We start from the raw sequence: 288,358 nt of genomic DNA, 5'->3' as shown, positions 1-288,358 counted from the left end.
AGTTTTGGTTTTGTTCCTTTTTGGTTTTTGTTTTTTAGTCATGGTCATACATTGTAGTGTGTGTGTGTGTGTGTGTGTGTGTGTATGCATGCATATGTGTGTGTTCACATGTGTTTACATGTGGAGCACACTGGTGATAATTCCTTAAAGAGACCAGAATTTCCTGAAAAAGAGAAGCACACCTGCCATGTTTCACTTGAGAAAACAGAATGTATTAGAGGAGTCATAGATTTTCTTTCTCAAGTTAGGGAAAAAATATTGGTCTTTAATTTCTTATCTGTTTGCCTTTAATCAAATTATGTATTGTCTCTCCATTGAATTCTTCATTTGTAAAGTGGAGGTAATAATTGTAACAATTATTCAAACTATAAATGTGAGGATTTGGTAAAATGTGTGCAATAATTCCAACACAATGTCTGGGACATATATATTCAAAACATGGTCGTGATTGTTTAAAATAATGACAATTGCAATGTCCCCTCAAATGATTGTAACTACCAAATTCATATCTAGAAATTCTAACTCAAGGTAATATTAAGAAGTGAGACTTTTTTGAGGTGATTAGATAATAAGGGTACAGCCCTTATAGATGGTATTAATTATCTTACATAAAAGGCTCGAGGGAGGTTATTTGACCCTTCCATTATATGAGGACATAGCAAGAAGGCACCAACTATTATTCAGGCAATGTGCCTTCATCAGATACAAAATCTGCCAGTACTTTGATGTTTGACTTCCAGCCTCCAAAACTGGACAAATAAATTTCTGTTGTTTATAAGTGACCCAGTTTATAGTATTTTGTTATAGCAACCTGAGTGGACTAAGACAACAATAATTTTATACTGGTATTGGGATTTTTGGTGGCAGTGAGAAACAAAACCATGCTTATAGATTTCCTACAGAGACACCAAATTAACAACAATATATAATCCAAAAAGACATTATGAAAACTCAAAAGACAGTTAAAAGTAATAGTACTCCAGATAAGTGCAAAATCAATGAAAGCTGCATTGAAATGTCTAAGAATATCTGTTGCATTTTACTCTCAAAAGCTATCCCTTCAAGCAAGCAGAGCTTGGTGCAATTGGAAGAAAACACCCAACATACAGTTTCTCCCTTGAAAGGGAAAGAATGAGGAAACATAACGACAGTTTATTTTTACTTTTTCAAAAGAATACTTGAAGAACTAGCTTCTGTTTCCCCTGACTTGAGCACTATGGAAACTCATATATTTTGGATGCCTGGGAGCCACAGAAAAGAAGGGAGAGCTCAGTGGGTTGCTGCAGCACCAGAGAAGCATCTGTACCACAAAAGAACACCAGAGGCAGCAAGAGATTTTGGTCTCATGGAAAATTAACTGGTAAACCTCTGTAATGAAAAAAATTCATGCACAAGGCTAGAGAACATACATCTCCAGAAAATATTTGAGAGGTCTCAGAATATCTAGCTGGGAAGACTGGTAAACATGTTTCTTTGGGTGAAGCTAGTCTGTAAAGACAGAGAGATGGCCCTTTTTTCTAATGTCCAAATCTCAGAAAAAAAAGAAGAAGAAGAAAACATAAAGAAACAGGAAATTTTGGCCCAGTCAAAGAACTAAATTATATTTCCAGAAACTGAGTCTCAAGGAAAAAAATGTAAGAACTATTTGACATAGAATTGAAAATAATCATCTTAAGGGAGCTCAGTGAACTGAAAAGAATGCAGATAGACAATTAAACACGTTTGAAAAGTGATGCATGAACAAAGTGAGGTAAAACTATAAAAAAAAAACTTTCACATAGAAATTCTGGAGCTGAAGAACACAATAACTAAACTGAAAACTTCACCAGAGGTGTTTAACAGCAGACTTAATCAATCTAAGGAAGGAAATGGACAACCAAATTTAAGAAGATCAGTGTGCCGGTAATCTCAGCTACTTGGGTAGGGGAGGCACAAGAATTGCTTGAGCCTGGGAGGACGAGGTTGCAGTGAGCTAAAATAGTGCCACTGTACTGCAGCCTGGGCAGCAGAGTGAGACAACTGTCAACAAATAAAATAAAATAAAATAAAATAAAACAAAATAAAATAAAATAAAATAAAATAAAAAAACAAAAAAAAAGCTCAAAGGTATTCAACTAGAATGAATCTAAAGAGACCTAAACTGCGACACATTGCAATCAAACTGTCAAAAGCCAGAGAGAGAATCTTGAAGGCAGTAAGAAAAATGTGACTTGTCATACACCAAGGAGCTCCCACAAGGTTATCAGTAGATTACTCAGCAGAAATAGTACAGGACAGAAGAGACTTAGGAATATATTCAAAGTGCCAAAGTAACACACACTCATATACACACATATTGCCAATCAAGAATACTACATACATTGAAATTATTCATCTAAAATGAAAACGAAATAGACCTTCCTAGATAAACAAGTGCTAAGGGAATTCATCATTACTAGCACTGCCTTACCAAAAAAAAAAAAAAATGCTAAAAAGAGTTCTTCAAGTTAAAATGACAGGATACTAGACAACAACATGAAAGCATATAAAAACAGATATACACAAAATTTTGTGTATATCTACACAAAACCCTACAGTACTTTAATGGTAGCATATTAGTCATTTTTAAAGCAGGAATAAAATTTAAAAGATAAAAAAGGAAAGAAAAATCACAACAATAAAACTATGCTAATGAATAAAAATATGATATGATATAATTCCTCAAGGCACTTGGATCTCTCCTGTTGCCTGCTTGGCCCTCCTCTAAGCATACTTTACTTCCTTTAAAACATTCATAATTAATAATAATTATTTGTTAAGTTAATAGCATGAAGAAGTGGGGGAAATGTAAAAAAATTAGTTTTTGTATATGATTTAGGTTGTTATCAGTTAAAAATATATGGTTACCTCATATAAGATGTTTTATGTAATCCACATGGTAACCAAAAAGAAAATACCTATAGAAAATGCACAAAAGAAAGATAAATAAATGCAAACACATCAACTTAAAAAAATCGGTGAAATACAAAGGAAGACGGCATGAGGGGAAAAGAGGAAAAAAATAACTGTAAGACACATAGAAAACAACTAACAAAATGAAAATAGTAAGCCCTTCCTTATCAGTAAGTACTCTGAATGTAAATGGATTATATTAATAAAATGCATAAAGTTGAATGGATAAAAAGCAATCAAAACAAAACAAAAGGCAATTATATGCTGTCTATAAAAATTCGTTTGAGATGTTAAAACACGTATAGGCTGAAAGTGAAAAAATGAAAAAAGATATTCTATGCAATTGATAACCCCAAAAAAGCAGGAGTGTCCATATTTATAACACACAAAATATACTTTAAGTCAAAAACTGTAGTAAGAAACAGGGAAGGATATGGATAATAAAAGGATCAATTCACCAGGAAGATATAATAATTAAAATATATACATACCCAACATCAGAGCACCTAAATGGATAACAATGATTAATAAATCTGAAGGGAGAAATAAACTGTAATACCACAATAGTAGGAGATTTCAATACCCTACATTTAGTAATGCATGTAACAACCAGAACAGAGACCAGTAAGGAAAGAGAGGACTTGAAGCAGACTACAGACTAATGAGAACTAAGAGATGTAATACAGAACATTCCACTCAACAGCAGCAGAATACATATTCTTTTTCAGAGCACACTGAACATGATTCAGGATAAATTACATGTTAGGCCACAAAACAACCCTTAACAAATTTATGAAGATTAAAATTATACCAAGTATCTTTTCTGACCGTAATGAAATGAAACTCCAATCAATAATGAGAGGAAGACATAAAGTTAATACTCCTGCACTGTACACTTTAAAATGGTTACAATGGTAAATTTTGTGTTATGTGTCTCTTACAATAATAAAAAAAAAAAAGATTGTGTAACATGGTTAAGGAGAGAATATTGTGAGGTCAGCCAGAGGGGTAGAAATAAAACCAAATAAATGTTATATAATGGAAATCATAAGAAGAGAATGTATGTCAAAAAGAAAACAATTCACAACAGTACTGAATGCTTCAGAGAGGTCAAGGAAAGTAAGGACAGGAAAGTACATTTGGGATTTGGCAACACAGATGTCATTAATCTCTCAGCAAGAATCATCTCAGTAGAACAAAGATGGGTTCAAATGGTTGCAAGGCTAAGGACCTGATCAAATAATTTATCATCTAATGGATACTTTTGAGAATAAAGAGGATGCTAAAACAATGAACAATTGAATATTTCAAAAATGTTTAGTGTGCAACGCATTGGTTTTAATTTGCTGGTGGATTTACAAAACTTTTCATTGGGCTGCTGCAGGCCTGAAAAAAAGAACAAGGATGTGGTTACTACTGGGACCAGAAGGTGCAGTCTTCAGGTAGAGAAACATTTCTTAAGACCCTTAGATCCAGCACATTGTTAGGTACTTCAAACTCAAAGACCTTCAGAAGAGTGAAAATGAATGAATAAATTACTTGCAGTTTTGCAAGCTGGTTCACCTGGATCTTACAAGCCTGAAACCCATGCCCTCTTAGGGAGATGGCCTGAAGCAGTGGGGGAAGGTTACTTAGGAATCTCAGAAGAAAGGGAACATCAGTGTCCATGGATGAGAGACAGATGGAATAGCCTACTTGGAGTAGTTGTGTAGACATTTGCCCCCTGTAGTTTCCAGGAGCAACAGAAGAGACAAGTCCAAAGGCGTTGAATATCCATGAGGTGGGTTTCACAAACGACCAGGCCTTATGCATTCTTCCTTCAGGTTACAGACGTATGAACTTGTCCCAGCAGGGACTAAGAAGAGGGACAAGGTGCAGCAAACGGGAAGCAGGAGGCGTGGGTGGTAGAATTGGGATGGAACTTCCTTGTTACTCCCCTGTCCTTCCCCGGCTTCGTAGTAGTCAGTGCACTTGGCCTCAGAGCTTTCTTCTGAGAGTCCTGAACTCACTCTACCTTTCTAAACTGAACCTTGTGTTAAAAGGTGAAGTTTGTCCACTGCACATGCCTTAACACATTTTAGGCACAATCATGGCTGAAAGTTAGAAAACTAAGGTAAAATTCTATCAAATCTATCCTGGCATAGGTTAATGCTAAAATTAATGATTAATTTAAAAATAAAAATCCTGGATGGATGTTAAACCGAATGGACAGATGGCTACACAAGAGGCCTAAATGGGTGAGATTCTCATCAAACCAAGAGGAATGTTCACCATAGCACAAAAGTGAGGAGAGGACACAGGGCACAGTCAGCTCCTTCTAAAACTTTGTTGATGACAAGAACAAAGACACAAAATGAAGTACAGGTTGAAGAAGGATATTTTAAGATATGAATGAACTGACTATGTTTATATATGAATAGAAAAGTGCCAGTAGAGAAATATAGGATTTTCATTTAAAAAGCATATGAATACTTTTCAAAGTAACTAATTTGTTAATGCAATTTCAATTTAAATCACAATGATACTTTAATTGCAAAAGGGTGGCAAAATATATAGATAGAAATTATAAATAAATAAAAATGGCAAAAGACTTTTTAAAATAAAGCTAACTATAGAAGACTAATAATATATTACATAAAATTTATTATAAAGCCACAGCTTGACCCTTTTTAGAGACTCCTGAAAGTATTTCTTCCTCTTTGACCACATGCTCCTTCTGCCAGCTCGTGTGTGTGTGTATATATATATATATATGTACACATACATACATATACACACATACATATATAACATATATATATATATGTTACAGAAGAGCACATTGCTAATGGCTAAATAGATGGGCATAATACTCTTTTCTTTTGTGCACTGAATATCTTCCCAGAGGACATACTGTATGTGAGATATTATGATACGAGTTATAGAGTTTTATAGGAAGGAGAAAGAAAAGTGAAAAAATGACTAGAGAGTAGTTCCTGGAAAAATTGAAAGCACATAAATTTAGTACACTAAAGCCGATCTTTCATATGAAAAAGTACCATCACTGGCCATCAGAAAAATGCAAATCAAAACCACAATGAGATACCATCTCACACCAGTTAGAATGGCAATCATTAAAAAGTCAGGAAACAACAGGTGCTGAAGAGGATGTGGAGAAATAGGAACACTTTTACACTGTTGGCGGGGCTGTAAACTAGTTCAACCATTGTGGAAGTCAGTGTGGCGATTCCTCAGGGATCTAGAACTAGAAATACCATTTGACCCAGCCACCCCATTACTGGGTATATACCCAAAGGACTATAAATCATGCTGCTATAAAGACACATGCACACGTATATTTATTGCGGCACTATTCACAATAGCAAAGACTTGGAACCAACCCAAATGTCCAACAATGATAGACTGGATTAAGAAAATGTGGCACATATACACCATGGAATACTATGCAGCCATAAAAAATGATGAGTTCATGTCCTTTGTAGGGACATGGATGAAATTGGAAATCATCATTCTCAGTAAACTATCGCAAGAACAAAAAAAACCAAACACCGCATATTCTCACTCATAGGTAGGAATTGAACAATGAGAACACATGGACACAGGAAGGGGAACATCACACTCTGGGGACTGTTGTGGGGTGGGGGGATGGGGGAGGGATAACATTAGGAGATATACCTAATGCTAAATGACGAGTTAATGGGTGCAGCACACCAGCATGGCACATGTATACATATATAACTAACCTGCACATTGTGCACATGTACCCTAAAACTTAAAGTATGATAATAAAATAAAATAAAATAAAAAAAGATTTGTAAATCTAGCTGTCACCCCCAAGCTTCCAAATATAAGAAACTTAAGTCACTGCCAAGAACAAACTGCTTTGAAACAAGAGGTATCTTTACAGAGTACGAATAGAAACACCAATATTTCAGTGATCTTACAAAAGTGTCAACGATTCTTTTTCTCATAATCACAGAATCTTCTACTCTACACACTATACTTGCTCTAGTGGACATACATCACACATCATCTTAGTGGTAACACTTTTTCTATGTTTGGAGAATTTTCTATATCGTAATTATGTCCTCCTTACCTTCAGTATCAGAAATTATCCTTTTGTTTGCACCAAATCTTTTTCTCTTATATTTCAGACATGTGAACTAGACTGCAGCACTTGTCTGCAATCAAATAAAATCAAATCTAGGATTTGATTTCATTTGGAAAAAGTAATATGATGACGTATGCCTCACATAGAAGTTTGGTAAGGATAGTGATAAAGGTGTCTGGATTTGTGAAACAGTAGTTGAAGGACTTTCAGGGCCAAGTGCAAGCATCATCAGAGCGACCTATTGTGCCAACACAGGAGTGGCATAATAGTAACTGAGGATTGTTCATGGATATAGAGATTCAGAGCTTGACTCTTCAGCCATGGTGAAGATTCTGAAATCTATCTTATATCCCTAGATTATTTATTATTTATTTTTGCTTAAACTTGTTAGAGTAGATCCTGTTTCTTGCAAGTACAATACCTAGCATACTTTCCAAAACAGAACTTACCGACCTGTGATTCCTTACTTCCCTTTGTAAAAACTGAGGTAGATTCCCAGTTTCCATGAAAGCCATCATTTTATCTACATGACTTTGAAAGTGTAAGCATCCTAATGTTACAACTCGAAGAGAGAGTAATACTAATCTCTTAAGAAATATTACAAATGTAACATGTTATCTCCAGGAAGAAGAATTTGAGATATTTGATAGTTTCAAGAGGTAAGTAAACACACATATGCACATACACACAAACACACACACACACACTTGATGGGAGTACTTCGGAGCCATGTGACTTTGGACTTATGTCCCAAATAAGAGAAGGTAAACTTTTGGTTTAGTACAATGCCTATCTTAAAGTAAATCTTCAGTAAATGGTATACATTATAAATTCATAGGTGAATACAATTACGTTTAATTACTTCCCATAAGAAAGTAAGCTGATATAATAAGGAGATGTTTAACATGTACCTTAATATCTGATGAGCTTTGGTGTTCATTAATAAACTCCTTCTTGGATGATTATTAAGAAAATTTCAGGCCAGGACCAGTGGCTCACCCCTGTAATCCCAGCACTTTGGGAGGCCAAGCTGGGTGAATCACTTGAGGTCAGGAGTTCGAGACCAGACTAGCCAACATGGTGAAACCCCATCTTTACTAAAAAAAAAAAAAAAAAAAAAAAAAGAGCAGAGCCTGGCAGCATGTGCATGTAATCCCAGCTACTCCGGAGGCTGAGGCAGGAGAATTGCTTGAACCCTTTGAACCCCGGAGGTAGAGGTTGCAGTGAGTCCAGATCGCGCCACTGTCCAGTCTGGGTGACAGAGTGAGACTCTGTCTCAAAAACAGAAAATTTCATGAGACAATGTGTAGAGCACACCCAGTTCTTGGCCTGGTACTTCTTCAAAAACTATACATGATTCCATTGTGACCCCCTCAGATCATCTAATTTCTACAGTCTTTGAGGAACTCTGTAAAGGAAAAGGAGAATGAACATTAATGTTGAAAATATATTAACAAAAACAAAGAGCTATTGATACATGCAACAACATAAATGAATCGCGTAAGTATTATGCTAAGTGAGAGAAACCAGACCAAAATCCCATCCCTTTACATGACATTCTAGGAAAAGGTAAATTTATGTATACAAAAATTGATGTGTTTTTCAAAAATCAGAGTGTAGGGGGAAGGGAGTTTATTGCAAATGGAAGTAGAGAATTTTCAGGCTTACGGAAATATTCTATGGTGTGTTTGTGGAGATATTCATTTGTCTAAACCCACTAAAATGTACACTTAAAATTAATAAATTTTATTGCATGTAAATTAGACCCAAATAAAGCTAATAAAAAAAAATCACATGTGATTTGGTCCTGTCTCCTTGAGCCATGTGTAAACACATCTTCTAAAAGTTTCTTTTCTTGTTTTGTCTGTGCATAGTGAAGTTTACATGAAAATCTTGTTTAGGTGTGATTAGTTTACTATCAGCTGCCCTGTGGATTTTATTAATCTTGATATGATCTTGAGCAACTAACTTTTTTTAAGACTCTTGATTTCTTAAAATGGCGAAACTAAAAAAGTGGATTTTATTAATTCTTGGAATGCTGACCTTCTACTATCAATGAACATATTGAGAACAAAGCTCACTAAACATAACTAATATTTTTCTTACTAAAGTTGGCTATTTTGTCAATAAAGAAAAGATATATTCAAGTGGATCAAAGGATACATCCATGTGAGTCAGTTCCTTCAGAATACATGCTGGTTGTGTGAATGTGTGTTTCATTTTGTTTGTTTTCTTGTTTTATTTTGAGTTTCAGATGACTAATGTTTTCTTTATGATTTCACCAAAATGACTAAAACAGAGATTCTGTAATGAATTTTAAAACAAGGGAGTAACCCCACCACTTAATGTGACGACACTGCTTTTAAATTGAAAGGCTCTTTCTATATAAGTTTCCTTTCCTTTTGTGAGGCAAGCATTCCCCTAGCTGGTTGTTAGTAGCAACTGTCTTTGGCTTGATCCCAGGTGCACAAGAGAGATGATGACTCAGTCTGACAACATTTCCATTTCCTTGGTAAGGATCACTTATGAAGTGCCTTTAATCATTTATGAGTACGTTTCATTTGCTGTTTGCTGCAAACAGCTTGACTGTGCTGAGTTTGACAGCTTTCCGACATTCTGCAAACAGCTGCAATAATAGCCTTGACAATGTCATTTACAAATGAGGCACATGCAATATGAACAAAGCAACTGATACACTCTAAGTAATATGGTAATGGAATGGCAAGTGGTGTGGAAAGCAAGATAGAAATGATACTGTATCACCCTGTAGGAGAGGTGAGTTCCTGCACAGAGGAAAGAATTGCTAAAATGCATGCTTTTAATCATGTAAATACCATCGCCATGAAATTTTCTGAAATAATGGCTCTGGATAGTGTGGGATACTTTACCTTTCCCTATTACCTCTGAAGTCTATTCCCGCTGTTGACTACAAACCTTCCACATTATATGTTCTTATTTAACCAAATTTTGAGCTTTCTGAAAGTGAGTCCATAACTTATTCTATTCCAGTGCCTAGCATAGTGTTTTATACTTATCTTATAGTTAATACATCTCTAATTAAATCTGTACTGTCCTTTCTCCATTTAGATCAACCAATACATTTTTAAAAATATATACACATATATAAATTTCTTAAATGTGATACATATATGTATGCATACATATATACAAATGCATATATATGTTTATACTTTGAAATACAAATGTATTATGTATTATTGTGTGATCCCAGATGACAAGTCTGAGATTTGATGCACATAGTCTCTTTTGCTTAACATTAGCAAATTTGAAAGAAGATTCATCAATTATTTTAAATCATCAAGTCTGAAGGATCAGCCCTCACCACTCATATTGGTTCTATAGGAGAAAAACTATGAAACATTTGCATTCCTTCATCAGGAATTCTTTTTAAATATGTGTTTTAAAGGGTAGTTTTAGATTCACAGCGATATCTAAAGGAAAATCTAGAGATTTTTTATACACCACCTACCTACCCTCATATTCGCACAGCCTCCCTAACTATAAACATTCCGCACCGGAGTGTTTATTTATTACAATAAATGAACCTATATTGATACACCGTTATCACCTAAAGTCTGTAGTTTACATTAGAGTTCGCTCTTGGTGTTGTACATTTTATGGGTTTTGACAAACGTCTAGTGACATCTATGTACAGTGCAATATTATACAGAGTAGTTTCACAACCCTAAAATCCTCTACGCTCCTCTCGTTCATCTCTCATTCCCCCTGACCTCTGGCAACCACTGATCCTTTTGTCATTTCTATAATTTGCCTTTTTACACAGTTGGAATCGTATCATATGTACCCTTTCCATGTAGGCTTTTTTCACTCAGTAAAATACATTTAAGTTTCATCCATGTCTTTTCATGGCTTGCAAGCTCACTTTTAAGCGCTGAATAGTATTTCATTGCCTAGATATATACAGTGTATTTATCTATTCACCTACTGAAGGAAATTTTGGTTGCTTTCCCATTTGGGCCATTATGAATAAAGATGCAATACATATCTCTGTGCAGGTTTTTGTGTGGACATAAGTCTTTGATTCCTTTGGATAAATACCTAGGAGCACAATTGCTGTATCAATTAGTGTAGTAAGTATCATGCATTTTAAATATCATCATAGCCATGTTATTTCCCCCTATGATTTACGTTTTCTGCTTCATGTGATGAATTTGAAGGCTGAGTTTTGTAAAAGCTAGTGTTTGATAATATTGAATTAAATTAACCAAGTCAGCTTTTACCTTATTATGAAAATACATTTCCAGTATCTGTTATATTGACACCTTTTGACTCTGTAGTTCCACTTGGAAGTTTATTCCCAAGAAATACATGTATAAAGACAGTTCTTTGGAACAATTTATTACAAGAGTATATATAATAACTGAAAACAGAAAACAATATTAAAAATTACAATGGTTTAATAAATGATGATATGTCAATACATAAAATGTTTGAATACTTTGAAGACCACATACTCTGCTGCTATTTTAGTAACAGTATAAAATTTTCTGAAGTGCAATATTTTATACCATGTTTCATCTTATTATTCTATCATTATGTGTAATTATTGTTGCGAATTATTTCCTTATTAACAATACTGTTTACTGAACGCTTACTTTATACCAGGTAGTTACCTAGGACTTTCAATATACTCCCTATTGAATGCTCATAGAAATTCTATGAGGCAGGTACATTATTCCTATTTTACAGAAAAGAAATTTGAGGTATTGGGTGTTAAGTAGCTTTTCCAATGCTGTACATTTATTAGCCAGGGGACCTGGGATATAAACTCAGACCACTTGACTCCATTGCTCTCCCTCTACACCACCTATAAATTCATTACCTTGTAATGAGTCTTGGATGCTGTCACGAGAGATATTTTAAAAAAGATAGGATCAAAATAAATAAATATTTGTCTTGATGGCAGGAGTGTATGCAAAATATCTAAAACACAATAGTCAGTGAAAATTGAATTGGTCCTAAACGCCATATACACCGTGTTTATATAATAACATATATGAATAGGAATTAAAACTAGATTATGCAGAAAAAAAGGAAAACTCCTTTCTTAGAAATGTGCCAAAATTGGCCTTTTTTAATTCAATTTTCTCCTTAAGCTATTCTATCATCTGTTCAATGAAAAGTAATATAGGATCTCTCATGCCCAATTAATAGAAATTTCTGACAACAAAATATGTGGATACTATTGCAATTCTAAAGAAATTATTTCTGATTTTCACATAAGTTAGAAAAAGTATTCTCATGCGTCTTAGGAGTGTGTTTTTTATTTTTCTAGATTTTCTATTTTTAATTTCCTAAATTCTTCAGTCAGCTCAGTTGGCAGGATAGGATGAAGCAGCTTGGACAGGGGGTGTCTACCTGGCTCATCAGGCCATCTCCAGCACTGCATAAAACAGCATACATTCAGCTTCAAATAGAAGTTTTATACACATTTATAAAGTTAATTAGTTAATTACAGAGCAAGTGAAATCTTTATTCCATGTAAAACTCTCTAGACATTGAAGTGAAAGATCCATGGTACACAGAATGTCCAGTAGCAGAAGCACTGACTCTTGGATCCAGGCAGCAGAATCCCAGCATAGGCTCCGTGCAGCAGGGAGGGGTTCTGAAGTCCACCAGACCTTGGCAAGCCTTCTTGTCCATCTCAGCCTTGGATACTCCATCTATCAAATGAGACAAATGCCTTCCTAACTCACTGAGTGGCAGTAAAAGAAAAAAGAATACAGACGCAGTTTCTAGTGGAACTCTTGGCATGCGGCCGCCCTGCATCAACTTGTCTTCCTCTTCCATCATTGTGTGACCCTGATCTTCACAGAACTTCAAGAGGTAAAGAGATTTTCCTGGGTCAAGTAGGGAAACAAACGAAAAAGTTTTTAAGTGAAAGCATGATAAAAGGTAAGAGAAGACACAGTGCATAAGTGTTGTGCCCCAGTCACAGTGTAGAATAAAAAGGGCTTTCTAAGAGCAGCTCATCACTTCCAGAAAATACATAAGTCAATCAGCAGTGCTCTATGTATGAAACAGGGTGCTCTTCTGCAGCCATAGGTTTCAATAAGTTTCCTTCCCTTGCAAATGTGGCAACTGCCTTAGACAAGTCTCTTCACTTAAGCAGGAGCCTAATCTAAGCAGGAGCCTAATCTATAGAACCTGCAGATAATAATAATAATGTCATTATTCACTAGAATGTTAGATGATTCATTTAATAACTCTGAAGTGCTTTAAAAATATTAAGCACAGCGTAAATGTTATGAAATATTAATTACAATGAAATTGGTTATAATTGGAGTCAGCATTTAAATCTAGAGAGAAAAGATCATGATTATAAAGAACTAACATCTAGTAAGTTTTTTATATTCTCTATTCTCAGGACCTGGGGAGAGCTCTGCAATAAGAGTATAGGGTAATTAATGTTAAAAGAGAAGGACTCAGAATAGTTGAGGGAGTGAATTTTCCTGGCTAAGTGGCACAGATGATGAGCTGTGGATTGAGTTGAAGAGGTGTGGAGATGGGATTTCCAGCTTAGGCTCTCTTCACCCAGTTGTTCATTTTATAGCTATTTGTGAGACAGCATCTATGTCCTGGTCATTATATTACCTGCTGGGCATGTGAAAATCAACAAGGTGCACCCAGCCAAGGCCTTCACAGAGCTTGCTTGACTAGATGCGGTTATGAACTCTGACTAACTTTACCTCCTTGGTCTTCAGTTTCCCCATACGTCTAGAAGAAAATTTTCTTTTCTCTACTCATTCCACAGAGATGGCATTGGATAGAGATAAATGTAACAAATGCCTGAAAAAATAGTAAAATATATAAATGTAACCACCATCCTGTAGAAGAACTGATATTTGCAATCAGAAATTTTATGTCGTTGGAATGAATGAACGGGTATAAACATCTGGAACTTGAAGGAATTCTTTCCTTGCCAGGGGATCTGGTACAGGAAACTAATAAAAATGAGGGTTTATATTATCTGTCTTCTCTTCATTTTGTATTTTGTATTGAGAAGGCCATAGTTATCTCCTTTCTTTTTTTTTCTTTTTCTCTTTTTTTTTTTTTTTTGAGATGAAGTCTCGCTCTGTCGCCCAGGTTGGAGTGCAGTGGCATGATCTCGGCTCACTGCAACCTTCACCTCCCAGATTCAAGCAGTTTTCCTGCCTCAGCCTCCTTAGTAGCTGGGACTACAGGTGCCTGCCATTTTTGTATTTTTAGCAGAGACAGGGTTTTGCCCTATTGGCCAAGCTGGTCTTGAACTCCTGACCTCAGGTGATCCGCCCTCCTTGGCCTCCAAAAGTGCTTGTTCTTCTTTCTTTAAAAATAAATTTCAAGCAGGCCCAGAACCCAAAAGAAATTAGAGAGCAGACTAGGGTTCCAAATAAACAAACAAATAATAAATAAACCAATTAGCTGATTGGATTTGTAAAAGAAGGGACCCATTAATGTCTGGTGAAATTCTGTGTATTTTTTTCCCTTTAGATTTGTGTTTTAAAACTCATGACCCTAGAGAGAGGCAAATGTAAAAGAAGAATCTTCAGAAGAGCTAGCGTTTATTTGTTAATAATAACCCAGAGTGAGTTACTAAGGAAAACACTTGGAATACGTCCTTAATCAATGGGTTTGTTACTAAGAACAGTAATCACAGTCCTCTTCAACTTAAGCCTCAGTGTTTCCACAAGGAAGGTCAGCGTTCTCCAGGGTGTCGTGTGTAACAGCTGGGAGCATTACATCAGGAGAATGTTTTGCAATTTATAATCCACTCAGTCTTTTTAAGAAAACTCTCTGACATCAGATAAAGGACTGTATATAATATATTCTTCTTATATCATAAGCAAAATTTTGATGCCCCAAACCATGTATTACACATATTTCTCATTCTACCCTTAAGATTGTCTCTTTGTTGATATTAAGTCCTGAAAGCAATGCTTACATTCAAAAATAGCTATTTATTCATGCAATACATACACATAAATAGCTAACATGGCAACAGTGATAATCCCTCATTAGCCTCCAATTAGGTTACATTTCAATTTCAGAATCAAATGGCAGGCGGTGGGGATTGCAATCCACACAAATAGAAATGTGAAGGATACCACATAAAACCATAATTATATGACTTAGGAAATATCTTTTCCCTGCATCTAGGGAAATTATGGGATGCTGCAGGTGATTATCAGTTTATGATCTGAACCTACAGTCTGTTTCCTTGTGTTTTCTTATTATCCAGGCAGCATGGAATTTAGGCAAAAGGAAGGGCAGCAGAAGAACTGCTGAGGTGTCAAAACAGCAAGGTGGTAGACATTCAAAGACTACATAATTAAAAAATATTAAACATCCATTTGATTATTATCTCTGCCTAACTTTCCCTCACTAGCAATGAATGAAATAAAACGTACCTTAAGATATTTAAAACAGTTAAAGCACTGTACATCATATTTAGCTTCTTTTAAAAATAAAGGTTAAAGCTTTTCCAAGTAAAGGCATAGAAAATTGTGCTCATCCTACTGTATGCACATCTTAGTATTATGAACTGGTCAAAATTATAAGGAAATAGACAAATGTTTAGTCCACAAATTTAAATTCATAGTTTGCATCTTTATGTGTTGGAAGTAACAAATTAAAAAAGATAGAAAGAAATTTCACCACTAAAGGTTATCCTTTGGGAGTTTGAAGGTTGTTCTTTCATTGTAAGTACATCTCAACTAAGTGCTGGTGATGAATTTATGTTTTCTCAATAGTTGAGAACTGGATCTTCTGAAATGAAGTACATGAGAGGGTTTCAATTGTCTAAAAACAATTAAAAGTCTATTATCTGTCAGTTTCTATGTTGTGTTTTAAATATATCACCTCATTCTTTCTCTTAGAATGTGCTAGTTGATTCTTCCATTCCAGGTTGACAACAGAATCAATAATTGAATTTCTTATCATTGAAATGAAAGAATATTTATTCATCAGAGCAGTAGATGGACTGTTGGGAAACAATATAACAATACAGCATGTTTCATAGCATAGAGCAATGCAACCATACAGTATGGGGATTAAAAGCATGCAATTTGAAGTCAAATAGAACTGACTTCAAATGCTGCCACTGAGTTATGTGATCTTGGATGAGGTATTTACCCTCTTGGTGCCTCAGTACCCTTTTTTGTGAAACAAATATAATTACCTAATATATAGAAATATAGTGATAATTAAATCAAATAATATACATAAAGTACTTAACGTATAACTGGATCCCTAAGGACTAAAATATTAGTCCTTCAATTATTACTATAATTGAAAGCATATGTTATATACTCACAATCCTCAGTGTATTTCTAGGAGGCTCTTCTGAAATCTACAAATATTCTTTATCTTCCATACTTAAATGGGTTTATACCATCCATCCACTGGAATAAAAGTACACAGAGGAGACAGTTATCTGGCTACAGTTGGCTGAATGATACATATACTATTTTTCTGAACCTGGCAACTTCCTCTGAATGATTTTTTGGTGTCCTAGTTTATAGGAAACAGAGTTCCATTTATGACTGTTCCCATGTACGCAACCATTGGTGGATTTGTGTTTGCTCCTGCAGTTTCTGTGAAGTGATCAATTATGTTACTGACTTAACAAGTAAAAGCAGGGATTGTCTGGAATTGCTATTGCTTGACTTTGACATTGAAAAGTTCCAAAAGGAAACTGGAAAAAAAGACAAACTGAGCAAAGACAAATATTCATCTCAAACTCTCACCAAAATTTTCAGTAATTGCAGAAAATTTGAGGTAAAGAATAGAATGCCACAAAATATATGGAAAACAATATTGCATCCCATCTGCAGATGAAAAAGTTTAGGAATATCATTAATCATTTCGAAAAATGGGATACCCAAAAGAAGACTTCTATGAAAGGTGTGATTTGGTCAACAAGTGCCTGAAGATCAGAGATAGAAGACACCCTTGGCAGAAGGAGCTCTGGAGGATTATTTTAACATTTGATGTTGATCAGCTTATTTTTTGTATGCTAGGATGGAGTCTACATGGTATCTTGTCCTCGATTTGTGCTAGCATTAAATATTAGAAGTATTTACCCTTAGGATGGAATAGTGAGTGTAGGTACTTGGGACAGGGTGGCAGCTTTGTGTCCTAGGGAATAAGTAAAAATATTCAACATGATCCAAAATGCCTAAAAATAGAGGACAGTCCCTAATGGTGTATGTCTATTAGCAACACATGCATTTCCTCCCACAGAGTCCATGAAGGTAACCTCAAAATACACAGAAAATAGGTGCACAGACAGGCTAACAGGGATTCTCAAGTGGAAATATAAACATAGAAACAAAAACCACAAAATATTTTAAGAAGAGCAATTAAGGAAGATCAAAAAAAAAAGAAAGAAACACACACACAAAAAACAAACAAATGACTAAATGGATGTTATTAAAAAACAGAAGACTTCATAATATGAATAACTACTTTCTCCAGCGTTAGAAGATATTATATCTCAGAGACAAGAATAATGTTCTGACAAAAAAAAATTAATTGTCTTGAAAAGGAAAATTACTATTATTAAAATAAAAAGGAAAAATGGGCACACTGAAAATAGTAGGCAGAGTAACCTTCACTAGTTTTTAGTATATTTGCAAGGGGTTGCAGCCATCATCACTATCTTATTCCAGAATATGTTCATCACTCCAAAAAGACCCTCAGCCTCTGACAACCCCATCTACTTTCTGCCTCTATGAATTTGTCTATTCTGGAAATTTCACATAAATGAAACCATACAATATGGGGTCTTTTGCAATAAGTTTCTTTCACTTAGCATCATGCTTGTACTTTTTCCTACTGTTTGTAAATTTTAATTTATTTTTTAATTGAATAATAAATAAATGAATAATGAGAACAAAGATACAACATATCAGAATCTCTGGGACACAAGACAGTGTTAAGAGTTAAATTTATAGCACCATGCACCTACATCAAAAAGTTAGGAAGATTTAGATTTAACAACGTAACATCACAACTAAAACAACTAGAGGTCCGAGAGCAAACCAGCTAGAAAGCCAGCAAAAGACAAGAAATAACCAAAATCAGAGCTGAACTGAAGGAGATTGAGACAGACAGACAGACACACACACACACACACACACACACACACACACACAAACCCTCAATAGATCAACAAATCCAGAATCCAAGAGTTGTTTTTTTGAAAAAAAAAAATTAACCAAATAGATAGACCACTGGCTAGACTAATAAAGAAGAGAGACGATGCAAATAAACATAATTAGAAACAACAAAAGCATATTACCACTGAACCCACAGTAATACAAATAAGCATTAGAGATAATTATGAACACCTCTATGCACATAAACTAGAAAATATAGAAGAAAATGATAAATTCCTAGATACATACACCCTCCCAATATTGAGCCAAGAAGAAATCGAATCCCGAACAGATCAATAATGAGGTCTGAAATTGAATCAGCAATAAGTAGCCTAACAATAAAAGAAAGCCAGAGACCAGAAAGATTCACAACCAAATTTTTACCAGATGTACAAAGAAGAGCTGGTACCATTTCTACTGAAACTATTCCAAACTCCAAAAAAAAAAAAGAGAGAGTAGCAACTTCTCCCTAACTCATTAAATGAGACCAGCATCTTTCTGATATCGAAACCTGGCAGAGACACAACTAAAACAGAAAACTTCAGCCAATATTTTTGATGAATATCAATAGAAAAATTCTCAACAAAATACTGGTAAAATAAACCCAGCAGCACATCAAAAAGCTTATCCACCATGATCAACTAGGCTTCATCACTAAAATGTAAAGTTGGTTCAACATATGCAAATCAATAAATGTGATTCATCACATAAACAGAACAAAAGACAAAAACCACATGATTATCTCAATAGACGCAGAAAAGGCTTTTGATAAAACTCCACAAACACATCTTCATGTTAAAAACTCTCAACAAATTAAGTATTGAGAGAACATACCCCAAAAATAAAAAGAGTCATCAATGATAAACCCATAGCCAACATCATACTTAATGGGAAAAAGCTGAAAGCATTCCCCTTGGAAACTGGCACAAGACAAGGATACCCTCTCTCACCACTCCTGTTCAACATAGTATTGGAAGTCCTGGCCAGAACAATCAGACAAGAGAAACAAATAAAGGACATCTAAATAGGAAGTCAAACTATCCCTGTTTGCAGACAACACGATTCTATAACTAGAAAACTTCAGAGTCTCAGCTCAAAAGCTCCTTCAGCTGATACACAACTTCAGCAATGTCTCTGGATACAAAATCAACATACAAAAATTATTAGCATTCCTATACACCAGCAACAGACAAACCGAGACCTAATTCAGAAATACAATCTCATTCACAATTGCCACAAAAAGAAAAAATACCTAGGAATACAGGTAACCATGGAGGTGAAAGATCTCTACAATGGTAATGATAAAATACTACTCAAAGAAATAAGAGATGACAAAAACAAATTTTAAATAAAAGCATTCTATGCTTATGGATAGAAAGAATCAGTATTGTAAAAATGGTCATGCTGCTCAAAGCAATTTATAAATTCAATGCTATTCCTATCAAACTACCAGTGACATTCTTCACAGAACTAGAAAAATCTATTTTAAAATTCATATGGAACTAAAAAAAGTGCTCAAATAGCGAAGGCAATCCTAAGGGGAGAAAAAAAACACCAAGGCTGGAGGCATCATTCTATCCAACTTCAAGCTATACTACAGGGCTACAGTAACCAAAACAGCATGGTACTGGTAGAAAAATGGAGACATAGACAAATGGAACAGAATGGCAAGCACATAAATAAGGCTGCACACCTGCAACTATCTGATCTTTGACAAACCTGACAAGAACAAGCAATAGGGAAAGGATTCTCTATTCAATAAATAGCGCTGGGATAATTGGTTATCCATATATTGAAGATTGAAACCAGATCCCTTCCTTACATCATATACAAAAAAAAAACTTAAGATAGATTAAAGACTTAAATGTAAAACCCAAAACTATGAAATTCCTGGAAGACAACCTAGGCAATGTCATTCTGGACCTAAAAATTGGCAAAGATTTTATAATGAAGATGCCAAAAGCAATTGCAACAAAAGCAAAAATGGGCAAATGGAATCTAATTAAGCTTAAGAATGGCACAGCAAAAGAAAATATCAACAGAGTAAACAGACAACTTACAGAATGGAAATTATTTTGTTCAAACTACACATCTGACCAAGTTTGAATATCCAGCATCTATAAGGAACTTAAACAAACTTCCAAGAAAAAAAAACAAAGAACCGCACTAGAAAGTGGGCAAAGGACATGAACGGATACTTTTCAAAGGAATATATACATGCAGCCAAGAATCATATGAAAAAAGCCTCAAAATGACTGATCTTTAGAGAAATGCAAATCAAAACCACAATGAAATATCATTTCACACCAGTCAAAATGGCTACTATTAAAAAGTCAAAAAATAACAGGTGCTGGTGAGCTTGCAGAGAAAAAGGAACGCTTTTACACTGTGGGTGAAAGTGTAAATTATTTCAACCATTGTGGAAAGCCGTGTGATAATTCCTCAAATACCTAAAAACAGAAATACTGTTCAACCCAGTAATCCCATTACTGGGTATAAGTTTTTTTTTATCATAAAACACATGCACACATATGTTCATTGCAGCACTGTTCACAATAGCAAGGACATGGAATCAACCTAAATGCCCATCAATGGTAGACTGAATTAAAAAAATACGATGCATATACACCATGGAATACTACGCAGACATAAAAAACAAAAGCAAGATCATGTCCTTTGCAGGGACATGGAAGGATCTGGAGGCCATTATCTTTAGAAAACTAATGCAGCAACAAAAAAAACAAATACCACATGTTCTCACTTATAAGTGGGAGTTAAAAGATGAGAACACACATGGACACATAGAGGGGAACAACACACTCTGGGACCTTTTGGAAGGTGGAGGGTGGGAGGAGAGAGAAGATTAGGAAAAATAACTGAACGGGTACTAGGCTTAATACCTGAGTGGCAAAATAATCTGTAAAACAAATTCTCATGACACAAGTTTACCTATATAACAAACCTGCACATATACTCCTGAACTTAAAAGTTCAAAAAAAATTGAGAGAAAAATTTTTTAAAAGAAAAATCTGCTCTATTTGTGAAGCATCCCAATATTTTTTGAGATCCAGAATTTGATGTTTCTTTTTATGTGAGATAAAATAGCGAGTGGCAACCTTATATTGCTCTCATCATCGAATTCTTGGCACAAAATTTCCATCACCATCAGTCCCAGGCTTTTTGCAACTTTTCCAACATTGAAAATAAAAATGGAAAAAAATCTATGTACCAAAATAAAAAAGAAAGAAAAAAATATATAACAAGAAGCCAGTAGAATTCTGGTCCATAAAAGGGCCTTTTCCTGACCCTAACAAGCTCAGAATAGAGACGAAATCACTCTAAGGCTATGTAAGAACATTTCTCCCAAATTCTAGAAAAACATGAAGAAGTAATCCTTCTCTCTTCAGCTGATGACGGCAAGTGGAGTGATGGCACTCTACTGGGGAAGAGAGAGCCTTGCTGATTCAGTCACTGAGTAAACACTTGATTACACTCAGGAAGGTAACATTTTTATCTCTTCATGTGTTCATTCAAAATGGCCTTGACAGCCACTTCCAAAAAGTACTCAGCATTTAGAGATTTTCAAATAAGCGTAACTACTTCTGAAGCAAAGAAGATGATGTTTTGCCAAACTTCCAGGATAAGCTACCTTTCTTTCTCATTTTCAATAAGCATTAAATTGACACATTTGCAGACTCAAAATCATGAAAACATTTTTTTCACTTCTTCAACGACATTGATTTTGTGACCCATGCTATTTCTTCCACTATGCACTGAATTTTATCTAACTAAAATTACCATAGTTTCTAATTACCTACTCAGCTTACTTCTGAATTTTCCTTTTAGTTCATTTCCGTCTGATATCTTACACTGGAGCCTGGTCTTTCTCTCCTGGATAGCATATTTTAACTTTTTTTTTTTTTTTTTTTCAGATTCTTCTGTAATGTTCTCACCACTGCTTTTGACCTCCTTTCCTGTTCTTCTTACACTGAAAATGCAACCTTTCTAGAGCCCATTCTACTGTATGAGCTCCAGGCTCTCCTTACTTCATTTATCACATATATAACACTATTGATTTTTAACCTATTTCTTCAGTCCATTCCTCTCTCCTGAGATTCACTGCCATGTTTTCTTCTGCCTACCAGCAGAACCAGTTTCAAGGGCAAGCCACCTGCTTAGAAACATGGGGCCCCATGCATGGAAGAGCCCTGTGTTTAATTTAATGTTCTACTGTCACCATCTTAATACATTTAATAATCCTTGAATAGGACCTTGCATTTTCATTTTGTGCTGGGCCTTACAAAGTACGTAGCCAGGCATGCCTATTGGCCATTTCCTTGGGCATGTTTCACAGGTACCAGTACATGTTTCTAAATATGTATCATTTTGTTACTATCTTCTCATCTACTTCTCAACAAGATGTATCTAGCTAAAAGCTAGAGATAATTAATGGCTTCTTCCCTCATCACACTGAAGAATTGGTCAAAATGTTTTTAAATGTTATTTTATCAGAATTCTCTAAATCTAATTTCTTCTTTCTGTCTTCATGGCTAATTCCTTAATTCAGGTCTTTGTCCTCTATTTCCTACAAGATTGTAACATCATTATTATTGTCATAGTACTAGACGTAAATGCCATATCAGATCACGTCACTTCTGTCCTTAAAAATAGGCAAAAGTTCCACACTGACACTGTTCAGATGCATTCACATGGGCCACGTAGGTTGCTACAATCTCTTTTCTCTTAATTCTTGCTTCATTTCCTCTACTCTTAATAGTGCAATGGAATTTCAAGTACACTTGATTATCCACTCGTCTAAAACCAGGTGCCTCCAAATCCTTGTGAATTTCCCAACAATGTTCTGTCTGAAAAGTCCTTAGTCAGCTTTGTCTCTGAAGGGATTTCTATGATTCTTCAAGATCAAATTCAAATGCTATCACTACTTTAAAGCTTTTCTCTTCCCTCGGGAATATATATTTACCCATGTCAGGTTCACTTGGTGCTTTTTATATATCTCAGTTACACAGTTTATCACTTGAGTTGTTGATCATTTCGATCGTTATTTTTATTGTGCTGTTAGCGTTAGCACACAGCCCAGCATAGTGTAGGCAATGGATGTTTCTTAAATATTAAGGTATTACTATTAGTTATAAAGTCAGTCTATATTTTTATTCAGGCATACCTTATTGTATTGTACTTCACTTTATTGTGTTTCACAAATATTGCACTTTTTTACAAATTGAAGATTTGTAGTACCTGTGAGTTAAGCAAGTCCAGTGACACCAGTTTTTTCAACGCAAGTGCTCCCAACGTGTCTCTGTCACATTTGGGTAATACTTGCAACATTACAAACTTTTTCATTGTTATTATATAGGTTAGTGTGATCTGTGAATAGTAATCTTTGATTTTACTAAGCTAATTGTTTTGGGGTGTCACCAACTGTGCCCTTATAAGACAGCAAACTTGATAAATATGTGTGTTCTGACTGCTCCACTGCCTGTTCCCCTACTTCTCTCCCTCTCGTTAGGCCTCCTTATTCCCTGAGACACAACAATATTGAAATTAGGCCAACAGTAACCCTAAAATGGCCTCTAAGAGTTCAATTGAAAGGAAGAGTTACATACCTCTAAGTTTAAATCAAAAGCTATATGATTTCAGCTTAATGAGGAAAGACATGTCAATACTGAAATAGGCCGAAAGTTAGGCCTCTCTTGCCAACCAGTTATCCCAGTGGTAAATGCACAGAAAAAAGTTACTGAAGGGAATTAAAAGTGCTGCTCCAGTGAGCACACAAATGATAAGAAAGCAGAACAGCCTGTTGCTGATACGAAGAAAGTTTTGGTGGTCTGGACAAAGAACCAAATCAGCCATAACATTCCCTTAAGCTAAAACCTAATCCAGAGCAAAGCCCCAACTCTTCAATTCTGTGAAGTCTGAGGGGAGAGGAAGCTGCAGAAGAAAAGTTTGAGCTAGTGGAGATCAGTTCATTAAGTTTTAACCCATCTCCAATGCATCGATTACAAGCTGAAGCAACAAATGCTTATGCAGAAGCTGCAGCACGTTATCCAGAAGAGCTAGCTAAGATCATTGATGAAGGTGGCTACACCAAATAACAGATTTTGTGTAAATGAAACAGCCTTAATATAAGAAGCAGATGTCATTTAGGACTTTCATAGCTAGAGAAGAGGAGTCATGCCTGGCTTCAAAGCTTCAAAGGACAAATTGACACTCCTGTTAGGGACTAACGCAGCTGGTGACTTCAACTTGAAGATGATGCTCATTTACCATTCCAAAAATCCCGAGGCCTAAGAATTATGCTAAATCTACTCTGCCTGTGCTATAAAAAATGGAACAACAAAGCCTGGATGACAGCACATCTGTTTACAGCATGATTTACTGACTATTTTAAGCCCACTGTTGAGATATACTATTGAGAAAAAACAATCCCTTTCAAAATATTACTGCTCAGTGACAATGCACCTGGTCACTCAAGAGCTCTGATGGAGATATACAAGGAGGTTAACATTGTTTTCATTCCTGCTAACACAACATCCATTCTACAGCCTACGGATTCAGGAGTAATTTTGACTTGCAAGTCTTTTTACTTGAAAAAAATTATGTTAGGTCATAGCTGCCATAATGATTCTTTCAATGAATTTGAGCAAAGAAAATTGAAAACCTTCTAGAAGAATTCCCCATTCTAGATGCCATTGAGTATAGTCATAATTCACGGGAGCAGGTCAAATATCAACACTAACAGGAGTTTGGAAGCAGTTGATTCCAATCCTCATGGATGATTTTGAGGATTCAAGATTTCAGCAGGGGAAGTAAATGTAGATGTGGTAGGAAAAAATCAAGAGAAACAAAATTAGAAGTGGAGCCTAAAGATGTGACTGAATTGCTGTAATCTCATGGTAACACTAAATGAATAAGGAGTTGCTTTTTATAAATGAGCAGAGAAAGTTGTTTCTTTAGATAGAATCTACTCTTGATGAAGATGCTATGAACATTGTTGAAATGAGAACTGTATGTTCATAGTGTACAAAATGATGTTTTGATATAAGTATACACTGTGGGACGGCTAAATAAAGGTATCTAACATAAACATTACCTCACTTATCTTGTTTTTGTGATGACAACACTTAAAATCTACTTTTTTATAATTTTTGATACACAATATTATTATAATCTATACTCCCTGTTATGTACAATAGATATCTAGAACTGATTCCTTCTTTCTACCTAAAATTTTGTATCCTTTAACAAACATCTCTTCAATTCCCCCAACTCCCAGGCTCTGGTTACTTTCTCTGAGTTCTACTGTTTCACACTTCACGTGTCACTGAAATCACATAGCGTTTGTCTTTCTGGGCCTGCCTTACTTTACTTAACATCCTCCAGGTTCATCCCTTTTGTTGCAAATGACATGATTTATTTCTTTTAAGGCTGAAGAATATTCCATTGTGTATATATACCACATTTTTGATCCAATTATCTGTTAGTGGACACTTGGGTTGATTCCTTGCCTTGTCTACTGTATATTGTGCTGCAATAAACGTGGGAATGCAGATATCTTTTTGGCATACTGATTTTCATTCTTTTGGGCATATATCCAGAAGTGGAATAGTTAGATTGTATGGTAATTCTATTTTACTTTTTTGAGAGATCTCCGTGCTGTTTTTTGTAATGACTATACTGATTTACATTGCCACCAACCATGTATAGGGTTTCCCTTTATTTCATATTCTTGTCAACGCTTGTTATCTTTTGTCTTTTTGATAACAACCATTTTAACAGATACGAAGTGATGTTTCATTGGGGTTATAATTTGCATTTCTCTGATGGTTAGTGATTTTTTTCACATACATTTTGGCTATTCATATGTCTTCTTTTGAGGAATGTCTATTCAGATTATTTTTTTTTTAGAAACTTGAACATGGCTTACATTGCAGCACTTTTCAGGTCATTTTAAAAATCAGATTATGATATCCAACCTGATTAATAAAGAAATGTCTATTGCCTATATTTAATCAGGTTACTTCACTTTTTCTCTCACCTGATGTATATGTTTAGTGCTATAAATTTCTCTCACAGCACTGCTTTTACTGTGTCATGCAAATTTTGATGTCACGCTTTCATTTTCATTTACACTTTAATGTGTTTTTAAACATTATTTGATACTTCATTTTAGAATTATGGAGCAATTAAATGTGTGCTTTTTAGTTTCCATGTGTTTGAAGATTCTTTTATCTTAATGGTATTGATTTCAAATTCAATTTCATTGTGGTCAAAGAATACACTCTATATGATATCAATTCTTTTAAATATATTGCAGATCGTTTTATGACCCATAATATGGTTTATCTTGTTATGTGTTCCATGGGTACTTGAAAAGAATGTGTTTTCTGCTGTTGCTGGGTACAGTGTCCTATAAATGTCAATTAGATTCTGTTGGTTGATAGTGCTGTTGAGTATTCTTGCTGATTTTCTGTGTAGCTGTATTTATCAATCGTACAGAGTGATGTTTTGAATTCTCCAACTATAACTGTGTATTTGTCTTTTTCTCCTTTCAGTTCTAGACATTTTTGCTTCACATATCTTGCAGTTCAGCTCTTTAGTACATCCACAGTTAGAAATATTATATCTTTTGGGTGGATTGAACATTTAGTCATTATATAATGCCCACCTCTGTCTCTGAAAATATTTTTTGCTATGAGTTCTGCTTCATCTGGTATTAAAAGTAGTAACTTCTGCTTTCTTTTGACTAACATTTGCATGACATGCCTTTCTGCATCCTTTTACTTTTAACCTATCAATATCACTATATTTGTTGCAATTTCACATACACAATATATATCTTGGTAATTTTCTTAAACCTCCAGTCTGTCTTTTAATTGGGGAATTAACCCATTTGCATTTAAAGTAAGTATTAATATGTTAGAATTAAGTATGCCATTTTAGTTTTTGTTTTCTTTTTGTTCTCTTTGTTACACAGTTTTCTGCTTACTTTTTCTTGCCTTACTGTCAGTTAATTGAATATATTTTAGAATTCCATTCTGATTTTCTTTTATTTTTATTTTATTTTTTTTATTTATTTATTTTTTTTTTTTATTGATCATTCTTGGGTGTTTCTCGCAGAGGGGGATTTGGTAGGGTTACAGGACAATAGTGGAGGGAAGATCAGCAGATAAGCAAGTGAACAAAGTTCTCTGGTTTCCCTAGGCAGAGGACCCTGCGGCCTTCCGCAGTGTTTGTGTCCCTGGGTACTTGAGATTAGGGAGTGGTGATGGCTCTTAACGAGCATGCTGCCTTCAAGCAACTGTTTAACAAAGCACATCTTGCACCGCCCTTAATCCATTCAACCCTGAGTGGATACAGCACATGTTTCAGAGAGCACAGGGTTGGGGGTAGGGTCACAGATCAACAGGATCCCAAGGCAGAAGAATTTTTTCTTAGTACAGAACAAAATGAAAAGTCTCCCATGTCTACCTCTTTCTACACAGACACGGCAACCATCCGATTTCTCAATCTTTTCCCCACCTTTCCCCCCTTTCCATTCCACAAAACCGCCATTGTCATCATGACCCATTCTCAATGAGCTGTTGGGTACACCTCCAAGCCGGGGTGGTGGCCGGGCAGAGGGGCTCCTCACTTCCCAGTAGGGGCGGCCGGGCAGAGGCGCCCCTCACCTCCCGGATGGGGCGGCTGGCCAGGCGGGGGGCCGAACCCCCACCTCCCTCCCGGACAGGGCGGCAGGCTGGGCGGTGGGCTGACCCCCCCACCTCCCTCCCGGACGGGGCGGCTGGCCAGGCGGGGGGCTGACCCCCCACCTCCCTCCCGGACAGGGTGGCAGGGTGGGCGGTGGGCTGACCCCCCCACCTCCCTCCCGGACGGGGCGGCTGGCCGGGCTGAGGGGCTCCTCACTTCCCAGTAGGGGCGGCCGGGCAGAGGCGCCCCTCACCTCCCGGACGGGGCGGCTTGCTTGGCGGGGGGCTGACCCCCCCACCTCCCTCCCGGACGGGGCGGCTGGCCGGGCGGGGGGGGGCTCCTCACTTCCCAGTAGGGGCGGCCGGGCAGAGGTGCCCCTCACCTCCCGGACGGGGCGGCTGGCCAGGCGGGGGGCTGACCCCCCCACCTCCCTCCCGGACAGAGCGGCTGGCCGGGCAGAGGGGCTCCTCACTTCCCAGTAGGGGCGGCCGGGCAGAGGCGCCCCTCACCTCTCGGACCGGGTGGCCAGCCAGGCGGGGGGCCGAACCCCCACCTCCCTCCTGGACAGGGCGGCAGGCTGGGCGGTGGGCTAACCCCCCCACCTCCCTTCCGGACGGGGCGGCTCGCCAGGCGGGGGGCTGGCCCCCCCACCTCCCTCCCGGACGGGGCGGCTGGCCGGGCGGGGGACTGACCCCCCCCCCACCTCCCTCCTGGACGGGTTGGCTGGCCCGGCGGGGGGCTGACCCCCCCCACCTCCCTCCCGGACCGGGTGGCAGGCTGGGCGGTGGGCTGACCCCCCCACCTCCCTCCCGGACGGGGCGGCTGGCCGGGCTGAGGGGCTCCTCACTTCCCAGTAGGGGCGGCCGGGCAGAGGCGCCCCTCACCTCCCGGACGGGGCGGCTGGCCAGGCGGGGGGTTGACCCCCCCACCTCCCTTCCGGACGGGGTGGCTGGCCGGGCGGGGGGCTGACCCCCCCACCTCCCTTCCGGACGGGGCGGCTGGCCGGGCAGAGGGGCTCCTCACTTCCCAGTAGGGGCGGCCGGGCAGAGGCGCCCCTCACCTCTCGGACCGGGTGGCCGGCCAGGCGGGGGGCCGAACCCCCACCTCCCTCCTGGACAGGGCGGCAGGCTGGGCGGTGGGCTAACCCCCCCACCTCCCTTCCGGACGGGGCGGCTCGCCGGGCGGGGGGCTGGCCCCCCCACCTCCCTCCCGGACGGGTTGGCTGGCCGGGCGGGGGGCTGACCCCCCCACCTCCCTCCCGGACGGAGCGGCTGGCCGGGCAGAGGGGCTCCTCACTTCCCAGTAGGGGTGGCCGGGCAGAGGCACCCCTCACCTCCCGGACAGGGTGGCTGGCCGGGCGGGGGGCTGATCCCTCCACCTCCCTCCCGGACGAGGTGGCTGCCGGGCGGAGACGCTCCTCACTTCCCAGACGGGGTGGCTGCTGGGCGGAGGGGCTCCTCACTTCTCGGGCGGGGTGGCTGCCGGGCGGAGGGGCTCCTCACTTCTCAGACGGGGCGGTTGCCAGGCAGCGGGTCTCCTCACTTCTCAGACGGGGCGGCCGGGCAGAGACGCTCCTCACATCCCGGACTGGGCGGCAGGGCAGAGGTGCTCCCCACATCTCAGACGATGGGCGGCCGGGCAGAGAGGCTCCTCACTTCCCAGATGTGATGGCGGCTGGGAAGAGGCGCTCCTTGTTTCCTAGATGGGATGGCGGCCGGGCAGAGACGCTCCTCACTTTCCAGACTGGGCAGCCAGGCAGAGGGGCTCCTCACATCCCGGACGATGGGCGGCCAGGCGGAGACGCTCCTCACTTCCCAGACGGGGCGGCAGCCGGGCAGAGGCTGCAATCTCGGCACTTTGGGAGGCCAAGGCAGGCGGCTGGGAGGTGGTTGTAGTGGGCCAAGATCACGCCACTGCACTCCAGCCTGGGCACCATTGAGCACTGAGTTAACCAGACTCTGTCTGCAATCCCGGCACCTCGGGAGGCCGAGGCTGGCTGATCACTCACGGTTAGGAGCTGGAGACCAGCCCGGCCAACACAGCGAAACCCCGTCTCCACCAAAAAAATACGAAAACCAGTCAGGCGGGGCGGTGCACGCCTGCAATCGCAGGCACTGGGCAGGCTGAGGCAGGAGAATCAGGCAGGGAGGTTGCAGTGAGCTGAGATGGCAGCAGTACCGTCCAGCTTCGGCTCGGCATCAGAGGGAGACCGTGGAAAGAGGGGAGAGGGGAGAGGGGAGAGGGGAGAGGGGAGAGGGGAGAGGGAGAGGGAGAGGGAGAGGGAGAGGGAGAGGGAGAGGGAGAGGGAGAGGGAGAGGGAGAGGGAGAGGGAGAGGGAGAGGGAGAGGGAGAGGGAGAGGGAGAGGCATTCTGATTTTCATAGGCGCTATTGATAGTGTTTTTGAGTATATCTACGTAGATAAATAGGTGATAGATAGATAGATAGATAGATAGATAGATAGATAGATAGATAGATAGATAGATGCTCCGAGTATTACACAACATACGAATAACTTATCACCATCTACTGGTGTCATTTTTTTATCAACTCAGTTGAAGTGTGGAGATTTTATTTACTCATAGATTCCTTTTTCTTATCCTTCATATTTATGATATAATTGTCTTAATGATCATCTACATGAATTACAACGAAGTCAATGTTATTATGTTTGCTTCCACATTCAAACATAATCTAAGAAACTCAAAAGGAGGAAGAAATTCCATTGTATTCCTATATTTTTGTCTTCTGTGTTTATTTTTCCTCCCTGATGTTCCAGTATGTCTTATTTTACCCTTTCTTTTGTGTTTAGAGAACTTTTGTTAGCAATTCTTTTAGAGTAGGTGTACTGGTGACAAATTTTCTTAGTTTCTCTCTATCTGATTTTCCTTTTATTTCTGAAAGATATTTCCTCTGAATATAGGATTCTGGACTGGCAGTTCTTTTCTCTCAGAACTTGAAAAATATTGTGTCACTGCCTCTCTGCCTCTGTGGTTGTTGGTGAGAAATCTACTGTCATTTGAATTACTTTTTGTTAATAGATTAAGTGTTTCTATTATTGTTTTCAAGATTTTTATGTCTTTAGTTTTCATAAATTTTAATATAATGTGTCTTGACATGGCTTTATTTGAATTTATCCTTTTTTTTGTTTGTTTAGCTTCTTGAATCTATAGGTTTCTTTCTTTTACCAAATTTATAAAGTTTTCAGCCATGTCTTTTTGGATATTTTTTAGTCCCACGCTCTTTCTCATTTCATTCCAATGCTCCAAAAACACAAATGTTAGATCTCTTTTTATAGTCCCACGGGTCCTTGAGTTTACTTCTTTAATCCATTATTTCTCTGTTGTTCGATTGGGTATTTTTTTCTTTTTGTTCTGTCTTCAATTTCACTGATTTTTTTCTCTGTCCCACCCATTCCACTGTTGAGTTTGAATTTCTATTTCAGTTATTGGAATTTTCAGATCTAAAATTTGTATTGGTTCCTTTTATATCTTTTTTTTGCTGAGACTTTGTATTTCTTTCCTAAAGCTTCCGATTTTTACTTCTTTCTAATGTTTTCATAGTTGCTTATAGAAGCATTTTTATGATGGCCCATTTAAAATCATTATAAATTATTTTAACCTCTCTGTCATCTCAGTATTGACATCTATTGGTGTTTTTTCATATAGTTTTATTAATATATTTTTCTGATTCTTGATATAATGATTGATTGTCAACTGAAACCTGAATATCTTGGATATTATATGATGAAACTGTGGCTCTTATTTAAACTTTCCATTTTAACTCACTTTCCTTCAGTTAAACCCTGAAGAGGGAAAGAAACTCATATAAAACTGGCCATGTTATAATATTTCTAATGTCTAACTTTTAAAATGAAGGATATAAAGAAACACTAATGCATGGCCTATTAATAAGAACAAAATTAATTAACAGAGACTTTACTTGAGAAACAACAGACATTGGATTTACTAGGCAAAGACCTTATACTAACTCTCTTAAAGAGGCTCAAAGAGTTAAAAAAAAAGATGAAAAGATAAAGGAAACTAAGAGTATGCTAGTTTCCTAGCATAAATAGATAAAAGTTAAAAAAGGGGACCAAATAGATAAAAGTTAAAAAAGGGAACCAAACAGAAATTCTGGTGATGAAAAGAATATATTGACTGAAATTAAAAATTCACTGAAAGTTTCAATACCAGATTTGAATAAATAGGAGAAATATACTGTGAACCTGAAGATGGGACAATTAAAACTACACTGTCTGAGGAGCAGAATGAAAAAAGACTGGGAGTTGAGTCTAATCTTTCTACCCCACTGCAAGACCCCATTGCATTGGTCCCTATCCTTATCTCCATAGTATCCCTTGAATAAATTCTGCCTTATTATCTTTAACAAAATAAAAGAAAAAAGATTGAAAAAAATGAATAGAGCCTAAGAGACTTATGGGATGACATCAAACATACTTACATACATATAATGGGAATTTCAGAAGGAGAGGATAGAGAGAAAAGGACAGAAAGAAGATTTAAAGAAATAGTGGCTGAACACTTCCCAAATTGGATGAAAGATAGTGATCTACATATGTAACCTGGAATAAATGACTATACTATTTTCAGACAAAATAGACGTTAAGTCAAAAACAGGGAAGTCAGGTAAAATAGAGAAGTGAAAAACAATAGAGAAAATGTATGAAATCAAGAGTTGATTTCTGAACAGATTAATGAAATTTACAAACGTTTATATTGGACTGATTAAGAAAAAAGAAGACTCATATTACTAAAATCAGAAATGAAAGTGGAGATATATAGAGTATTATAAATTACTGTATTACTTACCATATTTTTAAAAGAATTATTAAGAGAAGGCTATGAACAATTTTATGCCAACAAATTAGATACACTAGACAAAACTGACAAATTTCAAGAAACACACAAACTACCAGAACTGACTCAGAAATAAATAGAAACAAAGTTATAACAAACAGAGAAAATAAAATAGTTATTAAAAACCTCCCCACAAGGCCTGCGATTAAATGGTTTCACTAGTGAATTCTACTCAATATTTAAAGAGGAATTAACACTAATCCTTCTCAAACTCTTCCAAAAAATAGAAGAGGAGGGAACACTCTCTAATTCATTCTATAAGACTAGCACTGCACTTACAACTTAACTAAAAGGCAGACGATTCAGTTTATAAATTGACAAAGTTCTTGAGTGAACATTTTTTTTCTTTTCCCAAAATGGCTGTTCAATTTATTTGCTCGATCAATAATGGTCCTGGCAAAAATTAGTTAACCAACGCTAAGACATTTGTAATGAAATACTAATTTTAAAAATCCATGACACCTTGATAGAAATTAGCGTTTAAACAAACAAAAAAGGAACCTTTGATATTGCCAGCAGCTATAAAGTGAATGTACTGAGACCAACAGTATAGCAAGAAGGCAATTGCACATTTATATCTGACACCGGACCATATTTTCAGTCACCAGAATCTCTCTCTCCAGATTAAAAAAAAAATAGTCTGCTGATTTCTATAACCAAGCTTTTTTTCATACAAAAACCAAATAATGACCAATAAGTCACAACAGCTCAATAGGCAGAGGATTAAAAACTGCATCAAGCAGGTGTTGAAAATAAATACCACTTAGGAGAAGGAAGAGAAACCCTTTGTGTGGGGTTTGTTTTTGTCCCCTTGAGTTTGTGTGTGATTTGTCTTCTGAGCCATGAGCCTGGCCTGTCTCACGGTGCTATTCACTCTGAGAGAGTGCAAGTGCAGCACGTTGCCTCCAGAGCCTGGCCTGCCAGAAGCCTCAGAGCATCCATGGAACATTTTTTCACAGAGGATATGTAACTGGCCACCTCTTAGTATATGCAATGATGCCGAGCATCACTAGTCATTACAGAAATGCAAATAAAAACCACAATGGGATAGTAGCTCAGAGCTACTAGAATGATTATCATGAAAAAAGGTGGTGAATATATGTGTTGGTGATATTATAGAAAAACTGGAACCTTCATACTTGGCTGGGAGAGATGTAATATATTGTAGCCACTTTAGAAAATAGTTTGGCAGTTTCTTAAAAAGTAAAGTTAATATTTACCATATGGTCCAGTCATTACATTCTTAGGCATATAAACTCAAAAGAACTGAAAACATGTATTCAAACAAACAAATACTTGTATATGAATATTTATAGCAACACCATTCACAGTAGCCAAAAGTTGACAATAGATAAACAAAGAAACAAAATTTAATAAACCATACAATGGAATATTATTCAACCATAAAAAAGAATAAAATACTGATGCATGCTATAATCTGGATGAACCTTAAAAATATTATGCGAAGTGAACGAAGACAGATACAAAAGATAACATATTTATTATGTCAGCTGTCTTGAATATCTGTAATAGATAAATCCATAGAGACAGAAAACAGATTAATGGTTGCTAGGAGCTAGGAAAAGGGAGGATGAGTAGCCGCTGCTTAATGGAGACAGGGTTTCCCTTTGGAGTGATGAAAATCTTTTGGAACTGCACAACATAATTAATGTATTAAATGCCACTGAATTATACACTTTAAAGTGGTCAGCTTTACAGTATATGATCTTTACCCCACAAATGCCAATTGATTCCATTTTCCCTTCAGATAATTTGAATTTTCTGTGTGCTGATTAGGCCTAGGCATTTACTGGGAATACTTGTTAATATCAACTTTATTGATAATTTAATGATAATTTTAGTTGGTTTTTGAATGCAAACCATTCTAACACATCTGAAATAATCTCACTTGGTCATGATGTTCTACCCCATTTATATATGAATGGATCTTATTTGCTAATATTGCATTAAACTTGGTCATTATATTGAAATGTACAATAAAGTGTTTAAATATGATGATTGTAGTTTATTTCTCCTTTTCTTTCCACTTTTGCTTGTATATGTATATACTTGCATATAAATTTACATGTATGTGTAATATGAATACAAATTTTGTATATGTGTATTAAGATAATAAATAAAACAAATATAAATGTATATATTTATGTGTGCCTATGATAAATAAAGCAATATATTGAAATTTATGTTGTAATTATATTGTAACACACACAGAGGCATAATTTTCCTTCTGTAAAATGCACATATCTTAAGCATAGAGTTGAATCAGTTTTGACAAATATGTAAACTCTTTATAAATTTTTTATTATATCAACAACACTGCTATTTTTTTGCCCTACATATCGCTTCAGCTAGTCCTTATTTGCTCTTTGAGTGCAACAAAACTTGGTTTCAAGACAATAATGCTCTGCCCATAAAAACTGCAATAGTTGACTGTTTCTAAAACTGAACAAAAGATTTCAAAGGAAGTATTCTTTTCTGATATGTGTTATAAACCTTGGTTCCCCATGTACCTGTTTTTTACCTGCTTCCCTGTATGTCATGAGAAACCTTGATTAGTCACTCTTATGACAGGTTCTGCTTTTGTGTTGTGTGGTATAATTAAGTCTAGGGGTAGAAACATTCCTCCCTTGGGTTAATAAAACATCTACTACAGATGCACAGGGACTGAGAAAAAAATAAGCGTTTGTCAGTAGATATGGTAGAGAGATATCTTTTCCCTGGCCCTCAATTCCATTTCTTTCTTCTTAACCTATGTATTTGGGCTATTCTATAAGCTGTCAAACCAGAGCTATTGTGCCATCTAGAAGATGGCATCCTCCAAAACAGTGGAGATTGTTCATTTATTTTGCAGTTAGCACTATAGCTAGGCCCTGAAAATTAAAATTGAATAAACAATTTCAATTTTCCAGAAGACTAACTTATGATGATGATATTTTAAAATTGTAAAATGTAATGATATGCCCAGCACAGTTCTAACAACTTTTCATATGACAATTTATTTAAACCCCACAGCAACCCCAAGTATAGCATCACAGTCATATTCTTTTGTAGGTGAGGAAAACAAGGCACAGAGAGGTGAAACCAGTTTCTCAGAGTACACAGTTTATAAGATTAGCTTATAAGCCTGACTTAGAGTTAAGTAATAGTTTATAAGGTTGAAGATTTGAATGCAAATAATTATCTCCAGAAAGCAGGCTCTTAGCCACTACTCTTTTTCCCTCTTTAAGGACACCTAGGGCTTCCAAGAACACTAGTCCATCACCTTCCTTGAAAGTTATGTGGAATCTTAAATGTGATGTGGAAAAGGAGAAGTATGGTTACTCTAATAAGATAGCACTTAATTTGTGAATAGATGTTTCATATAAAAAGTCATTGTGGGTCCAAAATGGCAAACTCTCTAACTCCACAAGTCAGTATCAAGTTATCAAGTTATCTCACATAACAGTTTACTTAGGAGGCATTTGCCTTGCTTAAAAATCACACAGGACTCTTGAGCCTTCTATTCAGTGTGTAATGGTCATCACAGATCATCTCCATCAGGGCTGCCGGAGTCCATGGACTAAGTATTTTTTAGTCAGGATCACCTGGAGAACCTTCCTTCTGTTGCTCTAGCTCACATTTAAAAACAACAGCTTTTTTAGTTAACCTTTGAAATATTCAGTGAAAAAATACATAACCATGATATATGCTGCCTCCAGAATCCAGAATTAACCATTGGACATTTTAAAGGTAGAATTCATCTTTTTCTTCCATTGGGGAGAATTTTACAATATGCCCTAGACCACTGAATTCCTAGACATTCTCTAGTGGTGGTTATAAAAGGCAAATATTCTATTTCAATTTTAGTGATAGGAAGAAATAATATGAGAAAAAGTTAAATGCTTTTTTCTTCATCAAGAAACTCGGAAAATGTTTTACCATTTTACATGATAGTAATAGGTGTTAACCCTCAAAATAATTCCATAAGTTAAACCCTACTATTCCCCCATTTTAAAGATGTCAAAGCTGACACTGAGAGCATTTGCATGACTAATAAATATCAAAGGCTAGGTTTTACCTTGCATATTTTGAGACCAATAATGAACTATTTTTATTATATCCACCATGGTCACCAATGCTTATAGCCATACAGCATCAGATTTAGATGTTAATGTCTTACATTTTGAAAGGGTGCGATAAGTGAATACGATTTAGAATCATAATCATAATATTTGGAGCTTAACTTTGGCATTTGAAACATGAAGATTCTGCCCCATTCTGGAACTACTGCATCAGAAATATTCTCAAATGGGATCTGGGAACTGGTACTTAAAATAAGCACCTGGGAGAGGACAGTCTACACTAAAAGTCAAGACCTACTGCTCTAACCGCTTACTGTATGGAGATGTCATGTCTCCAGCAAAATCTGTTTCCTCTTTGATACCTGGCTTCATATCTTTATGGAGCCAAATTCCACAATGCTAAATGACAAGGGGCATTTATCAATGTTTCACAGTCCCTCTTCTGTCCATTTCTTCTCACTTGACTTTGAGATGCATGTCTAGAGCTGTTGATGAACACTTCCCTAAAGAACCCAGGTCTCACCTTCTGCTTACAGCTAACCCTCACCCTACTAAACTTTCACACATTTTGAGCACTGCCCTTGATTTCTCTTCATATTTTCTCTGGTCATTTTGAAAAAAATACCTCACTGAATTCAGTTATTTTTGTGAAATTGTATTATACCACCACCCTGGAGTATACTATATGGTCCTGTGGTGTCCACATGGTCAGCCTTAAATAGGAACAGGTCATGAATTTGATGTGCCCTCTATCAACCTGAACTGAATAGAACAGTGCAGACACTCAAATTAATGAATAGAATACTATCAGAAGGTCACATTCCATAATTTCCATTGTGCTTGTGGAAGATCCAAAGAAAGGAAATCACTTTTAAAATTGTCTACATTATGCAAAGGCATCATGCTAGGAAAAACGTAGAGCTGATAAAGATGAGGATGATGATGATAAGTAATATGTAATTCTATCCCTGATAATGTTCAGTTAATTCTTCACATATTCCATTATTGATCCAGTAAGTCCAGACAATATTTTAATAGACAATATTTTTCATGGCAACTCAATCTTGAATCATCCTGAAAATTGAATAAATACAAGGTAGTCTATCACAGCTCTCTAAGCTTGTTTATGTAGTTAGCAACAGGAAGGCAATAAACTGCATTTTTTAAATCCTGCTTGAAAAGACTTAGAGATCAACAGAAGAGGAAAATTTTTTTTATTAATGAGGCACTGAGCAGAGGAAGAAGGTTTGGTGTCTAATTCCTGTGTTTTAATCAAGGCTTCATAGGGGGGAAAATGCCAAATTACCCAGGGCTTCAGTTTCTCTTGAAGACCTGCCTCTCTTTAATTATCAATTACATTCATAATCTTAGTCCTTTCCCATTCTCTCCTTTTTCTCCCAAATAAAACTTATTTTCAGAAAAAAAGTCTGAGAAACATATTTACAAACATATTTACATTAAATCTTGTTGTTGTTGTTTAGTTTGAGATGGAGTTTCACCCTTGTCACCAAGGCTGGAGTGCAATGGCGCGATCACAGCTCACTGCAACATCCGCCTCCCGGGTTCAAGGTTTCTCCTGCCTCAGCCTCATGAGTAACGGATTACAAGCACCCACCACCACGCTCAGCTAATTTTTGTATTTTTTAGTAGAGACAGGGTTTCACCATGTTGGCCAGGCTGATCCACCTGGCCTCAGGTGATCCACCCGCCTTGGCCTCTCAAAATTCTGGGATTACAGGCACGAGCCACTGTGCCTGGCCTACATTAAATCTTATATCACCATCTTTTCTGAGGGATGATTGTATAGTATCTCTGGAACTTGTGTACTCCCATTAAAAGCTAAAACTCCTTGGGAAGTTGAGGTCATAGATAATATAAAGACCTTTCAAAATGTGCTGTCTTATCAAAGGTCCTTTATTTTATGAGGAATAGTTTACATATAATAAAATTTACATAATTTAAATGCACAGCTCAATAATTCTGGACATATAGACACCAGTGTAACCAACACCACTATCAAAACGTAGAACATTTAAAAGCCTTTTGTAAATATAAAATGCAATGCAAGCCTTTGGCCTAGATAAAAATAATAAATAAAAAAATTGCTTCTCTAATTGTGTTGTTTCATAATTATTTTGCTTTGTGGCCTAACCTTAAAAATGAACTGTATTATATTCCATATCTCATGACTCATAGGTATCTTATCCTAAGATGCATATAAGTCAATATGACCCTTGCTCCTCATTTGCCTTAAATATGTTAAATTTTTCTCTAACAAATTATTGGAGTCTATGACAGATGAGATTACGCATGAACACTGAAAAATTTCTAATAAGATCTGAACTATACTTATAATCATGAACCAATTATTGTATGTGGTCCTCCCCACCATCCTATATCCTCCACACCTCCTGTGTTAAGAAAACATATATCAAACAGGACAGATAAAGAGAAATGTTCAGCTGGGCACAGTGGTTCACGCCTGTAATCCCAGCACTTTGGGAGGCCGAGGCGGTCAGATCATGAGGTCAGGAGTTCGAGACCAGCCTGACCAACATGGCAAAACCCTGTCTCTATTAAAAATAAAAAAAAAAAAATAGCCAGGCGTGGTGGCATGCACCTGTAATCCCAGCTACTCAGGAGGCTGAGGCAAGAGAATTGCTTGAACCCGGGAGGTGGAGGTTGCAGTGAGTGGAGATCATGCCATTGCACTCCAGCCTGGGCAACAGATCAAGACTCTGTCTCAAAAAAAAAAAAAAAAAAGAAAAAAGAAATATGAATTTGTAAAAAAGCATAAAATGTTAAATCAACTGCATTTTGTATTTGTGAGCATAAAATGAGTTTACAAGAGAAACACATTGAACAACACTAATACTGTTCAGTTCACAAACTGAGATAGAGGACAGGTTGCAATAAGATCCTGTGTCCTCACCATAATCCTAACACTAGTCCCATTACACTAAGCCACTTCTGCATAGGTGTGAAAATCATGTTTACAGAATTCTCCTTGAAAATGAGCATACACATAATTGATTTATTTTGCTAACACAGAAAACTTATTTTGTAGATATTTCATTCTATCAAGAATCATGATAGGTCTGAGACTTTATTCTACTTGCAAGCTAACAAGTTAGCCTGCCATGGGTTTATGGATGCTGGCAGAAAACATGAGACTCTTGAGTCAGAGTCAAAGGACAGTTTATTACTCGCGGCAATAGCAGTACAGTGGCCAGAATATCATCATTTTTACTCAAGTTCCCCAAGCCCCAGTTTCCATAAGGCAACATGAAGAGGGGCGGGGGATGACTACACATGCAAGGCGTTGTTACAGGAGAGAAACCCCCGGTTTTGGAAATGTAAATGTTTTATGTTGAGTTGCAAGCCAACCTGCACAAAATTTGCCAAGGAAGAAAACACTAAATTTATTAAACTGGGTAGTAAATAAACCTGTTCTTTGTTCTAGAGAAAGGCACAATTTGTATCTTCTAGGATTGTTTACATTATAAGCACCCTTGAAAAGACAGCCTTAAACAAAGGGTGCCAGTGGTTTGTTCACAATATATGCAGAAATATGATAGACCCATGAAGAATTGCTTCCTAACATGGCCTACCAGAAGACACACTGGAGTGTCAGATCAATGTAACCAGTTTCCTTCAAGTATACAGCATTTGAGAAATGCAAAACAAAGTGAGCATGTATGCGTGTTTGTGTATGCATGTATAGCATGTATGTCTAAATATATATGACATGTATATAATATATACTTATAAATATGTATGTATAAGATATACAAATATACACACATGCATATATAAAGGGAATTTTATATATATAAAGCACATCATATGTATATGCATAATATATTATAAATTTCTTTAAAGTATGTTAAAATATGTATAAATATATGTTCAAGTATATTAAGGGAATTATTTGATTTGAAGATACACTGGTGATTTTTAAAGTCTCTTCTCCACCTCCTTTATGCATCTGTTCTTATTCTAGTCAAATAGCAATTATATCAATTATATCTAGTTAATTTATTTTCTAAAGCCCACAACACTTAAATTGGTAAACTTATTTTTCTGTGTGCTGTGAAAATAAAATCCACTTTAGAAAAATGTCACATGCCCAGTAGTCTAAAAATACATTAAAATGAAAATTATCATATGAAGTGCCTGCTCTTGTCAACAAGATTGAATTTTGAAACAATGTAATGCATGTCCAATTAGCAAATGAGTATGAGCTAAATGAAGGAAAAACAATTTAACTGTTGTCTGTTAGACCGTGGAAATGAGCAATGTATGCACAATTGTCATATTTACTCATGTATAATAGGATTGAGCACTAGATCATGTAATGAACAGTACTGTTGACCCTCAGCAACTACAATATTTGTATGTAATAACTCAAAAAATGCTAGTTATAAACTTTCTCCTTGTCTCACACTGCTATTTTTAAAATAGAGCAACAGAAGTCATGCTTACAATTATCTTGTTTATTCTGTTTCCATTAAGAAAATCAAGTACTATTTTAATATCTAAAATCTAAACATCTACTCAGTGACAAACAATGTACATATTCCTGCATTTCATCCTCACTAACATCCCCTGAGGCAGATATTTTCAATCCTGTTTTACAGATAAGGAAATGAGGTGTTGTTAGGTGTTATATTAAATAACATGGAGGTAGAACTTGTGATTTTCTAACAACCGCACAGAGCTTTTCTCCTCAACGAACTGGCCTTATTCTTTTCTATCTGTAGCACTCATCTAGGTAGCATATAAAATCTAGAAAACATTTAGGAAAAATTTAATTTACTTGGGGGTGGGGTTGATGAATAAAAACACAAATGCACATTACCTCTGCCTCATATATGCTAATTAATATGCATAAAACAAAGAACAGTTGAAGATGCTAAGAACAGTATTAGACCAAAGAAACTGAAACCATGGTAGGTATTAATGTATAAGTGCTTTGTATACTAGAAAGATTTTGGCTAGGTCTTATTCTGAAATACAAGTGTATGCATCTTCTATTGCTGGAATAACAAATTACCATGAAGTTAGAGGATTAAACAAACTACCACAAAGTTAGAAGGGTAATTTTATTGTCTTACAGTTCTATAGATCCAAAGTCTGAGACTCACACTGGGCTAAAATTAAGGTGTCTGCAGGACTGCATTCTTTCTACAGACTCTTTTTTTTTTTTTTTAATACTTTAAGTTCTAGGGCACATGTGCACAATGTGCAGATTTGTTACATACGTATACATGTGCTGTGTCGGTTTGTTGCATCCATTAACTCGTCATTTACATTAGGTATTTCTCCTAATTCTATCCCTCCCCCATTCCCTCACCCCACTATAGACTCTTGAAGGTAGGATTTACTTCTTTGCCTTTTCTCCTTTCTAGAGGTCACCCATATTCTTTGGTTTATGGGCCCCTTCTTACACATTTAAAACAAGAACTAGTAGATTGAGTCCTTCTCATATGACATCACTTTAACCTGCCCTTCTGCCCTCCTTTTTCACTGTTAAGATCTCATGTGATTTAGATTGGGCCCACATAGAAACTCCAGAATAATCTTTTCATCTCGACTTTAGTTATACCTGCAAAGTTCCCTTTGTCATGAAATGTAACATACTCACAGGTCCTGGAAATAAGAGTATGGGCATCTTCTGGGAGACATTACTTGCCCAAACACAATGAGGATGGTCTAACCCCTACAGAGATTATAAAAATATATTTAAAAAACAACAGTCAGACCCATATGTATGTTTTCTATAAGAAACCCAACTTAAAAAGTATTCAAGTAAAAAGTAAAGGGAGAAAAAAGATATACCATGCTAACAATTTTCAAAAGAAAACTTGAATAGCTGTAACAACTTCAGAGAAAGAAGATTTCAGAAGAAGAAAAATTATCAGAGGCAATGAATTGTCACTTTTCCAAGAAGACATAGCAAAACTAAACATGTATATACCTAACAGAGCATCAAAATTTATGAGACAAATGCAAACAGCACTGCAAGGAGAAATAGACAAATCCACTGTTATAGTTGAAGACTTTAACACACTTCTATCAGTATTTGATGCTTGAAGCAGGCAGATAATCAGTAAGGATATAGTTGACCTGAGCATCACTATCAATCTGCTTGATCTAATTGATATTTAGAGAATATTCTATTCAACTACGCCAGAACCCATATTCCTTTCAAGCTCATGTGGGTCATTCATGAAGAAAGATGATGCTATAGTTTATAAAACACACCGTATTAAGGAAGGAAGGAAGGAAGAAAGGAAGGAAGAAATAATTTAAAGTATTGTTAAGTCAAGTTTAGCTTAAAGCTGCCTCCTTAGATATTTTATATTGAGCCTAAATTTTTCTCCCTAAGTTGTGAAGTATAACAGGTGAAGATGTAAACAGACGTTAGCCTACACTGTGCCAATCACCAAGTTTTGGCCAATCAAATACAGCCAACTGTACAAATCATGTTCAAATAAGGCAAATGCTGATTCATAACCCATCCAGCCATTTCTGTACCTCACTTCCATTTTCTGAATCTCACTTTCCTTTTTCTATCCATAAATTTTCTCCCACCACTTGGCTGTGCTGGAGTCTCTGAGCCTAATCTGGCTTAAGAGGCTGCCCAATTAACAAATCATTCATTGTTCAATTCAACTCTTTAATTTAATTTGGCTGAAGTTTTTCTTTTAACAGTATGCTCTTAGACTACAACGGCATTACACTAGAAAACTAGAAACTAACAACAGGAAATAACTGGAATATCATCAATATTTGGAGATGAAGCATGTACTTTCTAAGTAGCACATGGTTCAAAGAAGCAGCCTTAATTTTTTTTCAAAATATATTTTTGACTAAATATAAATTAACATGCATCTAATCAAAATTTGAGCGATGCAGCAAAAGCAATACTCAGATGGAAACATATAGCATTAAATTCATACATTAGAAAAGAGGAAGGATCTAAAATTAATTTTCTAAACTTCCACCTTATGAAACAGAGACAGAGCAATTTAAGCCTAAAGCAAGCAGAAGAAAACAAATAATAAAAATTAGAGCAGAAATCAGTGGTATTGAAAATAGAAAAGCAATAGAAAGAATCACTGGATCAAAAGCTTGTTATTTCAAAAGATCAAGAAAGCTGATGAACCTCTACAAGTCTATGTAATTGACCAAATGCTCACAGCTGTCCTTAATTTACCCTCTGAATTGGCTCAAACTGGTCAGGCATCTCGCCTTTCAATAGGACCTTGAACTTTGGCTTGACTCCAAATCTGAGAAAGCTCTAAAATGCAGAACATCCCTGTTAGTAGTCTATCCTGAGAGTAAGGTGACCACAGTGAAAATCAAAAGTTGTTAGACCACCACAATTACACTGTCTGCTCCATCGCATTCAATTTCCCCTCAAAAGTTCCTGGTAGTTCTACTAGTTGAACCCCTCTCTAAAAAAGGAAAGCTTTTCTTTTTCTGTTTGATTTTGAGATGCTTGTAGATCTTCAGTTTCAAGAGTTCTTCCTGTTGAAATAGTCTTTTTAAGACAATCTCTTTTCACTTAAGTTCAGATTTCTTTTTACTTAGCATTAATGTTGACCAAAAAAGCCAAACTCTGTAAAATATTTGAAAAGATGTCTTCTGAGCCAAATGCAATGAACATGACCCATAACATAGCCCCAGAGTGTCCTGAGGACGTGTGTCCAAGGTGGTTGGGCTACAGCTTGATTTTATACATTTTAGGGGTCAAAAGTTACAGGGAGACATAAATCAATACATATAAAGTATACATTCGTTTGATTTAGAAAGGTGGGAAAACTTGAATCCAGGTCATGGCAGGGGGATTAGAGGTCATAGGTGGATTTAAAGATTTACTGATTAGCAATAAATTTAAAGAATTGTTATTATCTAAAGCGTTGAAGTAAGCAGAAAGAAACGCTTGGGGTTAAGATAAGGGAGTTATGCAAGCCAACATTCTTGTTATGTAGATGGAGCTTCCAGGTAGCAGTCTTCAGAGAGAATAGATGGTAAATGTCTTTTATCAGACCTTAAAACATTTCGGACTCTTAGCTAAAACTCTCCTGGATGAGAAAAAGACCTGGAAAGGGAAAAGGATTCTCTACAGAATGTAAATTTTCCCCACAAGAGATGGCTGTGGCAGGGCGCGGTGGCTCATGACTGTAATTCCAGCACTTTGGGAGGCTGAGGCAGGCGAATCATGAAGTCATGAGTTCGAGACCAGCCTGGCCAACATGGTGAAACCCCATTTCTACTAAAAATACAAAAATTATCTGGGCATGGTGGTGCATGCCTATAATCCCAGCTACTCAGGAGGCTGAGGCAGGAGAATTACTTGAACTGGGACCCAGGAGTCGGAAGTTGCAGTGAGCCGAGATCACACCACTACACTCCAGCCTGAGTTACAGAGTGAGACTCCGTCTCAAAAAAAAAAAAAAGAAACAAAGAAAAAGAAAAAAAAAGATAGCTGTGCAGGGCCATTTCAAAATATGTCAAAGAAATATATTTGGGGGCAAAATACTTTGGTTTCTTTCAGTGCCTAGTATCTCAGTGCCTGGTATCTGTCATATGATGTTATAGTACAGTGTGGTTGGAATTTGGTATCTTATTGCTAAAAAGAGTTTGTTTGGTCAGCCTTAGAATTGCTATTTTAATGTTAATGCTGGTTAATTGTGCCTGAATTCCAAAGGGCAGAGAGTATAATGAGGCAACATGTGATCCTCCCCTCCCATCATTGCCCGAAGTACTTTTTCAGGTTTGTTTGGAATTCTCTTGGCCAACAGCAGGTTCCAATCAGTCAGCTAGGGGGCTTAGAGTTTTATTTTTGGGAGAACCAAGAAAAGAAATAGAATACATCAATTATCAACATCAGAAATAAAAGAGGAGTCAATACTCCTGATTCCATGGACATTAAAATAATAAAATATAATAAAGAAATAAAATGATAATAATATGAATAACTATGGACAACAAATACCCCCAAATTTGACAATAGATGAAACACACCAATTTTTAGGAAGTACAAACTACCAGAATTCTCACAAGGATTAATAAATACTCTGACTAGGCCTATATCTATTAAAGAAATTAAATAAGTAATAACCTTCTAAATAAGTAGAAGGAAAGAATGAGAATGAGCCTAAACAAAGATCCTGCGATGAAATTGAATACAGCTTGAGCAGGAAAGATGTCAAGTTCTGTCTGGTTAGAGCAGAGGGGAGGCATATTAACACTTAAGTGAGGTCTCCATTTGATAACAGCTGCCAATAGCCTGTTTCCTCCCCATTGAGCTCTAGAGTTAGAGGCCAAGGGACTCGCTAGGGGGTCCTTCTCATGGGCCAGCAGGAAGGAGTTTATTCAATAGAATCAGCATCTTGGCAGTCTGACAAGGGAGAGAAGGAATGCTTTGTTCACAAGCTGACACTTAAGCTTCAGTGGAATAACATAAATTGGTAAAAATACAAAGCAGTTAGCACTTACAAAGAAGAGTCCATTGAATGGCTTTGGCACTTTGATATAGGATTCAGAACAAAGGAGCCTTGGGAAGCTAACATGATTTAGAGGATTCGAGAAGTTCAAACTGGGGTGTGGCAATGGATCTAGAGAATGTTTGCAAGCATTAATGTCTTTGCTTCTCATTACAAATTAGTTATAATCTCAAATTAGTGCCAGGTCATTTCCCAATTATTTTATTTTGTAATTGTTGATCTTCTGGGTTAATGGGTTCTGTGGTAAATTTTTCATCACCAGAAATGTAAAACTCAATACTTTGACTTACTTTAGGACTAAAGGAGTGTGTGCTGTTTGTTGTGTGAACATGTATGCATTTTGGGGGGTAGAGGAGTTATGGGAGTGTTATTTAATTTAACAAAAAAGACTTTTAATTGAGTGGCTTTTTAGATACGTGGATCACAATCAAGTCAAGACAAAGAGATGGAAAATTATCAGAATGGAAATTTAGATAAGTTATCATGATCACAACATACTATGTTTTAAGAAATTCTAGGACATAGAGAGTGCAACTATGTGGTAGGCAGAATTCCAAGAATTGTCCCTCTCCCTCCAGGATCCCCAATCCCTGGCTATTCAATCAAGCACTAATCTAGGGACTGTTGTAGAGGAACTTTGCAGTTGTAATTTAGGGCTTTAGTCAGTTGACCTTAGAGTTTGGAGACTATCTAGGTGAGCCTGATCTAATTACACAGCCTGTTAAAAGACAGAAGAGCACAGAAGAGGACGTGAGAAATATTTGAAGCACAAGAAGGACTCAAAGTGCTATGGCTGGAGTAAAGATGGAGAGTGAAATGAAAAGGAAAATAAATTCAGGTGGCCTCTAGGAGCAGGAAGTGAGCCCAGCACCCCGCAAAAAAACAGGAACCTCAGTACTACAATCACAAAGATATGAATTCTGTCCGCATTTGAATGACCTTGGAAATGAATTCATTCTTCAGGCTTCCAGATAGGAGCTCAGCCTAGCTAATACCTGGATTTCAGTCTTGCAATAGCCTGAGTAGAGACCAGCTGAGCTTACCTGGACTTCTGACCTACAGAAACATATAATAAATAGGTATTGTTTTAAGATGTTAAATTTTGGTAATTTGTTGTCAATACAGAAGGGCTGGGCTCTTGGCTAAACCCCAAACTTAAGCCTGGAACCACAGCCCAAAGTAAAAACACCTGACCCCATTTTGCCACTTAAATGTTGCCTTTTTGGCCTGCCATACCTCTATCCTATGCCCATGAAAAGACTTCAGCTGGCAGAGAACAAAAATGACTGAGTATCAGAGGTACAAGCAGCTGAGTGGCAAGGATACAAGTGGCTGGGGATACAAGTGGCTGAGCAGTGAGCAGAGAAGCAACTGAGTGTCAGAGAATACATATAGATGCAGCTAACTTCAGATGGGGCAGCTTCTGGGAAAGATCACCTTCTTCCCACACTATCCCTTTTCCAACTTCCCATCCCACTGAGAGCCACTTCCATCACTCAAAATCCTCAACATACACTACCCTTCAATCTGTTCATGTGACTTGATCCTTTCTGGATGCTGGACAAGAGCCCGTGTGCTGAAAAGGCAGGGGCCTGGATGCTGCTGCAGGCCCCATACAGAGCCTGCTCCCACCAGACAGAAGTGACTGGCTAGTTCTAGTGTTCATTCACTCTGGTTCCTGCACTCACTTGCTCACGTGCTCCCTCTTGCAAGGACTGACCCGTAGTGGGCTGAGTCAAGCCACTCTAGTTCCCACCCATGAAGGGGGTCAAGGTCAAGGGAACAATCCCGTCTCATCTGGGGGCTCGTCCAGGATACAAAAAACGGGTGAGTCAAAATGCAAAACTGTCAGATCTGTCTCTTTTCAAAGACCTTGCCACTTCTCTTTTACCTTTGCATAAAAGGAATGTTGGCTCTGTTTCCCTTCACAGAGGTCTAGCCAGTCTGAACCAGGGGAAGGATACGGTGATTAAAGAAACCCATTTCCACAGAGCAAGATGCTCTTCTCCTAGGCTCCCTGCCCCCTTATGCAGTTTAAGTTGCTTTTTTCTTTGTTTTTTTGAGATGGAGTTTCGCTCTTGTTGCCCAGGCTGGAGTGCAGTGGCACAATCTCGGCTCACTGCAACCTCTGCCTCCTGGATGCAAGTGATTCTCCTGCCTCAGCCTCCTGAGTAGCTGGGATTACAAGCATGTGCCACCATGCTCAGCTAATTTTTTTTTTTTTTTTTTTTTTTTTTTTTTTTTTTTTTTTTTAGTAGACACAGAGTTTCACCATATTAGTCAGGCTGGTCTCGAACTCCTGACCCCAGGTTATCCACCCACCTTGGCCTCTCAAAGTTCTGGGATTACAGGCATGCACCACCGCACCTGGCCCAGTTGCTTTCTTCTTCTCTAAGCAAAAGAGTTCTCTTCCTACCTCAACACTCTGCTTATGATAGGGAAACAACAGAGGAGCGATCCCTGCTGGCTGTTAGCTGTAAATTTGGCAAGGCCTGTTTGAGACTTAATCTAAATTAATCTATGCACACCTGAAACACCTTTTTGTCCCAAACTCGATTTCGAGCTTTAGGTTGAGGCCCTAGAAAGGAAAACCAGATCTGAGGGAGCTAAAGCCAGGCAACAGGCACAGTGTAAATGAGCAGGACTAATTCTTGCTGATTAAACCCCTACTTCATGGAAGGAGGCCATGCTCCATGGCATAAATGAGACCCAGGAAACTCAAAGGTTGTCGACAGTAGGGGAGGTAGAGGCATAGGTGAGTGTGGATAATTCCTATTTTCTAGGCCCTCACTGGTTTATGGGTGCAAGCCACATTGGCATCCATGGGTGGCACCTGCCAAGGACACTGGGACTTGGGGATAAGGATGGAAAAGAAAAGGAGGTGTGCCTGCTTTCTTTCCACCTCACATTCCGAGTTTTCGCTGAAAGGAGGAAGGGAATGAGGGATGCCAAATTCCCTGTCTTTCAGAATGGGCAACAAACTTCACCACCTCCAGTTTATACTCAGAAACGGACCATGGGACCAGATAGTACATTAGAGGACCTTTTGAAAGGGGCCACATTGGTCTTTCAGACACAAGAAAGAGGCAGAAGCTTTAATGGCCACCATTCAAGCTCACAAACTCCAGAATTCCTAAGGTTCACCTCTTAACTGCTACAGATTTGACAAGAACAGCTACTCCCTCTTAAAGTTTAACAGCTCCTATACAAGGTTTAATCTATTTTATCAGGGTGAGAGAGCTCAGGATACAACGTTGTTAGTATATTTCACTTCTTTCTGTAATCTTTGGCACTGGATTCTTTCCTTGTATAATACATGTTAGATTCATGCATACTTACCTTGTAAAGCTTGTTTTTATTTCTTGCCAAGAAGCCATCAAGTCTCCAAATGGGCAGACAGGCAGAGCCTCAGATAACCACCCCCTTTTGCTAGGGACCCTTGGGTAGACCTCTAGGAAGAATCTGACTGCCGTTTCCCCCAAATAATGCCCCCTTTCAGCAGGAAGTAGCTAAGACTGGATCATCTATATTCTAACGGCAGTTAGATGTGCCTCTTCAGAGGGGGGAAATGACACAGAACTGCTTGGGCTCCTGGCTAAATCCCATCCTTAAGTCTGGAACTGTGGCCCTAAGTGAAAAAAGTTGACCCCGTTTTTCCATCCAGATGTTGCCTTTTTGGCCTGCCATGCCCCATCCTGTACCCATAAAAAGACCTCAGCTGGCAGAGCAACAAAAGCAGCTGAGCGGCAGGAACACAAGGGGTTAAGCAGCGAGCGGAGAAGCAATTCAGCATTAGAGACTACAGATAGACGCAGCTAATTTCAGACAGTGCAGCTTCCAGGAAGGATCAAATTCTTCCTGCACCATCCCCTTTCCAATTCCCGATCCCGCTGAGAGCCACTTCCATTTCCCAGTAAAATCCTCTGCATACACTTCCCTTCAATCCTTTCACGCGACCTGATTCTTCATGAACGCTGGACAAGAACCTGGGTGCCTAGAGGTTAGGGGCTTGGATGCTGCTGTGGGGCCTGCACAGAGCCTGCTCCCACCAGAGAGGAGTAAGCAGCTGGTTCCAGCATTCATTCACTCCGGTTCCTACACTCTCTTGCTTGCATGCTCCCTCTCACTTATTATTTTCATGAGGGCCTAAGGAGCTCCCATGTATCGTAGGGTATTCTTTGGTAATAAGAAGCTAGTGACCTATAAGCAGAAAGGCATACTTTTAACTCTAGAGGCTCTTTTCCATGACTCCTCACTATAACTAGGATAACAGAGCAGCCACATTCCCAAATTGCCAGTTACCATGGCAGAAGGAAAGAGAGCTCTGGGGAAGATTCTGCACTCTCAGGCTACCAATTAAGTGCTCACACTAGAAAGTGACACATTAATTCTGCTCACAAATTTTTGGCCAGACTAGTCATATGGACACATTTAACTATAAGAACCCAGGAAATGTAGTATTACCATGTGCTGGTCATATTTGATGAATGCAATTCATGATTATCACATCCCCAAGTTGGAGAGAAAGAAGGCACAATTAGCTTAACATAGGAACAAAGTCTAATCACATAACAGATGAAGCTGATCACAGGATTTCTCCGACTTTCAGATTATTATCTCTGTTCTAACCCTGTTGACTCAACATGTAGACTTAGGCCTATGGTGATAACAACAAGAAATGGAAATATAAATTAATGAACTATTTACCAAAAAACATCTAAGGTACAAATAATTTCTATTTCATGCTTCTCTTCCAAAATTCCTCCCAAATTGGAAAAAGGGAGACATTACCTTTTCTCAAGTCTCTTCAGAGTAGGTGTATATAAACCATAAACAGACTTCAAACCCAGAAACTTAGCAAACTTGTCATCTCTAGAGTTTCATGGACCTAATTTTATTTTTATCACCTTCTGTTATTTAAGAAGGTATACAAAATTTTATAAGCTTCAGGGGATAGAAAACACATCTGTTCTTGCCAGTAAGATCCTTCCTTACCAAGAATCCTACCCCTATCCTCCCCGACCAAGGCACATCTTCCAATATTCATGTGCAATTTTTGTCTGGTTACTTAATCATTTCCAAAAGCAAGAGAACCTTCTTCCAAATTAATCTTATTACACAAATGCAGCAAGTCTGTAGGACTGACCCTTTTCAGGGCTAGGTTCTCCTCTTTTTAGAGCATACATACACAGATTAATGCCTACTTAGACATTTCTAAATGGAAATTTTATTCCAGGAGTTCAACAATGGTGAGTTCACGTGAACTAAAGGCCCCAGCTGTGGTGGAACTTTGTGCCACTAGAAATTTTTAGAATTAATTCCTTTGAAGTAAACTTCACATCTTTATATTAATACCTGTTGTATTTCAGGTGCTTCCTTGTTACCATATTTCCAGCCTGGCATGCTATTTTAAATATACCATGCAATATATAAAACATTTTATCTGGGTCTGCATTGCATGTGAATTTTATAAGCATATGAGGTATGCCATCACTCAAGTTGTGGTTTAGATCATAGAACAGCACAGAGCCCTGCAACATATCACCTGAATACTTTTCATTAGAAAGTAAAATGCCATTTGAGTGTGGCTATTTTCATATTTATAGCCCCTTGGATTTGTCTTATCAACCAGCCAGGGTTTCTTCCTCATGTTCCCAAGACTGTTTAGAGTCATTATGGAAAATTGTTAGACCTAAAGCAGAATTTTGTTCAATGCTTTGTTATGTATTTATTCATTTTTATGCCTTTGATCTGTTGGCCTGAGTCAATGTTATTTATTCTGTATGTAGAAGCAGTTTATTTTTAGAAAAGTTTCTGTTTCTTTGGTCAAGCTTCAATTTCATCATCTATTAAATGAAAGTACAGCTTATCAGTATGAAGATAAATCAGAAATGCATGCTAAGAGCCTAGGAAACAGCCCAGGTCATACTAATGATCAGTACATACCAATCTCATTTTCTTGCCCTTTCCTTTGCTCTAATCAATCCCATTGACCCTATAAACCCTCAGTAACAGTTTTAATCTGCAGAACCGTCAACTGATCCAGACATCATTGATTATGGGCATTTGTAGTTAAACCAAACTAAAACAGTCATTGCCTTCCCTCAAGTGTCTTCAGAGTAGATATTTATAAACTCTGAATAGACTTCAAACCCAGAAAATATGTTTAAAACAGTGAGGTCAAATATAATATCTTCCTAAAGCTACTAACATACTGCTTTGGTTCACAAAGAAGACAAAAGTAAAGTGATACCTGACTGGGAATATTTGGAAAGACTTTCTGCAGAACATCTTTTCTGACACCTCTGGAGGGTGGGAAGGAAGCTTAGCATTCTGCAGGAATGATCATCAGTAAGTGGGCACTCTGTTCAGGATGTTGGTGAAGTGGGAAGTATTTTCTATTTACTAAGTTTGGGGAATTGGATAATTCACACATAGGATATGGCAACTCCATCAATCTGAACATTATATTAATCAGAAGCCCATCTAGTTCATAATAACCAAGATACGGAAACAACTAAAGTTTGGTCAATGGATAAAGAAATAAAGATATTGAATTATGCTTATATATGTAAGCATAATTTGAATGCATTTTATATATAAACATAATTCAGTATCTTGCTGAATTTTATACAGATATAGATAATTCAGTCTTTAAAAAGAAGGAGATTCTGCCATTTGTGACAACACTACCAAGCACAAACCAAGAGGACGTCAGGCTAAGTGAAATAAGTCAGACACAAGTTACCAAGAGTGGGGTGGGGAACACAGGAGAAATGAGAGGATGTAGGTCAAAGAGTACGAAGTCGTAGTTATGTGGGATGAATAAGTCCAGAGATCTAGTTATGACATGAGGACTACATTTAATAATGTATTGTGTACTGGTAATTTAACAACAGAGTAGTTTTTCAGTATTCTTATCACCAAAAAAAGAAATAAAAAAGGAAGATTATTAAATAAGATGTAGACATGTTAATTTGCTTGACTACAGTAATTACTTAGTATATGTATATCAAGATAAGTATATCAAAACATCTTCTTATACATCTTAAACATATAAAATAAAAAAATTAAGTTTTAAAAAAGCCCACCCCAAACTACTTTAACCCACTTGTTTGCTTCTCGTTGAATTTCTATTCAATTCACAGTCAAAGGCAAATTCATACACAAGTACTTATTGGATATCTCCTTTGAATGATAACCTGCTTTGGATGTGGTCAAGATACACTACCTATGGTTTCTGTGCCAAGCAATTTAGATTTTTTTAAAAAATAACTTTCACACATATCCGCTTACTTTATTTCCATGTCTCCCTGGGTGTTTCATATCAAAGGAAATACCTTTCTCAACATCTGACAAAGGAGAATACAGCAATTTCTCTAAATGTTGACTATGGATAGACTGGGTATTGGATATCTGCTTTGTTTTCTAACTGGTACTATAACTTTAGCCAATTTATTTGCCTTCTCTCAGGCTTGGTTTATTTCATCTGTAAAAGAGAATGAAAACTATATACATCATCAGATTCTGGAGAACATTAATTAAAATATATATGTAAAGCACCTCGCACAATTCCTGACACGTATTAGTTTTCAATAAATGGAAGATGAACATCACCGCTTTGACCAACATAAAATACTTCTAAGAAATAAATTTTGCTTTGCATTTTGTTCAATTTTTAAATCCTTGTGATCATGTGATCTTTTGGTCACTTTGGCATAAAACAGTCGCTGAAAAGGAAAGTGAACTACTGTAGACATAAGCTCTCCACAAACTTTATTTTTTCTCCAAATTGGTCTGAAGATGTATCGTCAATGCTAACTGGAATGCAGGCTTAGTGGTCTAGCAGGAATCTTCTGTGAAATTCCAAAGTAAACGTGGATTTTTATTGGTGTTTCCTGGCCCAGGTCCTAATATAGGAATATTGACTAATAGCCGGTGGAGAGGTATCCATTAGCAGGCATAATTATGGCTAGCATCAGGGTTAACGGAGGACTAACGATGCCCTTCACTTGGATTCCCTTTTGTCACAGTAGGGGAACAGTGCATAATAACTTCAAATACAACGAAGGCCCCAAACACAAAGTTATTAGACACTGTAATCAGAATAAAAGTGTGTTTAGTTTTCCTTACATTTCCAGTCCACAAAATCATGCCTCAATTAATCCTTTCTGATGTCACCATCATTATCAAACATTGATTACATGCTTACTATTGTGAAGCAAATAGAAAACTAAGAAATACTGAGAATGTATAATATGCACAAATCGTAGGGTGAGGTATTTTCACACACTTTATACCAACTGATCTGCATAACGGCCTTTCAAGGTAACTCTTCTTGATCTCATTTTAGAGATGATAATATTAACCCTTTAATAAGAAAGGGACTTACCTACAATCACATATATGAGTACAAAGTCATAGCTGTGACCTTGAAAGAAGTTCATGCTTGGAGTCTTTAAGAAATGTGTAGGAGTCTTGGAACCCAATCAGTTACAAGAAGAATAGACTCAATCTCAACAAAACTAGTCATCAGGTCCTCTGTCCACAATTGCAGAACAACTAGAGGCCAAACAATTCACATTACCACAATGCTGACATACACTTTGTCCTTGAAACAAGCTCGCCTGGGCAGGAGGGAAGATCAGCTTAATATCTATTGGTCTTAGGCAGTGTGATGCTCTGATCTCTCCATCTTATTTCTCAAAGGCCTTCACCTATTGTCACTCACAAAACTTTCCATTTTCCTCTCCCCATTGAGCTCCTGGTTCAGTGAGTTGCATTTACTTGCTAGATTGAAATTCTAACATTCTTTTATAAACTTCTGGCTTGAAATGGTAAAATCTATTCCTGTCACCCCCATTGTTCCCCAAACGAAGTGCAAGTTTCCTGTCTAGCATCCCACCGCAACTCCTTCCATCAGCTCCCTAACTCCACTGTTCACTGTGGCAATGCTAATTCCACCTAAATTCCACTCATCATGTGCCTTTGATGGAATCTAGGCTGTTCATGCTGTCCCACTGCTTGAGATATCCTCCTTTGGTTACTTAGTCATTACTCTACGCACATCTTATCAAACGCTTGACTCTGCCATCACCCACCCCAGCAACTTCTCTGACACAGACTTGTAGGGTTGAGTGCTTTTCGTTGTGCCTATAAAAAATGCTCTAGGTTTATGTTCATCACAGAAATGCTGGCATCAAGTTACAGTGATCTGTTTCTGTGTCCCTCTCCCTTATTATTTTGAACTCCTTAACGATAGTAATTATATCTATTTATCTTTGTACCCCTGACCCTAGCACAGTGAATAAGATGAAATACTACTAGCTGTGTTTTAGCCCAGTGTTTGTGAAATGGTTTAGAGTGTTACATAAATGGTGTAGAGAAGCAAAGTAAAACCTTTTCTAACTCATCACAAGTTTCATGACTGAAATCCTTATATCCAAAGACAGATTAACAAGAGAAAAGCACACAAATTCATAAATGAAGGCTCAAAAAAACAGGGACATTTGTGTATTTTTATCCTTTGGCTTGATGATGAGTGGACAGTCATGTTGAAATATGATAGAAAGAAAAAAAGGTGAGATCTAATGGTAATAAACTAGGGAGAACTTAGCAAGATCTTTTTGTTTCTATCCTACTTGGCTTATGGGTATAGGAAAGGGCCCCTCTGAAATAATGAGGGTCTTATGACCTACTTTCAGGGGAAAGTCAGCTTTTATGGCTTGCTTCAGGAGAAATTTTTTTTGAGTTTCTGTGGTCTGCTTGTGCTATTTTCTCAAATATTTTGGTGTGTGTGTGTGTCCTGAATCTCTTAAATTAATGATTTGTTCTGTTATTTTTTCTTGTATTTATTTGGAGAAAATATATTTTACTCATGTGTCCTTATATGTTTACATTTTATTTAGTAGTGATGATAAATTTCATTTTTAGTTAATATATTTAAATTATTTAAAATTTTTAAAAATGGTAAGTAAAAATAATTTCAACATCCAAAAATTGTGAGTATGGATGACCCTGGCTTGCATCAGTTTTCTAATGTAAAAATCTTGGTAGGATCAATGAGAAATACATTTTATAGCAAGGGTTTTCTTGGAAACCCATAAAATCCTATTTCAAGAGATTGACTTTTCTCAGAAATAACTTCGTTCCAAGGAAGAGGTAGGTAGATATCTGGAAGGTTACAACAAAGCAAAATTTTAAATCAGATTTGAGTTTGGATCCCTTCTGCTGGAAGTAGAAATTACAGTGGTGACAAATCTTTTAGGTAAAGCGTGTTCACCTCATTATGTGAGTCATGAATCTGCATATTAGTGAGCCTGCATCCAGTTCCAGATCCTGTATTGAAGGAAGGTCTGGGGGATTTCAGATGAAGTATGCAGACCACTTGGCTACTGTTCCCCTTCTTTTCTGTCAAATAAGTTCATTATACAGAGGGAAGGGTACATCTCAGGATAAAATTTGACTAACATTATGTTTTCATTTTCTTATGAAGATGATCTAAGTTTCCAGAATCCTTCAATGACACAAAAGCCTTTGGGAGAAAAAATGAAGTTAAACCTAAAACTCCCAAAGCTTCAGATTGCAGGGGCTTTTTCTTGCATGCACTGATGCTTACATCCATTATGCTCATCAAACCAAAAATCAGGGCCCATCAATACCTCATGCACTGTAGAAGCAGGTATAAGTATAATGAACATGACTTTCCCTTGTGGAACTTCAGGAGAGAGCGTAAAACAGACCACTGAAGAAGAAATGATGTGGGGGAAGGTAGATAGGGTAATTCACTCTTGAAAAAGAGCCAAACTTGGTTCAAAATAAAGAGAACACTCCCATTAGGAGATCTTCCACTGCTGATGACTTCAAAGCGTTTCTGAACAGTGAGCCCCTTACTCCTACTAAACTCTTTGGAACCCTTTCAAGCCCACATCCCCCAGGCTTCACTGAACTGTGAATCCAGATGAGATCTCTATACATGAAATACTCACCATCAGCTCCCTTGCTTGCTCTATGCATGTTAAGACCTCTGATTTAACAGCTAAATCTACTCTATAGAACTTACTGATGTCGCAGAAATGGGCACAATTCTATCACTTATGTCCTAATTATCCTACGTTTTCTATATGCTTAATTCTAAAGAACTTTCTAGCTTTTCAACGTATCCAACTCTTTTTTTTTTTACACTTTTATTTAAAGTTCAGGCGTATGTGTGCAGGTCTGTTATATAGGTAAACCTATGTCATAAGGGTTCGTTGTACAGATTGCTTTGTCACCCAGGTATTAAGCCTACTACCCATTAGTTGTTTTTCCTGATCCTCTCCCTCCTCCCACTTCCTACCCTCTGATAGGTCCCAGTGTGTGTTTTTCCTCTCTGTGTGTCTAGGTGTTCTCATCATTTAACTCCCACTTATAAATGAGAACATGCTTTATTTGATTTCCTGTTCTTGCATTAGTTTGCTAAGGATAATGACCTCCAGCTCCATTCATGTTCCTGCAAAGGACATGATCTTGTTTAGTATTCCATGATCTGTATAGTATTCCATGGTGTATCAACATATTCAATTCTTGAAGCCTAGTTTTATTGCTTTCAGTAGTTCCCCAAAAGGGCAGTCCTTTCTGCCTTTCATCAACAAACATCCTGCTAAGTGTAAACAATTGTTCAGCATATTTCTTGAAGCTTAGGTCTTTCTGTACTTCAGCCAAAATGCCCCACATTATTTTGACTCAACCACAGCTTGGAGGAAAGTGAACAACATGGGTCACTTTTACTTTTCACAGATTCCCTGGAATCTGTTCTTGCCTTCAGGATAACGTTTCTTAGCAAAAATTCAGGACCATTTAAGCTACGATTTCTGCCTACCCTTCCAGCATCATTTTTTGCTGCTCCCTAACTGTAGACCTATCTCCAAAATCTTTTAGGTAAAATTCTCTGAATGCATCTGGCAATCCTTATATCTATTTTCTCATTTAGAATTTCTATTTCTCTTCTACCTGCATTATATTTATCTGATTAATATTCACCTGCTTTTGGAGGTTTAATTCTAAACTTAATCTCTGACAAATCTTTTTGATGCCCCTTAGCAATCATTACATAATTTGCGATAAAACTGACCATAATGTTTGCAATTTATCATAGTACATTGTAATTATGTGTGCATTTCTCTTTCTCTTCCATGAATGAGTAAAAGATTTGAAGGAAACAATGATAATAATCCCAACAAACAGGGATTCGCAACTGCCTGAAATGGCAGATGTTTAGCTAATGTCAAATAAATAGAAAAGCACACCCAAACATCCATAGCTAGTGAAGGGGATGCAGAGACTTCTCTTAGATGTGGTTTAAGTGTGCTTAAGCTGTGGCCCTAGATTTGTTAAAATACTGCATGGGTGCCAAATGACCAGTAGTGAGGCAGTTATTTCTTAAAGAATGTCTGCCTCTGTGACTCTATTTTTATTTTATTACAGCTAGAATTCAGAATCTGATTTTCTGACTCTAGGATAAATATACTAACATATTCCTACACGCAATGAAAATACACCTTAATGGTGTCTCACGCCTGTAATCCCAGCACTTTGGGAAGCTGTGGTGGGTGTATCACGAGGTCAAGTTATTGAGACCATCCTGGCCAACATGGTGAAGCCCTGTCTCTACTAAAAATACAAAAATTAGCCAGACTTGGTGGTGGGAGCCTGTAATCCCAGCTAGTGGAGAGGTTGAGGCTGGAGAATCACTTGAACCTGGGAGGCGGATGTTGCATTGAGCCGAGATCGTGACACTGCACTCCAGCCTGGGCGACAGAGCAAGACTCTGTTTCAAAAAAAAAAAAAAATACCTAAATGAAAAGCCAGACACATCCCTTAGCTGCCCCCTAACTGGCAGAACAGCCCAGAGGAGCCACCTGACCTGGCATGGAATGGAAACAGTGGGGCCATCACATTGTTTCCCTGGTTGGGAAACCTATGCAAACAAAATTTCTGTTGGCCTTTTATTCCTTAAAAGAGGGTTCATTCTATCCTTTGTATTTGGAGGTAGGTTCATATAAATAATTCTTATTATTTCTAGGAGGGACCAAAGTCATCTTTCTTTCCTTTTTAAGTTATTCTTTTCTAGCTAGTATTTGGACGTTTAGCCACTGGCTGTGCCCCACCACCTTTTTTTGATGACTTCTCATTGTGGCAGAGAAGGTTCTAATTACCATGGCCCTTGAGGCATTGCTGCTGGCCCTGTTAGGCTGACCAAGTTCTCAGCTGCCAGGATCAGCAGCTCTCCATGAGCCTTGTTGCTCAGTAGCTTCTTGCCAGTGGAAGGCTTTTCCTCAAGCCATAGATTCCAGCCATTCTCAGAGCCCTGACAATTCCAGCAGGCTCATTTTCTCAATGCTGTTTTTTCCTGTTGGTTTCAAAAAAGCTTAGCATGTCAAATTTGCCAAGTATGCAATGCAGTTAGAAGGAGTTGCTGATCATAAGGAGACATTTTAATGGGGTTTTCACTAACATGTCCAAAGTGATCTTTGAAATAACAACTTAGAGCAGCCAAAATTTTTAATTCTGTCCTTGCAAACCAACATCTTTGTGTGTTTCTAAACATCATCAGAATATAAAATGAATATTTATCCTAAATTGTTCACTTCATCAGTAACTATCACATCTAGCAATGATTAAACACCTGTAATAACCAAGTGTCTTGAGTCCTCACAATAGAGCAAAATGGGAGATTTCATTGTCTTTATTTTTTAATGTATAATTTACTGCTGTCTCTATAGCCCTGGGACTTGTGTTTGGCATACATGGAAAAAAAATTAGTCGTATTAATCATTATTAATATTATTTTTTGAGATGGAGTTTCACTCTCATTGCCCAGGTTGGAGTGCAATGGTGCAATCTCGGCTCACTGCAACCTCCGCCTCACTGGTTCAAGTGATTCTCCTGCCTAAGCCTCCCAGGTAGCTGGGATTAGAGGTGCCTGCCACCATGCTGGGCTAATTTTTGCCTTTTTAGTAGAGACAGGGTTTCACCATGTTGGCCAAGCTAGTCTCAAACTCCTGGCCTCAGGTGACCCACTCACCTCAACCTCCCAAAGTGCTGGAATTACAGGCATGAGCCATTGTACTCAGCCAAATTAATTATTTAATTTGACAAATAAAACAACTAAAGTTCACATCTCACTGCTAATTCCTCATTTCCATCAGGAATGCTGCCATTGCCTACTAGATCTCAACAAGCATCAACACAAACATACACATCCACACATACACACATGCATACACACAACCGCTTGTGTGTGCACACACAGAACAAAGTGGGGAGCCAGCCTCAAGATATAGTCAGTTCAGTAGAGGGAAACAGACCCATCTCCACTGACGTCTGTTCCATACCACACATTCATTGATACAACTTGAGATGGAGCATACATAGCCACACGATTGACACATTACAATTTGTTCAACAAAAATCCTCAGATATGTGTCCCTGAAACTTGCTGTAAAACCAAGATTCCTCATTTCTGTCTTTTTTAAAAAAATAGTGTGAATTCAAATGATACAGACAAGCACTTGAAGCTCAGTCTATGTGCTTATCTCATTCTTCCTACAAAATGTTAGCACAAACTTTCTATTTTTAAAATTATTTTTTTGACTTAAAATGCACATCTTTATATTGATCCCTGCTGGCATTTCAAGTGTTTACTTGTTCCCATATGTCAAGTCTGGCATGATATTTTGAATATATAATTTAACACATAAAACATTTTATTTGGCTCTGTATTATGTGTGAAATTGATAAGCATACATAGTATGCCTTCACTCAAGTTGTGGTTTGGATTATAGAAAAGCACAGAGCCTTGTGGCACATCACCAAAATACTGGTGTTAAAACACTCCTTTGGGGTGGCTGTTTTGATGTTTATAACCCCAGGTATTTGCATTATCAACTCCTCAATGTTCCTCCATCATGGAAAACAAACAAAAAAAAAACTCTTTAAATAGAATTTTGCTCAATGCTTTGTTATGTATTTTTTCATTTTAATGCCCCCTTACCTGTAGGCCTGGGTCAGTGTTATGTATTCTGTATGTAGAAGCAGTGTATATTCAAAAAATGTCTTTTTGTCTCAGAACAAGCCTCAATTTCATCATAAATCAAATGAAAATACTAATACATATGAACATGAAGATAAATCAGTCAAGCATATTAAAAGCCTCAAGAAGAAAAAAGCCCACGTCATACTAGTGATCCATACGTAACAATCTCATTTCTCATTTTCTTACTCTTCCCCTTGTACCCATCAATGCCATAGATGCCATAATGCTTTTATCTGCAAGATCATCAGCAGATCTGGACATCATAATTATAGGCATTCATTATTAAACTAAACTAAAACAGGCATTTCCTTTTACCAAACCAACCCATTAAACGTTTTGTATTTATCTTCATTTTTAAATTTACATCGAGTAAATTAACTCTATGGTGGATAGCTATGGGTTTTGATGAATGCACAATCATGTATTCATGTATGAACCACCACATTTGAGGTACAGAATAGTTTCTTTTTTTTTTTTTTTTTGAGATGGAGTCATGCTCTGTTGCCCAGGCTCCCAGGCTAGAGTGCAGTGGTGTGATCCCTGCTTACTGCAACCTCTGCCTCCCAGGTTCAAGCGATTCTTCTGCCTCAGCTTCCCGAGTAGCTGGGATTACAGGTGCTCACCACCATGCCTGGATAATTTTTGTATTTTTAGTAGAGACGGGGTTTCGCCATGTTGGCCAGGATGGTCTCGAACTCCTGATCCACAGGTGATCCACCCACCTCGGCCACCCAAAGTATTGGGATATGGAATAGTTTCAGCACCCCAAATAATTTTATCTTGTTGCCCCTTTGTGTTCAGATTCTGCCCCACCCCAAATCCTGGAAAAAACAATCTACTCTGTGTTGATATAATTTTACCTTTTCCATAATGTCATATAAATGTTGTATGAACATAAGTTTACATCTATCTTGGGTGCATAGTTAGAGAGTAGGCACTACATCATCTGGTCAGTGTATGCTTAACTTTATACAAAACAGCCATATTTTTTACCTAGGTGGTTGTACCATTTTGCAATCTCACCAGCAATGTGTGATGCTTCCAGTCGTTTTGTATGCTCATCAATACTGTGTAATGTCTGATACGAGTGTTTGTGTAAGTGTCATTTTGGTCATTTTAATAGGTTCCTAGTGCAATCTCATTATGGTTTTAATTTGAATTTGTCTAATAACATTGAGTATATTTCCATGTGCTCATTTGCCATGCATAAAGCTTCTTTCATAAAGTATCTGTTGCAGTTTTTTGCTTATTTTCTAATCAGATTTTTTTATTGTTGAGTTTTCAAAAATTCTCTGTGTATTCTGGATACAAGTCCTTTGACAATTATGATTTAAAAATATTTTCTTCTTGTCTATAACTTGTCTTTCATTTACATAGCACAAGTGTTCCATTTGGAGCATGTTCCATTTGTAATTTTTTTAAAGATTTAAGCATAATGCTTTGGAGTTATGTAAAACTCTGTGCCTAATTCAAATCACAAATAATTTATCCTTTCCTTTTCCTAGAAGTTTTACAGTCTTATAGCTGATCTTCAGGTTTAGGAAGGTTTATGATTCATTTTAAGTTCACAAAAGTGAAGTGAAATGAAACTTTGTAATCTCTACGGATAGCTTATTACCGATCCAGGTGAAATACTCTGTAACATGCCGGTCTAAATCCACACAAACGCCAACTAACCTAAACGCATATTCAACAGTAATTTACTCAAGTTAACAAATTTTAGCACGCAGCTCTGTTTAAAGTTCAACTTAATGCATCCAGGGATGCATCCCACACTGCAACATCAGCTCATCACTCCAGTTGGTTGTAGCTTTGATATTTAGAAGTGCAATGCCTTGAAGTAGCCCCAGCTCTTTTCTTTGGGCCGTAATCATTCGATCACCATACCTGATGAGATAAAATGTCAAAAAGTAACAGGATTATACTTTGGTCCAGCATTAAAATGTAATAAGCCCTTTATAGGGGAATAATTAAAGTTGTTACCTTTAATTTAAAAACCCCATATAATGCAAAGAAACAGATGAAACATATTCTATATATAATGGCAGAGAGGGAGCTTTTCCGAGAATTCTGTGTATATGTGTGCCTTTTCTGCAGGGCACCATCTTCCTGGTAGCAATGTGTCTCACCATCATTTCAATCATGAGAAACTGCTGTTAAGCCTAAAATTTGAGCAGGAGGATGCAAATAAATTAAAGGTGAGTTGAAATGCATGACTATATATACCTCAACATGCTGTCAAACAAATATACAAGAAGAACCAAAGACAGTAAAGGAAGTAAGCTGGAAGATATTTTTTGGTCAACACACACATTGTAGATCTCTGGTTGTGAGAAGAATAAAGATAAAAATTAAGGACATGGGAAAAATTAATAAATTAAATTGATTAAAACAGTTATCATCCAGCTCTGGAATTAGCCTATTTTAACTAATTATAAGAAATCCATTTACAGTGAATTCTAGTTAATGCCTAACTTCTCAAACCATAATTAGTGTGAGCCCTTGTAACTGCAATTAACTGACTAATTTAATTTCTAAATTTGCTATTACATTTTCTTTCGGTGTGGCTTGAGTTTAAATTATTAATAACACTTTGCAATTTGTTTTACATACTTTTCTTTTTCAGAACAAATGTGCTCTGGTTTTCATAAGGGCAAATTAAGTTAGAGTTTTAGATGTTTTATCACTTTTATAATATTTTGAACTCTCGATGTCCCAAATCTTATTTCACTGGACACAATTTATCTTTCTCTGTGGATTTGCAAGGACAAACAATGTATTAAATCTTAAAACCCAGTGTATAAAGATTCATTGGTTGTCCAGGAAGACTTTTATGTCCTTCTATCTTTGCAATTACTGTTTCTCCCCAAATAATATTTTTTAAAATGTTAATTAGCCACGTGTGACCCAATGGAATCTTTATGCCTCCAGAACCATGGCTCAGCCCACTTTCCTAGGCCTCAGGAAGGTGTATAAGGCAGTGCTCAGTGCCCACTTGGATGACAGTGAGAGGAAATTTGCAAGGCTGGGGCTGGTGAAGAAAAGGAATTAGCAGACCAGGGGCCAGAATCTATTGCCCTTCCCAAAACAAAACTCAAACCAGAACCCAGAAGAATCTCTCTCATACGGTACTGAAGAAAGAATTTAATGCAAAAAATTAAGCATTGGGGATTAATGCTACACCCGCAGATTCCAGCTGAAAAATCTTTAAGACTGCCAGAAGCTATCTCCACATGACATTAAACATCTGTTTAAAAATTAATCTTTGAAATCGATATTTCCAAATGACTTTATTATTAACAAAATACAATTTAAAAAAATTTTTTTGGTTGTCCTAGTTTAGTTAAAACCAACACACACACACACACACACACACACACACACACACACACACAGATTTCTGTGACTTTTTGTGACTGTATTTTTCAGACTTTTAAATTCCCAATCCTAAACACTCTGTTCTGAGTATACCAGTCAGACATGTTGATAACTAAATATTTGAAGCATATAATTAGACATATATGGAAACACATTCATATGTGGTGTAAACACACGCAAACACACACACAAAAAGAATTGTGTCTTTAGCCTGATTGGTAGAAAATGCCAGGAAGACTCCTTTCTAGATAGTAATGAAAGATAAAATCAAAGCAGAAGTGGTTTATTTAAATGAATCTATGAAGCATAAATCTTAAACTGCTTCACACTGGTCTTCCTGAGTAGCAAGGTGGTGTAACTAATAAGCTATCAATGAGAATTATGAAAAAAATGACCTGTAGCAGAGAAATTATGAGGAAGCCTGTAATCTATCCCTTAGCAACCTTGTAAGTAAATGTCATGTTTGACAAAGTAGTTCATGTTGAGAAACACCATCTGTGTGGAATATTAGCGATGAGGAGGAGATGTCATGCTTGATAAACTGGGAATGCCAATGCCCATCAGAAAAGCCAGCTAATATTTTTAAAGCTTGGGGAAAAGGCAGTCAAGAGAAGAAAATGATGAGTTTGAAGAAAACACCTGAGACTGCTGCTCATGAAAACAAGCACATGAGAATCATTCTGTATAAAAAGTTTCTTATCCAAAAGAGTTATCCGTACTTCTGTTAAGGTACTGTACCTCCTAGTATTTAATATTTTCTTTCTGCTTTCAGCTAACATCTTTATTTGCTTTTTGACACTCATTAATTGTTGTTTCCTCACACACACTAATATACATCAGCACTGGAAATTTTAAAAATTGGAAATTAACAGGCTTCATTTTTTCATTTTGAATGCCCTATTCAATTCAATAAATATATTTTGTGGATCTTTTCTGAGACAGCTCCTGTGCTGATTATTACAGGCTTTTATGGATTAAATGTTTGCCTCCTTGAAAACTCATGTTAAAATTTAATTAGCATTGTGACAGTATTAAAATGTGGGACCTTTAAGAGGTTACTGGGCCATGAGGACTGTATCCTTATAAATGGATTTATGCCCTTATCTTCTTGGGGGGTCAGTTAGTTATTGTTATTGTGAGAGTGGATTCACCTTCTTTTGCATGCTCCCCTCACCTCTCTTTTGCTCTCTCTTTCTCTCTTTCTTCTTTTCTCTTTTTCATCCTATCTTTGCCCTTTGGAAATGTGATAACTTCTGCTATGTTATAATGCAGCAAGAAGGCCATTAGCAAATTGTGGTGCCTTGTTTGTGGATTTTCCAGCCTCCAGAACTGTGAGCCACAAATTTTATAGTAAATTTGTATTTACTACAAATTACAGTCTGTGGTATTCTATTTCAGCTGTACAAAATGAACGAAGACACAGGCACATACTTGCACACAGGGAGCTCACTATCTAATACAGATGCACACAGAAAACAATATTTCATTACATCTTAATGTAAATTTCCTCATTATGTAAGTCTGTACAGAAAGCTATGGTGGTTAGTATGCTAGGAAGACCTCACAAGAGCTGTTCTGTGAAGGATGACTGAAGTTCATCAGGTAGCATGAGTTTAGTTAGAAATATGAATGGTGCATTAGCTTTATAAAGAAACTGACATGCCTATATTTATTTCACTGAAATCCCAGACTAGACAAATTTTCCTAACCACCTTCATCAATGATTTTTTCATACCTACAGTTATTTACAAAACAAAAGTGTTAATATTCAGCTTTCCCACTTAATTACAAATTTCATGTTGATTCACCATTTTGTCTTTAGTAATTAGGAAGAATCCACTAAGTTCAAAATCAGTTAACTGACAGACTGTTCCAGAAGACCCTTGGTTATTATTCTTCTTACATGTGTCCTGATACTCACTTTATAATTCATCATATTTACTAAAGAAAAAAAAGTGAAAAAGAAACTATGTATCTTAAGAAAGTTGCACTAGATCTGTCTGTTTCTTTCTTTGGAAGTAAGTATTGAAGAACATGAAACTTAAATGCCTGAAGAGTTTTTCCAAGAAAATTTGCTTTAATGAGTATTTGCTCACTGATTACTGGATCTATGCAGATGGTCAGGAACCTACCCATTCAACTGGACTCAAATGGCTTAATGTAGTTCTGATTAGAACTTAACAAAACAAATTGTTTCTACCTAAAGTGGGTTGGGTTAGCTTTTCAATGCTATGCTTTGAAGCATTTCTTCGGTGTGAAAGATAATTTTTTTTTCTTTATTTATCTCTGAAACTTATAGTCAAGAACTTCTCAGACTTTTGGGAACAAAACAAAACCCTCACAAAGCAAAAGGCTAAACTACGTCAATGGAAGGATCAGAGGAATTTAAACCAGAGCAACTCCATCTTGAATAGGGGCTGGGTAAAATAAGACTGAGACCTACTGGGCTGCATTCCCAGGAGGTTAAGCATTCTAAGATACAGGATGAGATAGGAGGGCAGCACAAAATACACATTATAAAGACCTTGCTGATAAAACAGGCTGCAGTAAAGAAGCCAGCCAAACCCACCAAAACCAGGATGGTGATGAGAGTGACCCCTGGTCATCCTCACTGCTCATTATATGCCAATTATAATGCATTTGCATGCTAGAAGACACTCCCAACACCAACAGTGTCATAATAGTTTACAAATGCCATGCCAACGTCAGGCAGTTACCCAATGGGGTGTAAAAATGGGAGGAACCCTCAGCTCTGGGAATTGCCCACCCCTTTTCTGGAAAACTCATGAATAATGCACCCTTTGTTTAGCATATGATCAAGAAATAACTGTAAATATTCTTAGGCCAACAGCTCAAGCTGCTGCTCTGCCTATGGAATAGCCATTATTTTATTCCTTTACTTTCTTAATAAACTTGCTTTCACTTTACTCTATGGACTCGCCCTGAATTCTTTCTTGCGCGAGATCCAGGAACCCTCTCTTGGGGTCTGGATCAGAACCCCTTTCCGGTAGCAGATGGCTAGGTTTATTGTGGGTATTATCTGATTATTGTTTATTATCATTTGATTAAAGGACAAAGGGCAATGGAAATGCACATAACCTCAGACTGAACTCTCATGTGCCGTAAAATTTGTCTTCATTTCTTGTTTTAAAATAATTAGAATTAAAGTTGGCCAAGATTTTGGTCGGCTCTTAAAACTTGGAGTCACTACATAGGGCTTAGTAAATAAGGAAAACATCACAGAACTAGTTAGTTCTATTTGCCAGATGTTTTCCGTATATCAGACAATGCGTGGGCCTTGGCGATATAGAATTTACCCTCTTGGAGCTCCATTCAGTTATGTGAGAAATTGCAAGTACCATACTGGATTGAGAAGTGTGTGTGCTAGGTCAAAAACACTGGTAAGGTATTGAAAATGTATACAAAATATAATTAGATACATAGCTAGTGGAAAAAATACAATCATAATATCCCAGACTTTGTAGTTAGGTTGTGTTGAAAATAATTCTCTAGAATTAAGAAGAAAAACAAATCACCTGCTACATATGTTATCACAGATGACTTAATTAAAACTAAAGGTGGGTATCTACTGTAATTCAACATAACACCAAATTTACTAATTTGAAGACACACATGCTGACAGCAATGTTAAGCTTTATCTTTTAATACATTGTTTAAAAGACAGAGTCTGTAGAAGTGTTGCTAATGTATATATGTTTATTAGAAATAGGATACAGACATATGCAGGCATACATCATTTTATTGCACTTTGCCTTAGTGCATTTCAGATATTGTGCATTTTTTTATAAACTGAAGGTTTGTGGCAAGCCTGAATTAAGGAAGTCTACTATTGCCACTTTTCCAATAGCATGTGCTCACTTCATATCTCTGTTTCAGCACTTTTTAGCAATAAAGTATTTTTTTTTAAGATGGAGTGTTGCTCTGTTGCCCAGGCTGGAGTGCAGTGGTATGATCTCGGCTCACTGCAACCTCTGACTCCTGGGTTCAAGCAATTATCCTGCCTCAGCTTCCTGAGTAGCTGGGCTTACAGGCACCTGGCACTACCCCTGGCTAATTTTTGTATTTTTAGTAGAGATGGGGTTTCACCATGTTGGCCAGGCTTGTCTTGAACTCCTTACCTCATGGTCTGCCCGCCTCAGCCTCCGAAAGTGCTGGAATTACAGGTGTGAGCCACCATGCCCAGCAAGTATTTTTAAATTAATGTTTGTATTTACGTTGTTTTTTAGACACAATGCTATACTGCACACTTTTAATAGATTACAGTATGGTGTAAGTATAACGTTTATATACACTGGGAAAACAAAAAATTTTTGTGACTTGCTTATTGTGACATTCGCTTTATTGCAATGGTTTGAAATCAAACCCACAATATCTACCAAGATACTGTAGAGGATAAAAAAATTGGACACTTTGTATTATAGTCATTTTGATATTAGAGAAAAATGTTTTCAGTGCAAGTCATCTTGTATTTGGAATCCAGCTCATTCGCTTGCTATTTAGATAAGACAATCAGAGATCACATCTAAATATCTAGTTTACTGACTTCTTGTGATTAGAACGGTGCACTGTAACAATAGATTGTCAATAAAACTTGTAATGATTAAACTTCATAAACAAGTGTTTCCATCTCTCGTTCATCAATTTCTAATAGAATCCCTCTCTTTTTATTACCTTCCTTTCTTTACTATTTCTTTCCCACTTTTGAAGGCTCTTCTGAAGCAAATAGTCGTTAGACAATGGTGATCTTAAGTGTTGCTGCTAGGCCAGTGTTTAATGTTGCACCCAGAAGCAGCCAGTAAGAGAAGTGGAGGCATCTATTTTTGGTTCAGAATTGAATGCACAAGGGGCTCGTCAAGCCAAAAGAGGCTTAAAGTGCTTCCTGCTCACCACAACTCAGAATGTTTATTGATCTACTGAAAGACGTGGCTCACAAGGAGAACACAGACATAGACAACTGGGATGATAGGGAGAAGAGATATAGAGCCACAGTCCCATAGAGCTATTCTCATTAAACAGAAGAACAGGAAGTTACATTATGCAAAGCACAGGTGAAGAAACAGGTACACAGCCAAAAATTAATTAAGGCTCATTGTCCTAAGGCTGCAGATGAGAAAAACTAAAACCTTTTAATTGTAAGTAACAAGAGCTAGGGAGAAAGAAATGGGTATATAACACGTCCAAAATATATAAGCAATACATCTTCAAAAAGTGTGTTAATATGTGCTTATTCTATGTGGAATTGTGACACTTTATATGCTGTCACTGAATCCAGTTTTTAGTGATTTCTTGCCTATTCTTTGCCTAAGTTTAGGTAGTGCCTATTCTGTGGCTTATTTTCTCAGAACATTTTTATTTTTGAGGATTAGTCTAATGAACTCAATCCATCTAAGGCATTTCTTCTTTCTCTATATGTAATCATTATCTAATTATTATCTAACTAGCTTTTGGGGAATATCTTTCAGAAAAGCTTCAAAATGTGGGAAAAAATCAATAGTTTAAATGCTATTCCATTATCTCTGGGCTTTCATCTTTTCTTCTGAGGAATTAGCTGTCATTTCATTATTGCTTTTAAGGAGATATGCCTTTTCTTCTCTAGACACTTTTAAGGTTTACACTTCTCATTGGCCGTCTTTTATTTTTTATTACATGGTAAAAGTTGTACTTATTTATTTATCTGGTTTGTATCTATCCCATTTGCTCTGGTAGCCCTTCTTTATATCATTCATCAACTTAAAAAGTTTCTTGACCATCATCTTTTCAAATATTGTTTCTTTCCCAATCTCCCTTTCTCTCTCCTCTCTTCCTGATAAGCTAATTACACGCCTTTAAGATCTTTTCACACTCTCCCTTATGTATTTTCAATTTTTTATCAGTGTTTCAGTCTTGATTCTTTCCTGTCAATCGAATTTTTACTCATGGATCCTCTATTCTATAATGCCCAATCTGCCGTTATACCCATCTAATAGAGTACTTATTTAAACAATCCTAAGATTTTCGTGTGTTTGCTTTGTATAAATTACAATTTTTTAGCCATCTTCCTATCTTTTTTATCATATTAATTATGGTTATTTTAATATCATGTCTGATAACTCCAATTTCTGGGTCATCTGTGAATCTGTTTTCTTTTGGTTCTGTTGTTTAGCATGGCTGTTTCCTTTGTTTGTTTGCTTACTTATTTGTTTAGTAAACATTGGGCATTCAGACTAAAACATTGTAGAGTTGTAGAGTTTCCAATAACTTTTTATCTTCTGGCAGGTAGTTTGACAAGAAGCACATCATATTAATTCCATTAAGGCTTCCTCTATGTAGACATAGCATATCACTCACTCTTCCCATGACTGAAGAACTTCCTGTTCCTCCTTACTCCTGGGATGTGTACCAAGCCCCTGGGAGTTAAACCCCAAGATTATCACACACCTCCTCCTTATCTTCTATTTTATATTTGTGGAAATGAAGAAAGTAAAATCAAGTACAGGTTTTACTTATGCCTAGAATGGAAAAAAGTATAACATGTTTCAATTGACGCCCCTTAAATTGATAGGCTAATAGCTTACAATTTTGCTGTGTCAAAACCTGGATCTCACTTTGATTATTTCAACAGATGGAATCTAGAAAAGATTTATATTAAAGAAAACACTTTACACCCTCCAAGATATATAGATTATAAGTCTATGCCTCGGGAGTGAGGACGCCTAGGTTTTAGGGAAGGGTTCTATCCAACAGAACAATCATAACATGTACTGTTCTCACTGCAGCAGAAAGGTTTTATTTTTCTTCCATAAGACCGTTTGTGTATATATATTAAAAATAAATTGGAGAATCAGATGTAAAATCAGTTTCACATATGGATTGTATCTATAAGTATCTCTCTCTCCCTCCAAACACCAGAATAACAAAGAATATTAAATAAAAACAAAACTAATGTTTGTCTTTTCTTATATTATACATATTTGCCTCTATATCTTGACTAGCGCTTCCCCAGGTTAATATAAACAATATTGAAATAATCATACTTTTTGCCATGTTTCTAAATTTGATGAAAATCCTCAGGGTGTTTTGTTTTTAATTATGAGGTGAACTGTTGGTTCAATATAGATCATCTTTATTCCATAAAGAACATATCCTTATGAAACTAGCTTTCAGCTTTTATCAGAAAGTGTTGCTGCACTTTTTCACATGATTGCTGTCGTCTACAATATAAACATACATCTTTTTCCTTCCATATGGTGGTTTAGTTATAGAAATAGATTTCCTAGTATTAAATTGACTTGCAAATATTGCTTAACAACTGGAATATAATTTTAATATACTATTGGACTATATGTGTTGTAATTTATCCAAAATCATTATATCTGTACTTGTGTGATCATTCTACAGGTTTTTTGAAAAATAGTTGTATAAATAAATAATTAAAATTCTATAATTATATAAATTGTATAATTTTTATAGTTTGTTCCCTAGAAAAAAAAGGTTGTAGTATTTGAATGTATCAACACAAAAATCTGACAGAATTTATTATATAATAATCAATAATTAATGTTTCATATTTTAATTCTTTAGCATTTTAAAAAATATATTACATAGTTATTTATGTACTTATGTTTTCTACTTGTGATAAATTTTCCTGTTTTTCTGGTGACACAAATACGTCTCAAATCTTAGAACTGCCTGGCTCCTAATGAACTCTATGTAAGTCTCTGATGTTTAAATCCTGGTTCCATCATATACTTAGCTTTGGTATCTGGGCATATTAATCAGCCCCTGTAAGCCTCAGTTTTTTTATCTTTAAAATAGGAAACAAATAATGCAATTATATCATGTGGCTGTTTAGGGATTATATAATATAATAAATGTAAAGCGTTAGCAAGGCCTAGCACCTGGTGAGCATTGAGGAACTGCTTGACCAACAGCCACCACTGCTCAAAGAGGAAGGCCTGAGTCCATACCCTTTGTTGGAACCTTCCAAACAAACAATCCACATCACTGTCTGTGTCTCTGCCTTTGACATTCATTAAAAAATATTTACTGATGGTGTATTATGCACATGGTACTATTTTAAGTATTATGAATATAGAACTAATAAAATAGACAGAGAAATCTTGTTTTCATGGAGCTTCTATTCTAGTCATCATCCCTCTGCACCACTTACTGTACCTTTGTTCATTATCTGCTGGTGACCTGCTCCTTTTTATCATGCTTCAAGTTTTTTTTTACAAAGATTATATTAATTTTAAGAATAAATTCACAATACGCTACCGATTTTTTTGTGCCTTTTCTGAAGGCCAGGTCCACAGCTTGTATTCTTGAAAGTTTCCAGGAAGGACTTGAAGGATCTGATCAGAGCTGTGGTTTAGGAATTCTGCTTTGATAGCAGTGAACACACAGAATAAGGAAGCAAGGAGGAATGAAGGCAGCCTGGCTGGGAACTGGCATGATGGTGTAAAAATGAAGGGAAGGAAGAACCAAAGAGGAAAGACAAGTTTTGACAAAATATTATACACTATGATGGGGGAAGAAAAATGAAATTTTAAAAGATGGTTTGATGAATTTTAACCTAAATAACTGAGAATGTACAAGTGCCATTAACTAGAATCAGAGATATAAGAAATAGAAATAATTGTGGATGGCGAGATGATTTTATGTGCTGACTTTTAAATGTTAAAATATTACCCAGAGAGATAATAAGCTGTCAATGATTTGTTAATAGCTCTACAGTCGGTGCCTAAAACTGTACCTGGCATGGTAAGTATGCATGAACTGACTGAATAGCAGTTTGTAATAACTGAAAATACAAAAATAGATTAAATGCTATTTGCCTTTCAAAATTTATATGTTTGCCATCAAAGGGATTTATCAAAAGAACTTGAAAAGCAATTCTTAAATTTAGTTAATAAGTAAATACCCCCAGAAAGCCAATTTTTTTAAAAATAGCAGTGAGTGGAATTTCCCTGATCAGATATCAAAGCACTCTATAATTTTATAGTAAATAAAACATAGTCATTCAGGAATGAGCTTTACCATCCAAGTACTCAGAAAATGATTCATTATTATGGAGGAAGGAGGAAACAAATTGTGTGTGTGTGTGTGTGTAAATATTTATGATATATCATTCCAAATTGATCAGGAAAACAAGGGCTTTCTCCAGTTTGCATGACACTCTTATAATGAGGGTGAGGAGTGAAGGGTGAAGAGTTACTCTATTTTATATTATAACAAAATGAATTCCAGGTGTATTTTAAAGCTAAACATGAAAAAGTCAGGTATGATAATAAACAGCAAAATGGTGGAGTAGCCTCATTTCTCCCCCACCACCCCCACCTCACAAAAAACAGCAAATAGACAGTTATCTATGAATAGTTAGTAGCCTTGGGAGAGCTCAAGGGTCCATTTAAGAAAATGCAGCAACATACATGGAACTATTGGAGCAAAAAACAGAGAGCAACCACACAGAAAGGATTACTGGAGAGATGGTCACACCTGAGATATTTGATCACAACTGGTAAGAAAGAGAAAGGGCAGAAGCTAGCAGTCTCGGCCATAAAAACACACAGGAAAGAGAATTCTTGTGCACTGTTGGTGGGAATGTAAATTGGTATAGTCATTATGGCAAATCACATGAAACTTCCTCAAAAAATTAAAAATAGAATTACCATGTGAGACAACCATTTCACTTCTGGTATATATTGAAGGAAAATGAAATCAGTATGTCAAAGAGATGTATGTTCTCCCATGTTCACTGCAGCATTCTTCACAATAGCCACAGAATGGAATCAACACTTAGTGGAATTCATAGTATAATCTTATATTTCCAAATATGTGCATGCATATGTGCTTCTCTGAAGGTGTGCCTGTGCAGGTGAGTCGAGGTATATGAATATGTATACCTACTGAAAATACCTGGAAAGATATTCAAGGAACTGAAAGCAGTGGCTATTTTAAGTAAATGGAGAGGAAGGCTGGGAGGAGTGTAAAAAGAATGCACTTTATGCTTTATATATGTGTACTTCCTATCCTCTCAAAAGACCATGTATTATTTTTGAAAAAGAAATGACGGATATAAAAGTTAATGAATGGAACAGGTAGTTACTTGAAAGAAGACAGTAAAATCTGTGAGACTAGAAAACATAATTTAATAGAGTGATAAGGTTTTTGTTTCTGAAATTATCCTTACTGGTGACTATATCATCAACTCTTATAATGAATATATTTATACACACCAATGAACAAGATTTCACTTCTGACCATCTTTGAATAAAGCCTTATAAAACACAATTCTTCAAAATTATGGAAAGTTTAGTTATTCATTTTCTGTTTCGTTGGGAATAATTGTGACAAAATAATTGTTGCTCTCAGAGACCTCAACGAATTAAAAATATGAGTTAGTTGAGCAGGTTAATGCAACTAACTAGAAGTTAGGAGATTATATTTCTAGTTCAGGTTCATCTAACTACTGTGGACTATAGCTTATTTACATATTGAGTAAGAAGAGAGACTGATTATATTAGATACACTTTTCAGAATTGCTAGATTTAAAGAATTCCAGAATCTCATCCAACTATAAACTTCTGGAATTTTGTATCATTGAGTGCAATGTTCCCTTAAAATGTAAGTCCAGACCAGATCTTTACCTTAGTGTAACATCTTCCAGAAACAGACCTTAAAAAAGAATATAAGTTGCAGCAGGTTGTTTGCAAAATAATTTCAGAGAATGCCCATATGGAAGTGATGTCCTCAGACGTGGAATGGGGGGAAGCCAAGAACAGTGTGGTGTGTTATTAAGCTAGTTGTTACTGAGGACTTTGATGCTCAATCCCACTTGTGATGACTTGAAGAAACTCTGGTATTTATACACCAACCCCTTGACGCTCACTGGTTGAGGGCTGTGACTGATGTTATCATGCTGGCCATACTTCTGTTTACCCTGTGCAAAGACGAAGCATGCTCCCAAAGCTGGAAAAAAAGTGTCCTATGAAAAAGTCTCAGGTATTTTTGCTTAAGCAGCATCAGAATACAGAAATGTGTGCTCAGAAGATAAGGGCAAGACACCAAAGTCTCTGCTATATTTCACCACCTCCATTTTCATTCTGTCAAGTGTCAGATCATAGTCACAAATACATAACAACAACCTAAAAAACATATGTTACAGCAGTTTCAATGAGACCTGGTATAGTCCCTGACGGTTCATCTCTTTCCAAAGCTGTAATCGATTTTCATCCTCTCCATCCTGTACCACTCATTCGATATTCCCATCACCCTTGATTCTACTTCTGCTGGTTAAAGTTGCTCGTGCAGTAGAGTGACGCAGACCCTTGTTCCTGTGTATTTGATCCCCTTTTCTTTGGTGATAGGGAGCTCATGCAGTTGGACTCATGCACATTTTCTACTCTGGCCACAATAGCTACTTTATTCATGGGCCCATCATGGAACACTGGTCTTGTTTCTTTCCTCAAGGTAGCCAAAGACAGAAGATGATTCAACCTCACTAGAAAAGTTATCATAACTTTTTGTTTTGCGCCTCACTTTGATAGATGCTAGTAAAGTTAATAGTTATCCGCCATGACCCTTCTGTGTTTTGCAGGCATTAAACTGGAAGCCAAGATATGGATGTGACTGGGGACAACAGCCCGTGCACACTTTAGCCCTTGAGTTTGACACCAATCTTCCATCCACACATGCCCCTGCTCTACCATCTTCATTGAGGGTGTGGGTATTTACCTTTCCCCAGTATACAATTATTGTGGTACATACCTGTAGGTTCCTTAAATAAAATGTGGATAAATTTCTACTTGGTGTACTTGCTATGACCTTCAATTAAAGAAATCTGAGTCTGAAAATTGTATCAGAAATGGAAACTTGGGAATGGTCATATATTTCCTTTGTAACAGATGATATCAGTAGTCGACATTTCTACTCTTGATCTATTGGTTGTACATGCCGAGCAATTTCACCACTTGCTGCTCATTGAACCCCTAGTAATGGCATGGTCCTGTGAGTCAGTGTCCCTGACTACTACTCCATCTTGTTGGCACATTATGTTGCTTAATTTCACTTGCTCTCTTAACAGGTTAGTGACACCAATCAGCCTCTGCTATTCTAAAATTCTGTCATTTCCATTGACACAAAAGAGTCGATTTACACAGCAGTATCCCTCACTGTCCACCTAGACCTGCAAAGGCCCACACGTAGCTTCTCAACAATGCTAGTACCTTCCTAACTAGCATATTTTTGTTGTGACTAAAGGGAGACTCTTTGGGCCTTCTCAGAGAACGTGGTCATTTGGTGAATTCTCTGTTGTTACATCATAAATAGATTTTAATGTGACCTATTATTTGGGCCTTTTTATCTGCTCGTCAATATTCTACCAAGGCTGCTCTGTAATCTTCACTTTATTTTCAATATGCCACCACTTTTTTTAAGCTTTAATGAGGCCTTCTAGCAGTGTATCAAAGCTTGCTCTAGCTGTTCGTGCCAGGACATTAAACCCCAAGTTAGAGAAGAGTGCCTGAATATCAATTAAGTTTCCATTATCAATCCCTATACTCTCTTCACCCACTGGGGTTTGGCAAACTCCAGAAATATTTCTAAGCTGCTTTCCTATCTCTGTCCATCCATATTGGCCATTTCCTTTAGTAATTTAGTAAATAATCTCTTTCCTCCTGCAGCAGAGACAGGCCATGCTGAAACATACTGAAACTTGACCTTGATTATTGCTCATAAAAAAATAAAAAGAGAAAAGTCTTTATGAGGCAAATATGATGTTGTGCAGCACCTACTGCAGGTAAAAACTTGAACAACCTCTTGACAAGGGAAGCCTGTTAATCTGTTGCAAAGAGGAAGAGGCCACACTCACCTTCTCAAAGGATTCAGGAGAATCCGCAGGTTCTGATGATCCAGCACATCTATTGGATGTCCCTGACTTTGGGATTCTGTTCCTTTCCAATCTGGGTTCTGACTCCAAACTAGGAACTTCTTGTGACTGTGCATTCAGCTACCCTTGCAGTTCTTCCACTTTCACAATCACGTCCTGGACTTGGTTCTCAGCACAATCTACCATCCAGTTGCAGGACATGAATGCCTTTAAACTGTCTAACTGTTACCCTAGAGTTGATTCAATGGTGGCTAACCCGAGTCTGTGATTCTCTTCTCCCAGAGTTTTAATGGCAGTTGACAGTAGTAGACCACTGTCTTGTACTTGCCATTGACTTTCTACCTCTCAAATGCTAAAGCTTGTTTATGGACTAGTGCAACCACCCCTACCCCTATGCCATCCCAATTCACCACAGGTAAAAATCTTAGAAATTTTGATGATATAACATGTGAGGAGTTAACCAACATTTTTCTTTTCTGTCATCAAAATCAAAGGCATTCTTGCCATTGGATAGCAGGTAATCCTAAAATAGAAGGGATTCTTAAGCAGGTAATCCTAAAACAGAAGGAATCCCTAAGGTTTTACTTCCTAAAATCACTTCTATTACCAAAAATCATGACTTTTGTTCTCCCTAAAAGAAAACTCTGGGATAAGGATTCCAGTGCAATGAGTTTATTCAGAAGGTGATCCTGGAAAACACCAGTAAAGTTGTAGGGATTGGAGACAAGGAAGAGAAAAAATCCAGTAAAGAGTGGAGGACTGGAGAAAAGTGAACAAAAGGGAGAGTATTAGGAGGTGAGATCACACAGGTAAAGGGGCCAGATTTTGTATGGCTTTATAGGCATTGTAAAACCTTCAGATGTTATTTTTGATAAGACTGAGGGGCATCGTAGTTTTTTTTATCAAAAAAAAAAACTCAGGTAACATATGCTTCAGTAGGAAAACCTTGCCTATTGTGGTAAAACACTGAATGAATAAGGACAAGGAAAAAGCAGGAAGATAGGTTAGAAGATGTCTATGACAAGACAAATGAGACAGGATGATGGCTGGGACATGAGTGGTGGCAGTACCAGTGGTAAGAGGTAGTCATGTTCTGGATTTATTCAGAAACAAAAGCCAACATGACTCACTAATGGAGCTAATGTAGGGCTTGAGAGAGATTGGAGATTAGAATGACTCCAGAGTTTTGGCCAAAGCAGTTCAACTCATTAACTGAGATGGTGAAAGCTGTGAAGTCAGGCTTCTTAGTGCAGGATGCTGTTGAATCTACAAGCATGAGGTAAGAGGAATTGTCTCATATAGAGAAATACATTTTGGTCCAGTCAAAGTAAAAGAAGAAAATTTAGGCGAACAAAGAGATCTCAGGGCTGAGTTCTGGGCCATCTGAACTAAACGTGTCAAAAAAATAGGAAGAAAAAATGGAAAAAAAAGAAAGAAAAAAAAGAAAAGAGATGAACAGTCAGAGGTGGAAAACGAGGAAAATGTGGAGCTTAACATTTTACTGACAAATGTGGCAAAATAGGTATTAGCAACTACAGTGCACTTACTAAATGCTGAGGTCTTTCTTTACATTACTTTATTTAACCTTACATACTATGAAGTATTATTATGAAGCATAACTCTTTGTGTTCTATGTATGAGGAAACGAAAGTCTTAAAGTTAAGCCATTTGCTCCACTCACTGTGCTAGGAGGTGAATGAAACTTGTTTGAATCCTGGCTACCAGGATTCAAGTGCCGAGCTTTCATATGATAGCACACCATTCTCTTAGCAAAGGCAATATATCGCAATATATCCATTTTTCCACTTTATTTCAAAGTAGTTCTCTTTTTATTCCCGCCACAAATCTACTTTTATATTTGGTTAACTGTGTCATCACCTATTAGTATCATAGTACTGGAAAAGACCGTAAAGATCATCTAGTCAATTCTATTATATTAATTTCACATTATGGGTGCAGAAATGAGGAGAATCATTTACAGTGTAGCATAGATGTTAAAACTCAGGCTTTTAAACCAGATTGCCTAAATTTAATTCCTAATTCCCCACTTGGTGTAGGAAATTAAGTGACCTTAGAGAAGTTAATGAAGCTATCCAATTCTCTATTTTCTTATTTGTAAAACAGGCTAACAATAGTACCTACTTTATAGGGTTTCTATAATTCAAAGAATTAAAAGATATAAAGCAATTAGAACACTGTTAGCTATTATTAATACTATTAATACTTTATATGACATTTTGACATATAATTCATGACTATAAAACTCACATTTAAAAAGGTGAGTTTAGTGGTTTTTAGTATATCCACAAAGTTACATAACCTTGACCAATATCTAATTTAAGAATATTTCATATTTCCACAATAAAGAACATACCCATTAGTATTCGTTCTCCAGTCTCTGTTCATGTGAGCCCCTGGCAACATCAATCAACTTTCTGTCTCTCTGGGTTTTCTTATTCTAGATATTTCATGTAAATGGAATCATACATTATGTGGCCTTTTATGTCTGACTTCCTTCACATAACATCATATTTTTAATATTTTTAAGGTTCACCCATGTTATTGTATGTATCAGTATTTCATCCCTTTTTAAGGCCATATATATTGTACTGTTTAGAAATACTACATTTTGTCTAAACATTTATCGATCAATGAATACTTGGAGTATTTCCACTTTGGGCTACTATGAATAATGTTAAAATGTTAATGTACAAATTTTTGTGGGTATATTGATTTTCAATGTTCTTGAATGTGTCATGAAGTTGCTAGAAATGAAATTGCTGATTCAAATGGTAATTCCAATACGAGATTTTTGAGAATCTATAGAACTGTTTCCTAAAGTGACTGCAACATTTTTCCATTTCTACCATCAATGTGTAAGATTACCAACTTCTCCAACTTCTTACCAACATTTTTATTGTCTAATTTTTACAGCCCCCCAAGAGAGTATGATGTAGTATCTCATTGTAATTTTAATTTTTATTTCCCTAATAACTAATGATATTGAGCATATTTTCATGTTTATTGACCTTTGCATGCCTTCTTTGAAGAAATGTCTATTCAAATACTTTGTACAAATGTTAGTTAGGCTATTAGTCTTTATTTTACTCCTTTGCAATAAATATTTTCTCTCATTCTGAATTATAGTTTTACTTTGTTGGTAGTGCCTGTTGAGCACAAAATTTTTATTTTCAATGAATTCTAATTTACCTATTTATTTTCTTCTGTTGACTGCGGTTTCGGTGTCATTTCTAAAAAGACATTGCCTAGTTAATGTCATGGAGGTTTATATTTGTGTCTTCATCTAAGAATTTTATTATTCCATTCTCAATTTTAGATATTGGATTAATTTTGAATTAATTTTAGTATATGGAATGAAGTATAAGTGTAACTTTTTTCAAGAAGATATCCACTTTACCCAACACCACTTTTTTAACAAAAACCTATATGTTTCTTTATCAAAGCATCTTGAAACCCTGGTTAATAAACAATTTATCAAAATATAAAAATTTATTTCTAGACTCTCAATTCTATTTCATATTTCCATGTCTCTGTCCACATTCCAGTACCTTATTGACCTAATTACAACAGTTTTGAAGTAAGTTTTGAAGTTAGGAAGTGTTAGTGTTCCATGTTTTGGGGATTTTTTCAAGATCTTTAGATTATTTTGGGTCCGTTGTGTTTTCATGTAAATTTTAGAATCAGCTTGTCAATTTCTGAAAAAAAATGCAGTCAGAATTTTGATAAGAATTGCATATTCAATCTTATGCAATTTTACATAAGATCAATTTGTGACTATGCTCATTTTAACAATATGAAATTTTCCAACCCATGTATATAAGATGTCATTTTATTTATTTAGATCTTCTATAATTTTTTGACAATGTTTTGCACATTTTTGTTAAATTTATTCCTAAATATTTTATTATTTTAGTGATATTGTAAATGGAATTATTTACCTAAATTCATTTCTGGGTTATAAATTGATAGTTGGGAGAAATACACTTCAATTAGTTTATGTAGATCCTGTGTCCTGCATCTTTGTTAAACTAATATATTTGCTCTAACAATGTGTGTGTTTGTGGTATCCCTTAGAATATTCTACATACAAGGTCATGTCATTTTAAAATAGAGATAATTTTACTTTCCAATATGGACACCATTTATTTATTTATTTATGCCTTTCTTTTTTTAAGGCTACAACACCCAGTAGAATGTTGAATAGAGATGTCAAGAACAGACATCAGTAACATCACCCTCTCCTCCTTTGTTGATTTTTCTATTGGATTTTTGAACTTCATCTCATTTATTTCACCCTAATCTTTGTTTTTCTTCATTTCCTTGCTTTGGGTTTACTTTGCTCTTATTTTTCTAGTTTCTTAAGTCAGAGATTTGTTATTTATTTGAGGTCATTTTTCTTTTTTAATGTAGACATTTACAGTTACAAATTATCAAATGATGACAATTATTCAAGTATTTTGCTTCTGGGGAAACTCCAAACCAATCTGCCTCCTCCTCTAGCGCATGCTAGGTTGCTGACTTTCAGTGTGATTGTGGCAATGTTCATTTTCAAGGCTACCATGTAGCTGGGGAGAGGGTGATGAGAAAAGGGCATGTAAAATGCCGTAAAACTTCCTGTTCTTTCTGAGTCTTCCATTTTTCTTGAATAGATGTTCCTTAGATTTTTTTTCAAGCATTTGGTTAATTTACAGAGTTCTGAAAAGAGTGGATTTTTTTTTTTTACAATGTTTGCCAGTGTTCTCATTGCTTTTTTAAGGAGGAAGGAATTTTTGGAGGTTCTTGTTTTCTCATTTCCATTGATTTAATTCAATTCTTTTATTATTAACCAGAATTTGAACTTGGACTTTCTAAATCCTGAGGTATTTTCACGTAATTAACAGTTAAGAGAGAATCCAATGGGAAATCAATAAAAGTATTAATTTGTAAGTAATTTGGGAATAATCTACCCAAACTCCTTCAATGCCTAACTCTTTGATTTTCATACCTCTTAAAGCACAGAACTATTATTTCAAATACAATTCTAAGCAGAAGTTAAATAGATATAAAACGATTCAAAACAAAGATGCCTTATTTTGAAGTGGGAGTGAGACACCCTTGTCGATTTCTGCCTCTTCTCTTCTCTGCTTGTGGGAGAACTTGAGGAAATTCCAGCATCCTCAACAGAAGCCCCTGCTTTCAATAAATACAGTTTGAAAAACAAAGTAGCAGCTGCATAAGGTGAGAGTCACAGAGGGGCGAGAGGGGAAATGGCTTCCCTAACATTAACAGGTGAAGATACAGATTCTGTGATTCTAGTCCCGTTTTCTCTCTTCTCCCATACGGAAGATTCTCCATAATGCTGTATTTTTCCACTCTTCATCTGATTAAATTGCAATTCATTTGCATTGTTGAGGCACATTATTATTTTCATCATTTAGTAATATTATGTGCAACTTACTTCATTTTTAAATATGTGTTTCACTTGAAATATATGCTGGCTCTGTCTTTAAAGAAAACAGCAAACATTTGATGTCAGAAAAACAACAAAAATAAAAACTTACAAAAAAGAAATAAAAATCCTGCCCTATTAAAGAAGGCCTTTCTGAAATAGGATTTTATGTTACATCTTGACAAAGAAAAAAACTACAAATTAAGTATCAATGCAGGAGAATTGCAAGAAAATGCCATTTCCCAAAAATGAACTAAGCTTATCCTTGAGCATTTGGATTTAACTAGCTAATCACCCTGTCTTTATTAGTCTTTCTTTGTTTTTCCAGGAGACTTTTAAAATATGAAGAAAATAAGAAAAGTTATTTACTTCTTTGAATAATTTTTGGAGAATCCTACATTGTTGAAAATGTATGGCATGACCAAATACATCACATTAATCATAAAACAGAAAGAGGTTCTCTTTTCTTGGTCTATGTCAGGGAATCAGTTTGAAATCTCTTTTTCAAGGCTCTATGAAATGATTTTGTTGAGAACAAGGGTCATGGCTGCTGTGACTGAATATCACTGATTTTTAACAAGTTGCTTCATAATATGTTTCTCTTCCATTTATTTCACTCATTTATCCCACAAGCAATGCGTTTATAAATGCAATAAATGTTTTTTAAATGCATGAACACTTTCATATGGATCAGGGAGTCTTCAATAAATCTTCGTTTTATGTAATGATTCATCTGGAATATTCCAGATGTGGTATTTATAAAGCATTTTCTATTCCATATATCATGAACTTTACGCCAAGCCCAATTTTCAGCCCAGAGCAAGGAGTTCGGGAAATCTGTCCACTTACAACATTTACTTTCTCTTCAAATTACAAATATTACTTAGGTCAATCCTACAAGTTCCCTAAGTGGTCACTGAGGCAAATAACACTAAATGCAGTGAGATGTATGGTAAGGAAGCTAATGATGGCCAGAGGACTGAAATGTACGGTATTTTTTGCAGAGTATTTTCTCTAGCCCTCTACATTTCTCTTCACTGCCTAGAAAACAGAAAATACAGCTCAGTTTCCTGTGCTCCTGAAGCTGTCCCTGACTTTACCAGAAAGAGTTAGTTGCTTGTACCTCTATAGTTCACAGAGCTGGAAATATACTTACTTTTTGAAAGCATTAATCATATGATTTCATTCATTGCCTTTGTGTCTGTCTCTTCTATACAAGAAAGCAGAAAAAGTATTCATCTCACCTTTATAATTCCTGTATCTGTCACAGAATAAGTATCCAATAATAATATTTTAAAGAAATGAAAGAATGAATGATGCATGATGTACAGCAGCCTGCTGGAAAATGTGAGAAAATAGAATGAATTTATGCATTTTTCTCTGGCAGGCTAGTAGGAATAAACTAGATACTACATAGCCAGGGTAGAAAGGAGAATTACCCTACACTCTGTCCTGGTGCCTTCACTGTTTGAAAGAAATAGGAAAGGCTTTGGTGTAAACCAGGAGATGCTGGCTGGCTTGACATTCTGTCTGATTCACCACAGTTTATCTCTTAAATAAAGCTAAGCAGCAGGCAAGTATTTTTCATAAATATTTTTAAAAATAGATGAATAGAAAGAAAAGGTAAACTTCATCGTGAGCATGTCTACTTTTTAATTTTCAATAAGAGGACCTCCAGGTCTGATAAAAACCATCTAAATATTTCTTAGAAATACAGATTCTGTATGTCCAAACTTACCAAATTAAACTTTCAGTGGTAGAGGGGGATGTATTTTAAACAAAAGTCTCAAATGCTTCTTACTATCAGGCTTGTTTGAAAAACATTGACCTAACGAATACTAAACCCTGGAGTAAGACAAGTTCTTCTACTTTATAGATGTGCAATGTGGATTCAGGGGATGACACTTCAACTTTACATAATGGTGTATTTTTACCTCCAGATCACATAACCTTTCTCACCCTTGTTTTCCAAAATAAAAAGGATAATGAATGTTCTAGTAGATTAAACAATAATTGACACAAACACACACACCCAAAGTCAAAACAACAAATTAAACAATAAAAAATGGCCTTAACACATTCTTTCATGTTCCACAAGGCATGCAAAAATGAATGTCAGGTAAAGTGTAATCTGTCTCTTAAAGCTTTCTATTTTCTCCCTAGGAAGGAGAGAGTTATAAGTAAGGACCTGTAATCAAAGTAGGCCAAAATAATCTCTGATATTTAAAAAGGAGTTTGAAAATTTTAAAGTCCTTTTTCTCTCTTGATAAAGCCTGACTCTCAAGAATATCATCAGTAGGAAGTATCAGGAATTGGAAAAATGAGCCTCAGACTGCAACCCAGATCCCAGAAACAGCAGCCGAGGTGATGAGGAGGCTTCAAACCAAAGTACTCCTGAGGGTGTCCTGCAACTCTTCAGAGTGGGCCTGCCATAGTAACCAGCTGTGTTTAGTCACCGACTTCAAACAGGCTGCAGACAACAATATCTTGTAAAAGTAGACAGGTATATTTGATTCCTATTGCTACCATAACAAATTACAACAAATTTGATGGTTTAAGAAACACAAATTATTCTAGAATTCCGTGGGTCAGAAGTCTGTCCAGGCCTGACTGGCCTAAATTAGGGTGTTGTCAGGGCTACATTCCTGCCTGGATGTTCCTTGTTAATTCAAGTGGAATTAGATTCCTTGCAGCTAGAGGGCCAAAATCCCCCTTTTCTTACTGGCTGTAAGCTGAGGGCCGTTCCCAACTTCTAGAGGTGGCAGTATTCCTTGGCTCCTGGCCCGATCCTTGATCCTCGGCTTCTCCATCTGGAAAGCCAGAGGCAGAATATTGAGTCTTCTCACATAGCATCTCTCTAACCTTTCCATCTTTGCATCTCTTGCTCCCAGCCAGAAAAAAGTTCACCATAGTCAATGACTCATGTGATTTATTGGGCTTACCTGCTTAATCCAGGCTAATCTGTCCATCTGAAGGTCCCTACCCTTATTTTGCTGTAACAGAAAAAATAGTAACAAGACAATTAAGATAGTTTATTAATATTGTAATAGCCTGTTTATTGTAGTTATTTCATATCTGGACAGTTCAGTAAAACCTAGAGGTAGAAATAGATACAAATGCACATGGCTATTCAATTTGTAAAAATTGCAGTAATATTAAACTAGCGAGGATAGAAAGGCTACTCAATAAGTGATGTGAGACATTAAGATAATTCAAAAAAGATAATATTTAATTTAGTTCTTACAAAAATTAATTACAGAAAAATCACAGATTGAAAACTAAAATTCCTACAACCAAAAAAGATCTGGAAGAATGTATAGCTAGATAAAATTAAAATATTTCACTGGGAAAGCTTATCATATCAGGTAACAAAACTCATGAGAAGAAAAAAATGACAAAAAAATTAACACAAAATGAAGGCAAACAATTCATCAATGAATGAGACTCATTGATTAACTAGGGATCATCTACTGAATGAAAATAGAGCTTTCTATTTTCATATGAAAAGTTTCTAACATATTTGGAGTGAGAGTCAAATGCAGTATATATGCATAATATAATTAAATACAATGTACGTATCATTTAGTCACAAATGTTCAAAGTTTATTCATTGCTTTGGTTTCATTATGCAACTTGTGTAAAAGTGTCTTCATATGTCCCTGGTACACATCAGTGGAAATAGTGGCAACCAAAATGTTGTTTCCAGTATGTCTTAATGATCTGAGTGTATTGTTTATGATACTAAGGATATTGCCACTGGACCTGTGGAGACTAGTCCTAACCTGTTCTCTTATGAGACATAGACCTTGCAATTTAATGTCGTTAAAAGCAATGTACCCTGAGATTTACTTGGGAGGCTGAGGTGGGTGGATCACGAGGTCAGGAGTTCGAGACCACTCTGACCAACATGGTGAAACCCGTCTCTGCTAAAAATACAAAAATTAGCTGGGCATGGTGGCGTGCGCCTGCAATCCCAGCTACTCGGAAGGCTGAGGAAGGAGGATCACTCGAACCCGGGAGTTGGAGGTTGCAGTGAGCCGAGATCATGCCATTGCACTCCAGCCTGGGTGACAGACCGAGACTCCATCTCAAAAAAAAAAAAAAAAAGAAAAAGCAATGCACCCTCAAGGTGGAACTACTACTCATTGCTCATCTTTTTATTTGAAGGGTGTGATAGATGACAAGGATGTTTCTCATTATTCAGCCTGGCTAAATAAACATTATAGGACCTATACTCATTCTTATATAGACATGTCCATTACATTTATAACTAATATGGAGCAAGTGTATCCATAGCAAAGCAAGCTAGTTGAACAATACAAAATAAACTCTTCACTTTCAAGACCGCTAAACTGTAAATGAACCAACATTGTAAACTTACCTTGGGGAAATGACTTTTATTTAGCCTTCATGTTGCTTTGTTTACCTGTCAGTATAATAAAGAGTAAATTAAAAAGTGGCAATGTTTAATACCATCCTAGCACAGAACAATGTAATACAGATTTGCCTGCACACAGATTGATGAGTTAGGTGACTTGCCACAAAGCTAAAGAAAGTAAATTAATTGGTCTTATTGATGTCTTTCCTTCTTTCCACATCGGAAATGCCACGTGTGTCTGACATATGTGTCAGTCTCTTTATTTTGTAGGAAATAAATCTTGTCTTTTTAATCTACCAGATGTCAATCAAAGTTGTTTTATTTTTAAATCATTCAATGGAAAAATAATCCACAATTCTCTTTCATTTGCCAGACCTTCTAGTGTCTATGTTTCTAAATGTGGAGGTTATCTCTTAAAGGAAAAAAAATAGCCATTCAAAGAAAGTGTGTTTTAAAAATCACAGTGGTCAGAGAGAACTTGAACGTGTTATAGGGTTCCTCCTCTTTATCCATGCAGATACCTGAAGTCAAAGTATAAGCACAGGCCCTAATGCAGGGATCAGCAAATGGTAGCCCACTGGACAAATCCAGCCCAATGCCTGCCTTTGTGTAATCCAGGAGTACAGAATGGATTTCATATGTTTTAGTGGTCGAAAAACATTTTGTAATATATGAAAATAATATAAAATTCAAATTTCAGTTTTCCTAAATAAAGTGTTATTGGAACAAAACCCATTTGTTGATATATCATCTAGGCAACTTTCCTACCAGCAAAGCAGAATTGAATAGTTGCTCAATCTAAGATATTTACAATCTGGATATTTGCAGAAAATATTAACCAGCCCCTGCTTTATGGTCACAAATCTCTCAGGAGACCACAAACTGCTTCCTTTTTGGCTTCCTTATTCTTTTAAATCACTTTCCTTTTTATTCAATCTTATAGCATATTGTCTTGGTTTCTGTCTATACTTGCTATGTGTGTGATAAGTTAAATGAAGACTGTAAAGCACGGGACAAACAAGCGTGCTCCAGTGTGTAAATTTCTGTTCTTTAATCACTCCCTCTGTCTACTCTGTTATCCCAACTATAACACCAGAGAATTCAACATACACTTGTGGAGCTCATTCTAGCAACATTCTCTGGTGTTTTTAACTACCGATCTTGCTCCTTTTCTTACTATCTTCAAAATATTGGCCGGGTGCGGTGGATCACGCCTGTAATCCCAGCACTTTGGGAGGCCAAGGCAGGTGGATCACGAGGTCAGGAGATCGAGACCATCCTGGGTAACACTGTGAAACCCCATCTCTACTAAATAAACAAAAAATTAGCCAGGCGTGGTGGTGGGCGCCTGTAGTCCCAGCTACTCGGCAGGCTGAGGCAGGAGAATGGCGTGACCTGGGAGGTGGAGCTTGCAGTGAGCCAAGATTGCGCCACTGCTCTCCAGCCTGGGCGACATAGAGAGACTCCGTCTCAAAAACAAAACAAAACAAAAAGTATTAAAGATTCATTTGAACAAGCAATAAAACCTGTCAATTCTTTCAACCCTGCAGGCTACAATTGACTATATGTTATCTGATCTTTTCTTCTTGGAAACAGTTGTGTTATTTATACTCTGATAAGACTCAGTCACAAACACGTGTTTCTTCAAGGCAGTCTCTTTCCCCTAGGCACAGATCTTCTCAGATTTCAGAGGTCTAAAACCTAGAACATAAAATTGAAAGTAGTGGGGGGAAACTGTGCTTGTGATAAACTGTTGGAAAAAAAAAGTTGACTTTTTTTCCCCTAACTTAAAACCTCCAGATACAGTAATTCTAATCAAGACTTTGTTTTTTTCTGTTTTATCCATATGCCAATCATCATAAAATTGGTAGAAAATTCTATTAGCCCATTTTCTTGACAATAAAAATGGATTTAATTTTATATTGACATAGTGCATCTTTCAAAACTATGAATATATTTTTAAAGTACTTATTTGCTTTTTAAGATATGATTTTTTCTAATTACATTTTTCTATGTGTGTGTGGAGGAGGGGAGCATTTTTTAAAAAGAGAAAATATTTTCTAATTTTCTTACTATTTTCAATTGTAATCTAGGCTGTATCCGTAAAACCAAACACCAAGTAACAATACATAGCTTTCCCTGTAATCCTGTTTGCCTTTAAAGGGATGTTAATTTTCAAAATCCCTGCAGATTGATATTGAGCACAGATGTGCACAGCAGTAAGTGCACAATATGCAGGCATGTACCTTATCTTCCAAAGTAGCAGTTGAAAATGGCACTCAACCTAATTAGCTCTCAAAAATGATTTAGAAGGACAAGAATTAGGAAGAGAGTCAGAGTTAGATAATGATACTAAATTTTGAAATAGAAATGCGTCTTTAGCAGAAAGTCATTTAAAAAATTCATATGAGGGGATAAGAATAATAACATACTCATTTAGGGTCAACCGCTACTGTGATTCCATAAGCCTCAATTTTAAGTCTACAATTAGGTACAACCCTGCATGAAAAGGCCTTCCTTTGAACCATCTAACCCTATGTAGCTTGTATATTTCACCAGTGCATTCCCTACCTCTGATCTTGACCTCAGCCTGTTTTGTTCCAGCTTCTTTTAGTGCCTCCAGTTTTCATGGCCATTGATTTACTCATAGATCCTTACTTCTGCCTCCATCTTCTCTTAATGCTCCATCTTTACTCTAGGCTATGCATTTTCATTGAAAATTTTGCATAGGGCTTCCTTGTGTGGATTGGGCCTTTGAGGCAGTTCCTGGGAGATATGATGTTATCTCCTTAGAAATGCCTGAGCAAATAATAATAATGATGACAAAGTTGGTGATGGTCTGCTTTCAGGAATGCCTGAAGATGGACCGTTTTCTCTGGACATCCTGGACTTTTTGTTGTTTGTGACTCTCATTTTGTTTTTAATATCAGGGCTTTCCAGAAAAGCTTCTTTGAGACAGTATCTGAAGTTGTTTCTGAAGGAACAATTCCCTAAAGGTTTTAAAATAGAATAAAGATTGGAGGAAAAGTCAACAAACTGCCGTCTCCATCCCACTTACACTTGGTGAAAATACCCTCTACATCGCGTGTGCATAGATACGCAAAGACCGATGTTATTTAAATATCTGTTTATAAAAACAAAGTGTGTAATCTAAATTTCTAAGAATTCTAGCATGTAGTAATTAATTTATTCAAGAACTCCTGATTTAGAATATTGTACACTTTGATAAACATATTTACTTTTATTCTTTACCATATAGAGAAAAAATAGAACATTTTTATTTTCACATGTAATCTAAATAGATTGAAAGAGGTTGTTCAGACAGGATAAAGTTTTCTCCATTCAACATATTATTTAACCTTCTCTTCAGAATATTGCTCTATATATTTAGAAGTATAGACCCCTTTTCCAAACTTGAAAAATGCCTGACATTGGATGACAACCTAGGTTTGAGTTCTGGTTCTGTTGCTTACTCACTGGGTGGTCATGGACAATTTATCTAACATAACTCCATTTATCCCTGTGTGATATGTGGATGATATTACTGTGAAAGGCTACGGCTGTGGTGTGGATTAAAGTGAGATAATGTTGGTTAAGCGTGTTGTAAAGTAGACAATAAAAGTCACTTCCCTTCTTCTGCCTTTCCACTGAAAAAGTTTTATTCCAACCATCTGTTTAGTTCAATTCCTGAAACTTGGGTCACCTCTGATCTCCTTTCCAGTTATCCCCAAGTATACGCTTTCTGCTTCTTGCTATTTAAACTACCCATAAATTTGTAGCTCTGGATGACTTGTACTTTGTGATGAATCACAGATTGATTTCCACTATCAAGAAGTAGTCCTCACCCTTCCTTCTTGCTATTATTTTTCCTCTCTGCAAAAGGTTGCCCTCAAGCAAGAAGAATTTCGCTCTTCCCGTAAAAAACACAAGTCTGAGGCTTCTCTCAGAGACACTTATTTTACCAGAATCATATTATTCAGTCATGAAAGAACATTTTCTCATATTTGTCTTAAATCAAACTTCTGCCCTCTATAGAACTTAACAGAATTTATATTTTGCATAACAGAATTTATGCAAAATGCATAATCTGCATAAAATTATATATTTAAACATTATAATAGAATAAATAATAAATAAAATCTTTGTTACTCCGTGTCATCAACAATTGTTAATTTCATAAGCAAGCATATTTTTTTCTCACCAATCAAATTCACTTGATCTGATTATTCAGTGATGTTCCCATCAATCTGGTAATAACACACACATTGTGGGAGACATAGGAGGTTTATTAAATATAGTACAATTTTTGTAATAATTGTTTTTCTAATTGCAGCCATTATAAAATAATCTTTCTGAACTTGTCTGGAAATATCTGGATGTACAGATATCCATATTTTAAAATTATTTCATCCAGCTTCCTGATTGGCACAAACAGAGTTGATGCTGAAAGTTGTGTCTTCCAGCTGATGGCTTGGGAATCTCTGCATTGGAATTTCAACCAGAAACCCAGGGTTACACTGGCTGCCACTCAAACAGAGAAGCCAAAAATCAGTTTGCTTCCATCTGGGTAGGTAGAACTTCAGCCTGTCATTTCTGAAACATATTAATAACCAAGAAGATATCTTCCCTGCAAACTTCTAGAGGGAAGTATTGAGGAAAATTCTAAAGTAAAGTGGTGATAGTCTGTGAAACTTTATAATCTACCATAAGGCAAAGGGGAAACTGTGCCCTTCCAAAGCATCTTCACATCTCTCAGCATTTCCAGCTCTCCTTTCAGAGACCCTCAAGCCTAAGAGAAGTTATGAATCAGAAGTCATCTTTCCCTTCTGTTGTTTAAAATAAGTCACAGCCCTTTGTTTTCTTAACAAAAAGCTGGGGTTCACAAGGTATATTAACTTGGACAAAAGACAGTTTTATTCAGTTTCTTCCTAAATGTAAAAAAATGTTGGTTTACCTAAGGAAAGGATGTGTGACCTCATAATTACTTTTCCACTTGCATATCTAATATGAAAAAATATATTTAAAATGAGATATTCTGACTCAATTGGATACATTAGAGTGCTCCATGTCTTGTCTTTTACCCTGGGGCTCAGGTAGAGACAACATTCTTGCTCATAGACACCCATCAAGTCTGAAGTACAGGGATGTGATTGGTCTTCAGAATCAGAGCTTACCTTCCACCATCTTGACTTTACCAATTACGTATTTCTGCCCAAGACACCCTGGCTATATCATATCTCTGTAAGGCATTTGCTCCATTTATCAAATCATAGATTCCTCAAATATTAGGACCAGGCAGCCAGATAAAATATTCCTAAATCTTCAGGAAATATGGTAATTAAATGGGCAAAGAGAATTGATTCCTTATCTTGCTGGAGATTACTTCCAGAGTAGAGCGATCTGATCTAATGCTTCTCTTAATCTTCTAGTTTCTCCATCCTATTTGATAATGTATCTGTAGCACTGTATCTATCTGGAAAAATTTACACTTTAAATGGTTGGATAGTGTCACCTCCTTTTGACAATTCATGCATGTATTTATTTAATATTTGATGAGTGCTGACTATGTATTTGTCAGGCACTGAAGCCACACAAGTAAACAAGATGGGCATAGTCTTAGAACCATCACTGTGTTCACGGTGTCTACTGTAACCTGTTCTCTTCTTCTACATTTCCTAGCTGCTCCAGCTCTTCTCTGATTATGATTACTTGCTTTTTTTTTGTCCATCTATGCTCTCATACCTGCACTTTTGGTCTGTTGTAGCTCTTCGAGGACTGACTTGATTCCTGCCTTGGAAACCATCAGCACCAGACTACAGATGGAAACAGATCACCCAAGCTCAGCTCACAGCTCAGGTTTCCCAGTCCCTGGAACCCTCCTCAGCAACAGTGAAATGTCCAGGCTTCCAACTGGAATCGAAAAGGTCTGTGGCAGAGTTGAGGATATGGGCCCTTCTTTGTGCAGTTGAGGACCAGAGTCTCCCAATAGCCTGTTCTTGCTTCTGCTGCAGGATTCAGTCCTGAAGTTCCTGTGAAAAAGAATCACATGATGCCTGCAATGACCCCTTACCTTGTTTTCAGGCCTCAGAAAAGATTCAGCACAGGATATTGGCACTATTGTGTGGGATCTCAAACATGACAATTATCCTTTTTTATCTTTTTTAGTGTTATTGCTTCATTGAGTTTGCAACTAATATTCATTTCCAGATGCTTTATTTGCTGAGACTCACTGTGGGTGTTCAAAAAATTGCAAAGGGTCACAAAAACAAAAGTTATAAAAATTATGACTCCTTTATTCAACCGGATGCCATACTTCCCAAGTAATTGGCTGGCAAATTAGTGCTGATGAATTCTGAAAGCAACACTAGTGAGAACAGCCTCCCACTGCCATCACTACCTCCACAAAACACACACACACACACACACACACACACAGGAATCACAATTCAACAAACAATTATTAAAAATAACAATCAAACACATATAACACGTATATGGCAATTATTACATGCCACTCACTATTCTAAGCAATAACTTATTGAATTATCACTACATTTCTGTGAGGTAAGTATTGTCTGTTACATATATGAGGAAGCTGAGGCACTTCAAGTTTGAGCAACTTGTCCCAACTTCCATAGGAAGTAAATATCGGATTCACATCTAAACCCAGGGTGTCTGATTTAAAAGCCTGTTGTCAAAATGGCTTCTCATTACTGCTTCTTATAAGATTATTAAAAGAATATGATTCATCAACCCCTGCATTTATATCATTCTAAACAAAGACATATGGAGCATCCATTCTTGTCTGTCACTATGCCAGTTGCTAGTTATAAAAGGAAAATAAGAGACTTTCTCTGCCTTTAAGATATTCACGGTCTAATAGGCTATATATATATATGTGTGTTTATATATACAGATATTTGCACTATAGTAAAGGTTATAATAGATCATAAAAGCCCACACAGTGGCAGTGATAACTAAGTCCATGTTCACAACATAAAGGATACTCTGTGAGAACAAAAGGACATTTAATATCCCCCATCTTTCTGAAGGTTGCCACAGTGGATTGGAAGGAGCAAGAGGTTTGTAATAGACGGAACCATATGAAACCGATGTTTTGAAGGTTAAAAACTTTTCAATATTGACAATTTCACTTGGTTAAACCTAATATTTATGCAAAAGATCTTCTTTAAATTTGACACTGTTATTTATCAGCAGAGTCTTTTCCTTCTTGGGTTTTAATTTTATTATTTCTTAAGAGAAAATAACAATATTTTATCATTTTTACAGTGAGCTTAACATTTCAAAAGGACTGGGCAAGGCTGAGAAAAGTTTCCACGTCACAGTCACGTGATGCATATGCAATAAGTTTTATAATACTTTAAATAAGGCAGCAATCCTCTGGGCGTTTGTAGGTGGTTTCTTACTAGAAAATGATTTGAAAGAAAAAATTGGTTAAATGAAGTCAAAGAGAAAGGAGAGTGTTCTGTTTACTTCTCCATATCCACAGTCATCTCCTCTTAAACAATAACCATTATTGGCATTTATAATTAATTATCAATTGTTCAGTGAGGAACTTATGTGCCATGCATAGATCAGAAGATTTGAAATCTGAGAACTAAGATTTTAAGTTCTCAGGCATTTTAAGTCAGAAAATGAATGGCAAAGGTTTTTACAATTTTTAAAAAATATATACTATTTTATACATTTGAGGACTAAGATCCTTTTACTATGGCCTCTTAAAGGGGCCACTTTACTACAATGGGCCTTTCTTTCTTTCCTTGTAAAAGTGATAAAGTAAGACTATGGCCTCTAAAGCCCAGATCAAACTCTCAAACTCTCTCACTCACCTCTAGTATGAAAACAGCCACTTACGAGTCTCCTTGCTTTTATTCTTGTCTCCCCACATCTATCTGTTCCTTCAGAGCAACCAGAATCATTCCTTTAAAAGTATAACTCAGACGACATGATGCCACAATTGAGAATTCCCCAATAGTTTATCACTCCCTCATCAATAAAACCCACATTCCCAATGAACAGAATAAAGTTCCATAAGACCTGGACCTGACTACCTCACTGGTGGTTGTTATCAAACTGTGGTTAAAGAAATCAGTGGAAATCTAGATTATGAATAGTTGGATCCTTTCTTCATGATAAGGTATGCATGAAAGATAACATCCTGAAATGTGTTTCCTCAGAGGAGAATTTCAAACTTTAACCAAAGTCAAATCTTATTGTAAAATGATGATGATGGCACAGGAAGTTAGATCACCTGAAAGGAAGAAAGCAGAGGGAAAGATCATTGTAAGATTTCACTCCTTCCTAATAATGTAAGTGATTGATACCCATTCTCCTCCGTGCTTACCATCATCTTTGTCCTCCCGCAGATTTGCTTTACTCGAGAGTCTTTGGGATTAGAAGGAATGAAGCTATACGTTTGGTATACAGGACATCCTTGCAGATATTAGGAGATGTGTCCCTGGGCAAGGTGATCTCAGTAACATCTGTCTCTTCACTGACACACTGGGATACCATACTTACATATAAGATGAATTTAAATCCTGCCTGTGACTTCAATATAAGAAGATGCTGGTAGCTTGTGACTTCAATATAACAAGATGCTATTATAAACCTCTTGCTCCTTCCACTCCGTAGTGAGGAGACACTGGGATGCCTTTTGCTGGGAGAAGGGCAAATGTGATAAACTCAACGTTTTCAAAAAGAAATTACAAGATAAAAAATAAGAAATGATAAATTATAAGTGACTTTGTTGACATATCAACCAAACACAACGTGTCAACTTCATTTGAGTTCTGATTTGAACCAGTCAAATGAAGAGTGATAGTGTAATGGGGATGGAGAAGATAGAGGAGGATGGGCGGGGTGGGGATTATGAGAATTCTTGAGATTTGAATGTTTAATTGATATTTGATTTGTGCTTTTTAAAGTGAACGTCTCTTACCTACTTATAAATACAAGCTATTTACCAATGAAGTTGTAAGATGTCTTTGATTTGGCTCAAAGTAGTCCATCTATTTTACAGCACAGGCACGTAGGTATAAAAAATAATAGTTTTGTACTAAGAAATTTTGAAGCAAAGTAATGGATTTGTGGTGTTTCATTATGCCACTTTGTTATACTTTTGTTTATGTTTAAGCTTCTGTAATTTAAAGAAGGAGGAGTGTAGTAGAAGTGAAGAAGAAACTGTGTAATGCAGTAGGGAAGAGTGAGGCCTATGAAAATGGAACCCTGTTTGTGCCCAGCTAGAAATAACTCAACTCGAAATCTGCTTTGAACACGTGTGGCTAAACAACACATGGTGACAGGCTGGATCGTGAAAATGCCCACATGTTCTGGATCTTTAGAATATAGAACATATTTCAAATGCTCACTAGGGCCAAAGAAGGATGTTACTCTGAGAGTTGTTTAAAAGTGTCTTGAGCAAAAGATGGAAGAATTATCAAGATGAGAAATCAAGACAAGGCAGGGTGAGTATACAAAGTGGTGAGAAGTGACAGATATGCAGTCATGTCACCAACCACAGGGCACAGTAAAGGAAGTGAGGAGCAAGATGTGTGGGAATGAGGCAAACTCACTTAGCTCACTAATTCCAAAACCTCTGGGCTTTCTTGGAGCCTGGAACTTCCTATGCTGGTGAGGTTGATCCTTGGCCACCATGCCATTTGGACTGATGGCCGTAATTAGACTGCTTCAATGCGATGACTCCTTCCCTTGAGAATGAATGGTGGATTGTATACTCTAATATTTTCAGCTGCAAAACTGAATGCCATTCTGCAAATGCTGATTATCTGCATTGGTAAATGGATGTACTACACCGAGATAAGCCTAAGAGTTCATCAGCAGATGGAGAACTTCAATACACAGTTCCTTTGAGGGAGGCGGGGAAAATAAAATTTAGTGAGAAACCGTCTTGGGATTCAATTTTTGATGGTTTAGTGATCTTATTTGTGTTTCATTAAAAGTCACCTTTCTCTTGGTCCATCCACTGAGGTAATTGAAATGTCAGGAGTTTGGAGGTCACTGAGCATTTTCTTGACAATAGTTTTTCGGGCAGTTGGACCAAAGAGTCCTGCTGCTACAAAGAGTGAAAAAAAGAATCTGAGACTTTCGACAAGCAGATTCTAATAGCTATTAAGTTAGGTTTGAACAATATGAGCACATTTCATCTTGGAAAGAGTGTTGAGAAGAATAGAAATTTTGCTATTTGCATTCCCCTGAATATAGTAAACTAAAATAGATTCTAATACTAAAATTAACTTTTTATTTTTTTACCGATAGAGAAAGAAGTGCAAAGCTTCTCTCACTCATATCTTCCCCCAAGCAAACAAGTGTATATAAAAATACTGATAAAATAGAGGTGTTAAAATACAATATATTTCTAAGAAATGAAAATATGATCAGAAAATACATCCTACTTCAGAGATAACTTCATAATGAGTGATATTAAATGAAAATGCAAGAGTTTTCAGAATGAAAAATACAAAGAAAAACACATTTAAAAGATAAACAGACCTATATCTACCACACAGAATCACTTCTGGACTGTTGTTTTTTCTTAAAAAGCATTGTTAAATCTGTGAATATTAATGCTGGTCAATCATGAAAAGTTAATTTAGGTCACGTGATAAGCTATGGTGACATCATTTATTTCCCCTTTTCCATCTATTTCAGGCCTGCATTAAAGTGTGTGGAGTTTGGGGTTTGGAAAATAAATTTTGGAGACAGAAATGTTAGTAACAGGATTTGAAGTATGATGCAGATGTTTACTGAAAAGTGACTCAAGTGCCTAAGGGAACAGTCATTTGGAGAGAAGGATGGGCTGTGTCTGCTGATGCTGACAGAACCTAAAACTCTTACAAGCGTGTTGTCAAAACACAGGCCAGCACCAGAACCAAACGAAACAGGTGGGGCTGGCTCAGCTTCTTCTTAAATGCCATATTGGGCCGGTCATGGTGGGTCAAGCCTGTAATCTCAGCACTTTGGGAGGCTGAGGCAGGAGGATCACTTAAGGCTAGGAGTTCAAGACCAGCCTAGGAAACATAGTGCAATTCTTATTTTTTTTTTTTTTTACTTTAAGTTCTGGGATACATGTACAGAATCTGCAGGTTTGTTACATAGATATACATATGCCATGGTGGTTTGCTGCACCTATCAACCTGTCATCTAGGTTTTAAGCCCCACATGCATTAGGTATTTCTCCTAATCCTCTCCCTCCCCTTTTCCTCCACCCCCCAACAGGACCTGGTGTGTGTTGTTCCCCTCCCTGTGTCCATGTGTTCTCATTGTTCAACTCCCACTTACGAGTGAGAACATGCAGTGTTTGGTTTTCTGTTCCTTTGTTTGCTGAGAGTGATGGCCTCCAGCTTCATCCATGTCCCTGCAAAAGACATGAACTCATTCTTTTTTACGGCTGCATAGTATTCCGTGGTGTATATGTGCCCCATTTTCTTTATCCAGTCTATCATTGATGGACATTTAAATTGGTTCCAAGTCTTTGCTATAAACATACGTGTGCATGTGTCTTTACAGTAGAATGGGGGGAGGGGCCAAGATGGCCAAATAGAAACAGTTCCGGTCTGCAGCTTCCAACGAGACCAACACAGAAGTCCGGTGATTTCTGAGATCCTATTTCTACTAAAAAATAAGGGGTAAAATTAAGTGCTGTGCTCACAGAGGCTGAATTTTAGCAGGCTGACTACACTTGCTGCTTTGTCCATAGCAGGCTGTTTTATGCCTGTTGTCATGTCATAAGTTTAAAAATTGCCTCTTTTCTCAATTTCTAAATGCCCGAATTTGGTAAAACCAGTTGTATTTTTCTGATCTTCTGGAGCCTTTCTTCTTCTTTTAAAAATATGTTTTATGTTTATTAGAAACTTAAAAAAATGGGATGGAGGGGCATTTGAGAAGTTTAAAGTGGGTTTTTTTGTAAGAAAGAGTTTTTAGACAAATAGATCTTGCTAATGTCACCCATAAAATTACAGTGAATATTAAACATTTGACCAAAGCTGTACATGTTTGTATTAAAATAAATATGTGTATAAGATACACAAATAAAATATTGAATAGCTTATGTAATTAGTTGAATACTGTACTGAAAAATAGAAAAGTTGTATGGGTACTCAAAGTATGGCTTCTACTAAATGTGCACCAATCTCACACCATTGTAACGTGAAAAAATCATAAGTTTAACCTTCATTAGTCAGAGACCATTTGTATTATATTACATTACATATTTAATATACACACATCTGTACATAAATGTATAAAAACACACATACAGCTATGCACATACACTTTACAAGTGGTAAGTGGCCAATACTTACTACTTTTACTGTAGAAATTTTAACCAAACTGCTATGGAAGTGACTATTCAGTGAAAAAACTAATCACAGGATTTAAATAATGAAAAAATTTCATATAATGGAGTAAAAGTGAACTATTTTCTTCAAAAATAGGCATATAGAACCCTTTCCACACAACACATAGAGAAGAAAGCACTTTCTGGATAATTTTAGGTAGAAAAAGTATGTATGTTTGTAAAATTATAAGAAAAATATAATTTCAGCCTTCTCAGTTTTGTACAGTTTAAAAAAAGGTGAAGGAAGAGATGGCTAGTGCAATTTTAAAACTGTAAATAAAGATTCTATATAGTGATTAAATTTGGAGGAGCTGCAAAAATATTGAGAATATGCTGGAATTTTTATTTCAGTAATGCTTCAAAGACATTACTGGCTCAATGTGAATTGTGTGTGATCTAAAACAACAACAATATCAGTGTTGAATACAGAACTAGGAATTGAGCAAATAGATTTGTAATCAAAAGATTTGGCCTGGTGAGTGGCCCACACCTGTAATCCCAGCACTTTGGGAGGCAGAGGCAGGCGGATCGCTTGAGCCCAGGAGTTCAAGACCAGCTTGGGCAACATGGTGAAACGCTGTCTCTACCAAAAAATAAAAAATTATCTGGGCGTGGTGGTATGCACATATAGTCCCAGCTACTTGGGTGGATGAGGTGGGAGGATCACTTGAACTCAGGATGTTGAGGCTGCAGTAAGCTGAGATGGTGCTACTGCACTCCAGCCTGGGCAACAGAGTGAGAACTTGTCTGAAAAAAAATAAAAATAAAAATAAATAAAAATAAAATAAATAAAATAAAATAAAATAAAAATATTTGTGCTATAGTATGGTGAAAACCATTGTGATGATAGTTGTAATGTCAATAAGGTATGTGACTATGCATGTACACACATCTATATATGAGTAAACACATACACAACAGTGTGGAGGGGGATCTGCGTATGCCGATATAGAACGCATTTTGTCTAAAACTGACGTGGTGTTCCTTTATTTGATGATAAAAATGGAAATTTACTTAGTCTAATTTGGTTCAAAACTCTGTCCAAACCAGTATTGTAAATAATCCCTTTAGGCACTTTTTCAGTCTCATCAATTCTGCCCTCTTCTGTATGTCTGCAGTGTGGCATCACACCGTTTGGAGGATGAAGGGCTCCTGTGAACTTGTGGTATGGAGTGACAGAGTCCTTGAATTTTTTCTTTGTTTTGGGGGTCCTTGCCAGTCCTTGCTGAGGTGGGACTGATCTAACATTCTTCTGGTTATGGTGGATCCCACTATTTAGCATTCTGCTAATGTCTGTGCTAATGTTGTGGCTAAAGTATTCCTGACCATCCTTTGTCTGCTGTAGCCGTGGCCAAGTGCCTCTCGCTGCAGAAATGCTCCCTACTCTCTTGCTTGTACCCTCAGAATCTCTGCAAACCTCCCTTGGTTCCCCTGGCCCAGATAGTCAGTCCCCTCTGTCATTTCCTTGTCATATGCTGGCCATGGTGGGCCAGGGGAACTTATTTCTCTATACACAAAACTGATTTTCTCTAGATTGCTGGTAGATGATCTGTCATTGTAGGACTTAGCTGTGAGCATGAACAGGATTAGTGAAAATAACTTCACCTATTTAAAATACAATAGAAAAACATGTATACCAGTTGTTTAGGAGTAAACTATTCCAAAAAAAGAATCATCTATTTTGAGACCTAGGATTTTTGTTCTCTGTCTCTCCAGACACATTGACAATAGACTCATTCTAAGATAACAAGAGTTTTTTGTGTACCTCACTTCAGTACTTTGCATAATAGAAATTTCATGTTGTTGAAAGAGCACTGAACTTAATTTGGTACACATTGCTCTTCTTTTAACAGTTTTGGTTAAAATATTTATTTAAAACAAATAAAAGATGGAATTAGAAAAATGAGAAAGTAATCAAAGATTGTAAAAAATACTGAGATAGAATTAAAAGGAATAAAAAATTTGTAAATCAAATATGTAATTCTTCTTAAGTTGACACATTGTAATTTTATATATTTGTGGAGTATGATTTGGTACATTAATTTGTATATGTGTTGTATGCTGATCAAATCAGGGTATGTGCTAGGCCATTTTTGCATTGGTATAAAGAAATACCTGAAGCTGGGTAATCTAAAGAGAAGAGGTTTATTTGGCTCATGGTTCTATAGGCTGTGAACAACATCTGCTTGGCTTCTGGTGGGAGCCTCGGAAAGCTTTCAATAGTGGCAGAAGGGGAAGGGGAAGCTGGAGTATCACATGGTGTGAAAGGGAGCAAGAGAGAGAGAGAGACAGGAGGTCCTAGACCTTTAAACAACCAGATCTTGTGTGAACTACTTCATGTGATTAAGAACTCATTCATCACCAAGTGGAAGGTGCCAAGTCATTCATGAGGGATCCACCCTCATAATACACTACCTTTCACCAAGTCTCACTTACAACATTGGGAATGACATTTCAGCATAAGATTTGGAGAGGACAAATGTCCAAACTATATCAGGGTAGTTAGCTCATTCATCACCTCCTGTCTTTATCATTTCTTTGTGGTAAGAACATTCAAAAGCCTCTCTTCTAGCTATTCTGTAATATACAATACCTTACTGTTAACCACACTAAACCTAGTATGCAACAGAACACCAGAACTTATTTCTAATTGTAACTTTGTAGCTACAGTTGGACAATTAATTTAACCTTGGTTAATTGGCCTTGGTCTGTTCATCTGTAAAATGGGCATACTGTCTGCCTCACAACATGGCTGTGAGCATTAACTGCCCAAAGACTTGACACATAATAAGAGATCAATGCACCTTATTTCATATTCTTATTTATTAAAACCTTATAAACATATATTTTGATATATGCCTTGCAGATGCTATTCTAATGAAATTAAGCTTTAAAATAAGAACAAGAATCCTACCACTATCACATATCAACAATTCAATGTTTCTTTCCACACATTGTCCATATACGCACACTGTTAGAGATATCATGAGTATAGATATTTTATATTTTCCATTGTCATTGAATATTAGATGATTATTATTTTAATATTGCTATATAATCTTTATAATAGTAATAATATGTTTATATATTAAAGGGCCATTATTGATATTTCTTCAAATTTTAACTTCCAGATTATTTCTAAATTTTACCATACCAAATGAATTTTGTAGTGATCAAAAAGTTCATTTTAAGTATAAAACACACCCCCCCCAAATTTTCCTTTCTAAATATTTATAATACATACAAGTAAAGAGACGTACGGCACAGGATGTTTCTATATAGGAATCAATGGGTCCCTGACATGATTGTCCATTACATATATGTTATCTAAAACCTCTGGGTGCTTCTAATTTTCCAGTGCTCACTTGTGATACTCACCAAAGCTGCAACAATAGCCACAACCAATTCCAGTTTTACCACCGACAGCCGTCTTATTAAGTGATTGCTCAAACCACTGCAGAACTTTCCCAATCCAGGCAATTGGACAAGGGCTGGAGGTTGAGGGAGTAAGGAAGAGGTGATGAGGCTATTTTGAATAGCAGCCCTTGGTTCTGCAGAGCTACAAACTTGAACTATGGAAAGAAGCTGATAAAGTTGTCAAATGGAGGAGAACCATATGTCACCTCACACGCTCAGCACCAGCTCACAATACCTTCTCCTGGCTGCAAGCACACTGGGATTCACCCACAAGGCCTCGGACATCTGTGCTTCGTAAGAGAAGATTGAGCATGTCCAAATGGCCAACAAGGCAGCTGGCCTTCCCTGCAGCTAACACATTTAGCAGTCCTAGTTAAGCAAGTGTCCTTTTGGTTAAATATAATTAATCTCCTTCTATGTGTCAGGAGTGGTGTGGTTGTATGTGTTCTTAGGCAAGAACATAAAAAGAACAATCATTCCATGTAGCCCAGTAAAAAATAGATATAGTTGCTCAGATGGCAGGTGGGCATAAGAAGAGAAGAGAGGCCCTTTTTGAATAGAGCCCATCTATATATTTGAAAAAGATATAAGGACATCTCATGCACACAACGTTTCACTTAAAAAGTACCTGGAAATCTTCCAAGAATAGTTTTAACTAGCAATAAAAAAATAGCAATCTTTTTTCTTTTAAATCTCACCTTAATAAATTTATATTATTATTGTTATAATTTTTATTCATTTGTACATTATTTAGGTTAATTTTTTTCCTCTTCATCCTAAATCGTCTATGTCATTGAATTTTCAGTTAGATATAATTTGGAAATAATCCATTCAGAGCTCCAAACCATTTTATAGTTGAAGCATCTGAATTCCAGAAAGTTAAGCAATTGGTTAAGTCATTTATATAGATTTGAGCTGAGAACCCAAGGATCTTGAAGTTCAGCTGTGCACATGTTCCAATAAGAATTGAGCAAAATCTACTTCCAAAGATGACATCAGTGGAAAAACTTTACTACATCATTCCTTGTGATGTCCTTAGCCTTTCGTGAACATTGTGAGATTGTTAGGTTTCCACTTTACACACTGATGCAGTGTTGGGTGACTTCTTTACACAGGGTGCTGTCAACACATTGGCTAACACAGCCAGCGTGAGTTTCAGTGAAGTCTGCTCTTACCCAGAACTGCAGCCTAGCAGAGGAGAGGAAAGGCCAGAGCCAGGCTCCAAACACTGCATCCCAGCTCTCCACGCACTTTCTTCTCCGTGACCTCAAGGCTTCTTCATCATTGATTAGTTGCTTTTGTGGTCTGCCTCTCCCAGCTGAATGTGAACTCTGTAAGAGCAGAAACCTCATCTCCCTTATTCCTCTCAGGATGCCCCACCCACAGACCACATAGAAGGTGCTTGATAAATATTTGCTTAATGAGAGAACAATCTTATGAAAATTGCTTTATCTCTCCTATTATCAACTTTTCTCATCTGCAAAATGAACAATCTGTGTCGATAGAGATGAGATGGCAGGTGTAAGCCACTGTGCCTGGGGCCAAACACACAGTGGTGCTCCGCAAATGGTTTGCTGCTAGAGCTTGGTGGTGAGGTTTATTTTATTTGCAAAATGAAGCTAATAATAATAAATAATATACAATAAAAGTAATAATAGAGCTTCTCAGTCCATTTGTGATTTATGCCCCTCCCATCTTCTTCCTTTTTCTTCTGTTTTTATACCAACCCTTCTCCCTCCAATCCGATGCTTGGTGCATCTCCATTGGTAAGAATTCTCAGGGCAGGCTGGGAGCAGTGGCTCACACCTGTAATCTCAGCAGTTTGGGAGACAGAGGTGGGCGGATCATGAAGTCAGGAGTTTGAGACCAGCCTGGCCAACATGGTGAAACCCCGTCTCTATTAAAAATACAAAAATTAGCTGGGCGTGGTGGCGCATGCCTATAATCCCAGCTACCTAGGAGGCTGAGACAGGAGAATTGCTTGAACCCGGGAGGTGGAGGTTGCAGTGAGCCAAGATCGCTCCATTGCACTCCATCCTGGGCAACATGAGCAAAACTTCATCTCAAAACAAAAAAGAAAATAGAATTATCCGGGTAAAGTTTAGGTCAAGCCAGGGTCTCCTGGGTTGCTAGGAAGTACAGGTCTCCATGTCCCATCTGCAGATATTCTAGTGCACTTTGTCCAGTTCTGGTCTTCTTTGGATTAAATAGTGGGCGTCTGGCATCTGCCATACATAATGCCCCTCTCTATGGCTGGAGATTTCGTTGTAGGTGGTCTTTTGACCTGATCTGAAAAGGACTATCCTTTGCTCCGGCTTCTCTCGCATCAAGGCAAGTTATTTTGTGTGAGATGGTCTCCAGTCACCTCCCAGGGCAACTTCTTTACCCAGAAGACCACAACTCCCCTTCTTCCTCAACTGACTAAAGGTGTCCAAACATGTGACAGCTTGTCAGAGATTTTCTTGGATGGCATAGATTTCTCCTGCTATTTTTTAGTACTTATTTGTAAGAGCATCCTTAAGATATTTAAAATAATGATAGGACAGAATACAAGATTCAGGATTAACTTTCATTCCTTCACTCTTTGATTTAACAACAAAAATGAGCACCTACTCTGTGCCATTCTTCTACATACTTGAGATACATCAGGGAGAAAAAAAAGCAAAACAGACAATCATCTTTATTTTTGGTCTTACATTCTAGTGGGAGGAAAAATAAAGTAAACACAATAGGTGAGCAAAATATGTAGTGTATTTTAAGATGTTAAGTGATCTAATATGATGAAACAGGATGTGGGGAGCTGGACATGCTAGGTGTGGGATCTGAAGTATTGAACCCAGCAGTCAGGGCAACCACAATGAAAATACGGTATTTGTGTAAAACTGAAAGAAGAGCTGTGGAGCTGCATGGATATTAGATGAAAGAGTGACTCAGGTGGTGGGAGCCATCCTTACAAAGTGGTCAGGTAGGCTAGTGGGCACAGCTGTTTAAATGGTGAAAGGCCTGAGGGGCAGTAAATGAGCACAGGAAGAAAGGGAGCAGTGGGGAGGAGGTGAGACCATAGGGCAGCGCACACAGCATATTGGATGGATTGCAGGGACTGTGGGTGTTTTTTTTCCTGCACGGAGAGGGGGATCATTGCAGGGTCTGGTGCAGAGGAATGGAATGACCTGACAGATTTGGAAAGAATAATCGTAGCTTCCTTCATACTTAGAAAGTTAAAGAAAAAAAATAAAAAACAAGATACTGCCGGGTGCGGTGGCTCATGCCTGTAATCCCAGCACTTTGGGAGGCTGAGGCGGGTGGATCATTTGAGGTCTGGAGTTTGAGACCAGCCTGACCAACATGGTGAAACCCCATCTTTATTAAAAATACAAAAAGAAAAAAACTAGCCAGGCATGGTGGTGCACACTTGTAGTACCAGCTATTTGGGAGGCTAAGGCAGGAGAATCACTTGAACTCGGGAGGCGGAGGTTGCAGTGAGCCAAGAATGCACAAGCCTGGGCGACAGAGTGAGACTCCATCTCAAAATAAACAAATCAATCAATCAATCAATCAATCAAACAAGATACACAGTTGTCTATGAGTTAATGCACTGATTTATGAGTCTATGAGTTAAATACACTGATTTGGATTGGCCATGCACAGTAATAACAAAAAGCAGCCCAACTTTTAGTTGATTAAGTGCAGGCACTTCAACTAAACCAAAAGTTAAACTCAACTCAACTAAATGTTTAGCTAAAGTGCCTGTACTCACTTCTACCTCTCTGCCCTTGGTATACTCATGGTTAAAGGGGCCATAACAGCAACCTGTATATGTTATGTCAGAGGCAGAAAAAAAGATAGTAGGCAAGTTAGAAACTCTTGCTTTATACTACAGATCAAGTAAAGGCTGGTGTGTCAAAATATTTTCCAACATATCCTTGGCTTCGGAATTTGGTATAGATCCTGGCCGATGGAACTCGTCATTTTTACAAAAAGAATCAATTTCCTGGTAGATAAAGTAGATAAAGTCTAAGCCAGTTCATTATGTGTAAGCCTTAGTTTTTGAATAGATATATGAATGATGTCAGAAAATTATAAAATATGCTGGATATGTAGAAAGGGTGCAATAAATACTTGCATAATTGAACTGGATGTTAGCCAAAATAGGGTAGCATATGCATCAATAGGAAAACAAACCATCACATTGCTTAGAGCATGTGAAAAGTTGCCCTGGCAACTCTCATCTATTTAGTGGTCACATTGATCTGACATCATATTGACTTCCTACAGAGTTAATTTCTCACTTCTCCAGACTGTAATGTCAGCACAGTTGCACATCTTTCTGTTTCTTTACCAAAAATATCAGCACAGTCCAAGACTCAATATTTAAAATGCATAAAACCTATGACTGAATTAAAACTCTTCCATATCAACAATTATAAAAAAGGTTAATATGCTGGAAAAATGCTTTTGCAATGTGGTTTGAGTAAAGACATTTTATTTTATATTATTGTAAGATAAAAGCATAAAACTGATGACATTTGACATTTAGGCTCTGAAGATGGGAAATATTACTAGATGAGTTTAAGGAGGTGATATCAGAGATTATATGACCAGGTTGAGAAAGAAGATTTGAATATTAACAACCCTTAGAAATTCCAAAAACATGTAGCCTGCTCTCCTAGTCCAGTTCATCTGGATGTGAGTTCAGTACTGCTCACAGCCAGCTGGATGTTCTTAGGAAAATCACAACTTTTCTGGGCATCTATTTCAATTGCCGAAGAAACACAAACCACCAGATTGTTGAGAGAATCCTGTAAGACACCTTGCTTAAACCAGTGTAAGTATTAGCTGGAAAACACTAGAAACAAAGGGCTGCTCAAGTGTCGTAATCTGACTATATGATTGGTACACAGCCACTGCCCCAACCCTCACCGTGCTCACCCCACTGCTGGCCAACTTCGCCTCTCCCTTGGGACCCCTCCTATCTAATCAGTGTGCAGATCCAATACCCAATAATGATCAACCTTTTTTTATCACTCCTTTACAATAACGAGATATGCATGGTGACCTTCCCATGAATGATTGTCAACTGGTTAATAATCCACGTGCAAGCGTTTTCAATAGTTAGAAATGACATTTAATTATTAAATGTTATTTATGTTCACAAACATATATCATTTTGATGTTGCTTTCCCTTAGAAATGGATTGTGTTCAATACCATTTTTATTCCAATAAACACAGGATGCATTAATGAAAAGGTACAAGGGCACAAGTCACACCTGCCAAAACCCAATTTCAGCCATATGCCAGATTTGGAGAGCGCCATAGAGCTGCCAATACAACCCTTTAAGGAGCCAGATGCCACGGCTGGGGAAATACTTTTCACTCCTGCTCATGTAATTCTTATATTACTAATTAGCTTTAGCCCACACAGAACTAAAATTAATCATGAGAAGCGGCAGCTTGACTCTTCCAGTTATGTTTCAGTTTCAGGCTGTTTGCTTTCACCTCTGCCGGTGCATCCTCTGTTTCTGGCACTGTCTCCTGTTTGCCTCCTTTTGCTTGGTGTTCATGGGTGGAGCTCACTGAATGCCACCGAGATGGCAGTAGTCATTCCAAATGTCGCAAGTCCAAAACCCAACTCCTGATCCTACCCTCATTACAACCTAGTCCCTCTCACAGTAGATAACAGCTTTAACATTCCTGGTTTTCAGAGGCAATAAATTCTTTGAAGTGGTCTTGCTTACCCTTTCTCCCAGCCTCCCAGCCTGTCACCAACACATCTAAATGTTTTATTCTACAAAGCATCCTAGAAAGGGAAAAGTTCTTTTGCCATTATCTCCTGTTTGGGTTACTGCAAGAAGCTCTTAAGGTTGTTTCTAGAGGCCACCCTCATGTTGTAGAAGCCCAAATTCATGCTCCTGTATGGGATGTGTAGCTAATGCCAAACATGACACATAGGTGCTGAGACATAGAGAAAGGTTTATTCAATTTGGCCAAAGCAAGAAGGCAGGATGTTGAGATCTCTCAAATATTTCTTAACAAACAGAAGACGGAAGTTTCCTTTCTATTACAGGAAAGTTTCCTCCTATTTCTACACAATATATCCTATATACACTACATATTGTGTTATTTTTTCAAAGTTGATCTACCTATATGTGTACTCTTTCAAAAGTGGTACTGAAACTAGAAATGGTTCTATCTCAAAAGTAAATGAATTCTTAAGATAATTTTGAGATGTAAAAATGGGGAAAAGATTAAATTGTTTCTTCTTACAAATGTGTTCAGAAAAACTGATTAATTCTAAATCAGCTCAATAATAGCAACTAGCTAATTCAAAGAATAATTGAGAACATTACGATAGATTAAAACTGAATATTTGTGCAATATATACTTATTTAGACAGTTGGTTAAAAGAAAATATGGAATGTGAATGTTGAGTGTTAGTACTAGGCATGCTTCTTTGAAAAGTCTTTTTCTCCAGTAACTGATATTTACTGTAGGAACCCCAACACAAAATACCAGGAGAGGGTTTGTGGGCTAGTGAGTTGTGTCCAAGTTAAAGAACTTGGTCAACAGGGACAAGCAGAAGAGGTCATACCAAGAACGCTTTAACTTCCCACCAGTGCTTGAGCCTATATCAAACATTCAATCAAGGAATATGTCTTAAACTCCTCCACGACAGAGGAACAATTATTTTTCATTACAAGGCTCAGTTTTTTCCTAAACAATAACACCAAACTGGCACTGTCTAAAATGACTTTACACAACATAAACATCATTAATTTGTAAAAGCAGTTCTGCTATTTCTTCTAACTGAGGATTTATAGAATTGCTGTTTTACATGGCCAATGAATCCTGCAAATCAAAATAGAATTATTTGAAATGCTAATGTTTTTCTGTATTCCTGATTAAGTCAATCAGATTAATTTTGTACTTATTTGCAATTTATAGCAAAATCTGTATTCACTTTTACCACTCAGTCTACTTGGCGCAGTTGCTAAACATTCCTATCAATATTGCAGACAAGATGGAGCACCTGATTAACACAAATGCCTAAACATAGTTTGCCTGATTTTGGCTAATTTATCTTGTATTGACAAAATCAAAAGTAGTTAAGAAATAAGCACACAAAATGTTACTCACCATCTTGTAAATGTCAACCTTATTGGGAGGCAATATTATGTGTGGAATGCTTGCCTCATTTAAATTTCCCAGCATAACTGAAAACATGTTTTAATAAATCTTACATAGTAAAAATAATCTGGTTGCAACAGGACAAGAAAAATTAGGTTCATTTGATAACATTCTCATTTAAATACTTAGCACTATGCTTGTACTCAATGATTATATCAAGTAAATCCCCCAAATTTGCAGTAAAAATGTAATTGCCTGAGAAATAATATAATAAAAAACTGAATAACAAATATATGGAGTCTGCATTACAACTATAAAACAAGTCAATAACAAAAGAATTGATAGTGTTTCGTTTGGATATTTTAGAGTTATAATTTGAAACTGTTTATGTTGCAACTATGTAAATTTATGGCTTGGCACCAAACAATGCAATGTAATAGAATTCATTCCTTTCTATCTCTTAAAGGCACAGAGTAAAATTGTAAAATCAGATATTTTTTATGGATAAATTAAAGAAAAGACAATCTTCCCGGGAAAACATAGATTCAATACATTTTTCGGTGTTTTCTTCAACTTTATAAATGTATCTGTTCCTTGATCATTGCTTCTCATGATGAAAGAGACTGAATTCTTGCTAACGCCTTAAAATAGGGTTCATTCACAGCTCTGACCACCCTAACAACTGGGTCAACAACACGTCCCTGAGAACTTTGCAGAGAGAACAACAATGCTGTCTTGGCTCTATACAAATACAATTGTTAGAGTACAAATTATGCTACCTTTTTAAAATTAGATAACCTGTTTCTTCAGTTGAAAGTGGTCTTTGAAAGTAGGAATCACATATTCATCATCAGTGAAACCCTAGAACCTTGCACAGTACTTAATGCTTAGAGGTGATTCAATGCACTTTTGTTGGATTTTTAAGGAAATAAAATTAAAATGAGCTTGCAAAGCAAGTAATTTGTTGTAATATGCTCTAGAAGGCTCTTTAATGCCTGTTTATTCATCTCACCAGCACTGTGCTAAAGTATAAGAGTAAATAGACATCTTATAGACTTGATTGATAGAACAAGAAAATGCAAGGAATATTTCTCTTTCTCATGACAATGACACCGTCACATATCCATTCCCCAAGCATTCACCGGTCACCTAATATATGCAGGATACTCAGATATCCCTTTCCTTAAGGATCTTCAAACCTAGTAGGAGGTTTGAAGTTATGTTTGAAGTATGCAGTCCATGCAGGGGTGCTGGGTTTCTTCTACCAAGCCATTGTTTTGCCCAGCACATTATTTCTTACATGCACTCTGGGGAAAGTCATACCAAGAAGATAAATTAATGGGGAAAACACATCCACAAAAGAATTAACGTTAAATGTAAATGTATAGCCTGCATAGGAACACTGCTAAGTCCCAGAAAACCTGCTCAGACTTTCTTTTTCTTTTTTCTTTTTTTTTTTTTTTGTTTTGTTTTTTTGAGATGGAGTTTCACTCTTGTTGCCCAGACTGGAGTGCATTGGAGTGATCTCGGCTCACCGCAACCTCCACCTCCCGAGTTCAAGCGATTCTCCTGCCTCAGCCTCTGGAGTAGCTGGGATTACAGGCACACGCCATCACGCCTGGCTAATTTTTGTATTTTTAGTAGAGACAGGGTTTCACCACGTTGGCCAGGCTTGTCTCCAACTCCTGACCCCGGGTGATCCACCCGCCTCAGCCTCCCAGAATGCTGGGATTACAGGCGTAAACCACCGTGCTCGGCCTCAGACTTGCAATTACCATTGACTTCTCTCTCAAATGTGATTTGTCCCACATGAGCTCCATGGCCATGTCCTGCCTCTTCTGCTCCTGGATCAAAGCCTCCTAGCCCTCCATCACTAAACCCTGGGTGCCGTACAGCCCCATCTCAACACAAAGTTCCCTCTGGCCCTCTAGTCGGTCCTTACAGAAGAGAGGAAGTGTTGCCTTCTCAGAATGGCCCCAACTGCTACCCAGTTTCCAATGGTCCTTTTGTTCTTGCTGGGCACATAACCTCTGACGGCCTGTGACCGTGAGCAGGCATCACCATCTCTACTTGGGAGCAGCTTTGCTGCGGTGGTCTTCTGTGGGAACTGCTGTCCCCTCACTCTGTGTATCCATGTGTTGGGTCACTTGGTTTCCTCTTTTCCAAAGAGCAGTTATTGAGTTTAGACGCAGCAGTGAGCAGAAGCAGATGTGACCTCTGCCTTTATGAAGTTTGCATTCCCTGGACGTGGAGTACCTGAGGCATGGCTCATGTTCTTTTCTCTCTTCCCCATATCGCTTTCAAAAGGCTAAGCAGGAATGCCCACTACTTTTGGAAGTGTATGTTTGTTTGACATCATGCTCATCTTCCAAGCACACACACACTCACACACACACTCTCACACACACATTCACACACATTCACACATTCACACACATATTCACACACATTCACACAGGTCACACACTCACACACATGCACACACAGATTCACACACATGCACACACATTCACACACATGCACACACACATTCACGCAAACATACACACACTCACACACGCATTCACACACATTCACACACTCACACATTCACACACATTCACACACATTCACAGTCACACACATTCATCACACATGCACACAAACATTCACACACATGTGCACACACACATTCACGCATACACACACGCACACACATTCATGCACACACACATACTCGCACATTCACACACACATCCCCCAATACAGTATTTTTTCCTTTTGCTCTCTACCAAAAATTTTCTATCAGAATTCATTTGAGCTGAAAAAAGAAATGACAAAAAATTTCTAGCTACAAGTAGATTGCGTTTTCTTTCTCTCTGTATCACCTACATCAGAAAACACAGTATCTAGAACACAGCGATTCTTCAATGACTATCTGGTGAGTGAAGCATAAACAAATGAGCAAATGAGGAACCCAAGTTTGCAATCATTCATGTGTATGAGAGCAATTAAAATATGTTTAGAAATGTGATGGTTTGTGGTACTATTTCCAAATGTTGGCTATCTCCTCTTGTGTGACAATCATACTTCTTCCAGCCTTTTGGCAGCAGGCAGGGCCATCTGATTTGCTTTGGCCAATACAGTGAAGCAGAAATGATGCTACCCACCTCTAAGCAAATATGTCAAAAACAGCTGCATGGTGCCATTATCTGTTTTTCCCCTGTTTTATGAGACAAGTATGTCCCAAATGGGGACTTTTCTTCACAGGAGTCTTAGATACAGAGTATACCAAACCTCAGCTAAACTTACAGAAGACGTGAACAGAGGGCAAGAGGTAAACATTTGCTGTTGGAAGCCATTCAGATATGTTTGTCTGTTTGTTTGTTTACAGCACAATTAAGTCTAAGCTAAGTGATTTATGGAATATCACAAGCTTACTTTCGAGATGGAGAAATTATCCAAAGTTCCTAACAGTCTGCAAGTTTGGAATTGCTGAAAGAAGGAAAGGAAAGGAAGGGGAGGGGAGGGGAGGGGAGGGGAGGGGAAGGGAAGGGAAGGGAAGGGAAGGGAAGGGAAGGGAAGGGAGAAAAAGAGAAAGAGAAAGAGAGGCTATCATCCCCTGAGACGCCACTGGGCATCAAGTATTAAATAATCTTACATGTATAGTTCTTACAACCATTTCAAGGTAGTGTCTATCATAATTTATAGGTGAGAAAGCAGGCTCAATTATTATATTTGTTGAGCTTTCACTATGTTCCTGTTCTATGGAATGTTTTAACTTTTGCAATCATCCTAAACTAATTGACTTACACAGATATAAAGATGTTACTCTTTGCCTTTTCATTCTGTACATGTGTGAGTTGTGTGTTTGTGTGTGAGGGGGTATGCGGGCAAGGTATGACATAATAAGAAATACATATTTGGTCTTTGTCCCTGGTACCTGACACAAGTTCCTAAAACTCTTGGAATTTCCTGAGTGATCAGTGTGAGGGAAGCATCTATTGTTTTTCATAATAAGTCCTTTTCAAACATACCTGAGATTGAGGTGGCTCTTGGAAAATGAGGCTTGGTTGCCAGAGGAACCAACCATGTAATCAGAGGATTGAAATTTTCAGCCCCACCCCTAACCTCCCTCAGGAAGGGAAGAGCGGCTGGAGATTGAGCTCAATCACAAGGCCAGTGATTTAACCAATCTTGCCTATGTAATGACGCCTCCAAAAGAAACCCAAACAATGGAGTTCAGAGGGCTCCTAGGTTGATGAACACGTCAGTGCTGAGAGAGTGCACACTGGGAGAGGGATAAAAGCTCTGTGCTGCACCCTACATCTTGATCTGTGCATCTCTTTCATTTGATTGTTTGTCTGTATCCTTTATAATAAGCCAGTAAACCTAAATAAGCCATTTCTTGGGTTTTGTGAGTGTTTATAGCCAACTATCAAACAATAAGGGGTTAGAGGAGCCTCAAATTTATAGCCAGTTTATGAGAATTACAGGTAACAATCTGGGCCTTGCAATTGGTATCTGAAGTGGTGGGCAGCCTTGCGGGAATGAGCACTGAAACTGCAGGTCCACACTGACTCCAGGGAGTTAGTTTCAGAATTTAGTTAAATTGTAGAACACTCGGTTGGTGTCCACAGAGAAATGGAAAATTGCTTGGTTAGAAAATCCACATGTTTGGTGTCAGAAGTATTTTGAGTACATAGGAAAACAACAGTTTTTCTTTTGACAGGGTGAGGGCAAATGGCTGTGGGGAAGGCACATAACCATGGTTGATTGTACCCATGGCACCTAGGGCTTTTGCAGAGTAGCTCCCATTTCAATTCTATAACAGAGTTTCTCATTTGGGAAATTGGTGTTGACGCTTTCTACGTCAGAATATAATTGTGAAAATAAATATCAAATCCGATGTAAATTTCCTTTGAAGATACAATCTCATCTATATATGTTTGGTTCCTTTGTTATTATTAGCAGGGGAAAAAGAACAGCTCACTCTGATTGTTCCTAATGAGTCAGTAGGGTGTGGATGGAAGACAAACATTTTCATATGCACATGCCTCTGACGGAGTGAGAATGAAAAGTAAATATAATTTAAATTGAAAACTTCCAAGAGCCCATAATTTTCCAAGAGCAAATAGATAGGAAAAAGGTTTCGTGAGCTCTTTTCATAAATGAAAAGAGGGAAATCAGAAAGCAAATAAAAATGTAGCATTTAATGGCATGCTAGCTGAAGGAAATCTCACTTGGAATCACTAACGCACAAAATCGGAGGTATCCCAGAGATTCACAGACCCACACTTTCATTTTACAGTGAGGAAAAGTGAAGCGTGCTGAGGGGAAAGTAACTTGCCCAAACTCATTCTAGTAATTAGCTCAACTAAGGCATGTGAACAAATTTCAGGACATCAGAGTTTTGTGGAGCTGGGATTTTGCACATAGTGCAAATCAAGTAACATAGTGTTAAAGTAAACTCCATTTTTCTGTTCCTGATTATAAAGCAGGTAGTGGATGAAATTCATCTGGGTTCTGTGCTACTTGAAATCTACACCTTGCAATTCACATTTTTAAGAATTTACCCTCTAATTTGTCCAGTGACTTTGTAATTTATTCCATCATACCAGAAACTGAATTCTGATAAGCAAATGATATCATATCAGAAAGCAAAGGATTCCTCAGGAGAATAATACCCTTGTGGTTACTTTTTTTTTTGTTTTTTTCAGACAGAGTCTCACTCTGTCACCCGGGCTGGAGTGCAGAGGTGTGATCTCAGCTCACTGAAACCTCTGCCTCCTGGGTTCAAGCAGTTCTCTGCCTCAGCCTCCCAAGTAGCTGAGATTACAGGCGGCCACCATCACGCCCGGCTAATTTTTCTATTTTTAGTAGAGACGGGGTTTCACCATGTTGGCCAGGCTGGTCTCGAACTCCTGACCTCATGATCCACCCACCTCGGCCTCCCAAAGTGCTGGGATTACAGGTGTGAGCCACTGTGCTCAGCTGTGTTTACTTTTTATAAATCCATTTTTCAAATCTTGATTACATTAGATTAATGGTACATCTTTGGAGCTCAAAAGACAAAATCATTATATGCCAACACAGCCTATAGGCCACCTAAACAGAGCCTAAAGTTTTAATGAGCTCTAGGAAGTTTCCTCTGAGTTAGGACTCATGAAAAGAACTCATGAGTGTTTTAAGTGAACAACAGTTACATCAACTAAAGTAAGAAATTGGATGTCTGATTTCCTTTGAATTTTATGAGGCACTTTAAGTATCAAGCAGGAGTACTATCTCTAAGTAAAGAATACCATTATTGCCATTCCAAACATTATTCCTAACTGTCTGAGATAATAATTGCAACAATAATAATAATAATGAGATGTGGGCAATTATTAATACTTAAGTATAAATTTATCTGTTAGAATACTAATAAAAGCTTTAAAGCTGGCTTTTTAAAAAGAGCTAAGCATAGTAGGGCCTTTTAGGAAAGGCAGGCCTGGATCAGATACCAGACTGGAGGCTCTAGCCAAGTAAATAGCAAATGCCAGGACATCGGAGAGGACCACAGAAGAGAACTAAGAGGGAACTAGAGAAAATCTCCAAAGATTTGCTTAGCCTCTGTTTATTAAAAAAAAAAAAGAAAGAAAGAAAAGAAAAATGTTTTACTAAAATAAATTAATCACAAATCATTCAAAGTATATTTTTATAACTTTGCCTTCAAAGCAAGATCAGCCAAGGAAAAAAATCCCTAAGTCCTATCATTCCAAGGACCAACAAAAATATAAAAATATAAAATTAAAAAACATTAAAATGAGAATCTGAGACTATTTAGGCATTTTCTTCGTATGTTAGATATAGGATCAATCATTCCATTACAAATATTTATTGATATTACTCTAAAATTTTCTGCTAAAACATCTCCAAAAGTTCAAAATGTATTTAAAACAATGAAAACTCCATGAGTCATACTTCCAAGACCCCCCTCCCCAAATGTAGAATGATAGTGAGAAAGGTATTTGATGAGAGGCATAAAGAATGCTTTGTGAGTTCAGAGGAGACAGAGACCCCTCCATATGGATAAATCAGAGATACTTCATGATAACAAAGGAGGCATCAAATAGATACTATGGAGTTTTTGTTTGTTTGTTTGTTTGTTTGTTTGTTTGTAGACTTCGGCTAGGAAATGAGCTTCTTTGGGTCAGATACTAGCTCTTTGGTGTAGTAGCTGTTCACCCTTGGTCAAATTGGATTCATTAATATCTAAAAAGCCCTTAGAACAGTGCTAAGCACATGTGAGTGTTCAGGGCCCATGGGTCACTATTGTATTTCACTGGGGTAAGATTCCAACACCGCCTGACAAGGGGCTCACGCCTGTAATCCCAGCACTTTGGGAGGCCAACGCGGGAGGATCACGAGGTCAGGAGATCGAGACCATCCTGGCTAATATGGTGAAACCCCGTCTCTACTAAAAACACAAAAAATTAGCCAGGCATGATGGCATGCGCCTGTAGTCCCAGCTACTCGGGAGGCTGAGGCAGGAGAATGGTGTGACCCTGGGAGGCGGAGGTTGCAGTGAGCAGAGTTCACACCACAGCACTCCAGCCTGGGTGACAGAGCCAGACTCCATCTCAAAAAAAAAAAAAAAAAAAGATTCTAACACTCTGAGTTGGTGATGTGGATTTTAAGGGAAAAGGCGAAGCAGGACTAGTGAAAACAATCAGCATGAACACACTCTGAGCAGAGTCACAGAACAGAATTGAGCAGGCAAAGAAGCTGAGAAGCAAGGCCAGGCTGGGGTCTCTGAACACCTATTGCATTTGTCTGCTTCTCTTTTATAAGGCAGGTCATTTCTTACCTCATATTACACCAGTTTATGAATATGTCATTATCCCTACATGACCAGCACCTGAAAAAGGGCAGTGAAATACTCATAGAATGCATGGACAGGCATGTGTTAAGTAACACAATGCAACACTCAGGCATGGTTTTGTACAACCTCGAATTTTAGGCCTGGGCTCTATTAAGCTCTATGTTCTACCTCTCTTCCATTTTCATCTTTGATTTTCATCTTCCGTACTATTTTGTTCCTCCTACTTGTTCACCTACACCATAACCAGTTCCGCTCAGTGCCGTCATGCAAGTCAATTCCTGTGTGTGAATATTCTCTTTTTCTTACTAAGTTGTGAACCTGGCCTCAGGACTTGAGAAATCCATTTTCCCCAGAAGCATTCTCTCACAACTGCTTCACATGATCATCTTTCCTCAGTCACATCTCTCCCGGATGAACTTTTTACCCAAGCACATACAGATGGATGTTTCCATATCAGCTTTTGTGACTCATGTGGTTTGTGTACCATGATTGGCCTCTTCAAAGGGTTAAGAGTACATTTCCTTTAAGTGACTCCCTACTCAGACTACAATGACAGCTTCATTCAAAGAGATAAGTGTGAACAAATACCTAATTATCTGTTTTCACAGTTGCTAGATACTGCATAAAGGCCAATAGTAACATTTCAGAGTCTAATTTCAAATTTCAGCAGTAGTTCAATATGTAACATCAATAAGAGGAAACTGAAGTATAGCCATCCACAATACTGATGGCCAAACAGAATCCATACTTTGGAGTATACCCCACAGGCATATACCACAGCTTTAAAAGAATGGATTTTGCATTCAGTCGCCAAAATTCCTGCTCTCAAACCACAACCATAGCTAGGAGGTCAGTAAGCTCCAGTTGAATGTTTGTTATCTTTGGGAGGATTAAGGGGTTGAGGAAAATGTTTCTTTAAAAACTAGAATTAAAACAGATTATTATTGCGTATAATGCAAGTGGTATATAATTTTTAAATTAAACTTGAGTCTTTAAAAACTCTTTACATTTTGACAGCTGTTTCAGGCAACCACCACATGCACTCAGGCATAATTTGTTTTCGTTCAATGGGGAAATTTTGAAAAGAGTTGAGAAGAACCCCACGGAGATGTCTCTATTACATGGAGGATGCACTGAGCCTCCAGTTGAACAACTTCGCTTTGCGTAACTGGTACCATCAGGAGCCGCCCTGAGAGCACCCAAAAGCGAGCTTTAATGTGTACTTACCCACACAAGAATGTCTGCTGGAGTTCCTTGAAGATAGAAATCCACTGTGTCCTGCCTTGCCATTCGTAATTAGTCAACCAGTTTTGTTTAATTAAAGGAAACGTGTTTGGAATGCTATAATTACTTGTTAGTAAGGAAAACATTTGCTCTAATTAGGTACTCATTAGAAATTCAAAAACCACTTAATATTAGCAATTAAAACTGAAACTGTACTTTGAGATTGAATTCCCTATGTCTATAAATGAAGCAGTCCACCACACGCTGGTCCTGAATTTTAGTTAACTGACTGCAGCCCTGGATGGCACCAAGGGAAAGAAAAAGCCACAGATTTAATTGGGAAACGTGGCAGGAAGACCAAAATACTGCACAGTCCCTCCCCATGGAAGTCACCCATGCAGAGGGGTGGGCAGAGATCCATAAGCCATTTGTTTAGAGATAAGTATACAGAAAGTAGGGTGGGAAGGAAGAGAGAGAGGGAGGAGAGGAAGAAAGCAACAGTTACTCATCCAATAAATAACTGGGCCCTTTTAATGTGCAGAACAGCCTGAGTTCATGCATAGAAGAGACATAGGAGGAAATCAAGTGTTGGAGCCAAACCACAGCACAACATTATAGTTAAAGCATGGCACAAAATCATAGCACAATGCTATAAATCTCCTTAGGCAAAATATGATAAAATGTCAAAAGATAAAGGCCATGAGATTTAACAGCTATCTCAAAGGGGCAGCAGTTTGTCAGAGGGGAAATAATCAGGCAGCTTTAAATGGGTAGAGTGCTTTTGTGTTTGTGTTTTTATTTTTACTGACAGAGAATAGGACAGTGGATTCCTAAGAACACAGCATTGCGTGTATATGATCGATTGTTTTCTTTTTTTTTTTTTTTTTTTGCTTCTTTTTTTTTTTTTTTTTTTTTTTTGAGACAGAGGGTCACTCTGTAGCCAGGCTGGAGTGCAGTGGCGCGATTTCAGTTCACTGCAACCTGCGCCTCCAGGGTCAAATGATTCTCCCGCCTCAGCCTCCCGAGTAGCTGGGACTACAGGCGCACACCACCATGCCCAGCTACTTTTTTGTATATTTAGTAGAGACGGGATTTCAACATGTTGGCCAGGATGGTCTTGATCTCTTGAGCTCATGATCTGCCCGCCTTGGCCTCCCAAAGTGTTAGGATCACATGATAAAGCCACTGCACCTGGCCGATTTTTTAAAAATATGTATTTGGGTTGCATTGAGAATGCAATTATGTAAAATTTTGGCCAGGTGGGTTTTTGCCACATTGTTTGAAAAAAGAATTATTTGATTTTTCTTCGAAATCCCATTGAATATATTTTCCTAGATCAAACAAAAGAGGGCAAAGCGTGAAGGTAATAATTGTATTTGGATGAGGGCTGACTCACACGTTTGTTTCGGACTTCAGCTTCTCTATTCATTTTTCCTCTTTCTTTCCATAAAAGCTTCCAAAATTGTGTGCTTCAATCACTGGAATGAAGTTAGCATATTGTGGTTTTTTTTTTAAAGCTATGCAAAGCTTCCGTGACAATTCCCACTCAATAAACACAATGTGTTTTCTCTTTAGACAGACGACACATCTTTCACATACAGGGAGCTATTGTTCTGTTTCCTAATTCATTCCTGTCCATGTCATAAATCTTGGCAAAGAAAGGCTATGTCTACAGGTACAACTAATTTGACTGTTTTGACTGAACTGAGGGACTATTACCTGCTTACTGATAACTTAGTTAAATAGCTAGCTGTCAAGATGATCCTGCTGGCTGGGTGTAACTCACAGCAAGCATGACTGAGAGAGGCTGTTTTACTGCTGAATACGGACTCCAGTGATGGAGCCATGGGTTCTACACAGAGGTTTGTCCATTCCTAGAAGTGCCAGCTCAACCACCACTTATTTCATGATGCAGTCTTCTAGAATTAAATGAGTATAATAGTTTTAACAATCTGTATCAGTTTTGGAAAATTGCTTTGCCCATGCATTCACTTATGTGCAATTAATACTTTTTCAGCAGTCTTCCATAATTCAGATTCTATGTTTTCCTCAAGGCAGCCACAATTCAGTGGGATGACAGACTGGCTCCTTGTCATCATCTATCAAAGATTACCCTTCTTCTGCTTGTCCCATAAATGCCTGGAGCACTCAGGATTCCCTTTTCAATGCTTTTTTTCTTGTTACTTTAAACTTCTTCCATCAGCTGTTTCTATATATGAAATTATCACCTCAATACTAATGACTTCACAATTTGTCTCTCACCACACAGTCTTTTATATATCCGACTGCTTTGATAACACCATTGCTTGTATGCTTCTCAGGGATCTAAAATCCAAACTCTCACACCTCTTCATGTCTTTCTTTCCAAACCTGTTCTTGGTCCATCAGTTCCTGCCTCAGTAAGTAGCTCTACCACCCATGGAGTTGCCCACGTCTGAACTTTGTTGGCCTTAACTTTTTCCTCAGCTTCAGGTAGCACTTTTAATGAATCACCATGAAAAGTTTATTATACTCCTTTTATATATCTCAAATCCATCTGCTTGTTTTATTGTTGTTGCCCAAACTACTGCTCAATCTCAGGCAACCTAAACTTTATCTTTGAACATAAGCATATTTCAAATACAAAGAGGGTTCTACAGCCTGGTCCCCTCTGATTTATTCTCTGCTATGCAGAGAGTAAGTTTTCTCATGTGTTTAAAATCCTGATGTTTATATTATACATATAAACCTAATATTTGATCATCATGAAAAACTTAGTCTGTTATCAGCAACTTTTAGGTAAAAAGAGAAATACAAATCAAAATTGCAAAATTTCTGGAAAACAGTAATAGTGAAAACACTATAGTTCAGAATCAAGATGCAGCAAAACAAATACTCAAGTGAAATATTGTTTTAAGTCTTCATAAAATATACAAAAAATAATAAAAGTTAACAAATTAGGCATCAAACTAAAAATTAGAACAAAAGGTTGAAAAATAACCAATTAATGGAAAAGAAAAGAAAGAATACTTCAAGCTAAAATTCACCAATAAATAAACAAATTACTTCTTTGAAGAACTCCAAAATTGATAAAATATTAAATTACCTGAGAAAAAAAGAGAAAAAACACAAAAGAAACAAACACGGTTATGATAAGGGGAAAACAATCACTGATATAAAAATAACAACTTTTTTTTAAGTTAGAAAGTTTCGTTTTGGTAAACTCAAGGCAAATAAACAGAAAACTAAATGAAATGTAAACTATTTTGACAAAATATTATTTACCAAAATCTGACTTCATAGGAATAGAAACGAAAATAGATTAATTTCCACGAAAAATGGAGAAAACTCTGACAATGGTGTACTGCTAAGGTAATATCAAAAATACATGGTTTCATAGGAGAATCCTACTGAACAACCCACAATTCCCATACTACTTAAACTGTTCCAGAGGTTAGAGGACAAAAGGGCCATTTCTGAATTATTGTAATGATGAAATATTGATTCCAAAAATAATGATTGCAGAAAAACAAAAGCTACAAGACTCATCTCTTTTATGTAACCTCATGCTAAGAATTCAAGAACGATTCACTATTAACAAATATCTTAATATAATTAATTATATTATTTTACTTAATTATAGAAATTATATGAGCATCTCTACATAAATTGAAAGGTACTTGACAACTTCCAGCTACATTCTTCATCCAACAACAACAACAACAAATGCAACATGATGGAAATGAATGACTACATACATACTTACATGTGACTGCTTGTGTATACACACACACACACACATACCCAAATCTAGATTAACGCAGGGACATACTTTGTGACATAGTCAATTATTAAAGTCAAGAACAAGACACTCTCTCAGCTTTCACAATTATTATCAAACTTTTCTGCTAAAGACATTAGCAATGTATCAGAAGAGTAGAATATATTAGATTAAAAGTGGTAGGAAGGAGGTTAAAACACCCTCACACATAGTTTGTAGATGATGTAACTGTCTTACCAGGCCTTAGAGAGTTTGTAAAAATTTTAACAACTACTAAAAACAATAAGATAGCAGGATATAAAACTAATAAAGAAGAATCAATGGCCCTCATATTAAAAAAAATCTAAAAGGAGACATAATGAAAAAGAAGCCTTCACTTTTAATAAGAGACAAAAACAAGCATAGGAATAAACATAACAAGATATGTGCAAAGAACAACTTTATGCAGAAACTTTTTTAGAAGTCCTCAAGGAACACAAAAATAGACATGACAAGTAGAAATATACAACATGTTTTTAAAAGAATGACTCAGTCTCATAAAGATGTCAATTCTCTCTCTGTAATATAAATTAACATTAAGCCATTGAAAATAATCAGGATTTACTTCAGGATTAGATATGCTGATTCTAAATCTTATGTAAAAAAAAATGAACAGTATGACCATAATAACACTAAAAGTAAAAAGGCGATAAGGAGATGTAGCCTTAAAAGATATTAAATATACTATAAACACTCAATAATTTCACCATGTAGTGCTGGCAAATGAATAGAAAGTCAAACGAAGGAAATGAAAAAGAAAGTTTAGAAATAGACTCAGATATTATAAGAATTTTATATCTAACAAATGAGGCATTTCAAACCATAAAAGAAAGTATTATTTTACTATACATAAATAAACACCTTTATGCCTAGGCCCCAAAACATATGTAAAAGACAAATGACAAGCTAGGAAACTATTTCAATTTTATTCATAGCAACATTTTTTCAAGATTATTGCAAGAAATCATCCAAGTGACCATCAGTTGAGTCTGGTTTAATTCCGCTGTACTCATTAAAATCATAAGCAGCTGGAAAATTAAGTACCTATATGGGAAGGTCTGCAAAATATATTGTTATTTGAATAAAGCAAGGCTAAAAGTAGTGTGCATAGTTCGCTATCTTTTGAGTAGGTAAGAAGGGTATATATGTATCTGTTTACATTTGCATAAAGAAACACTGGAAAGCTGTACTATGCTCTTACTTACTGCTGGACTTTTGAACATGTTAATCCTTCCTCTCCATGGGTTTTTCCTCTTTTGCCTCCTGACAACCCCTATTCACCCTTCAGGCCTCCACAAGATGTATATTTCTCCAGAAAATGTTAGTTTCTGTTGCCCAATAATTTGTGGGAACTCTCCCTATGTGCTCATCTGTATTTAAGCATAATTTGTCATTATGCTTAATTTGCATTTTTCATTAAGCATAATTTATCATTATCAAACAATACTATAATTATCTACTTATTTGCCCCTTAAGTGCCTTGAATAAACAACCACAGTTTGGTCCCCGCTGTATTATTTTCACCTATCAAAGTGCAAGAAGAAGAGACTAAATAAATTCAATTAAAGAATGGCTACACCAATAGGGATGCAATATAAATTAAGTGTGATCAGAAAAAATGTCACACTTTAGCATTCTTCTGAGAGGCAGCGAAGGAGTCTAAGAAGGATTTGCTTCAAGATATCATTTCCATTTACTTCCTATCTTATCCTTTCCTGAGGATTAACTGCATACATACTGCTTTGCTGTTTGTTTATCTTCTTTAAAGAGATCTAGTCTTATTAAAGAGTTAGGAGTTGAGTGTACACTTAGGAAAAGTATATTAAGTAAGACAAGATTTGAATATGAGTCTTTTCTTTCTCTCTCTCTCTCTTTTTTTTTTTTTTTTTTTTTTGAAGATGGCGTCTCACTCTGTAGCCCAGGCTGGAGTGCAGTGGTGTGATCTTGGCTCACTGCAACCTCCACCTCCCAAGTTCAAGTGATTCTCATGCCTCAGCCTCCCAAGTTACAGGTGTGCGCCACCACACCCAACTAATTTTTGTATTTTTAGTAGAGGCAGGGTTTCACCATGTTGGCCAAACTGGTCTTGAACTCCTGACCTTAAGTGATCTGCCCACCTTGGCCTCCCAAAGTGCTGGGATTACAGGCGTGAGCCATTGCACCCAGCCCGCTTTTTCTTAAATAATGAAATACAGTAAACTTGTTTAAGGTGAGAAAGTATTATGTTCATTGATCAGGCACACTATATGTTCCAGGAACTTTGCCAGGTCTTTTGCATAAATTTTTCCTCCAAGTAAGAAGGATGCTTGCCATAGTCAAAAAAGGTTTTCTAGTCAGAGTTGCCAACGGTTACCCAAGTGCAAAATGCATACTTTTCCATCTATGAGCAGACACATGCCCACTGTGGTTTATTTCAGATGAAATAATTATTACTGCCCCTTCACATGATGCGTCTACAACTTATTAAGTGTCCCTTGCTGGTGCTCAAAACCCCAGTAGCCACAAGATGAGAAAAATAAAATTTCCTATTGGGAATGAAAAATAATTTAACCCTTAATATTGTATTATTTTCCTCCCTTGACTTGTTAGAGAGTCAGGGGAAGTTTGGGGGTCCCAGACCTAGTGTCCTGAGGGACTAGATTTGTTCCCAAGGCCTCACTCAGAAATCTGTAGAACTGAGTCCTTGAGAAAAATGACAAGACTCATGTTTCCAGGTTAGTGGTGGTGATGCACGTGGGAAAATCAATGTGCAATCATGTCCAATCACATCCAACCTTAAAAATAAAAAAACATTTGAGACCAGGAGGTTGAGGCTGCAGTGAGCTAGAATAGCACCACAGCATTCCAGCCTGAGAGACAGAGTGAGACTCTGTCTCAAATAAAATAAAATGATGAAAGTAGGAATCTATTTTTCAACCAGGTCTATTTTATTCTAGCAATGTTATTGTAGGGATTCTTAATATTCCTCCTTATCTCCCTATTACCCGTTCTTCATTCTCTTGTTTTGTCATTTTATTATTGCATTGTTTTATTCACTCGTGTTCTTATTAAATTCCTCTACACTAGGGTTTTTCCCCTAAGCATGATTGACATTTGGGTCAGGGTAATTATTTGTTGTGGGTGGGTGAGTAGGTGGATGGGAGATGTGTCCTGTGCATTAGAAGATGTTTAGCAGCATCTCTGGCTTTTACCTATTAGATACCAGGAGCAAATTCCCTTTCAGTTGTGACAACCAAAAACATCTCCGGACATTGATGCATGTCCTGTGGAGCCAAAAATGCCTGGAAAATAATATTTATTACTCTTCGGGCTTTTCATTGATCTTTTCCGTACTGCATATGTATGTATTTTTCACTTTGTTTCTGCTGTTTTGTCTTTAATAGACTCTGTATTTTGCTGTTGTTGTTATTGTTGTTGTGTTTGTTTTGTGATCCTACACATATTGAATGTGTCTTGAGTCTTTTACATCTGATGTGATGTCATTTTTTTTTTTTTTTTGAGATAGAGTTTCACTCTTGTTGCCCAGGCTGGAGTGCAATGGCACGATCTCGGCTCACCACAACCTCCACTTCCCAGGTTCAAGCCATTCTCCTGCCTCAGCCTCCCAAGTAGCTAGGATTATGGGCATGAGCCACCACACCCACCTAATTTATATATATATATATATATATTTTTTAGTAGATATGGGTTTCTCCACGTCGGTCAGTCTGGTCTCGAACTCCTGACCTCAGGTGATCCACCCACCTCAGCCTCCCAAAGTGCTGGGATTACAGGCATGAGCCATTGCACCCAGCCTAATGTGATGTCTTTATTAACCAATGGGCTAAAAACTGCAAAATTTAGACTGTAACTATTGACTGCCCATGACATGACAGAGAGATAAAGGGTTGGATTAAGACTTAAATTGACTTCTACTAACAGCCGTGAAAAGGGTGAACCTGATGTGAGGCATGTAGGAAAGTTCCAGCTTTGATGCAAGTCCAAATGAACTTCACCTGTAAGAGCTACCTGGTGAGGCTCTTAGAATGGGGCCACTTCAGAATGGGTTATGGCAGGTGTTGGGGTACAGAATCATTATGTGGCCTTCTAGGAGAAAACATCACCCATATCACAGGACCTGCCACTGGAATTTCCTAGTGTGGGGTCCCTGAGAAAGTCACAGAAGTGCCTGATGTAATAAGCAAAGTCAGTTCTAGACAGCCACATAACTAAGAGTACTGGCGGCTACTGTGGTGGAACTAGTCACAAAGTCTGTGTTCTTCCCTTTAATCCCTTCTCACCTCCCTGAGGAGTCAAATATGAACTATATACAAGGTGCCAGGGACAAGAAGCAGAAGCATTAGAATTTACCTTCAGATATGTCTCAAAAGCCCACTAAGAACCCCTTAGTAACTCTATATAAATCGTCATACATCCACTGGCAAGTCTCTCTTCTAAAATGATATTCAGCTATGCCTCCTTTCTAACAAGATGGAGTAATGATGAAAGACAGGAGGGGACTCCTAAAAATTCAAGAAAGTGTATGGAGCCTCACTCATTGCACACTGGAGTTACTTGGCTACACATCTGTCTCCCAAGGTGAAGGTGAACCTGGTGAGAGCAGGACCAGCATCTGACTCATCCCTAAGTTTCAACACATGGCACATGATAGACCCTCATTTCATCATGAATTAACTTCTTTAAAGTAAAATTTCTGCCTAAATTGAGGCACGTACTATCTCCTTTGCAAAAGTACTTAATGCATTTAGCACTTTGCAAGAAAGGAAACACCTCATTTCAATTATCGAAAAACCCCTACATTCCCGCCACCCATTTACTAAAAAGGCAAAGCAGAAGAATGAGATCCATGCACATGAGTAGCCAGCAAAAGCTTCCCTGACCTGTATCTAAGACATTTGCTCTCTCTGAAGGAAGCATCGAATTTTATCTTAAGTTAAATCTCACTCCCTATGGAAGAGAAATTCTAATTTCAAAAATGAGTCTTGTTGGAGTGCAAGCCCCAAAGAGTAAAGGAAAAAGAAGACAAAAATTTCTCTGAAGCACTTCAAATATGACGACTTTTCTTCTCAGATTTCTCAATTTGTTCTCAGAGTACAAATTCAAAGAGTGAAAGCGAGATTTGTTTAGCTTCTCTTCCCCTTGAATTATCTGGGAATTACATTTCACAATCTCTACTGTGGGCCTTGAACTCATCAGTGTTCTGAATCTGCTACAAGTCATTCACTCTGTTATCTCCTGGCAAAATAATACAGCTCAGGTGTCCAGCAGCTGTTATCAATTCTGACTGCTAAGACTACACAGCTATGAGAAAAGAGAGCCTGCTCTCTGATAGAGAAAGATAAATGGCTTAACTGGACAACCCTCTTGCATAGCTTAAGGACAGTTCTGCCAACAGGGAGTGGTTTTGAAAAAAACGGAAAGGTATTTCCTACCCCAGATTCTCTCCATCTCAAGCCTTGTGGGTGGCAGGTTTTGGGGGAGAGCCCAGGCTGGTCAATGAACAGACCCAAGTTCTTTCTTTGGTCTCTACCACTTACTAGCTGAGTAACCTCAGGAAAATTCCTTAAACCTTTTAAAGTGTGTTTCTTCAACTGTAAAATAGAAGCAATTTAAACCTATTTCAAATGGATTGTTGTGAAAATTAAATCAGACAATGTTTGTAAGAACCTGTTTCAAGGAAGCACTCCATCAGGCTAGAGTGTCAGCCTTTGACAATAGACCTAAGCCTTCATGAGTGATAGGTCATTTAGGTCTTCATCAATGCTGGTTTTGGAGCTCTCCTTTACAATTCAGACTCTCTAGATGGAAGAGCACGTGAAGTCAGGGGAATCCACAGGTTTTCAGTTGTAACTGAAATTCACAAAACTGTATGTGTGGAAAACATTTTATTAGTACCTGACCAATCAAGAATGTCTATATTTTTATACACAGTATATCATTAAGAATATCAGTTGAAGTCATCTGATTTCTTTGTAAGAAGTGTTTTTCTTTTCTCAAAAATCTTTAATGAAGCCCAAGTCCTTGACTCAGGCCTACACAACTTGACTCTACCTGGTTCCTGCAGATCTCTCTCATTATGTGTAATTTTTCCTTATCTTATCCCGTAAAACAAGTACCTTTTATCTTTCCAAAGTTGGGAGTTTGCACTTGCTGGGCCTTATTTTTAGAATGTTCCTCCCCAACAACTGCACATAAATGCCTCTCTCTTAGCATTCAATGCCCATCTTAATTACTCACTCTTTGATGACAACCTCTTAAACCACCAAACACAAACTAACCCTGTCTCTCCATTAAGGTTTATTTGCATCACAGGACTTTGACTATTATAGGACCAACAGGTTTGTTTGCCCACTGATCAATTACACTGAGTTAGCAGGATTTGCAGCAGGAAAGAGTTCCGTGGTCACAGGGTGCCAAGTGAAGAGATGGGAGGAGACTCTCAAATCTATTTCCCCAAAAAGTTCTCGGTTCAGTATTTTTGGTCAAGATATGCCAGAGGCAGCATGGATTGCAAAGCTTTTTATTTTGTGCCATATCATTGTCAGGTTGGTGTGGTCACCTGCTTCGGGTCCATCTTGTCCCTTGGTGAGACCCCTATGGCCAAATGACTTTCAGTCAAAAGACATGTAGTCAATTAAACATTCTGGGCCAGATGGGAATGGAAGTGGGCAGACACTCATTAATGCTTAAAAAACCTTTTCAGCATATAAGAGCCAAAAAGTAAGGTTATAGAAATGAATTCTGGTCTTAGATACTGACTTGTAGCCATTAGCAATACGAAACATAAGCATTTGGTTAAACCCTTTTGAGTTAAGGAATTCAGAGTGGCAAAATTCCTCAACTTGTTGGCTGTTTAGGCAACTCTGTGCCATCCTTGATTTGGAGCATCTGAAATAATTGTATCCCTCAAAACAGGCCCTTACAATCTCACACGCCCATCTCTCCTGCAGTAGTCACTGGGTGTAGAGAGATTGAATAGTTTTAATTTCTAGTCTTATGTCTCACAAAAGCAGATCATTTTCATGCTACCGTTCTTCTGGGTCTGAAGACAAGGCTTTGGTTAACCTGAGTTTGGTGTCAGATAATAGTATCAATATTTTAAGAATTAGTAGGAGTTGGTGCCTTTTTCAGATGAGATATGTGCACCCAGGAATCAAAACCCTTTAACTTAACAGTACAAGGATTAATTAATAACACCTGATGAGAGTCCCTTTAAAGGGGGGGTCGAGGGAGTCTTTCAATGGATATCTCTTCCAGTACATGTAATTATCAGGCTGGAGTTGGTGATGCTGGAGTTCATGGTTTGACTGGAAGCTGTAAAAAGATGCTAAAATCTTGCAGGGATCAGTTTTTACAGCTTTGATAAGTATCAGCAATAAGTCTAAGTCAGAGGCTTAATTTAGAATTTGATTTTGAGGATGTATATCAAAGATGTTAAAAGGCTAAAACATTTGATCAAAACAGAATCACAGGTCATTGTAAAATAATAGTTATTAATTTAACCAAAGTGATAATCAAGACTTTAAAAGCACTACAGAAAGTTATACAGAAGTAAAAACTTATCCTTCTTAAAGCTGAATGTTCCTAAGTAATCAAAAAACTAACAACATAGGAATTATCTTGATAAAACATAAAATCTTGTTTCTTAGGCCTGTTATCAAAAACATCAAGGAAAACCACCTGCAGAGTGAAGTGTGATTGCTTCTCCTTATGGGAAGCCCATTTAGAGAACCTTAAAGTCAACCCTGATGAAAAGGGCACTTGAATCAATCCAATACAGGAAGAATGTGTCCAGGATTATGGTTATAAATTATATTATAGAGGAAACAAAAAACTAGAAAACTAGTAATGCATGCTCCTAGTAACACCTTGAGAAGTTTTCTTGTTACATGGAAAAATCCAGACATAGCAAGAAAAGTCAAGTATACAGAATCAAATTATTCTAAAGAAAAACATTGCTTTTCTAGAGCTTTAAGATAAATATTTTATTGTCAGGCCATAGCAGTAAAGTGAAAAACAGAGACAGAATGTTACAGGAGCTGGCAATAAAATAAAATAAAATAAAATAAAATAAAATAAAATAAAATATTAAATTAAATTAATTTAAATTAAATTAAATTAAATTAAATTAAATAAAGTAAAATAAAAATGAAGAAGAGAGTTTTCATCTCCGGCCTTCTCAAAGGGAAAAAAGGGTGAAAACAATGAGAAACAGCAAACGTTGAACTTCTGAGATATAAATCTGAGTTTTCAAAATGAAACAGGTAACACAATCAAAAAGTAAACCTCTTGTAATTTTTTTTTTTTTTTTTTTGAGATGGAGTCTTGCTCTTTCGTCCAGGCTGGACTGCAGTGGCGCCATCTCGGCTCACTGCAAGCTCCGCCTCCCGGGTTGACGCCATTCTCCTGCCTCAGCCTCCCGAGTAGCTGGGACTACAGGCACCCGCCATCGTGCCTGGCTAATTTTTTTGTTTGTTTTTTGTATTTTTAGTAGAGACGGGGTTTCACCGTGTTAGCCAAGATGGTCTTGATCTCCTGACCTCGTGATCCTCCTGCCTCAGCCTCCCAAAGTGCTGGGATTACAGGCGTGAGCCACCGTGCCGAGCCACCTCTTGTAATTTTATTCAGAGTAAATTCATACCTTAAGGAAATCTTGTTTTATCAGAGGAGAACCAATCTTTAGAAGGACTATTATGAATAATATTTTCAATTATAGTCAACTTAATCAAATACTAAATTTCTTTCATAAATTCCCTTTCATGAGTCTTGTCACAACTTATACAGGCCATCTATGACATGTCTGAACTTTCTTTTTTGTTCCTAAATAACTAGTCATTTTATTTTAGAACAAAAATATATCACACAAAATACTTTTCATATAAAAGTATTATCTTTGCTTTTATAACCCTCCTTATGAAAATATATTTTTATATTTGTAATTGTTTTTACATATTTCTCCCCTACTTACTGGCCTTTTTACCTTGTTTCATAATCTTTCAAGTTCATAATTTGAATCAATCTTCAGATAACTTCTGAATTAGACAAAATTATTCTTTTTCTTAATAAAAACCCAACTTTATATCTTTTTAATTCTTTTTCTAATGAGAAACACATCTTTTTTGACACGTTTTACATGCAGAACTATATATTTACTAGAAATCTTATTTCAGGTAACCTTAAGTTTTAGTGAAAACCTAGGAAGCAAGAAATCCTGAACTGTTTGTTAGATGTTAGTGTTTTATAGCTGAAATGATTTAACAATGTTTAGAAACTTGTTTCCCTATATCGTAACTGTTTCTTAACTGAAAATTACCCAGATATCTAACAAGCATTCAAAATAATTTTAAGATTTTAAACAAACAAAAAGTTTACCTTTAAGTACTTAGCCCATGCATATTTACTCATTTATTTTTAGCAGTTTATCTAGATTAGTTATGATAACTGAGATATTAGACAAAGCTAGTCATCATTTAAAGTTATTTCTGTTTGACATTTTTATAGCCTGTGTTAGTTCGCCTAAGTAAGAAACTTAAACTTATGAGTACTTTTGCCAATAACTTAGATGATTTAGCTGTTTTCATTGAACAAAAAACATTAAATTAGTCTTATTTGTCAAAAAATTACACCAACGAAGACCATTCTGTTTTTGGATGGGTTTATAGTCTTATAACCTTTGTGCCAAAATCTGATACCTTAAAATATCTAGAAGAGGAACATATAAAATCATCAGTAAGCCCAGACAAAAATATATGCTGACAATTCTGTAGACATTTCTATTTTTATTTTATCAATAATTTTAAAGCCAGCTTTTTAATTAATGATTTAAGTCACATGAACTTGAAAAATATTTGAACTTTATTTATGAGTGTTCTTTTAATTATAAGCCAGTTTAGTACCATATGAACATGATACATAACACAATACATGTGCATACATATAAATTTATCTAAATGCACATACAGACAATACAAAGATGCTATAGGTTTTGCTTTGAAATTCTAGTCGTGAGATAGCAATACAAAGTCAGTGGTTTATAAAAGATACAAAGCAGGCAGAAAAGAAAATAAAGACAGACAGAGAACTTTTAATTCTATGTTTTCAGATAAACTCATTTGAGCTCTGAATTTTACTTTACTGTAATTTGCCCATCAATTTCAAATGTGCACAAGACTGAGCCATGGTTTATAACCAACTGGAATCCTAGAAAACCTGGCATGCCTTTGCACTTTTCCATAGTTTTTTCACAGGAGTTCATGCCCTTAGTGGGTAAGTTACCTATTGCACTACCTAATAAAGATCTCTCTTGTCTTCCCAATTTTGCAAGATAAAGCCCAGTGGGCTGCTTGGAGAAACCAAATCAACATTTTTCATTCTGGCCTAAATAATGCATGCACAACAAAAGGTACACACTAATCACTCTACTTAGTACCCAAGGGTGACCTAGCAAGGCTCACATTTGCCTCAGCTAGCCCTTGGCACCTTTGACCTACTCAAGGTCAGGGGGGAATGACCTCCAACCAGGAGTTCAGCAGGTGGTCTTGAGGCAAAGTGGAAAAGTGGATGGTACCCCCGAGTTAGGCCTGCCGAGCTTCACTACCAATTCTTTCAGGGATCTCTTTCACATACAAACGTGCATAACAAGACAAAGACAAACAAAAGGACTTCCAAACTCAATTTCCAAATTTCAGAAATCAAGAGTATTTCTCCCCAGCACTGCCCTTTTTAATCCTTTTAATTTAAGAGAAATTCCCTCAAACAAGGCCCTTCCTATTACTAAAGAGGGTCGTCAAAAACCCAGGAGAATCCACAAGACCTCCAAGGAGGCCACAAGACATCAGAAAAGACACAAGACATCAGAACATCCAAGGAGTTCACAAGACCTCAGGAGAGGCCACAAGACATCCAAGGAGGCCAGGAAATAGGGAGAAGACAAAGGGGATGCCAGTTGCACAAATAAAACTTACCAACAATGTTTTTCAAAACCAGAAACTGTTTCTATGCATAAGTGACTTGTGTGCCAAAGGTTGGCACTGCCCCATTGATAGGCAAGGCAGCAGAGACAGTCTAGTTCACTGGAGCTAAGTGGCCATTTGGGCATATCCCTGGGTCCATCCCAATAATGACAGAACACTGAGCCTTAGGCAAATGCCCACAAACTGCTCCTGACTAGGCTTGCCATAATTTCTTACAGGATCAACAAGTTCATATGTCTGCTATGCAGTAACAAACCAATTATACTGACCCAGAAGGTTTTGCAGCAGAGAAAGAGTTTAATGGTCACAGGGCACCAAGCAAAGAGATGGGAGAAGACCCTCAAATCCATCTCCCCAAGGAATTTGTAGCTGGAGTTTTTAAAGGGGTTCATGGATAATGAAGGGCTGGAGAATTCAGATCATTGATTGGTTGGGGTAAGGGAGATAAAATTATCAGAATGTGTAAACTGCATTCCTTGGTCAGCTTCTTGTGGGGTCCTTCAGACCAGCTAATGTCAGTAGTTTCATCAGTATGCAGGACATGCAAGAATATCTCAAATAGAAAACTTACCATCTCATAATGTTCAAGTTGTTATCTGTAGAGCAGTTAAGAACTATAATCTTGTAACATGGTCTATGTGATTCTGAGGCAAGAGGCATGAAACAACTATGAGGAAGTAGGTCGGAGAGCAGCTGACCTGGTGATCAATGCTGAATGTGCTGCAAGCTGTGTTCAGTTTTGTTTCTTCTCTTTCCTTCTTTCCTGATTAATTTTATAAAGTTGGTAGGAGGCGTTTCATGATTACCTGATGTCTTCTCTTTATTCTTTTTATTTATTTGCAGTTGATTCTTTCTCCCACTCATAAAAATTGGCACACTACAGATGACAAGGTGTAAGATAAGTTTTCAAAGAAGTGAGGCACTTATTGCCTCCAAATCTCCATGAAACTATTACATTGCTAAATTCATGGAAAAAATATTTGTTTAATTATGATTTTGGAAATGCCAGTTTTTTGAAATATGATTACGGTAACATAGTTACAAGAATAACAGGCCACCTGATTTTAAAACTCTAAAGTCAGTTTTCCCTAATTCTCTCACAGATATGATATAGAAACAATAGAAAAAAAATGAAAGCAACAGTGTAAAGCCACTTTTTCATAAAACTAGAAAACACAAGGTATGTAATTCAGTGAAGAACAAGATGAAAGTGCTGTCACGGCCACCCAGGTGGTCCAGAGTCTGTAGAAAGCACGTCTTTGTAGAAGACAAAGTCAATGGACCACGTTCAGGAGCCACACTTAAAAAGCTCATTTTGAAAGAATGAGAATGAAAGTGAGAGCTTCCAGGGAACCTGTTTGGTACCAACAATAAGCACAGGAGGTAGCGGCATAGGAGGCAGCATACACTCAACTTGGACTTACAGCAAGCCGCCTTTGGGTAAGGTGTGGGGGGAGTGAGAACACAGTGGATGTGATGAGCCTACAGCCATATTACTCAGTTAACTAAGGACTCCCTTGCATAGAGACAATAAAAATCTGTTAGCCTGATTAAAAATCACCTGATTCAAAATGAAAAAAAAATTAGCGCTGGGTCTATAGAAATATATTATAATTTACATACACACACACACTTCCCCCAAAAAATGTTCCCATTGAACAGATAAAAACTGTTGCCATTACAATAAAATAAAAGGAAAAAGAAAAACATCAATGGAGTAATCTCCCAAAAAAAACCGATGAGTCAAAGCTGACAAACAACATTTAAGGAGGGAAATGGTGAAGCAAAACAAGGACTTGAAATATGAGTGGCAGAACCAAAAAAAAGGTGACATAAAAATAAGATCAATACAAAATGCAAAAATAAAGGTAACCTTGGAAACAATATGAGGGAAAATAAACGTTACAGAAAAACAGAGGATGCTATATGGAGCACGGGATTAAGAAAAGTAAGCAAAGATGGCTCATGCCTGTAGTTCTAGTATTTTCGAAGGCCAAGGTGACAGGATCACTTGATCTCAGGCTGCAGTGGACTATGATCACGCCACTGTACTCCAGTCTGGGTGACAAAATGAGACTTTGTTTCTAAAAAAAGAAAATAAGTGGCCTGCTGCAGTGGCTCATGCCTCTAATCCCAGCACTTTGGGAGGCGGAGATGGTTGGATCACTTGAGGCCAGGAGTTCAAGACCAGCCTGGCCAACATAGCAAAATCCCATCTCAACTAAAAACCCAAAATATTAGCCGGGCTTGGTGACACACACCTGTATTCCCAGTTGTTCGGGAGGCTGAGGCATGAGAATCACTTGAACTGAGGAGGCAGAGGTTGCAGTGAGCCAAGATTGAGCCACTGCACTCCAGCCTGGTTGACAGAGCAAGACTCTGTCAAAAAAAATTAATTAATTAATTAATAAAAGAAAATAAGCAAAAGGAAAAATATGCTATAAAAGAACTGAAAAGATATGATCTGAACTGAAATTATAATAATAGCTGTAGAAGACAGATTCTTGTAATACTTGTTTTTGAAGGAAAATAGTTATTTCTGAAGAGGAGAAAAGAAACAAAGGAAATTAAGGTGTAATTCAATGTTTTTCTCAGATATTAAAAAATCTTGTTTTTAGATATCACTAAGTATATTGAGACCTGGAAAACATGACACATAATGATTAACCCTGAAACATATCCTAATAAAGTTACTGAACATTAAATTAAATAAAGAATATTTTAATCTAACTTTTGCAGCACTGCTGGAAAACACTAGAAGAGTGCCTAAGTTCCTTAGTGAGCAGAAGTGTCCCAAGAATTTTATACAAGGCATATAGTAGTTTAAGAATGAAAATGACAGACACACATTGTTGCATTGTTTAGAATTTCCAAGAACAGAGAAAATATTTTAAATGACGCCTTCTTAAGGAAACAATGATGGAATAAACTTGAACAAAAAAAAAGAGAGATGGTTGGAGAAATTGTCATGAAGGGCCAGTGCTGAGGGTTGACGCCATTTAACTCAAGAATAAAAGCTGAAACAAATGCAGCATTATGTCTTCAATATAAATGTGAAAATTATAAACTCTGATGCGATAAAAATTGTATAACTAATGGGAGTACGATGGGAAAGAGAAGGTGTAAGATTTTATGAGATTTCCCCATATTTTACAGCCAGGGGTCAAAAAATTTACTTTAAAGAAATAAAATAATTGAGTACATAAGGGCATAAGCCTAAACATACAGAAAAAACATAATCATCTAAAATTTAGAGATGAAGAGTTTCAAAGGTAGAAGCAGGCAAAGTGGTGACGTGTTTTTCTATTATCTCTGGCAAGTATATATTAGAAAATGTGTAAAGAAAGAGAGACAAATGTGATACATACAAACTCATTGTCATAAAGGTAATAATTAGCTCAGTATATGCAAACTCCCCTGGCAAAACCATCACAGACAACACAGTAAAAGATAAAACAAAATAAATGCTCCAAAATCAGAAAGAATAGCTTTAATTAATATAATGTTATCACACTCAAAACTATCTGCAAACCAGAGAAGAAAAAGTGCTAATCAGTGACAATTAATAGTTTAAATAAAAAGATTGGGTCACAAAATCAAAACTCAAATATTCTTTCAAAAAATATAAGCAAAATGTTTAAGAAAGATTGAAAGGAAAATGATAGAAAATCTTTTTGTTTCTAAAGGGAAACAAAAAAAGAAAGGGCATTTCAATATTAAAAAGTCAGATTTTTTTATTTGCATGTTGATATCCAGTTTCCCCAACACTGTATATTGACGGCAGCCTTGTCAAAGATCAGTTGGCCATATATATGTGGGTTTATTTCTGTAACTTTCTATTCTCTTCCGTTGATCTAAATGTCTGTCCTAATGCCAGTATTATATTGTTTTAATCACTGCAGCTTTGTCATATATTCTCAAATCAGGAAGTGTAATGTCTCCAGCTTTATTGGTTTTCCCAAAGATTGTTTTGGCTATTCTAGGACTTTTGTGGTTCCGTATACATTTTAAAATTGTGTTTTCTTTTGCTATAGATAAAGCATTTGGGATTGGTGGAGATAAAATTGAATATCTAGATTATTTGGAGTAGTATGGGCATTTTAACAATATTAAGTCTTCCAATCCATTAACAAAAAATTGTTTCTCCATTTGTTTGTGTCTCCTCTAATCTCTTTCATCAGTGTTCTGTATGTTTCAGTATAGAAGTATTTTACATCTTTGGTTTACTTTTAAGTATTTGACTCTATTTTATGCTACTATAAATGGGATTGTTTTCTTAATTTATTTTTCAGATGGCTTGTTGTTAGTGTAGAGTAATGTCACTAATTCTTATATGTTTACTGTGTATCCCAAAACTTAACTGTATTTATGTATTCTCTCAAACAGTTTTCATGTCCATGTGTGGTGTTTTTAGTTTTCTGGTTATAGAATCATGACATCTGCGAACAGGTATAATTTTATTTCTTTATTTTCTATTTGAATTCCTTTAATTTTTTTGTAAATTGTATATTTAAATATGCACAGTTCTTTGTATATTAATTATATCTCAATAAAGGTGTTTTAAAAATATTTCAGGACATAAAACATTAAATGAGACCAAGAAAGGCAATATATTAAGCAAGCAAGGATAATCCAAATTGAATATTAAACTTAAAAAAAAATCAGTAACCACAATAACATAACCTAAGAGAGGAATCAGTAACATGGCAAGAAAACCAAATAGAAATAGAATTCTTTTAGTAGAGGGGGACTTCAATTCATCCTTCACAGCTTGTGAGTGATTTAGTATAGAACAAGAAAAAAACTTAAAAAAAACTAATTAATAAAACACTTAAGATCGTTATAATTAAACTAATTACTAAGGCACATTTAACTATGTACATAGCAACCACTAAGACTAAAATCATGGAATATATATTCTTTTCATGGATGTCTGAAACATTTGCAAAAATAAAAGCTCTGTAAGCAAAAAAAGCAGAAATAATACAGAAAACATTATCTGATTTATCTGCCGTGAGATATAACTTAATAAAAAACTTATTTATAAGTTAAATATTAAAAAATTAACCAATCGATAAACGAAAACTCTTTTCGTAAGCAATTTTTGATCAAAGAGAAAATTATAACTAAAATTACAGAAAATGCAAAAATAAATTAGTATAAAATAGTATGCAACCAAAATCAGTGGTTCAGTGAAAATATTCAGAGAAACATGGCTAGTCTTACACTTAGTAAATAGAAAAGAATGCAAACTACTGGTTTCCATACCACACCATCCAAAAAAATCAGGAAAAGGAAAAACAAAATATATAAGTTATAATGAAGGAGATAATACTGATAAATTAAAAATAAAAGAAAAAATACATAAAACTCTGGGAAAATAAACCATTACCTAATTTAACCAAAGTTAATGGAAAAAATAAAAAGCAAAGTGAAATAAAACAATACAAATTTATGGGAGGAAGGTAATGAAGATACAGATGAAAATATTGTATTCACAAGACATCACTTTGTTCAACTCCATAGAAATAAACTGAAAAGAATACAATGTATGCTCATTATGGAATATATAAACTATTAAAACTAACTCCAGATGAGGCAGGGAACCTAAAGAGGTAGAAACCTAAACTGTCAAATAAAGCAAGTAAAATAATTAAAATCATCAAAAGTGTCAAAAGCTACTTCTACCAAAGAATAAAATAAGACAAAAAACAATAAGCAGGCCAGGGTGTTTCACAGGGGATTTTCACTATCTCTTTAAGGAAGATGTTGATTTTCTAAATACTTAGGGAGCCAAATATTAGATATATTCATATATAATTTATTTATACTCTTGCATGGTATTATTTTTCTATTTAGGAAAAGATTCCAATAATTTCTGTGAAGTTAGCGAACTGTTCCTACTAAAACTCAACTAAAAAAAAACTAAGATCAAATTTTTATTTCAATATTAATTTAAAAATTTTGTAAACGAAATAGTTGCAAACTCTGGCAGCTGATTTAATGTAAGTGCAAGACGAGCTAATTCCACGAAAGCAAATGAATTAACACTAGAAAATATTCCAGACCAATTCATTTGACTGATGGATCAAAAGTAGAAAAACCTCACCATAACCTTTTGATAAAAATCAGCATCAGTTCTTGACAAAATGCCTTAATAATGCAGTATATTAATGGCTTAGACATTTCTTGAGCCCTTACTACGTTCCAGGAACCATTCCAAATGTCTTGTGTGTATTAACTCACCCATTTATGGCTGCGGTTTTACAGAGTAAACAGCTGGATAGCTCTTGCATATGAACATAGAAATTCATCATTGTAAAGAGTTTGCTACGAGGTAGGCACTGTTCTAAGTGCTTTCCATACATTATGTCTCTTAATCTTCACGACACCCCATGAGGTAGATATTACTGTCCCTTCTTTATCCACACATGCATGTGTGTGAATAAACACATTTAATATGTCAAACTCAAACGCTCCCCTCAGGCTTTACAAGGAGGAATTAAAATTATTCTCATTAGAGGCAGGAAGAAGACAAGGGTTTTCATTATCACCACTATTATTTCACCTGGTCCTGCAGTTGCAAGTAAATGCTATCACACAAGACAGAAATACAAAAATTAGAAAACAATGGCAGAATAGTCATCATTTGCAGAGATATATCCTTATACATGAAACACCTGCTAGATTCAAATGAGCAAATTTATTCAAATGATCAAAAAACTCAGGACAGTTGCTATATATGAAACATATAGAAATTAATAACTTTCTTATTAAGTGGTTAAAAGAAATAATGGGAGAAAAAAACACATTCACATCATGAGTATCAGTGAGAAGGAGGTAGTGGGAAACAACATGAATTATCTGCGAGGTCTGCACTGAAACAGGGTGGGTATTGAAAATGATATTGATGATCATAGGCACACAAAAACAAAGACATCATCAAATGGGAAGCCTTATTGTATTTAAAGAAGAAAACTATTTAAATGATCTCTATTAACATACAAATTTATGCTTCTGCAGTACATTTCCAATATGTTTCTGAAGTAAAATTTGTTTTCAAAATGCTTACAGGATCCTTACTAAAACCCTTCAAGAATGGCTTGAAAAGTTATGAAAAATAAGAGTAATGAGGGAAGATTAATCCTAGGTGATATTTAACACAATATAAACTTTAAAAATTGAAAAGAGTGCTGTTCTTGCATGAAGAGACAGATTAATGAGAGATGCTGAAGAGTTGACAAGAAAGGAAAAAATTGCTATCCATATCCAGGTAGCAAAGGGCAGCTGATTTATACCCTCTGTACCTTATGTTCTTTGTTTAGAGAATAAAGTTAATAATAGTAACCACCAGGGCACTGTGAATAAGCGTTGCAAGCAAACAAAAGAAATTGGCATGCAGAGAAAGCTTTTATTCTAGAAAGGACAAAATGCTGCCCTTTCAATAATGTAAGTAGTCCAATGTAAGTAACCTGCCACCAAGTAGCTGATCTATAATTGTGCCATACTGGGAACTTAGTGTAGGTCTCTGCTGCTGGCAGGTTGGACACTTGGCAACAGCTGGAGTCAGGTTGGCCTTGGTAAGTAGAAGTGCCTGTTGCCGAACTCATGCGTAACCACCATTTCTGTCACCATGGCCACTTTTTTCATGAGCTTTTTGGGTAACAACAGGGGTGGATTGGTTTAATGACAATGAAAAGAGGCTGACTGGTATCCACAGAATGATTCACTCTATCCATCTGATGATAAAAATACTCCTCTGCTGAGGTCACCCTTTGATGAGCATTCACACTGGACCCAAATATCTTCACGTTTTTGCCCATTCAGAGAGGTATATTCATATACCTCTTTTCCAAATTTCTCTATCACCTATTTTTCAATCATGTTCCCTCCAAATCCTTTACCATGCAGTCAAGCCATTGGCCATGACCATGCATCAATATATAATCACATGTTTGGCCATTTCTCCTTCCGAGTAAAATTAACAACCAGGTATATTGCTCAAAGTTCTACCTTCTCAGAGGATTTCCCTTCACCATTGCCCTTCAGGGATATTTCACAAGAGGACTGTAGTGTTACAGCTTTCCACTTCCAGATGGTGCCTGCATATTGTGCAGAGCCATCTGTAAACAAGCCATGCGTTCTCACTTCCTCTGTCACCTAAATTTAGGGAACCCCCCATGAAGCCATGGGTGCTGGCTAGGAGAGAGAAGCGGCAGCATAGCAGGATTAGAAACCATGGGTATTTGAGCCATTTCTTCATGTAAGTTACTTGTGCCTTCAGGGCTTGCTTGAGTCCCATCTGGTCTATACCACTTCCATTTGATGATGGAGTGCAGTTGTGCATACCCAACTTTAAGGTTTGGTGGCTCAGAAAATATCCACTTCATGATGGGAAGCTCAGGTCACATGCCCATAGTTAAGTATTCAGTCTCAACTAAGCTCCAATAACAGGGTAAAGCTGTTTCTCCAAAGGAGAGTATTTATCTGCAGAGGATGGCAGGACTTTGCTGTAAAACTTACCTATAGGGGCCTGTAAATGACACCAAATGGCATCCATATATGCCACTGTTACTTCAAACACCATTGGATCTACTGCATCATATGACCCAAGGGCAGAGCAGCTTGCATGGCAACCTAAATCTGTTGTATAGACTTCTCTTCTTCTGGGACCCACTTAAAACTAGCAGATTTTCAAGTCACTCAGTTAAGACCCTAGAATATCACACCCAGATGAGAAATATATTGACTCCAAAATACAAAGAGTCCCACTATCCATTATTATGGGCCTTTTTGAATTTTGGAGTCAATATATTACTCATCTGGGTTTGATAGTCTAGGGTCTTTACTGAGTGATACAACAACTTAACCTTCACCTTAGAAGGGATCTCTTAACATACTCCATACAACTGAAGTCCTAGAAATTTTGCTGATTTGGAAAGGCCTCTGAATTTATGTACGACCCTCTAACATGCAAATGTCTTAACAGTACAGGCATACTTTATCTTATTGTGCTGTACTTTATTGCACCTTGAAAAATACTGTGCTTTTTACAAATACAAGAGTTGTGGCAACCCTGCATCAAGCAAGTCTATCAATGTCATTTCTCTGAAAGCATGTGCTCACTTTGTGACTTTGGACATGTTTTAGGAATGAAATATTTTTTCATTAGGTATGTATGTTTTTTAGACATAATGCTATTACACATTTAATAGATGATGATAAAGAGTAAATACAACTTTTATATGCACTGGGAAACCCAAAAATTTGTGTGACTCCTTTTATTGAAATATTTGCTTTTATGTGTTGGTCTAGAACGGAACCCACAATATCTCCAAGTAATGCCAGTATGTCTAATGTAGTTGCTACTTCTTGCTCACGAGGTACAATCCGCCTAATGTCATCAATGTAGTGAACCAGTGTGATGTATTCTGAAAGAGAAAGGTGACCAAGATCCCTGCTAACCCTACTATGACATAGAGCTGGAGAGTTGATCCCTGCTGTCCATTACAGCAACGATGCCCACCTTTTGTTGGTTGAGTGCTGCCACTTGACCCCTGACACTCCTAGATGCAATTGTTCTCACTGCATTTAGGCTTCCCATACCAGTGACATCAGTTTCCACTGTTAGTTCTAGTCAGTAGAGGAGAGCGATCACAGAGCTGTTCAGGGAGGCTAAGGCTCCCTCACAAATGTATTTCTCACAGTATTGATGAAAGCTAAGTCTGCTGGACCCTCCCAATGTGGGCGAGTAGGTTTTAAGTGAAAAAACTAACATTCCCATCTCCGTAAGCCTTCACTGTCTTCCTTTGCAGTATACCAAAGCAGGTCCAGCATTTCCAATCATGTTTCTTCCGAGTACTTTACCATGCAGGCAAACCATTGGTCATGGCCATGAAGCAATATATAACACATGTCTGGCTATTTCTCCTTCCACGTAAAATGAACAGTCAGGGGTACCACCTGGTTCATTCACAATGGGCCACCTTTTGAGCTATAATTTAGTTTACCAGTTCAACTAACTGTTAGAGCCCACTTCTAATTCTCCAAACTGCAACACTTAAACTAGAATGTCATTCTGGTTTATTCACGGTGGACCATATTTTGGGCCATAATATAGTTTACCAGTTCAACTAACTGTTAGAGTCCCCTTCTAATTCTCCAAACTGCAACATTTAAATGAGAATCTCTAATTAGTGGACCCATGTCAATATAAGTCTGTTTTATGCAAATTTATGTTTCTTCTGCCATTATTACATAAATATTCATTACCACATATATTCCTAAAATTTCTGTCTATATATATTGAAAAAGATCAAGGTGTTTGATTGTTAGTTTGTTTTTTGGAGAATGGCACACCTCCTCATGGGTCACATTCTGTACCTCACCTTTAGGGGCCTGCTGGGACTTGAATATATTTATAGGTCTAGAATTTGCATAGCAACTGCCTCAGGGGAGGCCATTACAGTTTCCTTAGGCAAAGCCAGGTTGATCTACTCAGATGGGGGTGGAATAACAGCTTTTGCTGGCAAAGAAGACTTATCAGAATTGAGGAAATCAGTGTCCCCAATCTCATCAGGGCCTTCTCTTATTTCTTCATTCCAACTCTCAGGATCCCATTCCTTGCAAATCAATGCCCTAGTTTAACAATAAACACCACGTGAGGTTGGAAATTCAACTTGTATTATAGTTCAGCCTCTCACAGGATGAGATTCTGGGTTTGATTTTTGAGCAATCTCAGATCTGCAGCTATAGAAGATAAAGATTTCCTGCAGGGAAGACTTAGAAATTTTCAGGTCATTTATATAATTCTTGAGTTGGGAATTTGAACCCCTGAGCTCTTCTTTTCCTTTCTCTAGCAAAATTAGGAGCAACTAGTCAATATCATTACAGCTGTCAGTTTGACAAAAAGATTAGAAAGTATTATATATATGGTCACCCAGAACCTTGCCTTTCATAGCTATCTGATTAGGAGTAGCCAATGGTGATGCTTTGCCCATCTGTATTGTTGTATCACATTATAGACTATCAGTACTCTCTTCACTGCTGGAAATAGAGTCATTGGTGACTTTAAATCTAATTAATTTAGAGAATCAATTCCAGAAACTCCAGAACCAATTCAAAACACTCATCCTTAAGATTATGTTCCTGTTAGTTATGTTATTTTCCATAATTAAGTGATCTTTTTTCATACATGTAATTCAAGCTAATTTTATTTAAGTGGTAAATTTAATTTTTTCTCATGTTTTTATTGCTTACTATTATGATATAAGATATTTTATATTGTTATACAGAAGTAATAACTGTAATGTGTATGGCTATATAATATTCCATCTAGTGGATTTACCACAGTTTTCTTATCTTCTGTTCAGCATTTAATATGTTTTCAATTTTCACTGTTATAAACTATGCCATGAATGTTGAATTAGAGCCTAAAGTGCTTTTTGTTTTCATTAATATTATTCTTTGTACTACATTTACAACTTCTCAAATGCATATACATATTTTGTTCTGTTTTGAGTGCAGTTTATAACTTTAAATATAAAGCCAAAACTGAAGACATGCCTTGGACTTCACCCCAATATCATGTCTTCTCAATAGGACAGTCAAGATGTTTATTTCATCCAGAACTGGTATGGATTCATGAATATCAATTTTCTGTAAGAAAACAGTTAAGTGACCTTTCTACAAATCTTTGCTTTCAGGAAAAAGAAAACATTTTACAGGCACTTTGAGAACATTTCAGAATTTCATATAGCACTTCCAAGTCTTCAATAAAACCTGTGAGTGCACCTGGCACAGGTGACTAGTCAGAGAGGAGCAGAGGCATGAATGTGTAATGGCTCATCTAAATATATCAGTGGGGTAACTTGGTAAAGCGAACAGTAATTTGGTAAAAATGAGCTTTGTAAAGACTCACCTATTCTATATATTACTTTATCTTCTGACTTAGAGCTTGAAGTGCTCACAAGTCTATTAAAATAGACTTTTAAAAATCTCGAAGATTATCTTTTCCAGGGGTTAAGGGTGTAAATTAGAATTCCTTAGAGACTGGTTTAAAAATGTGCATGTCAGATTCCACACCAACACTGTCCTTGATGTTCTGTCGTTACTTGGGGATTAGAGGATTGGAGAATGCAGGTATAAAATGCTGAAAAAGCATTCCCTGGTGATTTTGATTGCTGTGTGTCTGATTCGGCTTCCAGAAACATTCAACTGAGACCACAGATCTTGACAAATTCTGAAATTGTACAAAAACAACCTATTGTTGCTTGTGATTTGTTTGGAATAGAGCTCGGAAAAGAAATGCAGGTCACTTGACTCATTCTGATACTCTTTTCAAGCCACTTTTTTTAAAAGAATTATGTTCAACTCACTTGAAACTAGAAATACATAGCATCAGTTGATTACATTTAGTAAAATATTAATAAGAACTGTTTTTCTATATATTCAAAGACGGACCAATACTCTACAAAATTAGAATGAGGATGGGAAAGAAGGGAGAGATCTGAAGTGAAGGTATTTAACATATTCAAACACATTATTGGAAAATAATAGCTTTGGGAATACTTACCTTAGGGATCAAACCCCAACATCACTACTTACCTGCTCTGGGAACTTATATAAATTACTTAATTTTTCTGTTTCTTTGCTTCTTTTGGGGGACTATTGGGGATAACAATACCTACCACATAGTGCTGTTAATATAATTAAATAATGTAATTTATAGAAAGAATTTCTCATGTAGAATTAGCGGAAATGATAGTAGTCATAATAGTGGTAGTTGTAATGCAATTATTTCTAACTTCTCTTTTTATCTTCCTTTACTTTGGGAGTAGGTGGAAAACATTTGTTCAGTGGTAGTAACAGAAGACATAAAGAAAAATTTTATTTTGAAGGCAATAAAAAGAACGTCCATGCTTCATATTTGAGCAAGAACATTCCTACAGTTCTTGCAAATTGCTAGAGAAAATGGCCTTGCAGAGAGAGCACAATTTCAGGATATGGTGTAGTACAGACAGCTTGTGTACGTGCTTCTGGAACAATCTTACCATGGGATCTTGGACAAGTAATTTATTGTCTTTTGACCTGTTTTCCCAACTGTAAAGCAGTGAGACACAATCATCCCAAAGGTCACCTTTCCTCCACCATGATAGGTGCGTCTAAAATTATGGCATCTCCATGCAAGGATTCTTGTTGTAACCACAGCTTACCTGACGATTTTTAGTCTTGTGAGGCCCATCTAATTGGCGACTACTGGGTAAGTGCAGCAAAAACAGTAGGAAGAAGATAGTAAGGCAAGTTTCTCACAGGTAATGGTGATCACACAGCATCCCTCCCCACGGCTCAGGTAATACACACAGCTGGATTGCCCTGTGGTCTTCTGTGTTTATGTAGCCTGGAAAGGATGCAAATCAACGGGCTCACACAAAGACCAGGAGTCTTTGGACTCCTGTTGAACTCTAAGAAATCATAACTTTGTATCTTGGCATAATTACTGTAGGAGAGAAAGAATGATAGACGAGCTGTTCCTTCCCCCCCCCATCTGCCCCCTTTCTGAAAATAATGTCCGTCCTGGGAGATTTGAGGCTGTTCTTCACCATCTCCTCCAACCCAGTGAACAAGGTGAGAAAACCAATCCCAGATATTTGTTTAGATCAGTGCTGTCCAATAAAATGCCACTGGCCACATGTAACTTTTTACATTTAAATTTGACTTAGGCAGTTATGCCTGTTAAGGAATTTAGCTGGAATTGGGATAATGATTGGACAAGTAAAGGAGAGTATCTTGGGAGTCTTGGCACCCTATGCTACTTTCATTTACAGCATTTAGGAGGATGGTGGTGGCAGACTTTTGATGGAGTGAGGGCGTGGCAAAACACAGGAGTGGATGCAAAGGATTTGACCTGGGGGTCCCAGGACACCACTGTGCATGTTACCTACAGTAGCACTTTTCTTTTTCCAAAATGTTTTATAGAACACAAAATTTTGTTTCTTCCTGGATTTAAATCTGGTTTGCATGCACTGTAAGTCAAAAAAAAAAAAATCATCACCTTCTTCTACAGAGAGAAGGGAACTATTTTATTTTTTGCTCATCATAAGCCTGATTGAATTCTACACATGGAGAAAAAATGTTAGATTCTTCAGGAAACATCATTCTCTCTTTCACACCAGCACACATTTTGCCACAGGTTAATATTTCTCTTGCATTTGCTGAGGATTGACACCTGAAAGAAATCACTGCTCACCTCAGGGCTGGTCAAGGTCATGTTTATCTTCAAGCGTCACAGTTTTATGTTCTATTGGACAAACCTTTAAAAAGAGAAGGAGAAAAAAGAGCATTTTGGTGGAATGTGACAATTTACAATCTTAAGGCCCTTAATAGAACGCTAATATTTACTCCAAGAAGTGCCGTTTGTTTACTGCTACCATTTCTGTTTTCAAAGGCTTTGGAGCCTGCTGGTACACGCCGTGGGCATTTTCACCTTATTCTCCTGAAGTATTTTCTAACACGATCTTATAATATTCCCCTACAACAGCTGCAACTCTACAAAGTCTAATTGCCTCAAATACTAACCATTACTAGGGGATCATCTTCACTGGCCACTGTATTAGTTTCTTACTGCTCCTGTAGCAAATGATCACAAATATAGTCACTTAAAACAACGTAGATTTATTCTTTTACAGCTCTGGAGGTCAGAAGTCCTAAAATCAGGGTATCAGTGGAGTTGCCGTCTTTCTGCAGGCTCTAGGGAAAAACCTGTTCCCTTGTCTTTTCTAGAGGCTGCACGTATTAGCTTGCAAACCCTTCTTCCAATTTCAAAGCCGGCAGCATGACATCTGAAACGTCTGTCTCTCTGATTCTTTGATCTTTGCCTCTGTCGTCACCTATCCCTTTCTCAGGATCTGACTCTTTTGCTTTCCTCTTATAAGGACTCTTGCAATTACACTGGGCTCATCCACATAATCTAGGATTTTCTCCCCACTTCAAGATCTTTAACTTAATCAAATCTGCAAAGCCTCTTTGGCCATGTCAGGTAATATGCTCACAGGTTTTTAGTATTCAAACGTGGACAACTGTGGAGGGGCTATTATTGAGCCTATCACAGCTACGTTGACTCTGGAGCTCAGGTTTTCTTTCTTCATTTTTACTGTTCTTCCTAGGGGAATCCTTACTAGCTCAGTAGGTGAGTAACACACTTCAACTGGATCCAGAAAACAACACTCAATCAATCGTCTTTTAAACTTAGTTCAGCCACGGGTCTCGGTGTTTGTGAATCTTCTTTTTAGAATATTAAAGCTATTAACAAAAGATGATGAGATCTGCAGAGGCAGAAAGGGGCTTTATTTTCTGACAGTGACATATAGATTAGAGAGAAGTAGCCTTTGGGATAAAGTGAAAGTGCACTCCCAGGAAGGGTTGGAGAGTTAGAGATTATAAAGGTAAAAAGCGAAAGGCTGAGGAAGGGGCCTGGGGGAGTGAGGAACAGAGCTTTGAATGGATGACCTGTAAGTGTAAAACCACAGGTCTCTCTTTGTTGGCTGACTCTTGGTGGACAATTGTTGGTCTGTTTGGGAATTTCCAGCTGTAGCCTATTTCAGTTTGGCTTGATTGCAGGAAGGGATGTCTTGTGACATTTTTGCAACATTTTCCGAGTGCACAGTATGCATGACGACCCCCTCATCCTGCTGTGGCTGCCTGGTTCTGCTTTACCTTGAGCATCTCAGCCACAGAGAGTCCATTTAGTCTATAGGTTGGAGCGTAATTTGAAAAAAATCAAATATAGAAACTTGAGAATTAAGACTTAACTGAATAACGTTAAAGAAAGCAATGGTAAAGGGTGACACATTTTCATGTCCCACAAATCATTCTCCATTGCTTTTAGAATGTGGCTATGCCTCAATTTAGAACTTTTATTAAAATTCTTCATTGGATTCACAACACATAAGAGGCATAATCACAGTTGGCCTGCCCTTTGAATTGCAAATGAGGCCGTGTTTTCATGCATATAATGATCTGGATCCTTTTTTGAGCTTGTATGAGAGAAATTTCCTAAGTATCAGAAGAGGATGAGAGATCCACAGAATGAGAGAGAGGACAAACAAGGAGAAGTTCTGGGAACAGAGGATAGATTTTACAGCTTTGCCTAAGGCCATCCCTGAAGACTATTTTGTTGTGTGAGACCAAAGTGATTGAATGGGAAACAAGAAGACCTGAAAAAAGGCAAGCTTTCGCCATACTTAGAGAAAAATACTCAGCCACTTCCAGTGTTTGATGCTTGCACTACAAAACAATAAGTAAAAAATGCAAATAGAGAAGTCGGCTACATGGTCTGCTCCCCTCCTTCCTTCACCACTCACTCCAGAGACAGAGCTATGTTGAAACCTGGTTATCTAGGTCTTCATAGGAACTCTCCAGGCTTTGATTCTGTGGGCCCATAGCTAGGCAGCTGGCATGAGACTATAGAGAAAAACACAAGAGACCTTGGTACACGGACAGGCTCTGTCACTAAAATATGATGTCAGACAATGTATGTCACCTTTTGGAGGACAAATGATAGTGTGGAAATAACAGGGGGCTCAATATTTGTGTAGTTCACTCTGAATCTAGAAAATACCACCTCTAGAAAATTACTAAGATTCTTTCAGTCTCGCTTCCTTTATTTATGAGAAAGAGAAGAAACTTTTATCTGAGCAATGTGAAAAGGGCCATTAAGGTGAGACAGCAGTGAGGTCTCATTCCCCACCACCCCCACCTTGAGCTAAGTAATCACCTTTTGAAGCCACTTGCTGGGTGGGCTCTGGATTACTTGATGACAAGTGGCCATAAATTAACCTAACAATGCCATACGCTGGACACCATAACTCATACCCCAGAGCTCTAAAATGTATAGCCAATCACTAATCAATGTTATTTCTGTAAACCATTGAAAATTCCTAACAAACAACTTTGTATCAGCACATTCTTTATTCCCTTTCACTTCTAAAAACCTGCTTGTAACAAAGGCTGAATGAAGCCATGTCCAAGTATTTCCCAGGCTTCAATCCTCAACGTGGGCCTAAAATAATTTTTACATTAATTTTCCATCAGTATCCCTATTTAGATTGATGCCAATAAAGAACAGATTTGATATGAGAAATGAATGAAATAATGCATGCAAATTCCTGACAAAAATGTTGAATGTTAGTTTCTTTCTTAACTGTACATGAAGCAAATATTCTTAAATTCTCAGAAATTTCACAGTCATTTCTTCCCTCCTTTCATCACCTGTTAATGACTGTCCTGCCTATTAATAAGATAATGCCTGTGGAAGGTCTCAAGTTTAACAGGAATTTAATGGAGAAGAGCTAAACCTGCAGTTCATCTGCTTTAATCATGGTAAATGAGGTTCATTCCCTCCATGGCCTCTCAGATGTTGATATAATTCCAACTGACGCCCCCCGATATCCTTGCTGGTGAGGCCTGGCCCCCAAGGGCACTTCGAAGATGAATGAGTTATGGGGGCATTCCCAAGCTCACACTCCAGCATCTCCCATCCTGGTGTAGGCTGCCTGTAATTACCTAGTTGCACACTGATTGGCTTCAAAGTTCAAATATATCTTATATTTCTCTGCCCTGATGGGAAATTTATGTAACCTGCTCTCTCTCCCAGATTTTATGTGCATTCTCTGTGTTTCTCCAGTCACACCTGTTGTGGCTTGTAACTTATCTATTCAGTGCCCTTTTAAATATAATTATGCATAATGGCTGAGACTAAATATAAAGTAAATATATATTTAGTGGTTCTTTGAATGCACAGTCAAACTGCCCTCATTAAGTCACATTACTCAGGGTCAGATTCTATTCAATGATAGAGACGGGGGAACAATTTAAGCAAGGGAATTACTAAGCATTCTTGTCTAAAGACAGGAAAACCACTGGGCTGCACCTGTGCTTGGAATGAGAGCCAGACCCTGCTCTGCTCCCATAACCCTTTCTTGACTAGGTAATCAGGAACCTACTGAACAATTTCCCAGAAATGGAAGCGCCAAAGGCATCAGTTAAAAATGATTTTAGGCTGGGCTTGGTGGCTTACGCCTGTAATCCCAGCACTTTGGGAGGCAGAGGTGGGCAGCTCACCTAAGGCCAGGAGTTCGAGACCAACCTGGCCAACATGGTGAAACTCCATCTCTACTAAAAATACAAAAATTAGCCGGGCGTGGTGGCACATGCCTGTAATCCCAGCTACTCAGGAGGCTGAGGCAGGAGAATCGCTTGAACCCGGGAGGCAGAGGTTGCAGTGAGCCGGGATTGCACCACTGCACTCCAGGCTGGGTGACAGAGCGAGATTCTGTCTCAACAACGACAACAAAAAAGATTTTAATGGATACACTCTACCACGGTCTCTCTATATCCAACCTTATATAACCTTTGGAAATTTTACCAAGAATTTCACCATTTCTCACTACTCCTATTGCTACCACTCTCATCAAAGCCACCATGATCTCTTCTGTGAATTGCTGAGTAACTTATTTCCTAGCCTTTGGGATACCTCTATGCTCCCACCAACCACTCACAGCCTAGCATTTGCATAAAACCTTAATCACACCATGTCATGCTTCTGCTCCAAACCCTCCTGTAATTTCCCATCTTCAAGGAATAAAACCCTGAGTCTTCCAAGTTACCAATGTTACCTCAATCTGTATAGCCCCTCACCTTTGGCTACTGATCCCTGCCTCCCTGATGCTTCTTCATGTCATTCGTCCCTGCTTTTCTTGGCCTTCTGGCAGCTCCTCAACACACAGGGCCTGCTCCCACCATGCCCAGGAATCTACTAACTCCTTCCCTCACCTGCTTCGTGACTTCTCCCAGACATCACCTTCTACCAAGGCCTTCTCTATCAGCCCTACTTGGTGTTGAACACCCCACTCACAGCATTATTTTTCCAACATTTTTATTATTTTTCTCAGATATTTTAACACAATATAATGTCTCTCTCTCTCTCTCACACACACACACACACACACACATATATATATAACTTTTTAATTTACCCCATTCAAAAGAAAGCCCATGATGGCAGAAGTATTTGTTAAATGTGTTGCTGCCCTATCCCGAGCACATTGCCTGGAACAAAAAGATACTCATTACATATTTGTTGAAAGAATGGACTTATAGGGGTTATATTAAAATTTTTTAGAAAGATTTTGTGCAAACACTTTTTCAAAATATATCTTATATGAAAGCTGAAGGTATAAAACAGGTAAAGAAGATTCCTTCTGTTTAAAGTGTGATTAGCATCATAAAATTAGCTAACACTTACATGAAATTTATTCTACACCAGGCCTTGTTCCAAAAACATTACATATATTCAAATAATTTATCTCCTCAACAACCTAGTGATATAGTTACTCTTATTTTCCCAATGGCACATATGTGGAAACTGAGGCACAGAGAGATTTGGACCCTTACCCAATGTCACACAGTTAATATGATGAGAGGCCTGGATTTTATCTGCTTATCACCTCTCTTTGCTGGTCTTGCAAATGCTGGGCCTCACAGGGTTATGTTTGCAACACTGGCAGGACCTCTGGGGTTCCCAGGAACCCATTTTAACAGCCAAACATCTGTAGACTGGAGGTGAAGACAGTGATTGAAGCCTACAAGTGCCCATATGATCTGGGCGGACCAGTCTTCTCACACTTGGACATCCATGGATTTGTGGATATTCTTTCTTTTTTGGAATGTCTGTCTCATTCTCCTCTGCCTGGCAAACCATTAGTCATTTTCATGTCAGCTTATTATAAAACCCTGTAGAGTTAATTTGTCCCTTAATAAATTGTATACATTTATTAATGTAGTTTTCACATTGATTTACTATTACTTGCTTGTAAATTTTAATTCTCCTACAAGATCATGAGCCCCTTGAGAGTAAAGACTGTTTTTGTTGCCTCTTCATCGTAGAACCAAGCATCATGCCTCAATCCTAGGAGATTTTTAACAAATGCTCATTGATATGTAAAAAACTGATTTGTCAAAAGTCACAAGCATGGAGAAGGGAAAAGCTGGAGTTAGAAACTACTCTAATCTATTACGGGACAGTGACAATTTCATAAAATGGTCTTGCTTCTCTCTACATCTTTCACGTTAGATACTCAACAAAGCAGTTGCAACTCATCTACTCTGAGTCTTATTTTTGAGTATCCATACATTCAATTAAATGATAGCAACTTTTAGTGTTTTGTGAAGATTTGGGGATGGTGTTGTTAGGGTATTTGGAAGGTGCTGAGCCACAATATATAAGTAGTTGCTATTAATGATAACTTGTCCTCAACACTTACTAGAAGATACTAAGAGATATTCAGAATTACACGTGCCCTGCCATCAAGAAGGTTTAAAGTTAGAGGAGGAGATGGTTTTCTTCCACCCTCAGGAATAAAATCTAAACTCCTTCACATGTTACCCAAGGCATTGAGCAACCTCGTCCCAAGTCAGCTCTCTGTCCTCAGCTCCTGCCTCGCCCCCTGTCCTCAGGGTTACACTTCAGCCTCCCCGCCCTGCATGAGGCTGGGTCGGCTCACCTCAGACAAGTGCTCCTTCCTCTGCACCAGGCTCTTGTCTCTGTGCACAGTTCTCAGTGTAATTAGGCATATAATGAATACTTATGTTGAGCACGATAGTGCTATTTTCTAAAAGGAATAATGAATATATGAAATAAGTTGTTGAACAAAGAGAATCTACTGGGGCATGTGAAATTAAAATGTTGCCAGAAGGTCAAAATTAATTTTGGAAACATTGGTGGAACAGAGAGTTTTACACAGAGAAAACTGAGAAAATAAAAACTGCATGAGTTCAATGAACAAAAAGGGCAAAACATCTATCCACAGGTCTTTTGCCTTTGCTGGAATTCATTAACTTTTATTTTGGCTTCAACTCTTTGAAAAAGTTCTGCCTAGAGGAATTCCTTAATTTGAACTTAATGTGGCCTGTGGAGGCAAAGTGAGATTTGGAGGGGCTTCGAGGCTGAGAAGATGCTGGTAAGAGTCCAAGACCACCCAGTGTTGTCCAGAATCGATGAACTGCTGGGGGCAGAGCAAGGAGGCTTTTTGATGTTGGACACTGTGGTAATGACTGCCCGCAAGCCAGAATCAATCTTTCCAGCAAAGACAGATGCTCTTAAAGAACACAGCACCCAGAGAGTTTAATACTTCTCTGCCTTTGTCTCTTGGCAATTGACATCTCACCATTACAACTGCTTCTCAACTGCAGAATCAGGATTCAGTTTTCAGTTTTCCCCATGTTATTTTGACCTCTTCCCACCATCATTTAATAGTATCTGAAGTGACGGATATGTTAATCAGCTTGAGTCGATCATTCCACTTTGTATACATATGTCTTAGCCTCATATGTGTAAGTGAACATGATATATACAATAAATTATAATTGTACATATGTGTACCTCATAAATATATATAATTATAATTTATTAATAGTCCATTTAAATTTTTTAATTAAAAAACACACATTCTTTATATTAAAAAAGTAAAATTTCAATATTTTTCCATATACAAACACATGATCTTTAAATTAAATTTATCCAAAACAGGGAAACAGAAGCAAAATCCCTACAACCCACCACACAAGCACAGTATTTTGTAGAACATTACATTTTGTTTACTATTTTATTATATATGCACAGTTCAGTGACCTATATACAAACTCTTGTTTATTCTCTTTTTTTTATTTGTAGAAATTCTCATAACCTAAGTTATAACAGGATTATATAGTATAACATTGTGGTTAGAAGTACCTTTTCTGAAACCAGGCTGCTTAACTGAATAGTGGCTTCATTATCTCCTAGCAATATCACCCTGGGCAAACAGAGATAATGATAGTTCCCTGATAGTAAGTTCTTCATAAACTCTCTCACGGTAATAATCAGTATTATTGTGATTATTTACAAAATATACTAACATAAGATTTCTTATATTTGAGGATTCTGAGACAAGGGAAAGTCATGTTCCTGTTAAAGCCTTACACCCCCACAAAAATAATTATTACTAGAATTTGAATGGCAACATGTTTCCCCACATGATGTAGAAGGTGCTGGCTGGCCTCAACATTCTGTGCATATCAACCCCAAGGCTTCCTAGTGAAAACAACTTCAACTTCTAATCTAGGTTTTGCTACATCCTTTAGAACATGCATAATCTGTACCAGATGGGCCATAGATGCTCTAGGGTTAATACTCTTGAGAGCAACCTTCAACTAATGGCAGAGTTGGAGGACAAATAAATCCCCCAGCTTCCTGGTGCCTTGAATGGAAAAGCTGAAGCATAGTTTTGTGCAGTCTACAAGAAGTCTCCAGGAGGAGTGAGTCCCAGTTGCCCACTGAGCAGTTTCTGATAAGTTTAGGCATATGCCCACCATATGTCCTGGCAATACTATTCCTAGTTATTTACTCAAGAGAAAAGAAAACTATGTCCATATGAATGTTTATAGCAGCTGTGTTCATAATCACCAAGAACTGGAAACAACCTAACTGTCCTTCAGCTGACGAATGGCAACTGCTGTGGTAGTGCATTCGTGCAAGGGAATATTGCTCAACAATTTAAAAATTAAAAAAGAAAACATGATTCATGCGACAACATTGTTCAATATTAAATGCATTTTATTAAGTGAAGAAGCCAGACTCAAAAGGCTACTGTATAATTCCATATATATGTCTCTCTGGAAAAGGCAAGAATAGAGGGACAAAGAACAGATCAGTGGTCTCCAGGGAGTGGGGGATTGACTATCAGGAGCAAGAATGTGGGACATTTTGATAAGTGATGAAATTATACTACATCTTGATTGTGGTTATGTGACTGTATATGGGACTAAAACCCTTTATTTAACCCTGTATGTTATACCTCAATAGACATGACATATTTTTGGGAAAAAACATAGCCTTTTTTGGGGGGTTTGTTTTGTTTTATGGGTTTTTTTTAAACCATTTTTTAGTGGCATCTTTCCCTTGTCTGTCTCACTTCTTTGCCTCTCTTACTGTGCTTGTTACTATCATTTCTCAAATAAACAACTTGCACAAATTCTTGTCTCAGGGTCTTTTAGGGACTATGTAAGATACACGTAGTTGAGAGTGAAAGTAATTTTTCCTATTTTATTTATTTATTTATTTTTCCATAAATTATTGGGGTACAGGTGGTATTTCGCTACATGAGTAAGTTCTTTAGTGGTAATTTGTGAGATTTTGGTGCACCCATCACCCAAGCCATATACACTGCACCATATTTCTAGTCTTTTATCCCTCACCTCGCCCCAACTCTTCCCCTCAAATCCGCAAAGTCCATTGTATTATTCTTATGCCTTTGCATCCTCATAGCATAGCTCCTATATATCAGTGAGAACACACAGCGTCTGCTTTTCCATTCCTGAGTTACTTCACTTAGAATCATAGTCTCCAATCTCACCCAGGTCACTGCAAATGCTGTTAATTCATTCCTTTTTATGGGTGAGTAGTAGTCCATCATATTCACCATATTCCATCATATATATATATGTGTATATATATATTCCATCATATACATTTATTTATATATATATCACAGTTTATACATATATATTTTATATATATATATATATATATATATATATATATATATATATATATCACAGCTTCTTTACCCACTCGTTGATTGGTGGGCATTTGGGTTGGTTTCACAATTTTGCAACTGTGAATTGGGCATGCTTGCGCAAGCATCTTTTTCGCATAATGACTTCTTTTCCTCTGGGTAGATACCCAGTAGTGGGATTGCTGGATCAAATGGTAGTTCTACTTTTAACTCTTTAAGAAATCTCCACAGTGTTTTCCATAGTGTCTGTACTAGTTTATATTCCCACCAGCAGTATAGAAGCATTCCCTGATCACTGCATCTATGCCAACATCTACTGTTTTTTGATTTTTTTATTATGGCTGTTCTTGCAGGAGTAAGGTGGTATCGCATTGTGGTTTTCATTTTCGTTTCCCTGATCATTGGTGACGTTGAACATTTTTTCATATGTTTGTTGGCCATTTGTATATCTTCTTTTGGGAATTGTCTATTCCTGTCCTTAGCCCACTTTTTGATGGGATTGTTTTTTTCTTACTGATTTGAGTTCGTTGTAGATTCTGGATATTAGTCCTTTGTCAGATGTATAGACTGTGAAGATTTTCTCCCACTCTGTGGGTTGTCTGTTTACCCTGCTGACTGTTCCTTTTGCCATGAAAAAGCTCTTTAGTGTAATTAGGTCCCAGCTATTTATCTTTGTTTTTATTGCATTTGCTTTTGGGTTCTTGGTCATGAAATCCTTGCCTAAGCCAATGTCTAAAGGGTTTGGTTTCTAATTTTTATAGTTTCATGTCTTAGATTTAAGTCCTTAATCCATCTTGAGTTGCTTTTCGTATAAGGTGAGAGATGAGAATCCAGATTCATTCTCCTACCTGTGGCTTGCCAATTATGCCAGCATGATTTGTTGAAAAGGTTGTCCTTTCCCTACTTTATATTTTTGTTTGCTTTGTCAAAATTCAGTTGACAGTAAGTATTTGGATTTATTTCTGGGTTCTGTATTCTGTTCCATTGGTCTATGTGCCTATTTTTATACCAGTACCATGCTGTTTTGGTGACTATGGCCTTATAGTATAATTTGAAATCAGGTAGTGTGATGCCTGCAGATTTGTGCTTTTTGCTTAGTCTTGCTTTGGCTATTTGGGCTCTTTTTTGGTTTCATATGAATTTTAGAATTGTTTATTCTAATTCTGTGAAGAATGATGGTGGTATTTTGATGGGCATTCCATTTAATTTGTAGATTGCTTTTGGCAGTATGGTCATTTTCAAAATACTGCTTCTACAAATCTATGAGCACGGGATGTGTTTCTATTTGTTTATGTCGTCTATGATTTCTTTCAGCAGTGTTTTGCAGTTTTCCATGTAGAGGTCTTTAGGCTCCTCAGTTAGGTATACTTTTAAGTATTTTATTTTTGTTTTTGCAGGTATTATAAACAGGGTTGAGTTATTGATTTGATTCTCTGCTTGGTTGCTCTTGGTGTATAGAAGAGCTACTGATTTATATACATTAATCTTGTATCCAGAAACTTTGCTGAATTCCTTTATCAGTTCTAGGAGTGTTCTGGAGGAGTCTTTAGGGTTTTCAAGGTAAACAATCATATCATCAGAAAATAGTGACAGTTTGACTTCTTCTTTACCAATTTTGATGCCCTTTATTTCTTTCTCTTGTCTGATTGAACTGGCTAGCAATTCCAGCACTATGTTGAAGAGGAGTGGTGACAGTGGGCATCCTTTTCTTGCTCTGCTTCTCAGAGGGAATGCTTTCAACTTTTCCACATTCAGCATTATGTTGGCTGTGGGTTTGTCATAGATGGCTTTTATTACATTAAGATATGTCCCTGGTATGCTGATTTTGCTGAGAGCTGGGTTTTTTTGTTTGTTTGTTTGTTTGTTTTAGATAAAGTCTAGCTTTTGTCACCCAGGCTGGAATGCAATGGCGCAATCTCAGCTCACTGCAACCTCCGCCTCCCGGGTTTAAGAGATTCTCCTGTCTCAGCCTTCCGAGTAGCTGGGAGAGAGTTTTAATATTAAAGGGATGCTGGATTTTGTTGAATGTTTTTTCTACAGCTATTGACATGGTCACGTGATTTTTGTATTTAATTCTGTTTATGTGGTGCATCACATTTACTGACTTGCATATGTTAAACCATCCCTGTATCCCTGGTATAAAACCCACTGATCATGGTGAATTATCTTTTTGATATGTTGTTGGGTTCAGTTAGCTAGCATTTTGTTAAGGATTTTAGCATGTAGGTTCATCAAGGATATTGGTCTGTAGTTTCCTTTTTTGATTACGTCCTTTCCTGGTTTTGGTATTAGGGTGATGCTAGCTTCATAGAAAGAATTAGGGAGGGTTCCTTCTTTTTGTATTTTGTAAAGTAGTGTCAAAGGATTGGTACAAATTCTTCTTTGAATATCTGGTAGAATTCTGCTGGGAATCCGTCTGGTCCTGGACTTTTTGTTGTTGTTGTTGGTATTTTTTAAATTACTATTTCAATCTCACTGCTTGTTATTGGTCTGTTAAGGGTATCTAATTCTTCCCGATTTAAGCTAGGAAGGTTGTATTTTTCCAGAAATTTATCCATCTCTTCTAGGTTTTCTAGTTTATGTGCATAAAAGTGTTCATAGTAGCCTTGAATGATATCCTGTATTTCAGTGACGTCAGTTGTAATGTCTCCTGTTTGGTTTCTTATTGAGGTTATTTGGACTTTCTGCCTTCGTTTATTGGTTAATCTTGCTAATGGTCCATCAGTTTTATTTATCTTTTCAAAGAACCAGCATTTTGTTTCATTTACCTTCTATATTTGTGTGTGTGTGTGTCCATTTCATTTAGTTCTGCTCTGATCCTGGTTATTTCCTTTCTTCTGCTGGGTTTGGGTTTGATTTGTTATTATTTCTCTAATTCCTTGTGGTGTGATCTTAGATTGTCTGTTTGTTCTCTTTCAGACCTTTTTTTCTTTTTTTTTTTTTTTTTTATCTTGTTGCCCAGGCTGGAATACAATGGCACAATCTCAGCTCAGCTCACCTCAACTTCCGCCTCCTGGGTTCAAGAGATTCTCCTACCTCAGCCTCCCGAGCAGCTGGGATTACAGGCATGTGCCACCAGGCCTGGCTAATTTTTTGTATATTTAGTAGAGACGGAGTTTCTCAATATTGGTCAGGCTCGTCTTGAACTCCTGACCTCGGGTGATCCACCCACCTCGGCCTCCCAAAGTGCTGCAATTACAGGCATGAGCCACCGAACCTGGCCCTCTTACAGACCTTTTGATTTAGGCATTTACGGTTATAAACTTTCCTCTTAGCACTGCCTTTTCTGTATCCCAGAGGTTTTGATAGGTTGTGTCATTATTGCCATTCACTTTGAAGAATTTTTAAATTTCCATTTTGATTTTGTTTTTGACTCAGTGCTCATTCAGGAGCAGGTTATTTAATTTCCATGTATTTGTTTGGTTTTGAAGATTCCTTTTAGAGTTGATTCCCAGTTTTATTCCACTGTAGTCCGAGAGGGTGCTTGATATAATTTCAATTTTCTTACATTTATTGAGGCTTGTTTTATGGCCTATCATATGGTGTATCTTGGAGAAAGTTTCATGTGCTATTGAATAGAATGTGTATTCTGCAGTTGTTGGATGAAATGTTCTGTACATGTCTGTTAAGTCCATTTGTTCCAAGGCATAGTTTAAATCCATTGTTTCTTTTTTGGCCTTCTGTCTTGATGAATTGTCTAGTGTTGTCAGTGGAGTATTGAAATCCTCCACTATTGGTGTCTATATTGCTGTCTATCTCATTTCTAAGGTCTATTAGTAATTGTTTTATAAATTTGAAAGCTCCAGTGTTAGGTGCATATATGTTTAGGATTGTGATATTTTCCCGTTGGACAAGGCCTTTAATGTCCATCTTTGTCTCTTTTAACTGCTGTTGCTTTAAAGTTTGATTTGTCTGATATAAGAATAGCTACCTCTGCTAGCTTTAGGTGTCCATTTGCATGAAATGATTCTTTCCACCCCTTTACTTAGGTTTATGTGAATCCTTACGTGTTAGGTGAGTCTCCTGAAGGCAGCAGATGATTGGTTGGTAAGTTCTTTTCCATTCTTCGGTTATATATCTAAGTGGAGCATTTATGCCATATACATTCAATGTTAGTATTGAAATGCGAGGTACTATTGCATTCATCATACTCTTTGTTGCCTGTGTACTTTGGTTTTTTGTTTTTGCTTTTTAGCTAGTATTTTTGTAATAGGTCCTGTGTGATTTATTCCTTAAAAATGTTCTGTTTTGAGTGTTTCCAGGATTTTTTTCAAGATTTAGGGTTCCTTTTAGCAGTTATTGTAGTGGTGGCTTGGTAATGGTGAATTCTCTCAGCATTTGTTAGTCTGAAAAAGACTGTATCTTTCCTTCATATGTGATGTATAGTTTTATTGCATACAAATTCTTGGCTGAATAGTGTTTTGTTTGAGGAGGCTGAAGATAGGGCCCCAATCCCTTCTAGCTTGCAGGGTTTCTGTTGAAAAATCTGCTGCTAATCTGATAGGTTTTCCTTTATAGGTTACCTGGTGCTCCTGCCTCACAGCTCTTAAGATTCTTTCCTTAGTCTTACCTTCTTCCTCAGGAACACCAATTATTCTTAGTTTTGGTCATTTAACATAATCCCAGACTTCTTGGAGGCTTTGTTCATATTTTCTTATTATTTTTTCTTTGTCTTTCTTGGATTGGGTTAATTTGAAGACCTTCTTTTTGAGCTATGAATTTCTTTCTTCTACTTGTTCAATTATATTGCTGAGATTTTCCAGAGCATTTCGCATTTCTGAAAGTGTGTTCAGTGTCCTGAATTTTTTATTGTTTTTGCTTTAAGCTATCTATTTCCTTGAATATTTTTCCCTTCACTTTTATATCATTTTTTGGATTTTCTTGCATTGAGCTTTGCGCTTCTCTGGTGCCTCCCTGATTAGCTTAATAACTAACCTCCTAAATTCTTTTTCAGGTTAATCAGGGATTTCTTCTTGGTTTGTCTCCATTGCTGGTGAATTAGGGTGATTTTGGGGGCTGTTAAAGAGGTATGTTTTCTCATATTACCAGGGTTGGTTTTCTGGTTCCTTTTCACTTGGATAGTCTCTATCAGAGGGAAGTTCTAGGGCTGAAGGCTGTTGTTCAGATTCTTTTGTCCCATGGGTGTGTTTACTTGTTGTAGTACTCTCCCCTTTTTCCTATAGATGTGGCTTCCTGTGAGCTAAATTGCAGTGTTTGTTGTCTCTTTTCTGGGTCTAGCCACCTAGTGACTCTACTCAGCTCCGGGCTGGCACTGGGGGTTGTCTGCACAGAGTACTGTGATGTGAACCGTCTATTGGTCTCTCAGCCATGGATACCAGTTCCTGTTCCAGTGGAGGTGGTGGGGAGTGCAATGGACTCCGTGAGGGTTCTTAGCTTTAATGCTCTAGTTTTGTGATGGTTGGCCTCCTGCCAGGAGGAATCAGCTCCAGGGAATATCAGCTGTAGTAGTATGTATAGGGACCAGTGGTGGGGGTTGGGGGTCCTAGAACTCCCAAGGTTATATGCCCTTTGTCTTCGGTTACCAGGGTGGATAGGGAGGGGCCATTAGTTGGGGGCGGGGCTAGGTGTGTCTGAGCTCTGACTCTCCTTGTGTGGGTCTTTCTGTGGCTGTTGTGGGGGATAGGGGTGAGATGCCCAGGTTAATGGAGTTGTGTACATAGGAGGATTATGGCTGCCTCTGCTGAGTCATGTGGGTTGTCAGGGAAGTGGGGGAAAGCTGGCAGTCACAGGCCTCACCCAGCTCCCATGCAAACCAAAGAGCAGTTCTCATGGAGCCGGCTTCCAGGTGGTGGGCAAGATGGGCTTGAAAACTTGCCTTAGGCTACCTGCCTCTCAGCTATGGAAAAAAAAGGGCTTGGTTCTTCCCCTGCCTGTGGAGTCTGCACAACAGATTTGTGCCCTCCCATGAGTTCTGGCCAGGAGGCTTCTCGCCCTGTTCAAATTGTTACAAAGTTCAACTATAGATTTCTTTCTTCCTGTGGAGTTTCAACACCTGCTCCCCTGGCCACCCTCCCGATGGATCCCTGTGATGCCAAGCAGGAATGGCCTGTTTGGGCACCCAGTGAGCTCCCAGGGCCTTTCTACTGCTTCCTCAAACCCTGTATTTTGCTCAGCTCTCTAAATGGATTCAACTCCAGAGAAGGTAGGAAACTTCTCCCACAAAGAGACCTTCAGTTTCTCCAGTGGGGGTGTGTGTTCCAGAGAGGGGGGTCTCCCTTTACCACTTCCAGCGTCGGGGCACTGACAGTATTTGTGGTGTCTCTTGGGTACTGCAGAAACAGTTCGCTTCCTTCAGAGAGTCTGTGGGTACTCTCGGGATTGCTGGCTTGTTCTTGCAGTCAACCTGGAGCTAAAATTCACAATGCAAGCCTCTGCACACTGCTCTATACAGAGCTGCAATCTCGTCCTACTTCCCATCCACCATGATCAACAGAACATTTTTGTCAATGACTGGCTGGACATCTTCATTGTTTGGAAACGTTCTTCTCATTTCTTTCTCCTCCACCTTCAATGGCTTCCAATGTCACTCAGAGTAAAAGCCCAGGACTCTCCTATTTTATTATACTCTTTTGAAACATGAATTATAATGACCGCATAGTATTCAATTGAGGATAATATCACGATTTAATTTATTAATCCTTTGAGGTTGGGCATTATATTGTTTCCAAATCTCAGTGTTAAAAATATTTCCAGAATGAGTATCTTTCTGTAAAAAGGTTCTACAAATCCTGTATGATTTCCAAAGTTAGATTCTTAAGTAAGGAATTACTGGTCAAAAAATATAAGCTCTTAAATTTGTCTTAAATGCGTATTGTTAAACTTATTTCCAATAAATATTCACTATTTACTATTACTGTTAGCAAAGTATAATTCTCCCGTTCTTCCTGTCATTGTTTTTCCATAGTTCTCATTTTACTTAACCTGTGCTCATTTCAAATAATAAATTTATGTCCCGCTACCAATTTTAATTTGGGAGGCAGAATAGCCTGATGGTTAAGAGCCCTAATCTGGGAGCCAATTAGTGCATTATAGTGCTGTCTCTTAGTTTAGTTTGACATTTATTTAGTTTAACACGAGACCCTTCTAGAAAAGTCTTATTGGAAAGTTACGAGTCATATCTTCTCAGAAATCATCACTCCCTTTTCCGTGCTCCCACAACAGAATGTCTATGTTTCTAGGGATCATTTATAACACACAGCCTACTAGATAGGATTACAATCATGCTTATTTACATATAGCAGGTTGCTTCCATAATGAATGCCTAGACCAGTGTAAGAATTGAACATATTAATATATTTAAGAAAATGAGAATATTCAGACAGTCATGGTCAGGAATAAAGATAACTATAGTGGTATTCTTAAAAACAAAGAATTTGTTGATCACCTATTAACTAACAAATACTTTACAGAAAAGTTATTCAGTCACAATAAGTCTTATAAGTTAAGAACTGCCAGCTCAATCTACGGGTGTAGTGGATTGAATAGTCCCAAAATACATAGTCACTAAGAACCTGAGAACCTGACCTTATTTGGAAATAGGGTCTTTGCAAATTTAATTAGTTAAATATCTTGAAATGAAATCACTCTAGATTTAGGGTGGCCCCTAAATTTAATAAATGGGGTCCTTATAAGAATAGGAGTGGACACACAGACACAGGAAAGAGGGACATGTGAAAATGGAGGCAGAGACTGGAGTGAGGCTGTCACAGCTGAGGACTGTCAGGAGCCACCCAAAGCCAAGAGGAGCAAGGAAGGATTCTCCCCTAGAGCCTTCGGAGAGAGTGTGACTCTGATGACACCTTGATTTTGGACTTCTGGCCTCAAAAACCATTAAGATGATACATTCCTCTTATTTTAAGCCACCACGTTTGTGGCAACTTTTATGGCAAGTCCAGAAAATGGATACAACTAGTAAGAAAACTGATGCTCTGAGGACTTCAACTCACTTTTCTGAGCTTCAATTTTTATGCTGGTGTGTGGCAGTTTGTTTTTCTGGATTTCTAGCACAAATACATTTTGTGCAAACCTGCCCAGGCTGTGGGAGATGGACAGCCATACTTTTTCAGCATATGCAGAGAATGGGGTCACCATAAACTACCTGATGACTAAATGTAGTCTAAATTAGTTTGATTTAGAGATGTTTCCTTAATTTTAGTGACAGTTCATGTTGCATCTTCCCAGGCCGAGGTTGGAAAATACGCTCCTTTTACAGGGACACTGCTATGACAAACAATACAATTTGTTGGCCTTGAAACTTTCACTTTTATGGCCTAATAAAAGTAACACTGCATTCACCAGACAACCAGTCATCTATCCCCCTTGTGGATCCCACTGTATAAGAGAAGCACATGCTCTGGTTACATTAACACCTCTGACCTCTCCCCATCAGATATGTCCAATAAGCAAGAACTGTTTTCTACAGCCTCTCTCACAAAATAATGGTGCATTCCTTTTACTAACTTTGAGAAAGATATTGCTAAACATGTATAGGGTTAATAATGTAAAGAAATTTGAAATTTCTTTAGAATGGTGTCTTTCATTTCAAGTAATGGAATGACCCCCCTGGCTATTTTTCCCCATCGAGTGTGGCTATAGCATGGAGACTGGAAAGAAATTTAAGGTGTGACCCACCCCTTTGCCATCACGAAGGAAAGATTTGGTTTTGTACAATTTGAGTTTTCAAATGTCACTTTCTACAGAATTATCATGAAATATTTGACTTATGGTCCATTTATTGTACTTCGCTCTGAACATTAATCCTATAGTTTCAGTTTTCCAGAATTGTCCAGAAGTTACTAATTTATCTTATTCTATTACTTCACCTCCCTCTCTTTCCTTTCATTAGACTATCAAGTAGTTAGGAAAGAAAGTCAGTGAGATGTCTCAGGCGTGACTCAGCTACAGAAACAATAGCAATCAGAGGACATTTGGAGATGAAGAAAAAAAAGAAACAAACTTCAATACAATGAGAAATATACCAGTACATGTATGACACTCAAGTACCATAATGATCTTAAGGCTAATTTACTACCTCCTTGTTGCCTGACAGGTCAGAACAATTTGTTTAGAACATGAAATCTGCTAGTAACTATGAGATGTTGGATGTGTCATTAGCCTCTCAAAAGTCTCCATTTCCAGGCCCAAAAAATTATGAAGGGTAAATACTTGATGAAGTTGTTGTGTGTTTTAATTGCAACTGAGGATTAATTACCAGCAAGCATCAGTCACTACATATTTTTTATTGATCATATTCTGTGAGCTAGGCACTGTGCTATTTTCTGTGCTAGAATCACTTACTATGAGACAGCCTGAGTAGAATTTCCTCTACTGGACTTATCTTCAACAAAGACAATAAAAATTGTCATTATTTTCAACAAAGATCTGGAACTTAACCTGGAAACCTCACTTGTCTGTGCCAGGAGGTTTCATGGGCTTTTCCCATAGGCCATTCGGGTTTATCTATGTGGACCTCAGTTTTCATATTCTTCACAACTTATACTCAAGTTAGGGCCCTGGTACCTACACTTTATGTATCTATAGAAGAGAGCAATGATACTGGTCTTATCTTACTATGGAAGAATTGCTATAGCCTCATATTCATCTGCAAATGTGGACATTTGGAACAGTAAAGAAGCGAAGAACTAAATTCTAAGCCAGGCAAAGGGAGTGTTACTACCCTGACCAAAAGAATTTTTTTAACATGGAGTCCCCAAGACAACGATGGTGACAGACTCAGTGCGTATTTTTCAGCTTCATCATAACCTCATTGCAAAAGTCAACACTGCTGAAATGTGCTTTCTTTTTAAAGCACCTTCTTCTCCTGTCTTTATTCATAAACACACGTATATCTGTTTCCTCTGACCTCACCAGCTGTTTTTACCCAGAGTCTTCTTTGCAGAATGTCTATACAGTATTCCTCAGAATTCAGTCTTGCTTTACTTCTTGTCTCTCTTCTCCCAACACAACCTCCGGAGGTGATCAAAAACATTCCAGTAAATATAATTTACAAATGTAAGTCTCTCATCATTGTATCACCATGAAACATTAGTGAATATACATAGTGCTTCTATGAGATGTTTCCTCTTGGATATCTCAGAGGTATTTCAAAATTTACATGATGATTTTGTACAAAATAATTTTTAAGAGTTATGAAAATTTTCAAACATACAAAAAACTAGAGTGATGAGCTCATGATTTAGCTTCTATAATTATCTAGAAAAATGAAATCTCCTCCAGGTATACACCTCCATCTCTGCTTTCACCACCACAGCAGAAAGCCTAATAAGTAGGACTATTTCTTAAAAAAAGAAAGCATTAAATATTCTCAACTAATTTTTTTGTCTTCACTCTTCCATTCCAAATCATTATTAAGTGTCTTGGTTATAACTCCTGATCATTCAAACTTTCCTCCATCAGGTCTTGGCATATGCTTATTTGCCCTTCCTCGAATACTGTTTCTTCTGCTCTTGACTAGGTCCTCTTTTTTATTAAACTGTTAATATTTTCTGTTTTTGAAAAGATCCACATTACCTAAAGTGTCTGTCCCTACGTTCCACAGAGACCTGGAACCAAACCCAGAACTTCACTTCCCTGTGCCAGAAGGATTCCAGTGAGCTTTTCCCACAGGCCCTACAGTCTTCTCCAGGTGAACCTCGGTCACTATCTACATTTATTAATGGTTTCTGTCCTGTAAATATCTTCTATAATAAAAGATTATATGTGATCACTTTTTAAAATCCTTTTTAATTCTAGACTATATAATTGCCATGAAGAATTGGTGTCTCGCTTACTATTGCAGCTCTAAAGCCTAGCATAGATTTAGCCTGTTCATTCGCTACATAAAGGAACAAATGGAGTGAGGCAAGAAGAAGACTGTTGGAACTGGTTTAGTAGGGAATGGATAGCAGGAAGATTAAACCTCTTTGGAAACAATTTCTCTGAATTTAAAGCAAAAAAATAAAGCAGTAATCAGATGGCAATGAAGGAAAAAGAGAATGGGTTGTTTTGTGTTTTTTAAAATTTTATTTATTATTTATTTATTTCTCTCCTGGATACCACACTAGAGTTTTTCATTTTAAATATTAATGGTACCAGAGCATGTCTTTGTCCTATTGAAAATTATCCAACAGAAATATGCATGCATATGGTTCAGGAGAAAGAGGATAACCCAACAGAGCAGGAAGGTGTGAGACACAGGCCCTTGATAGAAAAACTGACCTTTGATAGGGGAATGAACAATTCCTATTTTGTAGTAGGGATTAAGAAAGAAAGGCTGAGGAGCAGGGAGACTTACCAGTTGGTAATAGGAAAATGAGGAAGATGGTGTGTATGGATTTCTATTCTCTCAATATCATTTGAACAATGTTATACTGGAGAGTAGAGCCAGGAGTAGTACAGCAGTTTTGTGAAGACAGTCATTATACAGTATTTATTTGAGAATAAAAACTGATTTTTCTAGAAAAACACAGAAGATATCCTGATGATACTGAGTGCCAGTTTTGGCTTATATTACACTTTTCTAGGAAGCTACTTAGGATGGCTGTGTGATCTTCCTCGGCAGCACAGCACCCAGCTGAGAGATTCATCCTGAATTTTCACTGCATCAGGCATTATGTTGTCATTAGAAATATCTTTAACAATTGCTACAAATGAAGCTTGTCAGTATCTTAATGTACTAAGTCATGAGTAGGTAGCCATTATTACGCCCATTTTACTGATGAAGAAACTAGTGCTTAGAGGTGCGACGTGACTTACCCAAGCTCATAAAGCTTGGAAGTAGGATAGTCAAGATTTGCAGCAGAACACTGGCTTTGACCTCATTATTTTAACTACTACATATAAACGTCAGAAACACAGAGTTTAGAATTCAAGGGAAACGCAGATAGAAGAGTCAGCTGAGATAGCAATGTTCTAACCCAGAAGGGAGATGTGTGTCCCAAATACATGCAGAGACTAGGGCACTTAGCGAGTTCCTTCCTGCTGCAACCTACTTCCAATCTCAGAGCCCGAAGAGTCCCTCACAACTTGCTATCTTTTGGTTTGCTCATTTGTTTTTTTTTTTCCTACAAATGGAAAAAGTACTGCTTAGACCTGAGCTGGGGGTTCATTCTCCCCAGTGGCCTCAAGCAAATGCGGCATCTGCCCCTCCTGGTCCAGCTACTCCTACAACTTTCTTCCTTGTCAATCTGCCTCTTTCATTTTCTCTCTAATTAAACCAAGCATAAATCAAGGTACTTTTATGTAACCAATTTTTAAAAAAAGAACGAAATGCTCTCAGAAATTGGAGCCAAGTGCACAAGTTGAGAGTGGTGACATGTTTACATCATGTCAGAAATGATAAAGGGCTGTTTCCCAAATATATTTCCTCTCAAAGTGCATTCAAGAGAGTGTATTATTTACTAAAACTGTGGCTGCAGATCATTTTTTTAAATAGGCCTGATTTCAGCACTGGCTATAACAGGAAAAACAAATCATTTTTCTATTAAGAGATATAAAGACAATTTTATCAAACACGATTTCACCTTTATATATGAATAGTAAAAGCTGTGTTAAATGGAAATTTTGAGCTATTAACAATACACATTGAATTGATTTTATTTTAATTGGTAGGCAAATATTGGCCTTGAGTCTACCACGGCCTGGCTGTAGGTCCTTAGGTAGTTTATTAAAACATCCTCTAAAATTGCAGATCATTCATGTATTACCTGGGTTTAACAATATTTACCATATTCCATTCAAACTCAGAATGAAATACTCCTAACTGTGGTATAATGCAACGAAGCTTAGATGGCTTTTGCTTGTGGATTTTAATACCATCTCTGCCCTGTAGTTGTGAATCCAAGGGACATTAATTTTGTCCTATCTGATACTCAATTTCTTGCTCTGTAACACTTAATTTGCTTTTTTTCTTTTTTTTTGACAGAGTCACACTCTGTCGCCCAGGGTGGAGTGCAGTGGCACAATCTCGGCTCACCACAACCTCCTGGGTTTAAGAGATTCTCCTGCCTCAGCCTTCCAAGTAGCTGGGATTACAGGCATATGCCACCGGGTCCGGGTAATTTTTGTATTTTCAGAAGAGATGGGGTTTCACCATGTTGGCCAGGCTGGTCTCGAACTACTGACCTTGTGATCCACCCACCTCAGCCTCCCAAAGTGCTGGGATTACAGGCATGAGCCACCGCGCCCAGCCTGCATGGTTGTTTTAATGAATAAATAAGATGACATATGTAAAAGGAAATACCAAGAGAATAGGATACAGTGAGGACATCTGGTTGTTATTAAGTGTTCTTTTCTTCCTTTCCATAGCATTTTATAGTCCTGTCTTTGGGTTTATTTAAAAAATAGGTTTTGAAAATATTTAGTACTTTAAAGTAGTAATATAAGTGTAAGGTTTGTAAGTGAAGAATATGATAATTCATAGGTAAAGTGTCATAGGAGACCTTGTCCACCAGGAACATCTTTGGCTTGAGTTGTATGCTACATTTGAATAAAGTAACACAGCTGCAGTAATTGCCTTAAGCTCACAGAAGTGTTGAACCAGAAGAATGTCAAGTTTGTGTAGAAAATGCCTGACATTTTCAAGCTGAGAAAATGATGGCACAAAACGTTAAATTGAACTTGACCGAGTAGGTTATGCTACAGCATTGCAAAAAGGACATGCTTGCTGAGGAATGCTTTGCAGATAATTTATAAATAAATCTTTGACTTTACAGAGGAATAAGAATTCCTAAAATTGTATAATCCCAAATATGGAATGAGAGTGGATTTGTCAATGAGGGTAGTGTGACACATGGTAGTTGATTGAGTTATTCAGAGCAAGCCCTCTCCGGGTACCATGGAGTAGCCATCATTGATAGGATCCAAAAGGGACTGACCCTAACTGGGAAGCTGTCAGAAGGCTGCTTGGAATCTCATTCAAACTAGTGAACCGATGTGCGCTAACTTGCAGAGCATAAAGCAAAGGGAATTTGGAACCGGAGGCCTTCCCCAATATCCCCCTTACACTGCAGGAACATGTGCTTAGGGCTTACCCTACCAGTCACAGAGAAGCCAGCAGAATTGTTGTCTTTAGGTACAATTGCCCAAACTAGGCAGGTGTGAGTATTTATTCCCCACATCTTTCTACACAATCCTTATACCCATTCGTTCCCATACCTATTCATAACTATTTGTCACCCTTTCTATTTTCTCTAGATTTTTGTGTATTCACAACAACATTTGCTGCATTGGTACAGTGTGACAGATACAGCACTGAGTACTGACAAACTGGGGATATAATTATTAATGAATAAACGCAAAAGCATGACACTTAAGGACATAATCTAGTAGACTGTAATGTGATGGTAAGGAAATGCATGTATGCATGTGATATATACATATGATATATAACATACATAAAATAAATAATTATATATAATGTATAGATGTGAAATAAATGAAGATCATGTGCATGAGTCGAATGGTGTCCCCACACCCTGAAAATTCATATATTGAAGTTCCAATCCCAAGTGCCACAGAAAGTGACTTTATTTGACAATAGGGTTGTTGGAATGGAATTAGTTAAAATGAGGTCATCTTGGAGTGTGGTGGGCCCTACCCTAATATGACTGGTGCCCTGAGAAGAAGAGGAAATTTGGAAACAAGCATGCACAAAGGAAGAATACCTCAAAAACATGAAAGCAGAGATTGGGGTGATGCATCTACAAGCCAGGGAATATTAAAGATTGCCAGGAAACCACCAGAAGAAGCTAGGAGAGAGGCCTGTAACAGTTCCTGCCCTAGGTTCTTCACAGGAAGCATGGCCCTGCCAACTTCTTGATCTCAGACTCCCAGCCCCCAGAACTGTGAAACACTATGTTGCTCTTGTTTAATCCACCCAGTGTGTGGTACTTTGTTACAGCAGCCCTAGCAAAGGGATACACACAAATGAAAACAAAAGAAGGTCATTTATTTATAAATTACATGTATATATGTGCATACACAGAGCAATAATTTCAAATATCATAAAATCAAAGATGCTCATTTTCTGGAAACAGAGCTCAAACTGACAAATTCATATATTGTCATGAGATTTAAAAAATACTTTCCAATTGGAAAGTGAAAAAAGATAATTTCTAATGAGCTCTTAAGACAAAAACATTATATTACATCAAACACAGTTGTCCCTGGAACAACATCGGGGTTGGACACTAACTTGCCCCACCATTAAATACCAATAATTTCAACAGTAAACTAACACATAAGTTTTATGTTATGTGTATTACACACTGTTTTCTTATAATAATACAGAGAAAAGAAAATGTTATTAAGAAAATCATAAGGAAGAGAAAATATATTTATTATTTATTAAGTGGAAGTGTACCATCTTAAAGGTCGTCATCCTCTTCACATTGAGTAGGGTGAGGGGAAGGAGAAAGAGGAGGGTTTGGCACTGCTGTCTCAAGGTGGCAGACGTGGAAGAAAATCTTTGTGTAAATGGACCTGCACAGTCCAAATCTACATTGTTCCAGGGTCTACTGTATTTACCCTTGACATGACAACTTCAAAATGATAGTTACAGTCAAATGTCATATCTCTCAAGACATTATTATATGCTTAAGCTTAGTATTTGTGTCTTGAATTAATGAGAGCTAAATGACAATAACTTCGGTGCTTACTATGCACCAGACAATGTACTAAATGATTTGTATTTGTTAACTCATTTAATTCTCAAAATATTCTTATGGAATAAGTACTACTATTTTCCTAATTTTATTTATTGTACTGAGTTTTTGAGAGTCTAAGCAATGTCCTAAGATCAAACCAGCTAGTATATGATGGATCAATCTCCAATTCACATCCACTTGCTTTGGGTCCTTAAGAATTGCTTCGTACTGCCTACATATATTGCTTCTGCTTGAAAATTCATGAAATTCACTTCTCCTTAAAAAAATTCTCCATCTTCTACACGAAAGCCTGAGCTTCAGCCAAGTTGTTTACTTGGCCCTGACTCTTTCCGAGGACCCTTAAGTGAAGCATATTGCAGTCTCTGCCCCACCACTCTCCAGCCTAAATCTTCACTCACTATAGCTCATGCTATAATGGTAGCACCATGTCTAGGGAGTTATCATGAAGAGATTTTAATACTAGTTCCATAACCTATAGATACGTTATTTAATCCTATTGAAGTTTGGTTTCTTTATAGTATGAAAACAAAATCTTACACAGTTTGTATGTATCAAATGAGAAAATATATCTAAAATATATATCATAGCATGTAGCAAGACTGTTTTAAGGATTATAAAGCCTCTGACAGTTAATGCAAAATGGCATCTGAAGAGATCTTTCTGAGCAGGGGACTCTTAAGTGACAGCTCTCAAGTGATAATATGCTGGAAAGTAGCTGTCCAACATGCCTGTCACCAGGGATGAGGGTGAGCTTTTCCATGGATTCCAGGACTGCAAATGCCTGGGTGAGAGCCCAGTGATGAGAAAGACTGGGTGATTGCTAGAAATGGCAATAATAAGATATAATTTCACTAATAAACTGATGAAATTATAATTGCAAATAATATGTATTAAACATTGCCATGTTACTCATATTGTGCTAAAGCAATTTAACTGCTTCTCTAATTTAATCCTTGTAACAAATGTCTCTAAATTGCCCCAGTTTTACTGATGAGAAGCCTGACTCTGAGATGCCAGGTGAGTCTCCCAAGATCACAAAGCTAGCAAGTGGCTGACCTATGATTCCAATCTATGATTTCTGCCCCCATGGACTTTACTATAGAGGGTGTCTTAGGGGGATCTTGGGGTCCAAACTAGGAAGTTAAACTATTTCATGAAATCTGAGGAGCAACCTCAGGACCAACCGCAAACGAAATCAAGGCTAAAAACCAAGTAGAAGTAGAAGACAGCCAAGCTCAGAGTAAAAACTGTGTCTTTGCATTGATCTAAGACTTCTGTAATGATCAAATCCATTTTTATTTGCTCTGAGCACTATGTGTAGAGATGAGTAGGCTAAGTAGAGCTCAGGGTCAGAGTGGCCCAGACACATAGTAATGAGCTGAACTTCTGAGTATCTGCTGGAGGCATCAATCTACAAGGGGTGCTGAAATATCAATCAAATAAATAAGAAATATGGTGTGAGTTAACGTAGGTTTCTGCACACAACTCAAATAAATGGTAAATTATAAACTGTCTTGCCTCACACTGAGTAGACACAATAAATCTCTTATTTTGAATATTAGTATGAGACAGGAAGAAAATATTTCTCACTTGCTATAACCCACTGTCTTCAGAGGAGGGAGAATCCTGGCAACAAGATCTGCTTTACTTTAGTGAGCATGAAGAAAACCAAAATCTTCATCCTCAAAAACAAAAGTATTTGCCACTTCAGAAAACAGTTTTAAGGAATAGATGTGGAATGCAAAATAAAGAAACTGGGGTAGAGTGAAATATCTTTATCAGCAAAATTGAGAGACCTGTGGAGAGGAAGAAATAAAAAAAGGTGTCAGAAAAAAAGCAGTCGAGAGCTGGGAAACCTGAGCGCATGGAAGGAAAGAGAGAGAATGGCAACTTGGCACCTGCGATGCTAAGAGGCATGCTTGATTGAAGGGAAGTTGCTGCTTCAAACCCAGTTCTGGGTCACAAGAACTCACCCTTTCTCCCACATCTGCATTGTTCCCTAGTCCTCCTAGCTATACAAGTGCAGTTTTGTTTTGGGGAATCCTCAAAAAGTATAAAAGAAAACCTCCTATATACGAGTAACAAACATATGAAGAGGGATTCATTTCAGATTCATCAAAATCCAGTTTCTTTGTTTCCTATTTTATAGAAGTTTACCTTGAAGGAGAGGGGAGATTATGTTTGGCCTCAGGGGGACACCGCTTAGTTCACTTACTGCAGGCCTATCCAAAGGACATCACTGTCAGTGCTTTTGGGGTTCTAATTAAGAGATACCTATAGATTGTGTTCGACTAAGACAGAATAGCATGGGCCTAATGAAGAGAGCACCCCCCAAGGCAGTGCTGCATTTCACCTCATGCAATGGAATCCCACCAGCTTATACAGGATTCTATTGGCTCTGCGTTTTCCTGTAGGGTAATTAATTACCCAGGGAATTGAACAGCAGATATTGGGATGTGGAGTCTAAAGGGAGATGCGGCCAGGATATGGAGCAACATGACACTGCCCTGCTGAAATACCTGCTTGACCTCCCCACAGGAACCTGGTGGAAAGCAAGCCCTGGGGAACAGGCTGGATTCTGCACTTCAAATGTTATTTTTTCTCAGCACGAGGAAGACCAATCGCTCTTTGTGAAACAGGAAACAAGATCTTGAAGCAAGTATGGCGCTATATTTAATTTTGTGCTCTTTCTTTCTACACAACATTGTTTTGGCTGGGTCCTTGACCTGAATCATCAATATCTTTAAGATAAAGTAATGTTGTATGTGTTAAAGTAACACATATTCCTATCTAGTCAACAAGAAGATATTTTAGGCTTGATATATTTGAAATATATCCCCTGCCGCTCCCACACCCTCAGCCACTTAAATAAAATGCTGACACAGGAAATCATCTCAACTTCCTTGCTAAGTGTTCAGACCATTATCCCACTGAACCACAGGTAAGTATCTGTGATGTTTGACTCTATGTGTCAACTTGGCTAGACTATGATGCTCAGTTGTACGATCAAACACTGGTGTCGATGTTGCTATACAGGTATTGTTGGATGTGATTAATACTATGGTCAGCTGAGTTTTAATAGGCCAGATTACCCTGCAACATCTGCTGCAGGGTGGGCCTCATCCAATCAATTGAAGGCCTTAAGTTCAAAAACTCAGGTTTCATGAAAAATAAGAAATTCTGTTTCAAGACTATAACACAGAAATCTCACCTGAGTTTCCAACCTGCTGACCTGCCCTACAAATTTCGCACTAAAAACTAGGACATCAATATCAACACTTACCTGAATTTTCAGGCTGCCAGTTTGGCCTATAAATTTCAGACTTGTCAGCCTCTGTAATCTTTTCAACCAATTCCTTAAAATCTCTCCTGCTCATCTATCTATCTATCTATCTGTCTATCTGCTGTTTATCTGGAGAACCATAACAAATACAGTATCCTTAATTTCATTTCAGAGATAAAGTTTAGAAAAATAAGTTGCTTTCCCAAAGTCAAATAGCTGATAAATGATGGGTCCATTAGTTGAAGCTGGACTTTTTAAAAAATATTTCTTCTGTAGGATGTCAACTAATGCCTCAAATCATATCTATCTGAGAGATGAGGCACTTATATTCTTACTTGCTCATATCTTCCCCCAAATACTTTGAAAGCCAAACAATACTCTACCGCGTATCAAAGGGGTAAAACTCATGGGCACATGATCCTTCTCTCCTCCTCTCTTCTGAAGCATCAAGGCTGTGTTTTTGGGTAAAATTTCCATTGATGAGATTGAAGGTCCGTTGATGGTTTCTCCAAAGAGGCAGTCCAACACAATGAGCTCTTCAAAACCTCATGCTCCAAGGGGCACAAAAACCAGTTATAGTTAGCAATGCTTATTTCAGTCGGAACCATAGAATCTTTCTCTGCTTAATCTATTTTCTTACCACAGTATTATTTCCTTGCTTCTCACCTATATTTGACCCTAGATTAACCTATCTCCAATTTTATATAGTTCCCAAATAATCCTCCTATTCGATGGCTTAAATTCTAGGCCTTCACCAGGAATTGTACAACCTGAGGCAACTCATAGCAGAGCATTGGCAGCAGCGAGCTCCCTTCTAAGAAGTCTCAATGCTATACATACTGCATTTACATCTCTTTGTTAGAGCATATTTCTGCCCATTGTACCAGGCAGCCTTCATGATAACTCTGTGTATCAGTGAAGTCAGGGTCGCTATCTGCCTTTGACAAATGAAGACAGTGAGATCTAAAAAGTTTAATGACTGGACAGAATCTGAACTGGCCCGGGTCCCTTGAGTCCTCACCTGATAATTTACTTTCAATGATGTGCTCCACCTGTTTGTCTTGAAGGGGAAATGTGTTATCCAATTTGGGTTTCTATTTACAACCTCTGAAAGAGAGGCTAAAATTGACTTTGGATTTGGTGTAATTAGCAAGATAAAGTCACATCCTATAATTGAATGATTTTCTAATTCTTTATTTGGTATTTAGAAAAATGTAGAACAAAAAAAGTATTGTAGTGAGTACCTAAAATATAGCTAAAACCATTACTAATTACTTATTTCATAAAACATTGTCAAGCAAATATACAGTTGTCAAAACATAGACTCTTTAGAAAATATTGACCTCTTTCACTGTTCAAAACGGTCATGGACAGGAATAAGAGTAGTACACGAGAACACTAAGGATTTCTTTTCAGATAATTTCAAACCAAAGTTTATCATAAAAGCCAAAGTAGATATTTTATTTGTAAGCTTATTTACTGAAAGAAAAATCTAAAATTGTTTCTCTAATATTGTTACCTTTTTATTCAACAACTACAGTAGAGAAGGCACTATTTTAGAAATGGTGTATGCATAATCTAAACTGATTTCACAAAAACCCTCTGTGCATTTTAAAGAGGAGGAAATAGAACCCAGAGAGGTTAAAGTGCCACAGTGACTCATGTGTAGACCTGTGGTTTTATTTGGGGCTAAATATCTCTAAAACCTACAGTATTTATATTCCACTTGCTTGAAAATGATAGATTATCTTGTGAATTAGAATTACCCTTATGATTTTGCATGTATCTTCTACCTTTCCACTTCCTTTATTACTCGATGAAAATGAGAATATCAGAAAAGAAGGACATTTATATTTTCCTCCTAGAGTGTTTGCCACAGCTATGTCATTCCAGGCTTTATAGAAAAAGTAGATCATGCCATGCACCATCGTTCATCAGGGGAAGGACCGAGAGTCTTCAGTAATGCCCAGGATGCTAATGTTCGGGGTGCTGATGATGCAGCTCATGCAAATAACTGCTGCAAACATGCCCTTCACTTGGGTGAAAATTATTAAAAGAATCAGATACAACAGTTAAGATACAGTCTTGATTCTTTTACATCTCACTTGAAACAGGCTGTCCAGTGTTCATCAACTGTCATGCTGGCAGAAGAACTGCCAGGAGCTGAACTCTTTATGCTGTAAAAACAAAAGATGTTGCTTTCTATTTTTTTTTCTTTACCCTTTTATGAGGTGAAAACCTGGAGGGTACATATAACTTAGAAAGACAGGAAAGGAATTTGTAAGAAGATTCTGAAGGAAGTGTAAGGATTTCAAGTTTGAGATGTAGTTGAATATAAACTGATGCTGAAGTATAGGAAGTGTAACTGCAGAATATGAAATAAAAAGTAACTAAGAATATATGTGGGGAAGAAAGTTCAATAGCAACATATCTTCTATGTTCTTATCAGAGCAGGGTAAAAAGCTCATATCAAATATACTGTCCTTGCTTTGCAAGAAAATGATGTTTCCTTGATAAACTTTTTGTTGTTAGCATACCAGAAGATTAAAAAAATACTTTAAATCATGCCTGCTACAGTTGATAAAATAATGAGGACTTATATAGGCAATTGCACATTATGTATACACATACACAAAACTTTGTGTTGTGTTGTATTGAACATGAAAACCCTGAGAACAAGACTCTACCTGTTTCTTTCCTATAACATCTAAAAAGAGTCTGCTTACATAATACAAGTCGATAAGCATATACTGATTGAAAGGCTGGAAGGAGTGCATATTTCACACTTACAGATCAAGGTTCTGCAATATATATCACAAGCTTTCAAAATAATCTTTCTTTTTATTACTGAAAATAGTCATTAAATCCACTTCGATAGGTTTATCCCAAGAAAGTAATCAGAAATACACATTAAGATTTATGTGTAACAATAGTCAACTCAGTATTATTTATAATAGAAAAAAATAAAACCATATAAATATCAAAAAATAGAGAAGTAGGGTAAATAATTTACAGTATATCTCCAGCATGGAAAATTATGCAATCATCAAAAGCTATACTCTGAAAATTATTTTATAACCTAAAATATTTTTAGAAGTTAAATAAAGCAATGCATAAGGTTTTATATGCAGAATAATCTCAATTTCGCAAATGTATGGATATAAATAAAGATATCCTGTGGATGTCATAATTTACTGGCCTTGGAAGTCTTGATTTCCTTTGTGTCAAATTACAATTGCCCAAGTGCTCATCAACTGTTACTGAAAGAATCCTTGTTTTTGACCACAAGTTAATCTCCTCAGTCACCCCCAGGTTGCCTAGTAAATGGTTCCATATCTTAAATTCATCCCAGCTTACACTTTCTACCTACTTCTTTCTGAGGCAGAAGTCTTGCAAAGCTCAAGTGTTTTCTGTTTTTCTTTGTACCACTTCAAGCAAAACACGGGATGATCCTTCGCCCTTGAATATACAGTAGTCAGACGCTTCCATTATTTAATGAGAGGGTACAACAGAACTATTGGAATGAAAGTGCAATACAGAAAATGACTTAAAAACTCTGCCTTTGATTGGGTTCTCTGGAAACAAATTCTGAGACCGAGAAGTAGATGCAGAAAGTGTACTAGCAAATGTCCTTCTGAAATAAAAAGTGAGGAAGGCAAGACTAGGCAGAAGGAGAAGCTGATCTATTAATACACTTGCAAATGCAAGCTCTGCTGATTCTATAGGGAGCTCTACACCTTGGATACTGTTTAGCCTTATTCCAATTTGCAGGAAAGGCCGGGGTCTTTGATACTCTTGGCTGTAAGCCACACCCTGAGAAAAGACACATTCTTGTATAAGATAATTTTCTGTGGCTGTATTAGTCCATTTTCACACTGCTGATGAAGACATACCTGAGACTGGGTAATTTATGAAAAAAAAAGAGATTTAATGAACTTACATTTCCACATGGCTGGGGTAGCCTCACAATAATGGTGGAAGGCAAAGAGGAGCAAGTCACATCTTACATGGATGGCAGCAGACAAAGACAGAGAGCTTTTGCAGGAAAACTCCCATTTTTAAAACCATCAGATATTGTGAGACTCATTCCCTAACACAAGAACAGTGTAGGAAACACCCACCCCCAGAATTCGATCACTTTGCACTGGGTTCCTTCTATGACACATGGGAACCGTAGAAGTTACACTTCAAGAGGAGATTTGGGTGAGGACACAGCCAGACCATATTATTCCACCCCAGGCCCCTCTCAAATCTCATGTCCTCACATTTCAAAACTAATCTTGCCTTCTTAACAGTCCTCCAAAGTCTTAACTCATTTCAGCATTAACTCAAAAGTCCACATTTCAGCCTCTTACCTGAGACAAGCCAAGGCCCTTCTGCCTATGAGCCTGTAAAATCAAAAGCAAGTTAGTTACTTCCTAGATACAATGGGGGTAAATGCATTGAGTAAATACACCCATTTCAAACGGGAGAAATTGGCCAGAACAAAGTGGCTCTAGGCCAAATGCATGTCCAAAATCCAGCAGGGCAGTCAAACCTTAAAGCTCCAACATAATCTCCTTTGATTCCATGTCTCACATTCAGGTCACACTGATGCAAGAGGTGGGTTCCCATGGTCTTGGGCAACTCCACCCCTGTGGCTTACCATGGTACAGCCTCCCTTCTGGCTGCTTTCACAGGCTGGCATTGAGGGTCTACAGCTTTTCCAGGCACACAGCGCAAGCTGTCAGTGGATCTACCATTCTGGGATCTGGAGGACAGTGGCTGTCTTCTCACAGCTTCATTAGGAGGTGCCCAGTAGGGACTCTGTGTCGGGGGGCTGATCTCACATTTCCCTTCTGCACTGCCCTAGCAGAGGTTCTCCATGAGAGCCCCACCCCTGCAGCAAATTTATTCCTGGACATCCAGGCATTTCCATACATCCTCTGAAATCTAAGCAGAGGTTCCCAAACCTCAGTTCTTAACTTCTGTGCATCTGCAGGCTCAACACCACATGGAAGCTGCCAAGTTTTGGGGCTTGCACTCTCTGAAACCATGGGCCAAGATGTACCTTGGCCCCTTCTAGCAGTGGCTGGAGTGGCTGGGATGCAGGGTACCAAGTCCCTATCCTGCACACAGCATGGGGACTCTGGGCCTGGCCCACCATCTTTTCCTCTTAAACTTTTGGGTCTGTAATGGGAGGGGCTGCAGCAAAGGTCTCTTGACATGCCCTGTGGACATTTTCCCCACGGTCTTGGGGATTAACATTCCACTCCTTGTTACTTATGCAAAATTCTGCAGCCAGTTTAAATTTTTCCTAAGAAAATGGGTTTTTCTTTTTTACTACATCATTAGGCTGCACATTTTCCAAACTTTAATGCTAAGTTTTCCTTTTAAAATGCAATGCTTTTAACAGCACCCAACTTACCTCTTGAATGCTTCGCTACTTAGAAATTTCTTCCTCCAGGTACCCTAAATCATCTCTCTCAAGTTCAAAGTTCTGCAAATCTCTAGGGCAGGGGCAAAATACTGCCAGTCTCTTTGCTAAAACATAGCCAGAGTCACCTTTGCTCCAGTTCCCAACAAGTTTCTCTTCTCCATCTGAAATTACCTCAGCCTGGATCTTCTTGTTCATATAACCATCAGCATTTTTGTCAAGGCTATTTAAAAAGTCTGTAGGAAATTCCAAACTTTCCTGGAGTTTCCTGTCTTCTACTGACCCCTCCAAACTGTTCCAACCTCTGCCTGTTACCCAGTTCCAAAGTCGTTTCCACATTTTAGAGTATTTTTTAGCAGCACCCTACTCTACTGGTACCAATACACTGTATTAGTGCATTTTCACACTGCTGATAAAGACACCAGAGACTGGGCAATTCACAAAACAGGGTTTAATGGACTTACAGTTCCACATGACTGGGGAAGCCTCACAATCATGGCGGAAGGCAAGGAGGGGCAAGTCATGTCTTACATGGATGGCAGCATGCAAAAAGAGAGCTTGTGCAGGGAAATTCCCATTTTTAAAACCATCAGATCATTTGAGACTCATTCCCTATCATCAGAACAGTGCAGGAAAGACCTGCCCCCATAATAAATCACCTCCCACTGGGTTTCTCCCATGACATGTGGGAGTTATAATTCAAGATGAGATTTGGGTGGGGATATAGCCAAACCATATCAGTGGCAGGAGGTAATATCCTGTGAGAAGCTGTGAGCCTAAAGCAGCACTATTCTCTGTAGCTGTGAGTAAGTTGAAGCTGAAGCAGAGAACTGAGTAGATCCCCATTGTCTCAGTCAGTTCAAGCTGCCATAAGAAAATACCCAGAGTGGGTGGCTTAAACAAGAGAAATAGATCCATTCACAGTTCTGGAAGCTAGAAGTTGAAGAACCATGCTCTGGACAATTCATTTTCTGGTGAGGGTCTCTTCCTGGTTTGTAGATGGCCCCGCTCTTGTTGTGTCCTCTCATGGCCTTTCCTCAGTGCATGTTCATGAAGAGAGAGAGAATGAACTCTCTGATATCTCTTTTTATCCTATTGAATCAGAGTCCCTCTCATATGGCCTCATTTAACCTTAATTACTTCCTTAGAGGTCCCATCTCAAAATATAGCTGCACTGGGGGTTTAGGCTTCCACATGTGAATTATAGGGACACAAACGCTCAGTCCATAGCACAAGTATTATCCATCACACACTGACAGGAAGGCTCCCTCTCTGCTGCCTTTTCTGCTTTGCTTCCACCAGATCACAGTTCTTTCTTTCTACCTCCCAAACTGAGAGGCACCTCATGTCTCCACAACTCATATTCTAGTTCTTGAGAAGCAAGGATGATTACTTCTCAATCAAATCCTGTAAACATAGTTGCTACCAAGGGACTCCAGCTACAGTTTTAAAAGTAACATATTGGTTAGCAATTGCCACAATAAAGATATGTGACAAACCACTCCAAAACTCAGTGGCTTGAATCAAAAAGCATGTGTCTTGGGGTTGGCTGATCTAGACTTATTGAGGCTCTCAGACAATTACATGCAAAAAATTTATTGGGATAAATAAATTTATCCCATTTTGAGAAGACAAAAATGGACCAAGTGAGAAGCTGATCTAGGCTGGTCTGCTTGGCTTGACGCCAAGCTCCAGATCATATCCAAGTGTGTCCCATGCATCTCTCATCCTCTTTGGAACAGCAGGCTAGTCAGGGCCTGTTCCCCTCATGGAGATGGCAGATGTGTGAGGAAGTATGACTATATCTGTCCAATGTGGATAGAGCTACTCTAACAATCTGGTCCAATCCCTGCAATAGATTCCCAGGGCAATATTTTCTTCTGAATTTATGTTCACTCTTCCTTAATTTATTCTTCCTTTTCACCTCTAAATCTTAGAGATTTATCATACCTTCTTGTGAAGCCAATGATTCATTTAAAACCGTGACTGTAATTATTTATCCAGTACATACAGTTTTTCTACTGGTGGAGAATCATTTAGAATTGCTAGTTCATCCTATTACTGAAATATTAATCTCTTTTTACTAACTTTTCACTTTACATATTTCTATTAGAGATGTCATGGCGCAAACAAAGTGTAATAACCAGGTCTTGATTCACATTTCTTGGAATCTCAGAGACAGAAACAGCAATAGCCATGTTATTGCCCTAATGACCTACATGTGGTATAGCACAGATGCCAGCAGAAGACAACACCAAGCTCCAGAGAAGGGGTCTGGGAAACGGACTGGGATTTTGGCAGTGTGGTGCACCAGATCTCTGGCCTCAGTCTGTACTGTCAGCTCACTATGCACCTCCCCAGGGGTGATCAGAGATGGGGTGCCAGCCGTGTGGTGCAATTATATGAAAGAAAGAACTGTCTGATTGGCTACCTGAGCACCCTACAAAGACTCATTGCTGACAGCAGGTGTTTCTGGAATTCTGTGGGAGATTAGTCCTCCTCTGGAGCCCTTCTGCCTGATCCTGTTTTCTTTTTCTATCTGTCATTTATATTTATTATAGCTAATATTATTATTTTAATTTGCCATTTTAATCTGTGTTTATTCTTTTTTACTTTGTTATAGCTTTTCTTTCCCCTCCTTTCTTATATTCCAATGTGCATATCAAATTTTCTTCTACTGCTTTGAAAATAATCTTTCATTTTCATTTAACTGTTGGTTATATTAATTAAATTCATGCTTTATTATTTCTTTCATACTTATATTGATGTCTATGTTATTTATGTCTTCTCTTTCCCAATAATTTGTTCTCCTTCTCGACTTCTCCACCCAATTCTACTGCTGCATGGTCTTCATCTACAATTTTGGCTTAGATTATTATGGTCACACATTTTGGACAGATTTATTGAGGTGTAATTGACATACATAAACTGCACACATTTAAAGTACACCAAGTGATATTTTATGTATACACACCCTGAAATCATTTTCCTTTAAAATTATATACACAAAAAATTTAATATATTATTTACCACCTCAATTTTGTTTTCCCTTAGATTTTTCCTTCTTTTCTTAATTGATGTATAATAATTGTACATATTTATGGGTATACTGTGATATTTTAATACATATAATATTGAATAATCAAATCAGGGCTATTATCATACCTATGACCTCAAATACTTAACCTTTCTTTATGTTGCAAATATTCAAAATTCTTTCTTCTAGCTATTTGAAAATATATAGTAAATTACTGTTAACTATACTCATCCTACTGTGGTGTAGAACACTCGAACTTATTTCTCCTGTCTAACTGTAATATTTTACCCATTACCCAACCTCTCCTTATTTCCCCATCTCTCCTGTCCATCTTACCCTCTGGTAACCACTATTCAACACTCTACTATAACATTAATTTTTTGGTTCCTACATATGAGTGGGAAAATGTGGTATTTGTCTTTCTGTTTGTCTTACTTCCCCTAATATAATGTCTTCCATGCTCATTTACGTTGCCGCAAATTTCAAGATTTCATTCTTTTTATGGCTGAATAATATTCAATTGTGTATATATACCACATTTTGCATCATTTGTCTTTTGATGAACACTTATGGTGATTCCATATTTTTGCTCTTGTGAATAATGCTGCAGTACACACGAGGGTGCAAGTAACCCTTTTATCTACTATTTTCTTTTCCTTTAGATATGTACCCTGTAGTGGGATTGCTGGATCATATAGTGGTTCTACCTGTAGTTTTTTGAGGAACTCCCGTACTGTTCTCCATAATAGCTGTACTCATTTACCTTCCTACCAACAGCAAATTGGAGTTCCCTTTTTCCACATATTTGCCAGTATTTGCTATTTTTTTCTTTTTGAAAATAGACATTTTTAACTCAAGTGAGATGATATCTCATTGCCTTGGATTTCTCAACTAAATGCTGTCTACGAGAAGCTCATTTCCTCTGTAAAGACACACATAGACTAAAATGGAAGGAATGGAAAAAGACAGTCCACACAAATGTAATTCAAAGGTGAGCCCAAATAGCTAGACTTACATGAGATGAAATAGACTTTAAATTCAAAACTATAAAAAGAGACAAAAAAGAACATTATATAATGATAAAGAGATTGATTCAGTAAGAGAATGTAACAATATTACTTTATATGCACCCAATAACAGGACACCCAGATATATAAGTCAAATATTACTAGATATAAAAGCAGAGATAGGTTCCAATACAATAATAGTTGGGGGCTTAAATAGCTTACTTTTAGCATTGGACAGATCATCTATCGAGACAAAAAGTCAACAAAGAAACATTGGATCTAAAGTGCACCATAGACCAAATTGACCCATCAGATATTTACAGAACATTTCACCCAACAGCTGAAGAACACACAGTCTTTTCATCAGCACACAGAACGTTGTCCAGGACTGATGACATGTTGGACCACACAACAAGTCTCAAAAATATTTTAAACACCAAAATTATATTAAGTGTCTTTTCTGACCACAGTGGAATAACACTAGAAATCAATAAGATGAACATTCAGAACTATATAAATACATGGAGTTTGCATTCTTTTTGTTCTAGTTCTACTTCCTCTGTGAGAGCTTTCGAAGTGAATTTTTTTGTGTGGTAAATTTTCTGAAGTATCTATGGTTGAATTTATCTGCACCTTTAAATAATAATTTGGCATGAATTAAAATTCTAGATTTGAACTTCTTGTCCTGATTCTTTGAAAGTATTAATCTATTGGAGTTTTTTTGCATACAGTAATGTTTTTGAGGACTCTATTAAGTTCACCTAAATTTTATTCCTTATAAATAATCTGCTTCCATACACAGGACGTATTAGAATTGTTCATTGGTATTCAATCTTTCAAAATTTAAATATAATGGGTTGCATGTGACTATTAATTCATTCTTACTTGTTTGGCTCTTTAATCTCTGTCCAATGAGGTCCTATTTTTAAAAAAAATTCTGAAATTCTCAGTGATTATCTGTTTGAAATAATTCCTCCCCCATGTTATTTTCAGAAAAGTCTATCTTACAGGTGTTGATATTTTTAATTCCATACTCATGTCAATATTTCTGTCTTTCTTTCCATCTCTTTACCCTTTCTTGATGTCTTCAGGGGATTTCTGTCATATGATATTCAGACTTACGACTCACTCCTTGGATTTGTTCATAGGGTCTTCCACCCAACAATGAGTTCTTACTACTCACTCCTTGGATTTGTTCGTAGGGTCTTCCACCCAACAATGAGTTCTTACTACTCACTCCTTGGATTTGTTCGTAGGGTCTTTCACCCAACAATGAGTTCTTACTACTCACTCCTTGGATTTGTTCGTAGGGTCTTCCACCCAACAATGAGTTCATTATCTCAACCACCATGTTTCCAAATCCAGTGGTACAATTATTTAGTTTCTATACCATCAATATGTGTTGTTCTCTTAGCGTGGGGGAAGGTGACTGGTTAAAGAAGGCGACTAAGCTTTTGAGTTTCTGGGTCTCCAATCTAGACGATCTCAACACAGTGTAGATCCCAAATTCCTTGGCTTCAAGCCTGATGCCACAGTTGGATAAGACATTGACGTGCTTTATGGAAGGAGTGAGGGTAGGTTGTATGTAAAAATAACATAAATAATTTGGGATTTATTTGTGGACAGATACAGTAAATTAAAAGTTTCCTCAATTTGTTACTTCTTCGTTTAAAATAAGGTTTCTTGGTTCCAACCTTTGGTTGGTTCAACATAGTGCTCACAGGAGCTGCAGCTCCAAAGAGGATCTAGAGAGATGCAAAGAAAACCTAAAGGCACCCAAGACTGGGAACAAATTCTAGTTAAAACACAGATAGATAAGCAATAAAAATAAAAGTTGTTTTAAAAATCCACTAAGTTAGGAAGCTGTTTGTAACAACAGCATTATAGGTGATAATTGAATAGTCCACACAGTGTGCCTGAATGGTTATTTATCAGGGTTGTATGTTCATGTTTAAAGTGAATAATATCCTCCCTTATTTGCTAAGGACATTTATTTGGTTCACTTAATATCATTGTGCTAGATGTTATTCATAGCCCTAAGGATACTTTCCACTGCCTAGAGACAAGCTGCACTTTTTCAAGAGCTACTTCCCTTGTTTGTAATTATTCAGCTTCTAGGGTGGAAAGATGAGACATTGCTCAGAGACCACAGTAGACTGCACTAACTGGGAGTCATTCCCATGGCCTTGAAAGCTGGATCCTGCCCTGATGTTATCCCCCATCTCTGTTAAAAGTGGCTGTATAGGAGGTTTATCTAAGCAAATAGTTAAGAAGGTCACTGCTGATCTGCTTAAAGAGAGAAACAAAAAGCAAATATAGAAAATTCTCTAGAGTCCTATTCCTCCAGAGAATTTTTGTCTCTAAGCTGCCCACACATGCTAGGACACAGCTGTGCTTGATATTTTTCTCAGGTAAAACACCTCTCCCTATTCATTTTCTCTTTGTGTCTGACAGGTTTATATAATAAGGAATAAAATATGTTTTCTGTTCTGATTCTTTGTGTACTTGTCTTTATGCAATGAAAGCTTAATTTGAAAGTTATTATGTGTTTCTCAAACATCCTGAAATATCAATAATAACTGAATAGTTACAAAATTTACAGAAGTTACAAATATTAGCTCCAACTAATTCCTTTTTAGTTACTTCTACTTTAATTTATATGTAGGGTCTAGACCTAGGAGTCCATTTGCTTTCCAGAAATATTAATACTTTCATTTAATCATCTAAATAGCCTTTATACGTATCCTGAACTATTTGCAATGAGGGTCTCTTATTGTTTTCTTCCACGTAGACCCTCAAATAAACACCATCAACTCCTTCTTTTGTGACGCTGTTACCTATTGGATTTTATTGTACAGTTAATGGAACACATTTATCTGGCTTTTTTGCAGGTTTGAAATTTTAAAAGTTCTTTGAAATATGCTAATAAATAAGAAACAGACATCTAATCCATAAACTAATGTAATGAAAATTGTTATAATCAAAGTGTGAGGTGGAAACATGATAGCTGTAGCATAGTGCCAATAACTATCTTTGAAGAATTTCTTATTCTAGTTTCTTAAATTCTGAGTGAAACACAATCTAATGCTCAAGTTGGTGAGGGCTTCAAGTGTCTCTTCTGACTCTGAACTCATGGCCATTACACCTCTCATGAGCTCTTTGTAACTCCATTTTCCTTACAGCTCCTCTAGCCCTAAAGATGTTAGCAGCTTTGTGCAATTACTGATTTCTGAGTAACAGCATCAACCACCCTTCTTATACTTCGTGTTGAAGTGTCTGTATTAATTTTTTTCTTAAACATCTGGATGAATTTCTGGACATTAACTGAAGCAATATATTCTCATCAATATTCAGATGAGCTGCATAGTCACAGGATCTCATACTGTGATAGCCAACATTTTGCTTGATAAAATTCTACTCATCTTTCAAGACCCTGTTCAAATGTTGTCTCCTCAGATGTATGATAGATCATGAGTTTATATTCTTTTTATCTAAATATTCCTTATATTCAATAACAAAAGATAAAAATAATAACATAAGAAAATAAATGTGTGTGTATTAGCCCCTGTCCAAAACCTCTAAATGAATATAAAAGCCATTATGATACTCAAAATATTTAATCATGACAATCTTGGCATATGCACATACACACACACAAAATTTAAAAAGTTTTGGAATTCAGAAAAGATAATTAGTTGGTGGAGAAAACCAAACTCAGCACAGCAGCTACAGAAGGAGAAGACACTTGGGGGTAAACAAAGCCAAGAGGCTTAGAAGGGTTGGGATATGAAAAAGTCCAGGAGGATTGAGGAGATGCATTAAAATCAGTTGCCTAACCTGAACTAGTATCTTCTGTGATTAGAACTATATTTTTAAAAAGAAAGAATATATATAGATCCAAGCACAGAATTTTGTTTTCTTCAAAAACTACCCAAGGGAAACAAATACTAGGAAAAAAGGAAAAGAAAAATATAGTTCAAAGATAAAAGAGGAGAGTTTCCTAAAATAGTTATAATAAATGATCTCAGAATAGAGAGAACATATTAATCAAAACAAACAACAACGACAACAAAACAACAGGTTTTTATACCATAAGAAATTAAAGAATTCAGAAATTTAAAATGAGAAATTAAACAATCTTTTAAAGAAACCAAGAAACTAGGTAACAGATTTAACATGACTCGGTTAGTGTGCTGAACAATTTCCCTCTTTCTAGAAAAGGGATAGATCATGGACATCAAGGATCAGGAAGAGTAGAAGCACAGGTGGGGCAACATTTCTGTAACACATCAAACTTCAAACCAAGAGAAAAGAGAGAAAAAAGAGGAGAAAGAAACCAGAGAAACAAATGACAAAAATTCCCCAGAGCAGAATAATATTAAAATTCAAGGCAGAATCAATGAAAAGAAAATACCACAGCAAGGCATAATATGAGGAAACTATAAAACTGAAAGAGTAAAGGAAAGTTATCAAAAATTGCAGAAAGAAAAATTGGGAGTAAGCAAAGGTTATTTAAAACAAATAAGAAAAATAATTGCACCTAATTGTTTAATAACACTAACTTTTGAGCATTTATTTAGAGCAATTAATTGATTTTTTTTGAAATTTTAAGCAACAAAAAAGAACAAAATAATATTTACAGGCATATACAAATTCAGAAATGTTGCCACTGCAGAAGTTTTTCTAAAAAATATATTAAAGTATATTTAAGAGGAAGTTATAGAATAAAGAACGAATAACGAAAAACAATTATCACTAATTAGTAGTACTAAGTCAAAATAATTGTTGATGAATAATATAAAATAAAAATAATAGGAATTTGAAATTAAAAATCACAGCTATTCTTTACCTTACAGATTCTGGGAAAGGGGTAATAGAAAGGATTCTAATGGGTTGTTTTGCTGAAGATAGTATTGAGATTTTTTTTTAAAGAGAAGAAAATGTTTAAAAATATAAGTTAATAACTTAGTTGTGATCACAGAAGATGACAAATGTGATGTATAATTTTTAAATAATTGCAAAGAAAATTCTAAACCAAAATGAAACATAATATTATCATTCTAATAAACAGGAAAAAAAAAGCACATGAAAATTAAATTCTGTTGACAGTTGGAGAAAATGGAAGACAAGAGACAAGACCAATGTACAGCTCCCACTAGGACAGAGAGAACAGCATGTGGAGACTCACATTGTGAAATTTTGCCCCAGGAACCACCGCAGGAACATACTAGGATAACCAAAAGAATTCACAGACGCTTGAAAAGAAGCAGCTTGCTGCTGCAAACTCGGTGAAACAGCTGAAAAACTGAGTTCCCAAAATGTGAGGGGGAAAAATCTGTCTTCGAACACACATCTCCACTGGGGAACCTGAAAATCCAGAACACAGGAGGATTTAACCTTACCTAGAGCTAAAATGGATTTAGGGAGCCAAGCAAAACATAAAAGTAGAAGAAGCAGTATGAAGATCCCTGTAGTTATTCCCAGTCCCCAGCTCGAGTCCCGGAAGGCTATCCCTGACTTTATCTGAAAGGGTTCCTTGGGAAAGGCAGCTGGTAGAATTAGACAGAGGCCACAGGGTAAAAGAAGCTTCTAGCTGAACTTTGTAATAATTTCAACTGAGCAAGAATTTTCCTGAGAAGAATCCGAGGGACTAATGGCAAGTGCAGATACAAGCCCAGAAACTGCAGCTGATGGTGTGGGGAAGTGGGGTTGGGAGAGGGCTGAAAGCCCTGCTTGTTTTCTCAGCAGGGAGGCCTGCAGCCTGGGGCAAGGACTCAGCCCCCACACCTGCTGCCTGGATATAATCTCAGTGCTGTTGGTGGGACATTGCGGGAGTGAGACTGGCCCTATTGGCTGCAGGGCAGCTGGGTGAGTCCTGTCACTGCCAGCTTTCCCCCACTTCCCTGGTGATCTGTATGATGCAGCAAAGACAGCCATTATCCCCCTTGGAACATAACTTCGTTGCCCTGAGAACCACGCCCCATTCCATGCAGTGACCACAGCAAGCCCCACCCATGGAGAGTCTGAACTCAGAACTGCCTAAACCTACCCCAACATGAGGGTTTTTCTCTACCCACCCTGGTAGCTGAAGACAAAAGACATAAACTCTTGGGAGCTCTGTGACCCTGCCCATAGTCTGAGAAACCTGAATATTTATCCTAGCTGACTTGGGAAAAGCTTATATCCCACTACTACCAAAGTTGGTGGTCTCTTGAAAGTGTCACCTCCTGGCTGGAGGCCAACTAACTCAAGCCATTACAGCAAGTTATAACAGAACAACACTGCTTCAAAGAAAAAGAAAACAACAGCTAATTTCACTGCATGTAACATACTGGCTAATCAGAGGTACTAAGTTTGTCCAAGTGACAATTTCACTGCTAGCATAACCAGCATTCGAGAAAACCAGTGCACAAAACAAAACTACAACCAAGGACTCTCACAGAGTCTGCTTCACTCCCCTGCCACCTCCACTGGATAAGGTCTTGGTAGCCACAGCTGGAGGACCCGAAGAAAGACCACATCATGGGACTCTTTGCAGACATTCCCCAGCACCAGACCACAGCCTGGTAGCCCGGTTTGGTGGACAATAACAATCACTGATGTCTGGCTCTCAGGAAGCTCCATCCCTAGGAGAAGGGGGAGAGCACCACATGAAATGATTACCCTGTAAGTCAAACTAATCTGAACAGCAGCTGCTGAGTTTCAGATATATGCCCCGAAATAGTATACCCAAATGAAAAGGAATCAGAAAACTCATTCTGGCAATATGGCCAATCAAACTTCCATAACATCCCTAGAAGATCACACTAGCTCTTCAGCAATGGATCCAACCAAGAAGACATCTCTGAATTGCCAGATAAATAATTCAGAAGGTTGGTTATTAAGGTACTCAAGGAGGTACCAAAGAAAGGTGAAACCCAACTTAAGGAAACTTAAAAAATATACAGTGTACACATGAAAAAATCTCCAAATAAATAGATATCATAAACAAGAAAAATCACAACTTATGGAAATGAAAGGCATACTTAGAGAAATAAAAAATACAGTGGAAAATTTCAACATACACTAGAACAAATAGGAGAAGAAACTTCAGATCTCAAAGACAAGGCTTTTGAATTTACCCACCTGACAAAGACAAAAAAAAGAATTTAAAAAATGAACAAAGACTCCAAGAAATTTGGAATTACATTAAATGAGCAAACATAAGAATAACTGATGTGCCTGAGGAAGAAGAGAAATCTAAAAGTTTAAAAAATGTATTTGAGGGAATAATTAAGGAACATTTCCCTGGCCTGTCTAGAGATCTAGATGTCCAAATTCAAGAAGCTCAGACAACACCTTGGAAATTCATTGCAAAAAGATCATCACCTGGCCGGGCACGGTGGCTCATGCCTGCAATTCCAGCACTTTGGGAGGCCGAGAAGGGCAGATAACGAGGTCAAGAGATCAAGACCATCTTGGCTAACACAGTGAAACCCCGTCTCTACTAAAAATACACACATACACACACACAAATTAGCTGGGTGTGGTGGCAGGCACCTGTAGTCCCAGCTACTTGGGAGGCTGAGGCAGGAGAATGGCATGAACCCGGGAGGCAGAGCTTGCAGTGAGCCGAGATTGCGCCACTGCACTCCAGCCTGGGCAACAGAGTGAGACTCCGTCTCAAAATAGATAAATAAATAAATAAATAAATAAATAAATAAATAAATATATAAATAAATAATAAATAAAAGATCATCAACTAGGCACACAGTCATCAGGTTATCTAAAGTCAAGATGAAGAAAAGAATCTTAAGAGCTGTGAAGCAAAAGCATCAGGTAACCTACAAAGGAAAACTTATCAGATTAACAGCAGATTTCTCAGCAGAAACCCTATAAGCCAGAAGGCACTGAAGTCCTATTTTTAGCCTCCTTAAAAAAAAAAAATTATCTGAAACTAAGCATATAAATGAAGAAGAGATAAAATATTTTTCAGACGAATGCTGAGAGAATTCATCACTACCAAACCAGCATTACAAGAACTGCTAAAAGAAGTTCCAAATCTTGAAATAAAACCTCAAAATACACCAAAATAGAACATCCCTAAAGCATAAATCTCACAGGGCCTAGAAAACAATAACACAATGAAGAAAGAAAAAAGCTATTCAGGCAACAAATAGCACAATGAATAGAACAGTACCTCACATCTCAATACCAGCATTGAATGTAAATGGCCTAAATGCTCCACTTAAAAGATACAGAATGGCAGAATGGATAAAAATCTGCCAACCAAGTCTTTGCTGTCTCCCAGAGACTGACCTAACACATAAGTACTCACATGAGCTTAAGGGGTGGAAAAAGAAATTCCATGAAAATGGACACCAAAAGCAAACAGGAGTAACTATTCTTATATCGGACAAAACAGACTTTAAAGCAACAACAGTTAAAAAAAAAAAAAGACAAAGAGGGACACTATCTAATGATAAAAGGATTAGTCCCACAGTATAATATCACAGTCCTAAATATGTATGCACCTAACACTGGAGCTTCCAAATTTATAAAACAATTACTACTAGACCTAAAAAATGAGATAGATGGCAATACAATAATAGTGGGAGACTTCAGTACTCCACTGACAGCACAAGACAAGTAGCCATCAAGACAGAAAGTCAACAAAGAAACAATGGATTTTAAGTATACCCTAGAATAAATGGGCTTAACACATATTTACAGAACATTCTACCCAACAATTGCAGAATATACATTATTTTTATCAGTATATGGAACATTCTCCAAGATAGACCATATGATAGGCCACAAAACAAGTCTCAATAAATTTACGAAAATCAAAATGATATCAAGTACTCTCTCAGACCACAGTGGAATAATACTGAAAGTTAACTACAAAGGAATCCCAGCCAAGTGTGGTGGCTCACACCTGTAATCCCTGGCTAACATGGTGAAACCCCATCTCTACTAGAAATATAAAAAGTTAGCTGGGCGTCATGGCAGGTGCCTGTAATTCCAGCTACTCAGGAGGCTGAGGCAGGAGAATCGCTTGAACCTGGGAGGTGAGATGGAGGCTGCAGTAAGCCAAGATAGTTCCCCTGCACTCCAGCCTGGGCTACAGAGTGAGACTCCTTCTCAAAAAAAACAAAAACACGCACACAAACAAAAAAGAAATTCAAAACTAAACAAATACATATAAATGGAAATTAAATAATCTGCTCCTGAATGATCTTTGAGTCAACAATGCAGTCAAGATGGAAATAAAGACAATTCTTTAAACTGAATGATAAATGGGGACTCAACCTATCAATACCTCTGGGATAGAGCAAAAGCACTGCTAGAAGGAAAGTTGCTAGCATTAAATGCCTACATCAAAAAGTCCAAAAGTAGACAATCTAAGGTCACACCTCAAGGAACAAGAACAAACCAAACAAGAACAAACCAAAGGAAACAGGAACAAAGCAAACCCAAAGCCAGCATAAGAAAAGAAATAACAAAGATCAGAGCAGAACTAAGTGAAATTGAAACAAAAAAGAACGATACAAAGGACAAATGAAATAAAAAGCTAGTTCTTTGAAGAGATAAAATTGATAGGCCATTAGTGAGATTAACCAAGAAAAGAAGAGAGAAGATCCAAATAAGCTCAATTAGAAATGAAGCAGGAGATATTGCAGCTGATACCACAGAAGTACAAAATATCATTAAAGGCTACTAAGAACTCCTTTATTCACACAAACTAGAAAACCTAGAGAGGATGGATAAATTCCTGGAAACAGACAACCCTCCTAGATTAAACCAGGAAGAAATAGAAACTCTGAGGATATCAAAAACAAGTACCAAGATTGAAATGGTAATGAAAATATTGCCAACAATAAAAGTCCAGGACCACAGCTGGATTCAGAGCTGAATTCTATCAGACATACAGAGAAAAATTGGTATCAATCTTACTGAAACTATACCAAAAGATAGAGAAAGAAGGAATCCTCCCTAAATCATTCTATGAGGCCAATATTACCCTAATACCAAAACCAGGAAAGAACATAACAACAACAACAAAAAAACTACAGACCTTATGAACCTTATGAACATAGATGCAAAAATGCTCCACAAAATACTAGCTAACTTAATCCAACAACATATCAAAAAGATAATCCACCATGATCAAGTGGGTTTTATGCCAAGGATGCAGGAATGGTTTAATATCTGCAAGTCAATAAATGTGATTCACCACATGAAGAGAATTAAAAACAAAAATCGTATAATTTTCTCAATAGTTGCAGAAAAGGCATTTGACAAAATCAAGCTTCCCTTTATGATTAAAACTGTCAGCAAAATCAGCATGAAAGAGACATAACTTAAGGTAATAAAAGCCATCTATGACAGACCCACAGGCAACATTATACTGAATGGGGAAAAGTTGAAAGCATTGCCCCTGAAATTGGAACAAGACAAGGATGCCCACTTTCACCAATTCTCTTCAACATAGAACTTGAAGTCCTAGCCAGAACATTCAGACAAGAGAAAGAAATAAAGGGCATCCAAATCAGTAAAGAGGAAGTCAAACTGTTGCTGTTCACTGATGATATTATTGTATACCTAGAAAGCCCTAAATTCATCCTAAAAGCTTCTAGATCTGATAAATGAACTCAGTAAAGTTTCAGGACACAAAATCGATGTACACAGATCAATATCACTATAGCAGCCAAGCTGAGAATCAAATCAAGAACTCAACCCCTTTTACAATAGCTGTAAAAATAATTAAAATACTCAGAAATACCCCTAACCAAGGAGGTGAAAGATCTCTACAGGGAAAATTGCAAAACACTGCTGAAAGAAATCATAGATGACACAGCAAATGGAAACACATTTAATGCTTATGGATGGGCGGAATCAATGTTGTGAAAATGACCATACTGCCAAAAGCAATCTACATATTCAATGCAATTCCCATCAAAAATACCATTATCATTCTTCACAGAAATAGAAAAAAAAATCCTAAAATTCATATGGAATCAAAAAAGAGCCTGCATAGACAAAGCAAGACTAAGCCAAAAGAACAAATCTAGAGGTATGACATTACTTGACTTCAAACTATACTAAAAGGCTGTAATTATCAAAACAGCATGGTGAAATAGTCATGAACACCAGTGGGACAGAGTAGAGAACCCAGAAATAAACCCAAATACTTACAGCCAACTGATCTTTGACAAAGTAAACAAAAACATAAAGTGGGTAAAGGACAGCCTTTTCAACAAATGATGCTGGGATAATCGGCAAGCCACATGTAGAAAAATGAAACTGGGTCTTCATTTCTCACCCTTTACAAAAATCTACTTAAGATGGATCAAAGGCTCAATCTAAGATCTGAAATCATAAACATTCTAGAAGACAACATGAGAAAGACTCTTCTAGACACTGGCTTAGACAAAGAATTCCTGACCAAGAACTCCAAAGCAAATGCAACAGAAACAAAGATAAATAGGTAGCACTTAAGTAAGCCAAAAACTTTCTTCACAGCAAAAGAAATAAATAGCAGAGTAAACAGAAAACCCACAGAATGGGAGAAAATCTTTGTAAACTATGCATCTAATAAAGAACTAATATCCAGAATCTACAAGGAATTCAAACAGATAGCAAGAAAAAAAACAAATAATCTCATCAAAAAGTAGGCCAAGGACATGAATAGAAAATTCTCAAAAGAAAATATCCAAATGGCCAACAAACATATGAAAAAATGCTCAGCATCACTAAATATAAGGGAAATGCAGATCAAAACCACAATGTGATACCACCTTTCTCCTCCAAGAATGGCCTTAATTAAAAAAATAAAATAAAAAAGTAATAGATGTTGGCATGGATGTGTTGAAAAGGGAACACTTTTACACTGTTAGTGGGGAATGTAAATTAGTGCAACCACTATGGAAATCAGTATGGAGACTCTTTAAAGAACTAAAAGTAGAACTACCATTTGATCCAGCAGTCCCACTACTGGTTATCTACCAGGAGGAAAAAAAGTCATTATATGAAAAGAACACTAGCACACACATATTTATAGGAGCAAAATTTACAACTGCAAAAATATGAAACCAGCCTAACATCCAGTCAACCATCAAGTGGATAAATAAAATTTTGTATAAATATATATACAATGGAATACTACTTAGGCATAAAAAGGAACAAAATAATGGCATTTGCAGCAACCTGGATGGAGTTGGAGACCATTACTCAAAGTGAGGTAACATGGAAATAGAAAACCAAACATTGTATGTTCTCACTTATAAGTGAGAGCTAAGCTATAAGGATACAAAGGCATAAGAATGATATAATGGAGTCTGGGGACTCAGTGGTTAGGGTGGAAGGGGGTTGAGGAATAAAACACTACACATTCGGTACAGTGTACTTTGCTCAGATGATGGGTGCACCAAAATCTCAGAAATCACCACTAAAAAAACTTGTCCATGTAACCAAACATAACCTGTTCCCCAAAAACAATTGAAATTATAATTTTACAAAAATTATACTTAAGTAAATACCCAACTCTTAGGAACTCAAAATTATCAATCTTTCCTCATTTATTGATAGAATATGTGTTACTTTTTATTTTCACATTAAGAGAAAACATCACAGAGTGATAACTTTTTTTAGTATTTTTTAATAAAAGTATTTTGATCAAAAAAAGTAAAGCCTACTGCATATGTATAATAAGATAAGATATCTAGAATAAATCCAAATATACTATAAGCATAATAAAAGTGATTGGAAGAAACCATTGTCCTCCTATGTACAATACAGAAACTGTCAGATTTTATCGTAGAAAACAGAATCAGGAATACATTATTTAGAAGAAACATACCTAAAACTTGCTTCTTCAAGAAGATTGAAAATAGCTATATGAATAGTAGACATGATATTATTTATTATTTTATTTTATTTTGAGACAGGGTTTTGTTCTGTCACCCAAGCTGTAGTAAAATTACAAAACCATAGCTCACTGAAGCCTTAAATCTGAGGCCCAAGTGATCCTCCTACCTCATCCTCTCAAGTAGCTGGAACCATAGGTGTGAGCCACCATGCCCAGCTCTTTTTTTTTTTTTTGGTAGTGACAGGGTCCTCCTATGTTTCCCAGGCTGATCTTGAATTCCTGCACTTAAGCTGTCCTCCTGCATCTGCCTCCCAAAATGCTGGGATTACAGGCATGAGCCACTGTTCTCAGCCTAATTTATAATTTTTAATACCATTTATAATTTAGTAATACAAATAAGAAAAATAAAAATTGGATTATGTAACCATTTCCTTAAGAGTCTAGAAAAACAACAGCATGCCAAATTAAGCAGAAGCATAAAAATAATAGATGTTTAAAATTAAAAGAAAACCTAAATCGTATGCCAAAATAAAAAAAAAACTCAAATCAATAACTTTAAAACTTAAGAATCTAGAAAAAAAGAATAATATAACTTAAGAAACTAGAAAAAGAAAAAGCTAAATACAAAGCTATCAGAAGGAAAGAAATAAGGGTTACAACAGAGATAAATAAAATAGATAATGAAAAATCATAAAGAAAAGCAATGAAACCAAAATTTTGTTGTTGGAAAGGTATAAAAAAATTAACAAGCTTATAGCTAAATTGATCAAGAAAAAAGATAAAAGATTCAAATTATTAAAATTAGAAATAAAAGGGGAGATATCACTATTGATTCTACAGAAATAAAAAGGATTATAAGGCAGTATTATGCACAATTGTACACACACAGAAAATGAATTACCTGGATGAAATAGGCAAATACCCAGGTACACAAAATCTACCAAGACTCAATCATGAAGAAATATATTTTGGATAGACCCATAATTAGCAAAGAGACTTAATCAGTAACTAAAATCTAACCCAAAAAGAAAGGCTGTGGACCCAATGGATTCACTGGTGATTTCTACCAAGCACTAAAACAAACAAACAAAAAACTAATAGCAAGCCTTCTTAAACTCTTTCAAAAATTTGAAGAGGAGAAAACACTTCCAAACTCATTTTACAAGGCCAGAATTATTCTGACACCAAAAACACTACATGAAAAGAAAAATATAAATCAGTATCCCATCATGCAAAACTCCTCAACTAAATACTACCAAACTAAGTTCAGCAGCATATTAAAAGAATCGTACACCATAAGTAGGTGAAATTTATTCCTGAAATGCAAAGGTAGTCTACCAGATGTAAATAAATCAGTGTAATAAACCGCATTAACAGAATCAAAGGAAACAATGTGATCATCTCAATCCATCGTAAAAAGCATTTAACAAAATTTAACACCTTTAAATAATAAAAACAATTTTAAAAACTAGTGACAAAATGAAACTACCTCAATATAATAAAACCTGTATATGAAAAATCCACAGTTAACATTACACTAACTGGTAAAACCCTGAAAGTTTTTCCTCTAAAATCAGGAAGAAAACAAGAATACCACCTTTAGCACTTCTATGCAAGATATAAGAAATTCTAGCTAGGGTAACTAGGCAAGAAAAAAAATAATCCAAATTAGAAATAAAGAATTAAAATGATCTCTTGTCACAGATTACATAATCTTATGTATAGAAAACCCTTAAAATCACACACAAGCATGCACACGTACACACACACACACACACACACACACACACAGCATATAAACCAATACAGTGAAGTAGCAGGATGTGACACCAATATGCAAAAATCTGCTGTGTTTCTACAAATGAAAAATGAACAATCCCAACAGAATTAATAAAAATATAATTTATAATAACTTTACGGAGAATAAAACACTTCAGAATAAATTTAACCAAGAAGGTTAAAGATTTGCAAACGATTGATCAAAAAAATTAAAGACATAAATAAATGGAAAGACATTATATGTTTGTGGATTGGAAGATTTAATCTTAAAATGTTAACTCTACACAATGTAATCTACAAATTCACTGTGAATCATTAAATTTACAAAATACCAATGGCATTTTATTGCAGAAATAGAAAAGACCATTCTAAAATTCATACAGAATCTCTAGGGACTCCAACTAGTGGAAACAATCTTGAAATAGAAGAGCAAAGGTGGAAGACACTATCCTCTTCATTTTAAAGCTTAATACTAATCAAAACAGGGAGGTACTGACAAAAACAGACAAATAAACCAATGAACTGCATTAGAAAGCCATGCCTTTACTGAATGATTTCAGATGAGTTGATCTGTGCTTCCCTTCCTGTCTGCATAAACAGGTTTACTGTCCGCATTTCACTCTGTAGAAGTTCTTCCTTTATTTGCTTTAGTGGTCAGCATTCATCATTTATTTATTGTTTGTATTTGTAGTGTTTTTTTAAAATTTTCAATAACTTTTTATTTAATTAATGAGATTGATTGATAAAATTTAACTTAAAAAAATAAAAACACCAATGCTTCAGAAATGTTGGTGGTGATGGTTCCAAGATGGCTGAATGGGAACGGCTCCAGTCTACAGCTCCCAGCGTGAGCAACGCAGAAGACAGGTGATTTCTGCATTTCCAAATGAGGTACCAGGTTCATCTCACTGGGGCTTGTCGGACAGTGGGTGCAGGACAGTGGGAGCAGTGCACCGAATGTGAGCCAAAGCAGGGTGAGGCATTGCCTCACCTGGGAAGTGCAAGGGGTCAGGGAATTCCCTTTCATAGCCAAGCAAAGCTGTGACAGACGGCACCTGGAAAATCGGGTCACTCCCACCCTAATACTGCACTTTTCCAATGGTCTAAGCAAACGGCACACCAGGAGATTATATCCTGCTCCTGGCTTGGAGGGTCTCATGGCCAAGGAGCCTCACTCATTGCTAGCACAGCAGTCTGAGATGGAACTGCAAGGTGATAGCAAGGCTGGGGGAGAGCGCCCACCATTGCTGAGGCTTGAGTAGGTAAACAAAGTGGCCAGGAAGCTCGAACTGGGTGGAGCCCACCGCAGCTCAGGGAGGCCTGTCTGCCTCTGTAGACTCCACCTCTGGGGGCAGGGCATAGCCAAACAAAATGCAGCAGAAACCTCTGCAGACTTAAATGTTCCTGTCTGACAGCTTTGAAGAGAGTAGTGGTTCTCCCAGCATGGAGTTTGAGATCTGAAAATGGACAGACTGCCTCCTCAAGTGGGTCCCTGACCCCCAAGTAGCCTATCTGGGAGGCACCCTCGAGTAGGGGCAGACTGACACCTCACACGGCCAGGTACCCCTCTGAGATGAAACCTCCAAAGAAACAATCAGACAGCAACATTTGCTGTTCAGCAATATTCGCTGTTCTGCAGCCTCCACTGCTGATACCCAGGCAAACAGGGTCTGGAGTGGACCTCCAGCAAACTCCAACAGACCTGCAGCTGAGGGTCCTGACTGTTAAAATGAAAACTAACAAACAGAAAGGACATCCATACCAAAACCCCATCTGTTTGTCACTATCATCAAGGCCAAAGGTAGATAAAACCACAAAGATGGGGAAAAAACAGAACAGAAAAACTGAAAATTCTAAAAATCAGAGCACCTCTCCTCCTCCAAAGGAATACAGCTCCTCACCAGCAACAGAACAAAGCTGGATGGAGAATGACTTTGACGAGTTGAGATTAGAAGGCTTCAGACGATAAAACTTCTCTGAGCTAAGGAGGAAGTTTGAAACCATGGCAAAGAAGTTAAAAACCTTGAAAAAAGATTAGACGAATGGATAACTAGAATAACAATGCAGAGAAGTCCTTAAAGGACCTGATGGAGCTGAAAACCATGGCATGAGAACTATGAAGGCAGAAATAAAGATGTTCTTTGAAACCAATGAGAACAAAGACACAACATACTAGAATCTCTGGGACACAATTAAAGCAGTGTGTAGAGGGGAATTTATAGCACTAAACGCCCACAAGAGAAAGCAAGAAAGATCTAAAATTGACACCCTAACATCACAATTAAAAGAACTAGAGAAGCAAGGGCAAACACATTCAAAAGCTAGCAGAAGGCAAGAAATAACCAAGATTAGAGCAGAACTGAAGGAGATAGAAACACAAAAAACCCTTCAAAAAATCAATGAATCCAGGAGCTGGTTTTTTGAAAAGATCAACAAAATTGATAGACCGCTAGCAAGACTAATAAAGAAGAAAAGAGAGAAGAATCAAATAGATGCAATAAAAAATGATAAAGGGGATATCACCACCGATCCCACAGAAATACAAAATACCATCAGAGAATACTATAAACACCTCTATGCAAATAAACTAGAAATCTAGAAGAAATGGATAAATTCCTTGACACATACACCCTCCCAAGACAAAACCAGGAAGAAATAGAATCTCTTAATAGATCAATAACAGGTTCTGAAATTGAGGCAATAATTTGTAGCTTACTAACCAAAAAAAGTCCAGGACCAGACGGATTCACAGCCGAATTCTGCACAGGTACAAGGAGGAGCTGGTACCATTCCTTCTGAAACTATTCCAATCAATAGGAAAAAAAAAAAGAGGGTATCCTCCCCAACTTATTTTATGAGGCCAGCATCATCCTGATACCAAAGCCTGGCAGAGACACAACAAAACAAGAGAATTTTAGATCAATATACCTGATGAACATCAATGCAAAAATCCTCAATAAAATACTGGCAAACCGAATCCAGCAGCACATCAAAAAGCCTATCCACCATGATCGAGTGGGCTTCAACCCTGGGATGCAAGGCTGGTTCAACGTATGCAAATCAATAAATGTAATCCAGCATATAAATAGAACTAACGACAAAAACCACATGATTATCTCAATAGATGCAGAAAAGGCCTTTGACAAAATTCAACAACACTTCACACTAAAAACTCTCAATAAATTAGGTATTGATGGGACGTATCTCAAAATAATAAGAGCTATCTATGACAAACCCACAGCCAATATCATACTGAATGGGCAAAAACTGGAAGCATTCCCTTTGAAAACTGGCAGAAGAGCAGAAGACAAGAATGCCCTCTCTCACCACTCCTATTCAACATAGTGTTGGAAGTTATGGCCAGGGCAATCAGGCAGGAGAAAGAAATAAAGGGTATTCAATTAGGAAAACAGGAAGTCAAACTCTCCCTGTTTGCAGGTGACATGATTGTATATCTAGAAAACCCCATCGTCTCAGCCCAAAATCTCCTTAAGCTGATAAGCAACTTCAGCAAAGTCTCAGGATACAAAATCAATGTTCGAAAATCAGAAGCATTCTTATACACCAATAACAGACAAACAGAGAGCTAAATCATGAGTGAACTCCCATTCACAATTGCTTCAAAGAGGCTAAAATACCTAGGATTCCAACTTACAAGGGATGTGAAGGACCTCTTCAAGGAGAACTACAAACCACTGCTCAACAAAATGAAAGAGAATACAAACAAATGGAAGAACATTCCATGCTCATGTATAGGAAGAATCAATATCGTGAAAATGTCCATACTGCCCAAGGTAGTTTATAGATTTAATGCCATCCCCATCAAGCCACCAATGACTTTCTTCACTGAATTGGAAAATATTTTAAAGTTCATATAGAACCAAAAAAGAGCCCACATTGCCAAGTCAATCCTAAGCCAAAAGAGCAAAGCTGGAGGCATCATGCTACCTGACTTCAAACTGTACTACAAGGCTACAATAACCAAAACAGCATGGTACTGGTACCAAAACAGAGATATAGACCAATGGAACAGAACAGAGCCCTCAGAAATAATACCACACATCTGCAACTATCTGATCTTTGACAAATCTGACAAAAACAAGAAATGGGGAAAGGATTCCCTATTTAACAAATGGTGTTGGGAAAACTGGCTAGCCATATGTAGAAAGCTGAAACTTACACCTTATACAAAAATTAATTCAAGATGGATTAAAGACTTAAATGTTAGACCTAAAACCATAAAAATCCTAGAAGAAAACCTAGGCAATACCATTCAGGACATAGGCATGGGCAAGGACTTCATGTCTAAAACACCAAAAGCAATGGCAACAAAAGCCAAAATTGACGAATTGACAAATGGGATCTAATTAAACTAAAGAGCTTCTGCACAGCAAAAGAAACTACCATCAGAGTGAAAAGGCAACCTACAGAATGGGTGAAAATTTTTGCAATCTACTCATCTGACAAAGGGCTAATATCCAGAATCTACAAAGAACCCAAACAAACTTACAAGAAAAAAAAAATCAAAAAGTGGGCAAAGGATATGAACAGACCCTTCTCAAAAGAAGACATTTATGCAGCCAACAGACACATGAAAAAATGCCCATCATCACTGGCCATCAGAGAAATGCAAATCAAAACCACAATGAGATATCATCTCACACCAGTTAGAATGGCAATCATTAAAAAGTCAGGAAACAACAGGTGCTGAAGAGGATGTGGAGAAATAGGAACACTTTTACACCATTGGTGGGACTGTAAACTAGTTCAACCATTGTGGAAGACAGCGTGGCGATTCCTCAGGGATCTAGAACTAGAAATACCATTTGATCCAGCCATCCCATTATTGGGTGTATACCCAAAGGAATATAAATCATGCTGCTATAAAGACACATGCACATGTATGTTTATCGCAGCACTACTCACAATAGCAAAGACTTGGAACCAATCCAAATGTCCATCAATGATAGAATGGATTAAGAAATGTGGCACATATACACCATGGAATACTATGCAGCCATAAAAAATGATGAGTTCATGTCCTTTGTAGGGACATGGATGAAGCTGGAAACCACCATTCTCAGCAAGCTATTGCAAGGACAAAAAAGCAAACACTGCATGTTCTCACTCATAGGTGGGAATTGAACAATGAGAACACTTGGACACAGGAAGAGGAACATCACACACTGGGGCCTGTTGTGGGGAGGGGGGTGGGGGGAGGGATAGCATTAGGAGATATGCCTAATGTAAATGATGAGTTAATGGGTGCAGCACACCAACATGGCACATGTATACATAAGTAAGAAACCCGCACGTTGTGCACATGTACCCTAGAACTTAAAGTATAATAAAAAAATATATATATATATAAAAGAAAATTTAAGCAACTCGAGTACAGAAGAAAAGAAAAAAGAAAAAGAAAGAAACGTTGGTGACTGGTTGACTGGTCCATTCATGTATTCTTTCAAACTGAGCCTCTAGAAGTGGCCAAGTCAAGGCACAATGATGCTAAGAGTTGTGCAATGCACACAGGTGAGCAACGGGTGCTCTTAATTCTAGGTACCACTCTGGTCTACTGTAAAAATAAGCTCCCATATGGGAATTTCTTGAAATATGAATTTTTATTCCAACTTTATAGGAGGCCCACTGTGACTTTGGTAAAACTCCTTATTGCTTTTTCTTGTATTTTCCACATCAATGAATTAGAGAACTCTTCTATTTCTCTATATTATCAGGATCATCACATGAATGAAGGCTTAAACTTTCATAAATAACTTATAAATTCAAAGCATCATGAAAAAACAATGAATTATAATGGAAAACAGCATGAGGGAAAATTACTCAGAATTTTAGAATTCTGTCTCTATTCTTAACAGCTTTATACAAGTTTTTTAACCACTTTCAACTTCAGTTTCATTATCTGTAAAATAATAGCCACCTCAAGAAAGTTTTATGCATGACTCTAAAGTAAATGTAACTCTAAGTGCCTGGCATACATAGTTAAGCCAACAAAAAATTTAGCTGTTATTTGTAGTGGTCTTATTTCAGGGCATTAAACTCATATGGTTTTTTAATCCCTTCTTTGTATGCTGTACACTCCTTGATATTTGATAATTGATAAATAAAGATTTCTTAAATTAACCAGCCATCTAGTACATAATAAATTATGAAAACTTAATTAAGAATTTAGATTTACTTAATTTTTATTAAAATTGGGAGATGTTTAAGACATGTGAGTCAAATCTATTTACATTTTGTAAAGCACCCGATTAGTAAATTTTCTTTCATTCCTATTTCTGAAAATATTCCTATTGTAGACACAGTGTTTAATATAGTTTTAATTAGATATAGAGTCATGGGTCGGGTATTTTTTTTCCCCTCAGAACTTTGAGGCTGATGTTTCAATGTCTTCTCTTACACATTGTTGCTGAAAAATGTGAATCACATTTTCTTCTTCCTTTTATGTATGGTGTTTTCTTTTAAGAAGCTTTTAAGAGGTCTTTCATTGCTTTTCAAGTTCTGTACCATCATTTGATAGCCAAGATGTGGAATTAGCTTCTCAGGACCCAGAGACTTCCTCCTATATGAGTCTGCAATTTTAGAAAATATGAAAGCATTTTGTTTTCAAATGTTATTTCCTCATTATTGATAATAGTATGTTCCTGGAAGCCCTACTTTATGCATGATGGTTATTTTCTACTTATCTTTCCCATCTCTTAAATTCTTATCAGTATCTTTCATCTCTAAATATTCCTCTGTGTTAATTCTGGGTGATTGCCTCAGATCTCTCTTCAAATCTACTAATTCTTTCTTAGATATTAATCCATCCACTGAGATTTTTTTAATTTGAGTGACTATATTTTTAATGTCTATAATTTTACTTGCATTTATGTGAAAAAAATTCTTTTTCTGGTTGACGTTTTTTCACACTGTTCTTTTCTTCATAATTTCATATCCTTCCACTGTATCATTGAGCACTTTAAATACACTTATTTAAAATTGCCTAAGTGGTTTTATCTTCAGTTATAAGGTACAATTTTTATTGAATATTTTTAAAAGGTGTTATAATGTTTTGTGTTTTCCTTTGATTTATAATTTTATTCCTGTGAGTTCCCCCAGTGAGGTTCCTTGACGTGCCTGGCCTGTAGTGGGCATGCTTGCTGTTGTTCCAAAAATGATTCAGCCTTCTGGTTTCCCAGTTGCAGAACAATTTTAATTTAATTTTAGGAGGAAAGAGGAAGATTAAGAAGCAATGCGAGCAAAAAATGTGGACATTAATTATCTTGATATTCGTTCACCATGCCAATAGTATAAATTTACTTTATAAGTGTGAAAGCTATAGGCCTGGGCTCCTGATATTTTGTGTGTGATACAATTTCCAGCCATGGTTCCTGGGAGTTGGAAAGTATTCCTGGGACTTCCTAGTGCTGTTTGGTAGACTTTTTTTCTCAGAACTTGTTTCAGAAATGAGGAAGAACTTTGTGACTTCTAACCTTAAGAATATAACTCAGTTATAGCTACCCAAAGGCATGGAACCTGAAGTCAAGTGCCCTCTTCCTAGGTAGGTATCAAAGCCATCATCAGGTTCCAATTCCCCTTGGATTCATGTGTCATTCATCACTTTGGCTAATTCCCTCCCTTCCTTCCTTTTCATTTATCCTCACTTCTGTATTCATAACAGGGGATGAGTACTGTGCATCCAGTCAATTAACCATGCTGAGCAGAAGAACCCTTCATTTATTAATAGTAAATGCAAATAAAATGTAGCTAGTCATATGACTCCAAAGAAAGGAAATATTTTTTGTACATCATTAGTGTGATAGTGCTAATTTTATCTTTGTACAAATTCCGGAGGATTAACTTGCACTGAGGATTTTGAATGGAATTTTCTAAGCATTCTCATGTATAATTGCATCACTGAACTTGCTTCAGGTGTTTTAAGTGTACTACTACTTCCGTTTGGATTGTGTTAACATAAACATTCTAAAAAGATATTAAGAAAATTTCAAAGGCAAATAATTATATAAATTAACTAAGCAGTCTTTGAGAAATTAACTGGATTCAACTTTCAACTGGTTGGAGTATGTTTTTAAGTAATTTTTTAAAGGTAGAAGAGTGTATGGCTTAGGCAATAGCCACGTATATTTTTGAAGAGGTCATTAAATTATTTTAGTAATAAGTAAGTGTTATATTAAAATTTTCAGTAAAAATCTGGTCTTGTAAACACCATTACAAATTGCTTTTCTGTCTTATAACATTTTGTGTTTCAGAAAAGTCTGAAACTAGACGTATTTTTGTTCTTTTAAAGGACATTGAAGTCTTAAAGTGAAATGCTTTTATTCTGTGTATGTATATGTCTACATCTATATGTACAGCTATCTCATCTGTAAATAATTCCTAGATATTTAATAGCTCTGTTTCTACTGCAAATGTACCTTAAGAAAAAAATTCAAATTGGTTTCTGATCAGACTTTAAAACATATATTGCTTTTTACGTTTTTATTCTTATATTTTGGCCACGTTGCTGAAACCAATTATTAATTTTAATAACATGAAGATCCTCCTAGATTTGTTTGAATAGACATTTGTATCATCTGCAAATAATTTTTCCTATCTTCTTCAATATTCTTTCTTACTCTTAATTCTAAATGGGATGCTAATCTTGTTAAGTCATTAAAAATGATACATGATAAACACCCTTGCAATTAAAGAATGTTATATTTTTCATTCATATTTAAAAATATAACAGTGAGTATCTTTTTGTTTTTTGCTTTCTTATTTTTAATTTTTTTAATTTTACTTCAAGTTCTGGGATACATGTGCTGAATGTGCAAGTTTGTTACATACGTATACATGTGTCATGGTGGTGTGCTGCACCTATCAACCCGTCATCTAGGTTTTAAGCCCCACATGCATTAGGTATTTGTCCTAATGCTCTCCATCCCTTTGTTCTTCACCCCCTCCCTGTGTCCGTGTGTTCTCATTGATCAACTCCCACTTACGAGTGAGAACATGTGGTGTTTGGTTTTCTATTCCTGTGTTAGTTTGCTGAGGATGATGGTTTCCCACTTCATCCATGTCCCTGCAAAGGACATGAACTCAGTTTTTCATGGCTGCATAGTATTCCATGGTGTATGTGTGCCACATTTTCTTTATCCAGTCTATCACTGATGGGCATTTTGTTAGCTCCAAGTCTTTGCTAGTGTAAATAGTGCTTCAGTAAACATACATGTGCATGTGTCTTTATAGTGGAATGATTTATAATCCTTTGGTATATACCCAGTAATGTGATTGTTGGGTCAAATGGTATTTCTGCTTCTAGATCCTTGAGGAATTGCAACACTGTCTCTCACAATAGTTGAACTAATTTACACTCCCACCAACAGTGTAAAGGCATTCCTATTTCTCCTCATCCTTGCCAGCATCTGTTGTTTCCAGACTTTTTAATGATTGTCATTTTAACTGGTGTGAGATGGTATCTCACTGTGGATTTGACCTGCATTTCTCTAATGACCAGTGATGGTGAGCTTTTTTTCATGTTTGCTTGGCCATATAAATGTTTTGCTTTGAGAAGTGTCTGTTCATATACTTTGCTCACTTTTTGATGGGGTTGTTTGTTTTTCTCTTGTAAATTTGTTTTAGTTCCTTGTAGATTCAGGATATTAGACCTTTGTGAGAGGGATAGATTGCAAAAATTTTCTTTCATTCTGTAGGTTGCCTGTTCACTCTGATCATAGTTTCTTTGCTGAGCAAAGCTCTTTAATTTAATTAAATCACATTTGTCAATTTTGGCTTTTGTTGCAATTGCTTTTGGTGTTTTGTTCATGAAGTCTTTGTCCATGCCTATGTCCTGAATGGTATTGCCTACGTTTTCTTCTAGGGTTTTTATAGTGTTAGGTTTTACATTTAAGTCTTTAATCCATCTTGAGTTAATTTTTGTATAAGGTATAAGGAAAGGGTCCAGTTTCTGTTTTCTGCATATGGCTAGCCAGTTTTCCTAGAACAACTTATTAAATACAGAATCCTTTCCCCATTCCTTGTTTTTGTCAGGTTTGTCAAAGATCAGATGGTTGTAGATGTCTGGTGTTATTTCTGAGGCCTCTGTTCTGTTCCATTGGTCTATATCTCTGTTTTGGTACCAGTATCATGCTGTTTTGGTTACTGTAGCCTTGTAGTATAGTTTAAAATCAGGTAGCGTGATGCCTCTAGCTTGTTATTTTTGCTTAGGATTTTCTTGGCTATATGGGCTCTTATTTGGTTCCATATGAAATTTGAAGTAGATTTTTCTAGTTCTGTGAAGAAAATCAGTGGTAGCTTGATGGGAATAACATTGAACCTATAAATTACTTATACTTTGGGCAGTAGGCCATTTTCACAATATCGATTCTTCCTACACATAAGCATGGAATTTTTTTCCATCTGTTTGTGTCCTCTCTTATTTCCTTGAGCAGTGGCTCATAGTTCTCCTTGAAGAGGTCCTTCACATCTCTTGTAAGTTGTATTCCTAGATATTTTATTTTCTTTGAAGTAATTATGAACAGGAGTTCACTCATGATTTGGCTCTCTGCTTGTCTATTAGTGGTGTATAGGATTACTTGTGATTTTGGCACATTGATTTTGTATCCTTAGACTTTGCTGCAGTTGTTTATCAGCTTAAGGAGCTTTGGGGCTGAGACAATGGAATTTTCTAAATATACATTCATGTTGTCTACAAACAGAAACAATTTCACTTCCTCTCTTCCTATTTGAATACCCTTTTATTTCTTTCTCTTGCCTGATGGCTGTGGCCAGAATTTCCAATGCTATGTTGAATAGGAGTGGTGAGAGAAGGCATCCTTATCTTGTGCTGGTTTTCAAAGGAAATGCTTCCAGCTTTTGTCCATGCAGTATGACATTGGCTATGGGTTTGTCATAAGTAGCTCTTATTATTTTGAGATATGTTCCATCAATACCTAGTTTATTGAGAGTTTTTAGCATGAAGGAATGTTGAATTTTATTGAAGGCCTTTTCTGCATATATTGAGATAATCATGTGGTTTTTGTCATTGGTTGTGTTAAGTGATGGATTACGTTTACCAATTTGCATATGTTGAACCAGCCTTGCATCCCAGGGATGAAACTGTCTTAATCGTGGTGGATAAGCTCTTTGATGTGCTGCTGGATTCTGTTTGCCAGTAATTTATTGAGGATTTTCACATTGATGTTCATCAGGGATATTGGTATGAAGTTTCTGCCCAGTTTTGGAATCAGGATGATACTGGCCTCATAAAATGAGTTATGGATGAGTCCTTCTTTTTCTGTTCTTTATAATAGTTTCAGAAGGAATGGTACCAGCTCTTCTTTATAACTCAGGTAGATTTCTGCTGTGAATTCATCTGGTCCTGGGCTTTTTTTTGATAATCGGCTATTAATTACTGCCTCAATTTCAGAACATGTTATTGGTCTTTTCAGGAATATGACCTCTTCCTGGTTTAGTCTTGGGAGGGTGTGTGTGTCCAGAAATTTATCGATTTCTTTTAGATTTTCTAGTTTATTTGTGTAGAGGTGTTTATAGTATTCTCTGATAGTAGTTTGTATTTCTGTGGGATCATTGGTGATCTCTCCTTTATCATTTTTTATTGTGTCTATTTGATTCTTCTCTCTTTTATTCCTTATTAGTCTGGCCAGCAGTCTATCTATTTTGTTAATCTTTTCAAAAACCCAGCTCCTGGATTCACTGATCTATTTTAACAGTTTTTCGTGTCTCTATCTCTTTCAGTTCTGCTCTGATCTTAATTATTTCGTGTCTTCTGCTAGCTCTTGAATTTGTTTGCTCTTGCTTCTCTAGTTGTTTTAATTGTGATGTTAGGGTGTCAATTTTAGATCTTTCTCACTTTCTGATGTGGGCGTTTAGTGCTATAAATTTCCCTCTTAATATTGCTTTAGCTGTGTCCCAGAGATTATGGTACATTGTCTCTTTGTTCTCATTGGTTTCAAAAAACTTTGTTATTCCTGCCTTAATTTTGTTATTTACCCACTAGTCATTCAGGAGCAAGTTGCTCAATTTCCATGTAGTTGTGTGGTTTTGAGTGTGTTTCTTAATACTGAGTTCTAATTTGATTGCACTGTGGTCTGAGAGGCTGCTTGATGTGATTTCTGTTCTTTTTGCATTTGCTGAGGAGTGTTTTACTTCCAATTATGTGGTCAATATTAGAATAAGTGTGATTTGGTGCAAGAAGAGGGTATATTATGTTGATATGGGGTGAAGACTTCTGTAGAAGTCTATTAGGTCTGCTTGGTCCAGAACTGAGTTCAATTCCTGAATATCCTTGTTAATTTTCTGTCTCGTTGATTTGTCTAATATTGACAGTGGAGTGTTAAAGTCTCCCTCTTTCATTGTGTGGAAGTCTAAGTCTCTGTGTAGGTCTCTAAGACCTTGTTTTATGAATCTGGGTCCTGCTGTAATGGGTGAATATATGTTTAGGATAGTTAGCACTTCTAGTTTCATTGATCCCTTTACCATTATGTAATGCCCTTCTTTGTGTTTTTTGATCTTTGTTGGTTTGAAGTCTGTTTTATCAGAGACTAGGATTGCAACCCCTGCTTTTTTTTTTGCTTTCCATTTGTTTGGTAAATATTCCTCCATCCCTTTATTTTGAGCCTATGTATGTCTTTGCATGTGAGATGGGTCTCCTGAATACAGCACACCGATGGTTCTTGACTCTTTATCTAATTTGCTAGTCTGTGTATTTTAATTGCGGCATTTAGCCCATTTACATTTAAGGTTAATATTGTTATGTGTGAATTTGATCCTGTCATTATGATGCTAGCTTGTTATTTTGGCTGTTAGTTGATGCAGTTTCTTCATAGTGTCATTGGTCTGTATATTTTGGAGTTTTGTTTGTTTGTTTTTTGTTTTTTCTGCAGTTGCTGGTACCAGTTTTTCCTTTCCATATTTAGTGCTCCTTCAAGAGCTCTTGTAAGACAGGCCTGGTGGTGACAAAATCCTTCACTATTTGCTTGTCTGTAAAGAATTTTATTTCTCCTTCACTTAGGAAACTTAGTTGGCTTGATATGAAATTCTGGGTTGAAAATTCTTTAAGAATATTGAATATTGGTTCCCACTCTCTTCTGTCTTGTAGGGTTTCTGCAGAGAGATCCACTATTAGTCTGACTGGCTTCTACTTATAGGTAACCTGACCTTTCTCTCTGGCTGCCCTTAACATTTTTTCCTTTGTTTCAACCTTGAAGAATCTGATGATTATGTGTCTTGGGGTTGCTTTTCTCGAGGAGTATCTTAGTGGTGTTCTCTGAATTTCCTGAATTTAAATGTTGGCCTTTCTTGCTAGGTTGGGGAAGTTCTGGATAATATCCTGAAGTGCGTTTTCCAGCTTGGTTCCATTCTTCTTCTCACTTTCAGGGACCCCAATCAATCGTAGGTTTAGTCTTTTTACATAGTCCCATATTTCTTGGAGGCTTTGTTTGTTCCTTTTCAATCTTTTTTCTCTAATCTTGTCTTCACTCCTTATTTTATTAAGTTGATCTTCAATCCCTGAAATCTTTCCTTCTGCTTGATCGTTTTGGCTATTAATACTTATGTATGCTTCAGGAAGTTCTTGTGCTGTGTTTTTCAGCTCCATCAGGTCATTTATTTTGTTCTCTAAACTGGTTATTCTAGTTAGCAGTTCCTGTAACTTTTTTCAAGGTTCTTAGCTTCCTTGCATTGGGTTAGAACATGCTCCTTTAGCTCAGAAGCCTACTTCTGTCAATTAATCAAAATCTTTCTTGTCCAGTTTTGTGCCCTTGCTGGAGAGGAGTTGCAATCATTTGGACGAAAACAGGTGTTCTGGTTTTTTGAATTTTCAGCATTTTTCCACTGATTTTTCCTCATCTTCATGGATTTATCTACCTTTGATATTTGAGGCTGAAGACCATTGGATGGGATTTCTTTTTGGGAGTTCATTTTGTTGATGTTGATTTTATTGCTTTCTGTTTGTTTGTTTTTCTTCTAACATTCAGGCCCCTCTTCTGCAGGTCTGCTGCAGTTTGCTGGAGGTCCACTCCAGACCTTATTTGCCTGGATATCACCAGTGGTGGAGGCTGCAGAACAGCAAAGATTGCTGCCTGCTCCTTCCTCTGGAAGCTTTGAAGCAAAGGCTGATGCCAGCCAGAGCTCTCCTGTATGAAGTCTCTGACAACCCCTGTTGGGAGGTCTCTTCCAGTCAGGAGGTTCGGTGGTCAGGGACCCAATTGAGAAGGAAGTCTGTCCCTTAGTAGAGCTCAAACGCTGTACTGAGAAAAACCCTCCTTGTCAGGATCTGCTGCTCTCTTCAGAGTCAGCAGGCAGGAACATTTAAGTCCACTGAAGTTGTGCCCACAGCCACCCCTTCCCCCAGGCGCTCTGTCCCAGTGAGATGGGAGTAGTATCTATAGGCCCCTGATTGGAGCTGCTGCCTTTCTTTCAGAGATGTCTTGCCAAGTGAAGAGGAATCTAGAGAGGCAGTCTGGCCATAGCCGCTTTGCCACACCATGTTGAATTCTGCCCAGTCTGAGCTTCCAGGCCTTTTTAGTGCTGTCAGGGGAAAACCACCTACTCAAGCCTCCATAATGGCAGAAACCTCTCTCCCAACCAAGCTCGATCATCCCAGGTCAACTTCAGAATGCTGTGCTTCCTGTGAGAACTTCAAGCCAGTGGTTCTTAGCTTGCTGGGCTTTTTGGGAGTGGGATCCCCTGAGTGAGACCACTTGGCTCCCTAGCTTCAGCCCCCTTTCCACGGGAATAAATGATTCTGTCTCACTGAGGTTCCAGGCACCACTGGGTTATGAAAAAATAATAACAATAATAATAAAATCCTGCAGCTAGCTCAGTGTCAGCCCAAACAGTTGTCCAGTTCTGTGCTTGAAACACAGGGCCCTGGTGTTGTAGGCACATGAGGGAATCTCCTGGTCTGTGGAAAATACTGTGGGAAAAGCATAGTATCTGGGCTGAATAGCACAGCCCCTCATGGCTTCTCTTGGCTGGGGGAGGGACGCTTCCCTCTCTTTGCACTTCCTAGATGAGGCAATGCCCCACCCTGCTTCTGCTTGCCTTCAATGGGCTGCACCCACTGCCTAACAAGTTCCAATGAGATGAATAGGTTACCTCAGTTGGAAACGCAGAAATCACCTGCCATCTGCACTGGTCTCGCTGGAGCTGCCAAAGCTGTTCCTTTTCGGCCATCTTGCCAGCAGTCTCTTTTTGATTTTTATATTTTAATGAGAATTTATTAATAATAGCTTGGGTGTGTCTTGATATTATCATATAATTTCTTCATTATAACCCTTTAAAACAAATTAACCTCACAGTTACATTTTGTGTGCTACTTTTGTTCATGTTTTTATAAAAATGCGAGACTTGTAAACTGAGCTAGAAAATATGTTTAATGAAAAAGTATTTTTAGGTTTATAAAATGTTTTATAATAAGAACTTATTTGTGTGCTGAAAGGATTTTTGTCAGTATATTTTCTTTCTTTGCTTTAAATTTTTAATTTACTCACAAACCTATGCAGGTTTTTTCTTTACTTAGCGATATTTACTACATATTCAATTCTCTTAAGCATATTAGCCTACTGAGAGCTTTCATACATTCTTAAGTGAATTTTAATCATTTTTCTTTATCTGTTTCATCTGCATTTTCAAATGTTGTAATGTCATTTTATATGATAATCTTTCATGTTTTAAAAATTCCACAGTATTTAAATTTATATCTCCTTTCTTATATAATAAAGGTACTATTTGTATCTTTTTTCCCCCAATCAAACATGAAAAAAATTTGTCAGTTTTGGTTTTCAAAAAAAAATTTATTTTGTCCAACTTATGGTAAAATGTACATAATATAAAATTTACTATTTTAACCATTTCACCAGCATTAAGTACTTTCACATTGCTGTGAAGCCATTACCATCATCAACCCACAGAACATTTTAGTCTTGCAAAACTTAAACTACTCACATTAACTTTCTGTTTCTCCCTATCACCCAGCTCCTGGCAAATACCATTCTACTTTTCTCTCTATAAATTTGACTACATTGAATATCACATATGGGTTAGAATCATGCAGTATTTGTCCTTTTGTGACTGGTTTGTTTCATTTAGCATAATGTTTATCCATATTGTAGTATGTGTCTGAATTTCCTTCCTTTTAAAGCTGAATAGTAGTCCACCTATATTTATGTACCACGTTATGTTTATCCACTAATCCATTAGTAGACATATGGGCTGCTTCCAACTTTTGGCTATTGTAAACAATGAACATGGGTATACCAATATCTGTTGAGGCCTTCATTTTAGGCTGAGCACTGTGCTGAAGACAAGCAGGCCTGGTGAAGTCCAGAATGAAAAATTCTGTCCTGTAGTAATGGAGTTGGCCTATGGAATACTTGTTATTTCTTTCATCTATGAAGTGACTTAGTGGAGAGAATTAGGGTCAGACTAGATCTAGGAAAGATATAACCAAGAGAATGTGCTGCTGGATAGGGAAGAGGATGCTCACATATGTTGTCAGGAATGCATAGTGCCCTTGCCCTTAGGTAACAGGTGATTGAAACTAGAGCCTGCCACCCAGAAGTGGAATTTCTGGATCATATGGTTACAATAGTTTTTTTGTTTTTTGTTTTTTGTTTTTGGAATTGCCATACTGTTTTTCACAGTGACTATGCCATTTTACATTCCCACCAGCAATGTGCAAGAATTCCAATTTCTCCGCATCCTTGCTAACACTTATTACTTCTGTTTTGCTTTTGCTTTTGCTTTTGTAATAGTCATCTGTATTAGTTCATTCTTACATTGCTAGAAAGAACTACCTGAGACTGAGTAATTTATAGAGGAAAGAGATTCAATCGGCTTACAGTTCTGTGGGCTGAACAGGTTTCTGCTTCTGGGGAGGCCTCAGGAAACTTACAATCATGACAGAAGGTAAAGAGGCAGCCAGTACATCGTTATATGGCCAGCAGGGTAGGGGTGGCAGGAGGTGCAACACATTTAAAAAAAAAAACACATCTTGTGAGAACTCTACCATGAGAACAGCAAGGGGGAAGTTCACTCCCATGATTCAATCACCTCTCACCAGGCCCCTCCTCCAACACTGGAAATTACATTCAACATGAGATTTAGGTGGGGACACAGAGCCAACCCATATCATCATTCTAATGGTAGTGAAGTGGTATCTCACTGTGGTTTTGATATGCATTTTCCTAATGACTAATGATGTTGAGCATGTTTTCATGGGCTTATTGTCTATTTGTATATCTTTTGTATCTTTTAATAGATGTCTATTCAAGTTTTTTATTTTATCTTTATTTTTTGAACTGGGTTGCTTGTTTTTTATTGTTGCATTATAGAAGTTCCTTATATATTTTGGATATAGATCTCTTATCAAACATATTATTTGCTTATATTTTCTCTCATTCTATAGGTTGTCTCTTCACTCTTGATTGTTTTATTTGCTTTACAGAAGCTTTTAGTTTGAAAAAAACCCACATAGCCACAACAGCCTTGAGCAAAAACAACAAAGCTAAAGGAATCACACTATCTGACTTAAAAACATAGTACAAAGCTATAGTAACTAACACAGCATAATACTGGCATAAAAACGAATATATAGACCAGTGGAGCAAAATAAAGAATCCAGAAATAAATCCAGACATTTACCATGAACTAATTGTCAACAAAAGCACCAAGAATATCTACTGGAGAAAAAGCTGTCTCCCCAGTAAATTGTTCTGGGAAAACTTGATATCCACATGACAAAGAAGGAAACTAGATCTCTCTCTCTCTCTCTCTCTCTCACCACATGCAAAAATCAACTCAAATAGATTAAGGACTTAAATTTAGGATCTGAAACTATGAAATACTGGAGAATAACATAGAGAAAATGCTTCAAAACATAGGTCTAGACAAGGATTTTTTTTTAGTGACAATGTTGAAGTTTACTCCAACTGTATAATCCTGGAAAATTGCAAAGTTTAAGGAAACTTATCCCCCAAACCTTTGTTTCCTTGGTAACAGCTTACTGCAAAGAAGCATATTTTCCTGTGGGACTTCATTAAATTTAATGAGAGTCCCCTGTTTACACAGAAAAAAGCCAGATATAGACCCATCAAATTCCCATTTTTTGTCTTATCAAGGGTTCCTGAGTTTTTTGCCCCACTGATCGATATGAACAGTGCTTGTTATTTTGACTTTATCACCCTTTAAGTTAAGCTTCATTCCTTCCTTCAAGTTCCTCAACTTTGGACCACTCTTGGGCAAGGTAATATGAAACAACTTCTCCTTAACAACCCCTGTCAAGAGCAGGCTGAGCTTCAGATAAATCATTCCTTGAATAACTGTAGATCATGACATGCTCAACCACTGCCCCATACCTTATTCTTTCTAGGCTACTTTACCCCTCCATATAAAAGAAGAGTTTTTTTCTGTGTGACTTTTGGACATTTTTCAGATCTTGTGGTTGAAACATTCTTCCTACTACAATAATTCCGGTCAATAAGATCTCTACTTCCCTAAATCTAAATTTGCTTTCTACAGTGGTAAATATTTTAATCTTCCAATCTGTTTTAGAATATGCATATTCTCTTTTGTAGCAAAGGATTTAATATACACTCAGATGATAGTAGTTTCTATTTTAAAACTTTTTTTAATCCTTAATAATTTGCATTTGCTTTGTAAAAATAGTACAGGGCGAAATGTCAAAACTTTTCTTTAATAGAGGAAATATTCTTTTATATTTCTTGTGAATATGTCCATTTTGCTCCCTTGAAGAATTTACAAGCATCAAAACTCTACGTACACAAAATAGATGGATGGATAATTTTTATCTATAGTCGATTAGTTTATCATAATTCCAGTATTCTGACTTCAATGAAAAGCTCCACAATCAACTCAATTATTTTTTATTACTGATTATGGATGTTCATATTGATATTTCCGTTTTGGCAACCTTACTAGTTAGCGATATTGCATAATACAGAATTAGTGACCTTGTTGAGATCTCAAAATCTGTCCTAGATGGTCTATCTTTTTAAAATGTGCTGATACATCTTCTTGATGTATTTTGCAGGGCTTTCAAAAGACCAGGACATTCTGCTCTTTTAAGCTAAAAATATCTTAAATATGCTAGTTTTTCTATGTAAACATGATCATATTTCAATTGCTTACCACTCCTGGATGGATGAAATCTTCCACATATAGGAATATGAGACAAAAGATAGAATTCTTGGTAGATGTTAATGAAGAGATACTGTTATACAATTATTAGTTTTTAATTTTTTACTTCAGACTCAGGGGGCACATGTGTAGGTTGTTATGGAGTATATTGTGTGATGCTGAGGTTTGGACTTCTATTGATCTTGTCATTCAATAGGAAGTTTTTCAACTCTTCTCCCCACCTACCTCCTACCTTTAGAAGTCCACAGTGACTGTTGTTGCCATCCTTATGTCCATGTGTAGGCAAAGTTTAGCTCCCAATTATAAGTGATAATATGCAATATTTGGTTTTCTCTTTCTGTGTTAATTTGCTTAGGATAATGGCCTCCAGTTATAGCTGTGTTGCTGCAAAAGACATGATTTTATTATTTTTCATAGTTGCATTGTATTCCATGGTGTATATGTACCACATTTACTTTATCCAGTGATTCCTTGTCTTTGCTATTCTGAATAGTGCTGCAATAAACATATAAGAGCAAGTGTCTTTCTGACAGGACAATTTATTTTCCACTTATATAACCAGTAAAGGGATTGCTGGGTCAAATTGTAGTACTATTTTTAGTTTTTTGAGAAATCTCTAAACTGCTTTCTACAGGGACTGAAGTAATTTAAATTCCCACCAACTATGTATAAGCATTCCCTTTTCTCTGCAACCTTGCCATCAGCTGTTATTTTTTCACTTTTTAATGATAGCCATCCTGATTGTGCATGTCACTTGGTGTGAGGTATTATTCTCATTGTGGTTTTGATTTGCATTTCTCTGATTAGTGATGTTGAGCAATTTTTATATGTCTGTTGGCCACTTTTATGTCTTCTTTTGAGAATACTTTCTATACTTTTTGCCCACTTTTTAGTGGTGTAATTTCTTTTTCTCTTGTTGATTTATTTAAGTTCTTTATAGATTCTGCATATTAGTCCTTTATACATTCGTAGTTTGCAAATATGTTGTCCCATTCTGTAGGGTGCCTTTTTACTCTGTTGATAGTTTCTTTTGCTGTTCAGAAGCTCTTTAGTTTAACTAGGTCCCAATTATCAGTTTTTGTTTTGGTTGCTATTGCTTTTGAGGACTTAGTCATAAACTCTTTGCCTATGCTGATACTTGAGAGAGTATTTTGTAGGTGTTCTTCAATAATTGTTATAGTTTGAGGTCTTATATTTAAGTCTTTAATATATCTTGAGTTATTTTTTGTATATAGTGAGAGGGAGTGGTCTAGTTTCATTCTACCACAAATGGTTAGCCAGTTTTCCCAGCATCGTTTATTGAATAGGGAGTCATTTCCTCATTGCTTATTTTTGCCCATTTTGTCACAGGTCAGTTGGTTCTAGGTGTGCTGCTTTATTTCTGAATTCTCTATTCTGTTTCAATGGTCTATGTGTCTAGTTTATTAACAGTACCATGCTGTTTTGATTACTGTAGCCTTATATTATATTTTGAAGTTGGGCAATGTGATGCCTTCAGCTTTGTTTTTTTTTGCTAAGGATTACTTTTCTTATTCAGGCTCTTTTGGGAATCCGTATAAATTTTAGAATGCTTTTTTCTAATTCTTTTTTAAAAAATAACATTGGTAATTTGGTACATATAACATTGAATGTATAGATTGGGCAGTGTAGATATTTTAATGATATCATCATCTATGATTTCCTTCAGCAGTGTTTCGTGGTTGTCTTTGAGAGGTCTCACCTCCTTGGCTAGATATGCTCCTAGATATTTTATTTTTTTCTGGCTATTGTAAATGTGTTTGCATTATCGATTTGACTTTCAGCTTGAACCTTACTGGTGTATGCAAATGCTACTAATTTTTGTACATTAATTTGGTAGCCCAAAACTTCATTGAGATAGTTCATCAGGCCTAGGAGCCTTTTGGTGAAGTCTTTAGAGATTTTTAGGTATAGAATCATATCATTAGCAATAATATTAGCTATTATTGATAATAGCAAAGAGTTGTATATACATATGTAGGTAAATGCTCTCAGAGCAGAATTCATAAAACTTCTAAAATAATTCTATGAGTAGTTTATAATTTTACGGTGAGCGCTTAGAATATAATGTTAAAGCTTGTCATTATAATAGCAACATTATAAAAAGCATGGAAAAATATTGAAAGGGAAGATACTAAAACAGAGAATAATTATGGGTTGTTCTAAATTTTTATGCACTGTAAATGATACAATGTCTCCAATTTATGACAATAAAAAGTTTTAAAAGTCTGAAGTTTTGAAAAGGGTAACATCAGCAAGATAGTAGATTAAGAACCCCAGAGTCATTATCCAACAGAGATACAAATTTAACAATAATATATGTTCAAAAAGTCTTTATGAGAACTCTGGAAATAATTAAGAAGTCACTATACCCCAAGGCAAACAATAGCTGCATTGAAATGAGTAAGAAAACCTGCTGCATTTCACTAACAGCCCTCCCACCAAGCCAGCACAATTAGTGCAATCAGGAGAACATGCCCAACTCACAACTTTTTCCTTGAGAGGGAAATAGAAGAGTGGAGTGTGAGTGTACATAAAATTTTCAGTGAAGCTGTCTATGGAACTGGTTTCTGTTTCACCTGGTGAAGAGCATTGATGATGAGCTGCAATACATTGGATGCCTGAGAGCCACTGAGAACAAAGGAGTGGTTTGTTGCAACACCAGAGAACCAGCAGCAGCACACACAGACAGTGGAAGGAGCGAGAAATTATGAGATTTTCTTAAAATCCTGTATACCATTGTAATTAGGAAATTACACAAACAAGCACAGAGAAGACACATTTTTAGAAAGGATTTGAGAGGCCCAAAGAATCTCTGACTAGAATAATTAGTAAAGATCTTCCCCTGCATGAAGCCAGTCCTTATGGCCTGAGAATTTTAGATCTTTTTTTCCAAATAAGTAAATCCTGGCCAAAAAAAGCATATGAAGAAACAGGGAAATAAGGCTCAATCAAAAGAAAAAATATCTCTAAAAATTAATATTTAAAGAATGAGAGCTCTGTGAATTTTCTGAAAAAATAATTCAAAATATCTTAAAGAATCTTAATGAGCTACAAGATAAATAGACAGACAACCAAACAAAGCATGAACAAAATGAGAGTATCAATAAGGAGTTAGAAACTACAAAAAAGATTCAAACTGAAATTCTGAAGCTGAAGAATAGAACAACTTAATTGAAAACCTTACTAGAGAGTTTCAAAAACACTCTTCATTTATTAGGAGAATCAGTGAACTCAAAGACAAGTTATTTGAACTTATTGACCAAGGGGATCAGAAGGAAAAACAATAAAGACAGAAAGAATAAAAAACTTATATTATCCCACCAAGTAAACAAGTACATCCATTATAAAAGTCCCAGAAGAAAAGAGATAGGGTCCAGGACTTCTGATTCGGCCATCTTGCTGATGTCACCTTTTCTTTTTTTTCTTTTTTCTTTTTTTTTTTGTAATGTTTATGTTCTGTAGGTATTTTCTTTTTGGTTACCAAGACAAAAGCAAAAGGTGACATCAGCACAGTGGCAGAATAGGAAGACCTGGACTTCCTATTTTCTCCCACAAACACACTGATTAAGCAACAATTCAAAAATCAGCCCACTCTGTGAGTAATCACAAACGAATTAAAAGAATCCTGCACCTCAGAAGAAAGCTTAACCAGATTTGCCAAAGCTAGTAGGGAAATTCAGGATACTCTCTAACCAGAAATCCCTCCCTTGCACAGTGCCATTGGATCAAGAACATATTCCCTTCCTTCTAGCTTCACCCAAGGGAGAGAAGAGATTGGTTTGTGTGTTCAGCACTCCACTTTTGCAAGGGGGCTCTCAGCAAACTGGTTTCTGTCCTATGAATATTGGGGCTGTGATGGGTCTGGCACAGTCCAGCTACCCAGGGGAGAATGTTGGCAACAGTTTAGCCTGGTAGATGCCAGTGATTATATCCCTTGCTCAGCACATAGCAAGTAGGTTTTAAAAAACAAGCTGAAAGCTTCTCCATAGGAAAGAATTTATCCATGCGTCCAGCACCCTAACTTTTCTCCATGGATGCCAAAATAACTAACATTTCTAACCAGTGTTGACTTAACCAGGCCCAGCACAGTCAAGCTGCTCAGAGAAGTATGAAAATGGTGTTTTGGGCTTGTAGACCATAGCTACCCTCTCTCTGGCTCAACACAGAATAAATAGACAAAAATCACAGCTGCCTAATTCCTCCTCAGGAGGGAAAGAATTATTATAGGCCACCATTATTTTTGGCTGTATTTGTTGGTGAAAGTGTTCTCTTTTATAAAACCAGTCCATGAAGACTGGGAGAGGTGCTTGCTTTGTTAATATACAGAAACCAACATAGAGGGTCAAGAAAAAATGAAGAATCAGGTAAAAATGTTCTAAACAAAGGAACAAGATAAACATACAGAAACCAACCTTACATGATTTATCCAATAGATAATTAAAAATAATTACAAAATGCTCATCAAGGACACAAAAATATAGTGAGAATTTCAACAACGAGATGGGAAATCTTAAAAAGTACCAAACAGAAATCATGGGCTGAACAACATACACTGAAAAATTTACTAGAGAGGTTCAACAGCAGACTAGACCAAGCAAAAGAAAGGATTAGCAAATCCAATGACAGATCACTGGAAATAATTTAGAGGAGCATAAAGACAAAAGACTGCAAAAGAGTGAAGAAAACTTATAGGAATTATGGGACGCCATCAAGTTGACCAACACACACATTCTGAAGTCCCAGAAAAAGAAGAAACAAAGAACCAGAAAAATGACTTAATGTAATAATGACTAAAACTTATCAAATCTGTAGAAGTAAGTTCCAGGTCCCAGAAGCCCAGAGACACCAAATAAGATGAATACATGCACATCGAAACACATTATAATCAAATTGTCAAATGTAAAAGACAAAGTAAGAAATCTGAAAGCGGCAAGAGAAAGAGTGACTTGTCATATACAAGGAACTTCCATGAGACTATAAATAGATATTTTTAGCAGAAACTTTTTGGGTTGGAAGGAGTAAAATAATATATTCAAAGTGCTGAAAGAAAAAAATGAAACTGATAATCAAGAATACTACATCTGGAAAAACTCTTCTTTAAAACAAAAAGGGAAGATAAAGACTTTCACAGAAAAACAAAAGCTGAAGGAGTTCATCATCACAAAACCTGCCTTAAATGAAATGCAAAAGGGAGTCCTTAAGGTTGAAATGAAAGGATGCAAAATAGCAACACAATAGTATAAGAAAATATAAAACTCGTTGGCAAAGGTAAATATGTAGACAAGTACATAATACTGTTACTGTAATCATTGTAAATTGCTCTAATACTTGTATAAAAGTTAAAAGAAAAATGTATTAAAATAACTATAAAAATATGTTGAAAGGTGCATAATATGAATAAATATAAATCATGATAAAAATAACAAAGTGTATGGGAGAAAATTGAAGTGTAGTCTTACTACATAATTGAATATAAGTTTCTATCGGCTTTAAATAGACTGTAATACAATAAGATATTTGTGTAAGCTCCAAGGTAACCACATACACAAAAAAAGCTATAGAATTATTTTAAAATTAAAAATAACAAAGTATATAAGTTTTTTAAAGGTTTTGTTCTTCTTTTTGTGACAGGAACTTGCTCTGTCACCCACGACTGGAGTGCAGTGGCATTATCATAGCTCACTGGAGCATCAAACTCCCAGGCTCAAGGGATTCTTCTACCTCAGCCTCCCGAGAAGATTAGGTATACATCAGCATGCCTCCCAAGGTACATGCCAGCATACCTGGCTAATTTTTTAATTAATTAATTAATTAATTAATTTAGTGGGGTTTTTTGTTTTTTGTTTGTTTTTTGTCTTTTGTTTTGTAGAGATAAGTCTTACTATGTTGTTCAGTCTGATCTTGAACTCATAGGCTCTAGCAATCCTCCTACCTCAGCTTCCAAAGTGCTGGGATTACAAGTGTGAGCCACTCTACTCAACCCCTAAATATCTTTGAAAATAAACAAAAAATGAAGGAAGATGGCAAGAAATAAAAATACAGGTAAAAGAACAAGACTTAAGTGAAAGTAATTAACAAAATACGGTAGTGATAAATTCTTCCCTATCAATAATTATTTTAAATGTAATAGATTAAACTCTCTAATCAAAAGCTATAGAGTGGCTGATTAAAAGAAATACAAGACACAACTATATGCTGTATGCAAGAAACTAACTTTAACAATAGACACAGGCTGAAAGTGAAGAGAAAGGGAAAGTTATTCCATGCAAATCATAACCAAAAAAGAGCAGATGTAGCCAGGCATCATGCTTCATGCCTGTAATCCCAGTGCTTTGCCAGGCCCAAGGTGTGAGGACTGCTTGAAAAGTAAGGAATTTCTTACCAGCCTGGAAAATATAGCAAGATCCTCTCTCTACAGATAATTTTTAAAAATAGCCAAATGTGGTGGCATGTGCCTGTAGTCATAGCTACTCAGGAGGCTGAGGCTGGCCAATCACTTAAGCCCAGGAGCGTAAGGCCACAGTGAGTTACGATTATACCTCTGTACTCCAGCCTGGGCACGAACATAAAATCTTATCTCAAAAAAGAGGAAGAAAGAAGAAAAAGAAGAAAGAAGAAAAAGGGTGATGATGATGATGATGGTGATGATGATGGAAGAAGAAAAAGAAAAAAGAAAGAAGAGGGGGAGGAGGAAGAAGATAAGAAGAAGCAGAAGAAGCAGAAGAAGAAAAGAAGAAGAAGAAGAAAAGGAAAGGAGAGAAGGATGAGAGAAGGAGGAGAAGGAAGACAGATATGGCTATATTTACATCAGACAAAATACGCTTTAAATGAAAAGCTGTGAAAAAAAGACAAAGAAGAGCATTTTATAATGATAAAAGGGTCAATTATGCTGGAAAGAATACAAATATAAATGTATATGTACTCAGCACCTAAACATATAAAGCAAGCACTGACAAAACTAAAGGAAGAAATTATGGACAGAAAATCAACACAGAATATCAATAAGAAAACAGAGGACTTGAATAAAATCATAAACCATATTGACCTAACAAACATACACAGAACATTCCACCCCAAAGCAGCAGAATAAACATTTCTCTCAAGTGAACCAGGAACTTTCTCCAAAAAAGATTACTTGTTAGGACACAAAATAACAATGTAACAAATTTAAGATTAGAATTATACCAAGTATCTTTTTTTACCACAATGGAATGAAACTAGAAATCAATAGCAGAAGGATAACTAAAAAATTCACAAATATGTGGAAATTAAATAATACACTATTGAGCAACCATTGGGTAAAAGCAGTAATAAAAAATTAAAAGCTGCATTGGGACAAATTAAAACAAAAATAAAATATACTAAAACTAGTGGGATGCAGTAAAAGCAGTACTAAAAAGGGGAGGCCATAGCAATAAACACCTACTTTAAAAAAAGAAGAATGATCTCAAATAAACAACCTAAATTTATACTTCAAGAAACTAGATAAAGAACAAACTAAGCCCAAAATTAGCAGAAGATGAAAATAACAAAGATTAGAATAGAAACACATGAAATAGAAAAAAAGAATTTAATAATGCTGAGTTGGTTTTTTGAAAAGATTAACAAAATTTACAAGCCCTTTGATTGACTAAGAAAAGCAGACAGATTAATAAAATCAGAAAAAAAAAGATATTGTAATTTTCACAGCAATAAAAAACAGTCATAAGATACTACTATATTATAGTTCAAAAAAACTAAGTAATCTAGAAGAAATTGAAAATTTTCTAGAAACATACAACTGACCAAAAGTAAATAATGAAGAAATAGGAGGTTTGAACATTAATATTGAATCAGTAATCAAAAACCTGTCAACAACAACAACAAAACCCTAAGATCAGATGACTTAACTGGTTAATTCTGATAAATACATAAAGGAAAATTAATGCCAATCCTTCTCAAACTTTTGCAAAGGAATTAAAGAAGAAGGAACACTTCCAAACACATTTTATGAGGACAGCATTACCCTGGTACCAAAGCCAGACAAAGAAAAGGAAACTACAGGTCAATATTCCTGATGAATAAAGATGCAAAATTACTTAACAAAATACTTGTGAACTAAATTCAATGGTATAACACACTAAAAGGATCTTCCTATACCATGACCAAGTGAGATTCATCACTGGGCTATAAGGATGGTTCAATATATAAAAAATCAATTGATGTGATATATCATATAAATTAAACAAAGGATAAAAATCAAATGTTTCTTTCAATAGATACATAAAAAGAATTTTACAAAATGTATTATACTTTCTTGATAAAATCGCTCAACAAGTAAAAATAAAAGGAAGGTACCTCAAGATAATAAGGACCATATATAAAAAGCCTACAGGTAACATACTCGATGGTGAAACACTGAATGCTTTTCCTCTAAGATCAGGAAGAAGGCAAGAGTGCTCATTCTTTCTACTTCTATTCAACATAGTACCAGAGCTCTAGCCAAAGCAATTAGGGAAGAAAAGGAAATAAAATACATTCAAATAGGAGAATAATTAAAATTGTTACTGTTTGCAGATGGCATGATCTTATATATAGAAAACTCTAAAGACTCAATTTAAAAATTTATGTATAGAAAACTCTAAAGACTCAATTTAAAAAGTCACAACTAATAAGCAAATTTAGTAAAGTTGCAAGATATGAAATAAACATAAAAATCAGTTGCATTTCTATAGCCTAAAAATAAACTATTCAAAGATGAAAAGAAAGAAATTAGGAAAACAATTCCATTTACAAAAGCTCCAAAATCAATAAAAATGCCTAGGAATAAACTTCACTATGAGGTGAAAGTCTTGTATACTGAAAACTATAAAACATTGATGAAAGAAATTAAACAAGACACAAACAAATGGAAAGACTACCCCATGTTCATGGACTGGAAAAGTTAATATTGTTAAGATATTCATGCTATCCAATATGATCTACAGATTAAATTCAATCACTATAAAAATCCCAATTTATTTTTACAGAAGTAGAAAGAACAATTTTAAAACTCATATGGAACCACAAAAAACTACAATTAGCAAATCAACCTTGAGGAACAGGAACTAAACTGAAGGCATCATACTTCATGATTTCAAAATATATTACAAAGCTACAGTGATCAAAACAATATATCACTGCTACAGTGAAAGACATACAAACCAATGGAACAAAATAGAAAACCCAGAAATAGACCCCACACAATTGACTTTTGAGGAGTGCAAAGGATATACAACTGGAAAAGATAGTCACTTCAATAGACAGTGTTGGGAAAATTGAATATTAATATATGAAAGAATAAAATCAAATGTCTATTTTACACCAGATTAAAAAAATAGTTTAAAATGGATTAAACATGTAAATGTAGTACTCACAACTGTAACACTTCTAGTAAAAAATGTAGGAGGAAAGGTTCATAATATTAGTTTTGGCAATTATTTAGTGGGTACAATACCAAAAGTACAGATGACAAAAACAAAATAAACAAGTGTGGCTACATCAAACTAAAAAGCATCTTCAGGGCAAAAAAAAAAAAAAGCAACAATGTAAAAAGGCAACCTATGGAATGTGATAAAACATTTACAAACCATATATCTGATACAGGTTTAATCTTCAAAATATACACAAAACTTCTAACTCAATAGTTTCTCAAAAACATTTTTAAACGGGTGAAAGATTTGAATAGACATTTCTCCATAAAGACATGCAAATGGTGAAGACATACATAAAAAGATGCTCCATGTTATTAATCACCAGGGAAACGCTACTATAACTATGAGATACCACTTCACACTTGTCTGGGTGGCTATTTTCAGAAACAAAAGACAAAGAGTGTTAGCAAGGATGTGGAGAAACTGGAACATTTGCATGCTGTTGTAGGAATGCAAAATGGTACAGCTGCTATAAAAAAATTGTATGGAGGTTTTCCAAAAATTGAAAATAGAACTACCATATGATTCAGCAATCCCACTTCTGGGTATTTATCCAAGATAGTTGAAAACAAAGTCTCAAAGAGATATTTGCATACCATCTTCATGGAAACATTATTCACACTAGCCAAGAGGTGGAAGCAACCTAAATGTTCATAGATGGATGAATAGATAAGCAAATTGTGGTATATGTTATATACATGTAATTAAATATTTTTTACATTTGAAAAAGAAGGAAATCCTGTCATATGCTATAATGTGGATAAACATTGAAGACCTTAGGCTAAGTGAAATAAGCCATTCACTAAAAGACAAATACTGCATAATCCTACTTATAAGAGATACCTAAGTATCTAAAGTAGTCAAGCTCTTAGAAACAGAAAATAGAATGATGGTTGCCAGGGGATAGCAAAGGGTGAAAAGGAAATTTGATGCTCAATGGGCATAGAATTTTAGTGTTTGTATTAGTCTGTTTTCATGATGCTGATAAAGACATACCCGAGACTGGGCAATTTACAAAAGAAAGAGGTTTATTGGACTTACAGTTCCACATGGCTGGGGAGGCCTCATAATGATGGTGGAAAGTGAAAGGCACATCTCACATTGGCAGCAGGCAAGAAAAGAGGGCTTGTGCAGGGAGACTCCTATTTTTAAAACCATCAGATCTCATGAGACGTATTCACTATCATGAGAACAGCATGGGAAAGACCTGCCCCCATGATTCAGTTACCTCCCACCAGTTTCCCCCCACAACACATGGGAATTCAATATGAGATTTGGGTGAGGACCCAGCCAGATCATATCAGTGTTGCAAGATGGAATTTTTATAGATTTGTTGCACAACGATGTGCATATAGTTAACAATACTGTACTGTGCACTTAGAAATTGCTAAGATGGTAAATGTGACATTATGTGTTTTTACCAAAACAAAAACAAAAACACAAAGCAACCAGCAAAAAGTCAAGAAACAGCCTGGCTTTTGCTGAGGTAGGGCATATAATGTGAATAGGGAAGCGATGAAATGGAGTCTGGGGAGGGAGAGAAGGCAGGCCCCCACAGAACCTCCTGGAGAAGTTTACAAAGTGGGTATCCGATCCCATGAGCACTGGGGAGCAATTGAGTATTTTAAGCGAGTAGTAGGAAAGTCGACTTCCCTCTCCCTCCTCCTGAGAAAAATGTGTTGCAATTCTCCTTATAGAAAAGGCTGTGTTGCTAAGAACAGTGCCTGAATATGCAGAATGGAGGGAAAGTGAGATAAGCACTCGGAGTGTGTGCATTGGCCTCCTTCTGAGCCAGGTGAAGTAGGTGCTGGGCAAAATGACATGTCTTCATGACCTGGGGAAAGCCAGAAGGTCCTAACTTCAAAGAAAGGTGTGTACCTCCTCAGTCAGTTGCTCTACCAAAGCTGATGCTAGGTCTTGTTAAAAAAAAAGAAAAAAAAGAAGGGGATGAAAAAGATCATCATTGAAGGGAAAATTAATTCAATTTCTTAGAAATCAAGAAATTGATTTGTTCTGGTTCCTATTATTGTTGTTTTCTTATCTTTGAGGAAGAAAGTAAATTTTATTAAGTGGTAAAAGACATCTTCTCCCAAAATATCTCCTTGTATCTAAGTAATTTTATCTTATTTCAAAATAAGAATTATAGGCATATCCTTTTTGTTTCTTACTCTCTTAAAAGAAAACATTTTTGTTGTTCATGAATGCTTACAGGAAGCTACAAAAACGTTAAAAGACCAATGTTAACAAGTAATGAATATAAATAATCCTTTCACTATGACAAACAACATGGTTTAAAATAACACTTCTTTTTTCTAAAAAGTATCCTATAACAAACATTCAGATCCAGAGGTCTTATTCTGATGCCCTGAAGCTCATTATCATTCAACTTTGTCTTATTCTTCTTTTCTAATCCTCTGTCTACCTCCTAGAGCATTAAGTGCATCTGGAAAATTCTTTTTTTTAAAAGCCAAGATAAAGTTCTAGATGGTTCACATTTTCATTCTAAAATGCACATAACCCAGCTTTCCTACCCTCATATTCCACAAGACTTCTGCATTGAACTCCAAGTTGGCACCAACATCAGTAATGGACAGAAACATGGGGAAGAAACACTTGGACACAACTTCTGGTTTCAAAAATTCTAAGATTTGCTGCTTCTGTGATTTGGAACAATCTGTAAGCTCCCTGACATTTAGTGCTTCATTGGCAAATGGTTATATTAATTCTTGTCCTTCCTTCTTTACTAATCTGAGGATTCCATGTGGTAATGGGTTGTTATAGATTGAATGTCTGTGTCTCCCCAAAAGTCACATAGGGAAGCCCTAACTCCCAGTGTGGCTGTATTTGGAAATGGAGACCATAAGAGAGTAATTAAGTGTTCTTATGAGAATAGAAACCAGAGATCTAACTCTCTGTCTATCTCACCCTCTCTCTCTCTTTTCTGTGTGCACACAGAGAAAAGGCCATCTGAGGACACAGTGAGAAGGTGACCATCTGCAAGCCAGGAAGAGGGCCCTTACCAGACCCTTACCACTCTGGCACGCTAATCTTGGACATACAGCCTCCAGAACAATGAGAAAATAAGATCTGTTGTTTAATCCACACAGTCTGAAGTATTTTGTTATGGAAGCCTGAGATAACCAATGCACAGGTGATAATGAATTTTGTGACATATGAAGTCCTTTTTAAACAAAAGCTATTGTTACTTGTCCTGGAATCACTTTGTTTGTGATTAAACAGCCATCAGCCGACCAAAGGCTATGGGTAGTCCAAGTCCAGTTCCCTACATGGGAAAGCAAAGAGAATAGCTCAGCTTCATTTGAGGCAAATATGAAGCTGAGCATTTGAATCACACAGTTCTAGTTGATAAAACTTTTTGAGACTATTCTCTGCCCTTCCCATCATTTTCTAGTGCATTAGAAGAACACTCTGGTTAATAATATTTATTGCCTTCCCAGTCATCAAGTAATTTTTTTCTTTCAGTTGCTGAAAATGGATTACTGTCAAGACCCCAGATTTCAGAAAATGTCAAAACTTTAACAAAATGGGACCAGGCGTGGTGGCTTACACCTGTAATCCCAGTACTTTGAGAGGCCAAGATGGGCAGATCACTTGAGGTCAGGATTTCGAGACCAGCCTGGCCAATGTGGTGAAACCCCATCACTACTCCAAGTGCAAAAATTAGCCTGTTGTTGTGGCACGTGTCTGTAATCCCAGGTACTCGGGAGGCTAAGGCAGGAGAATCTCTTGAGCTCGGGAGGTTGAGGTTGCAGTGATCCGAGACCGCGGAACCGCACTACAGCCTGGGTGACAGAGCAAGACTCCGTCTCAAAAAAAAAAAAAAAAAAAAAAAAAGAAAGGAAAATGATAGGAACTCTGCAGCACATTCTGTCAAATAGAGAAAATAGGTAACTCATGTCTGCTCTTCACATGAATTCACAATCTCATTACAAAGACAAAGTACGTAGAGAAAATGGTGGGTCCAATGTATAAGATGTCACAAATGATAGGGCAGATAAGAGTATCAGAAGGGAGGATCATTGCAGTTGTGTGAATTCTTCCTGAACTTCTCCTCCCAATCTCCTAATTTCCCATTCTACAAAATTGTTAATCATTCCTCTCTGAATTTCACCTATTCCCTCCAGACACTTCTACTTTTTACTCATATAAGGCTATTTTATGTTTGCTTAATACATTTAATGTAGTATTAATAATTATAACATAGCCTTATACATTTTATATGTATATTACATGTATAAGCTATGTGAATACATTAGTTTATATTGGAAGTGTGCTTAACCAATTAGAATACTAATTGTATACATGTATAAGATTATATTATTGTTTGTATAATATATTAGTTTGCGTTGAAAGTGTTTTACCCATTAGAATACTATAAATTCCTTAAAATGGAAATTAGTGTTTTTAATCTTACAACTTTTTCACACTGAACGTCATGAATTAAAAAGTAAAAGCATAATATAAATAAAATAGGAGGAGGTCTTGAGGAGTAGGTAAACTTAGGCATTCAGGGAGAGAGGTCATTTCAGGGATGAGGTAATGGTTTGACTAATGTATAAAAGTGGGAGGGAGTGTGGGAAGTAAGACAGCTTCTACAGCAGACATGTGTTAAATAGTATCTGGATAAGTTGAACAAAATCAAATTAAGGAGAGTCTCCTAAACGATAGCAAAGTAAAGTTATCAAATGCAGTTCTTTCAGTTAAGCACAGTGGGATGAAAGGATTGAGGTATCTCTTTTCCTCTCTTTTATTTTCTATTTTTATTTTTTTCCCTAAATCTAAGGCACCATATGACCAGGACATGACTTTTTGTTTGTTTGATACATGTTAAACCAAAAGGGAAAATAGCATAATCAGACTTAAATTATTAAATGTACCATATCAAACCACTTCGGACTTTCTTCCAATCATTTCTATTAACTGCCCATTCCCTCCGTCTACAATTGAGGACAAAGAAGTCTTCAATGGAGAAGGATCTCAATTATTTGTTAACATTTGATAGCATCAGAATGGGTCCTCTCTTAGTCAGTTCAGGCTGCCATGACAAGTTACCATAGACTTCAAACACAGAAATATCAAGAAACACGAGACCTAAGGTTTTATACACATGTAATTTTGACCAAACAGTATTTACAATAACTCATTAGACTGGGAAATGAGATATGCTATTTCACAGTATGCCACTACACAAGATTAAGTTGGGGGGTGAATACAGCATCATTTTTACATTTGCTTATTTGTTACAGAATAATTTATAATAGAATATGTGCTATTAATATTACAGGACTTTTTTTTCCTTCAGATTTTCCTTGTTTTTTTAAAGTTGGTAAGGCTGTGTGAGTAAGTACTTTCAGTTAATAACATGCCCATGGACATGTGCCTACAAGGATTTGGGGATTAGGTTGAGGCCAACACATTTGGGAAGTAGTAGTGCTGCCACAATTTAATAATAAGCAGCTTTGAGGCACAAAGTGTCAAATAAAACATTGATTCTCATAATAGTAAGCCATAACGGCCAGTCTAATGTTTAACTATAAAGCACAATAGCTAGTGTTAGCTGAGTAAAGATTGATTATAAAATGGAAACTCACACTGTAACCAGTTTTAGAGAAAAAGTAAGAAGAAATAATGTCGGAAACTAACCATTTGTGTGTGTGTGTGTGTGTGTGTGTGTGAGAGAGAGAGAGAGAGAGAGAGAGAGAGAGAGAGAGAGAGAGAGAGTTAGGTATAGGTATATGTCTATTAATGATAGTGCTTTCAGAATTTACTGATAGATTGTGAGGGGTCCCTATTAAGCATCTAAGTTGATATGTTGAGTTGTTTTTGGGAATTGAGTGGGGGAATTCAAGCTAGAGATGTAAATTAAAGTTAACAAAATGTAGGATATATTTATGGCCCTGAGACTGGATGAGATCTCCCAAAGGTGTGAAGACAGTAACAGAGTTTACATGCTAAGGCTTGCGAGAATTTCAAATTTTATAGATTGAGAAAATAATAAGTAAAAATTAAATTCTAAAAAATACGATGAAAAATATGAGTAACAGCTCATGAGCATGTTTTACCTTCTTTCCGGTCTCACTATGTGACAATGATATTTCCTTTTTGAATCGCCAACAGCCATGGCTTTGTTGAAATTATGATGTAGAAAGAGGATGACACTAAGATTTACCTAGTTGACCTAGTCAATGACCACATTGCCCTAAACATTACACGAATGTTATCTAAGATGTATAATAGTCTCCTAATATTCTCTATCTTTGTTGACTTTGATTTCCACAGGCTACCAGAAGAACTTTTCTAAAATGAAACTATTTGTGTGTTTAAAATGCTTCGGTGGTCCCCTCTTGACCTCAGGAGAAGGTCAAACTCATCTTAGTACACAACACTCTTCATCCCGTTCCTTTCACCCACCTCCTCCAGCAGTATTTCACCACTTCCCTGCTGGTACTCTGAATTACTTAATATTTCCCCTGATGTTTCATTATCATTTATCAGCAGGCTTCCATATGTGATGTATCTCAACCTAGAAAACTCTTTCCCAACCATATGCGTTGACATTTCTAACATCCTTTAGGGATCCCTCTCTGAACTCTTTATTCTGGGTTAGATACTTTCTCAGTACTCTTCCTGACATCTTTTTCTACTGTAAAATTAAATAATGCAAACTTGAAACTGTTGGAAGTTTAAGGCCTTTTGAACCCAGAGAGGATTCTGGCTATGTGGCATGAGTCACATAGTGTGCAGCTGGAACTTCTTCCCCTTCCTATAAATGATTAGGAAAGGCCTTGTGGCAACAGAGATAAGACCCCACTCAGATCATCACCCCTCCTCATGGAATGTCAAGGCAATCTTCCTTTTATTATGGCAATCTGTAACTTATCAAATTGCTATAACCTATGCACTGACCTTGTATGGAAAATGTTGCAACTCTCCCTATATAAATGAAACCTTAGCTTATCCACTTAGGAACGAAGACCCATTGTTTTAGAGTATGTGTTTTCTAGGTGGTCATCCTCAAGCTTTGCACTCAGATAAACACTATACTTCACATAGTTTCTGAATCTCATTATTTATGTTTGACACTACTCTGCATTGCAATTACCAGTGTAATGAGATAGAGATTATATCCAGAAAAGTGGTTCTCAATTGTTTGTCCCCCAGGGCACATTTGACAATGTCTAGGGACATTTTTGGTTGTCACAACTGGGAAGATCCTACTGGTATGTAACTGCTAGAGGCCAAGGATGCTGGTAAGCATCCTATAATGCACAAGATTGCCCCTACAACAAAGAATTAATCTGCTCAAACTGGCAATCATGCCAACATTGGGAAATATTGCACTGGAATGAAGAGAGAATCACATGAGCCTTGTTGAGGTTGAGGGTATGGAGGGGCTGCCCATGGCAGGAGTAGCTCAGAACCTGAGGGCAGAGAGAGTTAGAATAAGGAAGGAAATGAAGTGTGATAATAAGAGGCCTCTATGGGTGAGAATATAGAGAGAGTTTATCAGCTATGCTGGGGAAAGGAAATGGTGTTTAAAGAAGACATTTAGAGATGTGTTCTAGGTGAGCCACTGTGGGAAGCCCTCTCCCATCTACTCTTGTCTGCTATTTATTGGAACACACCTTCTCCAGGACTTGTTACACTCTCACCATCCCACAAGCTTGTCCAACCTGCCTTATTTTATTGTTATTGTTGTTTTATTTCAAGCTTTTGGCAGCCTGAGCCATGGTTTTTAGTTTCTGTCTCTAGTGACAAGCAGAAAAGGGATGAGGAAGGTATTTCGCTGGCCCAACCAGAAACAGAACTAAGAATCTATGACTCTATTCTCTCCCTTGGACACCCCTGAAAGGGAAATGGTTATAAATGCTTTAGATCTATTCAATCATTCTGATCTTAGTGGCATAATACATTTCTTCTATAAATTTTAAAATTTTATTTTGAAAGGAGGAACTTTGGAGATTTCAGTGCCTGAAAACAAGTGAATAAATCACTAATGTTGAAATACCAGACACTGTTGAAGTATACAAGGGAAATATTTGGAAAGTAGAAAGACGTTGCAACTATATCCTTCAAATTAATTCTTACTGGGGACTTCCTAGCAAGCTGCCGGCAAAACTATGTTATTAAAGGCAGTAATTTATAATCCAATATTATAGGTGGTCTGCAAATAGCCCTGATACAATGCATGTTTTTCTGTGTGTCTGTGTGTACACGTGCACACATGTGTAGTGGGTAGAAGGCTGACTTATTTGTGTTATAAGCTACATCATATTTTTATACACAAACACACACAGACATACACATTCACATGCATATTTTCTCTAACAGCTTGCTTCTAAATTGATGTTTTACTGTGGCTTTTGAACTCAGTTGAAACAGCCCAGACTTTTCAGTTACAATAATGGATATTCCATTTGCTTGATGATATCTAAAAAACATACTTGGTGTGTTCTAACTTAGCCTTCTTTATCTCTAAAATAGGGCTAAGTCTTTGCATTCCGTTTAGCTTTTGAAAGGATTAGCTGCTTCAAACCATCACACAGTGACAGGCAAGAAACCCAGCCACACCTACCACCCTTTTGGTGAGTGTGATTAGGTACAAATGGGGGCAGAAACATGAACTAAAAAATAGAGGAAAAGGATGAGATTTAGTAATACCGATATCTGTTGCAACTTAGAGCTCCCATTTCTAAATAGGAACGCTAAAGGGGAACTTTGATAACCTCCACAAAGAGATACAAATATTGATATTTATTGCAATGTTTTGTAATATAGAAAACTGGGAGTAATATTAAATTTCTATTATTAGAGGAATGGGTATATAAATTGTAATACATTCATACCTAAATGTTCAGACAGCATTTAAAGGAAATGACCTAGATCTAAATATTTAATGTTCAGTAAAATGACATTTTTTGCAAAGGGAAGAAGTGAAAGAAGTAAGACTGAGATGGTAATGCAAAACAGGTTTTAACTATAACCCTATTATTCCTTTAAAAATATAGAGCAAATATTATAAAATATTAAAGTTTCTTATATCTGAAGAGCATATTTATTGATCTTGGTATTTTTCACTGTGATTAGAATCTGCTGGTGTGTGTGCATGCATGTAAGAAAGAGAGAGAGGAATTCCTGATTTGAGGGAGAACTTCTGAGTTTTTTAATAATTTTTTAAGGCCATACTTGCTGTTTTCTAAGCCTTACTCTAACTTAGAAAAATAAATAGGGTGTTTGAATCAAGAAACTTGATATTTCTAGTCAGTCACTAACTGAATTCAATTTACTTCTTCCTTATTATTTGTCTAAATCACAACCTTTTTCTTTAAGTTACTAGTAAAAGCAGTATTTATTCTTACAAAATTAAGTTGTAGATGCACAGTTTTACAGATATGTTATCTTTTTTTCATTTCTTCATTTTAAATATTGCCCTGGGTTTCTGTTTCTGTACATTAGTAGAAAGTTGACTTTAATTTAGAAATTATAATTATTATCTCATTTCTTTGGGTCTGGAATTAGAATTGCCTGCATTGGTCTTCAGTCTCTGTCTTTTTCTGTGTTTTTTTCAAGATTGCCACTGCTTCAGACCTGTTGTGGCCTCATAAGTTTCTTTTCAACAGGCCTAAGATAGTTCCCACACATCTGAGCTTTTAACATCCCCAAGAATTATTTCTCTTAATGCTCAGCCTTAAGAAACACTGACTGACTTAGGGTAATTTCCTGTAAATTTTTTTTTTTAACAGCTCGCTTTTTTAAAAAACCATGTTGAATCTTGCTTCTTTCTCTCTAGTTCTCTCCAGTACTTCCCCTGGTAATTTATCCACATAACACATAAATGCATGTGCCCTTCAAGTTTTAGTGTTAATGATCCCCTTCCTGAAGAAGACTTCCCTGAACTACTCATTTGAATTAGATTCCCCTATCGTTTACCTGTCCTCATCCTTATGCTCAGTTGAGAGCCTTATTTAACACTGACTTTCCTGAGGAAAAAACTGTACCTCTATCTGTATATCTATATCAAGATAGATGATAGAGACATATAGATAGATGCCAGCTAGCTAAATACGTAGCTAATAGATAGATAGATAGCGTAGATAGATGAATAATGAATAGAGACGATAGATAGATGATAGATAGATAGATAGATGACAGATGGATAGACATAGATAGATATAGATAGATAGATGGTTATAGATAAACGGATAGATGATAGGTGAATAGATAGATGATAGACAGATAGATAGATAGATAGATAGATAGATAGATAGATAGATAGATAGACAGATAGATAATAGATAGATAGATACATAGAAGATAAGTAAATAGATAATCTTTAATCAACCAGGGCTGAATACAGGGTTTGATGCAGAATAAATATTCAATGAACATTGATGTAAAAAAATTGACTCAATGAAAAACAATTCATTAGACATTAAAGTACAGGTGTCCTCCAGGGTAGTCAGTATTAGTAGGACAAGTTTGCTCTTATTTTCTGCTAGAGTTACACTTAAAATTCTCAGACTGACGTTTTAGCATATTTGGCTAACCCTCATCAATTTGACCTCATGCATAATTACAGATCATACATATAGTCTAAGAAGGAAAAAATAAAACACCACTTAGTAAAATGGAAGGAAACCAACTCTCATTGTTTAACTTTCAGGAAACACTTTTTGGAACACCAGATAATTAAAATAATAATAGGACCATGGAATCCTATCCACTGATCCTACTTCAGAGTTCTGACACTCTCAAAAATCTACATAATTGAAGCTGGGCATAGAGGAGTTGTCCTCACAAAGACTGTGCCCCACGTTGTGAAGACAGTGTTCCATTTGGCTCCCACCCAATGTGTGGACTTCAAAATTATACTGTACCATTTATTATTGGTTAGCATGCATTTATTCTGGTGCCAGAGAAACCTTAAAATTACTACTTTCTGTAGTAAGTTTGCATTGACTATAATAAAAAGAAAGGAAAATTGACCAACTGAGAAATATTTGCAACACGAATAGCATGCAAGTCTAATTAGGAATAAGAAGGCAAGGAAATTAGCAAGAGAACTTGACAAATGGTCAATAAATATATTTAAAAATGCAAACTCATTTATTTAAAAATTAAATAATCAAATAATAAATACAAAATATTATTTATTATTCATTATTAAAATAACATGATATATAACATGGATGAGTTATTTATTATTGAATAAATAATTTATTAATAAATGATAAATAATAATATTTTTATAATTTGGATAAATTATTTATTATTGGATGGACTGGTTATTTATCAGTATAACAAATGATAAATAAATAATAATAATTAAATATTTCTTATAATTTTGCCAAACTTTAAAGGAAAGTAGAAATTTGGTATAGTCAATAGAAAAACATTCTTGTTTATTATTGGGCTGGGAACATTGTTACAAATTTTCTAAAGGACAGTTTACAAATCTCAGCCCCTTAAAATGCCCATTCCCTGCTTTCTGTACACATAGAGATATTCAGGAGGTTTACCAAAACAATTATAAAACATTAAGCCTATGAAATGTGATTGTTAACAAAATAATTATTGGATAAATGGAAGAAGCATGCTGTCATAAATAGATAGTTCAGTAATAAATCAACTCATTTATAAAAGGTGTGTTTATTCTTTGAGGAGAAAATATTTATGACACATATTTTCAAGAAAGAGTAGACTTTTAAGTTGATAACACACATTCAATGTTAACAGTCACTTGCTGCAAAATAATAATAACAATAATTTTGTCTGACAGTTTTGTAATTAGTATTTAGCCCAACACCAGAATATGATATCTGGACTTCCCCATTCAGTACAAAGTACTTTCTAGGGCACCAAAGTGATCCCCTTACATCTGGGTTCAGTCACATGTCTAATTAAACAACTCAAATTTTATATCCTCATCATTTAAAAGAAAAACATACTTCTACTGTGATCTATCAATTACTTAAAAATGATCAGATAAGTTTGTTCTTCCCAGAATTTTAAAATTTGTACATTTCCATCAGAGACTGAATTAAAACAAAGGAAAATCATGTTTATAAAACTGTATGTGCATGAAGGGACATTTTATAATTTTCTCCAAAGGCATTCATTATGCTAATCCCATTTATATTACAACTGTGCTCTGATACCTGATGAAAGGATATTATTTACTTATCTGACTTGATAAAATAATAATATTGAGATGAAAGTGCAATTAAATTAAAATTCAGTGAGACAATCTACTGTGTACCTTTTAAAAATTCATATAAGAAACAAGATACACTTCATTTCATTTCTGAATTATAACTTTGAGATATGGTAAAATAGCTAAATAACACCTAATCAAGAAATTTGACCTTCATCCTCTCCCTGTTTACATGTATAATCCATAATAAACTTGCTTTCTTTTTAATTCAGTCAAAATGGACAACCTGAAACTCTAACAAGCTCTTGACCTGTGTTGGCCCTTCCTGCATTTTCATGGAAAGATGATGCAATTCATTATTTCCACTGATACGTTCAGAGCTCTTGGCCAGCATCTTTGCTATTCATTTATTCAATCTATAGTAATCTGTGCTTAAGAGAGTGCTGGAGCATGTCAGGATGAACAATTAAATATGATTGTTGTCATTGACAACCAGCAGTTATTGCTAAAAATGTTCCAGGCAGGAATGTGAGCATTGAGGTGTTTATTTTAAGTAAAGGAGAAGTTTAAATGAAGTATCTTTTCTAGATAATGACAATTAAACTCTATCATTCAAATAGTGCATTTCTCCTTCCATCTATAGAAATCATAACAGAGTTTCTTTTTTGCTTTCCATACTCCCTGGCACAGGGAATTAATTCTTTAACTGGTCAGACTTTTGATTAAGAGTGCGATCTCTGATTATATGGCTTGTTTATTGGAGCAAGATGGGGTTCAGGTATGGGGCAATCATCCCTGAATACGGCAAAAGGGGACATGCTCTTGAAATGGATTAAAAGAACAAATGATGACCCCTATGTAAGCAGAGAGAGAGAGAGAATAATTTAATAATTTGAATGAGAAAATAAAATGAGATTGTCAGAATTTCCACAACAAAAAGAAAAATATCTCCCATAAATGTCCCCTTTTGCCTCAATGATGTATCTAAAATGGGTGTGATATTATCAGTTCTCATAGTCAATACCCGCTGTGCATGGGTTTGTGTGCACATAGGAAGGGTCAAAGGAGACGGTATCTGGTGAACAAACAGCTGGTATAACTAAGTAAATAAATGCCCTTTGGTGAAATCATTGAAGCTGATGAAAACTGTAGTTGTGCTTTCCCTAATCCCTACAATAGGAGTACTAATTAAATTTCCCAACATGGAGATAGACATGTTTCAAGACGGAAATTTCTCAAGGATGACTCAAGAGCAATATCCTGGAGGAATTTGCATGGGGTGGATATAAGTATCTCATTGTTTTCAGAAAAGAAAAAAGTGTGGCCACACAGAGGGGCTGGTGAGTTGTCACTGATACTGCAGAGATGGCCTTGCAAGGGGCAGGCCACAAACTGGGCTTGGCCACAAAAGTGCACTGAAGCCCAAAGAGTAAACAGAGAGAACAAGGCTGAGCAAGGAAAGGGAGAGAGAACATGTCTCCTCATCCCCACTGTCCCAAACCCTTGATGAGATGGGATGTCACATTCAGGAGATAAATGTCAAATCTCTGATTGGGTCACATAAGAGGTCACCCTCCAGCGTTATTTAACTGTTTAGTATTTTATCTGGTGATCACACAGCAAGCCCAGCCCTTTTGCTTATCTTTTTTGATTTCTCTCTTCCTCCCCCTCCTCTTCTCTGGTAAAAGGTCTTTCAAATATGACAGTTTGTCAGAGGGCTCATGATAATTTAATAAGAGTGAACATGCAGGTGAGAGAAGGCCCAGCAAGCTTTGGGACTCCTGTGTGCTGTAGCTCGATTTAGCAAAGATCAGTATGATCATCACGTGTGGCTCCATTTGCTTCATGTGTCTTTCTTTGCTGGCTGTCTCACCTGGAAAAGAGGTGGTTACAGTTTGGTACAAGATTCTGGCCTTTCTGAGTTCTCTGCTATAATGCCCTGAAATGGTAGCACACATGTTATACTTCTTCTAACACTGGTCGTTCCTCTTCAGAAACGTCTTTTAGCCTCTCCCAACCAACACAAAGAGGCAGAAAGACTCAGAGATGATGCTTTCCTGGATCTGTGTCATAATGCATCTTCCCAGCAGTCCACTCTGTTAAAGGTTGAGGAAAAGCATTGCTTGTGTTCCATTATACAGTTGATGAATGGTTAGAGAAGTGCCTGAGCCACTCTTATTTCCTTAATCACTTCTAGGTCTCTCATCCAGGATTTTTCCTAGGTAATTCTTCAAATTAATTGCATTTCAGCCTACCTAAGCATACCAGTAGTTGAATTATCAACAACCTATTAGTAACTGCCTAGCAACTGAATAGGTATACTAGACTTTTATTTTCTTGGCTGTGCAATATTTCTTTGAAATTTTGATCCCCATCCCAACCCACCAAACCCAGAGAGCAAATCCTAGAAATTGGTGAATAGACTTGCATTCACACTTCTCCCACGTTTTGTCTTTCCATGCTGAAGGAAGAGATGGAGGTGATTTTAATCTATCTTCAAATAGCAAAGTAGTTGCATACTTTACACTCCCTTCCACACACACATACTCATACACACACACAATCCCTTATTCAATTAATCCACGTTTATCACATCTTTTTTTGAGGATCAGATCAATGACTAGAACTGTACACAGTCATTCATTTGCACAGGTCTCATGGTTCCTGTCAGTGATAATTGATCAATGGCTGAGACCAGAAGCCCCAGTTCCCACTATCAGGAAGAGGCTTCATTCTGCTTGGAACTCTTATTTGCCACTATCGTTGCACTTCCTTAAAAAGTACCTTTCTTCGAGGCTGGGCAAGGTGGCTCATACTTGTAATCCCAGCATTTTGGGAAGCTGAGTCAGGCAGATCACCTGAGGTCAGGAGTTCGAGACCAGCCTGGCAAATACGGTGAAACCCCGTCTCTACTAAAAATACAAAAATTAGCCAGGCGTAGTGGTGGGCACCTGTAGTGTGAGCTACTCAGGAGGCTGAGGCAGGAGAATTGCTTGAACCTGGGAGGCAGAGGTTGCAGTGAGCTGAGGTTGTACCACTACACTCCAGCCTAGACAACACAGAGAGACTCTGTCCCCGTCTGCCAAAAAAAAATTACCTTTCTCTTCTTCTGAAATAAATTATAAAGATTTTTAGGGCAGGGAAAGTATTTTGTTTTTAATACTACCCTTAAAATGCTTTGTGTATAGGAGCTGTGGAAAATATTTGTTGAATAAATGATTGACAGATGACGAATCACGTAAGTATAGGCAACTATCAATTACCTCAAGGCTGATTACCCCATACTTAGAATTTATATTGACATTTTTATATACTTTCATTCCAAAGCTTATTTTTATTATTTCATGTATAGAATAGTAATTTATATGTGGAAGAAAACCCATAAAGAGTTTTAATTGGTTGTTTACTAGTTTTCTTCAAAAATGTATTCTCTCATGTATTCTATGGAATACTACTTGACTGGCAAGGGAAAATCTTTTAAAGTAAAATAGTAAATTAAATCATGGAACTAATGGACCACGAAAACTATAAAAAAATAAATAAATAGATGAAATAGTTAAAATAGTAGAAATAAAATTGAGAGAGAGAGAGCTCTATTTTGACATGAGCTTTGCATTAATCTTTGAGAAAACTTGCCATTTCTAAAGTAAAATAATTCAAAGAAGTGAGGTTGAGGAAGGAGAAGGAAGTTTTATATAGTGAAGTTAAGTTTAAACTTAGACTCCTTTAAAAAATAAATGTTTGAAATTCTCAGGATCTCTCACACACATGTTAATTAATAAGTGCTAAACATATCCCTAAATCAAAAGGAAAGAATTCATTCCCCTTCTGAATACCAGGATTCCCCGCTAGCTGGCCAGCAGAAACAAAACCATGTACTTTCTACACTGTCAGTGGTCTTTCCTGAATCACTGCCTTGCCTGGAAAGGTTCAGCAGGAGATATGATAAGTGAAAGGATCAGGACCCCCAAACAAGACAGAGACTCCACACCAGAGAGAGGGCCTAGAGTTACCCACATAAGAAGAAGTTCTTGCTAAGAAAAGCACCTGTGTGCATACGTAGACTCATCTCCTAAGTGCAGGATGGACTTGTCTGCTGTAGAATTATTTTGGTGGCAGCTTTTAAGTTACGGTATTCCAGGGTGCATTTGCATTTTAGTTTCAGCATGTTTGCTTATCTCTAACCACAAGGTTATGCGCTATAATTGCATGCAAGAGCAGGAGGTGAAATAAGCTTTTAAAATTAGATACACAAATTTGTATGTGTCAGGACCCCAGCCTAAAACACATGGCACACTCAGTTAGTTGGAATTTTTCAAAGAAGCTTCTTAATGAGGGGAGTGTTTACCAAGGCGTGGTAAGAGGTACAACCTACAAGGGATATGTAGACACCTAGGGACTAGCAAGGGTGAAGAGCCTTTGCCACTCCTAGGCCTGGTGGAACAAATGGAGGCATTGGTGTTACTGGAGCTTAGTTAAGAGCTGGACATGGAAAAAGGTGGCCCTCAGGGCTATAGTGCCAGTGCTGCAGACACTGTCAGACCTGAACTCAAGCTGGGGTGGGGTGGGAGGAATAAATGCTCTAATCTTTCTACTTTTCATCCTCTGATCTCCCTCTGATGCTTTTTACTAGCAAAATTGAAACTGGGGAGGGAATGCAGCTGATGCCCCCTATGGAAATCAGCCTTCTGGACACAGAAGAGAATAAGCTGGAGAATAAAAATGCAAGGCAAATGCTGAGTAACCCACACCACAGGGAGGGAGGCATTTATCTCATTAAATATTATACAGAAAACCGAAGTTACACTCACTGTACACTTTCAGCATTTTCCTCTTGAAAGATAAGTTGAGACCTGAATTCCAGTTTTGAATCTGCTGAGTTTGTTAAAAGCCGTTGAAATAGTCCTTTCAACCCTCTATCCCTTAATCCACATAATATTTTTACTTACCTTTTTTATGTAAAAGGGTTTGTTTAGATATATATGATAACAGTTATAATAAACTGTGCCCTCTTCAGGTAGGACACAGTATACATTCAGGACTTCCTAATGGTCTTTTGAATATGTGGTGAGTCTTACAGTGATGAGAAACTACAATGTAAACTTTGTATATTTTTAGCCTATGAACTTCAGGAACTTAAGCTTAAACCTTATTCTGGGAAACTTCCTTGTTGAATAGTGAAACTCTGTGTTTGGAGTTGAAGAAGTTGGGTTCTATTTTCAACACATCCATTAATGGGCCCTTTTGAAGTTCTATAGATTTCCAAATAGTGTTTTAAAAGGTAATTTGGGTTGAAGTTATGAGTGGGCAAACACAGCAGAGTGTTCTCTTTCATGTAGTTTTCTATTCATCTACAAATGGCTTTGGTCTGCAATTTGCCTTTGGAAAATGCATGCAATTTGCTTTGATAAACTTACAATTTCAGCTTCATGCTGCTCTTTTGGGGGAAATCATGAGACTCCTACAAGAGCTCGTAAACAGAGCTGCAACTTGTCAAAAGTACTAGCATTTGAAAAATTAGAATTACAGTAATTGGATACATCTATTTTTAAAGGCACCTGTGAAAATAATCTCCTAATACTATTTAACTCAAAAGGTTTTAATGTCTCAGTTCTGGTGCTCCTGGTTTACCATGCAGAGCCAAATATATATCTAAGACAGAGAAACAGGGAACTCCTGGAGAAAATTTGAAGAGAATAATTAGCAGCCTGCACCTGGGGGTTGCGGAGAGTGATTCACGGTAAAGGAGTCACACGGTGCCTAAACGCCACCTTGACACTCCTAAAATAGTGAGAATAAGACATGATGAACATAGCAATGGGGTGATTATTTTCCTTCCCATGTCTAACTTTGTTTGTTTCATATTTCTTTCATTTGGAACTTCCTCTTAAAAATACACAGATTTTAAATATATTTTACTACTTATAAAAATTAAATTATAAAATATTATAAATTATAAAATACTAAAAATCTTTTCACATTGGCCCTTAAGGTATTTTTCTTGATTATTCTTGTCTATATAGTTGGGGTTTTTTCTATTAGTAGTGCTGAAATAAGGTACAGCACACCCAAAAATAAAAATAAAAGGCATGCTAAGACATAAAATTTCAAGAGACACTTGATTGTATTAAATCTGAGTACCAGAATCTTCACAGGTAGGAGATTTCTGGCTCAAGAACATTGAATAAAGCCATTCTTTTTTGATGTCTCATTCCAAAAAACTTGCTAAAATCTATGAAAGCAGCAAGAAAATATCAAGAAGAAAGTTCCATCTTCATCACTAACAAGAATATGCCCCAACTCCAAATTTCACACTTGGAAGAATATTTGCCAAATACAGTTATATTGAGGACAAGTGAGGTAGGAGGCTGAAAGATAGGCAGTCTTAATTCAGACCTTAGGCAGGATTTAGATCTCCCGGAAAGGGAGGATCATGGTGCTCAAATAGTCATGTGATGCCGCAAGGAGGGGTGAGGGGTACCAAGGAAAAGAGGGGAATGTCCACATACAAGACTCCTTTTCAAAACAGGTGGAGGTGAAGGAGGAAGCACTCTCACTTGTCATTGTCTTAATATGAGCCTACCTTCTGGCTAAGAAACTGTTGGAAATGAAGTCGGGAAGAGGAAAAATAAGAAAGCAGATGTCATAAGATCCTAACAGAGAGAACTAGTGACTTAAAGAACAATATTGTGAGACACACTGATCCCCTGGGTGTGTCACCTAAAGAGACTTGTTCCAGGACAAGTCCATGATACCCCTCCCAACTCCAGTCTTCAGACATCTCTAGTTAATTATTTATCTTTCTGCCAATCTGCCTCCAGGTCTATCTCTGCATCCACATGTCCATCTACATGTTTATCAAATACTAACGGTGACTAATTCCCCTTCATTAGATTGGGATTCATTTCTGCTTTTTCAGTTTTTTTTCCTTGCATCCTCTATATTGCTTAAGTTTATAATTATAAATAAATCACTTTTTTTTTTTTTTTTTTTTTTTTTTTGAGACGGAGTCTCGCTCTGTCGCCCAGGCTGGAGTGCAGTGGTGCAATCTCGGCTCACTGCAAGCTCCGCCTCCCGGGTTCACGCCATTCTCCTGCCTCAGCCTCCCGAGTAGCTGGGACTACAGGCGCCCGCCACTGCGCCCGGCTAATTTTTTGTATTTTTAGTAGAAATGGGGTTTCACCGTGGTCTCGATCTCCTGACCTCGTGATCCGCCCACCTCGGCCTCCCAAAGTGCTGGGATTACAGGCATGAGCCACCGCGCCCGGCCAATAAATCACTTTTTAAAATAAAATGTCAAATAAGGAATGGAGCAACCCAATTTTTTATAAAAGAAAATTTGTTCAGGCAAGGTACGAAGGCTCATGTCTGTAATCCCAGCACTTTGGGAGGCTGAGGCGGATGCATCATCTGAGGTCAGGAGTTCAAGGCCAGCCTGGCTAACATGGTGAAACCCCATCTCTACTAAAAACACAAAAATTAGCTGAGCATAGTAGTGGGCTCCTGTAGTCTCAGCTATCTGGGAGGCTGAGACAGGAAAATCACTTGAACCCGGAAGGCAGAGATTCCAGTGAGCCGAGATCATGCCACTGCACTCCAGCCTGGGCAACAGAGTGAGACTGTCTCAAAAAAAAAAAAAAAAAAGTCATTCATTAATGACTTAAAAAAGAATTGTTGATGACTGAAGCCACAATTTTATCATAACTTCATAATTTTTAAATCTACTAAATATGTTATATATACACATAATATATATGCGTGTATATACATACATACACAAAAACATACACACAAACATATATACATACAGAGAGACAGAGTTTCCTCTTCCCAGTGGTGGTTAGGCATGATTTCTGTGCTCGCCTAGCCCAGATTCTCCTCATGCTTCAAATTCTGATCCATCACACAGTGATGTTTCCAGTGGGATCCAGAGTCCCGACTAGTAATCGTAGAGCTTTCCTAGTTTTTGGTGTGCTGTGTCTCTTGCACTTCCCATGGGGTAGAATACAACTACAAAATGGGTCTCCAGTTTATTAGGTTAAACGTGTATTCCCTCAATGGTACTTTAACCATTCCACTTCAAAAGTGAACTTTATCTTCATCGTTTACTATCACTCAAGCCCAATACTGAGGAAATAACATCCCCATTCCATCTCTGCCTGTGCCACAAATTTCCATCAATCATTTCCCCTTAATTCATAGAATTGTAGAATGTGTGAGTGTAAAGGGGAAGATGAGAGGAATGGGGAGACATTATTAAGCAGTCTTTTAAACACTTCACATGTCACCTTTTACTTAATACTAAAAATAGCCTTTTTGATATAGGTGTTATTGCCTGCATTTAATAGATAAAAAAATTAAAGCTTAAATGGATTAAACAACTTGCACAAGAAGCCCTAGATATTCAGAGTGAGCCTAAGATTGTAACAGAGACTAAAGACCCCGAAATCTCACTGCCTTCACCACACTGTGCTACCCCAGCCAAGAATATTTTGTTTAACTCTTCATCTAACCCATCAGGAAGCCAAGACCTAGAGGGGATAAGGGTCTTACCCAAGTTCACATGACCAATTAGGGCTAGCACTGAACTGGGTCTCCTGAATCTTGTCTCAGTGATTTTCCATAACCAGGGTTTCCTATTCCCCACAGAAGGTACAGCTAGTGCAACCCTAACCATTCCCCACCACAGAACAAATGTTTTTACTGAGCCAGAAGGCGTCCCTGTTGCTGGCGTCTCACTCACTCCCTTTGGACCTCTGTTCTGTCTTTTTAATCCACAGGTTATTCTTGGTCTTCTCTATCCATACAGTTCCTGAGTACTGTACTCACACACAGATACTAGATTTCTTTTGAGAATCTCACCAGTGCTGCCCAGTAATTGAAGACAGGTGAGAATTAACACTCTTTCATTATTTAGCTTCCAGGAAATTATAAAATTAAGCCCAAGACTGAATTATGCTACAAATGTACACAATTTACAAGTAAGCATGCAGCCTTAATAAAATCCCACTATTCTGTTTTGAGGTTCCGAAAATGCGTTGCATGGAAAGTTCTTTGAAAACAAATGTTACAATATTCTCATTATGTATTTCAGCAAATCAGCTCTTGGAATACTGTGACCAATAATCTTCTAAAGCAACAGCACAACACAAGATTATTTACATATCGAACCTTCCACGTTATCTCTAAGGGTATATGGTGAAATAGACACTAGATTTTAATGTCTGTTCCTTTAAAAGCAGAAAGTGTTTTCAAAATGTTTTACCTTATCCACACACATTGAATATCAAAAATGCACAAAAATGTAAGCACATTTCTAATGCTCATTATTGCTAATCAACAACCTTTCTAATATCTATCAATCCTTATACTTAATTAATATAGCTTCTGATAGTATTTAGTAAGCAAGAAAGCAAAACAACTTGTAGTAGCCAGCCCTGGAGTGTGGATTTTCTGATTAAAAGCTAGCAGATCTGTGCTCACTTCAGCAACACATGTACCAAAAAAAAAAAAAAAAAAAAAAAAAAAAAAAAAAAAAAAAGGAGCAGATCTCCTTGACATGCAATTGAAAGAAACCAATATACACATGTACACAATATGGCCTAGGATGAAGTAGTTAAAGTAAATTGCTACTGACAAACTTATGGACTCACCATTTCCCTTGACTTGTGATCACTTTGTTCACTTACCTGCCTCTTGTCTGACTTGTTTCTGGGATCATCCTTCACTCTGACCTGTAACAGGTGCTTTCCCAAGACTCTGGTCTCAACACTGTACATGCTCCTACTTTGTCCTGACCACCACCTGCTGGGCCTAGGGCTACAGCCTTGGAGGATTTCTGGATTTGCTTGGCCCTGCTTCCTCCCAGCCTCTGCTGTTCACTTTCAGCTCTGTCAAGCACTTTGCTTCCCAAGGGTCTGCATTTTTCTGTCTATTCAGGGCAATGAAGCACCAGACATCAGCCAGGTCTCTAATATCTGCACTTCTCTCCATTCAGGTACAAAACCAGCTTTTAAGGGGAGATCAAGAGTACAAGTTGGTTCAGCTCTTTTCATAATGTGGGCTTCAGTGGGAGTTCCCCTATCTGACTTTATCATCACCCCCAAACCTAACATGACCACTTCCTTTGCTCTCTTTCGTAAAAGCGAAATTGGGAGCAGTCAATGCTCTGATCTAGTTGTCACCTCTGACTGTAAAACAGAATTCTCAAGATGCAGAATGAAAGATGTAAGGTGGCACTCAGACTGGGTGAAAATGTGCACCAAATAGCAATGATTCAGTTTTCAAGAAGGAAAGTTTAAGTATCAGCAAATAAAGACAGACCACTCTTCAGGACCAACAAGCTCCTGCAGCTGAGCTGAGAGATCAACCAGACAAGCGGGTAAGCAGGGAGAAGCCCCACCTTTCTAAGCAGCAGCCTCAGCACAGCGCATTGTGACTATGAAGACTACTCTGCAGTACCTTTTAGTTTTTCAGAAGATGCACATCATCAAAGCTTTCGATGTGAATCTCCTTACTATAGACCCATTTTTAAACAATTTCAATTACAAAAAAATGTTGTGCAAACAAAAGATCGCTGCTGGTCTGTATTCCCTGGCATAGCTGGGTCTTTGGAATTCTTGGAGAATCTTAGGTCAGTGACAAGGGTTGAGACATCCTAACTATGGGGGCAGAGCTATAAGCCTCTCTATTTAGGCAATAAAAAATTTCTCATAAGATATGGAACTAAAACTGTTTTATATAAAATCTTTTAAGAATAGCTAGCTTTTTCTAAAAAAAAAAACTACTCTATGAAAGACAAAATAGAAGGCACTTCATTTACGATATCTAATTAAATTCACATAGCAACCTAAGAAACAGACTTTAGTATTTCCATTTTACAAATAAACTGAGAAACCCTGAAAGGTATCAGGTGTTTTCTCACATCAACAACAAATTCCCCAGTGCTCTGACACCAACTGAGTAACCAAAAATTCAATTTAATTCTGATGCTATCTACCGGGACTGAGCATCAGATGCCACAAATTAAAGGGCTCTATCCCATAGGACTGTCCCCACTTCCAGCACCAGTTGCAGTCCTAGGCCACCTAATACTTCTGTCCAACTGACTATAAATCTGGGGTTCCTATGATTCTCTCCTGTTTCTTCAGTTCTATGTACTGGCTTATTGTAAAGGATACAACTCAGAAACAGCCAAATGGAATAGATTCATAAGGCAAGGCATAGCACAGTGGGTGACACAGAGCTCCCATGCCCTCTCTAGATGTGCCACATCTGAACAAATTGACATGTTCACCAACCCCAAAATGTCTCCAAATCTCATTGTTCAAGACTTTTTATAGAGCATAATCTCCAGTTGTCTCACCGTATTTTCTGGAGGTCAGTGGCCATACAGGGCCAGAAATTCCAGTCTCCTAAATACTTGGTCTTTCTGATGACCACTCCCGTCCTGAGGCTATCTAAAGGCTCCACCTGAAGTCACATATCAGCATAAACTCAGGTGTGATGGAAACAGCTTCCTTATGAATAACAAAAGATATTTCTGTCACTCAGGAAATTCCAAGCGTTCTAGGAACTGGGTGCCAGGAATTCAGAACAAAGACCAAATATATCTGTGTATTATACCAAAGTAAATGACTTTTCCAACATGATACAAATATGCCGTACTATAATTTAAACAAAGATGAATTTGGGTTTATGGTCTCAACCCAAGGATTGACTCACTAACCTGGTTATTAAAGTAATGTTTGCCATTGATATTTTCTCAATCAATAATTACTACCATGCTCCAATATCTGCTCATTTTACTATGATTCCACAGAGGTCTTTAGATATTCCTATCAGGCCTGAACTGGAAGGAAGGAACATGATGATAAAACCATTGTTTTGATTACCCCAGCTGAATCTACACATATGAAAAGTTGTCATTTCCATTTTGTCCCTTTGATTGGAATCTTCCTTTTTCTCACTAGGACCTAGTGTGAAATGGTGTCTGGTTTATTTACTTACTTTAATGTGAGACATTTATCCAAATGTCAGAGTGTTCCCTGAAGGCAGGAAGGATTCCTAAGGGCTCAGTCACTTGAATGAATTCAATAATCTTTATGATAAAGTGTTGATGAAGTGACCAGCATTTCTGTTTCACAGCAAAAGACAACTTTGAAAAGAGAGGAAAAAGTCAACACTGAAACCAGAGTGCTGAATTTTCAATGGTGCTATTTCAGTCACCCTTGGGAAACACGTTTTAGGGAGGCCACACTTTACCTGGACATCTAAATCATTTCAGTGGGGTTGGGGTAAGGGTTTCCTTCTTGCGTCCAGTGATGCTGTTATTTCACCTAGTAGAAAAGAGGAAGCAAAGGGAGTGTAAGAGAACATTCTGAGCACAAGATGGGGACTCTGGTGTTTTTAAAGAGAACTGAGTATATTGTGTGATTTCCTAGAAAGATAATTTGAATATGAGTCAGAGGAAATTGGTTTCAGCTCAAGTTCTTCCCATGAGCTAATACATGACCTTTCATAAGCGTGCAGTTTCTCTCTATTGAGTGACATAAGTATAATAGCTACATTGATTGAAATAACAACAATTTTCCTATCACTTTGCATGTGTGATCTTATTAAGCTTAAGGATAATCATGAAAATTATCCTTCTCTCTATTTTATGTGGGATACTGCCCTAGAATTAAACAAACGCTAACTACAAATCGATAATCTTTCCAAACATTCGGCTTCTCATTAAGTGTAGCCCAATTCTTCAGGTTATTCTGTCAACAAAAAGAGTCAAACTCTGTAAAATATTTGAAGAGATTTATTCTGAGCAAAATATGAGTGACCATGGTCCGTGACACAGCCCTCAGGAGGTCCTGAGAACATGTGTCCAAGGTGGTTGGGGCGCAGCTTGGTTTATACATTTTAGAAAGGCATGAGGTATAAATCAAATACCTTTAAAAAATACATTTGTTTGTCCTAGAAAGGCAGGACAACTCAAAGCGGGGTAGGGGAGTTGGGGGAGGCTTCTCAGCTATAGGTGAATTCAAACATTTTCTGGTTGACAATTGGTTGAGTTTGTCTAAAGACCTGGGATCCTTAGAAAGGGAATGTTCAGGGTAAGATAAAAGACTGTGGAGGCCAAAGTTTTTTGAAGTCTTATTGTGGCTGCCTTTAGAGACAATAGATGGCAAATTGTTTCCTATTCAAATCTTAGTTAATCTTAAAGAGGTTTCTTTAGGATTGGAAGCATCTGGAAGAAAAAGATCTAGCTATGTTAATAGAGATTCTTTACAGATGAAACATTTTCCTCCACAAAGAACAGCTTTGCAGGGCCATTTGAAAATATGGCAAAGAAATATGTTTCATGGTAAAATATTTTGATTTTTCTTCTTTGTCTTGTAATTTATGGCCAGAGTCAGGTTGGAAAGTAAGTCAAAATATATAGAGTTAAATAAAACCCATAGGATGAGAACTTAAGATTTGTAGGGCATGACCCCCCAGGACCCTGAAATAGGAATTTGGGCAAGGTGAAAAAAATCAGAGCATAGTTGTCAATTCTCTTTCCTCCCTCATCTTCACAAAGTTCATTGTGTTAGCAGCAGCAAATCTGGCGGATCTGCAGCAACTTAATTCTTCCCTCCTTGGAAGAAAGAATTCAGGTGAGGGGCATAGGGCAGAGAGAGAGAGACTGAGGCAAGTTTTAGACAGGAACGAAAGGAAGTATACTTGGAAGGGGGCCAGGTGGACAATTAAGAGATCTAAGTGTGCTGTTTGGCCCTTGACTTGTGGTTTTATACATTGGCTTGGTTCCAGTGTTTGCATTTCTCCTCCCTTGATTTTTCCTTGGGAGGGGCTATCCGCATGTTCAGTGGCCTGCCAGCATGTGGGAGGGGCCGCATGCGCAGTGGTTTACTGATGTTGTGTGCGTGCTCACTTGAGGCGTTCTTCCTTTACCAGCCAAGTGTTCCTAGAGGAAGGTCATATACCAGTTAAACTGCCATTTTGCCTCTTAGTGCACATGTCTGAGCACACTTGCCCAACTCCTGAGATCTTATCAGGAAGTATCACCAACTTCAAGTGCTTTCTATCTTTTGGGAGACAGACTTTCCTTAGCACTGGCTGTGACCAATTTTTATTTTAGAGAGACAGTTTAACAACTGCCTGACCATCACCTGATGGTCACTTGACATTCCTGGGTTGGAAGGCACCTCTCCTGCCCTGCTCATGTCTGCCTAACTATCTAACAATTTTATTTCCACTAATTTTGTTTTCCCTGAGAGCTATTACGATGTTATGAAATGAATGAATAAGAGCAGTTTGATAAAACACATAGTAAAGATCTACTGTCTTCATTGACCACTATGATTTCCAATACTGGCTGAAGTAATTATCTTTAAGTAAGCCCTAAGTTCCACAATGCCAAGGACTGTCTATCTATCTACCTATAATATATTCTTATACCTAAACATGTCTTTGTTTAGCCCAGGGGTAAAAACAGAGTAAGTGCCTCTCAAAATTTTTTGTTCAATTTTGATTTTCTGACACAACTCAAATATTTTGTCCAATTCAGTGGCAGAAACTCTCCAGTGCGTCCCTAATTCTCCACTGTGCTTCTCATTCTCCGTACTTCCCCACTGGCATATTCCCAGGCTCACTGGGCTCCCTCCTACAGTTTTTCTAGAACCTAATGGGTGCCGGTGACCCCAGAGCTTGGGACAGATATGTGCAAGAACAGGGCATCACACCAAGCAGGCCGGACAGGTTCACTTTCCTGCAGCTTTTAGCACAGACTAGAATACCTGAGGTAAAATGTCCCAACTGGAAATAAATTACTTAAATAATCAATGAACAAGGGCAGGTATTAATAACTTCACATGATATAAGGGCCATTTGTGGTCTACAGCTTAAGTCTCTTTCTTAGCTCATTTATTCCGTAGGAGATGTCATAGCAATGTTAAAATATGCTTCCATTCAAAGTAATTAAGCAAACACACACAGGCACTTAAGGAATAATGAGACTTAAACAGTAATGTTCATATTTTTTCCTGGTGATTTCAACAGCCATCATCCATACATATTTATGTTACTAAGAGGCATTTGGAGGCAGCCTTGGAATGTCTACTTCATTCTTCATTCATTTGCTCATTAGAAAATAAGGGCTGAGAGAAAGAGAAAAAGAGAGAGAGAGAGAGACTGAGAAAAGAGAGCCTATGCCTTGTGGAGTGATAGAGTAGATGCGAAGATGAATAGCTGAATTGAGCCTCTCTCTCCAATCCACATGCCCTCAACTCCCTGCCCCTCCCCCCATACTCTCTTCTCCCACCACACTGAATTGCTTCCAATTTCCTGTGCTTTGACCAGCCGCAAAGACATTGCACTGCTATTGCAGCGTCATTCCTCAGTGTGTGCCTGGTTCCTGTTCCTACCCCCACCCCTTTCTATCCCTAGCCTGCTGCCTCTAGAGAGTAACTGCTAACCTTTCAGGGCACCAGGTAAAGTGATCTGCTAGAGTCTGAGTCTCCTCACTTCTCATCCAGATAAACCGCATCTCTTCCAGGGATTCACAGACATTAGCTAACTCTTGAACCATCGCCGCAGTGTGTGTGTCCACTAATCTGGATTTTCCATTACATTGTGGGTTACTTGAGGGCAGTAACCATGTTTTATTCTTTTGTTTGTTTTGATCCTTTTTACTCTGGGACCTTGCCATGGCTCTTAGCACATGGGGCATGCTCAACACAATATATATTGAATGAATAAAGGGTGGAATAATTAAGAAACTCCTAGTGTAATGCTGTAGAGACAGAGGCAAACCAATAAACAGAATACAGTATCACAAGCTCATGGGCACCCATGGAACTGGGATGCACCCATAGTGTTAGGGAGGGCTTCACCCAGCTCTCAGGAGCAGGCTCAATATTGGTTTCTGCCCAACAGAAAGTGCAACATGAAACAAAATGCAGGAGGAGAGGGTCATTTCACAGAGGGAAGCTTGTGTAGCTTGACGAGAGTAAGGAGAGATTGCACAGGGGATGTTTCTGCTACCTGGCCTGGGGCAACACACACTACATCAAAATGTGAGGATAGGATGGAAAAGAAAGGCGCAGTACATTGGAGAGAAAAGCAGAGGAATGCTGGAGTATGGCAGAGGGGCAGCAGAATATACCTCCCTGAAATATGAAGGGTTGAGCTGAAGGCAAGTTGAAGCAGATACAAGAAACTCTCTGGCCTCCCTGTGTTTGCCTAAAAACAAGACACAGATTTACAAAGGTAAAGGGTATCCTGACCTCCCTTGGGGAGAACAAAGGTTAACTACTGAAGACAGCTTTAGATTCTTACCATCTGGAGAGGAATCTTTGTTAACAACCTTTGCTAACCAGACTTTATCTATCAGTTATTTGCCTTCCCACAAGTTACCCTGGCTGGAAACTCCAAGTCCTTTTCCTTTTTCTTGTCACTTCTCTATAAATTGACTCCTCACCAACAAAGAACACTTTGTCGAAGATGCTCTAAAGCTGACATTCAAAGCCACCTCTTTGAGAACTACTCATTCTCTGGGTGTCTCCCATATATATGAAATAATATGCTAATGAATGTCTGTTATTCTCTTATTAATCAGTATGTGTATCAGGGGTCCTTTCCGACTTAATGCCTATGATAGTTGAAAAAAAAATACCCAGTAGGGGAAACTAGACAAAACTTAAGCCACACATGTGTGTCCTAAGACAGAGGATAAGAAACGTCCTTAGTATCCATGGAGATTTTCCCTGGATTAATTAAAGCTAAGAAGGTTTCCAAGAAACGACCTAGGATTTCTTCCTGCATGAATCAAGTAAGCCCCATGCCTCTATACCTGGGACAGGCTGGCACCTGGAGTATAAGGTTAATGTTAAGAATATAAGGCAGTGCCTTTGGGACAAGAAACCTACTACTCACTCCTTTACAGTTTTACAGAGAGGAAATTGTACTCGCGCAGACATTACCGATGCCTGGACATGAGCACAACAGCCAAAGAGAAACTGGAAAATACAAACAAAAACAAAAACAAAAACAAAACCCTACTTTCTCTTAGTACTTGGGCCAGACCTTGATTACAACACCATGGCCATCTGGAGCAGATCTCTTCCCATCAGTACTCAAGGCTAAGGTTCAGGAATCAATGTAAAGCTTTCTACTTGTCACCCTTGAATCTAGAAGAGCTATAAGTTGGTGCAAAAGTGATTGCGGTTTTTGCCATTTAAAGTAATGCCATTACTACATAATGGTTTTGCCATTACTTTAAATGGCAAAAACTGCAGTTACTTTTGCACCAACCTAGTAGATACACAAACTGTTTCCTAGACAAACAGCCAGTGGACATGTTAGTCAGAGACCTTGTCCCAGCAGGTCTGGAATCTGGAGCAGAGAGTGCCCATTTGGCTGCACTCTGCACAGATGGGGCCCCCATTCTGGCTTTTCTCATGGAGCCCAAAACTGCAAGAAGCCTGGGGAGAGACACACGCAGGAAGTGAACGTGGAGGTTGGGCACCTGCTTTTTCTGCAGCCTAGTGAAACATCACCCAGAAATTTAGGCTCTGTCCGCACAGATTAGGAGTCCTTACTCTCTTTGGGAGCAGTGACCACAAGAACAGTTAAAAGGCCAGGGAGCGTTTCTTCATGTTTCTTTCCCTAAGGACAGAGATAGGACTATGGGGCAAAGAAGAAAGACGTCTTTTTTGCCAAAACTTGAGAGTATCCTTTGGGGAAGTACGTAGTTTTCCAATACTTATTTTCCTGAAATGTAAAATAGGGAAAATAAACAAAATTTTCTTACAAAGTGGTTGAGAAGATTAGAGTAGATAATGTACTGAAGAATTAATTATAATATAAAATTAATCAGCATTAATTTTGTGCTAACATAAAGCTATACCTCAAGTCGGTGCCTCGGACTGGCATTGGTCCTTCTCTCTGACTGCCAAGTGGTGATATTTTGTGAGCAAGTTTTAACATGTGGCCTTTTGGTTCCCTAACTTCTGCAGTGTCCATCCCGAAGTCTTGCATAGACCCTTTTCCCACAGTGTGTTCTGTGCCGTAGAAACCATGCCAGCTCTGTTCTGATGCCACAATGATTCAGGAGTGCTAGGGTGGGGGAAATTCGTAGAGAGAGGAAATTAACTTTCAAGTTTTATTATCAATTAACGTTTATAAAGCATAACTTGGGTGAAAACAAATGGGTTAAAAAAACAAAATATGGAATTCTTACCTAAGAAGTCAGCAGCACAAGCTTGCAGGGTTGGAGAACACACACTCAGAATATAAATGGACATCAAGAAACTGGAACAAAGAGGCGTAAGATCTGCATAACAGAGCAATGGCCACACTTGCTGAAATAAAGCCAAAGCACTTAGATGATTATGGTAGGATTAAAATCTCTAAAATGGCAAAGTTCCCCTGTCTTCTGTTTGTGGCTAGTTAAATCAGGAGCGCTGTGCCCTGTCTTGGGAGCACCATGGCTAACCAACAGTGTGGTCATGAACAGCCATCACAGTGCAAGGTCCAGAAAACTGGGCTATGTGAGAACCCAGGGCCACCTAGCCCAGTAAAGGAACCTCTGAGGAACCCAGGTCATGCTCTTCAACCATAGAGTGCCATGTAGATGAGAGACCATACCCTTTCCCCGTTTCAGTAGGGGCAGAGCTGGATTCAATGGCTAGATTCATAGGGGAAAAAAATGCAGCTCACGTGTTAGAAAGAACATGTTAATAGCTTTGGCAGTCCAATAATGGAATGGCTAGCTTATAAAATTACGGTCTTCACACCGTACAAAATGGGCATGTAGCCATATTGGGGGGCACATTTCCATAAATCTTAACCATTGAATGTTACATGTTCCCTAAGAGAGGAAAAATACCTGAAAATGGTTCTAATAGAGGAGAGGAGGGAGCTTGAGTGAAAGGAACAGAAACACACAAGGGAGGAACCCATTAAGGCCCCATATGTTTTTTTTTAAAAAATGGAGAAAAACGGTAGGAAAAGAAAAGATTAATTTACTGCCATTTTTTATCCCTCAAATATACTAAGAATCTATTATGTACAAACACACATTTAGTTGGACACTATGGGAAATACATTAAATAAATTAGCCAGAAAGCAGTTTTCATAAAACTTACAACCCAATAGAAGAAAACATATTCATAAATAACGATATTATCACGTAGAAAGTGACTTAAATGTGAAGCACAGAAAGCCTTCTGAGAATGACTTTAAATAAAAATGGACAAATCAGCCTATGTTTTCCTTGTAATTAAAAAATGAGATAAAATTAAGGTATTTTAAATCAATTGCTTCTTATTCATAAAAAAAAGTAGGTCAAAAAGTTTGAATCAGAGAAACGAGAAAGAAAAATTTAAGAAAAAAAAATTTTGCTCTATTTCTCCCATTTTATAAGCATTATTGAATCTCAGGTTTGGATTAGACACCCAAGAACATATTTGTGAAGTTATTCCAAATGTTTCCCCATCAAGGTCATTTTCTTAAAAAAAAAAAACAAAAAATCAATAAACCAGGGCCTGTCTCTTTCACTGAGGCTGGAGTGCAGTGCCATCATCTTGGCTCATTGTTCAACCTCTACCTCCTAGGCTCAAGCAATCCTCCTACTTCAGCCTCCTCAGTAGCTCAGACTTGGACCACCACACTCAGCTAATTTTTTTTATTTTTCGTAGAGGTGGGGTTTCGCCATGTTGCCCAAGCTGGTCTCAAACTCCTGGACTCAAGTGATTCACCCACCTTGGCCTCCCGAAGTGTTGAGATCACAGGGCCATTTTCATTTAACTTAAGTAAGATAGGCTTATTAGAGAAATATTGAAAAAAATTAAATAAGCAAAAGAAAAATATGTGAAGAACTATAACGACATGAAGTGTATGTTAAAATATAACCTTTTTCAATGTCTGTAAATATAAATGGATATGCATTTACATATATATAACATAAATAATATACAATGCAAAATATTAAGCACATTTTTATAGCATGATTCGCACACATAGAAATACATTTCTCCATTGATAAAATGCTTTGCGATATCATCTTTAATAACTCATTTCTTTGTTAGGTGCACTATGATACATGTTTTATTGTGATAAAATATACCTAACAAAATTTACCATTTTAACGATTTTTAAGTGCACAGCTCAATGGCATTAAGTACATTGTTGTGCAACGATAACACATTTTTTAAAACCTTAGTTGTTGGACATTTACTTTGTTTCTAATATGATATTACAAATAATGCCACAATAAACATACCAATAGTTGTTCATATTTTAAATTATTTTGCTATAAATTTACTTACATACCAAAGTATATATGAATGTCAATTTCCACATACTCTTGGAAACTATAAGTATTCACATTACATTTTCTTTATGTATCAGACAGGAAAAACAGCAGTATTTTAATACTGTATCAATTTTTATTTATTTATTTTCAAGAACAATGTTTGACTTATTTGTATTTGTAATGAATTACAAGGTGTTTGTTTAGGAATTGACACCACCTGAGGAAGTCAGAAAGTCATATTGTAAACATTTTTAAACTCTGTCAATCACACTGATGGGAATCATTAATTTGTCACAGCACAATTTTTTATGTTGCATTGTTTTTCTGTTGGTGCTATACATGAACTCCCATGGGTCTCTGTTGAGGGCTGCCCCCAGGAGGTGTCAATTCCTTGGTGTATGGGCACATCAGCAGAGAGGCTTTCCAAAGCCCTCAGGCACAAAGATGCCGACCCTGGCAGCTGGAAATTGCGAAGCACAGGGAAGGGTTGGAGGGCTATGGGGATGATGGTACTGATGGTTTCTGTTACAGCCAGGACCAATCTTCTCACCACAGTGAAAAATCATTACCAATGTGTTTCATATTTTCTTTCAAATGTATTTTTACTATAAATACTATACGTGGAATATTGTTCTTTTGGCATTGTTTCCACTCATATTGTTAGCAGTCACCGTCTTGTTAAAGTTATTTCCATCATTCTAATGACCACATAGTTCTCTTCTGGATTGCTTTACTATAGCTCATTTAATGCAGTATTTGCCCACTGATAACATCGCAGTAAAATGGTGTGGTAGGAACGCTTAATAGATGAGCTGCCAAAGTGTGGTCAATTTTTGTTGTAAGTGTGTGCATTTTTATGAAAACTGAGGATCATGCTCTGATAGCAGCATCTGCTGGAAAGAACATGGAGCTGAATATGAGAAAGAGAAAAAAACCTCCCACCCATCTGGTACTAAAGAAAGATCATATATTTATTAAGACACTTGAAGATTTTGCCCAAATAATACAAAAGAAATTCACAGCAAGGATTAAGCTCTTCTCCTTAAGGAGGAACTAAGATAAAAAGTAACCAAGCAAAAAGCAAATGAATATGGTATTAACCAATCCCTTCAAAATTTCAATTTTCTAAACTGCAGAGAAGCACAAATATGTTGAGCATTGTTAACTTAAACGTTTCCTTGCTGCTGCACACGTTTTTCTTTCTATTTGGTCTCAGCTATAGAGTTTAATTAAGTATAACTTCCAGTTTATGGCATATAATTATCATTAGTTCATGGAAAACCTCATTCTCTTCCATTTTCTTTTTGCTTTTCCTGACCCCCAATCCTGTTCTATGTTCCCACACAGACACCCAATCTAACGTGTTTGTTACATGTCTTTGGATTTGTATATAACCTTATAAAAAGAGTGTTGGGTTTTTGTATGTGTTTTAGGATATGTAAATGACATTGTGCCATGGAGCCTATTTGTATGTGCGTGTAACGTGGTAGCATTAAGTAATCTTCATGTGGTCACAGGTACACCTAACTGACTGCTCCTTAGTGCTTGCCACACTGAATACATCAATCATATTTTACGTATTTAGAGATAAATACATAAAATGGCTACAACCAGTAGCTATCACAAACAGTGATAAAAAGAATGAGCTTCACACATGATTTTTCATCAACTTCTGGGGAATACACACCTAGGAATGGGCTTGTTGGTAACAGGGTGTACACATATGCAATGTAACATCTGTCAGCTGCTCTCCAGATCAACCTTATCAGTTTGCATCCATTCTGGTCACTGCCACACACACCACTCCATCCATAACAATGCTTGATATAATTCAAAGCTCTATTTTTTCCTAAGATGCATCTCCTAATATGTATAAAGCAATATCGCAGTTTTCTATTGGTGAGGATGAGTATCTTTTCATATAATTCTAGATATTTAGGTTTGTTCTCTGTATTTCCTTGTGTTCTTCTTATGGATTTGTAGAATTTCTTCCATATTTAACACATTGGCTTTTAATTGGTTTTAGTCGCTGCAAATCTCTCATTTCAATCTGCCCTATGTTTGCTAACATCACCTATACTTTCCTTCTTTAATGAAATATTTAATATTTCCATAATACAATCCATTAACTCTTTTTTTATAGTCTTTTGTTTGAGAATCTGCTATACTATCTCTTTCCCCCATCGTTACGCCAGGGCTCAATGATATTCTACATTTTCTTACTTTAGCTTGATAGTGTTTAGGGTTTTTAAGCACTCTGGAGTTAACATTTATATACTGAATGAAAGAAATCAAACGTGACTTTTCTCCATTTAGTGGCCTTTATCCTTTACATATTCCCTACTAACTGGGCATTCCAGTTCTGTCACTTAGCATATCTGCTACAAATACATGATTATATTTCTGAGCTTTCTTTGCTAATCCCTCAGTTAATCTTGAACAAGCAGCATATTGGCCACACACCCTCAAGAATGGCTTTTTAGAAACCTTATGTATATTGGAATAAAGATTACCCTTGCTTCATAAAATGAGCTGGGAAAGCTTTATGTTTTTGTCCTGGAACAACTTTTGTAAGTGAATAAATAGCTATTCTGTGAAAGTTTGTAGAACTTTTTGTTGCTCTTCTGATGACCATTTCCATTACTTTAACACTTACTGAATGTTTTATGCTCTTTACTTCATCAACGATTTTTGAAATTTCATGTTTCTATAGGAATTTACCATTTCAGCTAAGTTTTCAAATATAGTATCATATAACAGCTCATAATATTCTAATACTTTTCAAAATCTCTTCGATTTCTTACTTAATTGTCTAAAATAAAAATTTGAAGTGGCTCTTTTATCACTGATTTCCAATTGTATTGCATTCTGGCCAAAGAACTTAGTCTGTAAGATTTCGAGTCTTGACACCTGTGAAGCTTCATTTGTGCCCTATATATTGTAATTGTTGCATTACCTATAAGCACAAAGTGTTTATTTTTGACAGTAACCATCTATATATACATGAATAAATGAATAAATAATGTATTAATTTGTTTTTGAAAAGTTGTGATATAAGAAATATATATTTGGTCTTTGTCCCTGGTTCCCATCACAGAACTTCTAAAACTCTTGCAAATTCCTGAGTTATAGGAATAAGAGGAATACCTTTTTTAAAACAATATTTGTTTTTTCCCCCATTCCTGAAATAGCTTCAAAATTATAAAGTTTAAAGGAGGGCCTTTTGTTATTCATAACAAGCCCAATTCTATCACACTTGAGTTTATGTTAATAAGGTGACGTTTAGAAAATCTCTAAGGATGAAGGGGCTGGTGGCCAGGGGAACCATGTGATTAGTGAGTTGGTACTTTCAGCCCCACCCTCCAACCTCAGGAAAGGAGAAAGAGGCTGGAAATTAAGTTGATTACCAGTGGCCAATCATTTAAGCAATCATGGCTATGTAATGAAGCTGCCATAAAAACCGGAACCAAAGAGTAATCCTCTAGCTCTTGGAGTTATGTTTTGTGCAGGCAAAGTAATTTTTAGAGTTGAGCTGTCCTGCATACCCTCATAGATACTTATTTTCCACCAACCAGTCTCAAGAGCTGCTCTGCTGTTACCACCACCATTCTTGAGCAGCGTGTGAACAGTGCTCCTGTTCCAGAGACCAACCATGTTGGGTCAAGGGATGAGAAATGGCTTATTATGGGAAATTTTGGGGAGAAAAAAGTCACAATGAAAAGTGTCTCCCAACATATTCTCTGACCATCTGTCAGGATCTTTTTTGCTCAAGACAGATGCTTTCCCCTCAACGGGACTCAATCATTTTCTGTCTCCACAATATTTTCTTCCAGATTTTACATTCATTACTCTCATCTCTCTTTTTCTATCTCCTCTTTGTGCTTTAAACAAAAATGTATCTCAGGCAATTGTCCATCAATTTTGAAAGCTTATTTTGCTAAAGTTGAGGAGATGCCCACACCATAGCCTCAGGAGGTCCTGAGAACATGTGCTCAAGGAAGTAAGGTCACAGCTTGATTTTGTACATTAAGGGGTGGGGGGCAGAAGTTACAGGCCGACATCAATCAATACATGTAATGTGTACATTGGTTTGGTTTAGAAAGCTGAGACATCTTAAAGGAGGCAGGTTGCCTTCCAAGTCATAGGTGGATTCAAAGTTTTCCCAACTGGCAATTGGTTGAAAGAGTTAAGTTTTGTTTGAAGAGTTGAAGTCAGCAGAAAGAAATGCTTGGGGTTAAGATAAGGAGGATTGTGGAAACCACGGCTCTTGTTATACAGGTGAAGCCTTGAGGGAGAAGACTTCAGAGACAATGGATGGTAAATGGTAAATGTCTTTTTATCAGACCTTGAAAGGTGCCTGACTTTCCTGAAAAGACTTAGTAAGATATATTTTGGGGTGAAATACTTTGATTTCTTTCAGGGCCTGCTATCTGTCATGTGATGCTATACTAGAGTTAGGTTGGAATTGTGTATCTTATTGCTACAAATAGTCTGTTTTGTTAGTCTTAAGATCTCTGTTTTAATGCTGATACTGGTCAGCTGTGCTTGAATTCCAAAGGATGGAGAGTGTAAGTCGTGTGTGATTCCCCCTTCACATTATGACATTAACTGATTTTTCAGGTTAATTTTGGAATGCTCTTGACTGAGAGAAAAGGTCCAATCAGTTGGTTGTCAGGCTTAGAATTTTATGTTTTATATACACTACCATGCTTCTCAAGTTTTAGGTTAGTGGACCACATTTTCTGAAAGCAGGAATTTGGGGAAAATATTTTCAATTTCACTTTATATATGAGAAAATTTAGGTTCAGAGAATTTAAATAATTTACCCTGTATTATCCAGCCAGTAAACAGCAGAGAGAGAAAAAAAGTTCTTATGCCTGACTACAATTCCCGTGGTCTTTCCCTGGAATTTGTGTCATATAATAAGTAATATACAGACATCGTTTTTAAGAATATCATTTGCTCAGTTAATAAGAAGAAAACCATTCTGTTTTTACCAACTCTGGAGCTGGAGGATCATTTCAAATTTGCCCAACAAAATCAAACACACAGGAGATATTTTGAGACCCAAAGGCTCATTTTCACTTGCTGGAGATGAGAAAAGGCTGTGGAATAAGTGCTAGGATAATTTTCAATCCCATTTACAAAGACAATTTCTGCAGAAATTGCATACATAAACCCCATAAATGGACAGTGAGCATTTACAGTTTAGAACCTCTCCAGTGATATGCACAGAGCAAATGGAAATCACTCTGCTCTCCACCACTAACCAAACATTAGCTCTCCTTTCAGGTAAGTGCTTTCCAGTGCAATACTCTGAACAGCAGCTCTTCAAACAAGGCAAAACATTTAATTTTTAATCACCACATAGTTGCTTGTTATGGGAGTAGACACACAAGTGCCAAGTACTAAAACATAAGTTAGTCAAATGGAAAATACCACCTGGGTTGTCATTTCCCTGAATTGTTCACGGCGAAGTTGAAATAATGGCCTGGAGTGTTTCTTAAATTTTGTGGAGTTTTGCATTTTCTTTCTGTGTGTTTTAATTTTTGGAGGAAATGTGTATTTGAAGACAAGTGGGATTATTTTGAATAATATTTTGAATCTTGTAATTTATAAGATATTGGGCCTCCTCTTCAGGAGGCAGTGTAATAGGTGTTTGGATGCAGAGACTCCTCATTGGTCTGTAGAATAATCAGGCAGTCAGCAAAGCCCCAAATCCAAAGCTCCATTCCTTCCTCATCCTGGATAATCTATTCTGTGTGACCAACACACCACAGCTTTAGCCAAGTTATTACACCAATCAGATAAAAGTGTCTACCTATTCTAAATAGAAATTGTAGCTGAACACAGGAGCCAAAGTGGAGACCACTAATCTATTTACTTTCTTATTTAGATGAAAATTTCACTGCAAAAGAGAGGGAAGGAAAATACCACATGCTGCATCCTGTGTGCTAAACATTTTGCCAATGATTTTACATTTGTAACTCAACTACGTCAGTGTAAGTCTATGGTGCTGTTATCAGAAATTAGCTTTCTCCTCAAAGTGTCCCTATTTTTTGTTTTTTTCTGAAATTCTGGAGGGAATAGTCTACTACTGCTCAGGAAGCAGAGTATCTAGTGCTTTCACTCCAGCTTCTCAGCCCCGCTGCCATGCCACTGGCCCTCCAGAAGCTGACAATGTTCTGCTGAGAAGAATTATCCTTCATTGGGAAACACTTTGCTACTGCAACTCTTATATTGGGAAGGGATGTCATAGTCTCCGTGTCCCTCTTTACCCTAAGTATAAATATGGCTTTTACCTATGAAACCCATTATCTTTTTGATATGTTGTTGGATTTGGTTAGCTAGTATTTGGTTAAGGATTTTAACATCTACGTTCATCAAGGATATCAGTCTGTAGTTTTCCTTTTTGGTTATGTCATTTCCTGGTTTTGGTATTGGGGTAATGTTGGCTTCATGGAATGAATTAGCGAGGGTTCCTTCTTTCTCTACCTTGTGGAATAGTTTCAAAAATATTGGTACCAATTTTTCTTTGAATGTCTGCTAGAATTCTGCTGTGAATCCCTCTGGTCCTGGACTTCTTTTGTTGGTAATTTTTTATTTACCATAATTTTTTAATTACCATTCTAATCTCAATGCTTGTTATTGGTCTGTTCAGGATATCTAATTGTTCCTGATTTAAACTAGGTGGGTTGTGTCTTTCTAGGAATTTACTCATCTCTTCTAGTTTATGTTCATAGTATTTCAGTGGTGTCACTCCCTTGTAATATCTCTCATTTTGTTTCTTAATGAGGTTATTTGGGTTGTCTCTCTTCTTTTCTTGGTTAATCTTGGTAATGTCCTTCCAATTTTATTCATCTTTTAAAAGAACCAGCTTTTTGTTTCTTTTCTTTTCTTTTTTTTTTTTAGTAGTGGTTTTCTATTTCAATTTCATTTAGTTCTGCTCTGATCTTGTTTATTTCCTTTCTTCTGCTGAGTTTTGATTTGGTTTGTTCTTGTTTCTTTAATTCCTTGAGGTGTGACCTTGGAATGTCAGTTTGTGCTCTTTCAGTCTTTTTGATGTAGGCGTTTAGGGCTATGAACTTTCCTCATAGCACCACCCTTGCTGTATCCCAGAGATTTTGATTGGCCATGTCACTATTGTTGTTCAGTTTGAAGAATTTTTTTAATTTTCATCGTGACTTTGTTTTTGACCCAACGTTCTTTCAGTAGCAGGTTATTTATTTCCACATATTTGCATGGTTTTGAAGGTTCCTTTTAGAGTTGATTTTCAGTTTTATTCCACTGTGGTCTGAGAGAGTGCTTGATATAATTTCAATTTTCTTAAATTCATTGAGGCTTGTTTTATGGCCTATCAATAGTCTGTCTTAAAGAAAGTTCCATGTGCTGTTGAATAGAATGTGTATTCTGTGGTTGTTGGATGAAATATTCTGTATCTATCTGTTAAGTTCATTTATTCCAAGGTATAGTTTAAATCCATTGTTTCTTTGTTGACTTTCTGTCTTGATGACCTGTCTAGTGCTGTCAGAGGAGTATTGAAGTACCCCACTATTATTGTGTTGCTGTCTATCTCATTTCTTGTCCGTTAGTAATTGTTTTATAAATTTGGGAGCTCCAGAGTTAGGTGCATATGTGTTTAGGATTGTGATATCTTCCTGTTGGACAAGCCCTTTTGCCACTGTATAATGTCCCTTTTTGTCTCTTTAACTGCTGTTGCTTTAAAGTTTGTTTTGTCTGATATAAGAATAGCTACCCCTGCTTGCTTTTGGTGTCTATATGCATGTAAAGTCTTTAGATAATCTGATGACAATGTGCCTAGGCAATGATCTTTTTGCAATGAATTTCCAACACATTCTTTGTGTTTCTTGTGTTTGGATGTCTAGGTCTCTAGCAAGGCTGGGGAAGTTTTACTCAATTATTCCCCTAAATGTGTTTTCCAAGCTTTAGGAATTCTCTTCTTCTTCAGGAAGGTCAATTATTCTTAAGATTGGTCATTTAACATAATCCTAGACTTCTTGGAGGCTTTGTTCATATTTTCTTATTCTTTTCTCTTTGTCTTTGTTGGATTGGGTTAATTTGAAGATCTTGTCTTTAAGCTCTGAATTTCTTTCTTCTACTTGTTCAGTTCTATTGCTGAGACTTTCCAGCATTTTGCAATTCCATAAATGTGTCTAATGTTTCCTGAAGTTTTGATTTTTTTCTTTATGTTATCTATTTCCTTGAGTATTTCTCCCTTCACTTCTTGTATCGGTTTTTGGATATCCTTGCATTGGGCTTAGCCTTTCTCTGGTGCCTCCCCGATTAGCCTAATGACTATCCTCCTGAATTCTTTTTCAGGTAAATCAGGGATTTCTTCTTGGTTTGGATCCATTGCTGGTGAACTAGTATAATTTTTGAAGGGTGTTAAAGAGCCTTGTTTTGTTATATTACTAGAGTTAGTTTTCTGGTTCCTTCTCATTTGTGTAGCCTGTGTCAGAGGGAAGGTCTAGGGCTGGAGGCTGTTGTTCAGATTCTTTTGTCCCACAGGGTGTTTGTTCTCTTGATGTTGTACTCTCCCCATTCTCCTATTAATGTCACTTTCTGTGAGCTGAGCTCTGGTGATTGTTATCTCTCTTTTGGGTCTAGCCATTCAGCAAGTCTACCCAGCTCCAAACTGGTACTGGGGGTTGTCTGCACAGAACCCTGTAATGTGAACCATCTATGGGTCTCTTAGCCATGGATACCAGCACCTGTTCCACTGGAGGTGCCAGGGGGGTGAAATGGACTCTGTAAGGGTTCTTAGCTTTGGTGATTTAATGCTGTATTTTTGTGCTGGTTGACCTCCTACCAGGAGGTGGTGCTTTCCAGGGAGCATCAGCTGTGGTAGTATGGAGAGGAACCAGCAGTGGGCAAGGCCCTAGAACTCCCAAGACTATGCCTTTTGTCCTCCTCTACCAGGGTGGTTGGGGAAGGACCATCAGGTGGGGGTGGGGCTAGGTGTGCCTGAGCTCAGACTCTCCTTGGGCAGGTCTTGCTGTGGCTGCTGTCGAGGATGGGGGTGAAATTCCCAGGTTAATAGAGTTATGTACCTAGGAGGATTATGGCTGTCTCTGCTGAGTCATGCAGATTGTCAGGGAAGTGGGAGAAAGCCTCACCCAGCTCCCATGCAACCTGAAGGGACGGTCTTACTCCCACCATACACATCTGAACAGCCCCAAATCTGTTTCCAGGCAGTTGGAAAGCAGGGCTTGAGAACTTGCCCCAGGCCACCCACCTCCCAGCTGTGAAAGAAAAGGTCTTGGTTCTTCCCCTGCCTATAGAGTCTGCACACCAGATTTACACCCTCCCTGGAATTCTGGCCAAGAGGCCTCTTGCCTAGCTAGAACTGTTTCAAAATTTAGCCAGAGACTTCCTTCTTCCTGTGGCATTTTCCCCTGCTCCTCTGGCCACCCTCCCAAGGATCCCTGTGGTGCCAGGCAGGAATGGACTGCCTGGGAACCCAGTGAGCTCCCAGGGCCTTTCCTGCTGCTTCTTTTTACCGTGTATTTCACTGGACTCTCTAGATTGACTCAGCTCCAGTTAAGGTCAGAAACTTCTCCAACAAGCAAACCTACAGTTTCCCTAGTGGGGGTGTGTGTTCGGGAGAGGAGGATCTCATTTCCCCACTTCTGCAGCTGGGACACTCACAGTATTTGGGTGTCTCCTGGGTGCTGCAAGAGAAATCCCCTTCCTTCAGAGGGTCTGTGGGTCCTCTCTGGATTTCTGGTTCATCTTGCAATCAATCTCGGAGCTAAAATTCACGATGTAGGCCTCTGCCCATTGCTCTGTCCATCCGAGTTGGAGCTGCAATCTATCCTGCCTCCCATCTGCCATGATCTCCTTCTCCTACCTCATTTTACACTACTCATCTTTCATTCAATTTAATTCTGTCTGCATCAGCCTCTTTGTTAGCGACCATGATCTCTTGTTATTTTTGAATGTTGAAAATACCTTTATTTTGCTTGGACAATGACTGACATCTATTAGTAGCAGGTTTTTACATTATCTGGCTTTAGTCTCCTTCTTCCTAACTCATTTTACACTACTCATCTTTCACTCATTTTAATTGTATCTGCATCGGCCTCCTTGTTATCTTTATGAAGCCTGAGCTTATTACAGCTTTGGGGTTTTACAGAGGTACTGGAAGCAATTTCTGGTTTACTCCTTCACTTCTTAAAGGTTTAGGCTCTGATATTACTTCCTCAGAGAGGCCTTCTGTCAATAGCTCATCTAAAATACTTCCCACTACATTATCATTTTCTGTACCCAGGTTTCCCTTCATAGCACTTATCACTGAGTATATATATATATACTCAATTATATATATACACACATATATATATAATTGAGATAAATTTGTAAGTAACTTTAAAACATGTACTCTATTAGACTCTACATTCCTACACTCCTCTTATTCACTAAAGACTAAACTCTCTGAATTTCTTGAATGTGATCACCTTATTCAGCACCATGTCTTTCATGAATAGAATCGTGCTCAGCAAATATAATGTGGACAATAAACATTTAGTGAATGATAGGGTAAAAGTAAGTCCTCCAAGATCTTTCTTGTATAGTTCACCCATAGTTTCAATTCGGGGAAATTTCAGAAGCAGTGCTGATTTCTACTCTAATGGGAACCCACCTTTGACTCAGAAGGTGTGCTAGCAAAATTCTAAGATAGTCCCCGTAATTCCCAGCACTTGCTATACACACACCTTCTCCCAGTTATTCAGCCAAACACTAATCTAGGTGTTGTTGTGAAGGGATTTTGAAGATATAATTAGACCACAAATGAGTTATTCTTTTTTAAAAACTTTTATTTTTGGTTCGGGGTACATGTGAAGCTTTGTTATGGAGGTAAACTCATGTTACAGGCATTTATTTTACAGATTATTTAATCATCCAGGTATTAAGCCCAGTACCCAATACTTACCTTTGCTGCTCCTCTCCATCCTCCTAGCCTCCACCCTCAAGAAGACCCTAGTGTCTGTTGTTTCATTTTTGGGTTCATAGGATTTTATAATTTAGCTCCCACTTATAAGTGATAATGTGGTATTTGGTTTTCTGTTCTTGCATTAGATTGCTAAGAATAGGCCTTCAGCTCCTTCCATGTTCCTGCAAAAGACATGATCTTGTTTTTTATGGCTGTCTACTGTTCTATAGTGTATATGTACCACATTTTCTTTATCCAATCTGTCACTGATGGGCATAGGTTGATTTCATATCTTTGCTCTCCTGAATAGTGCTGCAATGAACATTTGCACGCGTGTTCTTTACAATAGAATAATTTATATTCTTCTGAGTATATTTCCAGTAACGGGATTGCTGGGTCAAATGGTTGTTCTGTTCTTTAGCTCTTTTAGGAATCCATGCTGCTTTTCACAATCGTTGAACTAATTTACACTTCCATCAACAATGTAAAAGACATAATCTTATTGTTTTTTATGTCTGCATAGTATTCCATCATGCACATGCACTGCATTTTTAAAATTCAGTCTACCGTTGATGGGCATTTAGGTTGATTTCATGTCCTTGCTACTGTGAATAGTGTTGCAATAAACATATGTGTGCATGTTTCCTCTACCAGTCCCCTGACTCAAAATGTTAATCTCCTTTGACAGCGCCTTCACAGACACACCCAGGAACAATACTTTGAATCTTTTAATCCAATCAAGTTGACATTCAATATTAACCATCACACAATGATATACCTCAAAATGATAAGAGCCATATATGACAAACCCACAGTCATATATGGGTAGGAACGTAGAAAAACTTACGTTCCTTTGCGTATATACCCTGTAATGGGATTGCTGGGTCGAAAAGTATTTCTGTTTTTAGGTATTTGAAGAATTACCACACTGCTTTCCACAATTGTTGAACTAATTTATACTTCCACCAACAGTGTAAAATTGTTCCTTTTTCTCTGCAACCTCACCAGAATCTCCTGTTTTTGACTTTTTAATAATCACCATTCTGAATGGTGTGAGATGGCATCTCATTGTGGTTTTGATTTGCATTTCTCTAACAATCAGTAATATTGAAATTTTGTTCATGTTTGCTGGCTGCATGTATGTCTTCTTTTGAAAAGTGTCTGTTCATGTCCTTTGCCCACTTTTTAATGTTTTTTTTTCTTTTGTAAATTTGTTTATGTACATTATAGATGCTGGATATTAGACCTTTGTCAGATGCATAGTTTGCAAATATTTTTCCCATTCTGTAGACTATCTGTTTATATTGTTGATAGTTTCTTTTGCTGTGCAGAAGTTCTTAAGCTTAATTCGATCCTACTTGTCAATTTCTGCTTTTGTTGCAATTGCTTTTGGTGTCCTTGTCATGAAATCTTTGCCCATTTCTACGTCCATGATGGTGTTGGCTAGGTTGTCTTTTAGGATTTTTACAGTTTGGAGTTTTACATTGAGGTCTTTAATCCACCTTGAGTCGATTTTTGCATATGGTTTAAGGAAGGGGTTCAGCTTCAATCTTCTGTATATGGCTAGCCAGTTACCCCAGCACCATTTATTAAATAGGGAGTCTTTTCCCCAATCCTTATTTTTTGTCATCTGTGTCAAAGATCAGATGGTCATAGGTGTGTGGCCTTAATTTGGGGGCTCTGTATTCTGTTCCCTTAGTGTATGTGCCTGTTTTTGTAACAGTATCATGCTGTTTTGGCTACTGTACCCCTATAGCACAGATTGAATTTGGGTAACATTATGCCTCCAGCTTTTTTCTTTTTGCTCAGGATTGCTTGTCTATTTGAGCTCTTTTTAGGATCTGTGGATTTTAAATAGTTTTTTCTAAGTCTGTGAAGAATTTCATCGGTAGTTTGATAGGAATATCATTTAATCTGTAAATTGCTTTGGGCAGTATGGCCATTTTAATGATATTATTACTTCATATCCATGAGCATGGGATGTGTTTCTATTTGTTTATGTCTTCTCTGATTTATTTGGGCGTGTTTTATAATTTTTATTGTAGAGATCTTTTATCTTCTTGGATAGCTCTATTCCTAGATATTTTATTCTTTGGGTGGCATTTGTGAATGAGATCGCCTTTCTAATTTGGTTCTTGGCTTGGCTGTTGTTGGTGTATAGGAATGCTAGTGATTTTTTGTCCATTGATTTTGCATCTTGAAACTTTGCTGAGATTGTTTATCAGCTGAAGGAGCTTTTGGGCCAAGACTATGTGGTTTTCTAGATATAGAATTATGTCATCTGCAACCAGATAATTTGACTTCCTCTCTTCCTATTTGAATGTTCTTTCTTTCTCTTGCCTGATTGCTCTGGCTAGAATTTCCAATAATATGTTGAATAGGAGTAGTGAGAGAAGGCATACTTGTCTTGTGCTGGTTTTCGATGGAATGCTTCCAGGATTTGCCAATCTATTAGAATGTTGACTGTGGGTTTGTCATATATGGCTCTTATCATTTTGAGGTATATCATTCTGTGATGGTTAATATTGAATGTCAACTTGATTGGATTAAAAGATTAAAAGTATTGTTCCTGGGTGTGTCTGTGAAGGCGTTGTCAAAGGAGATTAACATTTTGAGTCGGGGGACTGGTAGAGGAAGACCTACCCTCAATCTGGGTAGGTATCATCTAATGAGATGCCAGCATGGCTAGAATAAAAAGCAGGTGAAAGAATGTGAAACGACTAGACTTGCTGAGTCTCCTGGCTTTCATCTTGGTCCTGTGCTGGATGCTTTCTGCTGTTGAACATCAGACTCCAAGTTCTTCAGCTTTTGGACCCATGGACTTACACCAGGGATTTGCCAGAGGCTCTCAGGCCTTAAGTCACAGACTGAAAGAGGCACTGTTGACTTCCCTACCTTTTACATTTGGTACTCAGACTGGCTTCCTTGCTTGCAGCTTGCAGACGACCTATTGTAGCCCTTCACCTTGTGATAGTGTAAGTCAATGCTCTTTAATAAACTCCCCTTCATATATACACCTCTCCTGCTAGTTCCGTACCTCTGGAGAACCCTGACTAATGCACCTTCAATTCCTAGTTTATTGAGAGTTTTTAATATGAAGAGGTTTTGAATTTTATCAAAAGCCTTTTTTGCATCTATTGAGATATCATGTGGTTTTTGTCTTTAGTTCTGCTTATATGACGAATCAAATTAATTGATTTTTGTATGTTGAACCAACTTTGCATTCTGGTGATGAAGCCTACTTGATCGTAGTGGATTAGCTATTGGATGTGCTGCCGGATTTGGTTTTCAGGTCTTTTGTTGAGAATTTTTGCATCAATGTTCATTGAACATATTGGCCTGAAGTTTTCTTTTTTTGTTGTGTCTCTGCCAGGTTTTGTATCAGAATGATATCAGCTTCATAGAATTAGTTAGGGAGGAATCCCTCCTCTTCAAATTTTTGGAATAGTTTCTGTGCAAATGATACAGCTCTTCTTTGTATATCTGGTAGAATTTGGCTATGAATATGAATCCATCAGATACTGGACTTTTCTTTTTTTGGTTGGTAGGCTATTTATTACTGATTCAATTTTGGAGTTCATTATTGGTCTGTTCTCTGAATCAATTTCTTCTGGTTCAGTCTTGTGAGGGTGTGTCTCCAGAAATTCATCCATCTCCTCTAGGTTTTCTAGTTTGTGTGCATAGAAGTGCATGTAGTAGTTTCTGATGGTTATTTTTATTTCTGTGAGATCAGTGGTAATATTCTCTTCATTATTTCTAATTGTGTTTTTTTTGCATCTTCTCTCTTTTCTTCTTTTTTTCTTCTAGCTAGCAGCCTATCTATCTTATTAATTTTTTCCAAAAACTAACTCCTGAATTTGTTGATCTTTTGAGTGGTTTTTCATGTCTTGATTTTCTTCAGTTCAGTTCTGATTTTGGTTATTTCTTGTCTTCTGCTAGCTTTGGGGTTGATTTGCTCTTGCTTCTGTAATTCTTTCAGTTATGGTGTTAGGTTGTTAATCTGAGATTTTTCTAACTTTTTGATGTGGGAACTAAGCGCTATAAATTTCTCTCTTAACACCACCTTCACTGTGTCCCCGAAATTCTAGCATGCTCTACCCTTGTTCTATTAGTTTCAAAGAATTTCTTGATTTCTGCCTTGATTTCACTATTTACGCAAAGTCATTCAGGAAAATGTTGTTTAATTTGCATGTAATTGCATGGTTTTGAGAGATTTCTTAGTATTGACTTCTATTTTTATTGTGCTGTGGTCCAAGAATGTGCTTGGTATGATTTTGATTATTTTGCATTTGCTGAGGATTGTTTTGTGTTCGTTTGTGTGGTCAATTTTAGAGTATGTGCCATGTGGCAATGAGAAGAATGAATATTCTGTTGTTTTAGGGTGCAGTTCTGTAGATGTCAATCAGATCCATTTGATCCAGTGCTAAGTTTAGGCCTTGAATATCTTGTTAATTTTCTATGTTGATGATTTAGTACTGTCAGTGAAGTGTCAAAGTCTCCACTATTGTTGTATGGAGGTTTATGTCTCTTTGTACGTCTCTAAGAACTTGCTTCATTATGAAACTGGGTGCTCCTGTGTTGGGTGTATGTATATTTAGGATAGTTAGGTCTTCTTCTTGATTTGAACCCTTTACCATTATGTAATGCCCCCCCCTTTTTCTTTGGTTTGAAATCTGTATCTGTTCTGTCTGAAATTTGGATTCTCACTGCTGCTTTTTTTTCTGTTTTCCAGTTGCTTGGTAGATTTTTCTCCATCCCTTTATTTTGAGCCTATGGGCGTCATTGCATGTGAGATGGGTCTCTTGAAGACAGTGTACCATTGGGTCTTGCTTTTTTATACAGCTTGTCACTCTGTGCCTTTTAAGTGAAGGCATTTAGCTTGTTTAAATTCAAGGTTAGTACTGATGTGTGTGGGTTTAATTGTGTCATTATGTTGTTAGCTGGTTATTGTATTGGTTTGTTTGTGTGGTTGCTTTATAGTGACACTGATCTGTGTGTTTCAGTGTGGTTTTGTGTTAGCTTCTAGTGGTCTTTCTTTTCTACATTTAGTGCTCCTTTCAAGATCTCTTTTAAGGCAGGTCTGGAGGTAATGAACTTCCTCAACATTTGCTTATCTGAAAAAGACCTTATTTCTTTTTCACGTAGAAAGCTTAATTTAGCTGGATATAAAATTTCTGATTGAATTTTTTTTTTTTTTTAGAATGTTTAACATAGGTTCCCAATCTCTTTTGGCTTACAAAGTTTCAGCTTATAGGTCTACTATTAGGCTGATGGGTTTCTCTTTGTAGGTAAACTTACCTTTCTCTCTAGTTTCCTTTAACATTCTTTCTTTCATTTTGACTTGGAAAATCTGACAATTATGTACCTTGGGATGATCTTCTCATGTAGAATCTTACAGGCATTCTCTGTATTTCCTGAATTTGACTGTTGGACTCTCTGGCAAGATTGGGGAAGTTTTCACGGATGATATCCTGAAATATGTTTTCCAAGCTGTTTACTTTCTCCCCATCCCTTTTAGGGATGCCAGTGACTCATAGACTTGGCCTCTTTACATAATGCCATACTTCTGAAAGGTTTTGTTTATCACATTTTATAAACTTTTTCTTTATTTTTGTCTGTCTTATTTCAGAGAGCAAGTCTTCAAGTTCTGAGATTCTTTCCTCAGCTTGGTTTATTCTGCTGTTAATACTTGATTGCATTGTGAAATTCTTGTATTGAGTTATTCAGCTCTGACAGACCCATTGGGTGTTGTGTTTGTTTGTTTGTTTTTCCACCCACTATTTCATCCTTTAGCTCCTGCATCACTTTATTGTGATTCTTAGTTTCCTTACATTGGCTTCTGCCATCCTCCTGAATTTCATTGAGCTTTGTTCCTATCCATATTCTGAATTCTATTTCTGTCATTTCAACCAGTTCAGCCTAGTTAAGAACTCTTGTTGGAGAAATGGTGTGGTCATTTGGAGGACATAGAATACTGGCCATTTGGGTTACCAGAGTTCTTGCATTGGTTCTTTCTCATCTCTGCATGTGTGCGTTCCTTTAACTGCAGTATAGGTTGAGTACAGTCAATAGACTTTACCGGATATTCTCACTGGGTAAAGACTTTGTGCGGGGTCTTTATTTGAAGCTGACTCCTTCTCTCTGGTTTCAGAGGGGGGCATGTTAGCAAGGTATTTTTGGTGTTGAAGCTTTGGGGTGTGATTTAGTAGGTGTCACTCAGGCATACTTGCCAGCTGGTAGACTCTTGCTCTGTTTCCTTCAGTTGTAGCCATGTTGCTTCTCAATGTCCTGAAAGTATGGGTTCCTCTCCCCCTTGAGTGCTGCTGTAGATAACAGCTTGGCATGCCTGGGCTGTCCGCTGCCACTCTGTGGCAATCTCAGTGTTTATGTTCCTTCCCAACTTAGAGTCAGTAAAGGAAGAGAACTTAGTACTTGTTATGGCAGCGAGTCTTTTGCTTTTCTCCTGGGAACTCCACCCCAGAGAGATTTCAGGTCAGCAATCACTCAGTGCAATCAGCCCCGGATAGAGGGTCTGTGCTGTGGGCCCAAGCCAGGGGTTCCCAGTCTGGTAATGAGCAGTGGGGTATGTGGGGGACCCGTGGGTGATGAACTGGCCTCCTCTCCTTGGGTTGACTGCACCTTGTTGGAGGTGTGCATAAGGCACTTATGGTCTTCAATCCTTCATCAGTCTGAGAATAGGAAAGGCAGTTCGACTGCAGAGGCAGTGACAGAGAGGATTTCACTTGCTCCTGATGGCACTGTCCTAGGGAGTTGATAGCTCTGGCAGAGGGTGGCTGGAGGCTCAGACCTGGAGGATGCACCTGGTGAGAAGATATGGGAATGGGCACCCACGTAACAGTCTGGCATCTTTTTTATAGGGTTGCTGCAGTACACTACAGGTCAGCTCCAATCCCTAGTTGCCTTGGATTTTCCATTACCTGGAGATTACCACCAGTGAAGGCTGCAAAATGGCAAAGATGGTGGCCTGCCTCTCACTCTGGAAGCTCCTTCCCAGGAAGTTACAAGCCTGTTGCCAGCCCAAATACAACTGTAGAAGGTGGCTAGAGACCCCAGTTGCAAGGTCCCACCCTGTGAGGAGTAACGGGATCTTGGACTTGCTTAAACAAGCAATGTGGCCACACTTTTAAGAACAGATGTGCTGTGCTGTGGGATCCCTTCCACCCATAGTTGGCTTGAACTCTCCAAAGCTTGAAGCCTGGAATGACTAAGTCACCCACATAGCAAAAATGGTGGCCTGCCCCTCCTCCTGGAAGCTCTGTCTCGGGGAGGTGTAACGCTGCTACTGGTGACTGGTTGGAATTCCAATCCAGTGGGTCTTATCCTGCAAGGTCCCGTGGAAGTGAAACATGCAGACTGTTGCTGCTAGGCCTTCTGGATTCAGCCCCTTTCCTAGGGATATGTACAGGGATCTACCCTCCCGCTTTGCTGGAGTTGCAGCTACTTTTGCCCCGAAGCCCAGAAAGCCTGAGCATCTAAGGCTTCCTGCTGTTTGCATATGCCTGAGTGGCTGCTTTGCCGAGACTCCACGGCAGCTCTGTGTGTCACACTAAAGGCCCTGGTGGAGTGGGTTCACAAGGGGATCTCCTGACTGGAGGGCTGCAAAGACTCACCGGAGAAGCATGGCTTCCCAGGGTCACACATCCACTCACTGCCTCCCTGGGCAGGGGAGGTTCTTCTTGCTCTGTGTCACTCCCAGGTGGTCCAGTGTCCTGCCTTGCTCTTCTCCATTCTCTGTGGGTTGAGTTGTTCCCTTGATTATTCCCAATGCGAGTAGGTTGATGTTTCAGTTAAAGTGCTGTATTTACTCGCCCCTTCCCGTCCTCTCTGTGAGAGCCACACACACTAGCTGCTTCTAATAAGCCATCTTGGCCACCTCTCACCAAGGTATTCTTTTTTTTTTTTAACTTGAGACAGAGTCTCCCTCTGTCTCCCAGGCTAAAGTGCAGTGGCCCGATCTCAGTTCACTGCAACCTCCACCTCCTGGGTTCAAGCGATTCTCCTGCCTCAGCCTCCCAAGTTATTCTTAAGATAATGAAATACTCCTTTAGCGACACTGACACAATCAGGTGAGTCATCAAAATGGACAAGTTTGTCCTGTTGACAGAGACTTTAAGCACAAGAGGAAACTAAAGTGAGGAGCATTCTCTGTTGCTGGACTTGAAGAGGGAGAAGGTCATGTGACAAAAAGTAGTTCAAGGCCAGGTGTGGTGGCTTATGCCTGTAATCCCAGAAGTTTGGGAGGCTGAGGCGGGCAGATCACCTGAGGTCAGGAGTTAGAGACCAGCCTGGCCAACATGGTGAAACCCCGTCTCTACTAAAAATACAAAAATCAGCCGGGCATGGTGGCACACTCCTGTGATCCCAGCTACTCGGGAGGTTGAGGCAGGAGAATAACTTGAACCCGGAAGGCGGAGGTTGCAGTGAGCCAAGATCACACCACTGTACTCCAGCCTGGGTGACAGAGTGAGACTTAAAAAAAATAAATAAATAAGTAGTTAATATGCATATTAAATATTGAGAAACGTTGATGTATTGAATGCATGTGGGGTTAGAATTGAAGGATTAGAGATGTCCTGGAAGGCTGGCCTTTCTATGATGATAAAAATGGGGAGATAAAGCTTGCTTGGTTGCAGGGCAGATAGGGGAGAAAACTCAATCCGTTCAGGGCAGAAGAATTGGGAGGAGGGAGTCCTGACAAGAACTGGGAGTTGGAGAGACCTGCCAAGAGTGCAGAGATCAGGGCAGTTACTGAACTCCTCTTAGGGCCTACAGCGGGACTGTCTGTCTCTGCGCATAAGGGCCCTTTCAACAGGTAAGATTTAAATAGAATCACATGTTCAGCATGGATTTCTCTCAGAATATAAAGCTATTTTTTAAGATGAGCAAGTTGAAAAATAATATATTTGATGTAACTGCATTTATATAAATTATTAAAACAATACAAGAAATTATGGATATATATATATTTTTTAAAAATTTAAATGTGTATAAGAACACAACAAAATGCTGGGAAATCCATTATGCATGGGGAAGGAGAGAATTAGTTGTAAGACATGAGGGAGATTTGCTCTAACTATACCCGGAATTATTTTCTTTAAAAAAACTATATATTATATATATAAAATTTTATATATATATATTTTAATGAAGCCCTTTATTCATATATATGGAATAAAGGGCTTCATTAAAAAGTTTGGAAAAACATAACATTCATTAATTGTGGGTGGCAAGTGCATGTCTATATGTCATACATTTATCATTATTTAAAAATAGAAGTACTAGATTAATTTTAAACAAAAGTTGACAAAAATATCTATGAAACTTGTATACCTAGCTTCACCCATTAGGATATAAAGAACCTCTCTGACTTCCTAATCTGAGATTACAATAACTCCAAATCCCATCTATGCAGATTAGATGTCTGTCCATCTGTCTACTGGTATGTCATATTCCAGTAGAATCAACATTTAGAAGAACCTCCTTGAGATCAAAAGAAGTCACAACCACTCCTAGGTCCTGCTGTTGTTCCTGCTGCTGCCCTCATATTCTAGTCAGTGTGGACACACAAACAGGCAAGTGGATATGCAGAAAAACTAGCTGAAGGAAATATAAATGGACCTGCTACCTTAATCATGGTGGTAAAGGAAATTTAATGATCTTACCCTCAAAATGTATTTTTTGACATATTTTGAAATGGCTGCCACTTGGCTAGCAAACAGAAGTGGCCCTGCAAAGCCATCTTTCGTGGGGAAAATTTGGATCTGTAGAGAATTTCCTTCAATGCAGCCAGGCTGCCTCCCTTTCCTGTGCTTTTCCAGATCCTGAAGAAACTGGAGAGGCTGACACCTTTAAAGTATGAAGAGAAACATTTACCTTCTATTCTAAGGGAACCTTCATCTACATAACAAGGTCACATTTGCTAGTCAAGCTTCTTTCTCTCTCTCATAACCTGTCTTTCCACTAAGCCTGAATTACCAATATAACCAGTTTCTGGCCCTGTTCTGAGTCTGTATTCTTTACTGTGGCCTCAAGATGGTATATACATTTCTGTAACTCATTGGGTAGCTGGTCTTCATTCTTAAGGCTCCCACGTATAGAAGTTAAATAAATGTTTATGTCTCTTTTGCTATTAATCAATGTGCCTCATGCCAGTGATTTTTCAGTGAACTTTTCAGGGACTATGTGGTCAGGTAAGACCTCATGAAGATGTATTATTTGAGTTGAAAATAAAAAGATGAAGTGCAAGCCCTCCTTCAGTGTGCTGGGAAAAGCACTCTTAGCGGAGGGAAAGGCAAGTGCAAATGCCCTGATGGGAAAAGTGCTGTGTTTAAGAGGCAAAAAATCCTATGACTGGAGGCTTGTGCTAGAGGTGGACGATCATGTATTATAAGGCCAAAAATCTAGTCAGGGTCAAAAATCATAAGAATTGTTAGTTTTTAATCAGAGATTCTGATTTTATTGGAAGGGCAGTAGAAAGCCATTGAGGGATTTTTAGCAGAGGAATTAAATAATCTCATTTGTGTTTTAAAAAGCTCATATTGGCTGAGAAATAGATAATGGATTAGAAAGAAAAGTAAACACAAAAGTAAATATATTACCAAGCCTTGCATAACGTGACACAGAGGTACATTATCTAGATAGTATTTCTAAAACAATATTGCATTGGGCAGGTGGTGACTGTCAGGGGATGGATAGCAGAAAGTATTAATAGAAGCACCTTCAGGATCTAAAGGACATAGGCTGGTGGCCCCAACAAACACCATGATTTACCAGTTTGATTCCTGCAGAAACCAAACAGATCCCAAAGGAAAATATTAAGCTGCCACTACAAAGTACAAAGTAATAGTAGCCACAATTGCAGCCACCATGCGAAATATGGAATCCTTGCAAAAGCACATTAGCTTGGTCTAAGGTACCTATAATTGGCCATTGATTTATTGAATACACTCTTTTCTATTCTTAGCAGAAAAAGCAGTTCTGAAAAAATTCACATTCACAAGGCAGGAACGACAGCAAATGTTTCAAGTTTTGTCCCACAATTATGTTAACTGCCCCCAACCTCTGTTAAAATATAGTCCAAGGAAATCTAGATTATCTTTGCATCTCACTCAACATCGCATGATCTACTCCATCAATGATATGATGCTAACTGAGGAATGAGTTAGAAATAACTAGTGTAATTGTGGCAGGCCAGGTCTCCATTAGCAACCAGGGCAGTCATCCTTCACCACCACCTTAGTGTAAATCTGATGAATGTATAACTTAAGCATTAAAGAATTGGAGAAACTAGTGCCTTAGTACAAGGGTTAGAATGTAAAAACAAGTCCATTAAGACCCCACCTGGGCTTTCTCAGACATTAGAGTTTAATTAATATAATGGAGGCATTCTTGCACACCTTGTACCAAGACCCACTTTAGATTATATAATTGTTCCTAGGCTCTGAAGTAATTTCCAGATCTGGACCCTAGTTAAAGATTAGACAGAGCGAAACACTTCAGTTTGTAGGTGCTTTCCCACACGTAGGCATATGGTTTGAATGTATTATAAGCACTGGAGAAAAACTTGTAACTTTGAGTTGGTCTGTTGAGTTATTCTGGTTTTCTCCCTGTAACTGGTTGCAGAAACTCCCTTCTTGCCCAGTCTGTTTGCATCTTATTATTGAACCATGAGAACAAGCAGCTGGACCCCAGTTCTGTCTGGGGACATAACAGCCTGACAGGTTCTTCTTGCCCACTGTTTCCAAAACAGCCAATACATTGAGCATAGCAGGTGTTGCAGCCCAGAGTTCCATAAGCACAGGGCCAGCCAAGTGAGGAGAATGGGAGATAATTCTCAAATCTGCCTCCCCAAGAACTTGGAGGTGAGGTTTTTTTTAAGGACAGTTTGGTGGGCAAGGGGCTATGGAATTTGATTTGCTGCTTGGTTGGGGATGAAATCATATGGGCATCAAAATTGCCTTCGTGCACTGAGTCAGTTTCTGGGTTGTCACAGGAGCAGTTGAGTCAGTTTTTTGATATGGATCATGAGTCTGGTTGGCATCTGTTGGCCCAAAGAATGCAAACTCTAAAAAATATTTCAAACACCAGTCAGGTTTTGCAATAGCAATGCTGTCTCTAGGGGCAATTAGGGAAGTTACAAATACTGTGACCTCTGGCTACATGACTCCTGAGCAGTAAATCTATTAGGAGGCAATGACTAGTTATTATTTAACTATGCCTAGCATTAGCAGAATTCAGGATCTTACCGTAATTCTAAAATTATGGCCTTTCATTAGCTTTACAAGGAGCGACTTCAGTACCTGAATAAGTGGGAGATTAGTTTTGGGAAGAGACTACTATCATTCTTGCTTTAAACTATAAACTAAATTCTTCCCATAGTTAGCTTGTCCTACATGTACGGATGGGCAAAGGCAGTTTGCTTGCGAGGTTAGAAACAAGACAGAGTCAGCTATGTTAGATTTATCTAACTGTTACAATTTTTGAAAGGCAATTTCAATAACATGTCAGAAACCTTAGTAAATGTGTGCACTTTTGAGTGAAGGAGATGAATCCTGCTAAGATTCAAGGGCCTCTCATCTCATTATAATTTTTAGGACACAAAGGTTAGGTATATGCTGGGACATCTTAGCCAATGTAAAAAGCAAATTATTGCATCTCTCACCTACCACCACAGAGAAGGAATCGTTCTACCTGGTAGACTTCTTCAGGATCTGAAAACAGCATTTTCTACATTCGAGAATATTGCTATGGCCTATAATTTAATCACGCAGAAGGCTGGCAGATTTGAGGGTGACCCAGAACAGAAAAGGGCTCTTCAGAGATCTAGACTATGATGTAAGCAGCCCTGCCATGAGTGGGTTCTGTCCAGATTGAGTCCTAAGATTAAGCATCGCTTATATGGCACATGGTGTCAGATGAATGTAGTACATCAATGGCTAAGCATAAGCAAGACAAGAGGGCACAAGCAAGCTGCATGAGCAAGCATCTCAGAGCCCTGTGACACTCCTCACTGCTGCACCAGTGCCAACTCTCTTGGGCTCACTCCAGTGGCCCTATGAGAGATCCACAACCAAATGAAGGAGGAGGAAATACCCCTAGCTTAGCTCATGGATAATTTGCTTAGATATGTGGATGCAAGGTAAAAATCATCTGTAGTTGCATTACCTCCTCTCTCAGGAGTGACCTTAAAATAGAGTGGTAAAGAAAATTGCTCCCAATGGGCAGAGCTTCAAACAGTATAACTGGTCATCTATTGTGTGTGGGAAGAGAAATAGTCTGGGATTATAATTATGTGTGAATTCATGAGCCATGACCAATGGACTGGACAATGGGACAGGTGCCTGCAGGGAGAAAGATTAGAGACTGGGGAAAAGGAGATCTGAATGGAGAGAGATATATGGAAGTGAGCATAATGTTTGAAGATCTTTGTATCCCATATTATTTCCCAGTAGCAATCATTCACCGTGGAAGAAACAATAAACCATCAATCAACAAATGGTTTCATCCAGTTGATGTCAGCCAGCCTCTGATATTGGGCATCCCATGCTGGCATGATGGCAACAGGAGTAAAACAGCCAAGTTGGCGGAGATGGAGATTAGGCATGGATCCCTCTGAATTAACTCCTAACCACAAATAATCCAGCTTCATTCTCTCTTGCTCCCACATATAATTTCCTCTTATAATCATTGACACTGACAATATTCACTTCCTACTGATTAATTTTACCCTCACTCAGAGGAAAGTAGCCCAGTCCTGTGAACCATTACAAAATAAATCAACATATAGATTCACATTGTGTATCTAAATAAACATCTTACAAGTGGACCAGGAAAATCCCACTGGGATTCAGGAATGAAAATCATTTATTGTTAGAGAAGGCATAATGAGAAATAAGCAATTTAATTAGATGTTCAATAACTCGAAGGCATATTTTTAAGTTCACATGGATCTTATTGTTTAAAACTTGTGCCCTGATTCTGAATAAGAGCATGACTGATGAATGTGTTTTAAAGTATTTCTGAGACCATAATTGTGACTGTTTTCAAAACATCCAAATCTTGACTAGGTCTCTTCAGAGCTCTTTGACTTTAGGCAAAAGAAATAATCAATTTCTCAATATGAATAAGTAACCAACAAAAGCTCAGTGAGACCTTCCGACTTCTCAAAATGGAAGAAATTAATTACTTTAAACCTAGTTTCCAATCTGGTTTGTTCCTAACTTAAGCCAGTAACTCCTTCAGCTACTTAAAATCATGCTTCTAGTTGTCAAGGTAGTTACAGTTTTCTTTTTCATTTTTTAAAAATGATGCGTGTTCAAATGATTGCTACCTGAATGGTAAGGAACACTCTAAGAGTAGAGAAGGTGATTAATTCTGAGATGGTCTATATATATTAGGAGTTCATTTGAATCAGACCATTCAGTAAATCAATCAATAACCTTCCCCAATGTCTTCATATGTTAATATTCCTCCAGGTCTGCACAGCAATTTTTATTTCATAGCGTGCTGTCAAAAGAAAAAGAATGTTCCTGAGAAATGTATCAACAGTGACTATACTTTAGAAGAATAACTTTTACTTCATTAGGTAAACCTCCCTTTCACAGGCCAGAGCCATGACATGAAGTGAGTAGTGGTTATGAAGTGAGTAGTGGTTATGAAGCTTATTAGCTCAAATGCGATCACTGAGTAAAAGGAGAACTAGCTTCAATGCAGACTTCCTAAAATGTATGAGCAGAAGACTCATAATTGGTTTTTCTATTTCCATCTGCCAACTGAACATCCCTGAATGACTCACAAGTGCTTTTCCAAAACTAAAAAATGTAGTCATTATCACTTGTTTATTCTCCCTGCCTCCTCATAACCAAATAGCCATCAAATCTCACCATACCATACTACTTTCGTTCATAAATTCTCTCCTCCTATCCATCCACTTACCTTTACCTTTCTAGTCTCTTTTTTAAGAAAAAAAAATGTATTAGTCAGATTTGTCTTTCTGTATCTGGTCTCTCTTCTTCTGAGAACTTCCTTTGCACAGCTGATTGGATTCTCTTTCGAAAACAGCAATTCCTTGTGTCATTTCCAGTTTGGAAATGCACCAGTGGCTTCCTATCACCCATAAAACTGGAAACAGTATGAAGGGTTCTTGCCAATAAGACCTCACCTGATTTTCAGCCTCAATTCTGCTGGTTCTTGGCTTTCACAAGGACTGTCTGTGTTCCAGCAGAACAAGATGG

At 37.3% G+C, this 288,358-nt stretch overlaps 2 long non-coding RNA genes across 2 annotated transcripts; both read right to left on the bottom strand.

The window, feature by feature from the left end:
- Positions 1–85,633: 85,633 nt before the first annotated feature.
- LOC129532038 (uncharacterized) lies at positions 85,634–87,674 on the bottom strand. Its single transcript, XR_008677630.1, has 3 exons — positions 87,585–87,674; positions 86,146–86,196; positions 85,634–86,013 (listed from the first exon to the last, which is right to left on the bottom strand). It is a non-coding gene; the product is annotated as an uncharacterized lncRNA (long non-coding RNA).
- Positions 87,675–145,660: 57,986 nt separating this feature from the next.
- LOC129532037 (uncharacterized) lies at positions 145,661–251,889 on the bottom strand. Its single transcript, XR_008677629.2, has 4 exons — positions 251,532–251,889; positions 148,591–148,654; positions 147,557–147,741; positions 145,661–146,583 (listed from the first exon to the last, which is right to left on the bottom strand). It is a non-coding gene; the product is annotated as an uncharacterized lncRNA (long non-coding RNA).
- Positions 251,890–288,358: the final 36,469 nt, after the last annotated feature.

The sequence above is a fragment of the Gorilla gorilla genome, chromosome 11, assembly GCF_029281585.2.
Source record: "Gorilla gorilla gorilla isolate KB3781 chromosome 11, NHGRI_mGorGor1-v2.1_pri, whole genome shotgun sequence".
Classification (NCBI taxonomy): domain Eukaryota; kingdom Metazoa; phylum Chordata; class Mammalia; order Primates; family Hominidae; genus Gorilla; species Gorilla gorilla.
The sequence above is the reverse complement of the archived record's forward strand: the minus strand, read 5'-3'. Positions and strand labels throughout refer to the sequence as shown.